At 38.9% G+C, this 288,358-nt stretch overlaps 5 protein-coding genes across 10 annotated transcripts; 2 read left to right on the top strand and 3 right to left on the bottom strand.

Moving 5' to 3' along the window:
• Positions 1-20,049: 20,049 nt before the first annotated feature.
• LOC132142540 (hedgehog-interacting protein-like) lies at positions 20,050-53,045 on the bottom strand. The gene is made up of 13 exons (XM_059552491.1): positions 52,361-53,045; positions 49,460-49,652; positions 45,546-45,687; positions 42,666-42,867; positions 36,766-36,917; positions 35,883-36,056; positions 35,618-35,761; positions 34,976-35,097; positions 33,529-33,652; positions 32,839-32,969; positions 30,153-30,237; positions 21,416-21,564; positions 20,050-21,310 (listed from the first exon to the last, which is right to left on the bottom strand). The coding sequence occupies exons 1-13, from the start codon at positions 52,628-52,630 to the stop codon at positions 21,114-21,116; spliced, it is 2,085 nt and encodes a 694-aa protein (XP_059408474.1). The 5' UTR covers positions 52,631-53,045; the 3' UTR covers positions 20,050-21,113.
• A 68,017-nt stretch (positions 53,046-121,062) lies between these two features.
• On the top strand, positions 121,063-140,889 carry LOC132141945 (uncharacterized). The gene is made up of 10 exons (XM_059551589.1): positions 121,063-121,193; positions 121,488-121,697; positions 121,888-121,998; positions 122,353-122,394; positions 122,531-122,613; positions 122,756-122,846; positions 122,927-123,016; positions 125,039-125,230; positions 135,285-135,371; positions 140,826-140,889. The coding sequence occupies exons 1-9, from the start codon at positions 121,163-121,165 to the stop codon at positions 135,341-135,343; spliced, it is 909 nt and encodes a 302-aa protein (XP_059407572.1). The 5' UTR covers positions 121,063-121,162; the 3' UTR covers positions 135,344-135,371; positions 140,826-140,889.
• A 6,764-nt stretch (positions 140,890-147,653) lies between these two features.
• Positions 147,654-173,137, top strand: LOC132142539 (FRAS1-related extracellular matrix protein 2-like). The gene is made up of 24 exons (XM_059552490.1): positions 147,654-152,806; positions 152,922-153,011; positions 161,483-161,629; positions 161,810-162,040; positions 162,326-162,451; positions 162,672-162,923; positions 164,607-164,756; positions 164,897-165,106; positions 165,264-165,461; positions 165,554-165,718; positions 165,814-165,996; positions 166,123-166,253; positions 167,593-167,751; positions 168,033-168,336; positions 168,506-168,637; positions 168,739-169,070; positions 169,561-169,753; positions 169,950-170,054; positions 170,776-170,903; positions 171,016-171,150; positions 171,241-171,367; positions 171,495-171,682; positions 171,998-172,144; positions 172,231-173,137. Exons 1-24 carry the CDS (start codon positions 147,778-147,780, stop codon positions 172,747-172,749), a joined length of 9,381 nt encoding a protein of 3,126 aa, XP_059408473.1. The 5' UTR covers positions 147,654-147,777; the 3' UTR covers positions 172,750-173,137.
• A 923-nt stretch (positions 173,138-174,060) lies between these two features.
• Positions 174,061-261,221, bottom strand: LOC132142537 (GRB2-associated-binding protein 1-like). Of its 5 annotated transcripts, XM_059552484.1 has the most exons (14): positions 260,860-261,221; positions 260,695-260,785; positions 260,485-260,606; positions 206,264-206,561; positions 203,047-203,272; positions 202,732-202,818; positions 201,220-201,854; positions 195,419-195,513; positions 195,015-195,309; positions 192,296-192,379; positions 189,531-189,624; positions 188,896-189,022; positions 184,896-185,024; positions 174,061-175,926 (listed from the first exon to the last, which is right to left on the bottom strand). In XM_059552484.1, the coding sequence occupies exons 3-14, from the start codon at positions 260,554-260,556 to the stop codon at positions 175,768-175,770; spliced, it is 2,301 nt and encodes a 766-aa protein (XP_059408467.1). In that variant the 5' UTR covers positions 260,557-260,606; positions 260,695-260,785; positions 260,860-261,221; the 3' UTR covers positions 174,061-175,767. The 5 variants fall into 5 exon arrangements, with proteins under 5 accessions (XP_059408467.1, XP_059408468.1, XP_059408469.1 ...); XM_059552485.1 differs by having other exon boundaries at positions 188,935-189,022; positions 260,695-261,221; XM_059552486.1 differs by lacking the exon at positions 202,732-202,818 and having other exon boundaries at positions 260,695-261,218.
• A 4,390-nt stretch (positions 261,222-265,611) lies between these two features.
• On the bottom strand, positions 265,612-275,317 carry LOC132142536 (ubiquitin carboxyl-terminal hydrolase 38-like). Of its 2 annotated transcripts, none has more exons than XM_059552483.1 (11): positions 275,156-275,317; positions 272,418-273,146; positions 271,380-271,515; positions 270,953-271,082; positions 270,609-270,710; positions 270,175-270,333; positions 269,525-269,718; positions 269,199-269,292; positions 268,977-269,083; positions 267,245-268,511; positions 265,612-266,123 (listed from the first exon to the last, which is right to left on the bottom strand). In XM_059552483.1, the coding sequence occupies exons 2-11, from the start codon at positions 273,097-273,099 to the stop codon at positions 265,962-265,964; spliced, it is 3,033 nt and encodes a 1,010-aa protein (XP_059408466.1). In that variant the 5' UTR covers positions 273,100-273,146; positions 275,156-275,317; the 3' UTR covers positions 265,612-265,961. The 2 variants fall into 2 exon arrangements, with proteins under 2 accessions (XP_059408466.1, XP_059408465.1); XM_059552482.1 differs by having other exon boundaries at positions 272,418-273,152; positions 275,156-275,316.
• Positions 275,318-288,358: the final 13,041 nt, after the last annotated feature.

Genomic DNA, 288,358 nt, shown 5'->3' with positions numbered 1-288,358 from the left:
AAAATTTCATAAGTAACTGTAATTTAATTACTCATTTTTTCTTAGTAACTGTAACTAATTACAGTTACTATAATTTTGTAATTAAATTACGTAACGCCGTTACATGTAACTAGTTACTCCCCAACACTGTCTACAGATCACTACGTTGCTGCGCTTCGTGAACTGGTAAAAACATGTGCTTTTGGCGATTTGGAGCATGAAATGGTCCGAGATCAGATTGTGGAAAAAACGTGCATGCCCCGAATTCGTGAAAGACTGTTATTAGAACCAGATTTAACCCTTGAAAAGATGCTTATTATTGCAAGACAAATTGAAGCAGCCGTTGCAGATGCCAAAGTCATTGCTGAAGGGGAATCGAATAAGTATCAGCAATTCAAAAACAAACTAACATGCGGATGCAGAAAAGTAAACAAAAGGGTAAATTGAGAGAGGATAGACGCATAAAGGGTCAACAGCAATGTTACCGCTGTGGTTCTGTGAATCACCTTGCAAATGACAAGTCCTGCCCAGCTAAAGACTGCAAATGTAGAACGTGCGGGAAAATCAGACATTTCTCAAAAGTGTGCAAGTCATCACCGAGGTCAGTTAATGAAGTAAGCCTTCCTGAAGTGACGGTCCTCAGTGTGAATGACTGTAATACAGATGATGGAGCTCCAATGGGCACTTTTACTGTAGCCACACCCATACTCTCTGCACAGTCTTGCTCAGAAGTTAAGTCTGTACAACAAAAAGTACGTCACTTACCACTATCAGTACGAGCAGCAGTGTCAGAGGAACTGAAAACACTGGAAGAGAATGTAATCATTGAAAAAGTCGACGCATCCGAGTGGGTGTCACCCATTGTCATCACAAAGCGAAAGAATGACACAAATCGTATGTGTGTTGACTTAAGGGAGCCCAATAAGGCTATAGTACCAGATAGCCATCCCTTACCATTGATCGAAGACATACTGTCTGCACTACATGGATCAGTAATGTTCTCTTCTCTCGATCTCAAGAATGCATTTTACCAGTTAAAGCTGCATGAGGAGAGTAGAGGACTCACTGCCTTCATCACTCACGAAGGCCTATACCAGTTTTGTAGAGTTCCCTATGGCCTGTGTTCAGCACCCTCTGCTTTTCAGCGTATGATGACAATGATCTTAAAAGGCCTTGAAGGTGTACAGTGTTACTTGGACGATGTAATTTTCCATGGTGCGTCTGAAGCCATTCACAATGCAAACCTCCACGCTGTTCTGCATAGGATCAGTGAAGCTGGCCTGAAACTAAATCTGGACAAATGCAAGTTTAATTTAACTTCACTAAGCTTCTTTGGTTACAGACTCTCAGCTGCTGGCCTGCACCCTGATGACTCCTACACCACTGCAATTACAAATGCACCGCGCCCTACAGATGCAGCTACACTACGGTCGTTTTTGGGCCTCACCGCCTGGTACAGCAAGTTTGGTCCTGCCTATGCTACTCTGGTTGAACAGATGAGAGCCTTACTTCACAAAGATTGTGAATTTCAGTGGACGGTTGCAGCACAAGAAAGCTTTGATTAGGTCAAAAAGGCTATAGTGAACAGTCCTGCACTTTCCCTCTTCAACCCCAATCACAACACAATATTTCCTGTGATGCTTCAGATTATGGTGTAGGTGCTGTCTTGACTCAGCTTGATGACCAGGGAATAGAGAGAACCATTGCTTTTGCTTCGCGCTCCTTATCTGACGCAGAACGAAAATACTCCATCGTGGAAAAGGAGGCTCTTGCCAGCGTCTGGTCTGCGGAAAAATTGCGTACGTGGCTGTGGGGAAGGATATTCATGTTACGTACCGACCATCAAGCTCTTACTACTCTACTCAGCAGTAAAGGTAATAGTCGAGCTGGCTTATGTGTTGCCAGATGGTCTGCACGTTTACTTGAGTTTAATTACGACGTTGAGTACAGACCTGGCCCCCTGAACAGTGTTGCTGATTGCTTGTCAAGAATGCCACTCCCTAACACTGATCATAACAATGCTGAAACAATTGAATTTGTTGCTTTGATCTCATTTGCTTCTAGTGCAATCTCCAAGGGTGATTTCCAGATTGCATGCAACGACTGCCCAGTGTTGACTAAACTGCGTACATATCAGCAGACTGGCTGGCCAAAGTCCAAGAAGGATGTTGACCTGCAAGTACAACTCTACTTTCCGATCCGTCATGAGCTTGCTGTAGTGGAGGGATGCATAGTCAGAGGTACACATCGTCTTTTGGTACCTAAGTCACTACAGAGAAAACTCATAGACCTTGCGCATGAATTGCATCAAGGCATGGTTCGTACCAACTAGTGGCTTAGGACCCTGTACTGGTGGCCGAAAATGGATAGCCAGGCTGAAGCTCTGATACGGGACTGTTCCACATGCAAACAGAATGATAAATCGGCTGTTACATATGATTCACCGCTCAAACCTGTCGAGTTGCCATCAGCTGCATGGGAGAAGGTTTCCATTGATATTGTAGGTCCATTTGATACTACACCAGCAAACTGCAGATATGCCATAACGCTGGTTGATTACTTCAGTAAATAGCCGGAGGTTGCTTTCTCACCCAGAGTTGACACAGCTGCTGTCGTACAGTTCCTGACTTAAGTTTTCGCCCGTGAAGGGAATCCAAAAGAACTCGTCTCAGATAATGGACCTCAGTTTATTTTTCTCTGAGTTTTCTGAGTTTCTTAGGGATAGAGATATACATCATTTCAGATCTGCTGTGTATCATCCACGTGCAAATGGAGAGGTTGAGATGTTTAACAGGGTCCTAAAAGACTGTTTGCAAACTGTTTCAATTCAGGGGGAGCCTTGGAAATCATTCACTCAAACATTCCTGATGAACTACAGAAGTACCCCTAATGCTACCACTGGCGTTACACCCTCAGAGTTGCTCCATGGTCGATACATGAGGACAAATCTACAAATCATGGACTACCCTGTAAAAGATATAGACAAAAACACGCTACGACAACGTGTGAAAAGGAAACATGACAAAGTCAAACAGTACACTGATGCCAGGAGAAACGCAAAATCCTATACACTCCAACCTGGAGACCTGGTGCGGATTAAGAAACCCTGGAAAGTAAGGAAAGGTGACCAAAAGTTCACACAACCAAGATCTGTTGTGACGGTAAAATATGGAATGCTTCACGTCTTGCTGGAGTGCCAGACCCGAGAGATGCTGACACTTATGAAAAGTAACAATCTGCATCACCAATTGTTAACCTTCCGAGTGTGCCATTTAGGTGTACTAGAATAAGGTCTAAGGACTATGTTTTACATGAGTAAGAAAATGAAGAGAGGTTGAAATGTTAAAATAATTGAGTCAAGAAGATAAAAAGTTAAAATATTTAATTGTGTTTCACAGTACCTGTTTATTCCTGGCTTATACATATTTCTGTTATTTAAAGCCTGCTATATTCTTTCTGTAGAGGGGAAGATGTTGCGTCTGAATAATTATGCTTCTTTTAAGTCCTCCCCTAGATGGCACTGTTGTTCATACATGTTCTATTGTAGGATAGCAATGTGGAAGAAGAAAGTGAAGTAAAGACCTAGTGTGATTCAGTAGACTACTATTGTTTTCTGCTTCTTTATTTTACTGATTCCCAACATAACATATAGGTGTCAGTAAAAGGTTCAAAATCACTGGTATAGCTGGTACAAATAATCAAATGTAAACAAACATTTGCTGAATACAAAATTAAGTTGTGTGACTTCTTGTCCAGGGACTACAGATGTAAAAAAGCCTTTGGCTAATTCTGGTGCATTTACAGGAATGTTTCATTAATGTACAATGTCCCTATCAACTAAATTTTAATAAGTTAAAAAAGAGGCATGTTTAGTTTTAAGGAAAAAATAATGCATTTCACATTTCTTTCTTCTTTTTTGAACCAAATGAAGAAGTCAGTTAGACAACAACAGAACAATGTTCAAAACACACAGATCATGCAAAGCAGAAGACATTGTCATTTGCTGGCACCTGAATACACGCAAACAACAAAAATACTTTTTGTACAAATTACTGTTGTTTAGCCTGCAAGGGGGTAATATATTTCCAACAAATATGAACCTTGAGTGAGTTGCACTTTTTTTTTCACAGACATGCAAACTGGTAGAGCACCACGCTTATTATGAGATAACTGCACTTGATGACTCACCCTTAAGGCAAAACTCAAATCAGTCTCATGTGGCACAGAATAAAAATATGTGTGGTACTTCAACCACAGTACCTTTTTTAGTCTTCACAATGACACAATGGGTGCAGAGGAGCAGCAGTTTTGCAATGCATTTCACTGTGTTAAAGCTTCTTATATTTATCAAGTGCACCTCTGCACATCACTGGGTGGGTAGAAAGACCAGTAAGCATTATCTGCCTTTGACTTCCTGCCAAACCTCAAAGCCTGTTCATTGTGATAACACAATTAAACATAATCCTGGTACTTGAGTGAGTGTGCTATCATGCAAAGGCGATGCTAAGCTCTTGGATGTCACAGCGTGTGGCTCTAAGATTGATTTGATGCCAACCCCCCACCCCACCCCACCCCACCAGATGATTCTATTCATATGAACTATTTGTACACATAAAATAACATCACATCATTTTAAATGGATCTGAGATTTCAGAAGGTTACTTGTGGAAGTCACTGTACAAATGACAACAATATTTTCTGTAAAAATATTTTTTGCGTTTATAGTGACACCAAGAAGTAGTGGGACAGTTAAGACATAACTAAATTAATCTCACTGGATATATATATATATATATATATATATATATATATATATATATATATATATATATATATATATATATATATATATATATATATATATATATATCAAAACAAACAATTCAAAACTATCAAAACAATCTGAATTTCTAACTTTACCTTTCTGAGTTGTTTTTGAAAATTGCAAGCTGGTCCTAAGGATTTAAAGAGTATTTATGCAATGTCACATAAGCAAAAGCATTGGTGCTGCAAGGCCACTTTTAAAATGACTACTTTAAGATTGCCAGCTCAGTCCCCTTTAAATAACATATGAAAACGGTGGCAGAATTTGATCGAGAATTTGATACACCCCGTCTTTCAGTGCATTTTTTTCCATCCCCAGACCGCATCAACAAACAGAGGAAAATCAATAGATTGTTATAAAATCTGCATCTGTGCAGTTATTTGTCATAAATGCAGTTTGCTAAATATTGTAGCATACAGACTTTTTAATAAATGGGAAACTGCTGTTATGTGTTTTCTTTTTTGCACCGACAAAGATATTTTTAATGAGAGGAGTTCAGCTTCTATGTGCGTGAGGATACCCACATTGCGCTGCAGCTGCACAGGATGAGCTGGCGCTCCATACATTCCTGCAATCCCTGCTTCCAGAGAAGCTGAGACAGCATGTTCAATCATCTGCCCCCCAATCCCTGACTCAATTATTGGCAGAGGCAGAGTGAGTGGAGACTGTATTCCTGACAGCCCAAGCAGTAGCCCCCTTTTATCACCCTCCAGCCCGAGTACGACAAACCGAACATGCTAATGTTGATGATTCTGAAGGGATAGGTCATATGGGTGATCTTATGCAACAAGAAAAGGGCAGGGAGTGGCCTCTGAACCGGCGAAGGTGCATCAAATGGGACCCATGCTATTATTGCGGGGAGGTGGAGATTGTGGCCCGTGATTGTCCCACCCCTGTAACCTTGGCCCAAAAGTCTGCAGTTACGGAAAATTAGGAGTGAGCGGTCGGGTGGAGGAATTGCCGCTTCAACCACAGTCTACACCCCGTTCATGTGAAATGTTCATTAGTAGGTCACAAACAGGGTTTGTACTTGTACTGTGATCTAAAGGGGCATGCCAGCAGAGCACTAATCGAAACGGGGTCAACTTTTTTGTGGGCACAAGTGTTTTCATCCTTGAGTTTAGGTTGGCGGACATAGAAGATGCTACTATTATGGGACTAGACTTTTTGATGTTGAGTGGGGACTGTATAAACGTGGCCAGGGCTTACCTTCAAATTTGTCAGGAAGTCATTCCCTTAAAGAAAGGCTAAAGGGTGGCTGATGTGCCCTTGGGCCCAGTAAGGGGGCAAGCAGATGTGCAGGATAGTCCAGCATTCACATTGAAAGGAAATATCAGGGATGTCAGCACCATGTCGGCCCAGTTCACCCCGCCAGTACCCTCTCCATCAAAAGAGACTGTACAGGCCATTCAGGATCTGTGGCAACGGAGTAATGAAGGACTTACCCCAAACAGTGTCAACAGTTGCTGGACATGTTTAACAGCAACCAGGACATCTTTGCCGCACGAGTTGAAGATTGTGGATGAACGGGGCTAGTACAGCACGTCATTGATGCTGGCACGGCTTCTCTCATCCACTTGCGACCACACCAGTTAGCACTGGCAAAACAGAAGACTGCTTTCACCATTGGCCAGGGGCTATGGCAGTTCTGTGAATGCCATTTGGCCTCTTTTCAATGCTCCAGCCACCTTCTCCTGGTTGATGGAGCAAGTCCTGGCAGGTATCTACTGCCATTGCTGCGTGGTGTATCTGGATGACCTGTTGGTGCATGAACCAGACATTGAAGAGGCACTACAGCATCTCCAGATGATTTTTGCTGCTATCCACAGAGCTGGGTTCCCAAAAAGTGCCATTTAGTACGGAGAGAGACTGTAGTATGGTCAGACCATGCATACATCACCTGGCTGTTTAATTTCCAAAACCCTGAGGGTCAGGTGGCAAGTTGGTTGGAGATTCTCCAAGACTATGATTATGAAGTACAGCACCGAGCCGGACTGCATCATGGAAACGCGGATGTGGTCGACTGCCAGAATTGTCAAAATTTTATTTTTACAGAGCGGCAGGAGATAATGGCACTTCGACTGAAAGTGAAAGCCTATTACTCCCAGTGGGCCACCCTTACCCTCTGTGATGGTCTGCTTCACCGCCAATGGCAGACATCCGACGGCAAAGCTTCCTTACTGCAACTGCTAGCGACCCATTCCTTGCAGTGTCAGGTTCTACATCTAGTTCACAGTTCAGTGGGGACCGGCCACTTTGGTGTAGCAAAGACCCTTCAGAGAAGCCGGTTCTATTGGCCGGGATCCCAGGTGGACGGCAAGCTCGGAGAGGCCAGCCTAAGGCACACCTGTGCGATAATCATCCTGTCTAATCAGCTTCTTGATATGCTTTACATGTGAGGTGGATGGATTATCTTGGCAAAGGATAAGTGCTTACTAACACAGATTTAGACAGATTTGTGAACAATAATTGAGAGAAGTAGGCCTTTGTGCACTTAGATCTTTCAATTCAGCTCATGAAAAATGGGAGCAAAAACAAAAGTGTTGCGTCTATAATTTTGTTCAGTGTAATTAAACGGCCCGTCTTCAATTATTTCTTATATTTAATACCCTCCTGAAGACCATTGTGTAAATCGTACTCTGGCTACAACCCATCATGCAATTTAAGGTTGCAAAACTCTGGACATTTGGTAGTGCCTATGATAGCAAAGTCCACTAAAGGAGGTAATGCATTTTCACATTTGTTCGGGGCTCCAACACACTCTCCCAGTTTAAATCTAGATTAAAGACACATCTCTTTAGCCAAGCATTTACATAATGCATCTCATAACCTTGTACGTAAATCTGATCAAATGTATGATTGTTCTTTGCTTGAAATTTTATGAACAGCATCTACGCTAATTTTTCTCGATTAGATTTTCTGAATGCACATCCTGTGGGAACTAGAGACTATGCAAGCTCCAGTTTGGATCCAGCATCTTATGAAGACATCAGAAAACCCAATGACCTGAGAGTAGATGGCAACAACCCCTACGAGGACCTTAGATGAAGCCAACTTTAAAAAAATATACAGAACAGCCAAATTTTAAATTTTCCTCACATTTTAATCCTTTTTATGGCAACATACAATCATTGCCTTAATGGTGTTTAACGTTTGTGCTTGAATACATATCATTAAATAACTGCATGATTTGTATTATCCTCGAAATTGAAATTTCTGCCATTACTTTCCTCTGAAAACTTTTAATTGTAACTTAATATAGAAACATGCATCTCTTGTACGAAATGTATCATGAAAAGCACTCAACAAATAAACTTGCAATGAACTGAATATGAGGAACCTAAGTGATATGAAAGGACTGCCACCTTATGTCTGCCTTGAAAAAGAAAAGAAAATTATTTGTCCTGAGTGTGATGATTATCTGTTCAAAGATGAAGCTTTGATCTGTAGCAGTTTATTCTGGCATGTCATTACACTCCATATTAGACTTGATATACGTCATTTGGATATACTGAATATGACATCTTACTTCAAAGTTGTGACATTTAAGAAATGAACCAAAGTTTCTTTGCCTCACAATCTGTTGACCTTTTGTTGAATGTTTCTCATGTGAATAGCAGAGCTCTCTGATGTATTTAACAGGTGTCAGGCAGTGATGAACACAGCAGGGTCAAAGGTTGTAAGGAACTGGGCTTCTTCCAGGTGTTGGAGGTCATAGGCCAAGCCACAGGGTTCAGAGGGTGTGACAAGACACCTGCAGAGGGGCTGACGAGGCATGATCGATGCGTAACTTTGTGACACGTTTGACACAACAGGGGTGGGGGACCAAAATGATGAGCTTTTGGGTGGGTTATAGAGGAAACAACTCAAAATCAAGAAGGCCCTTTGTTGTCTGCCGATTCATTCTATATACATGACACCTGTGGCAGCGGTGATTTATTATGTTCTTACGCATCTTATATTTATCTTCTAAATATCAAAATATGTGTCTCAGTGCAAAGAAACTTTTTGAATAAACCGGTTCTGAAAAGGAATTTATTCTAAGATAAATGCATATTTTGGCACTGGAGATCACTTTTTTTCCCAGTTATTTGATAAAATAGCATGGCAAGCAAGAATGAGTTTTATGGATAAGAATGAGCCTGATTGGGGTTTGTTCAATGAGGCAAGAGGCAATGCCTCCTCAAAAATTCTGATGAGAAATAAACTATAAATACAGAAATAAAACAAAATAAATATCACTAAATATAACATTAAAGGTGCATTCAGTAGTTTGGCAGTAATTTAATATATTGTATTTTTGTGAAGAGTAATCGGATTGGTTTTCTCTCACTGAAATTAATTCTGTGCTCATTAGTATTCCATAAATCTTTTTTTTAATTTACCCCCCTAAGGGCGCAATGAAATGATGTTAAGGCCGGGACACACTGATCGATTTTCGGCTGTTGTTGACAAAAGATTAGCAATTGTGAAACAATCGTGACTCCTAATCGGTGGTCCAATGTCATATAGTGTGAAAGGTTCAAAGATGGCCACTGTAACAGTCTTGCAACCAAATATAGCCTACAATAATTTTCTGACAGTGTCAGAAATTCAGCATGATCATCGAAGACTTGTCAAAATACAGAGACATTGGGGTAAAACAAAAAATCAATGAAAGCAATAATTACACCTCAGCTGAATGGAGGTGTCTGCAAATATTTTAAAGATTTAAAAACACAAAAATGTAAAATAAATCAACAAAATGGAAATAGAGATTTCATCCAGTGCTCTTTGTTTTCTATGTTCTTAAGTGTCTCATACTGTAGCTCAGAAACTATTTGGTCAATTCACTAAAAAGAAAGACCGGTAACACTTTCTATGAAGCCTGTATTTATAATACATTATAAGGGTATTCTTAAGGCATTATAATAAATGCATAATATAAAAAATCTTATAATATGTTTTATCATCACATGAATATTCATAAGAACAGTTTTAATATATTTACTTATTTGTGGTTATAGCTTTTAAGAGTATAATGATTTATAACACAATGAACATGTTGCATCAACTTTTACATTGGATTATACTTCTCATAGTTATAAAGAGTTATAAGTCTCATATCTTGCCATTTTTCCAATACTACTTTACTTAAAAAGGTCAAAGACCACTTATAAGAAGTAATAATAATAATAATAATAATAATAATAATAATAATAATAATAACAATAATACATTTACTTAAAATAGCCATAAAATCAGATTTATGTTAAAACGCTGTAATCCAGTTGGATGGAAATTGCATATGCAATTTAGATACATAAATATAAAATTTAGGCCTACATATTTTTGGTTGTCTAACTTGTTGAAAGGCTTGAAACATAATAAACCCAGAGTACATTGTCTCCCACCACAAACCACAGATACAGATAACAATATCAATATACAAGAAACACTGGATCCGTATGATATTAAATGATGCAGGTTACATTAGGATGATTAATTTATTTTCAGCATGCACATCTGGTTCAGGGTGGACAAGACTACGGTCCGATTAGGATGTTTCCCATTAAAGATGTGTGTGTTTGTGTATTTCTCTGCATGCACAAGCACATGTTTATCAGGAGCGTGTGTGGGCTGTCACTTTTGACTGTTATCCCTTCAGATTCACAATGCAGCTTGTAAACTCCAGATTCTCAGGGAGTTGACAGACTGTAAGGCAACTTACACAGACAACAGCAACACAAGAAATCATCACACACATCATGATCCAGCTATGCCTGGCCTCATTAACCAACTGATACACAAAAGAGCCATTGTAAACACAGCGTGCTTGAGTCATAAGCACATACTGTGCTGATTAAAGTGATAGTTCACTTTCAAATTAAATTTTGGTATGTTTTAGCTTACCTCAAGGACATCCAAGATGTAGGTTTCTTTGTTTCCGCAGTATTTCCCATTTTGATATTTTTAGGTCAAACCGTTCTTGTCTGTGACTCATATAATGGAGGTCTATGGTCACCACCTCAAAGAGCATGCACAGAGGAGTCCAAATTAAACAATACCCCATCGTAAGTACACATTGATGAAATAAGACACGAAACGAGCGGTTTGTGTAAGAAAACAAACAGTACTTATATCGTTTTTATCTCTTGTACACAACCACATCCAACTGATCTGAGGGCGCGAGTGAACGACATTCATTGTTTACTGTTTACCACACGATACGCCACCAATCTGCACTGTCTGAAATATAATGCAGTAATTGTAATTAATTAATTTGTTTATAATGCACCCTATAATCGTTGCGATTATAATAAAAATACAACACATTACTCACTCTATTGACAGCGTGCCACTGGGTCCCTCTGTCATTGGACGTCGCCTCCAGTTTATACGTGGCAAACTAAACACAACGTGCAAAACGCTGCGTCTCAAAAGCGGAGAAAACTCAGGATCTTCAGTCAGGCAGTGTGTGATGCGATACTGTTAATGTCCTCGTCGTCGTCTTGTAGATGTGGCATTGCTATGTTCCATTCGTGACAACATATGCTCTCCACTTCTGTTGGCATCTCACAACACTTGCTACTAAAACAACACCAATTTTGAAGAGATCTCTGTCTCTCTGAGGCTTGAAGACAAGCTGCTGCAGCAGATCGTTCCTGAGTACTTGATCTGTGTATTCTGGTTCAAATAAATATGGTTGTGAAAAAAATTAAACGTTGTCTGTTGATATATTGAAATCCTCTTCCACTGCAATTGCCTGTACGTCTAATTATGTTTAGATCTTCACAGTGAAAGGTAACACTTCCGAAATCTCTGTGTAAACCATAGACACTAAGTGTAAACAATGAGTGAAGTACACGCGCGAGAGATCACTTCCGGCAGTTTCCGCACTTGCGCAGACTAAGCCAGAGCACGCGCACACGTCACATCAGGAAGCACTCGCGCCCTCAAATCGCTTGGACGTGGTTGTGTACAAGAGGTAAAAACTATATAAATAATGTTCGTTTTCTTACACAAACCACTCGTTTCGTGTCTTAGGTCATCATTGTGTACTTACGATGAGGAATTGTTTACTTTGGACTCCTCTGTGCATGCTCTTTGAGGTGGTGACCATAGACCTCCATTATATGAGTCACAGACAAGAACGGTTTGACCTAAAAATATCAAAATGGGAAATACTACGGAAACAAAGACACCTACATCTTGGATGCCCTTGAGGTAAGCTAAAACTTGTCAAAATTTAATTTGAAAGTGAACCATCCCTTTAAGTTCTATTGCGAGAAATAAAACAGATTTTTTTTTTTAAGTGGGTTTTCTATTTTGAGGAGGGGGACAAGTCAAAGAGTTCTTAATCTGGTACAATATAGATTTTTTTTTTATAAAGCAATTAACACTATTAACACATAAAAGTTAACATTTTATATATATATATAAAATGCTTTTCTTTTAAATTTTCTATTCAATCACATTACAGTTTCCACAAAAATATGAAGCAACACAGCTCTTTTGAACACTGATAATGATAAGAAATGTTTCTTGAGCCACAAATTATTAAAATGATTTCTGAAGGATCATGTGACACTGAAAATTAGAGTAATGGTTGCTGAAAACTCAGCTTTGACATCATAGGAATAAATTACTTGATAAAATATATGATTGGAATGCACTTAGGGGAAAAAAAAAAAAAAGTACTGTATTAGTATTTTATTTTCTTTCCATACAGTGAAAGTCAGTGTGCTAAAGTTTTGTTTTGAACCCCATTGACTTCCATTGTATGAACATTTTTTTTTTTACTTTTTTTTATTAATTATTATTATTTATTTATTACATGAATGTTTCATCACTTTACTGGAGCCAGAACTTGTAAAGGTGAGGATATTTTCCTTATCCACTTTTACAGATGACCTTGCAAGGTCTTGAGTGCACATCTTTAAGTGAAAACCCATTCATCTCCTTTGATTATTATGCAGAAAGCTGGACTGTGGCTTTTGATGTAGCCTGTATAAACTCAATGAGCCTTATAGATCTGAAGCACAGAAACATTGAGTTTCCCAAGATGAATGAATCGTTTGCACAGGTTCATATAACAATACGCTATGCAAGTACCATCATAAAACATTTGCATAGCTTGTTTTAACATGTTTGGGTAAAATTGCGGCCACAGTTTGAAAAAATGCCTCAACATGGAAACTTTTACCTAGGTGGTCCCATTCTGTTGATAACAATTGTTTACTAAGTCCCCTTAAGGATCGTAGTACAGGAAGATGGACAAAAAAGACAAGTGTCTCATTGCACAACCAAATGAGTGTAGTGCCACACACATTCACCCATGTTTGCATTCACATCCTGCAGCTAAAATACCACATGTAAACACCAGATTGGCATGCAAACTGAAGTCCTCTACGCCCATCCCCCTTTTATCATTCTCTCATCCTGACATTTACCTGTCTCCTCCTGCCAATCTCCAATCCTTGCCCTTGGATGGGGCTGGGTGTGTGTTTACATGACAGATTGAGCCCCAGTAGGAACCATAATTGCATCATTTCATGGATGCGTGTCAGAAGTGAAGATTCAAGGCCTTGGAGAGAGTTTCTCTTTTAAGCTAATCTGTCATATGCAATATGCTAGAGTGCTTCACAAAGAGAGATTAGTTCTACTAGAATTAAAGCCTGGAAGATAGCATGGAGCTGTTGACATGTAGGGGTTAGCCCTATATATATGTGTGTGTGTGTGTGTGTGTGTGTATGTGTGTGTGTAAATATGTATTAGTGCTGGGCAATAATCATGATTCATCATGATTAATCGCATCCAAAACAAAAGTTTTTATTTACATAGTATATGTGTGTGTACTGTGTATATTTATTATCTATATATAAATACACAAAAATGCATGTTTATTAAAAAAAGAAAAAATATATATATATATATATTATGTTTATATATTAAATATATATTTTTATTTATAATATCAGTTATGTGAATATATACATGTAAATATTTTAGAAATATGTGCTATGTATATACACAGTACACATATTCTGTGTCCGAAACCGCTCCCTATCCACTATATAGTGCACTATATGGGGTGTCAGCCATTTTGTAGTGCTGTCCGAATTCTGAGTGAACTACTTCATTCCCTACATTTGTCCACTACTTTTTACCCATAATTCATTCTGATTTCGAGTGTACAACCGATGTATACTCGCTGAAGCACTATTTCCCACAATCCAGTGCGGAGTAGCGTCGAGCTGGAAGCGAGAGCGGGAGCGAGCGAGTTTGAATGTGAGATGAAGTTTACATATTTATAATACCTGTTTTTTTAAATGTTTTTTCCTACATTATTTATATAAAAATATGTTATGTAGGCAATAACTTAATATTTAATATTTGACAAATTTACTGAGGTGGCATCATTGTTAACTTACAAAAATTATGATAATAGGGCTTGGGTGTCGTGACGTCATTACTTGGCGTGTCCGCCACGTTGATAGCCTCCTTTACTGCTACTCGGACTACTGCGCAGTGTTTAGACATACTCCCTCTCATTCGTGTGTCTTAATTTGATTAATGAAAAATCTATTTCAACCATGGTAAACCGTTGCTGTATTGTGGGGTGTAATAGCGCAACACATAATCGCCATGGGGAAAATAAAATTACAATGGATTAACTTTACAACGCTTTCCTGCTTGGAGGCACGACCACGGAGACCATAACATCTGAATATTAATTTATATAGCTTAAGTCAACATTGAAAATAAGGGAAATTTCTCGGGTTACTCATCCAAAATACGGGAAATTTCAACATTCATCTTTTTGTTGCTATCCCTCTGCTGACAGCAAAAATTCGTACTACAAAACTGCTGCATTAACTAACGTTAAGCGATTTGTGAAGCTAGGTCTAGCGTGACTTTAGTTACAGATTGGCGTGAAATCGTGCTCTCACAACAACCACGCTATCTTAGAAAGCCCAACATCACGCTAAGGTTGCTTTCAAGTAAGCAAAACGATGCTTTGAAAACATCTGTTTTGCTAGAAGGGCAAGGAGTAGCAACAGGACAACAACACAGAGACTTGACAGGTCCAATTGAAGGGCTAACGGGATATTTTACAGGAAAATACTAAAACGGGAAGACAGCGGGAAAAGAGCTCAAAAACGTGAGAACCCCGGAAAAAAACGGGAGGGTTGACAGCTACTAACTACACTTTTGAAACACATTGTTAAAAGTCCATGTGTGAATGGTTGTTAGCACTAACGGTTACTAAACTAGCAGCTAGGTAGAGCGTAGCTTACCGGATTACTGTATACTGTTTGCCGCTGTTCCGATTCTATGATTTGCAGCTCCTGAACCCATCCATTTGTGAACTGTACATGACTTGTAGCTTCGGAACTATTCTGAAGTGTAGGCGCTCACAAAACAAACAAGGTAGCCGAAGATATCTGTAATGCAAAAGTGCGGCAGCAAGTCTCCGTCGGTACTCCACTATTTGTTGGGAATTTCATATGGATCCAAACCGTTAATAGTGCCGATTTTGTCCACATACCGGTCCCTGGCATCCCTATTTAGCATATCCCTATAAATCCCACAACCTTTTCGCTCTCCCAACTCTGCTCTTCTCGTTCAACTTGCTGCATATGTACATTCGCGAGGCTAGCTATTTGGTGGATAATTTAAATTTTTTCGTTAATAACAGGTAGTGGATTCTGATGTAAAATTAACAGTCGCCTGAGGATGCTCTACAACCATCTTATCTGAGCTCAAAACGCTGCTTGAGCGAGTGTCAAGATACTAAAAATAATAAATACATAATTATGAACGTGTTTATGTGTGTTTATTTGTGTTCTCAGTACGTTATTTTAATAGCATTTAATGAATATGAACATAAAAGCATTACAAAAAAAATAATAATTATGTACCATCGATGAAACCACAAAGCTGACGCGGGAGGTATGTACAACTGCAATATAAAGTAATTTTGAGTATTATTGCTATTAGTATTATTTTCTAAAATTAGGTACATGTAATATAAAAGTACATATGACAATGTTTTTGCAACAGCTCCAAGTCTCACGCGCAGTGTAGGCTATACATCACTGTCCGAATCCATTCACTTATTTATTTGTTCACTCCTTCCTGATATAGTGAACTCAACTGCCATACACTATATAGGGATTAGTGAATGAGTGAATGAGTGAGCGATTTCAGACACAGCAATAGTCAGACTATGGTCCTTGTTTTGTGTGTGTTTCGCTCCCCATGTGCCTTCCTTGCCCTTATTTGGCATTTCCTGTCCATGTCCTCATTGTGTGAATTCATATCCAGCTGTGTTTGATTAATTAGTTAATTTTCTCCCAGCTGTGTCCCATTGGTGTCTGTTTATTTATAGTGTGTTCTGCCCCTTGTTTCCCATCCACTGTTAAATGTCATCCTCAAGTTCCAGTGATTTGTATCCCCCTTACAAGTCGAGTTCTAAAATGGTCTCCTGCATCTCATTGTTCCTTCCCTAAGTGACTGTGAAAGGACCTAACAAGATGACTATGGCTGAAGACAGGCTTTGGTGTCTGCGGCAGGGTGGTTGGAAATTTGAGGTATTTAGAGGAGTTCCTAGAACTTTCTAACCAGGTGAGCTATTTGACTCCCGATGCTTTCGATGTCTGTTTTCAGTTGGGACTGGATGATGACATAATCGGCTGCGATCTTCCCACATAGTTTTCCCCAGATCAAGCTGGTTGATGTCCTTTATTTAAATTAGAGTTAATCTGGAGGTAGAAAAAGTTTTGCGCGATCATTCAGTCTATCCCAAAAACCACTTAGCCTCACCCCTCACCAGGACCCTCCACATACCAAGCCAAATATTACGACCACCCATCTCCTCCCAGCACCATCCCTGTCCTCAGCCCAGAAGTGCCGGGCGTTGCCCAGTTGAGCCCACAGTCATCTCCCTCTCCTCAGCCCAAAGGAGAAGATTGACAAGGGAGGAACTGTCGGCTCCAGCCCCAGAGCTCGCTCCAGTGTCGGCTCCAGCCCCCGAGTCTAGCCCATGGAGGGCCCCAACTCCCGAGTCTAGCCCATGGAGGCCCCAGTTGAGCCCAGGGAGGGCCCATGTCCCTGGTTTTGGCCCTGAGAGCCCATAAGCTTTTTTTTGGGGGGGGGGGGGGGTGATTTGCCATGATACAGAGCTGCCAGATCAACCATGGAGTCCCTCCGTCCAGTAACCCTGCTCTTAGAGGCCTCCAGAGCGCCCACCAGCCTTCCAGAAAGGGGGAGATATGTCAGATTCTGGTCTGTGTTTCGCTCCCCATGTGCCTTCCTTGCCTTTATTTGGTCTTTCCTGTTCCTGTCCTCATTGTGTGAATTTGTATCCAGCTCTGTTTGATTAATCAATTTGCTCAGGGGCCATGAGGTTTGATTTTTATCAATGTTTGAAAATAGTGACCTAAGTCAGGTTACACCAAATTAAATGAGGATACTCTTTACAATGAAACTGTATGAAAGTCCGAGATCATGTAGTTATCACAACTCAAGATTTTGATTTGGTTTAATGGAGTTTTTGTCTACTGAAATTTCGGACCCACTTCTATATTAAGTGGCCTTAACTACTATGTACTTGCATCAAAAATAAGTACAATGTACTTAGTGTTTATATTGTATTGCAAAACACTTTTGCTACTTTTGAGGTGGGAAATGGAAAAGGTATGGGACAAGTTTGGTGGTATGGGTAGGTTTAAGGGTCCGTTAAGGTGTAAGGGATCGGTCAACAGTGTAATTATAAATGTAATTATAGGTGTTATTACATCCAGGAACTGAGGAAGTGGTTTAAAGAAGACTACCATTGCATATTTGCTCTAATTTTGAGCATGTGTTATGATGCATAGCTTCATCAGTGAGGCTCTGAGGGACTCAGACTTCCTCAGTCATGACCACACACACTTCAGCAGTAGTCCTCACTGACTCGGTCACATAAATATATAAGGTAACTGAATACTCTGCTAAAGTATGGGTGTGATAAAAGTAGATGTGTGTTCTGTTTAATAGATTAAGTACGGTGTTCGTGGAAGTTCATTGAGATACATACATCAACATACACTGTTTATATATAAAGTAGTATGTCCCTATCTCTTGTTTTTCTTTTACCTAAACCCATTATCTGCCGATAAGTCTTTATTCTGTGTATATGATATAATAAGTGAGTTTTCCAAGCATCAGTTTCACAAATATTTAGTATACAGACTCGTCATGTTTATGCGGAGTGCTGGATTACACTGTTTATGAAATATAGCCAGGCAAAGGACATTTGGGGAAGAGACAGAAAACCATTCCAAATGAAAAGTAATGATTCATGCCACAGATAGTATATAAACTCAAATACACGCCTATCAGCCCTGTTCCCCCGACACAATTATGACTGGCTCCGAACGACACACAGACAACTTAGTATTGCGTTACTCTAAATACATTGGGGTGACTACGGTAATGTGGGTGGTCCTCATTCATTATTATAATGACCACTCAACCTGACTGATGTCTGGAGATGGAATTTAATAACGTTATCAACCTACACCACTCTGTTTGTTAAGTTTCCAGTAAAGATTTGCAGAGGATGGCACCGAACAGGCATTTTCGAAGTGAAAGTTTTTGTGGGCATACCATGTAACATCCTTATTTAAATATGGTACTTTCATCTGAGTGGACTGCAGTGAAGTGACTTATAAGTGACCTCTTTGGCAACCTCTCAGTGCACTTTGCTCTCCATTCTACCTTTATTGCAAAATAAAATTTAAATTTGGATGGTGACGCACAAGAAATTAGACACTTCCCAGCACTTAATGAATTTAATGTAAAACACTTTACTGCAAACTCTTCTCCCTTTTCCTTAGTTTAGCAGGAGAAAACGAATATGCATGCTTGTGAAACTATATAGACACTATAAACTCATATACTATAGATTCATGTAGTAAAACATTTATGAAAAACACCCATGGTGAGTTACATCACATATCAGATCATTTAAAAAAGTAGAGTCGTACATTAAGTTCTCAAACATGCTATACACTTTAATAAACATATTGATATTTCTGAGAAGAACCCGAGATAAACCTAGTTATTTACAATAAATGATTTCTTCACATAAAACAGTAAAAACATTGTAGACAACTTAAATAACTTTAAGGCGTAACTACTTAAATAATAAAATAATCTGGGTTACTCTATTCACATGACACCCTCCCAGCAGCTCCAATGCAGGTTTCACATTAAGTGCTAAAATTATAGAGTAGATTTACAGCATGGATTCTTTACATGTAATGTAACAAAGAATGCTAAAATGCACTGGAAAGTCATAAACACGTGGGGGTTGTTGTTGATATACTTGTCTTTGGGAGGAATAAATGATTATACTAAAAGCATCAAATATACCTGACCATCTCAGAGGGGACTTTAACCTTTCAATGACAAGAAAACCGGCTCAGTGAAAGCTGTGTAATATTTATGACCTCACTGATTACAAATTTCTAAACCCAAAAGCCCCATTGTGATCCCATTTTAGACTAGTTTAAATCATATTAGAAAAATGTAACAAAAAAGTATGAAGTATGGGAACATTTCTATTTGGAGTTATAGTGCATTTTGCTAACTCATCTACTGGATAGTGTTCAACCAACAACAGTTTGCTCTATAAAGCATCAGTTTTAGGAGGGATAGTATGGGGTTTTGATGAGATCATAGACCATATTTAACATCCTATTCTAGTCATTCATGAGCAGGGATATAAAAAAAAAAACTGCCTCTAAAATTATAGCTTGAGCCTTGTATTACATAAACATTACATAGTCAGAAGGAAAGTTCTATTTTTTTTCTGTCAAAGCTCTCTTATAGTAAGAGAACGATGTTGTCTTGTCAATAGAACTGTGTAAGTATTTAGTACAATATATCAAATTAATTTACAGGCTTAATGCAAAACTGCTCCTCTCCCATATATTATTCATTAAAAAAATAAAGGAATCCTCCTCTATTAATACAATAGGAAATCTAAGTGTTACATATCTCAGTACAGTACTATATGAAACTTACACCAGTCACCAGTCTTGATCCCTTTTGTATATGACAAAACGGAATATGGTTTGGTGTTTAGAAACAATAAAAATATGGAGAACATTACATGAAGCTTTCCATTGTGACAGTCATCGAATCTGTGAAAAGACCATTATTTGCTAGGGTTTTCCATATATATATATATATATTATATATATATATATATATATATATATATATATATATATATATAAGCTTCTGTACTTGATATCACACAGAAACAAAAGATATATGAACATTTTAAAATATGATAAGATATACAATTTGCAATGAAAGCAGCGTGCATGGTCATGAACAACTGTAGGAAAATGATATAGCTGATACTGCAACTTTAACCAGAGCAGTTACCTCTTCAGGGTAGTTTCTACGCAAACCAGTCATCTCCAACTAATGTATTAAATTAAAAATCAAAGTGACTGTCCAAACTTTCTTATAGATTTACATTTCACTTGATGTTTTCATCTAAATGAAACATCAATGGGATACAATCAATATTCAGCTTGACTTGCAGGATCCTCAATGATCATGGATGACATCTAAGCAGATCCGTTTCTAAACTGAATGTTAACTGGCATTAAGTCCCATCATAATGATTCTCCAGTTATACAAAGACCCGCTGAATAAGACTAAGTCTACTGTATGGTTTTGCAGCTGTACTGACAGCTACTTCCTCTCCATTCTTCAAACAACCTGTGAATCCATGGCAGTGATTTTCTTTATTGTGCAGTTCAGTTTGGTAGACTGTCCATCTGACTTAACTAAATGAGTGCTGTAATTCTTGACTCCCTAAAATCCCAATTAGTCCTGTAGTACAAACCGGTGCCCATGTTGAGATTACACCGAACATGAGTTGGTCTCATGTGAGGTTTCCAGTGCTTTCTGAGTCCACCTGCAGGGACACTTGACTTTAAAGTGGACCAGAATTTACACACAATACCAGCAGTAAAAACCGTGGAGCCCTGCATGGGACCTCCAACATGCGACCCCTTCAGCTATGCCTGTTGAGGTTCCATTGGTCACCCTATTATTGTTTTCTGTGTGTTTGTGCAAAGGGGTGGGAGTGCAGGTAGTGTAGGGGAGCATGGAGATCAAAGCCTGTGGCTCATGAAACAGTGGTGGGAGAGGAGGATCAGATGAGGGGCAGTTGGAGATTGGGGATGGTGTCCTGAAGGCCTCCATTACGTTTAGTCTGCCAACCAGTGAAGAGCGCGTTATCATCCTGCCCTGCTTTTTATACAATATAACTGGTGAGGTCCAGCAGGTAAGACGTCATGTTAATGATGTGCTCCAGGATGCTGTATTTCTCACCATCCCCTTGTGTCCCTCGATCTCCTTTCTCACACTGGCTGCCAGAGAATCCTTCCTTGCAGAGACACTTGTTGGGTTCCACACAGACCCCGCCGTTGCGACAGGCCGGTTCACATTTAGCTGCAAATGACAAAGAGAGAAAAGTTGAAAAGCCATTGAAAAAGTTTGGAAGTTTGCACAACTTTGAAATCAAAGACAGATAAGGTTCTCTGATTAGCTCTGTACCTCGTAAGCAGAAGGGGCCCTCCCAGCCAGAACTGCAGCAGCACTTGCCAGTTGGTGTACAGTGGCCATTCTTGCATTCACGAGAGCAAGTGGTGCTTAGCATCTCTGGATTCTCTACTGGCCGTCTGCACTCCTTAGGGACTTGTAGCCTGCATGAGTCACAGAGCATTGTTCAACTAAAGGTTTGCTTTTCTCACCCTACACTCAGACATATTTTCCATTCCAGATCACAAACTAAACACTTGCCAAACATGCAATAGTGTATTAATCAGGCAAGTATTTCATAAACAAAATTATATTTGGAAAACTTGTTTAGAGACAAAGAGCCATTCTATCATGGGATGGTCACGCACGCTAACTTTTGCGATATGAGCTGTATCTCATTTAAGAGGCTCTGTCCTTTTGGAGGTCACCATTTGAAGTCATCAAGGATGTCTTATTTAAAAAAAAAGTAACTGTATATCAATAATCATACAATAATTTGTTGTATGACTGTTATTCCTTGTGAGGCGTTTAATACCTTAATTTCTTTCTTCGCAATCTAACGGTCACTTTTCTTAAATGAGACTGCCTTGATGACATATATGGATGATATATACGACCTCCGGAGGATGCAGCATCCAAAATGAGATGCAGCATTGGAGTGGAGACTTACTTTTTTTTTTTTTTTTGCAAAGATAAAGATGCACTGTTTAAAATTAAAACTGCAAGCAAATAACATTTTTTTAACTGTAAGTGCATTAATTACATTATATGTGATGCCTAATTACTTGTAGCATTTAAAATGACTGATTTGAGTTTTTTTTTTTTTTCATTTCAATATTAATATCAGCCATTTATCAGATCAAAATTATTATCCTCTTATTAGTACCAAGCAGAATTTGAACCTTGGTGCATCCCTACACAAATACATCTATATTCTTGAATGTTTGGTTGTCTCAAATAGAGGCTTTCTAAACAGTTACCTCTAATTTTATAACAGTAAAAATACTGTATTTTATGTTTACAGTCACTTGTTTGTGGGATGCAATCATATGTTGATCTTTTTATGTACTGTTGTTTACAGACACTTTACACAAAATAAACCAATGACAATTACTTAGACAATCAGGTTAACTGTACACGTAAATATTTAAGATAGTCATTAAAAAAGTCACTGAAAAAATTTATATGTACCCTGAAATTTGTGTTTATGTTATGTTTTACCACAACTATACCACAGATTATTATTTACAGGGTTTAAAGCAACAGATTAATTGAAGATTAATCTGGCAGTTCTTCTATTGCAAAAGATCTGTGACTGTGAAAAGGATGCTACTTTATATGAATAGACAAAGACAGAATTATTAATGTGATTAGTTCATGTTTGTGAATTACTTAATTCTCACCTACATCTTTATAATGCATTACACCTATATTCAAGTGTGTGGGAATTGTGTTAATACCTACAATAACACATCTAAACCGGAGCCCAGTGTGGCAATATATGGAAACAATAATGTTTTTGTGCGTAATGGATTTCAAATGCAAAACCTCAGTGTCAAACTAAGTGGTTTATGATGAACCTGTTCTGAAGTTCAGCTCTACAAACATTCTTATGCCTCACTCAGCTAAACACACTGCTTAATGAGCCAGGCAAGTCTCTTTAATGGCTCTCTATTAGTGAGCAGTAGGGCTGTTGACATACCCAGCAGGCCAGCACACACACAAACATACTGTAATTGGACTCCAGTGAAGCAGTAACTGTATGGGAAACAGCCTGGAGAGCTCTTGGTGAGTTCACTTCCTGTGTATCTCACTAGAGGTGGCGTATGGGAAAGTTAGGTGACCAATGATTCTGTGCTTAACGATGAGGGTTGTGGAAAGAATGGAGGTGGAATCTGAGCATTTAAAGCTGAAGTGTGTCATTGTTCCTATGTTAAAATACTTGCGATTTATGTGCAGAGACTATAAGTAAGCAAGTAAGCCATTTTAAGCTTTTATGAAGAGTGTACATAGTGTGGGCAACATCACACAGCATTCGGTTCAGAAATGACTCCCTCCACCTTTAATGGTTTGGACTGAGAGCTTAAGATTTTAAATACTTCACCCCAGTTTGCTAAATGCTAACACATTACTGACACATAGCATCATTTCAGTTGCCATTTCACACCATCTCATTAACAATATATTGGTCCAAAGGCAAATTTAACTGTGTCCAGTTACCTTCTAATTTCCTAAATGCATTTCATTGCTTTGAATATGAACAATTAATTTTTGCATATGTATTTTATTGACTTGTAATTCCTTGTAGTTAGTTCTATTAGACTTTTCCTATCACTTAAGTCTGCTTAGACCCTTCCTCTTACTTACAATCGACAACTTTTTTTGATGGACAGAACCAAGTCTCAAGTCTGATGTATGTCATATAATGCAGAAGAAAAGATCTGTGACTACTTTCATTTCATTGTGACTATTGTGATATAAAATATGGATGAAATAAATATTATATATCTATAGTTGTATAATATATATTTTAGTTTCAGCAGACCAGCAGCAACAGTTTTTTTTCTGATTGCTTTGACACATTGGCTGAAATCAATTAAATTGTGATTGACAGCCTTGTTTCTTCCTTCCACCTGTCATAATTATAGACTTATGCTTCTTTCATTTCCTCTTCTCCTGTTTAGTTTTATTAATTTGACCTATGCTGTGTCCGGAAAATCTAAAATGCTGCCTTTGTAGGATGCAGGGTAGGAAGGCATCAAGGCACATCCGAATCCAAAGTTAGCTTCACTTCCTGTCTCATGAGAAGCCTAGTTGATCGATTTTTGATGGCATTATAGATGTTTCCTTTGCTGCCTTTGATATCGCATAATCCTGTGCGTATCATTCTGTGATAGTTAAGCTAAAAAATAAACATGGCGTCTGAAAGTTGTGTTTGGTGGTCAGATTTTGTGTAAATGTATATTTCTGACTAACTTTTGCACATTTGATGTTAGTTCTAGAGAGAAATCAGTATTAGAGTAATTAAATTTAGTTTTTGTCTTCACTTTATTACTTTAGGCAGTTCACCTGTGTTTTGTTAATTATCCTCATTTGGTCTGTGTATTTAAGTTGTGGCCAGTCATTGATGTTGATTTGCTTGTGTTTGGATGTACCAGCATTAGGAGTGTCTATGTGAGAGAGTGGGATGTTGGATCCCTGAGTACCACTGACAGCTTAAGTGACTGATGGCAGGAATAGGGTGGTAACAAGGGAATTGTGGCCGGATGTGCTGGGGGGTCTAGTGGGGGTGCAGTTCCCATGCTCCCCTCAACAACAATCAGCACCCATATCAGGTCTCCATTGTCTCTTATCCACACTTTTGTGTGTGTGTGTGTTGTGATGGGCTGTTACGTTGTGAAAAAAAACAGAGACAGACAGAAAAGATGAGGGAGAGAAAGAAATAGAGATGGATACTGAAAAAGAAAGAGAGGGAGGGAACAGAAAGAAAGAGGCACTCCCCAGAGGATTGGGCTAACACTGTTAATGATGTCGGGGTCAGTGGCGCTACTAAACAGTTTGTATTACTGGCAGGGTGGCCGTGAAAACAACACCTGCGGCCATGGCACTTGACAAAGACAGCTGGGTCAACAGGCACTGTGGGAATGTATCAGCTCTGTGAGGCCACTTGCATAAAACACAGACAGATTAATTAAAAGAACGCCCCAGCTTATTAGTTTAAGACAGGCGTGTTGCTTGAATGGGAGGTTGAATGCATCAGCTGCCCAACTTCTCTTTTTTGTGATTGTTTGGCACAATATGCCCAGTCCCCGTTCTACATTATCTATCTAGGCAGAAATCATCTACACTGGATGTTTTTAGTGCTGTAAATGCATGTGATTCTGTGGAATCGATTTAGATGTTTTAAACCTAACAGTACTAGACAGTTATTACTACTGTAGTTGAAAACGTAATTATTAAAGGGTTAATTCACCCAAAAAATTTAATTAGGCTTTTTACTCACCCCGAGGCCTCCTGGGTGTATATAACTTTCTTATTTCAGACAAATTGTCTTTTAATTTGTTTCATGGCACTCAATGGGTGTTGCATTCCTTCAGTCCAAAATACGTGAAATAAAAAATGCCCTTCCATAAAAAAAAGTGGCTCACACGGCTCCAGGGTGTTAGTCTCAGACGTCATGCCCACAGACTGTTGGCTAAACGTCTGATGCATATGGGACACAAAAGTGGAAATACTTCAGTGTAGAAGTATTCTACAGGTTTTCCAGGAGATATTTGTGACGGGTTCTTTAACGTTCCGCCTGGAAACAAAAATGCTGTGGCGCCAAACCCCCTCAGAAAGGAGTGACAACGATTGCTTATCAGGATCAACTAAACACTGGATATTCAAAAGTATGTCAAATATTTAAAGTTCGCGGCATAGAATCTTTCAAATATGTCAGAGTTTTACATTGTGGTGACATTTCCTCGCCCCGAAATGTGATGTTGAATGAAACTAACTATGACTGGTTGTTTGACATGTCGGTCAAAGGGCCTCAAGGGACTTGGCCAATGAAAACTCCCTTAGATTCCAGACCTTCAAGAGTCAGTCTGAAGGTCTCGCTATGCAGTAAACAAAGTCCCACTGTAGTGAATCAATGCGTTTTTGTAAGAAAAATATCCATATTCAAATTTAATAATCACTTAAATCTAGCTTGCGCTCTAACATCTAATTAGTGACCGTTGTTTGGTTTTGATTTCTCTGCTGCTTTTCCGCTTGCGTCACTTCTGAGACTTCTTTTATAGCCTGAACAATGAGAGCAAGCTAGATTCGAGTGATTTTTACGTTTTGAATATGGATTTTTCTCTTACAAAAATGCATAGATTCACTACAGGAGGCCTTTGTTAACCCCCCAGAGCCGACTGAGACACTTTATTTTTATGGAAGGGTGCTTTTTATTTCACGTCTTTTGGACTGAAGGAATGCAACACTTGTTGAGTGCCATGAAACAGCTTGAAAGATAATTTAAAAATATATATATATAACTCCGACTGGATTCGTCTGAAAGAAGAAAGTCATATACACCTAGGATTGCTCAGGGGTGAGTAAAACGCAGCCTTATTTTCATTTTTGGGTGAACTAACTCTCAAAGCCAAAATATTTCATAAATTGGGTGGGGAACTTGTACAACATGGTGAAGGATGGGTGGTCCATCTCTGTTGAAATCTGTGGTGTTTTCTGCGAAATGGGTAATGACTCCAGTAGCTCTGAGCTTTTCTTCAGGAGACAGTTTAATATCTTTTGGCTTAACTTGTTGGCTTTGATAACTTGTTGAGTTATTTGATGAAAGCAAGCACATGGGTAGAGGAGTGAAGGGCTGAGGGGTGTTCAACGAAGACAGTATAAAAAAGCCTTCGTCAAGTCACTCTGTGTGACTCCTCTGTCCTTTTTTGTTATCTCTCTCTTTTATTAGCAACTCTTTGTGGTTACATTGTATAAAAAATGTAATGTGCATTGTAGCTGTAGGCCATTTAGTACCAACCTAAGGGTCTTTTTTCAAGGGGAGTAACACGGTTGTGAGCAGGAGAGATTTAGGACAGACCAAGAAATAAAGAAGACTTGTAAAAGATGGAGAGCTGGAGAACACTTTTTAAAAATGTTTGTATATCCTGTTATTGACACACACACACTTAAGCCTAGATGAATTTGTAATATTTATATTGCTACAGAAAAGTGCATCTAAAGAACCTGTTCGACACCTATTCAGCCAACAAAATCCAAAGTTATACTTGCTTTCTTTATGAAGTATCTTCAGGTCTGTGGTTCTAAAATTCTGTGAGTGGAAAAAATCACTTCAGAAATCGTTCAAGTAACACTCAACCAAAACTCCACATCTGTTTTGGTGACAAAACAAAGAGAAAAGTGTTTCTGAGATGTGTTCTTCAAACATTATTTGGTTTCTACTGATATGTGTGGATGTTGTCATTCAGCTGTCAGAACAGACTGTATCTGCCAAAAGTATCACTATGAAGTTCTCATTTCTGGTAGCTTCCATGGGGTGAACTCTGTTCTATGGACTAAATTTGACTTACATTTCAACATACAGTAGCATACACTGGACCAGTGAATAGTAAAACTGAGGATGTGCGTCAGTTTGTGTTTAATATTACAGAAAAAAAAACAAATTATAAATAGTTCACCTACTGGCATATTCTCAGTTATTGCCACTAGCCAATAAACAACCCTAGAGTCTCTCTCTTGTGGACATTGGACATTGGTACCTGTACTTTTCAGTGTGGGGTGGCTTATTTATTATTCTACATTAACAGACTGCTAAACAAACTCGGATGGGTGCAGTTACTGTAACATCTCAAACATTTGACTTTTTATATAATATGGTACTCTATGATATATTTTATACTCTCTCCCCTACCCCACAGTTCCACAATCCGAAAAAGCTAGGTGGCAGATAATATTCCAAACACAATTCAGGTATTTTGAAGCCCCCATCCTTTGCAAGTATGCAAAGCTTAAAAGGCAAAAATGTACAAAAAATACAAATGTACAAAAAAATTTAAATGTTGGACCACCCCACTTAACAGTGCTAGTCACTCAGAAATGTTATATCACCTCTTTAATTTGGTAATTAGATCACAAAATGTGACATGATATATAAAACAGTGGATCCAACACCACAGGTCCTACAGACTAAACAACTCCAATCAACAGTGGAAAGAATTGTTATTTGGAAAAATGCAGCAATGCCAGAAAACATAAATAACGTAAGTTTGAGGGGCCTTGTTTAGGAGACTCATGGAAACATCTGTGGTAATTAATAGACATTAGACTTGGGTGGCACTGTCGTCACCTGGGTATACAGTGCCTCACAAAAATATTCAAGCAATTTTCTTGCTGAAATCCTACATGCAAATATTGGTTTCTTTGATATCTGATTTTCATAGTTTTCATATTGATTCAATAAATTTTTCCAGTCACTTTTTGCAGCAATGACCATCTCTATTTATTTATTAAATGTGATATTGGCTCATTAATCCAGGGAGATTTGCACCAGGTTTCACTATGGACTGGAAAAATGTTTGGATTGAGATCAGATTTGACAGGGTCATTGTAGCATTTGTTACTGTAATTTATGTAAATGGTGTTGATACATATTCTTTTTATAGCCATTTCCTACTGATGAAACACAGCCCTTATGATGCATTCGCCAACATAATTCACTGCAGGTACAACGTACACTAAGATGTGGGCAGAGTTAGATTTGCCCCACACATATTGCTTTGAACCTAGGCCTTATCTGGAGCACAACTGAAACAGGGCCACTACTAAGGCATCTTCAGATGTGCCGTCTCATGGTCCCCTATACCTATCCGTGTTACAAAGAACTCTTATCGTATAATTGACTGGCGCACCTCTATGCACTTTTACTTCCTGTTTGAATGGAAAGTTTTGAGGAACAACCAGTCAGTGGTTCCCACTTCCAGATAACTGAACATCTTGATCTTGTTTTGTACTTTTCCCTGGAATGGTTGTAGTAGTTTACATTTTCACAGTCTTCAGTCCTCACTTAAATAAGGATGCATAAATGATTTTTTTTTATTATTCAGAATATGCAGGCTTTTTAAGCAATTTTTAAGTCATATGACTATGTAAACTTAGACTAGATATTATGGCAAGGAGCCTTATTTAAATGTATTTAAATTGGTTTTAATTAGAGACATGACAGATCTGCCTGCGCCTATTGTAATGTCCCTTTTTCCTGGAAATGATATATTTGATCTATTAAAAATGCAAACACTTGGCAGTTGTTATGTGGGAATTCATATGCTCATTTCTAATAGATGATATGCCTTTCATATGTACTTTGCCTGGTGAGAACAACATATTTTCAAGATCTATCGTAAAAGTGGCTTTTAGTGGTGTACAACACACGGGCTAAATTACGCCATATTGAAAAAGCCCATTAACATAAATCCTTTAACCAACTCCATTCACATGTTTTGAATCTCTCGCCATGAACTTGCACACATGTATGTCAATTGGATAAATTTGGTTCAGCCGCAGACTCACTAGCATATGAACGTACTCAAGGTTCTCAAGGAAAACATTCCCTCTGTTGAAGACAGGTGTAAGTCTTGTCTGTCAAAGCAAGGATAACACCCAACCGACCACACAGGCTTGCTACTGTAGTTAACCAGCGTTGTGTCTGAGCCACCTTAATTGTGTTGGTGTTAAAAAACACGTTACACTAACATTTGGAAATGGTATGCTTACTCTACAATTATAGCCGAGGTTTGTGTTGGCTAAGAGCAGCATTTGTGTGATGAATTGTTAAAGGGATGCTAGAGCCCTTGTGCGTATCTGAGAGCGAAAATGAGTAACGGAATAATTCACCAAAAAAGAAATATGTTTTCTAAAATGTCTCTAAATTGTTTGGTCCACACAATGAAATTTAATTTGATGAACATTGCATGAACAAATCCAGTTCTTCAACATTCTTCAAAATAACCTTCTGTCTGATGGTATGAACTAACCACGCAGATGTTGAAACCATAGCACGTAAGAAGAATAGCGAGGGATATTTTGTAAAGCGGAATAAAAATGGAATTAATTACGCGAGTTTCAATATTAGCATTGCTCAGCAGTCACATCACATATTTCACATGCGAGCAAAGAAAATGGAAAAACAGAGAGGCTGTTGCATAAACTCGGTTGTATACAATATGTTGCTCTGTGTATTCAAAGCTCAACGCACCTTTTAGGGTCCACCAACTTGTAGAGTTTTCCGCTGTGCGACTGTATCGCTGTGCTTTTGCTGGAAGCGAGGATGTAGACCTCGCCTGCAGAGGAAAGAAAACATGTAGGTCTTTTGTCATTTGTCTCATTTGTCTTCTCTCACCTTCCTTCCTTCCTACTCGTTGCACTTGACACTTGTGCATGAGAGGGGTTCGAGAGGGCCTCATTAAATGGTCATGCAAGTAATTTAATGAGGAGCAAGCTTGCAGCACTGTGCACAGATTGTAAACATGTGTCAGGAGACTGCCATGTGGGTCTCAAGTACAGCCTCCACTGAATCCCTATTACAAATCAGCAACAAATGCTATCTCTCCCTCACAGAGGCCCACTCTTGGCAAAGCACAAGATTTATTCTCTGTCACACTTGACCTGGTGTTTGGATTCAAGAGTTTATGTTCCCTGTGATGCACTGAGCTGTGGGGATATTACATAGTGGCAGAGAGTACATCCTAGCAGGAGTGAGTGGGCATAACTTTACTTTGGCAAGCCACTCTCAGAGGGACTGGCATCAAGTACACATAAACATGACCCCTATTACTATTCCAGTAAGCCAGAAATCAGTTATTATCAATGTTGAAAGTAAAACTAAGGAAATGAAGGAGACTGCGCATAAAAACCCTATATGCTGACAGATTGTGCTGACCTTTGATTTCCAATTGTACTGTCTGTTAGCAGCAAAAAAGAGGAAGTAATCTTTCAGGAAACTAAAGGAGTATTGTGTCATAGCAGCATGTTCCTTGGAGGAAAGATATTTGAAAATGGGAGGTAGGACAAAGGATTGGTTTTCTTTCTGTTCTGTATCATTCAGATGACTCTTGGATTCAGGAGCCATTTTTTTTTCTCCTGTGACTACATTCTAATGTAAAACGATCGCTTCATTAGACTGTCTAAACCAAACAAATCCTTTGTTTTCTTTTCTTTTTTTGAGAAATGTCTGTACTTACACTACTTTTCAAATGTTTATGCATACCAAGCATGAGCACACCATTTATTTGATCAGTAAAAAGACTCTTTGATGAATGGAATTCAAAACAGTATTTATTTGAAAAAAATTTTTTATAACTGTATAAATGTCTTTACCGTCACTTTTGATCAATTTAATGCATCCTTGCTTAATAAAGCATTAATTTATTTCAATTAAAAAAAAAAAAACATTCAAACAATAGTGTATGTACCGTCTAGGTAATGTAGTTTTCAAAAGAAAACTTGATAGAACCATAAATAAAGGTTATGACATGCCCCGTTTCCACCGCAGGAACTTTACCCAGGAACTAGGGACTTTGGGCTGGTACTCGGTGTGTTTCCACCGCAGGAACCAGGAACTCAATAAAGTTCCGGGTAAAAAAATGCCCCTCAGAAAGTCTGAGAAGCAGCCTCACCTCGGCTAGACCTTCTGATATGTGCCGCTGGCTCTGATGTCTCTTTAGTGGTTAAACATAAAATATAATTCAGCTGCGGGGTAAATCTAACAGGTTTTCTTTGGTCTGTCTTCAATTTATCTATATGTTAAAATGAAAATAAAAAAGGCAAATCTATATAATATTTCGTTTCATTGTAATGGCTGTATATCCCTGAACTAAGTACATTTATGCAGCTGTTATTATGTTTATATGAAAACGAAAGGAGGCAGTGGTATTTTATATCCTATTTCGTTTTATTGTAAATATACTGAGAGGAAAATTGCAGTAGCCAAAGCGAGTTGAGTTCACGCAGCATTGATTGAGTTCAACCACTATTTATTCGGATCATGTTCAAAATATTACTGTTTTATTGTGTCATGAAATGTAATTTTAAAAGTATTTCAGGCGAGAATGTAGTTGTTTAAAACTCAAATCTGTGGTTTATTTATAAAGACAGCGCCTATTTAAAAATGTGTTTCGCCGATCTCAGAGACGGTGAACTCCACGCGATCAGCAGGAGCTCAGTGATCATCTATCAGCCGAGAAGCAGCCTCTCCTCGGCTAGACCTTCTGATGTGTGCCGCTGGCTCTGATGTCTCTTTAGTGGTTAAACATAAAATATAATTCGTTTTGGGTAAATCTAACAGGTTATCTTTGGTCTGTATTCAATTTATCTATATGTTAAAATGAAAATAAAAAAGGCAAATCTATATAATATTTTGTTTCATTGTAATGGCTGTATATATACACATATCCCTGAACTAAGTACATTTCTGCAGCTGTTATTTTGCTTAAATGAAAACGAAAGGAGGCAGTTGTATTTGATATCCTATTTCGTTTTATTGTAAATATACAGAGAGGAAAATAGTAGCCATGGTCAGCTGACTGAAGTTATCAAGTATATGCTGCTGTTTGCGGATTTACTGGACTTGCGTCGTCGCAGATATCACACTCCCGAGTCCAATGCACAAAGTCCGCACTACCGAGAATGCACGTCCAAAATCAGCGTACTTTGTATTGAGAAACGCGCGCAGACCTACGTTACCAGTCTATTTGCCTAATCTTCCTGGTACTTTACACTGCGGTGGAAACGCAGAAAGCAACAGGTCTGGGGGGAAAAAAGTTCCTGGGAAAAAAAGTTCCTGGTACAAATGTTCCGGGTAATTTCGGTGGAAACGCAGCAAAAGAAGCACAAAAAAGTGCGGTGAAATGAACACACATTAAGCTTTTTGAGAGCTCACTGACCTAATTCATCTTCGCCAAACCCCAGGATGTGGCCTACCAGTGAGGAACTACAGGAACTGCCAGTACCAAGACAAAGAGGCTTCTCTTGCCACAACCTGTCTTCTGAAAGCCTATGCAGAATTCTGAAGTTCCTGTAACAATCATAAAGTCAAGGGTTAAAAAATCCTTAGTCCTTGCTCTATCTACCCTGCACAAAGTCTAGCAAACTTAAGAAAACATCTTAATTTTTACAAAATACAAAATTACATGACAAAACATCAGGCATAATTTACTGCTTGGGATTTCCAGGAACAGTTCATTTTCTACAGTTTGTCTCTCACTGTTGACAAAAAAGGCAGGCTGATAGTGAGGATGAATTACAAACCTGCATAAAGTGTGAAAAACATATACCAGCGGCCCATTGACCTGGCAAGAAACCTGCTATCAATTTTCCCTGAAAAAGCTCTTTTTCTTCATTGGGGTGCGTGTGGAGTGTGTTTGTGTTGGCACAGTCAATAACACAGGAAAGATGACAGTTTCCATTTGCAGTTTAACATTTACCAAAAAATACAATGAGGAGCAATATGAAAATGTAAGCTCAGTATCTGTTTTTTTGGAAGCATTACTATGTTCAAGGGTTACACTAAGCAGTTTGCACACTTTTGCATAATTATTAATTATAATATCACATCATATAATAACACAGCATACCCATTTTTGTCTCCAAATACATAACTTCCATAAAGTCTTCTTGACTGACATCCCCTGTAGATGAATCCACCAATTGGGACGGCACCTTCATTTGACCCCAAATCAAACATAGATGGCTCATTTTCTGTGGACAGACAAGCCAACAACTCACCATCAAGAAATACAATAAAAGCAGACCAAGGTAACAAGTCAACATGAGTTTTAGGTTATTTTAATGAGTTATTGGTTATTCGAGCTTCAAAATTCAATTGAGTTAACAGAAATCCTCTGCATTGTTTAAATAACTCAATTTCACACGTTTTACAAACTAAATGTCTTCAATCACAATCCTACATGTGTTGCAAAGTTGATTTATCCCCATAATAACAGTTTTCTTTGTTTGTGTAAGGGATATTCACGTTTACCACAATCCGTCAAGAGACCATTAGCACTTCACACAGGCTGGTTTTAATTAGATATTCCCCAGACGGGTATAAAACACTATGTAAACTTCATATGGAGGGCTATGTTCATTTCACTAAATGTCCTTATTAATGTTCAGTTTGAGCACTGTTAAGTTCACATTATAGCTCAAATTGATTAGGAAAAGGACACAAGAGGAAGGGGTGAGGTAATCCTACAATTACCATCCAGTGTTTATGTATATTTGTGTAAGTTTGTATGGCTACAAAGATTACAGCAGCTTAGGGAATGGTGAGTATTCTAACCTTATATTCAGAGCCCAGTAAAACAATAAAATGACATTTAATGGAGTACGTCATTCACCATGGAGATGGTTTAACATGGTAAAAGGCTTGGGGTTTGGGGTAATTTGGCACACTTGCGAGACATATTTTTGAAGTTTAAATGCATTGGTTGGGAGAGAGCCATATTTGTTTGCTGCCAAAGTGTTAGGAGGAGTACAAGAAAGCCAATCCATTACTTAGCCATAGGAAATAATATATACTGTAAATACACTTCTGGTACTGATTTAGGGTCGAAGTTAGCACGATTGAGAGATGGACTGACATGCTGGTCGTTTTGTGTTTCAACAATGTACTAAATGGCCATATAAATGCTCTTTGACAGCAATAAATAATATACTTGAATAGGTACTTGCAGTTCCCCAGGGATTAAAATAAGTATTTTTGTATTTAAAGTGTGTTCTCACGTTTTGAAATGATAGTGTTGTAATAGTATTCTTGAATAAAGCATTCATCGGCTTCTACTTAAATTCCTAAATATTTTTTTTAGAAAGTACCCCTATTCCACATTCTGTTCTCAGCATAAAATCTTAGCATTATTTCATAACCAGTACATGGATGGAGAATTTAATATTTTCTGAAATACAATACAGGAATTTATTGAGTGGTTGCCTGGTTGGAACTACTTGGCTTGTTGAAAAGCTTTTCCGTTTGTACAGTAATCCATCATGTTTTCAGAAACCAGACACTTCTAACAGACATACCATAGTCTTTCCCTTTGATGACATGTAGGATCCTGCCTGTTGTCGTATTTTTGCCAACAGTATCTGTGCACAGGATCAGCAGACTCCCATTGGTGTCCATGCGGAGCTTATCCACTGCACACCTAGAACACAAAGTACCATTTTAATGCATTTTGCAAGACAGCAACAGTGTAAACACTTCTTTTTGTTATATGACACTTCATTTAATTATACGGTATATGGGTTGGCATACAGTTCTACTTTTAAAAGCCAAGATTGGCAATGTCCCTTAATTCCAGACAAATCCTCATACTACGGCATATAGTTACATTCATGTGAAATTGTGTGCTTCCACCCTTATGGTAACAGTTTGGGTGGGCCCTTTTCCAAAGTGAGGTCCATAAAGAAATTATTTACTGCATCATTGTAGAAGAACTTGACTAGCCTGCACAAAACCCAGACCTAAATCCCAGTGAATTGGAATGACGTCTTCAAACCAGATCCCATCGCAAAACATCACTGCCTGACCTTACTGATGTACAGGTGTAAATTGCCACATCCATATTCTAACATATAATGGAAATAATTCATAGACCAGCTGTTACGAAGGACAAACTCCCAAATTACTAAATTTAAAAAATTCAGTAAAATATTTGACCTTACCTCCCTGGATCATGCAGCCCGTGGGCAAAGATCTCAGGGGGCTGATTTGTGCTGTTGAAATAGGGGTTGTTTCTGGGTATAGAGTAAGGAGTACTACACCAATCTGTGTCCACATCCACCCGAAGGACAGATCCTGTGAAATCACTACGGCAGAAGAACACTCTATTGAAAATATCTGAAACAATTCAGATATCACTATTATATACAGTAGATTGACTCATCAATAGTGCCTGATATATTACAGCTACATGCATTTAATACTTACCTCAGACCATCCATCTCCTCCATATCGTCCAAAGTGATCATGCCATCACCTAAGAAAATGTGCAGAAGCCCATCAGGGCCAAAGAGGAGCTGCCCTCCCAAATGCTTTCGGTGGAGCTCAGCTACTTCCATTAAAACCCGAGTAGTCCTTGTGTCCACCTGGTTTGGGTTTTTCCTAAAACCAAATATTAAAACATATTTAAATCTAAAACTTATCCAAACCAATAGGGTTACAAAAATAATAATAATAATAATAAATCCTGTAGGGTCACATGGTATCCCAGCGTAGAATATAAAACACTACTTAATTCATTTAAATACAAAATTGAATTAATATATATTTATTAATTTAATAGTTTAACATTTTTTACAAGAGACCATTCCCTAAAAATCAGCACGGAAAATGCAAACAAACAAACAAAAAAAAGGGGTCAACCAACAGAGTCTAGGTCTGATTATCACTACCAAACAAATGATAATGGCAAGTCTGGCATTTAAAGGGGAAAATTACAAAATGTAATTTTCAGCTCATTTTGTTAATACTGGTGTTTTGCATTGCAGCTGGGGAACTGAACACAATCAGAGTGAATGTCAGCCTTCGTGAAAATTATATGTTGTGATTACATATCTCTATAAAACATTCATCACTGTCACGTCCATGTGTAAAGTGTTTGATCCAAGGCTGTAGCCACATATTGCCATTGGGGTAGGGTAGGGTTTTGTCCCTTTTTCCCCCTTTTTTACTTTGCTTTTTGGAATATCAAGGCAGACAGCTTGACAATATCTGAATATGAGGAAGGATACATCCCCCCATTGTCTATGATGGTTACGGCTTTGGTTAGTAGCCCATATGTTTGGTCAGGTTTTGACTGGTTTCTCATTACCTGGACACAGTGTACTCGACTACACGAAGAATGTGGTCGTGTGGTCCTATAGCCCAGCGCTCTTGGTTGGTTGTGTAGGAGACGTAGAGCTTTCCATTTTTCTTATAATTGGGGTGGAATGCAAGGCTTAGCAAGCCCCTTTCATCTCCTCCCTGAAAGTCAGATGGGGTACACAAAGAATCCAGAAGTTAATTATGTCCCTTTTTTCAATCGGACTGGGCTGAAAAAGCTAAAGCCGGCCCTCCCCCTCTCTCTCTCCTTTTTATTTCTGTCTTTCTCCATCTCAGTCTCTCTCCATATGGGGTCCAGTTACCCCATGCCCTCTTGGCCGCTTGCTTTTTTTCTTACCTCCCTTCTCCTTGACTACTGCATTACAAACGATTATAAAACATTTGACTACATGAAAACCCCTACCCCCCCACCCCACACACCCACCTTTTCACCAACCCCGTCTTGGTTATAGGCACTTGTATTTGGGGCCAGGCTCCTCTGGGATGCCCAGGCCTTCCTTGCGGCCTCCATTGTGTAAGTGATTTGTGTGTGTAATCTTTGGGAGATATCCGTGAATGCAGTGCCGAGTGGCTGAAACAATTCATTAGCTTACTCGCACTTCATAGAGAGCACAAAAGTACAAGATTCCTTTAGCCCCCCGTCCCATCCACTCTCTTCCCTCTCTCTCTTTTCTATTTTTAAACCCATGCAAAATTTGAGAGGCAAGAAAAAGAATGGGCAGTAAAAAACAAAAAAAAAACACTCCCACTGTCTTGGCAACAAGATAGAAAACACTGAAATTGCTTGTGTAATAGGTAAAACCTCTCATCCCGGAGGCTACTACATGAGTTGTCACTACTCTGGTGGTCCACTCATCATAGCCCGTTGTAATAAGCAGCTATGTTGCTTTACTTCCTGGGGAAAGTAATAATGTTGGGCTTTCCTCCCTTTCATCTTTTCAACTTTGTTTTCTTTCTGGTAATACAAATGAAATGAATGAACAGACTGCTAAGCACACGACTCATGAATTAATCAATGAATGAACAAACAAGTTTGAGGCAAGTCCCTGAAAAATGATTATGATTTAATGCATTGGGCTAAAACATAACACCAGTTTAATTACAGCACATACACTAACAATTTAGTGATATTGGCTGTCGAATAAGTAAACAGAGTTTTCATGAAATTAGCCGTCTGTGCCATCTCTGCGGCATTCCTTTCGGAATTCTCACAGGAATTCAGTAAAGAGAAGTCTTTTGTGGATTGCTCAAGTTAACGGTGTGGTTCAGCTCAAAGTAGACGCCAAAACATACAGATCATAAATTGGTCAGAGCAACTCTGTTGGGCTGTGCTGAAGTAATCTAATTCGAATAGTGCTAGCGCTCCATCTCTGGAATGCTACAGAGGAATTCGGATTGGACCTGCAGGGACATGAATAATAACACTCAGGAGGACTCTTTAGTAGACCACAAAGAGTGTAATCACAAGAAAAACTTTGTGGTACCATTTGAATGTCTGTTCTACGTTAGTCAAACACAAAACGAGGTTGGGCTGAGTTAACAGCAGGTTGATATCATTTATCCACGCTCTGATTTATCGAAAGAAAAGTTCTTCCATTTACATTACATTTATTCATTTAGCTGACACTTTTATCCAAAGTGACTTACAATTGCTATATATGTCAGAGGTCGCACGCCTCTGGAGCAACTAGAGGTTAAGTGTCTTGCTCAGGGACACATTGGTGTCGCACAGTGGATTTGAACACGGGTCTCTCACACCAAAGGCATGCGTCTTATCCACTGCGCCAACACCACCCCCCCCCCCACTCTTCCTTTTCCCGAAACTCCCTCTCAACATGTTGGACTCCTGATGCACTGACCTGAATCCCAAAACACACACACAGGGAGCAGGTCAAGTTAAGAATTCCAGACAGTCGTATGATCTCAGGCCAGGGACCACCAAAGAACAAAATTAGCTGAAATATTAGTTTTTGCTAATGATCGTTCCTTCATCAAGTGGGCACAAAATAACTTTATTTATCCAGGCCCATTCCTTTGGGTGCTACTAAAAACTTAATAAAGAGAAGACAAACTTCATGATATTCCCCTTCCATTAATCATAGCATATGTAGGGCTGTGTGTACAAGCCTCTGCTTAGTTGCAATGGTGGTAACATACTGTTCCACTGTAGCAGCCACAAGAACGTTTCTTAAACATTTCATCATTGCAGCATGCTGATGAAAATAGGAACAGTTCAGCTCGGAAATGTGGCTTCAAAATGTCATGGTCAGAGGTTCTACGCTATGTTATTGTTGACATTCTGTGCATTGCCTGTAGCTTTGACAGTACGATGATTAGGTTGTAACAGCTTCTCGAAAAGAATGCATGTGAGAATACATAAGGGTCAGATGTATTCGTAGACAGGAACAGGGAGCACTACCACCCCCCTCCAGGAATCCCCGTCCACCCCATCAGCAGCTGCTTGCCTTCCAGGGCTTGATGCATGGCCTGGCTTGCACATTGTTTCTGAGAACCTTTTGATCCTTATTGGCTCAGACAATCCTACATAAAAAAGGCATTTCACTCGAGCTGATTGAAAAAAAACAAAAAAGAAAACAATACCTGCCTACCTCAAAGTCAGTCTGAAATGCTCACACTAATTCAGAGTTTTATTTAGTTCAAGACAATGAATCCCAAGACCCATGTAAAATCCCCCTCCTCCACCTGTTGACACACATTAATCCTGTGACAGTGCTGGAGTGAGGATCGTTCACTTTCAAGTGGTGAAAAGAGCAGATCGAATCGTAGCATAACATTCACTTATTACAGCGGCAGCTCTCTGGAGCAATCCACAAATCTTCTGAATGGCTCCATCACAGGTGCTCATCCTGTCTCAGGGGTCCTCGCAAAGTCAATACCTTGGCCAGGAACTCAGAGGAAGCTATGTGAGATGACAGCTAAGCTGAGGACGTTTCTCAAAGAGTCAAAGGACGAGAGAGTAAAAGATCCATTTGTCAAAGCTAGGAGTGCTAGGAGACAGAGTGTGCAACATGCTGTGATCTATTTGCTTCGGCAAGAAATATTTTTTGCAGCTGGACCCCTTGAGTTAGTTGATACACCACAATGGAACTCATATTGGATGCTCACATTGTGTGCAGATGTCTTCTTCACTACGTCTAGCAAGGACAACAACAAAGCAGTACCATTCTTGTGTCCCTAGCGTGTCAACATGAAGTGAATCAGATTTATTTACACAAATAATTTAAAAGATAAACACTTGAGGGCGCTGAAATCTTACACTTCAGGATTTTGCTTGTCACTGTATGACTCTTTTTATTTTTTCGACATCTGGAACACTGTAACTAGTTTACAAGACATCCCAAAATAGAAAACCAGAAGTTAACCATTTAAGCACCTCCACTGATAGCACTATTACTTTGTTGAAACCAATACACAGTAGTCAGACTGGTTGCGCTTGAAGACCAGCCACTTTGAATGTATGTGAGTTCTTTATAGTTTGTATTTTTTTATGTAATTCATTTTTAATTTATGAATATCAAAAAAAGGTCAAATTATTTAATATTTTAAGAAATTTATTTAACATGACATTCATGAGTGTCAGCAATTGTCCTCTTTATAGGTCTGTTTAAAAGTCTGTTCAAATGTTTTGTTTGTAAATAATGCAATAATAATCATTAATGTAATAATTATCATTAAAGCCCAATTAAAAGGTTTTCTGTTTAATATAGTAGGCCAATTTGACTTCAAAAAAGATATCAAAATAATTCAGAAATTAAAACCATGCCATCATAGAAGAGGTGTATTCAAGTCATTACATGCATTTATTTTATCACATTTTTGTATACAATTAATACATCTGGACAAAAAAATAAAAAAATGAGTATATCATTGACCCACCTGTGATAAGAAAAACAAGTATAAAGTTGGTAAGGGTGAGGGTGAGGGGAGATGATCAGTAGACGGAGGAGAACAAAACTTCAGTACAAAACTTCTGTCAGTAATTGGAGAAGCACAAGTGACACAGAATAGTTGATTATGTCACATGTGTGTGTAATGTGTGTGTGTGTGTGTGAGTGACTGAAGAGATACAGCTTTATCAGAGAACACCCACGGTGCTCTGGGAGACTCCCTTAAAAAGTCAGAGCATTGTTTCCAAGCAGTTTGGCTTAACTGGCAGTAAGGGGATTGGGCTTGAAGGATTCAGAACATTAGAATCAAAGTCATGATTAAACACTATCACCCCACTTCATGCCCAAGTCGGGTCCCAGTGGGTCTCCAGGCCTTCCACGGGCACAAAGGCCACATGTCCTGTTGATGCTCCAAGTAAACAATGCCGACTCAGAATGATAACGGCTAAACTTGACAGAATAGCACTCTTGGGGATTGTCGGGGCTTGCGCTTACTCTAATTGTCATAATGATTGCTTTATCCACAACCAATTATGTTTAATGATGATAAGGCACACTGGGGGTCTTTCCTGTGGGGCTGTTGCATGTTGACTACATAATTGCTCTTTCTCCTTTTATAAGTGAAGCAACAGGAGTTATGCAATATACATAAACTTCCTGTCAAAAAACAGGTCTCTTCCTACATCTCCGGACACTTCCTAAACAAAATGTTCTCAAATTCCAGAATGCTTCGGTTATTGTAGGGGCTGATAAACATCTGTTGTGACACACGCCATAACTACTACTGACAGACATGCATGTAAGCAAACGCTACAGCTGGCAACATTTCAGCCTTTCTCGCTGATCCTCAACAATCAAACACAATGTTTCCTCTGCTGGCAGTCAGGTTGACAGCAAGCAAACCACACACATAGAAGCCCACATACAGAATGCATTTGTATAATAATACCCTCCATCATCCTCCATTCAGATTTTGATTTGTGGTGGGAGGAATGGAAAAATGGAAATAAATCCATAGAAGTTGTTATTGTGCTCCTTAACCATTCTATTCTGTTAGGGTGCTTCATTTCTCCCACCTCGGCTTCGTCTAAGAAGGTGCCAAACCAAAATGATGAACAACAGATCTTTCAGGTTTCAGCGAGGCTTCCTGATTTATGCAAGACAGACTTTTCTGATGGTGGGAGGTCAGGCTGCATGAATATCAAATAGGAGCTACTTCCTTTTCAGAGGCAGATATGCCAACAATGTCAGGAGCAGAAAAGTTTTAGCTAAAATTCAGCATTATTTGCATGATCAACAAAAATACTTGAAAGAATGTATTAGAGGTATGTATTTATCCACTGGGATGTGATTCAGAATAAACAATCTACTGATAAATTAATTGCACTGTATAATATTTTAAAAGGTGCACTTTCAATTTTGGTTTAGTTGCATCAGCTGATATGGCATTTGTCTTGGTCTTTAATGTGACACATCAGAATGAAACAAATTATTAGATTTAGATTTTAAATTATTGGAGAAGTCAATATGAGGTAAAAAAAATAAAAATAAAAAATAAACATGTATGAATAAATTGTTTACTATATGATTTATAGCATGTATTTGCAAAACAGACAGGGTGAATTTTCTGAAATTCAGCTTTATTTACAGTCAACTTTTTTTCATGTATCTCAGAATAAACAGTATCCAATACCGGGCTGTCACCAATAAGGAAGGAAATCAGCAATGTCTTACATTATATGCCAATGTTTTTTCAAGAAATTGTTTTTATAAATAAATAAATAGAAAAAGTTTATCACTGAAGAGAAGGGAATCTTAATCTGATACACATGAAGTGCACATGATTTTAAACATCATTTTATATTTGTTTCTAATGTATAATACTTTTTAATGAAAAACAAAATCAATAACCACAAACATTTTCAATCTAGCCAACCGATAATCTCAAAATTGCAACAAGGAAGAGCTAAATATCACTTACCTTACTACTGCTTTGCACCAGCTTATGAATGTTCAGAAAAGGCTCTTTCAAGAGCTCCATGTCAGGTGTTAGGATACGGACAAAGCCTTCCTTCTCCAAAATAAAAAGCCGCTGTGATCCATCCCCACAATGCACCATGCCAACAGGCTGTCGAAGACCACTAAGGATCTCCTGAGTGCAGTAGCAGTTGTGTTTATGTTTTCTGGAGGAAAGGATTGGAAAGATTCGAAAAATAGATGGGTTAGTTTACGCATCAGGCTTTTAAGTTGTCTAATATCTATTATTTGTTGTAAACAGTATAACTGTACAAGTTGAATTGTTATAAACAAGTTTATTACAGTAAGGAACAAAGCAGAATCGTTTCTGCTTGACAGACTGGTTTGGGAGTAGACTGAATAAAACGCCACAGGAGAAGTTCATTTAACATAGTCAGACATTGGGGGCTCTCAAGCTGTGAAACAAGTGTTCCATTAACCACAAGACACATTTGATGTGAGGACACGCCAACTCACAGTATGCCTTAAATAAAACAAGGGCATCAGCGGTGTGGGTGCTCCTGTTAACAAGAAGTCTTGGAGGGATTTTCCATAAAAGTAATAGTGGGTGAACTGGCAGCAAATGTATGCCTGATATCGGTTGCCTGAGCAGGAGAATAACGTCAGTCTGATGTGCTTGCAGTGACTGTGCCTGATCAGATATACTGCTTTACTGACCTTTCGCAATGGGAGGTCCGATGAAGAATTATGACGATCATTTACAATGACTATGGGCTCAAAACACAAGGTGGATTCACAGCCCGTCATTATTTGCCTCAGAAGGTCATACAAAGCAAGGCATTTATCACTGTTAAAACAAAATGAGCTGAGGGCACACTTCACTGAAATGTGTCACTAGGGCACTAAGGAATTTTTCCTACTTCCGTTTAAAAAAAAAAAACTCTGTCCACATGAAAATGCAAACGCACGCTATGATGCACTGTCAAGAGTATGCCAGACCAACAGGTGGTGATATAATCTCAACTGTAAAGCCATGTTGACCAATCAAAAGCCTGAAAACGTTTCAAGTAGGCAGAGATAACAGCACAGGCTCTGACATAAAATGGCAAAAACTATGTTTATACGATACTGTCTATACGATAACCATGCAACCAGAGTTTTTGAAAATCATCACCCTGGCAGGAGTTTAAAAAAAATATTTGGTTTCAGTAACCTGGCGCTGTGTTTATCTGTGGACAAATGGCCAAACCGCGTAAAAGTCCGGCAGCTGTACGCACTCCCCTCTTCTTCTTCTGTGCAGCTTCATCCTCCTTGGCCCATGGTGCATTCAGGGGATAAATGGTCCGGCATCCTGGCCTGTCAGCCGTATAACGGGTGCGGTTCTCGTCCGGATAGCGGGTCCTGCAGCTCACGGCGCTGGCGGAACAGGAGTCCCTCTACGCACCCTTCCTGGACCCACAAGGATGAGGCTCCATTCGGTTCAGGCATGCCTCATCACACGCCACCAGCCCTGGTTATTTTAGCACCCCTCCTATCTCATGCACCCATTCCTTTCGGGAGCCTGGTGAAGGGCAGTGTTTAAGGGACGGGGTGCTGATAATAATTGGGGGGAGGCAGCCGACTTGTCAAAACACATATGAATCCATCATTGTAAGTTGTGAAAAGTGAATCCTTAAGTCTTTTCCTAACACTAATTTGAGGTTACAATCAACAGGGTATTCAGCTATGGGCTAAATTCTATCAGAGCCAGCCCAAAATGACATCCCTTACTACTTCCTATCACAAATGGTCAAAGCCCTCTAGCTGTCACCAACAGCTCAGAATTCCTGGAGCATAAGCATTTTCTTTTGTTCATAAAGCTGGCTAAACTCATTCTGGACACAAAGCTCTGGCTTGGAAAAGGGGGCAATGGACCAGTCAACGAGTACATGAAGGAATGTTGTGACAAGGAAGGTTAGTCAGGCGTGTCTTGTCTATAGTGACCTTGTTAAGGTTGCCCTGATGACCTAATAGTCAAAGCTGGCCAGTCATTCTGGGCCATGGGACATTGGATGACGATAAGAAAGCTTCTATCATGCCTGATGAAGAACGATGTTACACGCAGATGTCATCACAGGGAATAGCTCACCCTTTTTTCCATACAATTACAAACTTTTAAGTATCAAAACAAGATGCAAAAGTACCTTAAATGTAGTACATAAAACTTGTTCACTTCCAAGTCTTCTGAAGTTATACAGTCCAATTTGTGTCACACTAGGTCTTTATTCACTAATAATCTTCCTTGCCATTGCCTGTTGCAACAGAAGTCTGAGCTGAACCGTAGAACCAATTAGAACAATTTAGAACTATTTATGAATCATTCAGACTGTTTTTTTTTTTAGATCAACCAATTTATCGAACAGATCTGACTCAAAATAATAATTAGTTCAGAAATCAGACATTGTTACTCATCTTATATACACTAATTAAAGTGCCAAGGAAAGCTAGTACAGTTGTCAAGATTTCTGTGAATACTGACTTTTTGCAATATGACTGAGCAGACCATACCATACTGTATGTGACCCTGGACCACAAAACCAATTACATTTTTTAAAGGATGGTTTATTAGGATCAGACAACAATTGGCTGAGATACAACTATTTGAATATCTGTAACCTGAGGGAGCAAAAAATTCAAAATTCTGAGAAAATTGCCTTCAAAGTTGTCCAAATGAATTCTTATCAATTCATGTTATTAATCAAACTGCTTAATACTGATTTTGTGGTCCAGGATCACATATATGGCAAAAATTCATCTTTTGTATTTGGAATGACATGAGTAAAAAAATACTGACAGATTTTTAGGTGAAAAAAAAAATGTGTGTGTGTAACTGAATTAAATATACCTGTTAATCACTTCTATTTTTTCATCTAACAGGTAGTTGGAATCTCGTCGCAGTTGCTTTCTGTGAAAATCTGGAAAGCACAGGCCTCCGTCCTTCCTTCCATAGTACTGGCAGAACTCATCCACGTCGGCTTGGAACAGTTCTAAAAAACACAGACAGACAGACAACTGGTCTCAGCCTGAGATAGACACCACACAGGGTCCATGGATGATGTAACCACCTCCAAAACCAACTGAATCCCCCACAGTCAAATCTGTACTCGAGTATCCTCAGCCATCAGATGGCTTATTGTGTGGCCGTGTTTTTTTTTTTTTTTTTTTTTTTTTTTGCATTTATGAAGTACTGAGTATCAAATCAAGAAAAAAAAATTTTCCTCTCATATCTGACAAGTGCAAGTCATGTTCATTCATATCGGTCCAGACCTTTAACCATTTGTTAAAATCTGTCATATTTAACAGTGCCACAATGATACACACTTCTGGGTGTTACAATAATGTTATGGTTGAACCCCAGTGAGACATTACAAACCACTTCAGACATGTATGGTCTGTATGTGGAAAGTTTGTGAGTTTAATTAAACCCACAAATGCCAAACGCTCATTCTGTATCTCCTTTGCTGTTCTATCTTTCAGCAGAAACATGCAGGTCAAATCTGCTAAGTACACACCCAAACTGATTGATTATATTTAAGAGATTACTTTAGCTTGCTTATTTTCATGGAAAACACCCTTAATTTATTTCTCCAATAGAAGCCAAAGTAAACTCACCATAATTCAGGCATCTAGAGTTGAGGAATGCACAATGAAAATTTTGAAAATTAAGTGTGTGGCAATTAAATCACAGTCGCTTTCTAGGAACTGACTTCCTTTTGGCTGAATGAGCAGCACGACAACAAGGAGAGAGAACATGACTCGGTTTGGCAGCCCCTGTGACCTAAAAACCTCACTGATATGGTTACCACCTTAGCTAAACCCTCTCATGGGGAGGAGTAGAGCAAATACAGCAGTGATAGAAACACAAACACACTCCTCTCTTTCCTTTCATCTCCAGTTAGCCCCCCATGCCACATGAGGAAGGGGGCTGCGTGTGGGAAGGAAGCAACAGCACCAACAACAGAGGTGATAGGATATCCCTAAACATCTAAACACAACAGTGAGATCAAACACACACCCCACCCACCTCCACTCACACTGCCATGCCACCCACACACAAACCGCACAGGTTATCTTGGGCCTGCTGGTGTGAGCGGTAAGGGTCTGGGAGCTGTTGTCAATAGTAGCTGAGAGGTCAGAATGTGTATGCAGTTCCCACACTTTTAACTTTTCCATATCCTTTCCATGTGCATATTTCATATCGATGGAAAAACATTTTCATTCAGACCTTTTTTCTAATGAATCATTCAGAATAATGTATGAATAAGTTCAACCAATACTGATTCAAAAGAATAATTCAAAATAAAGAGAAAATAAAATATTGTTGAAAAGTATATAATACACTATTAAATCATTATTTATAAAGCCCATAACATTTCTATGACTTATCTAAGGCTTAGAGAACAACATTTTAAAATAACCTGATATTTTCTTGTTTTTGTTATGACAAAAAAATAAAGGTTATTTTTTACATTTATGGTTCCTTGAAGAATCTTCAAAATCAATGCACTGGTGTTTCCTTGCTCTTCTGATTATTAAAATGTTATTAACACAAAAAAAATGGTTATTTTGGAACAGTAGAACTGTTCACTAAAATGTTCTTTTGGAAACCCAAAATGGTTCTTCTACGGTATCACAAAAACACCTTTTGTAATATTTTTTTCAAGAGTGTGGGAACCTGTTTAAGTCTCCATTATATCAATGAGGTCATGAGGATCAAAAAAGTGTCTGCTGATATGGGGTGTGAATATACACTCTCAAAACGTGTTTTCTTTTTTTTTTTTTTCGGTGGCAATATCTTCAACATGTGGAGTCTTAACATTCCAACCTATCATTAGATTAGATTATTATTATTTTTATTTATTTTTTCAGTTATGCTATAAAATTACTGAATATTTTAGATGTGTTAAGCTTTTTTTTATTAAACTGAACCTTATTTAACAAAACCAATTCAATGTTTAATCTTTACCTAATCAAATAAGATCAACACACTGAACAGACAACAACTGTAAAATTAATACTTTGGAACTAAAGTGTTTTCCTTAATCTCAGGGGACTGTAAACACCATGAAAATATAAAGGGACTTTTATTACTGTTGAAAACCAATGTGCAATCACGGTCTTAAAAACATGGTTAAAAAAATATGGCTAGAAATGAAACACAAACTGAAAGGACTGCCTAATTTGAACAATTTATGACTTCCCTAAACATGGCGAAAACACTGTGTGGCCTCAACTACAGTCTCACCCCCTTCACAATATTCTCTAGTTTTATTGTGCTAGCCTACAAAAAAAAACAGGACAGAGAGAAAAAGACTCTAAATCCTCAGCACTATAGTTATACTTCCATCTGGTTATCTTCCAAAGCAACATGGGTGGCCACCCAAAGTACTTGACATCTTGATACACTTCAGCAGTTTTACATATACACAACCTTTGTAGAAAAATAAATGTGTCATTCGTCACCACATATGCTGATTTGGGAGGGGGAGAGGTGGGGTAGAGGCTTTTGGCCCCAGCTCCTGTTCTCAGAGTCTTTACCATGTTTTCTCTCTCTCTTTCCCATGAGCTTACTCCCGCTACAAAGAATCGCAACAGACAGCACACCCTTATTTATCTGTTTTGTAGAGGAAAACTGAAAGGTAAACTGTATGTATACAGTGTCTCATTTTTGTTTGTCTATTCACATTTCCGCGGGTGCATATGTGCGTGTGGCTTGCGTTTGCTCTCTGTTTGCATATCGGTCCCCATCTAATCTGTTATGGCTGCACTGATAGGAAGAAGGCATGGTCTGGAGGCCAGATTTTGCATGCCATTCCATCTGATGAATTGCATCATGCAGCAAATGTTGCAACACCATAGAGCAGCTATTGGATGTTTGCTCCTGATGTCATTCATGTTTGGCAGAAAATACAAACCTCATGATGGCTTAGAGCTTTTCAGGACTTCAGACACCTCCCCACTGCCATCTGCCCCCCCCCCCCCCTTATGTTTCAGAGGCTTTAATGTTTGTCTTTTCATTTGAACGGAGGCTTCCACCAAGAACAACAAACTGATTATGTGAGCATTGCCTTGAACAGGCTTCATTTTCCGCTGTATACTGTGTGTGTGCTGTGTGAGGTTTGAGTGTCAGTCATGTCTAGACCGTAGTCAGACCATGCACACACACACACACACACACACACACACACACACATATCCAGAGACAGACATACATAAACGCCAAACACATCTTGGCAGGCTGTTCTGACGTAAAATAAGATGCTTGCCAAAGGACCAAAGGGAAGAAACAAGTCATAAAATCATAAATTTACAGCTACAGATTTTAGGGCTTTGTTTAGGGTGTTATATTGTTTATTTTAAATATACATCTTTATGTATATATGCCATATAATATATAGTATACTGTATATACTATAAAACCAATAATTTAAGGCCTTTTCTAATATCTTGCAAAGATTTAAATAAATAAATAAATTTAAAATAAGAACGAAAAAAAAGAAACAAAACAAGTGGCTCCTGAACGGCATTTCTTGAACATAGGTTGAATGAATCCCTAAGTTTCAAAGTAATTTTGCCATGATAGAGCTGCAACAGATATGTTGTTTTCTCCCACTATGCAACTTTACAATCTGATGCATTAATCTGAAGTAATTTGTTCACCTGGACTTAGAATAATTGACATGTGTCCGAAGAGGAATGTTCATAATGAAGTTACTAATGTTCTTTATGCAAAACTCCTGCATTGATCTTGTGTGATACCTGGTATGTGTCCCCGGCAGGTGTAGTAGAACTCCTGGCAGTAGTCGTGACATAAGCGGGGTAGATCTTGTTCTCTGTGTGGTGTTTTTTCAAGTTTGGGCGAGTGGAAGAGCATCTGGGCATGTGGTGAGCAATGGGCACACTTAATCTCCTGCAGCAGTCTAGAACACTCTGTGTTATTTGTTGAGAAGATCTAAGGAGAGAAAAACAACCAGCAAAGGTTAGAACTGTTCTAATTGAATGGTTAATCCAAATTTTACTCATGCTACAAAGCTGTTTCTATATAACAACTGTATATTGTATATATTATAAAATAAGTCAAACTAGGTGGTTTGGCACACATTTTTTGAATGTTTTCTCATTAATTGGATGCTATTCGCTTTCTAAACATCTCTCTTAACAAAGCCACACATCCATGTGGACTTGATTTCTCCTGATTTGTTTATTAGAGCTCACAAACAGCTAAGCCAAAATTGCACCTCGCATGGCATCTGAACCCATGCTGGAGTGAACGGACAGAAATGAGGATACTCAAAATGTTGCTTAAGTCACCAAACAAAAGTAAACAGTAGATTAAGGCCGAAAAGCAGAGAGCAGGCTTATTTATGTAACAAATTAGCTGTAATAAAACAACAATGTAATCTGCTCCCTTCCCCAGACATGCGCCTGTGCCGCAGCGGTCTGGTAAACCTCCCTCTCTCTGTGTGAGGTCCGTGTGTAAACACCAATTCATAGATAGACGGGCACATCATTCCTGTGCTGGTATCAACAAATTAGCAGTCTGTCCAAGTCAATTAGGCCAGCACACCCAGCAGACAGCGTATTGACGGCCCACCTCCTTCCTGGCCCACTGCACTGCGTAGTAAACCATTTTTACAGATTTCTTTGATTTTGATTCTCCAGATTCTTTCGAGTGAATCAAAACCATCTTTGTGGGTGGAAGATAAAACGGTGTCCGAAAAATTTATTGACACCTTCATATGAACCAGAGAGTTTAGAAAGTGAATTTTTAAACTCTCTTCGCTCTCGGTCTTGGTTGGTGTGTTAGCCTGGTCTGTGAGTGGCTACTCTCTTGCTTTAAATTGCCCATTGATTTAGTGAGCCATGGACTGGCACATGGTCCATGGAGAGAAGCATTTGTGCTCTCAACCATGCATTCTACCCATATGTTGCTGGGATGGGCTCCAATGTTGCCATCACCCTCACCAGCAACAAGAGGACCTTTGTTTTTTTCTTTTTTTGTGTGTGTGTGTTTTCCAAAAAATGCCAAAAGTTGTTCAAAACCGCTTTAAATCACACCACGGTCTACATTAAAGCCTTTTAAAAGCCATACATAACTACTGTCGAAACATGCAACTGAAAATATGTGGCATACATGAGTTTACAATTGATGCTTTGAAACAGCATGGTTCGGCATGAAAAGATAGTGAAAAAGATGATAATGAAAATTATATGTTTAAATAGTGAAATCTGAGCAGATGTTGGGATTATGCATCATGGCACACAATATCATTTGTCACTTAAACTGAAAAAACGTAAACACAAAAACTTATTTGAGAACAATGGTTCGTAATTTAGTGACAAAAAATGAGGGCAGGTACAGCTCACAAGTTCTCAGTGAGGTGCAAGAAAAAGGCAGCTGATGATCAAAGTTAACGCAACCATAAGATTCAACAAACAGATGATTTAACGAATGAATCACCTGACATGATTCACAGAATTCACAGTTCAGCCCTCCCCAAATGAAACCACAACTGAGCTAACTTCCCCACAAAACCTGTGAGCTTTTATTAAACAGCTTTAGTGAAACCATTTTGGTCCTCTGGGAATTGGTGTAAGTAAGTTTGGGGTGGGGAGCAGGACAAATACTCACTCAAAAGCATTAACTAACACTTGGACAGAGCCAAGGACTGGGGGAGAATGATGTTCTCCAGCTTCACCCATTAGTGAAACTAACAAACACAATGGTGTTGTTGTTATTCTTTTGCCATAAGCAAAAAGACTCTGTGTGTGGGCAGTGTAGTGGGGAGGAGGAGATGTCGACTCTTTTTTTGTTCCATTCAGCCTCGCTCTTATTTGCATGACTTGAGCAAATTAAATGATGCAATATGGCTTTTTGTCACAAACCGACGTGCGATGCCACCCAGCCGCGTATGCCGAGCTGCGGAGGTTGTTTACATGAGAAAAGAGCGATTTCTCGGCACAGAATGTGTTCATTGATAAAACTATTGAGACGAATCTTCTCACGTCTATAGAAAGCCTCAGAAAGGTACGATTCATTGCCGATCGAGAGACATTTGTTTACCATCTGTTTTATGTAAATTACTACGAGAAGCACATGCTGTCATTAAAACCTCAGCGTAAAAAGTTGCGCAAAATGTCTTATCTATACATACAAGCATTTAAGTGGTGGAATAAAGCTTTTAAGGGCGATTCAGATTTCGGAAACACAATATTGCTGCAGGAGAGCATGAAAATTACGCGATTTCATTCATACGCCTCGTGCTCGCGAGTGAACTACACTCCACGCGTCCTTTACCCAAGTCTGAGCTGTTTTTAATTGTTTTTCTATGTTAACATGCGCAAGACGGACTTCTTTAGCCATTCTGAACGATCTCACTGTGTTTATCAGTGTCAGTGCCACGTTTTTTTTTACAACGCCGTGTCAAGTTAAAACAAGTTAAACTTTTAATACCATATTACACTGCTCCGCGTCTTTGCTGTTTTACACATTCAATACACACAGTGCGCGTACTGCTTATAGCCAATCCATATCATTACAAGATCAACCATTATCCCTCTACATACTAATGTTCCATCTCAAAATCAATGCATGGACCCGTTGCCATAACAAAACACGCATGATAATCACTAGGTCAGTTTGCGGCTGCAGGAACATACCCGAGCATCTCTCCGATGGAGTAACTGATACGGAGCTCTCCTGGACGGACAGCAGGACACGCGAGGATAGAGCCTGTGACAAACCTCCTCTCCGCCGCTTCCATCCAGTGACAGGTTTCTCTCCTTCTTCTTCAGGCGTTTCGGCAGACTTCCATCGTAACATCTCCTCCTCCTTGGACTTATTTCTCCTTTCTCGCCGAATTTCGCATCACCACATTCCCAAAAATTGGTCGCGATGGCCAACAAGAGCACAAATTTCAAATGCTTCATTTTCAGAGGGATTAAACCAAAAGCGGACCAAGCGATTGCTCAGAAATCAGGACTGCTGTATGACAGTCCCCACGCGCGTCCAGAAAGTTGTTATAGAATAACTAATTTTAATTAAAAGTACAAATTAAATAATAGCAGAGGTATTTAAAAATTAATTGCAATAATACATTAAGACAAGTACTGGTTATGACGTTGTTAAAGTGGAAAAAAACATGATACTGTATTTTAATAAGAAATAATAATAATAATATTAGAAATAATAATAAGAAAATAAGAAAAAAAAGTGGTCAGGTATACAGAAATCGAATGTCTCCTTTCCCAAAAGTTAAATCCTGTTGGTGCACAAAGGTTGATGCGTGTGATCAAAAGTTGCACTAAGTTGTCTGTTGCATGCTCTTCAGTGCACTCACATGTTTCCCTTTGCTCATTCTACCTTCTTTTTAACCAGCGCGCGAGAAAGGGAACGCGCACGATGACGTCCATCCAGTCCGGGAACGCGCGTCATCATATAAGTAAAGAAGAGTACGCTGTAAGTGTAATGTTAACGGGAAATAATGTTGCATCGCGTTCAATACACATTATAATGAGTGCATACTGTTCATATGTATTCATTTAGTCAAACCTGTTACCATTTTATTGACTGTAAAATACTGATAAAATGTATATTTTTATGCGTCTTTTATGTTGCATTATATGTTATTTCACTGACATGAGTTTCACATTGACTTGTCTTTGTGTGTGGCACTGTGGTCTGCGTTATTACTGACCGTAGTTGCTGGAAAGTCCACTTTTAATGAGCTTCATCCAAAGTCATCATTATGCTTTCCATAATGCCACACGTACTACAAGAAAAATATTAATGATATTTAAATGAAATGCAGAAGACTTCCCATGTTTAAGAGCTCTAGTGTCTACCTTTGGGAAGTACTGCTGCTCTCTTTGTACGTGTGTGGCTTCTTGTACTTTTCAACATTTCTGTTTTTGCTCAAAAGTGAAAGGAGTACTAGTTTTTACACTTTTTACATTGTACACATTAATTAACATAATTACAAATATTTTTATTAAAATCAAATTTTAATAACAATAATACTTAAAACACTAAGTATATTCATATTTTTATATGAGGATCAATAGTATCAGCATAATTAAATAGTGTAAACTATACAATCACCAAATCAGTGATGAGGCTACATAAGATTGAAAGCTGGCCTGCCCAATCAAATAAGGAAAGAAGAAAAATTCTGTATACATTACTCCTCTTTTTCCCAGACAGGCATTCTTTTTGGACCTAAAAAATGTGTCAAGCATTTAAATCGCCCAAAATGTCCGGGATTCAGCATTCTACAGTCGCCAATCATTGTTTGCCCGTCCAGGGACTGTTCCTCTTCAGGAACTCGAGCTGCGTCAATGACGCTTTAGGAAACGCCTCCAGCGTGACGTCTCTGAATAACGTGTGTAATCAGTCCAATGGATGGGCGAGATGTCATAGGCGGGTGACGTCAGAGACCAGGAAGCATAAAAGCATGAGCGGCGAAGCCGGTAACCAGCCTTCTGCTTTCAGCAAGTGCTCTGTGTGTGTCAGTCGCTATCTGTTTGTGAGTCTTATTTAGTGTTGTTTGTCCACTGATAAACTCCATCTGTCAAAGCTTCAATTTAAGAGAAGTTTTGGGCGAGAGCAGGCAGTTTTCAGGCTGTGTGTTTTCCCTGCCAGCAAAAAAAAAAAAAAAGGTAGGGACACAGGCAGCTTGTGTGTTGTCTGCTTGAGAGTGAAGCGCGCAGTGTCAGCTCTCGAGGGAGTTGACGGCTGCGATGCGAGCGTTCTGCTTCACTCTCAGAAGGCTCTCTTTGAGGAGGGAGTACTTTCTCCCTGGTGAGAGGGCGCGACGCACTGCCGGTCTTTCTCTAAGGAGATTGATGTGGAAGGCATCGATGAACTCGCCAGTTGCACAAGGACCAGTTACACAAGCATATTATGCCTAATATTATAATAAGCAGCATTAATGAGTAGTGGAGCTCGTGCAGTGGGATCTTGTGGGGCTGATTGTGTTTTTTATCTCTCTCCGCTCTCGCCGGGCACGATCCGAGGAATGTGTCCGTGCATGCGATCTTGCGGTTGCGCTGAAGCTGAGGCACGGCGGCGACCGCGTTAGCGGGAATCACACATGATCTGGCGAAAGGGTTGGTGATGGCTCATCCTATTTCCACCCGTGTTCACTAGATCTAGAGCTCATTCTCGAGGCTCGGAAACCCGCGCTGCGGTTTCTTCGCCCTCGGTGGCAGAGCTCACTGCAGCATTCATCTTTCTCTGAGGAAATTGATGTTGTTTGTGTGACTGAGTGGCAAAAAAAAAAAAGACATGCATGCTGCCAAGGCAACGCGTGTATTACATTGTTTCGTTTTTATGTGAGTTCTTCTACACCAGTAGTTGTTTTGACTCGTCTGGTTGTTGACTACATTTAATTCTGAGGAATAAAATGGCATATTTATTTGACTATGTGAAGTTAGATGTACAGGGGCTCTTGGGATGTAATTTCTTATGTGAGAACACGTGTTCACCTCTCTTCCTCTGAGGAGGTTGAGGCAGTCAGAGGCTGCTGGGCGGAGCAATACCAACCATGTTCCAGCCCCTCGTGCCGGGGGTGTCACTTTTCGTCTCCGCAGACGCCAGAGTCAGAGTGGCGCTCCCAGGCCGAAGGCTTCTAGTGGAAAGCGGTTTTGCGGGCCGTCGTTTTCGCTGGATAGCCTTCGTCATAACTTCCTGACACCTAAGGCCTAGGACGTTTTGAGGGCCAGCTCCCTCTGGGGAAGAGCAGTGTACACCGCATTAAACGGTGTCCGTCTCTCCTCAGTGCCCTCAGGAGATCGTTCTGCCAACCCTTGCGGTGTTCCAGGGAGCAGCGGTCTCTGGCGAGAGCTTCTCTAAGTTACCGCCCGGAAACGTAGCGGTGCTAAGAGGCTCGCTACCTCTACGGAGGTTTCTAGAGCAGCTAGTACGGTCATCCCCTGCCGGTCCACCGTTTCAGGGTACCGAGCTAGTAGCTCTAGGCGCACCAGAGGCCAGTCTCGCGAGACTGGTTCCCTTAGGAGGTCACATGGTGGTGTCAGAGCCCCTGCCAAGTGTGCTTCATGGGGACCTGCCCCAAGCAGGGTCTGGTTTAGTCTTCCTAGCAAACGATGTGGGTCTGAGGACCTTCGTTTTAGGAGACTTCAGCTACTAGAGTCCTGATGCTGCGGCTCAGGACATCAGAGGGTAAGCCCCTCTGAGGAAGAGCGGTGTACACCGCATTACACGGTGCCCATCTCTCCTCAGTGCCCTCAGGAGATCGATCTGCCAACCCTAGCGGTGTTCCAGGGTGCAGCGGTCTCTGGCGAGCTCTTCTCTAAGTTATCGCCCAGAAACATAGCGGTGCTAAGAGGCTTGCGACCTCCTGGGAGGTTTCCAGAGCAGCTAGTTCGGCCATCTCCTGCCGGTGCGCCACTTCAGAGCCCCAAGCTAACTGCTCTGATGACACCAGAGATCAGTCTTGACATGCTGATACCCTCAGTAGGCTATTTGGCAGCATGAAAACTACTGCCAAATGTGTCTTAGTGGGTCCTGCACACTGTAGTGAGAGGCCACAGAATCCAGTTCTGTTGGACCCCAAGCAGGCTCTGGTAATGGAACAGAAGTAGACTCTCTCTGAGGACAGAGGCTATCGAGGTGGTCCCTCCTCGGGTTGCAGAGTCCGGGTCCTACAGCCGGTACTGTTCCGAGGAAGGATGAGGTGTTGTGTCCTTTTTTACATCTGTGCTTTTTGAACTGCTCAGTCAGGGGACTGAAGTTCAACATGCTTGCACAGGCCAAGTCTGAGGACTGGTGTGTCACGATCTATCAAAAAGATGCACTTATCTCCATCCTTCTTCTTCATCATTTGCTTTTTGGGACAAAAGCCTACCAATACGGATCTTCCTCTGGCCTTGCACTCTCACCCCACACTTTCACGAGAAACCCACTTTGCATGCTAAAGGTCACGCGGCGGTGCCTACATGCCTTACACATGTGGAGAAAACCTTGGTTCTTGTCTCAGGGCCCGGTGCTGGGAGCTCCTTGTCACCGTGTAATGCTAGCGACGGACGCATCCCTCACCAGCTGGGGTGCGGTAGTGAGTTGCCACCCTGCCCGTGGTCTGTGGAGTGGCCGCCATCCGACATGGCATATCATCTCCCTGAGGATGCTGGCCGTTCTTCGAGCACTACTTTACTTTCTCCCAGACCTAAGAGGTCACAATGTGTTGCTGCGCACCGACAACACAGCAGTGGTCTCTTACATCAACCACCAAGGAGTTCTGCGCTCACGCCGTTTATACAAACTAGCGTACCAGACTCCTCTTGCTGAGAGCAGTCCACATTCCTGGGCATCTTAATATGGGAGGAGACATCCTGGTGAATGGCGGCTTCAGACCGAGGTGATGAAGCAGAGTTGGAGAGGTTGACAAGACTCTGTTTCTGTTTGCGACTCGAGAGACATCGGACTGTCCCTTCTGGCTTCCTCTGACTCATCCAGCCCCACTGGGGGCCATGGTACAGATGTGGCCAAGGCTTCATCTGTATGTTTTTCCCCGATTGCTTTGCTCCCAGGAGTTCTGGAGAGAGTGTGCCGGGCCGGAGTCCGGCTGCTGTTAGTAGCCCCGTTCTGGCCGGGCCGGGTATGGTTCTTGGGCCTGATTTCTCTTTTTTCACGGCACTCCATGGGAGGTTCCCGTCAGGAGAGATCTCCTCTCGCAGGCAGAGGGTGCGCCACCGCATGGAGCTTAGAGGCTGCCGGTGTGGTCTCTGAGGAGGCACAACTCTTAGCTTCCGGTCTCTCAACCGAGGTTGTTGAGACCGTTTTCCAATCCAGAGCTCCCTCAATGTGGAAACTGTATGCCTTGAAGTGGAAGCTTTTCACTTCTCGTTGCAGAGACAACAGCTCGACCCAGTTAACTGCCCGGTTTGGTACAGTGCTGGAGTTCCTGCAGGCTCTCCGCAGTCTTGACCCACTCCACCCTGAAGGTCTACGTGACAGCCCCTCTCGATGGTGCGATGAGGCTGAGGCCTCTGGCCAGAAGAATCGAATGCTAAGCGGTGATCAGGATGCTATCCTAAGCCTTGAGTCCTCTGATCTTCCCTCTCTTGGGGGTCAAGACTCACTGCTTCTGAAGTTGGCCATTAGATGGGTTGTGCCCGATTACTTTCAGGCTCCTGTCTCCTTCTCTTGCTTTAGATATGCTCTTCCACACTAGGCAGAGATTTGAAAGTCTGGCGGCGTGGGCATTCTCGTTCCCCAAATCATCATCGATGCAGCTCGAGTTCCTGAAGAGAAACGTCTAAGGTTACGTATGTAACCCTGGTACCTTGAAGGAACGAGACGCTGCATCACAGTGCCACACTTCCGGCATCTCTGGCCGGCACTTGCTTCTTCCTTTGAGGCTGGTTACCGGCTTCACTGCTAATGCTTTTATGCTTCCTGGTCTCTGACGTCACCCGCCTATGATGTCTCGCCCATCCATTGGACTGATTACACACGTTATTCAGAGACGTCACGCTGGAGGTGTTTCCCAAAGCGTCATCGATGCAGCGTCTCATTCCTTCGAGGAACAAGAGTTACATACGTAACCTTAGATGTTTTCTTAATCCAGCTCCTGCTGAATTACCGACCATTACCACCCGCTCCTGCAATGTGTATGTTCCGCTCCCGAGATTTTTGTGTCCAGTTGCACCCGCTCCCACAAACATTCTAAGGGGTGCGATACGCTTGTTTTTTCCAGGTGAGTCTGCGCCGCAGCGGGATAAAAACATCAACATTTTTCAGAATGCTGCAAGTGCACCACAGGTCATGTGACAAGAACCAACCAGTCCCCTTCACTCTAAAACTTCAGCGACTTCATGGAGAATGCAGGTCACGGTTACTTAGCAATGACAGATGCCACGGGAGTGCAAACTCCTAAGCGCTTTGGAAAGGAGAAAGTGACACACATGTTTAGGCATGATATGTGAACGGCCCCTAACATTGCATAAAATTTTCACACATTAGGGAGCCGCTCTCAATATGCAGAGTTTATAATCTCTTTTGAATGAGCACTCGCTCTTCACTTTCACTTTAGATTTTGCATTCACGAGTGCTCTGTGTAAAGGAAGCACATCTTATGAGATAGGATATTTTTCAATGAGTTCAGGATCTGTTGGAGCAGAAAATCCTCCAGTAATATCTTGTCAGTCATCTCTCCTCTCAACCTGTGATCAATTAAGTCTGAATTCTGCAGCTTGTACGTGATGGATGCAGGAATGTCAAGTCCGCGTTTCTTCCATTGAATTGGGCAACTTTTTTACTGTTAGATGTTCAAAGCAGCATGTAATGTCACTCTAAATGATGGAATATACTACACAACTTTTACCCCGATTTACAGTCTGGAGAAGTTCACGCAATAGTTGCCGAAAGTCAGAGCCAGTTTGCAGATTTGAGTCAACAGATTTAATTGAAAATCATAGTGTACGACGGTTAGACTCCTGATTTTTTTTAGCTTCAGACTTTGATTCCATCCAGTCTGAGAATTTCAAACATGTTAGATTTTTTCAGCCGATTTTGAGCTACATATTGTTTTAATTTGTCATGCATCTGCAACAAGGCACACACTTCTGCATAAGCGCATGTGCGTGCGTTCTGGCATAGTCTGCGCAAACGCCGGAAGTGATCTCTCGCTCGTGTATATCACTCATTGTTTACTGTTTACCACATGATATGCCACCAATCTGCACTGTCTGAAATATAATGCAGTAATTGTAATTAATTAATTTGTTTATAATGCACACTATAATCGTTGCGATTATAATAAACACAACACATTACTCACTCTATTGACAGCGTGCCATTGGGTCTCTCTGGCATTGGACGTTTCCTCCAGTTTATAAGTTGCAAACAAAACACAACGTGCAAAACACTGTGACTCAACAGCGGATAAAACTCAGGATCTTCAGTCAGGCATGTGTGGGATACGATACTGTCAATGTCCTCGTCGTCGTCTTGTAGTTGTTCCATTCGTGACAACATATGCTCTCCACTTCTGTTGGCATCTCACAACACTTGCTACTAAAACACCACCAGTTTTGAAGAGATCTCTGTCTCTCTGAGGCTTGAAGACGTGCTGCTGCAGCGGATGCTTCCTCCATCGCTCCTTTGTACTTGATCTGTGTATTCTAGTTTAAATAAATATGGTTGTGAAAAAAAATCAACGTTGTCTGTTGATATATTGAAATCATCTTCCATTGCAATTTCACAGTGAAAGGTAACACTTCCGAAATCTAAGTTCATTATTATTTATCTGGGTTTATTTATGCACCTACTTGATTACAGTTTTTCCTCAGTCACTTTGGAGCTTTTCTCAGATCAGAAATGAAATTCTCAAAACTACTTGTTCAACCTCCACATCATATAGTCACTTGTGCACACCATAAAAGTAGTTTCTCATTCTTTTATACAAGTTGTGATGCCTTTGGTACATTCATGCAATTTATGTACATTTATCTGTGGTTTCCAGCATTATCAGTTGCTAATGTGATGTTGCTCAAAATGTATTATATAGTTTTATATAGTATTATATGGTCTTACCTCCCGAAACATCTAGGCATTAATTCATTGTATAAGTCATTAAATGCCAAATGGTTGATCTAGTTGTCAAACTGTCAAAGCTTTTTTTCTACGCATTTCTATTAGACTTTTTATAAATTTGCCATTAATTGTGGAGGTGAATCTTGACTTTCACTAATGAAGAGAAATGTATATCATGCCAATTATAAACCAGTTCTCTGAAATTGCTCAAAAGGTGCATCTCATGAGCCTTCAGTTGGAAAGCATATACAGTTTTTCCTTGATTGCTTAAAAACATTTGCCCAATGTGACACCACATTTTCAAAACGGTTAACACAGGATAAAACTGAAGCTCAATGGCCAAAGTAACTCATTTTGTTAGCAAAATGCTCTAACACTCACAAAACATGCAAAATAAGCAAACATTTCCACCAAACACCACAACTTGGTCAAATTTATTTATTCCTTTTAATCAATCATTACACAATGGACAACAAAATACAGCCATCAATATGAAATATAACCTTACAAACTCAAATGGATACTGAAAAAAATAAATAAAACAAAGGCTACCAAAGGAAACTTATGGGTGGAAATCCCTTAAAAAAATAGATTATACACACATATACATTTTTTTTTCCTTTCACATTTAGTCCATTCGTTCTTGACTATTATGCCACAGGTTATAATCATCGCATTGTTTTCCCTTGCAATGCACAGAGGGAAATACCTCCTTGCATGGCGTATCCATCCCTGGGAGTCCTCTGCACCAATAGCCAGGCAACCAGCATTCATTGCCTCCAGGAGGGGCATCTGCTCATATGGCCAGTGATCATACACCTTCCACCTCCAAGCAGAGAAGAACTCCTCGATTGGGTTCAGAAAAGGTGTGTATGTCCTTTTGTCCATACTTTCTAAAGGACAAGCCATGATTGATAACAGGGGATAATAGAGTTATAATTAATTGATAATAGAGTTTAATTGATAATAGAGTTTGGGGTCTTTCAGTAAGATCTGTGGTAACTGTTTTGACAAAGGGTGTGAATGTGTGAAACAAATGAAAAAGTGCTACAGTTTTTCTCAGTCACTTTGGTGCATTTCTCAAATCAGAAATGAAATTCTCAAAACTACTTGTACAACCTCCACGTCATCTAGTAATTTATACACATCATAAAACCAGTTTCTCATTCTTTTGAACAAGTTGCGATAGCTTTTGTACATTCATGCAATTGATTATGCACATTTATCTGCGGTTTCCTACATTATCAGTTGCTAATCTCATGTTGCTCAAAATGTATTACATAGTTCATCGCTCAAAAATAAATATCTGTGTCAATGAACATGTCAGTGCCATCAGAATGACAAGTCCTTGTGTCATAGTTTATGGATAAAACAGTCAAACTGCTTAGTCATGTTGTCAATATAACAGTCAGAGGTGGAAAGAGTACAAAAATATTCTACTCAAGTAAAAGTACCATTACATTAATGAAATTTTACTTAAGTACAAGTAAAAGTACCAGTCTAAAAATCTACTCAAGTAAAAGTAAAAAGTAGCTCATTTAAACTTTACTCCGAGTAAAAATTACTTAGTTACATTTTAACAGTGGGAGGGAGTCAAAAATGGGACAGGCCAAGGGTGTCAAACTCAGTTCCTGGTGGGCCACAGTCCTGCACAGTTTAGATTTAACCATAATTAAACACACCTGATCCAGCTAATCTAATCATTTATGTTTATTTGAAAACTACATGATATATGTGCTGGAGCAGGGTTAGAACTAAACTCTGCAGGGCTACGGCTCTCCAGGAACTGAGTTTGACACCCCTGGGATAGGTCTATTAATCTCAAACTAGTTGTTTTTAATTAAAGGAATCGGTTATTTAGAATAATAAAACATTTGGGCTGTTACCAGGCAAATCAGTATCAACAAACTCATCTTTTAATGCAGAGGAAATGCAGAAGATTCATTGGAAGTGGCATTTAGATGTATTACACTGTTTAGTGCAGGACAAGAATGCATTTAACCTGCAGTTACAAATGCATGAATAATGTTTTGATGTACAAGACATAAAATGTTGAATACTCATTTGAAATGATAAGAAATTAATTATTTAAAAAAAATCAAAAGATACTTTAAATGTGAAATTAAAATGGCCAGTATGTGTCAGCAAGTCACTGTTAATAAGTGAGTCATTGCGATTGAACCGAATCATTTAAACGATTGATTCATTCAGGAACGAAACACTGTCACGTTGCTCAGAGACGCAAAACTGTGCTTTGGTGGCTGTGTTTGGAATTATTTTCTGTTGTAGAAATAGAGCTAAAAAAAAGGCAATATGGTGTCTAAAACGCAAGTCTCTTAATTAACTTGTTTACTGAACTGTTATATATATGTATGTATATATTCATGATGATTTTTGGAGGGAACGATGGCATTCTTTGTGTGATTTTGATTTAATATATGAAATTATATAAATATGTGAATTTTCTGCCCCTATATCTTCAATTTTGTGATCATTCTAAATGCATTTTAGGAGACTGAATCACACAGTGAAAGAACGCACTATAAATGCGCGCGCACATCATTAAAACAAAAATAGCACACTCCTCACCACGGTCTTTTTAGCTAATTTGTGCAAAACCTCTTGCTAAAATGTCAAAGCTTCATTTTAACCACCAATGCAACGATGCAATTATTTAGCTTACCTCTTCTTGCGAAGGGTTGATGTCTTGTCGAGATTTTATAAGCTGCTAGTTTGGTCTTCCTAGGCAAGTACAGCTCACACTGCATAATAGAGCATACATATGGCCAGGGGTTCACTTCATTTCCTTCGAGTTCAACTTCAGAATATGACGGGGTTTCGTTTTCAGCGGTGTCTGCACCACTAACGCCTGTTTTGTTCGTCTGCATCTTTCTTGTGATTTTAGCGCCAGTTTGCCCTCCTGCCCATTATGCCTTAGTTTTCAGGGAGCGATTTATTTTTTTTTTTTTTATTTTTTTTACTCAGTAATTAATGTGTTTTAAAATGTAGCGAAGTACAATACTTCAAACAAAATATACTTAAGTAAAAGTAAAATTACAGATTTAAAAAATTACTTTAAAAAGTATTAGTACACAAAAAAGCTACTCAATTACAGTAACGCGAGTAAATGTAATTCGTTACTTTCCACCTCTGATAACAGTGTACTCTGGAGGGATGTTCTGATGTAAACCATGGCAACATTTTGGATGACAGTTACTGTATTGAACAATATGCCATATGCTTATGTATGTCATATAATCATTTCAAAAGTACACATTACTGTATGTGGGATATTGTTTGAAAGAGACTGGATAGAATTCCCAGTTACATTTTTACTAGTGTTAGACCAAAAAAAAAAAAACACACACATTTACAATGTCATTGTGATATAGAAAAGGAAAAAGAAATATGGGCACAAAGATGGAAATAAGTCAATTTTCAGAATTTGTAACTCTTGTGTTGTCCTCTGTCTATACAGTATAAACTTTCCAACTGAAGATTCATGAGATGAACCTTTGAGCTATATCAGAGAAATGGGTTATCATTGGTTTATCATCTACATTCTCTTCATTAGTCAAGATTCACTTGCACAATTCATGCCAAATTTACAAAAAGTCTACTAATAATTTGTAAAAAAAAAAGAAAAAACAAGAAATGTGCTTGGCATTTTATGACAACTAGATTAACCATAATTAGAGTAACTTTGTACGAGTTGTTTTGAGAAATGCACTTATTGTTTTGCAAATCTCAAGGATGATTCGAGAAATGTACCAAAGCGACTGAGAAAAGCTGTAAAACATTTGCAAGAGAAGACTTCTGCTGTGCTAATAATGTGATGAAGATCAAGCAGATCCCAGTTTCATTTAGTGTGTCTTAGCAAATTAGAAAAAATGTAGACAGAGGACAAGACAAGAATTAGAAATTCTGACATTCGATGAACATCCAGGAAATTATCAGGATCAACAGCTGAGAGGAGGAATAGGAGTAAGGATGCATTTACAATTACATTTACATTTTATAATTGGGAGGTCATTCCACCAGCGAGAAGAGGATTAACGTGAGCTTTTTTTGACTCATTGAAGACAACCCTTGCTGCTGCATTCTGGATCAGTTGCAGAGGCTTGATAATACATGCAGGAAATCCCGCCAGGAGAGCATTACAATAGTCCAGTCTGGAGAGAACAAGAGCTTGTACAAGAAGTTGGGTGGCTTGCTCTGACACGAAGGGTCTAATCTTTCTAATGTTGTATAAGGCAAATCCACAGGACCAGGTCGTTGTAGCAATATGGTCTGTGAAGCTTAACTGATGATCCATCACAACTCTTACATTTCTGGCTGTCCTGGAAGGAGTTATGGTTGATGGACCCAGCTGTATAGAGTAGTTGTGATTAACGATGGGTTAGCTGGAACCACCAGCAGCTCTGTCTTAGTAAAGTTGAGCTGAAGGTGATGGTCTTCATCTAGCTAGAAATGTCACTCAGACAGGCTGCAATGCGAGCCACTACCGTTGGGTCATCTGGTTGGAATGAGAAGTAGAGTTGAGTGGCATCAGCGTAGCAGTGATAGGCAAAGCCATGCTTCTGAATGACAGATCCTAATGACGTCATGTAGATGGAGAAGAGAAGTGGTCCAAGTACTGAGCCTTGAGGAACCCCAGTAGCAAGTTGTCGTGTCTTAGAAACTTCACCCCTCCAAGAGACCCTGAAGGATCTATGTGAGAGGTAGGACTTAAACCACAGGAGTGTGGTTCCAGAGATGCCCATCTTTCTGAGGGTGGACAGTAGAATCTGGTTATTAACTGTGTCAAAAGCAGCAGACAGATCCAGCAAGATGAGTACTGAGGATTTTGAAGCTGCTCTTGCCAGTCGCAGGGCTTCAGTAACTGAGAGCAGGGCAATCTCAGTTGAGTGGCCGCTTTTGAATCCAGATTGGTTGCTGTCTGGGAGGTTGTTCTGTACAAGAAACATAGAGAGCTGGTTGTCTCTCTAGGGTCTCAAGGGTTTCTTCTCAAGGATGCAAGGGTGCAAAGGCAAAACAGAGGAAAAGAAAGAAGATGCCAAGGATATAGGCGCATATCAGATAAAATAAGGGCCACTGTGAATCATGTTTCAGTCATGGCAAATACAATGGCTGAGGTGGGTTTCCTGTGTTGCCTTTGTAAATTTGTATTTTCACAAGGTTTTTTTTTTTTTTTTTTTTTTTACTAGTTAGTTTTTCCTCATGATAAACCAATTCTCTGAAATTGCTCAAAGGTGCATCTCATGAACCTTCAATTGGAAAGCAAAGACAGCGGACAACACAAGAGTTACAAATTCTGACAATGGATATTTCCTCTCCATTTGCCTGGTAAATCAACAGTAGCTCTGTGGCCAGTGACATTTCAACAACACCTTCTGCTTTTGGTCAAGTTGAAGACAGCCTCATTCACTTATATGAAGTTGTGAGATGGTTCACTTGACCGCAATTCCACGGAGATATTCCTTGTGATGTAGATGAGAATCTGTGGGCCAGCAGACTGGCATATCAGGAGGTGCAGTTCAATTCCTCATACAGTGCTGCACTCAAAAGCAAAGTTCTGTCTAAGGGGTGTTTCCTGTGTTTGCCTTTATAATTTAGTATTTTTTTCTTTGTGCCCTTATTTCTTTTCTATTTCACAATGACATTTTAAGGTGTGTTTTTTTCAGACCACTAGCAAAATTACTAGTTACTGTAAATCCTATTCAGTTTCTTTCAATCAATATCCCACATACAGTAATGTGCAAATTTGTACTTTTGAAATGGATATGTGGAATACATAATAAGTTCAGGTTTTTGCATTTCAATACAGTATCTTTCCTACAAATTGTTGCCAAAGTTTACATCTGGTAATACTAACAGAGTGCACTGTAATATTGACAACATGACTAAGCATTTTGACATCTTATTTGCGAACAATGACTCAAGCACTTTTCATTCTGATGGCACTGATATGTTGACTGACAGAAATACTTACTTTTGAGAAATAAACTAAAGAATTTGAGTAAATTACAGGCTTTTGCAGGTAATCAGTTGTGTGGTGCTGTTTGTACGAATTGTTTTGAGAAATGCACATACTTCTTTGCAAATATTAGGGATGATTCGAGAAATGCACCAAAGCGACTGAGAAAAACTGTAATTATTTCTATTAGATGCTAACATGCAAGTGCTCTTTTGGCGATTGGGGCTACAGCAGGACAGTTTGTTGAGCTGAGTCTCCAACACTCTTACGTTAACAGAGTTGTGAGAATGTCTGGCATTCTTGCTCTTCAGAGGGTTTCTGATAAGATTGAGCCAAATGCAGGACAAGTCCTCTTTTCTTCTCATCTATAGAGAGATCTTCAGATTGCAGGTCCAGAGGGGAATGTCCTCTCTGAACAGACCTCAGTTGCAATCAGTCGCACTACTGCACCTGTTCATCCTTGGGGGTCCAGCACTGACCAGAACACTGGCTGATTATCAGCAGAGATCAGGAGTTGCAGGAATCCACAGTGATTGGACTGTTGGGTAATTATGGAAATGGCCCTGAGTGCTGAACACCCTGCCATCATTTCCAGCCAGGCCTGTTCTGCATTCAGAAGCGAGCTCAGCAAATTTGATCTGCATAATATGACAATGATTCACATACAGTAAGCTTCAGAGGCAAAGCTGAGGTCCTTGAGGGATGGCTTACTTAGACCAGTTTGTGACCAGCTCACTATTGATGGGTGACATAAAGACATGTGCGATACAGCTGTGGTTTGGGTATACATCTGTTTGGATATAACCCTTCCCATTGTGTAGAAGCTACAATATTATTCCACTGGCATCCTCTCGCCCTCTTAAAGCACTGATATCATTGCTACTTACCATGTTAGAAGGCAACATTTATTCACAAAAATCTGAGAGTTACTGTTCCAATCTTTTTGTGAATCGATGAGAATGTATGTGCTATAAAATGCATTCAAATCAAATTTTCAGCATTGCTGTTGTGAAAAACACTGTGAAAATTATGACACGATTGGTAATATTTAGACACTCTATTAGACATTATGAGTAATTTGTAACCCTTTCTAGGTCCATGTTTCAACAAACAATGCATTTTTGTTATGAGAAAACTCTTAAAGTTTCAATTTCAAGCGAACCGCAATTTCACATATGTTCTGATTTAGTACCGAGGACGTTAACAACAATATGCACTATCCTTTTTGGTTTTATACGAGAAGTTATGCCCTGACCAGAACCTAATACATAGTCATCAATTGAGGTTGGAGATGGCAGGATATTTCTTGCCTTGTCATTTGGGAAAGTCCCTGGGTTAGATCTGTTGTCTCATTCAGCAATAACAAGGCTCAGCTCTGGCCCTCAAAGAAAAATACTCCCCACCAAGGAGTGGATAGTCCCTGACCACACATAATCCAGTAACAACCTTGAACTCATAGATCAGAGGTGGCAAACCACACTTAAGCAAATAACTTAAGAGGCGAGAGAAAAGGTGACAATGTCCTGTCGACAGCCATTTGTCAATGTTCTTCTTAAGTGGTGCCTATATGTGTATTACGCTACACTCATATGTCTTTGTGCGCACAACACAGTTTAATAGTGGGGAGGAGAACTGCAAACAATTTTCCTCCATCACGGTAAATCCTCACAAGAACTGTACAATGAGAAACACAGGCCAAACGTGCACTCAAAAAATTTACTGCAGCAAGTGTTCACTCTGAATTCACTCATCATAATTAAAAGGCATGTAGACTGATAAAATACATTTCTGACCGGGAATGTTATAAACAAAGTTTGTTTATTTTATTTAATTGTTGTGGTGAATATGTTGTTGTGCCCAAATTATAGATTAGTAGTAGTGGATAGATAGACAGACAGACAGACAGACAGACAGATAGATAGATAGATAGATAGATAGATAGATAGATAGATAGATAGATAGACAGACAGACAGACAGACAGACAGACAGACAGATGGCAGAATTAAAAATTTTGTGTGAACTATGCAAAGTATTTTCCAGATTTCAGCTTCCAGTACATCAGTACTATGAAATTAAATTACATAATTTTGAAAACATGTTGTTTTTATAATAGTGCATAGAACTATACCCTTTTCTCATAAAGTATAAATGGGTATTTGTATTTAAAAATATATAGCTACCTTTATATTTTAAGATTCCTTTCAAGCGGATCATTATATTTGAGGGTCTGTGGCATGAAAATAAGCTTAAAAATGCTTCCTTTTAAACTACCCTTCTTTTTTTCTTATTTTAGTACTAATGGTTTTTGTCTACCGTATCATATTCAGGCTTGCATATTCACAGAGGCTGCAATGTGTTCATAATGTTCTTAGTAGTTGTGACATGGCTAATGAGGTCTGGCCATCTGTTTATGAACATTGAGGAGAGTGAGAGCAGGAGAGAGAGTGAGAGGGATTCAGTAGCTCTTTCCAGCAATGGGTGCAGGCCCTGGTTTCCACTTCAATGACTCTAAACACATAAGGATGTTTTAAGTGTGGTGACTTAGAAAGAGAGCCAGCTCCCAGTGAGTGTGAGAGAGTGAGTGAGTCATTGGTTGCGCTGAGCCGCTGGGCCGCATGCCCGGGATCAACAACCTCTAAATCATTGGCCTTTGCCACTGGACCACATGAAGTTTCCTTCGTTCCCGTCTTTTACTCCGTTTCAATTTGACTACCTGCCTCACTTCGTGTCACTCTTTTCATTTTTCCCGAACTTAATCACATCCGCTTTTCTACCACTTCATCTTCCACGTAATCTGTCCTCTTCTCTAATTTTCTCCTTGCTTTCCATCTTTATGTCTCTGACCCCAGTTTTTCTTGAGTTAATTTGTTTTTTCCTGTTAAAGGAATATTCCAGGTGAAATTCAAGTTCAGATCAATTGATAGTATAATGGTATGTAGATTTTGACTTGTCTCTCATTTTCTTCTTCTTCTTCTTCTTCTTCTTCTAAAAAAAAAAAAAACTCTGGATTACACCAAAAAATGAAAACACTCAGTTTCAAAATGTACAACTTTTACAACATTGCCATGACAGTATAACAATGGAAACCTCAAAATGATTAGAAAAACAATTTAAACCGCTCAAAGTTTTAACAGATGAATTACACTAAGTGCTTTTATAAAATTCTATGATTCATTTTCTGTTTTTAAGTACACCAAAAATTGTGCCCAAGTGCCTCACTGTAACCTTTTTACAGAGAAGGAATCAAGAGTTAAAAATAATTTTTCCTGTAATCAACATTATGCCACATATGCTGTTGATTTAGCTTATCTTGTATTGAACCTGAAATACCCCTGAAATCCTTCTTTCTTAGAGATTGTCTACAAAAACCCTCATTCTCAAGTAACTGAAGCCACGGGGACCGCATCAGTCCCATAATAGCTACAGTACATACAGACAGTACAGTAACACAAGCAAGTCAATGTGCTGGATTAGTTCAATAGCTTTTAACACGACACTTGATTCTTCAATGTTCCCCCTCTTTCATGTTAAAGTCAAAGAGTGATACTGCTTTTAAGGTGCAAGATGGTAGACATTGCTCTGGGGAAGGAAATTGATCAGTGTGGTGTCGGATTTGTTTTTTTACAGGAAGCACAGTCCTATCAAGAACACAGATTAGTGATCTGTATAACAAAACCAGGCTTCCCAAGAGAACCCTCCAAAGCGTGACCCAAAGCTGTTCTCTGACCTGTGCGTAATGCTGGTTTTTCATCATAAAGGCATTCATTTACCACACACACACTCCCGACACCACTACCACCCCATCACACGCACACTCACACATGCCTTTCATCATCCATGACCATCTCTTTCTGATTCCTCCACAGACCAGAGGGAACCTGCACTGCTTGCTATGAGGTCTAACGGATTGGATAATATCAAATAAACCACATCATTTATGTCCATTTTATGCTTGGCCTCCCAAATTTCATTCTGATCACACAAAGCTTCCCATCCTGAAAGGTTAGCATAGGGTTAGCACACAGATGGATTTTCTTCTTTCCTGTCCTTAGGCTAATTATTTGTAAACGGTTCCAGTAGGGGCCAACGGCACTACCCAAAGCAGACCCATAGGTTTGCCTCCCATATGTCAGTGCAAATTGCAGCAGGGGCTTCGTTCTGATTTTTTTATCTTGGGCTTTACTATAAATGAGCTGAAAGGCAGGAATGGGCCATGAGCATGTTGTGCTGTGTGTAGCAGCATTGATGGTGGTCCGTCAACATGATCCCACCAGTGCCCCATGCTTGGCCCATCTGTTCCGGCTCGGCCTGCTCAAATCTCTATCAGACTTCTACTATTTTATGAAACCCAGACTGGCAGGACACTCCACCAGTGCTGACCAAAATCTACCGCCGTGTGCTTGTGACAAATGAGAAAGTGACACACAAACAATGTGAGAGTCCTCCTTAGATCTGAGAGAAAAAAAAAAAGTACACTACTGATCAAAAAGTTTGTAATATAATCTAAAATGTTTTTCAAAGGATTCTTTTATTCTCAGCAAGGCTGAATTTGATCCAAAATACAGTAAAAACAGTAATATTGTGGCATAGTATTATACAATTTTAAATAACTGTTTTCTATTTTAATATATTAATTAATTCCTGTGATGGAAAAATAGATTTTTTAGCTGCCATTCCTACAATCCTTACTGTGACATGATCATAATATGCTTATTTGATGCTCAGTTGTTATGAATTATTACTGGTGCTCAATGTTTAATAAAGGCTCTTATTATTATCATCAAATTATTACACTGAAAACTGTTTTTTATTTCAGGTTTGAAGGTCTTTGTAGATTTGTTTATGAATAGAAGGTTAAAATAAATAGCATTTATTTGAAATACTGTAGATTTATTTATCTATTTATTTTAACATTACACATATCTTTACTGTTACTTTTGAATGGTTGTCTATCACAGTTTCCACAAAAATATGAAGCAGTATAGAAAGTTTAGTTGAGAATGATGAGATTTTTTCTTGAGCATCAAATCAGCATTTTAGAATGATTTCTGAAGGCTCATGTGACACTGAATACTGGAGTAATGGCTGCTGAAAATACAGCAAAATACATTAAAATAGAAAACTGTTATTTTAAATTGTAATAATATTTACTGTAATAATATATATGTATCCTTGGTGAGCATAAGATACTGGTGAGCATATTAGCACTGCGACATATTTTAAAACACTCAAAAACATTATTTCATTTACTTTCTCATGTGGATAAGATTTTTTACCTGTATCATTATTATTATTATTATTATTATTATTATTATTGGTCCATACAAGACTGTGAAGTCAATAAGGTTTAAATTTGTTTTATACCCTATTAACTTTGTATGAACAAAAACGTGGAAACATTCAATATATGTATATATTTTTCTATTATTATTTGTGTGTGTGTTCTTCAGATGACGGAAAGTCAAATGGGTTTGTTGCAAGGGTCAAAGGAAAGGTAAGGAAAGGAAAGGAAAACATCTAGGGGAGTAAACGGATCAATGTGGTGTTGGATTTGGTTCCTTACATTACTTTATTGGAACAGTAATTTTCAAAAATGGTAAAGATGGAACCTCAACCGTCCTTCAAATCTCATTGGTTTTTGTGCATTACACAAATGTAGTTGACCCTCTGTTTACCATAAAGGTAAAATATTTATACGTGAAGGCTAAGTGTAATCTGTTTCTTTATATAAAGCAATTGTGTCTCTTCTGAAGACTTGAAATACATTTGCGATTTTTTTTAATGTACTTTTTTTATTAGCTAGAATTTCTATGGATGGACAAAACTGAAGAGAAAATATTAAAAGTATCTTAATTTGTGCTACAAAAAGAAACACATGAACCACATGAGTGTAAGAACAGGATATAATTTTCATTTTTTGATAAACTAAAGCTTTAAGCACTGTAAGGTTGTGATCTACAATGTGTGTGGGAATCTGAAATGTGACATGGAAACAATGTTGACTCAGTCTACCTTTTTTCCAGTAAGAACGGGTGCCCAGATCAGATAGTGCTGAGAGGCTCAGATACACAGTGGGCAGGCGGTAGATTGGTCCACTGTGCTCCGTGCTGAGCTCTCACTTTCATCTCAGTTCAAAAGGTCACAAGTTTGTAACTGCACCATGTTTTATTGTCCCAGGGAAGTGTCTGAGGTCTCGCAGAATAATATTTCCCACCTTAGCCCTCCAGCTATTCTTTTATATCAAAAACCAAAGTGAAAACTTCCCTTTGACATGCATCTTATTACCACGACTCATTCCAGTAGTAAGCTCAGCTTTCTATGTCCATATATTTTTATTACATTTTTTTCTCTCTCTCCTTAAAGGGGAAGGTAAATACAAAAGAAACCATAGAACAACAGCTTCAGAGTATTTTTTTCCATCGTGCCACCCCGAATGAAACACAAATTGTGGCTAGTGTTGTATTCGTTGATACAGTTCATGGCGGGTATTTGGTTGTACAGACAGAGCAGGTCAAGCATTCACATAAAATTTATTTTGTGCCCTTCCTGTTGTTTCACTCCACTTGTTCTGAAGTGTATTTCGAAATATCCTGAGTATTTCAAAAAGTTGCTGACAGTCAAAGCATTTGTTAATTATGTGTCTGTTATTTCTATTATACATATGGGTGTTAGTGAGGTCTGCCTGAAAGTCCTGGGTGACGAGGGTGTCAGGGTGTTCTTTCAGGTCCACCCAGCGAGTGGTGGCTTGAGCCAATGTGAATGTGCTTCTGGGATCAGGGCCACAGACTTTTCCCAGTAGGGCCTTCACCCTTGCAAGCAGTGGGGTCATCACCCTGTCTAACAACCACACGTCTGCTCTCATTCCTCAGCTGTGTCATGGAGCCAGAGAGAGCCATGGGACAGTCTGTTCTGCTGAACCACAGCAGGCATATGATGACTTCTGTCCTTCAACTCACTATAGTTTATATGCATGTAAGACGTGTTAATCTAGAACAGGGATTTCCCAAATGTTTTTTTGTCATCCAAACCCCTTTGACCTAAAGTACTTACTTGAAGTAGATTTTAAGGTAACATTTCATATTTTAAGAACACATTTGCACATATATCGTTCTTTGTTGTCGGTTAATGGCTACATGACAGGGACGTGAAAAGATAATTTAATAATTAAAAAATAATTTACAAACTGCATTTCGTATGGCTGTCAAACTGTAAAATCACTAAACAAAAATAAACACATAAATAAAGGAACTGTATAAAATTAATAAAAATAATAAATGAACTGAAAAAAAAATAATAATAAATAAAAGTTAAATAATAAATATTTCAAAAATATGTTTTGGCTTAATTATTCAAAACAATTATTTCATTTTAAAAACAATATACTATATGGGTCTTAATTAATATATAGCTGCCTTTTATTTTAGGTAGGGGGTCTCTTGCAATGGGATCCTCATATCTGAGAGTTCTTGGCATCAAAATTTTTAACAAGCCCCTGTTTGAAACATGTACATATATTAAAAATGCCTTACACATAAATTCTTTCACACTCAAAGCGTATTATTAAGCACAAAAATACAATCGATCTCTGAACAAACATCATCCCCTTCGCCATCCTGGGACCACTTTAGCCTGGCAATAAATTAAGCAGTGCCAATAACTATAAACAGACACTAGGTCCTGCTGCTTTTGTGCTGGAAAGCCCATTCTGTAAATATCCAAGAGAACACAGTATAAATCAGTTCAAATGCAAAACCCCAGGTTTATCTTAAGCTAATTGCAAAGACACACGGCCAGGCCTTGAGCTAGTTGTGGTCCGCACTGCATTTGCTGCATTCCAGATGATGATAGTGCCAACGGACCACCAAAGACACAAAGTACCCTTTATTGACTTAAGATGTATATAGACTCAGATAAAGGGCTTTGCTGCACTGGCTCTCCGTTTTCTGGCTTGACAGTGGCCTGTGCTTCCCCAGCAAAACAGTATTCTGCCGTTGCCTCTGGTTCTTCTCTGTCTCCTGAAGCAGAAACTTAACATGAAGAGAAGGAAACCTGTATACCCTGTTAAACCACAGCTTTAATTTATGTGCATATTATACATAGATTCTTCCGTACAGCATCACGTCATAAGCACCTGAGTGAAACTCAGCATACTGTAATAGCGTTGTCCAGAAATGCTCCTGGAAGTTCCCATAGTCTGGATGTGCTGTATTCTATCAGAAGACTCCAGCACAAACACATCAGGAGAACAATATGTGAAATGGATAGAGAAAAGAAACATACTGTATTATTCAGCTGTCATCACTTGTTGAGTGTTGTTTGCCACAGATGGGAATTTTCCATTGTAATGCATGGCCTGAATAGGAAATATTGAAAATCAGCTAATGAGACCTAAATATCTAATCCAGAAGGAATTCATATTCGCATCATTGTTTATGTGTGTGTGTGTGTGTGTGTGTGTGTGTGTGTGTGTGTTTGTTTGTGTATCATATTACGCATCCTTCCAGTGTTCCTAATCAATCTTCAAATCAGTGTAGCATTTGCATGCACCTCTTTGATTCTTGCAAACCGATTATCTGTCTCTGCTGTTCCATGTGCCAAGCAACAAGGCCACAAGGTGTGTTTTTTATTAAACGTTTAATGAGCTGAGACATTACAATCGGATGCATTTGGCCCACCAAGTTCGCAGGGTTCTCAGCGAATCTGCATTACTGAGCTCATACGACCTGTTTTGATGCAGCAACAAAGCAGTCGATTGATCATCAATCACTGCTACGCACTGAGGAAATCGCAAAGACCTTTCAACACTTGTCTTTCCTTTGGAAGGGCCCTTTTTCTATCACTCTCAACCTGCGGTTTCCACGCTGCTTCAAGGAAGGGTCGCCTGCAAAATATGAGCACTTTGCAGACTCCAAATATTTGTATGGTCAGTTGGACAGTGTACTGTTGTGGTTGCAGCCCACGATTCATGTCCAAACACTCTTGAGCTTTCCATGTATTAACTCTTTAAATTACATTCCATAGTACTCTGATAAAGGATATAGGTTGAGATAAGATGTAGATATAGATCATTTGACTCAAATTTCATGGCGTTTTCAATGTTTAGAAGCAGTAAGGCCAGAAAAGACAATTTGTAGTAGGCTAGTTTGTAATCTTTGTTAACATTAGATTGTGGGACTGTCACTGCAAAATGATGGCTTTCTCCTTTTATGTTAGGTTGCAGACAGACCGGACGAACTCTGAGTGAACTGTTTTGTGTGAGCTCATAACCAGTTACCTCACACCTAACTGCGTTTGCCTCCTTTCATCCTCCCAAGCTTCCTTTTCTCCTTTTTATGAATGGAATGCATTTAAAGTCTGCACAGACAATTATCATCGCATTGCAGCTCCAAGTAAGACATTATGTTAATTGCAGTGGACTTCAAAGTCACGCCCTGCGCAGAATGGCAGGTGAGGCCTTTCCCACACATTCCATATAAGGATTTCTGCCCAAAGACCTCACATTGCATTGGAATGTACCGGTTGCATGTTTGACCTGGAGCATTGTTATAATTCAGATCACATTTGTATGACTTTATATGTTTAATTTTGAGTAAATCCGGTGGTCCTTTAGTGATAAGAAAATACAAATGCCCCTCTGTTTAGGAATATTATTTTCAACACTCGCCACAAAGAAGCTGAACAGTATACAAATCGTGTCTCGACAATTGTTTAGTGAATTGTTTGGCCTACCAGTCTGTCACATCATCTTAGAGCTGACTAAATATTTATCAGTTCAGCAAAATGAGATGAGGAAAAAGCGTAATTTGTTCCATTGGCTGTGTATGTTTGGTCCTGGAGGACTGGAGTCATGGAGCGGACCTCTGTTGGAGCTGAAATTAACCCTGTTTACCATTTAGAGGCGATAAAAGTGTTACTGACCCAGGGGCCATGCGTGGCATGTTTGGGATCTGCTGAGTATATCTCAAGTGTTAATCTATACATCACAGCCAATTATAGTCAAGGAAGGCCAAACAATACAATTCGTAAGTTAAGGCAAAGATTGGCTGTGAGTGAAGAGAGAAGGGTTTGCCGGTGGCACGGGTGGGAACCAACAAATCTGGGCATGCCAAGGGTCAGTAGCAGTGTTTGATTGTCTTATTAGGCGGGTGTTCATTTTGCTGTATTGCTGGTGAAAGTTTGTTTTGTTCCTCTCAGCTCCATGTTGCCACACACATAAACTCTTAAATGTTTATTTAACTGTGAACGGTATGCTTGAAGTAGTGTTATCTTCCAATCCATGTTCCTGGACTGCAGGAAATACTACTGTGTCTTTTGCAAGGTAAGGGAGAAGGATAGATAAATATAGTTCACACTTCACACAGAAATGAGAACGCTGTCATCATTCACCCTCACATATGAATTTCTTTCTTCTGTGGAACACAAAACGCAAACATTTAGATGAATACTCTGGCCACTTTTTTAACTGGGCTGTCAAGTTCAAAAATGTCAAAAAGCTCCATAACTATTAACATCATAACAGTATATAGGATATAATACTGTTCAATAGTTTGTGATAAGAAGCAAGCATGCTTTAAATTGTTCAAAAGTGACAGTAAAGACAAAAGATTTCTATTTCAAATATATTGTCCTTTCTATTCAAAGAACCCTTTAAAAAGTTTTGCAATTTCCAGAAAAATATTAAGCAGTACATCCATTTTCAAGATTATAAAAAAAATAAGAAATGCTTCTTGAAAAAGTTGAAATCAGAGTTGTGTTTTCAATAGTACTAATTGTGTAAATATATGTGTAAAACAGAACTAAGTATACCTGTTTATTCACTTTCATTGAATCATTTTTCGTTTTTGGGTAAACTACCCCTTTAAAACCATGGTTATATAACGGCAGGAAGAAATTATTATTATTATAAGGATGGATGGATGGATGGATGGATGGATGGCATAAAAATAGAGAAAGTGAGAGTCACAGAATGCAAGAGCATCGGTTTCATGTCAGTATTGGAGTGATCAGGGTCACTAGCAGTCAGTGCACTGTTGCTGTAGGAGTTCAGCATTTTCTTTAGACCACCGTGGAGTGGTTCTTCCCCTCGCCATCCTGCTCATCACCCTGACTGTTCTCCTCTTACACAAGTACACAGAAAGCCTTATCATTCCAATTACAGCCAACAAAATCAGATGGAAGCTGATCTAGGACCAGTGTTTCCACTGGATGAACTCTTAAAATCCAGAAACAAACAGCACTCTAATCACCATTGACCAGCATTTTAACGCCTCCAGCCAGTCCTTCATACCATAGTTATTCCCCTCTCTCTGCCCTTTTGTGTGCAAGTGAAAATCCAGGTGGTACAATTTTAGCCAGTTTATTTTGGAGGCACATAAGTAGGTGGCATTTTATGCAAACCAGATTGATTTCAATGTAACATTGTTTTCATTTAGTAGAAACACTCTTCTAACCAGCACTATTTAAGCTACATTATCATTATTCACATGTACAACATGACCCATCCATGCAAAACCTCAATGATCTCACATACACAGATTCTTTATCACTTCTCTTATGTTGTCTGAAATATTCTACTTGAGTTCAAGGTCTTATTGCCCACCCAGAGAGGTTATAGGCCTTACTCACTGCCCTGTCACTCCCCTAAGTGGGTGGTCTGAGGGGGTATGGCTGAGGCACAGGTGGGTCATTGTAGGAGTGCTCACAAATATCCCCCCAATAACAACCTCTCACGAACAAACACACATATCTTACAGAAAGATTAATAATGTTTAGTAAGAACTCTTCATCCAGCTGTTAAAGCACCGAAGGTTCAAAATAGAATTAGATGAACCAATGTAATTAGTTTTAATAATCTCAGCAAAAAAAGAAAAAAGGGGGGAAAATCCTGTTCACTGGCTCTTTGTAAATAATTACAGTTCTGCTAAATGTGTTGTCCAAAGTTTACATGGCAGGTTCATTGCACCTTATCTGCTGTTTGAAAGTCTGAGAACCACCAGCAAGATGTTGACATATGGCAGCTCTTGTGCAGTGCACAAGGCATGACTTTGTCCTGACCATAATAAACAGTAGCATAAAGAGTGATCTGTGCAATAGTAGGCCCTCACTACACATACACACCAAAATCCACCCATTATTCCCACCGACAGCCCACCTAGCAGATTACATATTATTCCTTGGTTACACAGAATACCCAATTTAAGATTAATTAATTGGTTTAAGTGCTTTTTTGTCAAGGAAAAAAAAACTAGTTTTTAAGGTGGCACGATTCTTAATAGACTTTTCACTCATTTCCTCTACTTCTGCTGTTATTTTTCTCTATTTGCGTTCACTCATTTCTCAAAGTCAATTTGAATGTTGAATTTTAAAAACAACTGAAAAATTTGAGAGATCATCACAGCTAACTTTTCTCTATCCAGCTGATTTTTTATTTTTCAGATGACTTGGTACACGATTTAAATGGTCATCATGATTTATATTAAGCTGGATGTACACCTTAGAGATAATCATCATATTTATAATAATTTTAAATCAACCTATAAAATATATCATATAGTAAAACATCAAATTTATTGTTTCTACTTTAAAGCCACATTTATTTTTTATGGGATCTCATGTAAGGAGTATAAGTAGCTTTCAGAATTATTGTTCTGTTGATTAGAGTTTGTTTTAGCTGAACATATTTAAATGATATTCTAAATGTATTCACTGAATAAAAGTAAATTAGATCAGTTTATTTAAACAAATAACTGAATATGGTAAAACTTTACTGAAGTGACATGTTTTGAACAAGTATTGACTTACATAAAGCTTATGTATTATACTTTTTTTCACAAAATATGTTGCCTAATCAATGTTCAATAAAATACATTTTCTCGCAATCATACACTATGGGAGGAGTGAAAAGCAAATTTTCTTTAAGGTGTGCATTTATGCCACTGTACTCTACTGTTCCCTATGATCACCATATTTGAGTTGATCTGGCATTTTACTCCTGGGATTCCCAAAAGTTCTTGCCAAATGAAACCTTTTTTGAAACTTTGATCTAAAATAGATTTATTAGATTAGGCTATATATAACATTCACATATTCACAGTTCTCTAATGTTGGTTAACAGTCACATGACATTCAGCTAAACCAATACAGTTTTTACAGATAATATATTTCTAATATATTTCTGTTTTATTTTGATTGTTTTATTTTTAAATTAAATATTTTATGATCTAATTAGTTTTTCTCATGAAAACCAGTTATACACAAAGACCCACTTACAGTAAGAAAATCCTGTGAGACATATACAAATGTAATCTAAGCAATTTATATATTTACATATTAGCTAATATTTATATATTTAAAAAATGCTACATACAAGGACAAATTACAAAATTTGTAATTAATTTCCTGCAATTTCCAACCTGACCATTCAAGATATAAATCATTATTGTAATTGTAGGTTTAATGCAGTTAATCAAGGCAAGGCAAAAATACAGTTTTGAATGATGGTTTAATTTTTTTGTACCCCTAAAAATAAATAAATATATAAATGAATGAACAAATGAATTAATTAATGAATGAATGGTCAAATTAATGAATGAATCCTTTTCACTTTCACACTATTTTCTTAAATAGAATGACACATGGACTTTAGTTTTTTAGCTAAATTCAGAAAGTGTTTGTAAATGTGAAATCTTACAGACATTTTTTCCTATTAGTTCACATTAATTTTATTATTATTATTATTATTATTATTATTATTATTATTATTATTATTACTATTATTTATTACTGCTATTTTGCCATATGATATTTGCATTCACCTTTACTTTGGGATAATGACCTCAGTGTCTGACTGCTATGCCTCCAGGTCGGTTTTAATGGGAGCTCTTTCAAAGGGACCACACCAGGGGCCACCTGTGGCGTTTCACCTTTGGGATCTGTCATTCACACTACTGACACTGATACCATCTTTAAATAATAGCCTCTCTCCTAGCACAATCAAGGCTCAGGGCCAACCTGTGTAATGAGATGGGTGGGGCCGAGCCACCTAACACCAGCCATGTAGCTATGGGGTCAAATGTCATCGTAAAAGGTTTGAACCATTGGGTCAAGAACTGCTCTGGTCTTCTCTAAAGATTAGGCTAGAATTACCTTTTTTCCTTCTCTTCTATCTCACCCCTGCTCTATTCATGTTTTACTGAGACTTGCATGACGGCAGCATTTTCCTCAAGGGTGCTTTTAGTGCCTCTGATTAACCCTTGTGCAATGCTGGAAATTATTTAAACAAAAAAAAACAATTGTGGATAATTTTGTGGGCAATATTCACTTAAAAACTGAGGTGCGTAAGCTCAGATCAATGAGTCCTGTGATCAGTTTAAAAAAGAAACGCAAAACCTGTATTAACTAAAAGAAAATAAGTTGATAAAAAGATTGAATCCAGCATATGGTAATACTATAGCTTAATGAGAATTTTATAAGCTATTTTTTTAAAAGCAGGTCATTTTTGACCAGGTTTGGGGGAAAACAAAACAAAATAAACAAACCAAAAAATATATATATATATATATTTTTTGTACAGTTGTTATGCCCTCTGTGAGCAGAGTCAGTGAGTTTCAGTCCAATGCAATAACATTATCTACCATTTTTGAGTAAAATAAAACCGTCTCTGGGTCAAAATGACTGGAACACAACATGAGGGTTAACAAATGACCTGTTGAAGTCTTAAATGTTTCTTCATTCAGGCTTTATGTGGCTGCTGTTAGGCAGGCGAAGGTACAAAGAAGATTATAACAAATCCTTTTAATGTTAATCCACACGAAGAAGAGGGTCTAACACAAAGGGTAACTTTCACGTCCCAGGCCTCCGTGGCTCTCTCCATTAGCCACTGGAGGGTACCTTCTCCTGAGTTTTGATTCCGTTTTGGACTCCATTACCCATATGCACCGTTCCTCGGACTAATCACCAACAGGTGTTCCCAATCCCACTCCCCATATAAGCTAGTCCTAGACTCTCACTCAACGCGAAGTCTTGTTTAGCCCGTCTAGCATTTCTGAGAGTTTATTTCTGATTGTTTACCTGTGCATTATCTTGGACTGCCCCTCTTTTATTGATTATCTGTTGCCTGCCCTTCTGACCCTCTGCTTTGATTCTGACCTGTTACTTGCCTGTCAGAATACCGGACAGAATGAAACAATAAGGGTGCTAATAAGGGACAGACAGGCGAGGAGGATCAACTAATAGTGACACAACGAGAGCAGAAACAATAAATATGGGCACATGAGGGAGAAAACACCACAAACAGTCCATAATTGTGACTCTATTTGTTTTACAGTCTTCAAAATCCTAAACTTTACAGGTTTAATTTAGAATTTGAATTCCTAATTTTCAATATGATCTCAGACTTTTGGATCGTAGACTCTCATTTAAAGTTATATAAATTTGCGTGTGTATATAAATGTGACGAGTCAGCTGCCTCCCTCCTAATTGTCAGCATCACCCCATCCCTTAACCCTTTCGCACGTGAGTTTAAAATATTCTAGCTGAGCCCCGGCGTGAGTTTTTTTAGACGACCATTATTTTAGAATGTATCGCCTTATTGTTTCCATGGCGACGGGTCATGCTTGTCATGTGACACAAACCAGCCGCAATAGATCTGTATGACACATGGATCGCTTTTATTTCGTTTTTCCTGTTTTATTAAAAATGGGCCCAAAACATGCTCACTATATTATGAAATATCTGATATTCCGATTCTGAAATATGTGCAAGTAAATATATTTGGTAGTTTAAACACTTTTATATCGACGGTGTTAGTTGATCTATACCAGGTGATGGGTGCCGCCATGGTAGTTTGCACTGAATTCGAGCTGTGAGATTTACAACACGCAAATTCATCCTCTCCTCCCGAAAACACATAAAAGTAAGTCCGTGGTAAACTGAGAGAAAAGCAGAGTAAACGCCTGAGGTTACGTATGTATATTACCCTGGTTCCTCGAAGGAACGAGACACTGCGTCGAGAATGATTGGGGAACGCCTCCAGCATGACGTCTCTGAATAACGTGTGTAATCAGTCCAATGGAAGGGCGAGACATCATAGGCGCGCTCCACCTGGGGCGCTCCACCTGACGTGCGACCCATGAGCAGCGTGCATGCCGAACGCCTGATCGTTGTTGTTGTTCTTTTTATGTTGATGTGCATTTTTAAACTCTAAAACATTTTCTGTCAACCTGGAGCCATGAATTGCATCTACTTGATCGCGTTGATTACACTTCTTAATCGTTTTACCTGGGGAAGCGATGACGACGGCGGGGCTGGTCACAGGATTATCTACTCCCGTGAGCTATTGCTCGAACTCCGTCCATTTGCACCCGCTACTAGGGACAACAGCCCATATCTGGCTTGCAGCAAGGACAGTGTGGGAACAGAGGATATTGACAAAGCTCCCAAAAATCATCGAAGGAAGAGAGGTAGGAGTGGGGGGGTCACACGCCGACTAAGGAGACGCGGGTTGGCCGATAGACGCCGGCTCCCTCCGCTCCCCTCCATCCTTCTCTCCAATATACAATCCATCCGTAACAAAGTCGATGAACTGGAGGCTTATGCTAAGTTTAAGCGCGACTTCAGAGACACATGCATGCTGGCTTTCACGGAGACGTGGTTGGGAGAGGCTGACAGGGATGTGGATCTGCGCATTAGCGGCTTCGGGTGCCCGGTGCGCATGGATCGGTCACCTGTAATAACAAACAAATCCACCGGGGGAGGAGTCTGCTTTTACATCAATGAGAGGTACTGTAACACCGTTACTGTTCGAGAGGAAATTTGTACTCCGGATCTCGAGCTACTCTCTATCTCTCTTCGCCCCTTTTATCTTCCAAGGGAAACGCCTCCACAGCCGCTCACTTAATCTCAGAAGTGACTAACAGACTCAATACGATATCACCCGATGCTCCTAAATTTATTATGGGAGATTTTAACCACTGCCAGATTCACAGGACACTAAAAACTTACGAGCAGTATATCACCTGCGCAACAACTAAGAACAATACTACTCTTGACCTGTGCCTAGGCTCAGTACCTGGCGCTTTTAAATCTATGCCCAAGCCTGCTTTTGGCGCATCGTATCATAACAGTGTCCTCCTGATACCTACTTATAGTCCCATCTGCAAGCGACAGGAGAAGACTGTAAAAACAGTGAAATGCTGGACAGAAAATAGCATTGCCAGCTTACAGGCATGTTTTGAATGTACAGACTGGGACGTGTTTTACAGCTCCTGCAATGATTTAAATGAACTAACACAAACTGTGACATCTTATATATCTTTCTGTGTAGACAGTAATATCCCATGTAAAAATATAACAATATTCCCTAACAACAAACCATGGGTTACTAAAGAATTAAAGAGCATTCTAAATAAAAAAGAAACGTATTTTTTATACAGGGAGTAGCAAGGAAAAGAAAGAAATTAATAGAGAAGTAAGGAATGGGATAAGGAAAGCAAAAAGGGCGTATAAGGATAAGATAGAGCACAAGTACAGCAGTGGAGACCTTCGGGCAGCGTGGAGGGGAATTAAAGAAATGTCCTCAGTCACCCAGGGAAATGGAGACAGGAGGAAACCTATAACAATTACGGGGACAATTGATGCTAATCTCCCGAACGCTTTTAATACTTTTTATTCTCGTTTCGAAAAAAATGACCCTTCAAGAAACGTTACTTGTACAGGAGAAACAATATTGTCTCAAAATGAGATCATTATCAGTCAAGAGTACGTTAGGGACCATCTGAAGAGAGTAAATATAAGGAAGGCACCTGGCCCTGATTTGCTTTGCGGGCGGACACTGCGCTATTGTGCTGATCAATTGAGCAGCGTATTCCAGCACATCTTTCAGATGTCACTGAAGTGTAGTGTGGTTCCCACTCTTTGGAAATCATCCATAGTGATTCCAGTTCCTAAAAAGATTAGCAAACCAGGGACACTAAACGACTTTAGGCCTGTTGCTCTAACTTCGTTAATTATGAAGGTATTTGAAAAAATTATTAAACATTTAGTGCAAACATCTATAGAGGAGAGATTAGATCCCCTGCAATTCGCTTATCAAACAGGGAGGGGAGTGGAGGACGCAAAGCTGTTTATCTTGAACAGCATATACAAGCACTTAGATAAACCAAAATCACATGCAAGGTTATTGTTTGCAGATTTTTCATCAGCTTTTAATACAGTACAAACACATATTTTAATTAACAAGCTGTTAAGTGATTTCAACCTGCCTCATCAACTTGTTTCATGGATTTTAGATTTTTTAACCGCCAGAGAACAGAGGGTAGCAGTAAATGGCAATCTATCAGATCCCTTACTGCTCTCTACAGGACTACCTCAAGGGTGTGTTCTTTCACCCCTTTTTTTATTATGTACACAAATGATTGTAGAAGCACCCAGGAGAACAGCTACCTGGTTAAATTTTCCGATGACACTGTGTTGCTGTCACTATTACAAAGTCCAGCATCGGATCATGGAAATGCTCTAAATGAATTCATCTCATGGTGTGATAACCATTGTTTAGAACTAAATGTATCTAAAACTAAAGAAATAATTATTGACTTCAGGAGAAATCGGGATATTGTTTTTGAGAGCACTATACATAATGCAAAGGTTGAAACTGTCTCCTCATACAAATACTTGGGCACTGTCTTTGATGAACATCTTAGATTTTATCTTAACAGCGCTACCATTGCAAAGAAAGGGCAACAGAGAATTCACCTCCTTCGTAAATTAAATACTTTCTCAGTCTCGCCGGTAATTCTTTGCAGATTTTATCAGTCTTTTATTGAGAGTCTTTTAAACTTTTCTTTTATCTGCTGGTTCCATAATTTGAGCATCAAAGACAGGAATAGCCTGAATAACATTGTAAAGATTTGCTCTAAAATTATCGGCGTAAAACAGAGAGACTTAAATGTCTTTTGTAACCAGCAAATACTGCGGAAGGCAAAGAGCATCCTGGCTGCTCCAGGTCACGCTTTGGCAGGTGAATTCTCTCTGCTGCCTTCTGGGCGTCGTTACGCGCTCCCGGTATGTAAGACGAATCGCCATTATAAATCTTTCATTCCTTATGCGATCAAACTTTTAAATTCCGCATAGAGCTCCTGGAGAAGGGAAAAATTGCACATGCTGATGAATACTGTGCACTGTTGTACGTTATGTGTGCGTGTGTGTGATGGACTGATGGACTTTTGTTACGTGTGTGAGTAATGCGTGTGATTTATATTATTTATTGTTATTTGCATGCTGCTCTTAATCAATTGCCCCCTGTGGGATCAATAAAGTTGATTGATTGATTGATTGATAGGTGGGTGAAGTCAGAGACCAGGAAGCATAAAAGCATGAGCTGCAAAGCCGGTAATCAGCCTCAAAGGATGAAGCAAGCAGCGGCCAGAGATGATGGAAGTGTGGCACTGCGACGCAGCGTCTCGTTCCTTCGAGGAACCAGGGTTACATAAGTAACCTTAGACTTTCCTCTTCAGGAACTCGAGCTGCATCGAGAACGATTGGGGAACGAGAATGCCCACGCCGCCAGATCTCTGCCTAGTGTGGAGGAGCACAGCAAAAGCAAGAGAAGGAGACAGGAGACTGACAGTAATCGGGGACAACCCATCCAATGGCCAAACTTCAGAAGGAGTGAGTCTTGACCCCCAGGGGAGGGGAGATCAGAGGACTCGAAGCTTAGGATAGCATCTTGATCACCGCTTAGCATAAGCTTCTTCTGGCCGGAGGCCTCAGCCTCAGCGCACCATGGAGGAAACATGTAACCAGAGGGTTTCTGCCCACTGACTGGCCACCGAGAGGGGCGCGGTAGGCCACCATGGCCACCACATAGACCTTCAGGGTGGAGTGGGTCAACCCTGCAGTGAGCCTGCAGGAAATCCAGCACTGTACCAACCGGCAGTTAACTCGGTCGAACTGGCGGTCTCCACACCAAGAAGTGAAAAGCTTCCTGTGGCAAGTTGGGCGGGGCCGAGAGCCGTGTAAACGGGGCGAGGCCGGTGGAGTGATTGAGAAATGAGTGACACCTGCGCGACCCAACGGTCTCGAGTCCCACGGAGGAGATTGAAGAATATAAAAAAGGAGCGACGACAGTGAAAGACGAGAGAGGACCAGGCCATGGTTTTAGTTTGTGTTTTTGTTTTGTTTGTGTGCGGCAGTCGGCCGTGAGGGACTGCCGCGCTGTTTTGTGTTTATTTTATTATTAAATCTTATTTGATTGTCCGCCGGTTCCCGCCTCCTTCTTCCCGATGATTGTGAAGTTTGTAATGCGTTACACTTCCACCTCAAGGCATACAGTTTCCTCATTGAGGGAGCTCTGGATTGGAGAATGGTCTTAACAACCTCGGTTGAGAGACCGGAAGCTAAGAGTTGTGCCTCCTCAGAGACCACACCAGCAGCCTCTAAGCTCCATGCGGGGGCGCACCCTCCGCCTGCGAGAGGAGATCTCTCCTGACGGGAACCTCCCATGAAGTGCCGTCAAAAAGAGAAATCAGGCCCAGGAACCATACCCGGCCAGAACGGGGCTACTAACAGCAGCCGGACTCCGTCCCAGTGCACTCTCTCCAGAACTCCCGGGAGCCGAGCAACAATGTTGAACAATGTTCAACAATGGGGGAACAATGTTGAGATGAAACCTCGGTCATGCCTGTACCATGGCGTCCAGCCCCAGTGGAGCTGGATGAGTCAGAGGAAGCCAGAGGGGACAGTGCGATGTCTCTCGAGTCGCAAACAGATCCACCCGAGTCTGGCCAACCTCTCCAACTCTGCTTCATCACCTCGGTGTGAAGCCACCATTCCCCAGGCCTCAGCTCCTGCCTCAACAGGATGTCTGTTCTCATATTAAGATGCCCAGGAATGTGGACTGCTCTCAGCAAGAGTTTACCCTGGGACCACACAAGGATCTGGTACGCTAGTTTATATAAACGGCGAGAGCGCAGAACTCCTTACGCTAGTTTATATAAACGGCGAGAGCGCAGAACTCCTTGGTGGTTGATGTAAGAGACCACTGCTGTGTTTTTGGTGCGCAGCAACACATGGTGACCTCTTAGGTCTGGGAGAAAGTAATGTAGTGCTCGAAGCACGGCCAACATCCTCGGGCAGATGATATGCCATGTCGGACGGCGGCCACTCCACAGACCGCGGGCAGGGTGGCCACTCATGACCGCACCCCAGCCGGTGAGGGATGCGTCCGTCGCTTGCATTACGCGGCCACAAGGAGCTCCCAGCACCGGGCCCTGAGACAAGAACCAAGGTTTTTCTCCAGATGTCTAAGGCACTTAGGCACCGCCGCATGACCTTTAGCATGCGAAGAGGGTTTCCCCTCAGGGAGAACCCCTTGGTCTTGAGCCACCACTGACTGACACACACACACACACAGAGCGCTTGCTGAAAACAGGAGGATGATTACCGGCTTTCCCGTTCATGCTTTATGCTTCCTGGTCTCTGACGTCCCCCGTCTATGACGTCTTGCCCTTCGATTGGACTGATTACACATGTTATTCAGAGACGTCACCCTGGAGGCGTTCCCCAATCGTTCTCGACGCAGCTCGAGCTCCCGAAGAGGAACTTTGGTTACCTACACAATCTGTTTATGATATCAATAAAAACATGTCGTCAGATTATATTTGTATGGATCATTATTGCCTTTTCCACAGACATCAGTGTATATTTTACAAACTGTAAATACATGTTTTTGCTAGTACTCATGTGTATTTAAATGTCTGAAACTTTAAATAAGCATTAAATGGTTGAAAAGACTGAATATCTGTGATAATATGACAAGCGCTCAGCGCGTCGGATCTGGCTCTGTGCCAGCCGAAGCACGAAGGTGGATTTAAATTCAGCAGTTGATGACGTGACACACTGAAAGTTCTAATCACACCGGTGTGATCGTACGCTTCAGGGACCAGGCAAGACTGATCACACCAGTGTGATCATACGCGTCAAAGGGTAAATTGCCACCCTTCACCAGGCTCCCGACAGAAGTGGGTTCGTGAGAGAGGGCACTGCAATTGCCAAGGCTGGCGGTGTGTGATGAGGCACACCTAAAGCGAATGGAGCCTCATCACCAAGGCTGTTAAATGCCGAATATGCTTCTCCTCGAGAGAAATGTCTCTTCCCCGTGCACACACTCTGGTGTCCTCATGGGTCAAGGAAGGGTGTGTAGGGGGACTACCACGCCATCAGAGCCATGAGCTGCCGGACCCCCCGGACCCGCTGCCCAGTCGAGGAACCACACCCGTTATACGGCTGATGGGCCATGATGCCGGGCTATTTACCCCAAGGAAGTGCCTTGGGCCAAGGAGGACAAAGCCGCTGAGAAAAAGCCACTACCCCTTGCGCTCCGGACCAGGAGGGGATGGTGTGCAGCTGCCGGAACTGCCCCTTACCTGGACTCTTTCTTTCCAAAAAGTGCCCCACCTTCACAAACCTGCAGCATGACGAGGACACCAGTTTCCCTGTTTATTTTATTCTCTCTTTCCCTTTGGACACTTTATCCCTTGTATTTGTTATTTTCTGTTAATAAAAGCCTCTCCGAGGCCTGACACCACATCCACTGTGTCTGTTCTTTGCTCCTCCCACCAGTATATATATTCTATCATCTCTAACAAGTCTGCCCATTCTCCTCTGACCTCTGAGATCAACAAGGCATGTATCCTATCCAAAGTGCACACACACAGCAGTGAACACACACCCAGGGCAGCTCAGTCGTTGTATTGAAGGTGGGAGAGAGCATTGTACATTCACTCCCCCCACCTACAATCCCTGCTGTTATGAGACTCAAACCGACAACCTTTGGATTATGAGTCCAACTCTCTAACCATTAGGCCACAGCTTTCCCAATTGAGCAGGTGTACGTAATAAAGTGGCTGGTTAGTTTATATATATATAGCTCATGAGAATTATTGGGAATTTTTTTTTGCTTTTTCAAATCTTCAAATGCAAATAATAATAACAGAGATTGTCCACTGTTTTTCATTTTAGGATTCAAATATTAATAAATGTCATATGTCATACTCAACACAGTAGGTCCAAAAATACATGCAAAATTATAAACATGATGAATAGGACAATCAACAATTTTGGTTTTGATATGTCTCAATTTCAAGCCTTTAGCAGCCAATAATTCACTGCAAAAAAAATAAATAAATAATAATAATTGCGGATGGTACTGACGGCAACTAATTGTGGAAGTGAATGTATTTATGGTGGCATTTGTCTAATTTGACTAGTTACTACTAAGTGACAGAATTTACTTTATTAGATGCACAGCCTATGCTATCAACAACAAACACAGATTTCTTTCCTTTTAAATGTCAGTAAGCATATTTATTTTACTATAATTATTCACACACTTTTGGGTTGGAACCACATTTTTGAGTTTTCTCTTACTCAATCTCTCTCTTCTCTTCATCTTCTTTACATATTATACTTATGCCAACTCTATCCATACATTTGTGTTGTCCACTCTTCGCCTTGACTGTTTTCCCCCCTTTCACTTTCTCTCATTTCCTTCTATTTTGTATAACTCGTTCTCACACAAATTATACACTCATGCTCTCTCCTCTGGTGTTTTGCACTCTAGTGCTGAAAAAAAGTAAAGGAGGGTGGGGTGTGCTGGGGGGTGTACAGACTGGAAAGGTTTGTGTGTATGTGTGTCTGTGCTTTGCTCAGCTCAGCGCTGGGTCTGCCTGCCTGCCTGCCTGCTTGCCTCCACTGCTGCTGCTTCTTGTGTGGTCTCACAGCAAACTTTATGATTTATTCAGCCAAAGGCAGAGGAGCAAGACCCCCAGTGACCACAGAGAGAGCTCCGCACGTGGGTTTAATGATTTCACCACAAAAATGTCTGCTATGGCTGGGGCCACAATTTCAGGGACATGGAGAGAGAGAGAGAGAGAGAGAGAGAGAGAGAGAGAGAGATACAGGCACTCACTGCTCACATCCACTTGCTGACTGATTCACGTTCCTACTTGGGTCGATTACCCAACATGGACATCAAGAGAAAAAATTAATAAATAAACCCAACATTGTACACATATAGGCTCAAAACCTATGTATATTTGGTGCTGATGGAATGGATTTATCGGTACATACTCTCACACTCTTTAAGTCCTATCTGTTTCTTCTAATCTTCTTCCAAAAACACATCATTGGCAGAGTAACTAAAACTGGCAGAGCAGGTTGATGTAACTAAATGACAGAAAGAAAGAGTAAGAAAAAAAAGCCCTTTCAAAATGTTTACTTCAGATTATGACAACTTTAATTTTTATGAAGACTGACGGGTATAGATAGATTTATAATTAAAAAAATATCACACTCTAAAAAATACAACAGCACTTACAAAATTAAATTTTAGACTAAATATTTGTACAGTCCAAAAGAAAACAGTTCAAAATTAAGGCAAAGTATCAAGAAATGTGTATCGTCAAGCAACACACAGACTGAGGTATTTTAATAGATCAGAGAAGCTCAAAACATCCTGTAATCACTCTGGTTCAACTCTACTCTGGGTGTCTTCATTTCCTAAAAAATGTTCTGAGAGATAAAACTTTTAAAAAAGCCTGCTCTCTTTAATTTGGCAACATCTCAATTGGGCTTAATTTGGTAAGATCTCAATTAACAAATTTTATTCAGGTTATAAAACAACACACACACACACACACACACACACACACACATATATATATATATATATATATATATATATATATATATATATATATATATATATATATATATATATATATATATATATCAATCATGGGTGTCTGATTCTGCACCTGGGCATCACTGAGTCGTTGTCAGAGTGAACAACAGTAAATCACTGTTATTGGATACCATAAAAAGAAGTGAAATCCTGCCTGTTGGAAAATAGTTTGTGGTTGTGTCCGAAATCGCCCCTATACCCTTACATAAGGAACTATTTGAGGAGACATCCAAAACCATAATGGATCTTATCAAGGGCACTCATTCACTCCCACAAAGGACCATAATAACGCTTGTCCATGGGTGACTGACATCGGTACTGGAAAGCCACAACCTGCGTCCTTCAAATGCAGCATTCTAAGACCAATTACATCACAATTACATGACAAAGGCTATTTCAAAGGCTCCTTCAAATGCGAAATGCGTCCTTCGTTCCCCATTGCAGTGAAGGATACAACATATGAATCCTTCACAGCCCAGGCTACCTGAGATTTATTGAGCACTGATGACAACAGGGATTTTTGAGAGAAAATGCCACATTACACTTTTAAGTGATGTTTTATTAGCATGCACAGATAATTAACATGGCCAATTCATCATCAGTAATCACATCCATCCGCAATCATCCATCTATTCAATCTATCCAATCAGCGCAGGAGAGAGCTCCTATAAATAATCAAATCAGTCCTACCTTCATTATTTCTAGACTTTCAGCATTCGGTTCACTCCGTTTGCCATCTTATCACGGACCCAATTTCCCATCCAACGAAAAGAACTATACCGGGGATTTTTTTTTCAGATCTGCTGCGGCTCAGCCTTTCACCGCAGCTCTTCCGGCCACAGTTTGAGGCTCCCTCAGCTAGTGATTCAGGCCGTGTGTTGCAAATTAATTCATTTTCAGGTGAAATCACTAAATGCAAGTTTTCACAGCTAAAGTTCGTTCAATGACATTATGATCTAATTATGTCGGATGTTGATGCCATTTTTTAATCATGAATCAACAAGGCATTTTTTCCAAAGTTTATCATCCACACTGAAATTTCTAAAAGCATTACATTTGCCTTACTGTTCATGTACAAACCTTACTGAGATGATACAGACATAAGTTCACGCAATTCTTCTGGCAGGATCAATTAATTTATGGAAATATTTCACAATTCACTGGCCAGCTCACTCCAACCCCAGTGTGAGGCTGCCTCTGCTAATGGCAAAGGCCCCGATGCCCGCAATTCCCCCTCTCTTCCCTTCCCTTTCTTCCGCTCCCGCTCCCAAAGCCATCCCAAGCATGAGCATGCCTCCACTAATGGCACAGGCCCGATGCCCGCCATTCCTCCCTCCCCCACTTTTCTTCAGCGTTCCCTCCCTAAGCAGTCCCAAGCCTGAGCACGCCTCCGTAAGCGGTACGTGCGGTCAGACCGATTCCATATCAAAGAAGCTCACCGAACCCTCATCAGCCTACCCCTTTAACGCCAGTCCATCCCTGTTCACTCGAACTCCTGACCCACCTAGCTAACCCCCCTTAACATCCCCTTATCAATCTATAATGGCCCATCCCCACTCCAGCCGTCCCAGTAGCAACCTGCTCCTGCAGAAGCCTTATCTAATTCCTACACTGCTCCAGCAGTGCCCGCTCCCCGCAGCAGCCTTTTCTGTATTTCGGCACTGCCGTAGCAGTGACTGCTACCGCAGGAGCCTTTTCTATATTTTCCCACTGCAGCAACAGTGTACACTCCTGCTGGAGCCTTTATCTGTATTTCTCCACTTCCGCAGCAGTGTCTGCTCCTGCAGTAGCCTTAACTGTATTTTTCTACTGCCGCAGCAGTGTTCGCTCCCACAGGAGCCTCTATCCGTATTTCTCCACTGCCGCAGCAGTGACTGCTCCCACAGGAGCCTTTCATTATTTCCCTACTGCCGCAGCAGTGTCCGCTTCCATAGGAGCCTCTATCTGTATTTCTCTACTGCCGCAGCAGTGTTAGCTCCCGCAGGAACCTCTTATACAGATAGATAAATTAAAAAATATGTATATATATAAATTTCTGTCTTCTCAGCAGAAATTTTCCAGTCTTTTCCATTTTTCGATAACCCTTAAGGTTTCCTTTGGGGTAGGGGCTCTGCTTTAGCTCCAGCTTAAATTAAACACTCCAGAACCAGCTAATCAAGGTTTTCAGGATCACTAAATACTTCCAGTCAGGTGTGTTGGGGATAATCCAACACACATAAAGGATTGGACACCCACCACCAGCTAAACTAAACCAAGTTCCCGCCCTGCGATTTATCTTTTTTGATAATTTGTTTCACTCACTTGTACACCACAATACAGAAGAAAGGATCATGCCGTTTCATTGTGAGTTTAATAAATACCTTCATCAGTTAAAACACATTGGTTTAAACATCATTTTAAGAAATTTTTGCTATACTGTTTCTGTGATGGATGGAAATACAGTAAATGGATAGCAATGGAAATATTCTTTGTAAAATGTATGCCTTTTAGAAAAAAGAAACACATATATATATATAAAATATATATATATATATATATATATATATATATATATATATACATTATTAATACTTGCAGGGACCATAATTAACTTTTGGCCCTCTAGCGGTTAGAAATAAAACTGCATGCAAGTTAAGGAAGAACATTGGCTTGGCTGGGGTTTTGGCTTCGGCTCTGCCTCTCTGGTGCATGAAGAAAAATGTGGTTCAATGCACTGGTGTACAAGTGGAAATGAAAGAAGATAAGGAGAAAAAAAAGATGTAATCTGACAGGTGCCATATGCTGTCGGCAAAAGAAGCATACTTGCTATTTCCTGTTAAATCCATCCAAAAGCTCTAAAATATATTGTTATTATAGATTTATCACAGTAGATCTGCCTAAAGACAGTTTGGAAGATCAATTATTTTTGTACTTTCTCATTAATAGCATATCTCATATTCTTATAAGGTTTATATAGTTCTAAGGGCACTCTGCCCAAGGAAAGTATCCGGTGCTGGATGAAGGTTTCCTACGTGTTCGGTCTTTCAGCGCGTAGAGTTATTAAATTTAGGTTAAACTCAAATCTGACTTAATTTTATTATTTAATCTGACTCCATTTTAGTATGACCTTGAATTTAGTTTGAAATGCAAATTGGTTGTATGCCCTTTTAATTAGTATTCTTCTAACATTTGATTATTTTAGTTAACTCTTCACTTTTATATCAACTCGTTCATTTGGGTGATCATGTTGCTAACAAGGATACAACGTAATCTACTAAAGTCAATAATTACAGAGTAAAACAAAATAAAATCAAATGTAACAATTTATTATCAGTCAGGTAAATATGTGTTCTGCCAATTACATATCCAATTGAAACATATCACATGATAGCATTATAAAACATCAAATTCTCAAAGATTAATCTAAAAGTAAAATATGCATACCTGACCTTATAAAATACATAGTATGAAGTGAACAGACACACCCCACTACGGGCTTTCTGGCTACAGAATCACCCTGATCCTTTTGCTGCAATGCTTTAAATACCTCAGACCAAAACAACATCCCCGGAGATGAAGACAGAAACTAACAATTGGAATTTGATTAGGTCAGGTCCCAGACCAGCGTAGGTAGTTTACACCTCAATGGGAACAGAAGGTAATTTACATGGAAGACCCTGGAAAAGGGTACTCCCATTACAGTAATCAAAATATCTCTTACCTCTTAGGATCTGTATTATCTTTTACTCTACTTTTCTAAGGTTGAGACCATTATACCAGTCGCCCTGAGACAATTCAACTGACACCAAACATGACTGTAAATATCACTTGCATTAATGTAGAATATTATACTATTGGCAATTCTGAGTGAAACTAAGTGGAGGAAGTGTGATGGTGATGTGTGAACTACTAGGTGTGGTGGGTCTTCGATGGCACCGTTACTTATGATGGAGGGTATTCAAGAGAGTGTTCAAATGTTAGTTATCAGGAAAGTCCTTTGTTTTCTTAGGGAGAAGTCATCCCTCAGTCCAGACGGTCCGTCTCCAGTCTAACATAGTGCAGCTTTAATGTATAATTATTTATTTTGTTGAGCAGCTTGCAAATTACACGTTACTCTATAATGGTGTATATTAATAAAAAATTATGATATATAAGTATGTGTAACTTATGATAATATAATGTAAAGGTAACTGAACCACTTACACTACATTACAGGTAAAACTTTATTTTAAAGGATCAATTCTCACCATTAACTAGCAATCATATTACTGGCATATTTGCTTTTTATTTGTACTTGTAAAGCACATATGAATGCCTTATTCTGAAGACCCCTTTTAACAGCTACTAATTATTAATAAGCAGTAGGTTAGGAATTTATTGAGGCAAAAGTCATAGTTAATAGTTAGTTAATATTGAGAATTGGACATTAAAATAAAGTGTGACCACATTTTAATATTGGTAAATACTCTGATTCTGTCTGAATTTTAACATTGCATCTTGTACACAAATACTACACTGAATTACATCGTTTTCCTATGCACTGCCAATGTGAATTAAAGCATAACCACACAACTCCCTTTTCAGGAAAGCCATTTTGTTTTCACAGTGAATATTAGGTAACCCAGAACATGCACAGCTGATGATGGTATCTGTTTGTGTTAGAGAGCTCTTGATGATATATGCATCAAGCGTTTTGTTTGTGGAAGAAAATGGAGTTGAATTCATCAACTTGTGGACAGCATAATTTAATGTCAAGGGGCCCATTCTCCACACTTGCAAAGCTTCATGTGGCGGCATGTGTATTATCCTAAGGGTGGATCTCCATCGTCAGACCACTGCTCAGTAACAAAAACAACAACAAAGAAACAACAGAGTTACTGGCGTTCTGCTTCTTTCAAACCTCTTTCAATTAAAGCCTGGAAAATACAACAGAAGCATAAACATGGAGTGACACTGCTAATGCAAGACAGCTAAGTGGGCCGCTGCCTCAATCTCTTCCTGCTCTCGCTATTTTCTGTGCTCGCTCACTTATTTTTTTCTTTCTCATTCCCTCGCTCCCTGGAAGAGATTGGTAATGCCAGAGAGGCTTCCAAGTGTGACACATACTGTGTCCCTCCTCAGAGGGAGGGTTTGTTTGGCCACTGGTGCCCGTTGAAACAGTGTGGTCTTAGCCACAATGGTGGCAGAGTGTCACATGCTAATTATTATGGAAGAGTCATGAAGAGAGAGGGGTCGATAGTGGCACAGGTTCTGTCATTGGCCTTTAAACAGGTGATGTGGGCTGCCGTGATCTTTATGGAAAACTCAGACCTCCTTGAAAGATGAAGACCAAAGGATTTTGAGAAACACACTTCTGGGTTCAATCACACCCTGTGCTGTTTGCCTCTCCTGAAATAGGATTTTGGACCATGATCTTTAAAGGAATAGTTTACCCAAAGATATAAAATGTGTATAAATAAAACAGTTTACTCATTCTCATGCTGTTCTGCTGCTCTCAAGCTCCAAATGGACAGTAAAGCTCCTCACTCAGGGAAGTCGTGGCCTAGTGGTTAGAGAATTGGACTCACAATCAAAGGGTTGTGAGTTCGAGTCTCGGGCCGGCAGGAATTGTAGGTGGGGGGAGTGCATGTACAGTTCTCTCTCCACCTTCAATACCACGACTTAGGTGCCCTTGAGCAAGGCATTGAACCCCCAACTGCATAAATGGCTGCCCACTGCTCCGGGTGTGTGCTCACAGTGTGTGTGTGTGTGTGTTCACCGCTCTGTGTGTGTGTGCACTTTGGATGGGTTAAACGCAGAGCACAAATTCCGAGTATGGGTCACCATACTTGGCTGAATATCACTTCACTCATGTCACTTCACATAAAAGTGGTCTGTATGACCCATACACTCTATTGTTCTAAAGCCATAATGTAGATTTTTGTGAGAAATAAAACAATTAGTATTTTTATTTTTAGCTCTCTTTAGCAAGTTCATGAGACAATATCCAATTTTTTTACTTTTCAATTATTTATCCAGTTCACAAAACCATTCATAACTTATCTGTTCATGGTATTCACTTACTCAGTGATTGGTGTTGACATCTTGACATGTTCAAAAGGGTAAATGAGGGAATTAGCTGATTCGGTTTCCAAAACCTGTCTGAATGATTCATTCACAAATCAGAATGTTTTGCTTCTCGGTTTCAAATCTCTGACACAGTTATCTGTCAATAATTCATTCAGAATCAATGAGTGAATGGAGAGGAAGATTATCAGAGAATAACGTCTAAAATTTTGGTTAGTTTCTCAAGCAACTGTATGGCTTTCACCCAGTAAAGCCTGACAGATTAAATAATAATATTAAAAGTGTCACAAATAACACATCAACTTTATTTAGAGCCCCCCAAAAATATACAATTTGGTAAAGTTGCTGATATTTATATGTCCAGAGAATAAGATTCAAAGAGAGTATTCTGATAGCCTGTCAATCAAGATCAATCAAGATCTTTATAACAGTATAACAGATTATCTACAAACAATTCATATAAATATTAATTGTCAATCTATCTTCCAATCTTGATTTATTAAGATGATACGAAGCTCTGGAGTTTTTATAATAAAATGAAATGCAATGATGAGTGAGCAATGTACAAATAAATGTTCCATGGGTAAAATGTGAAGAGGGAGAAGAAATGTGCTGCAAAATGCATGACAGTCAGTTTGTAATATGCTACAGATTAGACTGCGCAGGGATCATGTTTGTGACCGATCTTATAAGAGACACGCTAACATCTCCAACATAGCGCAGAAATGCCATAGCACCAGAAATTACAGCACTTTCAGAATCTCTTATTGTGTTGCTGTTCATTATCTATCAAATATGTTAAATAAAGAATATATATACAAATATAAGGTGTGTGAGACAGAGAGAGTGGTAAAACATGAAAAAGTATGCCTGTGAAGTGAAGCCTTATAATAGACCCTACTTAAAAAAAATAAAAATAAAAATAAAAATGTTTTTTTTTCTTCTACTTGGACAACCAGCCAATCACAGTCTTCAAAAGACTGTGTCATACCTAGCAATGGATTCAGCCCTGCCTCTTCACTAAGATTTGATCTTGTCCTCGATCAGAGTTGCTCTCAAATAATTCCAGAATCACTCTTAAGCTAAGATTCCTAGTTTTTTTTTTTTTAAGCTAAATTAGGAGCTCTCTGAGATGATTCTTAGAAGCTTTAAGACTAAGAGCTTTTGATCATTTAGAGGTCTTAATATCAACTATGATACATAGGCTTCATAGGGTTAAAAGTATTAGAAAACACAAAACATGGTATATATTAAAATGGGTTTATGATAATATTATGGTTCTTTTACATCCTTTTTGAAGCTTGAAAGCTCCAGTTCCCATTCATTCTAACTACATGAAAATGAGTGAACAGAATATTTTTCAGAATTTCTCCTTAATGACATAAGGGTTAGTAAATAAAGACCGAATTGTATTTTTTGGGGGGGAACTACTCATTACTGCCCTCCACACCCCTTCGGCACAGTTGATACAGTACAACTCACTTTCTCTCACTTTCCCTTCCTCTCCTCTCCAGTGAGTTGTGGCGTCTTGTGAGTAATGACAAATGTTATTTTGCTCCCCTTTAGATTATTTTAGCACACACTGCCGAGTAAATCACTGTGTTTTTCTAAACCACGGGTCATTTGCCGACCCCATGTTTGAACAGCTGAACCCTCAGCATTAATAACTTCTCAGGGCTGAGAGAAACAGAAAAAAAGGAGTGAGGCAGAAAGAAAGGATGAGGTGCTAAGACTCTGTGTGTGTTTTGGAGAGTGGATTTATCTTTTATTTTTATTTATTTTTAATGAAACTGACAGATATTGCTGTTTTTGCACAGAGGAAAATATACTGCTTTCACATCCAAGCCTGGTATATAATTTTTCAAATGATAACGTCACTCACTGAGATGACTGATTTTGTTTCAGTAGACCCAGACGGAATCCCACGACTTTTGCTTACTTTTGCTACGCCTACGCCAACACCTTGTCTTGAACGCGCCTGCTTGAGGGACCGGAAGCTGGAGATTACATTTTGTAAATCTTTAAAAATCTGTATTTTTCTTACACTTACAATGCATTGTTTTGCTTCAGAAGGCCTTTATTAACAGGCCTTTATTGTGTGGAGTAGTTGTATGATGGATGGATGCACTTTTTTCGGCTTCAAAAACAGGGGCTCCATTTACTGCCATTATACAGCTTAGAAGAGCCACAACAATTTTTTATATAACTGAATGTCAGATACGCGTAAGATGCCAATAGAGAGAGTTAATCATGGGGTAATATGTGTTTTTTTTTTTTTTTTTTTTTTTTTTATGAAAGTTTTGTGATCATGTACTCACTTGTGTCATTGCAAAAAATACTTTCTTTCTTCTGTGGAACACAAAAGATTATATTTTAAGAAATGTATTTTTCCCCCATACAATGGAAATCACTGTTGTTTTTTTCCCAACATTCTTCAGAGTATCTTTTTTTGTGTTCCACAAAAGTAAGAAAAGTATAAGTTTTGGGATCATTTGGGAGAATGATCTTTGGATGAACTCTCCTTTTAACATGGTACAAAAAAGTAATTCCACAGAATTCCCACCAATTTCCCTCCATAGTCAGCACAGCGAATGAATGCCAAATAATTAGCAAAAATGCCTACTCAGTAGCACCACGGATAGGCTTCAGGAATGGAGGCTCATTGGCCATTGTGCTCTGATCCTAATGCAACTCCACTCATTCATTAATTTCCTACAGTAATGATTGGGTATCACTAGGTATGTGGCCGCACTCACGCTAGTGTAAGAGCTGTGGGTATATCCCAAGGTTCTACTTTATTAAGACAACATGTCATTACTCTTGTGCTACGTTATAATTGAGAACAAAAATGGATGCTTCTAAACAAAGAGATAATCACATGGAACAGTGAGATTGGCCAGCCCTTGCTTCTAAATATAGGAAAAAATGAACATCTATTTCTGAGGAACCACCTGAAAGTTGTTCTATTTAAGCATGGCCTTGAGTTCTGACAATTTCATAACATGCAGTAAATAGTTGACCCTTTTTTTTCTGCATTGGAACATTGAAATGTTTTTGTTTCTTTTAAAGTGAAGTACTCAAATCTGAAAATCAAATGTCAGCACGGCTACTGAGGTCATAATTTATAAAAACGTCCTCATACTGTACTTTCATGCTGGTTGGGTGGATCTTCTTCAATCCTCCCTGTCAGAAAAGTGTGATGTGAATGTGTCTTGGTTACTGAGTAAACAAAGTAACTGCTGTAAATTTCTCGGGGTATGTTTGCTAAACAGACACTGGATGCTGAAAGAGGAAAGTATGTGTCCTAATGATGGCGCAACAGGTCTGGACAGGCAAAAACAACATACAATGTTTGTTTTCTAATCTGATGCCCTTAACATCATCTCTCATTCTTGCTCATTTAATTCTCTCATTACTCTTTTCTCTGTCATCTTACCACTCATCAGCATGTAGAAACTGTTTCTGGATCATATTTAGTTGTCAGCACTTCACTACTGGTCCACCTTATCTGTAATTAAATCATCCCTTGCCAATACCGTTGGATCTGTCTCAAACATCATATGGACTCGCCTCATGATGGTATATGCAAGCATCCACTTCTGCCTTTCATTCCACCAGCATGTAGGTACCTACAGTATTCACTACCTAAGAATTTTCAAACATCACATAATGCTCTGTTTCCACCGGTCCCATTTGCAACTGTCTACCCAACTTCAACAGTTGGTTTATTGCCTGCCTGCAAGCTAAAGGAATGTTCTAGGGCCAATCACAAATTTGAATCACAATTAAAGTAAAGCTTTTACTATGGAAGTATACAGGGTCAAGCAATCATAATGAAAATTATACACAGTTTCATACATTAGCATGCAATGTTTGGGATTTATTTATTTATTCATCACAATGTTTTTGAAAGAAGTGTCTCGCCAAGGCTGCATGTATTTAATGAAATCTACAGTAAAAACATAATAGTAATATTAATAATAGTTACAGTAATATAATTTAAATACATTTTCTATTTAAATATATTTTAAAATGTAATTTATTTGTGTGATAACAAAGCTGAATTTTCAGCAGCCATTACTCCAGTCTTCGGTGTCACATGATCCTTCAAAAATCATTCAAAATAAATCTCATCAAAAACATATTTCTTATCAATGCTAAAAAAAGTTAACATTTTTTTCATTTATTTAAAATAGTTTTTTTGTTTTTGTTTGTTTTAATAAAATAATAGTCTTCATTATCACATTTTATCCTTTTAATGCATCCATGCTAAATGGATGCATAAAAAAAATCCTACTGACCACTTTTGAATGGTAGTGTAGATATTCATTTAATAAAATCACTTATTACTTATCACACGTGTTATAAAGCACATGCTCCTTTGTGCCCTTTGATATATGATATACTGCATGCCTACTTATTCCCTAATACTTTGTGCCCTGGGTCTTACACACATAAGGACTGTAACTGAAAAGTACTGGTTGATATAACACCCCATGCGATCTGTAATGCCACTGAATTGCAATGTGTGTGCTGCGATTTTATACAATACCTCATCCATGTACCATTATGACTGTGATGGAGGGGGCAAAACAGTGGGTTAAGAGGACACACAATATGGCAACGTTTGCCGCATTTATCCATCCTTACTCCGGAAAAGTTGTGGTGGTAATAACAGTGCTCATTTTGGGTAAAGTAGCAGAGAGCGAGTAAAGACAGACCTGGTTCCTATGGGAGTACAGGACCAGCTGTGAGCACAGGGTGTGAAGTGTAGGGTTTCCTCTGAACATGGAGACTACCAGTCTGAGGGCTGTGCTTCACAGGTATGCCACAGACACTGAGGACGTTCATGTTTCAGCCCACACCAGACCACCTGGAATGCTTATCTCCCTGTGGAGTACCATATTTCACACACATATTGAGTTATACATATTAGGTGAACATGCACACAGTTTTTCTCTCACATACTGGCGTTAATACATAGGGCCACACATATCAAGTTCATATACACACCACTGACAGCCACACACACCTTGTCTCTGTGCAGAAATCTCACAAACAATCACTCTTACACACACAAACTAACTGAAACACTCACCGGGTGTGTCCGTCAAACAGACAAGCCCATAATGAGTAGATGTGCTCTAGCCGGTGACCCATGTCTGCTGTGGCCAGGTTTGTGTGTGCTGGATGAATGCAGGGGGTGTCATCTGGCCGGCAGGCTGCTTGACCCCTCACACCCCCTCTGCTATCTGCAGTCACAGATCAATGCCCCCAGCTCTCATTCTCCATGTTTCCTCACTGCTCTTAATGCCCTGCTTGCTACCATGGGCCGGTTTCCTGTATGGGCAACATGTCTCGCCACCATAATTTCTAAAGGTTTGTTAAGGGAATTCAGTTGCATTCCAAATGTATTCATTCTACAAAGCTCAGTTGTTTTTTCCTTATCTTTGTCTTAAACTAAGACTATGGGAAGACTTTATCTATACTACAGTATATCTTTAAATCTATACTATATCTGTAAATGTTTTACTATATCTTTAAGATTTAATAGATAGTACTTATTTTTTTCTAACTGCAAGTAATAAACACACAATAAATAGAATGTTTAGCCTTATATGGAGTTCTTCATTTCTTTACATTTTCATATTAGTCACTAAAAACGACTAGAAACAATTCTCACTAAGAAATTGCAAGTAAATTTCATAAACAATTACAAGGAAACAATAAGTAACTTTGAATTCAACTTGAAATTTAGTAGAAATACTTAAATAGTATTTGCTTGTAAAATTTCAAAAACGAAATAAAAAATTACAGTGATATGGGCACTTAAATTTGTATAAAATAAAAGTTTTTTCTTTCAAAATTTGAAGCTGTGTGGTACGTCCGCCTCTGCCCTGCTGACATGCAGAGGTGAGCGGGACACATGACATACCCTGAAGCAAACAATTACTTTTGTCTTGTTGTCATACAGAGAGTTCATATTTCTTGCTCTCTCACCTCTTCTATGCACATTACCATCAAATAAGCCCTGCCACTGTGGTGTCATTACGGAAATGGATGATATGGTTGCTCATATCCCTGGCAAAGTTGTAAGTCTACAGCTTAAACTGTAGATGGCTGAGGACAGAGCCCTGGGGGGTGCCGGTACTCAAGATGATGGTTTGGGAGGTCTGGTCATAGATCCTGAATGCCTGAGGTCTGTTAGTCAGGAAGTCTAGGATCTAGTTGCAGTGTGGTGCACAGTCCAAATGTCTTTGTTTCGTCAGTAAATGTCAGTGGTAGCTTTGAATGCTAAATTGAAATCTGTGAACAGTATTATAACATAATTGTTTTGACTGTACAGATGGGAGAGGACCAACTGTGTGATGTAGAATGGTTTTGCCCATAAGCGAACTGGATAAGAAGTCCAGTGTGGGTGGGATGGAGGACTTGATGTGGGTCATGACCTGCTGCTTGAGGCACTTCACTATGACAGGGGTGAATGCAATGGGGCAACAGTCATTCAGGCATGTTGCCGACTTTTTTTCAACACCAATTTAAGTGGCAATATGGTAAATTTTTTGCCTTTTACTTTTGTGTATATATATATATATATATATATATATAGCATTCCTCTATCCAAAAGTGAAAAGCATATTCAGAACACGAAGGTTCATACATTCCCCACAAATAGAGACTAAATCTGCTCAAATAGAGCCAAACTTAAGTGTTTTAAAGTCCAAATATTCAAAATAATATTAGAATATAATTAGGATTATATAAGAAACAGAATATTCAAAACCCTATTTCATGTTTACACAAGACACTTTATACACATGGCAAAAGTTATGTGCAATAATTAATTGCAAAAAAAAAAATAATTCTACTGGTGTTTATATAAACATTCTCATTCTCGTTATCTAATCTGAATAAAGACTGAAAGTCTGGCCTAGCTCAGACAAACAGTTTCAGTACCTTTTTTTTTAAAATGTATGACGTTATTTACTAGAGAGCTGTATCACTCTGATTTGTAAAAAAAAAATACAAATAATAATAATTCCGGCTGGTTTTGCGAACCATATCAACTAAAAACTGCAGTCCAAATTAATTGTAAATGCATAAATAAGCAATTAATATATTCTTTCAAAATTAATCCTTTTGTGTTCCAAGGAATAAATCAAGTCACAAGGAGTAAATAAAGACAGAAAATATTCCTTTAATAGGCGTTTAATTCATGCCCCTTTCAAAAGAAAATATTGATCGATTCCATACTTAAGTGGTCTCCTTTCCTTTTTGTTCCACTAGTTATAAATTAAGTCAAAGAGACATCTAACTCAACATAATTTATGGCATACTTTGGACTTCTTATCATGCGTGTCTTAAGATTTTCTATGAAGTGGTATACTGCATGATATAACATTTAGCTCTCATCATGTCCATCACTTGCTATTATTCATTGGCAGCCAGCTGTCATGAAGTCCACTGCAGTAGTATTAGGAATGCCTCATAAATTCTGACTGCTTCATAAATTCAGGGTAACAAATCATTGTGTGGTGACTTTTGTTTACCTCAGCCTCCCTCAATTCATTCTTACTACACATCGTGGCTCAATTGCACTCTTTGAGTCACGGACCAAGCCACAAATAGTGTTGCTCTTGAGTAGCATCCAACAGGAAAAACAGTTGATATCTACTTGTATGGTGTACGGGTCAGATTTATTAGCTTTAGTGATACAGGAATGTCTTTTTTATATTATTTATATATTTAAAATGCATAATTTAACTCTTTTGTATGACACAATGTTCTTGCATTGTAAGATTAATCTTTACTTAAATTATCTGATTTTTTTTATACAGGTTTTTATTTAAGCCATATTTGTCTTTTGTCAAAAGTTACATTTAAATTTGGTCAATATTTTGTCATGCCAGCTGTGCTATATATACACCGATCAAGCATAACATTATAATGACCTTGCTAATATTGTGTTGGTCCCCCTTGTTCTGCCAAAACAGCAATGACCCGTCGAGGCATGGAATTCACTAGGTCTGCTGATCACAGATTGGCCGGAGAGAATCATCACTACCTGCGTCACTGAATTTGCGACACAAACACAAAAGAACCAGTAGATTTAAATCAGCACAGCCAGTCAACGATCGAACCCAACTGTTTTTTTAACAACCAAAAATTTTTGTTGTCTTTTGCGGAAGTACAGACGTTTCTCTTGCTGATAGCCGAGAAGCGGATCCAGCGAGAGCTTGATGGGGCGACGTGGAATTAAAAAGTTTTTTTTAGGAGTCGTGGCAGTAGAGGCGTTGCAATTGTAACAACATGTGAATAATACCGCCCACTTTAAGGCGATACTAAGCTGTAGTGGAAATGCAAACCATGCCAAGCCGAGCCGTGCCATACTGCACTGAGCCGTGCTGAACCGAGTTGTACCACGCAGTGGAAAAGTGCCATATGTTGCAAGGTGGAATCTCCTTGGATCTGACTTGTTTGTTCAGCACATCCTACAGATGCTTGAATGGATTGAGATCTGGGGAATTTTGAGGCCAAGAAAAACACCTCAAACTCATTGTTGTGCTCTTCAAGCCATTCCTGAACCATTTTTCATTCGTGGTAGGACACAATATCCTGCTAAAAGAGGCCACAGCCACCAGGGAATACCGTTTCCATGCAGAATATTGCCAAAAGCATCATACTACATCTGCAGGCTTGCCTTCTTGCCATAGTGCATCCTGATGCCATGTCTTCCACAGGTAAGCAACACACATGCACCTGGCCATGTGATGTAAAAGAAAACGTGATTCATCGGACCAGGCCATTTTCTTCCATTGCTCTGTGGTCCAGTTCTGATGCTCACTTGCCCACTGTTGGTGCTCTTGGCAGTGGACAATGGTCAGCATGGGCACCCTGACTGGTCTGCGTCTACGCAGCCCCATACGCAACAAACAGCGATGCACTGTGTATTCTGATAACTTTCCATCAGAACCAGCATTAACTTTTTGAATAAATTTGGATCTGTTGGATTGGTCACCCATGACCGTGTTGCCGGTTTACCACTGTCCCTTCCTTGGACCACTTTTGACAGATACCGACCACTGCAGACTGGGAACACCCCACATGAGCTGCAGTTTTGGATATGCTCTGACCCAGTTGTCTGGGCATCACAATTTGGTCTTTGTCAAACTCTCTCAGATCCTCATGCTTCTCCATTTTTCCTGCTTCTAACACATAAACTTTGAGGACAAAATGTTCACTTGCTGCCTACTATACACTCGCCTAAAGGATTATTAGGAACACCATACTAATACTGTGTTTGACCCCCTTTCGCCATCAGAACTGCCTTAATTCTACGTGGCATTGATTCAACAAGGTGCTGAAAGCATTCTTTAGAAATGTTGGCCCATATTGATAGAATAGCATCTTGCAGTTGATGGAGATTTGTGGGATGCACATCAAGGGCACGAAGCTCCCATTCCACCACATCCCAAAGATGCTCTATTGGGTTGAGATCTGGTGACTGTGGGGGCCATTTTAGTACAGTGAACTCATTGTCATGTTCAAGAAACCAATTTGAAATGATTCGAGCTTTGTGACATGGTGCATTATCCTGCTGGAAGTAGCCATCAGAGGATGGGTACATGGTAGTCATAAAGGGATGGACATGGTCAGAAACAATGCTCAGGTAGGCCGTGGCATTTAAACCATGCCCAATTGGCACTAAGGGGACTAAAGTGTGCCAAGAATACATCCGCCACACCATTACACCACCACCAGCAGCCTGCACAGTGGTAACAAGGCATGATGGATCCATGTTCTCATTCTGTTTACGCCAAATTCTGACCCTACCATTGGAATGTCTCAACAGAAAACGAGACTCATCAGACCAGGCAACATTTTTTTCAGTCTTCAACTGTCCAATTTTGGTGAGCTTGTGCAAATTGTAGCCTCTTTTTCTCTTTTTGTGTAGTGGAGATGAGTGGTACCCGGTGGGGTCTTCTGCTTTTGTAGCCCATCCGCCTCAAGGTTGTGCGTGTTGTGGCTTCACAAATGCTTTGCTGCATACCTCGGTTGTAACGCGTGGTTATTTCAGGCAAAGTTGCTCTTCTATCAGCTTGAATCAGTCAGCCCATTCCCTTCTGACCTCTAGCATCAACAAGGCATTTTCGCCCACAGGACTGCCACATACTGGATGTTTTTCCCATTTCACACCATTCTTTGTAAACCCTAGAAATGGTTGTTCGTTAAAATCCCAGTAACTGAGCAGATTACAAAATATTCAGACCGGCCCGTCTGGCACCAACAACCATGCCACGCTCAAAATTGCTTAAATCACCTTTCTTTCCCATTCTGACATTCAGTTTGGAGTTCAGGAAATTGTCTTGACCAGGACCACACCCCTAAATGCATTGAACCAACTGCCATGTGATTGGTTGATTAGATAATTGCATTAATGAGAAATTGAACAGGTGTTCCTAATAATCCTTTAGGTGAGTGTTTATCACCCACTAACAGGTGTCGCAAGGAAGACCACCTATCAGTGGCCATAATGTTATTCTGATTGGTGTGTCTATATAGAAACTGAAGTTTTGCAAAACCGGAAGTGCCTCATAGCATGAAACCAAATTGCCTTTCTTGTATTCTTACCACATCACTTCCCATGCCTCAACTGAACACAGATGGAAACTAGAGAAACAAAAACAATGTATTGTGTGGATCACTGACAAAAATGAACCACATATACAGCTATTAAGAGTGAATGATGATATAATGACTCTTTCTTAAAAAATAATTTCAGCATTTAAAATCAATCCTAGGTCTTTTTTTTTTTTTTGTGGGACCTCTAGGCTAAAGTGAACTTATACCTACTGTTGTTTAAAAAGGCACTAAAAACACATGCATAAAAAAAATAGCATTTTTGGTTTAGAGTTGGCAATCCCAATAAAGATGGATGTCCAGATGACTAAAGTACTGGAGAAAGTATGTTAGAGAGCCACATGCTGGGCCAAACCTTTGGGTCAATGGCAGCAGATAATTGGAGCTGGATATTAACTGATAGCCCAGCCAAAATGTCTGGGCTAATGTCTGAGAGTAAAAGAGGTTGAAAAGAATAAGAGTGCAGCATGAAAGTGAGTAAAAGTGAGGGGAAAAGAGGGAGGGAGGTAAGAGAGAGAGCAAGCCATGGAGAGCTTCCTTATGTTTTGTGTCATCTGTGTTGCAAATTAGGAGCGGAAAAAGGCTAAGCAAGTGGAACAGATGGACCACACTGGTGGGGGCTAATACGGACGGTCCTTGGGTCAGATATTTACTCCTAATTAGCCCAAGGAATGTGACGCATAAGAGTGGAACAGATACGTTGCCATAATGACTGGAATTTCCTTCCTCTGTGGCATGCAGTGCTTTAACCTGATTAGGTATGGCACTTATCTGAGAGATCAAAGAGCTCCAGGAACTGGTGACGTAGTGGCAGGGTGGTGGCACTTGGAATGCTACGTCCTGTTCTTTACAGTATTTGACACATTTCATTCAAGCTCTTTTAAAAGTTCACAATGGGATTTAACAATGAAATCTAAATTTTATATAAGTAATTAACAAGGATAGTCAATAAGTTTGATAAATAAATGTAATAATCCATAATATTAGAATGTAATAATCTAAAAATATCTACATTTCATCCCTGCAAGTCAAGTAAAGGTTGTTTTTTTGTTTTTGTGTTTTTTGTTTTTTAACAAGACACATTTGCTTAAGAATTATGTAAGATAATAAGTCTTGTTTTTAAATAATATATTTAGAATTTAATCTTGTATAGCATAAACCTAAAAAAACTGGATTAGATGCATCATTTAAAAAGACAAATAAATAAAATACAACAAATAATCAGTATATGCATAAATGTATACTTATATATGTCCAATGGAATAAGAAAAATAAAGTTGACTTTATAACTTAAAAATAAAAGGAGATTAAAATAATCAATTAAAAAAACTACAGTACATGCATACAGCCAATCAAATAAGAAAAAATAAATTACCTCATTAAATTTGATTTGATTCATATAGTTAATAAAAATACTAAATAAACACATATATAAGAATACGAAAATACGCCTGATTCAAATATTGTTTGTTTAATATTTTATTTATTTATTTGCAGTGAATAATGTTCTGTACTCAGTTAGGTTTGAGGCCTTGATTTATGTGCTCGTTCTGGGTGGTTTGTTAGACTTTGAGGGATAAACAAGAAATGAACATAACAACTACCATAGCTCCTTAGCCACTTACTAATTAAAGTTGAGCCCTGCATTGGGAAAGGGTGAATTGGTCATTAGGAAGTTTAATCATAACACAGAAAGTCCATGCTCACACACATATGGCATAACAACCAGCTCTGCTTCCAGTCAAGACAAACAGAGCCACAAACAATTGTCTTTGAGAACTAATACATTTTCCAGAGCACATATACTTTTAATCAAGGAGAATCAGACATTGCTGTCTAAAGTGGACTTGAAAACCTACAAGACAAGAGCAATACTTAATCAAAAGTGAGTGGACTAAGTACACAAACCAAATCAGAGATGTGGGGATTCTTCTTCATAAAAATATCCACATGGCCTGGGTTAACTTGAGGTAAACAATCTCTGAAAGCGTGATGGAGCACCAAAGCTGACTTGAAAAACTGCAGGACGGGAGCCGGACATAAACCAAACAGCAGTGATTGGACTGAGGACACAAACAATATCAATAGCTCATCAACACACATTTGATAGCACACAGGCAGTCAAAATATGTAACACATTTGATTTCATGGCTATTATTAGCATGGCCATGGCACATTTGAAGTTCAGTTGTTTTTGACTTATCGAGCTGTCTCCTTTTTCTGGCCACACATATTTCAGACTGGAAATTATGTCAGGTTCCAGCATTAGTGCCATATGCAGCGAGCTATCTTTGAGTCCAAGACCCACCTCACATTGAGAAATATGTGCAACATCTGCGTACCTCCTGTGGACCTCGGTCTGTGCGTGTCTTCAGCAGGTGGACTCCCATTGAGACCAAAGAACTGCTTTGGACTTCCATCCCTAATGAATGAACTTACCGTCAGTGTTCAGCGGTACTACCAGCTGCAAAGTACACATACTGAGTTTAGGTTAACCCTTTGAATCACAGCTCTAGGGGAGATTCTGTCCTGACATCGGAGTAATGCATCACTGTAAAAACTGGTATCAATCATCCTCATTGATGCTATGTCAGCCATTGTTATAAAAGTATCCATTTTTAAGAGGCTCTGTATACAAGTATTATCATTCTACAGTAAATTAAATGACCAAAAGTGACTCCATCATTAAACTCACTTTAGTTAGATGTGTCAGTTCAACTCAAGTTCATTCAGGTGTTGTAATAACATCACATTAACTATAAATATGTTCCAAGTCTGACAACCAAAAAGCATTCAAATCCTTGGTTTAATATTTTTTTTTTCTTCTTTAAAATAATATTGCACAAATGAATCGCACACCATAGCACCAGAAATGTAACATAAAATAAAATTAATTTAGATAATATTTTTGATTGCATGTCTAATTTCTGACAGACTGCCTTGTTGAGGCTCTTTTATAGAACTCTTATAGGAGTCCTTTGATGAGCTGGTGCAGGTGATCAGTATTCGGGTGATTGAGAACATGTGGGTGGAGCTGATAGGTCTGGTGCGGAGGATGTGACTGACAATGGCTGCATTTACACTTGCCATTAACATGTGACCTGTATCCGGATGTTGTCCACATACACATTGAAAAGTCAAGTGTAAACCCATTTTTGATCGCAATGATATCCGATCAACATTTCCTGGTCCAAAGGTAGTTTGAGGATCCATTACGATCAGATCTCAGTGTAATGTAAATGCAATTCAGCCATCGTGTCTGTATTCGCAGGTCAACATCACGCAAAACCCCGCCCCCTCTTTCCCGAAATATCAGAAGACTTATTTAAATATTGCACGTTAAAGTGAGATCCTATTGGTCATCCAGATAGAGAAGTCACTTGATGTTGCCAAGTGTAAACGCGCCATGTCCAAATTTACTGTTGATCTGATCCATCTGATTGGATCACGGTGATCGCAAGTTAATGCCAAGTGTAAACGCAGCCTCTATGACAATTATATTACATGCAACCAAATAATCTTTTTATAATCAGACTGATGTTTGATGACTCAATCTGACCGACATTGTAAACACCTCAATCAATCCAACTGTGGTCAAAATTGATCACATTTAAGCCTGATTGATCAGACTGGATTCTTTTGAATTGATGTAAACCGTGAAGTAGATTTGAAATGTTTAATCCATCAAGTACATTAAAGTTGAAAATGATCCAAACATGCACTTTTAAAAGATTGACAAGATGAGGCCATTCGGGTTTCTAATGGAGCCTTCTGGAAAACCTCTTGAGGAAATGCCAGCAAAAACAGGAACTGTCTGTGGAAAACGGGAACTTCTTTGTCACAAAAAAAGGACTCTACATTTGCTATATGTTAAAGAATCTAGAAGGTCCTGTGGTTTAACATATACAGCAAAGACCCATTTCAATACAATAGACCTGGTTACCTGGTTAACTCTTAGTAACATACTCTTATATATGATATTAGAGTGTACAGTATATCCAGAATGTACAGGGGAAGAAAAGCATACAAACAATACAAAAAATAAAACAATTAAAATTAATTAAATAATCATCTCTTTTCTTCAGACTTCTAGATCCATTTATGCTATGCTTGATATTTTGGTCTTTTCTTTGGCCTCTCTTGAGATTGTTTTCTAATGTGGCTTTTATGGGTGTTTTTGTGGAAGCATTAATTGTAAACAGGATGTGTTTTGTGCGGCCTTTATGGAAAAGTGTTTCATATTCCTGCTTGGACATTCTTCAAAAAAACCTCTTGCAATTTACAAATTACTTATGCTGTAGAGCTGAACAAATCACATGTGACTATTATATAAATGGTCACTCTGGGTTTGTCTGGTAAAGATGTGCTGCAAGATCATTTAGTAGATTCAGCAACAGCTAATGTAGTCCTCAACCACAATGCATGATTAGCAAGGAAAACAGCAACTAAAAAGCATATAAATTATGTTTCCCCAATAACCCACCTGCAAATAAAATCTCTCTTTTATAGTTTTGATTGAATAGGAGGCTCACAGAGCATTGCACATAAGTAGAAGCAAGCGAAACAATGTGAACAATGATTTATACAGGCACTGCAGAGAACGTCTGTAAAATACAGCACTCAGGAAGCTTTCATAGAGAGGAGGGATAAAGGAAAGGCAGCAGGTCAGAGGTTTGAATGCTCACAGTTCTTGACCTTTTGGCATTAGAAGTCTTGTAAGTTCAAACAGATATTACCAAGCTGAGCTCATCTTAAATGGCTATACAGACGCAGACTGGAGCTCCAAAAACAGGATTGCCTTTGGAAGCTAGACTGAACAAATACCATAAAAATGTCTAAACAAACTTTTAAATTTCTTCATTAATTGTTCAGTATATTTAGCACTATATAAATGTCTTAGGCACGTTAGAGCCACCGAAATATTAAGAGTTATTTATATATTATTGTTTTAGTGTGCCAGGAAATACCAGTTTATATTTCCAAAAATTCATTTTGGCAGTAATTGTAATACTCCAGTGAGGGTTTTTGTGTGCACAAGGAGTGCAACAGCAAACGATATGGTTATGGTTACCATTATTATGTGCTTGGGATTGCATGGAGAGGCAGAAAAAAAATAATAAAAAATTGTGGCAAACTAAATGCTTCAGAACTGTTGCAACATCTCCAAAGCACTAAAATCTGCCTTTAAATCTAAAGCAAATGTCCTCTGCAAAGTTTTAAGTACTTTTCAGTAAGTGTTGTAAAGTGAGAATGTTCTCAAAAATAATGTCATAAATGCATTTATTTAAGTTGTCAATTACCTTCTATTGACTAAATCAAATCAAAATTAATCATGAACAACCTACTAAAAACATATTTTGTCTTAGGTGCACAATGTTTGTGAGGTAGCATTTCAGGCATATTTCTCCAGGTAGATTTTGCCAAATAATTTAATTTTAAAAAAAAGTATGCACACAGTATGCAAATTGATTTAATTTTCATTTATGAACCTCCAACAAAAAGCAGTGGATGTTGCTGATGTCCACTATGCAGAGTATATGTGGGTACATATTTTAGGAAGAATCAACATGAAGAATGAATATAAAAGAATCACAACTGGACATTGAATTTAAAGGGAAGTTTTGACATGTGGGGGGGGGGGGCTTTGGGGACATGGGTGGAGCATATAATCATCAGCATTAACCCTATCAAGTCGATTAACGCGGATACGCGTTTTGAGTCATTTTCTCCTGATACTGCAACCATTTTTTCTTCCTAAAAATAGAGTATAACATGAAAGAAGTATAACATCAGCGTTGCAGATGTCCAAGAGGGACACACCTGCTAGAAAGGCCTTAGAGGCAGCCATACCCCGAGTAGAGTGAGCCTTGGCTCCCAAAGGAAGGGGAAGACCAGAGGACTCATAGGAGACGTTGATAGCCTCGACTCTCAAACGACTTAGGGTCTGCTTAGAGGCAAGAAAACCGTTTTTAGGAGCACCATAGTAAACAAGCAATTGGTCAGATTTTCTCCACAGGGCAGCTCTGTGGACATATGCGTCCAGTGCTCGAACTGGACACATACAATTTAGCTTCTCCTGGTCTGGCTCCCGAAAGGGAGGAGGGCAGAAGGCCTGCATTACTATAGGTTGTGGCGTAACAGAGGGAACTTTAGACATAACCCACTTGAGGGTATAAGAATGCTTTGGCCATGCATTTTGACCAAAGTCTAAGTAGGTAGGGGCCACAGAGGGGGCCTGAAGATCTCCAACTCTCTTTAGAGAAGTAATAGCCAGTAACAGGGCAGTCTTAAGGGCCAGATGTCTATCTGAGATATCTTGTATTGGCTCAAATGGAGCTTTACAAAGAGCCTCTAACACCACAACCAAGTCCCACAGGGGAATACGGAACCGTACTGTAGGTCTCAGCCTCAGTGCACCACGGAGGAAACGTGTAACTAAGGGGTGTCTACCCACTGACTGACTGTTGAAAGGGAAGTGGTAAGAAGCTATGGCCACCACGTACACCTTTAAGGTGGAGTGAGTTAACCCCGCAGAGAGCCTAGCTTGTAGAAACTCCAGAACTGTACCAACTGGGCAGTTAACAGGGTCAAGATGGCGGTCTCTGCACCATGAGGAGAAGAGTTTCAACCTCAGGGCGTACAGTTTCCTCGTAGAGGGAGCTCTGGATTGGAGGGGGGGGGGGGGTCTCAACAACCTCGGTTGAGAGACCGGAAGCTATGAGCTGTGCCCCCTCAGGGGCCACACCCACAACTTCCACAACTCCGGGCGAGGGTGAATTATTTTGCCCTGTGCCTGAGAGAGTAGATCTGTCCTGATTGGAATCTCCCATGGAGAGCCATCGAGGAGAGAGATCAGATCAGCGAGCCATACTGGGCCCGGCCAGAACGGGGCTACTAATAGAAGACGGACCCCGTCCCGGCGTACTCTCGCCAGAACTCCCGGGAGCAGAGCGATAGGGGGAAAGGTGTACAGACGAAGCCTCAACCTGGTCTGTACCATAGCGTCCAGTCCCAGAGGAGCTGGATGAACTAGAGAGAAACAGAGGGGACATTCCGCTATCTCTTGAGTCACAAAGTGGTCCAAAAACTCTCCATATCTACTTCACCACCTTGGGATGAAGCCCCCCGGGCCTCGGCCCCTGTCTCAACAGTATGTCTGCTCCCACAGTCAATCTCCAAGGAATATACACTGCTCTGAACGAGAGGAGTTTGTCCTGGGACCACAGAAGGATCTGGTGTGCCAGCTTGTACAAGGGGCGCGAATGCAGATCTCTCTGGTGACTGATATAAGAGATCGCCAATGTGTTGTCAGTGCGCACCAACACATGGTGACCTCTCAGGTCTGGGAGCAAATATTTCAATGCTCGCTGCACAGCTAGCATCTCTAGACAACTGGTATGCCATGTCAGATGGTGACCGCTCCACAGACCGCGGGCAGGGTGGTCTGTCGCTATCGTTACACAGCAACCAAGAGCTCCCAGCACCGGGCCCTGATTCAAGAACCAAGGTTTCTTCCACATGTCTAAGGCACGAAGGCATCGCCACATGACCTTGATAGTTCGTAATGGATTCCCCCTCGGGGAAAATCCCTTGGTCTTGAGCCACCACTGTAGGGGTCTCATGTGCAGGAGGCCAAAAGGTATCACGTTGGACACAGCTGCCATAAGCCCTAACAGTCTCTGAAACTGCTTGACAGTGAGTGACTGGCCTTCTCTGACTCTCTTGACTGAGGTAAGGATTGACTCGATCCGAGCAGGAGACATACGTGCCTGCATCATGGTCGAATCCCACACTACGCCTAGATAGGTGGTTCTCTGAACTGGAGAAAGTACACTCTTCTTGGCGTTCAGTCTCAAACCCAGCTCCCCCATATGTGCGAGAATGACATCTCGATGTCAAACCGCCATCTGCTCTGATTGAGCTAAATCAACCAATCGTTGATATAGTTCAGAATGCGGATGCACTGCATACGAAGGGGAACCAGAGCCGCATCTACACATTTCATGAACGTGCGGGGTGAGAGTGCAAGGCCGAAGGGAAGTACTCGATATTGGTGGGCTTTGCCCCCGAAAGCGAAGCGGTGTAACCCCATTGAATGTCGGCGGTGGATGGCCAACGATAGCCTCTTTCTATTGTGTGCAGGACCCATTGAGATACATTTGGCAGTAGTTTCCACGCTACTAACTAATGTTCTAAGGGAATCAGTCTCTCGAGACTGACCTCTGGTGTAAGAGGCCCCGAAGGGGCGGCGAGCTTCTCAGCTCCGCTACGCTCACGGGCGGAAATAACTGAAAGCAGTGCTCGCTGGAAGCCACTGCACCCTGAAACTCTGGCAGGGTTGGCAGACCCACTTCCCGAGGGCACTGAGGTGAGACGGGCACCGTGAAATGAGGTGGACACCGCTCTACCCCAGTAGGGGCTGCCCTCTGTAGTCGTGACTGAAATGCGTAATGATTTCTTGGCCGTGGACCTCCCAGCCTGAAGTACGACTCCATCGGATTCGGATTAGGCTGGGAAGTCCCTGGCCCAGAGCGTTGCTTCAGCCTCTGGTCCCGAAGCGGGGAACATGGGCGGCAACACTCTGTTTGTACACGGAGGGGGCTGCTCCCGCCCAGCAGTCCCTCCAGTACATAACTTTCATTATATTCCTCAGAATTTAATACAATCAAACAATCAGACAAGTAAAGACGGTCTGGATTGTGATACAATACACATTGAAGTGATATATTGACCTCTCAAAGTCATTATATTCCTCAGAATTTAAAGCAATCAAACAATCAGACAAGTAAACACGGTCTGGATTGTGAACAATACACATTGAAGTGATAGAACTAACTCCTCCTTATTAAATGGAGTTTAAACAACCAGAGTGGTCGGGTATTGAAAATGATGTAGTACACGCGTTGCCTCGACAGCGCGCGAATAGCGCGGCATCGCGAGAAACGCTGGCGAAGGCTCACTTCTCGAAGAGAGCCCTCTGGGATCGAAGTGCACGTGAAATCATACGCAGCACGCTTTATGATTTCAGAGTTGATCTTGCAAAAGGCATTTCCCCAAAGCGCTTGACGCAGCTCGAGTTCCTGAAGAGGAACTGTCATTTATTATACATTTATAAGGACATGATTACAATTTGAACACTTTCATTATGTAAAATAAATAAATAAATGAAAATAAAAACTTTGTAAGACAAACCACGTGGTTTCAGTATTTACATTCAAAGAGGTTTTCACTGAAAGTCTCAGAGCCTAAAACATTGATTTAAGTTTAAACGGGCATAAGTTGATTATTGTACATTCTTTGGGCATTTTGCCTATTTTTCTCTCTCAAAAATGTTTACTTCAGTTTTTCCAGTTTATAACTTCCACCAAATAATTTCTCTAGCAGCTTTTAATATGTATGAATTTACAAGAATGTGGAAAACATATGCAGGAATCTGCCCCCTGAACAACAAAAACCACATAAAATCACATCTTTCACATCCTTGTATAAATCAATTATACAGTATGCACATATACATGTATGCCAAATTTTAGAGGGGGGGGGAAGACAGAAAAACAGGTTGCTAGTTTGGTGTACAACAAAATAGTATTTCCCCCTTAGTATATGTGCCTCCACAGATGTTTCATTCAGCCTTTGACCACTCTAAAAGTGCTTCAGCCACTGCATTCCCTCCCATTGTACTGTGAAGGAGAGAGCGCGTGAGGGAATGACAGGGACAGGCTGTTTACCACCACCCCTTCCTTTCTCCAAGGCAAAGAGGTGGGGGTTGGGGGACATTGGGGCGGCAGCACAATTGTGAAGGGTCCAGCTTGGAGCTCCAGGCGGCACAGAGGGTCATAGAATGGAGCTGCGCGTCTGGGCCTCCCGAATCTTGAAAAGTGTGAAAGTGAAGTGACATTCAGCCAAGTATGGTGACCCATACTCAGAATTTGTGCTCTGCATTTAACCCATCCGAAATGCACACACACAGAGCAGTGAACACACACACACACACTGTGAGCACACACCCGGAGCAGTGGGCAGCCATTTATGCTGCAGCGCCCGGGGAGCAGTTGGGGGTTCGATGCCTTGCTCAAGGGCACCTAAGTCATGGTATTGAGGGTGGAGAGAGAACTGTACATGCACTCCCCCCACCCACAATTCCTGCCGGCCCGGGCCTCGAACTCACAACCTTTCGATTGGGAGTCCAACTCTCTAACCATTAGGCCACGACTTCCCGCTGGGTGGGTGGTCTCCTCTCTCCACACCCATTCTCTCTCTCTCTCTCTCTCTCTCTCTCTAATTCATTCACCCACTCTCTAGTTTCTCTGCTATCCCAACACCTCCAAGAGAAACGATTAGCTCATCCACTCTGGCCAGCACTTGAGCTCTGATGTGGCAGTCAGTGGCACAGACAGGATTCATTCAGAATTAGATTAGAGGGCCTCATGGGCGAGCTGCATGGCCAGGCCCACAGAGGGAGCTGCTGTCTCTGCTGCTGTGCAGTTCTGCTGGTGGGATCTTTGGACTAGCACTACTAACTGGGTGGCAGTTAGCACTAATCCTGTCACTGATTACCTCTGGCATGACGAAATAAACAGTAATAATGAATATACAACCTCCATCAACACACACAAACATTTTCAAACATTTACAGACCTGTACTTCTTTTTCCTCATCCCTGCACGTCAAGATTACACACACACATTTCATTTGGTCAACAGTAATGTAGAAAACACACTTATTTATTAAGGTTCTTGAACCAAATCTGACACTTGTTGTATACTAGAACGATTAAGTGTTTATTTTTTTTCTTTATTACAGCACTTCCCAAAATAGCACTGCTTTTTTAAACTCTATACACAACATACAAAACCATGCAAAAGGTTAGAGCCAGTACAATTTTTAAAATGTTATTTAAATGTTTCTGAAAAGTATCAAACAGTCTGCATTTATTTGATCCAAAACATGTATTTACTGTCACTTTTGATAAACTGAATGTGTATTTAAGAAATTAATACACACTTTTGAGACTCTAGTCTACATTCATTCTAGTGAAACAATAAACTTTTGGTCATAAACCACATAATTTCTAATTAAAATCATTTTCTGCCAAAAATGTATTTTCTTAAAAGACATTATTTAATATTCAATATTTAATGTATATATATATATATATATATATATATATATATATATATATATACATAAAATAATACATAAAGACATATACATAAATAAATTTAAGTATGATTTGATACATTTGATACTACAAGAGGTTATTTCTACAACACAAGACTACTTACCATTACAAAAATTATTAATTAACTGTGTCACTAATGGGAATTCTGATCAATTTCTCTTGCTTTCTCATACCTACAGTGACACCTTGTGTCTGCGTGTGGTTTTACATGGTGGATTTATTATCAGGTGTCTTTAAGTATAGTAACCAGAAACTGAACCGGAATCTAATGAGTATCCTGCTGCCCTAAGAGATAAAGTCTTTCAGTGATATTTTTAAAGGTCATTGTTCCTCATTTCATTAATTTTTTCGGCATTTTGTGAAACTGCTACATATTTTAAAATATTCCCAAGTAAACGTTGTTAAATGTAAGTGATGTTACCCTATATACACGCTCATAAATAAAGCTTGATGAGAGTGGTGTCACGAGGCCGTAAGGGAGCACCGTGGAAAAACAGGGTCTGGGTCCATATACAGGTGAAACTTTTTATTAAGTAATAAACAGAAAGGCAGACAAAACGAAACAAAAACAGATCAAAATGGATCTCCAAAACACGATCATAAATGGGATACAATACGGCAACAAACATGCTTGCATCAACTCACATTCAACAAACTACAATTACACCTGTCACTTATTACACCCTCAGCTATTCCTGATTGTATTTATACACCACACTCCCACCACTCTGCCTGGCTGAACTGTAATTGTAATTATTTGTTAGAAGGTTTGGTTGATGCATGCTCTTGTGCTGAATTTGTACCCATTTTCTGTCATTCAGTTTATAACCTGTTTTGTTTCTTTTGTCTGCATTTCTGTTTATTCAATTATTAAGAAGTTTCTCCTGCATTTGGACCCAGACCTTGTTTTTCTATGGCGCTCCTTTACTGCACTGTGACAGAATTCAGCCAGCAAACATGGGTCCAGCAGGGAAACTCTTCAACCACCATCAGGTAGACCAGAGTAATGAGAAGTACGCCAGGGACTTTTTGGAGTGGCTTATCGGTTGGCGATGGAGAAGACCTGCCTCATGGTCATCTTCTGGGGAGGCCTGGCTTAGGCCTTCAATTCCTTGATGCCATTCTGGGACCTTGAGGAATTGCTGGAGGACTACATTAACCTGGCTCTGTATTTGAGCGGCTCAGCCTTCAGGGTGGAATTAGCTGAGGAGCTGCTCACAGTTTCCCGAAGTGACAATCCAATGGTCGTCAGAGGCCTGGTCTGCCACACACAAAGCCCTTGAGGTGTTACCTTACTGCACTGTGACAGGTGGAAGTTTGGAGTTTGGTTTTGAATGTGAGCAGAGGATTTTTTCTTGAAAATCTCCCAAATGACTGTAATGCACAGTAGGTGCTGTCAGACATTATATTTCAAGGTTTTCCGATCCTTAGACTTAATTTCTGCAGTTTTCCAGCTGTGATCCTTGGAGAGTCTTAGTCCACTTAAACTGTCCTCCTCACTGTGCATTAGGATGATATAGGCACTTGTCCTCTTCCAGGTAGATTCATAACATCAAGAGTTTGGTATTTAGGTTACCTCATATTTATAATCGTGTGAAAGAGGAAGTCATGATTGGACAACTTCATGTTTGTAGTCACGCTGGTGAGCTAAAAATCTAAATATGAATGTGAACATACTTTATAGAGATTTTCTTCATAAGAATTTCTAGGGCTGCTAATAATTGTGGCCAGTGAACTAATGAAACTAATGAAAGATCAAAAGTAGAAACAATGCAGATTTTTTGCTCATATTTACCACAGGGGCTAATAATTCTGATCGCAATGCTATCATTTGGGTACTGTTATGTATGTTTGAGGTACTAATATGCACCTTTAAGGGGTAAATAAAGTACAAAGTTGTACATTTTGAAAAGTTACCAACCCAGTGACAGTTTTGTATTTTTTTTTTTTTCTGAGAGGTATATAGAAATGATAAAAAACTGCTGTTAAGATTAAGAAGCAAAATATCTATTGTGACTGTAAATTATAAATACAGTCGCTTAACCGCAATGCACCTCATATGTTGCTATACATCTGTATTTCTCTTTATACCTTTGATGTAAACAAAAAGCACACACAACCTGTTAACTTTAATTTTTTGAATAATGCAAATGCAATATACGGAGCTTTACAAAAGTTCACAAGTTCCTTTTGTGGCTTTTTTGGGTAACTGTCTGCTGCATCCTGTGCTGGTCACAGAAGTGGAAGTTATGCGGTTTCAAACTGAGCACTTGCTATCCTGAGGAAGGAACACACATTCGACTAGACTATATCTTCTCTAAAGATGTGCTGCGCATCAATTCATCTCCTCATTGGTATGTTTAAATATAAGTTTTTTGTTGTTGTTGCTGCTGTTTATTTATTTATTGATTATTTGAGAAACTGCTCAAGTTTGCGCGAATAGCTAATTGAAAACAAGAAAAGGAGCAGAATTAAATCAGATTTAAATAGTCAACTAACGAATCGCCTATTTCCTACTGTACGTTATGGTTTATATTGGCCATTCAAACATTACTGTAGATATACTTGTAATTTATAGATGTAATAATTTGTAGATTGTAATAACTGTTCCTCATGACCTGACCAAACCTTTATCTGCTACAACACAGGTGCCTTATTTGTCTTTGCTGTTGAAAATGAGGCAACAACAATGATAAGCAGCACAGAAATCACCACTGCTCCAGTTTCAATGGCTATTGACAACACCACCCTATTCTATAAAACATCAAATGACTTTCCAGACAACTTCACCACTCTGAACTCCACTGTCGCCTTGTCAAACATGACAGATGGGAATACTACATCAGATGGACAGTCAGGTAGCTTTTTCATTTTGCTTGATCAAGCTATCATTCAAGTGTCCAAACTTTTTTTATGCAACAAAATAGTACAATTGGTAGAAAAACTGTAAGCCAGTTTATGTGCTATGCTGCTTGCTTTAGTACTGATACACAAATGGGAACTTCTAACGAAAGTTTTGGTTCTTTCTTTCCCCTTTTTGGGCAACAGAATCACCTACGCCTGCACCCCCAGAACATCCGCAGACCAACAATTACACCACAGACAAACCGCAATCAAGCACAAAAAATATGATCAAAGACACAACAAGCAAAAGAACCAGTAAGCCAGACAATACTATGCAAGCATTATGATCACTGATTGTGCCGTTCATCATAAAAATATCTCATTTGATTTTGCACAAAAGAGCAATGTGCGAATTCTGTTTTAACCTTTAATTTCAATCATACTGAGTCATTCTCACACAGGAAGGAAGTATGTGCTCTAGCACTCTCTTAAAACTGTCATCCTCTGCCAAAATATTTGTATTAATCACTAAAAGCAATTTATGTAAAAAACAAACAAGCAAAAACATATGAAGTATATTAATTCATAAATTTGCTATTCACCCAAATATTTACTTATTTTCTTTGTGCAATGCATTAAATATCTATGCATAATGTATTCTTTTTACAGCAACTCCAGCACAAAAACCTCGCGGCACAAACAATGGATCAGGTGAGTGGCTATTTTTCTTTATTGTCAGTGTCTTTTCATATTTTTAAGTTTCCTTGTTTATTTTGAATAGACAGATACAATATATATGTTCTTAATTTAATCTTACTTTTGTTTGTTTTCTTTTTTGTACTCTCAGCACTTTACATAATTATCCTGATTATTGTTGTTTTGTGCCTCTCGGGGATAGTAGTTTATTGTTGCCTTCAAAAGAACTCCAGGGTAAGATATTTAAATTAAATTATTAATAAAATTAATAGCCTTGATATATGGCTCCTTGTGCATTTTATATTTTATAATCTCAACATGGGATATATATATATATATATATATATATACTACATACTGATCATGTTTAATGCAGAAGTACGCTGTGGACTTACATCCCAAACAAGATGCTCAGATCCCACTCAGCACAGTGGATATAGATGTGCTTGACACCACATCAGTCAAAGGTACCTGCCATTCTTAACTTTCTATCACCACAGGGATTTCTCTATTTACACTGACCCTGTGTTCTAAACTGTTCCCAAAGATATTCAAACATTCACTCCTGTCGAGTCCACCGTGCCGCTTAAAGACCCTGCGCCTGTGAAGGAAGCTGAAAAACCTGAGGGAGGAAAAGGTATGCAACAAGCAGCTGATTTCTGTCAAATACTCTATGGCAATCATTTAATCTTGAGAAATGCATTTTCATTAATGTGTGAAGACCTATATAAAGAACTAAGGAGGATAAGAACCAACCAGATGAAACAACTGTGTGTGTGTGTGTGTGTGTGTGTGTGTGTGTGTGTGTGTGTGTGTGTGTGTGTGTGTGTGTGTGTGTGTGTGTGTGTGTGTGGGTGTGTGTGTGTGTGTGTGTGTGTGTGTGTGTGAGAGAGAGAGAGAGAGAGAGAGAGAGAGGGAGAGCTGCGCCCAACAGTACAGTAAAAGTGAATACGGGTAGCTGTTAATAAATATTTATAAATTAAATTAAATTATTTTTTATCAATTTTTATAAAAGAACATTGTTGGGATGGGGGCTCATAGAGCTTTTCATTTATCTGGGATATCAAGAACCCCAGCACTATTGAGAATTGAAGAGTGAAGGTGACTGTGGTTGACTGGAAATAATGACAGCTTACAGTATGTGTTTCACTCTTACCACTTTTGCAACAGGATATTACCCTATTTTCCTATACAGTCTAGCACTTTGAGGAACTTTAGAAGTTCCCTTAATTACGACACTGTCATTTTTCAGCAGTACAAAAAATAGATTACTTACTCAATCACGGAACACTTAAAGGGGATCAAAATGAAACCGAGACACTGGGATTTTTTGAAAAAAGTATCGACAAAAACATTCATTTGATATTGCCAAGTACAACATCAAATGAACTTGTGTTTATGGATTAGGCTGTGAATACCTTGTAAAATGATAGGCAAGATGACAAAGTAAAAGTAACAAACATGACTAAAAGTGTGTAGTGGGGTTGTCTGCCTACAGCAAGAGGTGCAATGCCCGAGCATTACTTCCTATGGTCCCAGTTTGTTTTCAAGCTCCCTATAATCACAGGATGGTTCTTTTACCCACCAAAATATGTTGCCTGTCATTGACAAGCTCCAGTTTTTAGGAAATAATGGGTCTCAACCCATTTCCTGGCTTTAGCAGCTTTATTACTGCAACTGCCTCCAGGTCTAAATCAACCACATAGTTGGAGAGAGTAAGTAACAATGATTTACTCACATTGTGAGCAATGACATAGTCACTAATGGTTTAACGATGCCACTTTATCCTGTAAGTGCTGACTTTCCAGTCACAACCTTACTTCTACACCTGTTCTTTCGGTTTCTCCCACTGCTATTTTTTAAGATTTACTGCACAGAAGATGATAAAAACCACAAGATAGCTTCAGGTTTGAGACCACTGCGGCCAGACACCCATGTGTGCAGTTGTGTTTTTAGAGTAGTAAGAGTTGTCGGGAAAAGTGTCTACAGATATGAAGTTCAACTTTACACCTTTTAAGAACTTTTTAGTGTAAAATTTAATTCCAAGCCTGTGATGTATATACACATATGTATATGTATATTTAATGTATTTAATATAAAAAGAAAAAAATATCAACACTGTCAAAATGATATTTATTATTATGATTTATATTGAACTTTTCATACCGGCAGACAATATCTCATTCAAAAAATCCCCACAAAAGCCGATATTTAAAAAAAAAATTAAAAATATTTAAGACCCACTGAATCTGAATTTAAGACATTTGATGACTTCCTAAGGGTACGGCTACAGTGATAAATGGTGAAGTTTAAATATTTGATGTGGGTTTTTATGGTATTCCCAGTGCCAGACAAAAATTTTTGTCAATTAATAGCAGCTTGTTGGTCTGATATACAGTATATATGCATATTCATATATACATTTTCATTTATGTTTTGGCTTGAATAGAAATGGGAACTTATTTTGAATGTGACTTAATTCTTTACAATGATGGAATATTTTGTGAGCTTGTGCAAAAAAAAAAAGTATTTTACATAATGTAAATATGATGTACTATGATTGTTACTGCATTATATTTCTTTGAGTAATATCATACTTTTAGATATTGAGAACCATTATAATAACCACAGGCAAAAAAAAATACTGTATTCCCTACAGAATCAGCTGATGTTAAACAAGAAAACCAACAGAATTTATCCAGCACTCAGGCCACAGTGAACACAAAGGATGAAACGGATAGGCTGGCCATAGTGGATCTGACTGATGGAGATCTGACGATCTCCACCAAAACCTCAATGGAATCCCTAGATGTTCTCGATGAAAACAACAGCAACAATACAGGAGCTGAAGGTTAGTGAGAATGAGAGAACATTTCTAATGTCAGTTAGACTTTCTATGGTTTGTAGACCATAATCATAATGTCACACCCAGGGGCTGGCTATGCTTTAACTAAGCCACACCCCTTCTCAACTTCCACCTCGAGGAGGTCCCCAAACCCGACCCAATGGCCAAACAACACGAGAACAAGTAAGTGATAAAACAATCTTTATTTAAATATTTAAAAATAGGTTGGGGAATAGGGAAAGGGCAATTAAAACTAAACTCTGACTCGGCCCTCCAGATGGGCTATGGCCGGGAAGAGGTCAGGGAGCAAGGGGGCCACGGGGATCCGGGGCGTGGGGCTCGGGCCCCGGCCTGAGTCTTAGGTATCCGTAGCGCCCTCCTTCTTCCTCCTCTTCGCTGAATACAGCTCACGGTAAGTACTGGTTCACACAGTTCGTTCTCGAGGTGCCCACTCTCTTTCTCTTCCTCCACAGGCAACGGCTCTTCGCTGATTACAGCTCGCAGTAAGTACTGATTCACCCAGTTCGTTCCTTGGGTGCTCACGCCCTTTCTCTTTCTCCACAGGCAACGGCTGGGACACACAGGCACAGTTAGTTCAGCTTGGTTTTGCTCTCACCTCTTCGCTGATTACAGCTCACAGTAAGTACTGGTTCACACAGTTCGTTCCTTGGGTGCTCACTCGCTTTCTCTTTCTCCACAGGCAGCGGCTGGGACACACAGGCACAGTTAGTTCAGCTTGGTTTTGCTCTCACCTCTTCGCTGATTACAGCTCACCGTAAGTACTGGTTCACACAGTTCGTTCCTTGGGTGCTCACTCGCTTTCTCTTTCTCCACAGGCAGCGGCGTAAGTACAGGTTTCCTCAGTCTCTCCTCGTGTTACCCACTCTCTCTCCTTTTCTCTCCACAGGTATCAACTTGGGCACAATAGCACAGTTAGTTTGCTTTGAATGGCTCTCACCTCTGGGCTGGACACAGCGTACTGTAAGTACAGGGTTCGCTCTATTCCTCCTCGTGTTATTCACTCTCTCTCTCCTTTTCTCTCCACAGGTATCAACTTGGGCACAATAGCACAGTTAGTTTGCTTTGAATGGCTCTCACCTCTGGGCTGGACACAGCGTACTGTAAGTACAGGGTTCGCTCTATTCCTCCTCGTGTTATTCACTCTCTCTCTCCTTTTCTCTCCACAGGTATCAACTTGGGCACAATAGCACAGTTAGTTTGCTTTGAATGGCTCTCACCTCTGGGCTGGACACAGCGTACTGTAAGTACAGGGTTCGCTCTATTCCTCCTCGTGTTATTCACCTCTCTCTCCTTTTCTCTCCACAGATATCAACTTGGGCACAATAGCACCGTTAGTTTGCTTTGAATGGCTCTCACCTCTGGGCTGAACACAGCGCACTGTAAGTACAGGTTTCCTCTGTTTCTCCTTGTGTTACTCACTCTCTTTCCTTTCCTCTCCACAGGTATCAACTTAGACACAAAACACAGTTACTCTGCTTTGGATGGCTTTCACCTCTGGGCTGGACACAGCGTACCGTGCTATCTCCGGAGATCTGAAGCACGCTCACAACATATACTGTACTGAACTAGGCCAGGACCAGCAATCTCCTTGTCCTCCCACGCCGAAGTGCGTGAAGGCGGGGGTTTATCTGACAGGACACACGGCAATACACAGCAGCCCACAGCAATATACAACACCACGTCAAAATTATAGGTTTTCACAGCACGAAGACTCACCCACCACACTCAGTGTACGGAAAGGACACCCGTCTTCCTTCACTTCGCTTGGTTCGGATCTGGCGATGGAATATGCGGCCTAGCTAGTGATGTCGTCGTTGCGACTACTTCAATAAGTATTCCTTCGGCTCTCCCACCACACTATATTAGGGGTAGGGCCACCCTCCTCCTCCTGGAGAGATCTACACAACGCCAGGTCAATATACAGGGCACTTTCGACTGGCTCTTAGTACTCACATCAATGCCACTTCCAATCCCCTTTTTCACGTCGTCTCAGTTCGCCGTATAATCTGTTCACTTCTCAACCTTTAAGGTTCGCGATGTCTTCACAATCATACAATTCCAGCCTGAGGGAGAGAGAGAGTTAGACAGCTACCAGCAGCGTACCAAGACGGGCACAACCCAGTGCTTCACACACACCAAAGAGAGCTTCCCAGACTGTGAAATAACTTGGCCTTAAGTACTGCCTTGTCCAGCGTATCCTCCAATCACCAACCGCTGTCCCTAACTAGGCACAGGTGCATCGAATTCCCTGATTTTCCTTCTCACGGCGCTACCGGAAGTTCCGGTGTTCTGTTTTTCCGGTCCGGGCGGAAACACTTCCGGGCGGAACCAAACTTCCCGAATTTTGGTTCCGCCCCTAAAGATCGTCACCTTGTGACATCCTCCCCCGCCAATCCGTTCTAGTCCCTAGAACGTCCTCGGGCTGTCCACTCCCCATAGCGGGCAGGGGGTCGGCCTCGGTTCTCTCGCTGGGATCGTCTCACTGGTGAATCGGGCTCAGCCTGTTCAGGGGCTGCTTCTGGTTCTCTCGGGGCGATCGGGGGTGGTGCCACCACGGGTCTCCCTGGTACCACAGCCCAACCTTCAATCCAGGGGGCCGCTGGTACAGGTTCCGTGGGGACTTCTTCCACGGCTTCAGGGTAGTTAGGGCATGGGCGAATCATGTTCCGGTGCACCACACGGTCGGGGCCTGACTTCCCTTCTGGCCGGATGGTATAGACCGGCTGCCCCGGCCTCTGCTGCCGGCAGACTACATAAGGGGTGGCCTCCCAACGGTCACTCAGTTTCCCCTTCCCCTGCCGCCGATTATCTCTCACCAACACCCTCTCTCCTGGCAGTAGAGGGGCTTCTCTAGCAGTCCGATCATACAACCGCTTACTTTTCTCTCCTGCCGTCTGTATCCTTTTCGACACCTGCTCGTAGGCGAAATGCAAGCGCTGGTGATGGCGCCCCACCCACTCCGTTACACTTGCTTCCTCTTGGTCGGCTATCACTCCTAGGACCAGGTCAGTAGGCATTCGTATGTGTCTGCCAAACATCAGGTAAGTGGGAGCGTAACCCGTAGTACTATGTATACTGTTGTTATAGGCCTGTAGGAGGTTTGGCAAGGCACTCACCCAATCGTCCTGCCGTTGTTGGTCCAAGGTCCCCAGCAGCCCCAATAGGGTCTGATTGAATCTCTCACAGCCGCCGTTCCCCTGAGGATGATACGAAGTGGTGTGAGTTTTCGTGCAACCGTACAACTGGCATAGTTCTCTAATTACCCTGGACTCAAAGTTGGCTCCTTGATCGGAGTGCAGATACTCCGGGCATCCGAACGTCTGGAAGACGGCCCGCCATAAAACTGTAGCGGTGGTGGTTGCAGTCTGGTCGAGGGTGGGGATAGCCCAAGCGTACTTTGTGAACAAATCCGTTATTACCAAGATGTTCTGGTAGCGATCTCGTGGTCGGCCCAGTGTCAAGAAGTCCATAGCCATGATATGAAGGGGGGCCTTCGCATGGATGGGTACCATTGGCGCTCGGACCTCCCGTCTGGACTTAAACAATATGCATCTCGGGCAAGCTTGAATTAGGGCGTGCACCGATGCCTCTAGCCCGGGCCAAAAGAAGAATCTCCTAAGCAGGGACACGGTCCTCTCCTGTCCCTGATGCCCCAACTGGTTGTGGTACGCCGAAACTAAAGCCGTTACCTCATCTGCGGGTACCACGATCTGGCGTACTTCTTCGCCCAACTTCGGGTCACTGACCCTTCTGCACAAAACGCCATCTCTCAGCTCCAGCCTGTCCCATTGCCCCAGCAGCCTCCTCCCAGTATCCGTCTGGGCTAACCTCTCCGCTGGCGTCAGCCGTCGGCCCTGTTCCAGCCATTCTCTTACCAGCCGCACATCTTGATCCCTGGCCTGTCTCTCCCTCCACCGACGGGGATCCCATCCCCAGTTCTCAGGCACGGCCTCTTGTCTGCTGCCTGGTGCCTCTACTGCTCCTACCATATAGCCCTCCTCCGGGCTGGCCCCTCCGGGGCTTTCCGCTTCGGGCAGCCTTGAGAGGACGTCCGCGTTCATGTGTTCACGCCCTGGTCGGTACTGTAGTTGATAGTCAAAGTTGGCCAGTTGGGCCACCCACCGCTGCTCCACGGCTCCCAGCTTCGCCGTCTGTAAGTGTACTAATGGGTTATTGTCTGTAATGATCGTCACCTTGGCACCCCAGAGGTAGTCTTTAAATTTCTCACTTAGGGCCCACTTCAACGCCAGCAGCTCCAATTTGAAAGAACTATAGTTCGCATCGTTCCTCTCGGCTGGGTGGAGGCTCCGGCTGGCGTACGCGATGACCCTCTCAACTCCGTCCTGCCGTTGAGCCAACACCGCTCCCAGCCCGAGATTGCTGGCATCTGTATACAAAAGGAATGGTTTTGTGAAATCTGCGTATGCCAAGATAGGGGCCTGTAGCAGCTCCTGCTTCAATGTCTGGAACGCCGACTCGCAATTTGCATCCCAGTCTACGTTGGGCGACCCCCGGCCCCGGTTACGACCTGTGCCAACCAGCAACTGATTAAGGGGTTTAGCAATTTTTGAAAAGTCCTTTATGAAACGCCTATAGTATCCCACAAATCCTAAAAAGGATCGCACTTGCCTCACTGTCCTCGGGGCCTTCCAGTCCTTCACGGCCGATACCTTTCCAGGATCTACGGACACTCCAGCCGCACTGACCACGTGGCCCAGAAAGTTGACTTCTCTCCGTAGTAAGTGACACTTATTGGGCTGTAGTTTCAATCCGTACTTCTCCATGGCCCGAAAGACTTCCTCGAGGTGCCTCAGGTGTGAATCAAAATCTGGGGAGTAGACAATCACATCATCCAGGTAAACTAATACTGACTCCATTAACTGACCTCCCAAGCACCGCTGCATCAGCCGCTGGAAAGTGGCCGGAGCGTTACAGAGCCCGAAAGGCATCCGGTCCCATTCAAATAGTCCAAACGGGGTTGTAAAGGCAGTCTTCTCCCGGTCTGCTTCGGCCACCTGCACCTGCCAGTAGCCACTGGCCAAATCTAGGGTAGAGTACCATGCCGACTGCGTGAGGCTGGCAAGCGAATCTTCGATCCGTGGCAAAGGGAAAGCGTCTTTCTTAGTCACGAGGTTCAGCTTACGGTAGTCCACGCAGAATCTCCAAGCCCCCGTCTTCTTTTGCACCAGCACTATGGGGGCCGCCCACGGGCTGCTGCTTTCCCTAACAACTCCTTGCTTCAGCATGCCTTGCAGGAGTGTACGTACCTCGGTATACAAAGTGGGCGGAATTGGGCGATACCTCTCCCGGCTGGGCCCTGCATCCCCGGTAGGTATATGATGTTGTACCACCTGGGTGCATCCGTAGTCTTCATCGTGGGTGGCGAACACATGCTGCCATCTCCGAAGGAGGGCCTGTAACTTCTGTGTCTGTGCTTGCTCTAAATCCTCCCCTTGTAACGACTCACCCGCCAGGTGGCTCGGCACACTCCTCTCCATACCACCCCATGGGGTGTCTACTTGTGTCAGGGCCACCTCGATGACAGTGGGGCACACCTGACGAAAACTAATATCCCTCTCTTCCCTTACTTGGTGGGATGTAACCGTTGTCAGACGGGCTAATCGTTGGTGCCGATGTAGTTGCACCGCGTATGGATGTACATTCCGTATCCTCACGGGGACTCTCCCCCGCCGGACCGTCGATAGTCCTCGTGCCACTTCCACTTGTGGACAATCCACATGGGGCTCCACCAGCACCCACTCTTCTGGGCCCGCTCTTCGGGGCGGTACTCGCGCCCACACAACAGCCTCACTTTTTGCGGGGACAGACAAAGCAAAACGACACATCACTCTTCCTACCTCTTCCTGTTCCCTGCGGACTTGGCTCATTTGCACCCTTCGACAGTCAGCTACCACACACTCCCACTTGGGCCTCTCTGCAGGTGGTATCTTCGATACGGGCCTAGCCCGAAATAGCTCTTCCCAGCAATCAGCGAGGACATTCATGCCCAACAGGGCTCGATGTGCACCCAGACAATGGTCTTGCACGATAATCACACCTTTCTGGGGGGACCATCACTCCGTGAACCTCTAGGTCCGTCAATCGGTAGCCAATATATGGGATGTCGAGGCCGTTTGCGCCCTTCAGAGTAAGCCAGGGGGCCTCCGCCCCTGGTGCCCCTTGTTTCCCAAACACTTCTTCGGATAAACTCTCAGCAAACAACGTCACTTGGGAGCCTGTGTCTACCAGGCATTGAATCTCCTTGCCGCACACTCTCACCTTCGCCACGGGGCTACGCCCAATCATCTGGCTCCTAGAGCCATATCCTCTTCCAGGGTCTTCTCGAGGGGTCCCGGCCACACGACCCACAGTGGCCGGCCGACCTAAAAACCCCCTTCTGACGCCCTGCGGGGCCCACACTGGCGGCTATAGTGACCTGGTTTGCCACAGCGGTTGCAGATGGGTCGCCCTTGCTCGTCCCATTCGAAACGGGGCCGGTTAAAGTGGTTCGGGCGCCTGAACGGCTCTCGGCCTCCCTCTGAGTACACTCGGTCTCGGGGCGCCGGCCGTGGTTCCTCCCGCGCCCGTCCTTGGCGCAATTCTCCTACGAGGGCTTTAGACAGTTCAGACATCTGATCGCGGACATCTTTCAAAAGTTCAGCCTTCAGTGCTTGCTTCCAGTCAGGGCCTCCGGGTTGTGCTGGTGCTACTTCACTGACAACCGCACACACTGGGGAACCACTCACCTCAGTCTCATCACCTTCCAGGGCCAGTGCCTCTTTCTTCAGATCTTCGAACGTAAGACCCGGGTCCCTTCGAAACTGGATACGTAGGCTCTGTCTCACCGGACCCTCCTTCAACCCCAGAAGAAACTGGTCCCGCAATAGAGTCTCTCCATCTCCCAACCCGTGGTCCCGACGGGTCTGTAGTCGGGCGAATTGCTCTCGCAACCTCAGGGCGAAAGCTCTAATCGGTTGGCGGGGGCCCTGCTTACAATTGAAGAACTGGGAGCGAAGGACAGCTACGGGGGTGTGGTCACCATACTGTTCAGTGAGGAACTGGAACACGGTTTGGGCGTTGGCTCTAACGGCTTCGGGGGCGGCATGCACCTCTCGCCGCGCTTCTCCATCCAGGGAGTTTAACACAAATTGAAGCCGCTGGGCTGCACTAAGGCCCTGTAGGTCGGCCAAGTACTCTAGTTGAGCCTTCCATTCAGACAATCGTACCTCGGATTCTGTCCCCCCATATTTTTGAATCCAGGGGCTCCCCATAAAAACGGGCATGGCACGGGGTTGGGCTGAAAGCCCCGCGTTGTCGGTCATTGGACGACCTTGGTTACTCAACTCGAGGTGGAAATCCTGCCGACTACGCCAAATCTGTCACACCCAGGGGCTGGCTATGCTTTAACTAAGCCACACCCCTTCTCAACTTCCACCTCGAGGAGGTCCCCAAACCCGACCCAATGGCCAAACAACACGAGAACAAGTAAGTGATAAAACAATCTTTATTTAAATATTTAAAAATAGGTTGGGGAATAGGGAAAGGGCAATTAAAACTAAACTCTGACTCGGCCCTCCAGATGGGCTATGGCCGGGAAGAGGTCAGGGAGCAAGGGGGCCACGGGGATCCGGGGCGTGGGGCTCGGGCCCCGGCCTGAGTCTTAGGTATCCGTAGCGCCCTCCTTCTTCCTCCTCTTCGCTGAATACAGCTCACGGTAAGTACTGGTTCACACAGTTCGTTCTCGAGGTGCCCACTCTCTTTCTCTTCCTCCACAGGCAACGGCTCTTCGCTGATTACAGCTCGCAGTAAGTACTGATTCACCCAGTTCGTTCCTTGGGTGCTCACGCTCTTTCTCTTTCTCCACAGGCAACGGCTGGGACACACAGGCACAGTTAGTTCAGCTTGGTTTTGCTCTCACCTCTTCGCTGATTACAGCTCACAGTAAGTACTGGTTCACACAGTTCGTTCCTTGGGTGCTCACTCGCTTTCTCTTTCTCCACAGGCAGCGGCTGGGACACACAGGCACAGTTAGTTCAGCTTGGTTTTGCTCTCACCTCTTCGCTGATTACAGCTCACCGTAAGTACTGGTTCACACAGTTCGTTCCTTGGGTGCTCACTCGCTTTCTCTTTCTCCACAGGCAGCGGCGTAAGTACAGGTTTCCTCAGTCTCTCCTCGTGTTACCCACTCTCTCTCCTTTTCTCTCCACAGGTATCAACTTGGGCACAATAGCACAGTTAGTTTGCTTTGAATGGCTCTCACCTCTGGGCTGGACACAGCGTACTGTAAGTACAGGGTTCGCTCTATTCCTCCTCGTGTTATTCACTCTCTCTCTCCTTTTCTCTCCACAGGTATCAACTTGGGCACAATAGCACAGTTAGTTTGCTTTGAATGGCTCTCACCTCTGGGCTGGACACAGCGTACTGTAAGTACAGGGTTCGCTCTATTCCTCCTCGTGTTATTCACTCTCTCTCTCCTTTTCTCTCCACAGGTATCAACTTGGGCACAATAGCACAGTTAGTTTGCTTTGAATGGCTCTCACCTCTGGGCTGGACACAGCGTACTGTAAGTACAGGGTTCGCTCTATTCCTCCTCGTGTTATTCACCTCTCTCTCCTTTTCTCTCCACAGATATCAACTTGGGCACAATAGCACCGTTAGTTTGCTTTGAATGGCTCTCACCTCTGGGCTGAACACAGCGCACTGTAAGTACAGGTTTCCTCTGTTTCTCCTTGTGTTACTCACTCTCTTTCCTTTCCTCTCCACAGGTATCAACTTAGACACAAAACACAGTTACTCTGCTTTGGATGGCTTTCACCTCTGGGCTGGACACAGCGTACCGTGCTATCTCCGGAGATCTGAAGCACGCTCACAACATATACTGTACTGAACTAGGCCAGGACCAGCAATCTCCTTGTCCTCCCACGCCGAAGTGCGTGAAGGCGGGGGTTTATCTGACAGGACACACGGCAATACACAGCAGCCCACAGCAATATACAACACCACGTCAAAATTATAGGTTTTCACAGCACGAAGACTCACCCACCACACTCAGTGTACGGAAAGGACACCCGTCTTCCTTCACTTCGCTTGGTTCGGATCTGGCGATGGAATATGCGGCCTAGCTAGTGATGTCGTCGTTGCGACTACTTCAATAAGTATTCCTTCGGCTCTCCCACCACACTATATTAGGGGTAGGGCCACCCTCCTCCTCCTGGAGAGATCTACACAACGCCAGGTCAATATACAGGGCACTTTCGACTGGCTCTTAGTACTCACATCAATGCCACTTCCAATCCCCTTTTTCACGTCGTCTCAGTTCGCCGTATAATCTGTTCACTTCTCAACCTTTAAGGTTCGCGATGTCTTCACAATCATACAATTCCAGCCTGAGGGAGAGAGAGAGTTAGACAGCTACCAGCAGCGTACCAAGACGGGCACAACCCAGTGCTTCACACACACCAAAGAGAGCTTCCCAGACTGTGAAATAACTTGGCCTTAAGTACTGCCTTGTCCAGCGTATCCTCCAATCACCAACCGCTGTCCCTAACTAGGCACAGGTGCATCGAATTCCCTGATTTTCCTTCTCACGGCGCTACCGGAAGTTCCGGTGTTCTGTTTTTCCGGTCCGGGCGGAAACACTTCCGGGCGGAACCAAACTTCCCGAATTTTGGTTCCGCCCCTAAAGATCGTCACCTTGTGACAATAACATATTATTAAACACAGTAGTGCTTTAATATACTGTAACGGTACATTCACATGGGGCATCTGCGTTAATGCTTCTCATTAATTCTCATTCTCATTAATGCTTCAAGCTTAAAGTGAGACGTCAGCCAATCAAATTGCCTTATGCAAATACCCAAGCTCAGGCGCTAGCCAATTGTGGTCCAATATGATTGTCCCTGTGCCAAACTTCAGACACACCGTCCGTCAATTGTTGATGCAGACACCCCGTGTGAATCTAGTTGTAAGCACTGAGATTAATATTGAGGTTATACTAATACTATCTCTCTCTGTTCACCACTCCTTCCTTTTGTTTCAGTCAACGGCAATCGGCATGAATTCACTGAAATCTCTATTGATATTTTACCTCTAAAATAAATCAGCCTCTTCCCAACATTTTACAATGGTAAGTGTTTTCCAACAGTCCATGCAGATACTGTACATACACACAGTGCAGTCCATTAGAGATGTACTCAAGCAAAGGAAATGCTTCTGGCGGAGGAAAAAAAAACATTGTACTTTGATGATTATTGTAACTAAAAGAGCAGTAGGGCATAAATCACACATTTACATCACAATTCATATTGGTCAGTCCAAGCTAATTTCACTTTTTTAATCATGTGGATATGTGGTAGAGGGCATTTCATCTCATTTCCACAGATGCCGCTCTGGGTCTCATGTCATCAGCCACTTGAGAGAGATACCAGTTTTAAATTCTCTCTGTCAGGGTGTTTTCTGCACATGTGTGCCCCAGCAGGTTGAGACTTTATTTCTGTTTGCAACTCCCAGAGAAATGTGTTTCTCTGTTAACAGCTGATGAGGGACCTTCATCAGCATTTCAGTACATGATGCCCCACAGTCTAGACAATGGAATGCTCCATAGTGCTTTACATTACAGCACTCATACCACATGTATATAGTGTGCTTTCAGAAATTTAACACTGTCAGCAAAAATAAAAAGAAATAAACAGAGAAATAAATAAATAATTATCATAGGCTAAATACTGAGATGTTCTAAAAATGTACTTTCACCCAATTTTAATACAATTGGTAATAAAAATAGGACCAATTTACTTAGTGCTCTCAAACCTTTTGGACCCACTTGTATAGGTTATTATTACAGATTTGCATACAGATACCCTGCTTAATGTAGCATACTTTTTCTCTTTATGGAATAATTCCATATATATGAAAGAAAATGTGTATTTTGTGAATAGTGTATGTACACACTACTGGTCTAAAATTTGGTGTTTGTAAGGTTTTTTTATTATTATTATTTATTTATTTTTTTTCACTAAGGCTGCAACTTATCTGATACAGTAAATACCTATAATATTAGTAAATTATTTTGATATTTAAACAAACAATGAAGCTTAATATTTTTTCGAAGCATGATACTTTTTTTAGGATTCTTTGATAAATATAAAGTTCAAAAGTACAACATTTATCAAAGTAAATTTGTATTACATTATTTTTTATCATTATTACAATCATTTTTTACATTATAACATCTTAAGTACATATTAGAAAAAATGGAAAGCACAAAGTGGAAGATTATATGTATTTAAGAAATATACATATATTTATACATATAATATTTATACAATAATGCTACATGCAGACAAACTGCAATCAGGAGAAAATAGACCAGTCATTCAAAAACAAACAAACAAACAAACAGTTAAAGAATCAAAGGGAAGACACACTAGAGTGAAAACCTCTCATTCATTCCAGCTGGTTTGGATCTAATGAACAGGTTGGAGACATGAACTTGAAAGAGGTCATTCCACCCCCATAGATAACAACTAATGACCCTGACTGCTCATAAAGCAGTATAATTAGCTAGAGCCCCAGGGACTATTATATAGGGTATTATTTTCCAATAAGGGTATGCTTTCATGTGCTCTCCGGTCATTGTAGGATCTGTTTCCAGGTTTGGATAGGGCTCTCATAAATGCGTAAGACAAGTTTTTTTTTTTTTTTTTATGGTGCTTAGTCTACTCAAAAGAAACAAACAAAAACTAATTAGACAGCAATATTTTATACAACAAACTGTGGTTGGTCTCTCTCAACGCTATCTCACGACCAATTCGACCACGAGACAACTTTATAGACAGGACACAGTTTAGTTAAGGCACTTACATTTGTGGCCATCAGTGCTCTGTCTGCTTTAATAGCACTTTATGCACTACTTTCAAGTTTAATTGCTAAAGGTTGGTATCTGTGCATGCCATTGATGAATTATGTATTAAATCAACAAAGAAAAAGATCTAAAATCTGAAAAACATTTGAAGGAGTGGCCTGCCCAAAATGTTCTAATGACAAAGAAGCCAAGTCAATGCTAGATTTACAATAACAATCAGACACTCGCCCAGGCCTGAACAGTATTAGACAGTGTGCTTTGGTGTGGAACTAATGTGTGTTTGTGCATGCACACATGCAGTTATTGACTACCAGCGTTTTGATGTGGTTATCTTCTCACCTGGCCAGGTGTAACTTAGGATGAGTGGGAAAGAGAGAAACTCAGAGTTGTAACAGGTGGTGCCTTCTGGTCTGAGTTAAAACCTGCAATCTTTTGTGTATTTTTCTGATTGTTTAGTTGTAGGCAACCTTTACTCAGCCTTTGCAATATAAATGGAAACGTTTCACCATATCAGAAAGAGTTGGTAATTGTGTTAAGATGCATAATAAGTCACTGGTAAAGTTTGGTTCCCTTTGTTGGTGTTAATTATAAGTTATTTGTTATGTTTCCATGGTTTCATTGATACATTATGGTTTTATTTATAGGATTATTCACATATTTGTCAATGTTTGCATGCACACAAACACTGATGACTGTATTTGGTGGCAAGTGAAAAACCAGATTTGGGCAGTCATTAAAAGGCAGTGTTGCAAAGAGAATGTTGCAAACAATGCTCAGACTAAGTTTATCATGAAAATTTTAACAGAATGAAAAAAAAACCCTATAGGCCCCTGCGTGTGTGTGTGTGTGTGTGTGTGTGTGTGTGTGTGTGTGTGTGTGTGTGTGTGTGTGTGTGTGTGTGTGTGTGTGTGTGTGTGTGTGTGTGTGTGTTTGTGTGTGTGTGTGTGTGTGTGTGTGTGTGTGTGTGTGTGTTTATGTTGCTATTACTAGTTTTGTGGCATCCAGAAAAACCTGAAACTACCAGGTGACCACTTTATACTTCTATTTGTTTGTTAGTTTTTCTAAAGTGTATTTACATAGAAATTTCCTTTCTGGAAGTCTAGACTGTCTTACTCTGTATTCACATTGTTGAAAACACTTGTTTGGCTAAGGTTTACAAGGTGGGAAAGATATCTTTTCTAACACAAACAAGACTGCAATTCTTTAAAACACGCCATAAACACCCACCAGCTGCTCTGAACAACCAACACAAGTTTGACCACCATTAAAGTCTGGTCTTGTTTGTTTAGACAAACAGAAGTGCACAGAAGGGAATATTTCATGGCATCTGAGTTCCATATGTGGACTCTTATTATTCCTAAAGTAAAATAATCACTATTAACTATTAAATATATACATCATCTATGTATATATGTATATATAAATGTACAGTTTGTTGCACAGAGGTGGCATTAATACACTTAAAGGTATGATTCACCAAAACAATGTAAGTTTTATTTTGAAATGTTCCCTTTATACAGGAATCATGGGACACAGTGAGCATAACTGACAACATATGCGGTCTTCTAAACACATTAAACTGTTTTCTTTATAAGCAAAATGGTCATAAATTGTACACTTGTACACATTCTATTGGTTATTTAAGTGTGCATGTGTAATATGTGACAAAAAAAGGGTTAGTTTACCAAAAAATTAAAATTAGCCCATAAATTGCACACCAGCAAGTCATCCTAGGTGTATATGACTTGAAAAATAGTTTAATGTCTAATGAATGCGCATAGACATTGGCTGGTAACAATTCTAACAGCCGCTGCAGTGATGCAATGACTTTTCCAATCAGCGATTGGCTCTTTCATTTATAATGCGGGACTATTTCGCCATATTGCACGTTGCAGTTTCTCCCATTCATAAGTATAGGAGTGAACTGTTTGTATTTCGCAGGAAGGGCATCCAATAGCACATTCTCTCTCTTCCAGCTTTCTATTCTAGTGTCATAGAGCAGTGGCTTCAAAGGCCTGGGTGTGATCAGCCCACTGCTGAAAGACAGACACCTTCACCTGCCCGTATCTGCCACATTCCTTAGAGTGGGATTGACAGGAGACCTCTCCAGCAACATAGACTCTTTTAACTGCTGGTAAAAGGAAAGTTTTCACGAGGCAGCTTTGGCATGATGCAGAAAAATAAATTTATGATGATTTAAAAATAAAGTTTCAATAAAATGAAATAAAATGGGAATTGCATGAGACTGACGTTGCAACTGTAAGATATTAAATCACACTGTGACATGCAAAGTTACATTGTGAGTCCCAATTATGAGAAATAGAGTCGTAATTTATGATTATTCATGTTACAAGATATATTTGTGACTGGAGAAAAAGCATTTGATTGATATTCACTATTGGTTGATCTTGTTGTCCTGTCAGAAGAGATGAATTACAAATGATATATGTGTATCTCAATTAAGAAACTGCAACAACTGCTTTAGACCCTACCTGTTACACTTAAAGTTTAGTTGGGTATTTTAAGCTTAAATCTAGAGTAGAAAGGGACAAAAAGGTACTGAGTAGGAATTTTAAACTGTCTCTACAAACCTGCCCTAACAGTCCTGATATAATTAGAGGTTCCACTTCAGTTTAACAGATTGTAGCTCTTAGATTAGTCCATTGGTTTTGTCTTGATAAATCTTTAAAGGAATGTCTTGTCTTCTAGCTACCTGCTTTCTTCTCTCTATTAAAGGAGGGGGGGGGGATTGGGAGATTGTTATCTCAGGATCAGTTTACTATGTACCCCAGCTAAGCCTAATGAATCTGTTCCGATGTGTAGTCCACTCATGCCTTTGAGTAAGCCTATAAAGAAAGCATTTGTGTTAAAGTGGATAACAAGCAGCTTTTCTGTTAATAAATGAGTGGCCATTCACAAATTTCAATACAAATGTTATTGCAAGCCATTGTGTGAACAAGCCTACAGGTTACACAAAACATGAAGCTTATTAGTTTTCCATGAATGTGAGCATGTCTGTAAACGTCTTACAAATTTGTTATGAAATATTCCAAATACATTATATATCAGCAGCATGCATTTACTGTATATCGACATGCCAGGCTTTTTCGCAAATGACATCAAGTGCTTTTCTTCTGATGTTTTAGCTTGAGGTGTTATGTCAAAGGCTACATGCATGTAGGAGGTTATGAGCTGGCTTTACAGCTCATGGGAAAAAAGTAAAGTTAATTTTATAATTTTGGAGCCTATTTTCTTTTATCAGCAAGATAAATGTCCCATGATGTATGTCAATGTATTAAATAAATGTAAACAAATATATGTATATGCATGCCGTATTTTTATATGAAAATAAATAAGTTGTAAACACTCTGACTGAAATCCTTTAGTACTTTTCTATAGTATTAAGCCTCAAATGTGAAATATACATCGGATTGGTTTCTTCTTTAAATTATAAAAAACAGTAAAATGGATGGTATTATAATGTTATACTAAAACTAAAACAATGGAAAACCCTTAAGGTAACATGCAGAAAGAAAAAAAAAATATTTCGTAAGCATGCAGAACAACATAAGTGGACTTTGAACGACTAATTGCCGCTTTGAACGATTACATAATTGTGGCATCCATAATTGTAATTGCGATTAGAAATTCGATATATATATAATTGTAATAATATATAATTGCTATTAAAAACAATATCAACTCTCTGTTTTACAGATCTCTGAACCAGACTGATGGATTTTTTTAAACTGGAAGCAAAAGCTGAACTGAGATGTAGACTATGCGAGTCATTGCTATAACATTGTTATCATGATTGTTAGTTGTTTGCATATACATACTAAGGAAAGTCTAACAGGGCTCAATGTATGGTGTTAATGTTTATATATATATATATATATATATATATATATATCTTTTTTTTTTCTTTTTTTTTCTTGTGTTTTACTCAAATTTTGAATTGCTTTGTGTTGATTAAGGGTTAAATGAAATATACTGTACATTAACGGAGAAACTTAATGGAGTAAGTACTTTTAAATTTAGAATAATATTACCTATTATTTTTTAATACTAATTTATGAAAATCTAATCTAATCTTAAAAGGATAATTTTGTACATTTCCAACCAATGTTGGTGATTGTATGTAAATGAACAATGTGTACTCTTTTTCCGTGTTATTGGACCCTGATATTCCTGTTTATTTTCCAAGCTAAAGGATGCTTGGAAGTCAGATCGACAGAGCATATACAGTATATCAATATATAAAATATATAAAAATCTAAAGTGTATTATGAGCGTTGACATTTATGGCAAAAAGGATATTTGTACGTTGTACATTGAATACATTTTTAATTCAAATAGATGTGTAAAGTTATGTATAAGGAAATTTCATCAGAGTGCTATAGAGCTCAAAGTTCCTCTGTTGTATGTATATGTATGTTTATGTTATAATGCCTATAACTGTTAACTGTAAATCTAAGACATTCGCATAATACAACTTTCATCACTTTATGTTTTTGATTTCTAAGTTTTATATTTTTGTATTTCTTTTAATCTCTTTGTAATGCTTTCACTGTTACAGATTTCCATTGGAAATTATGTTTTGGGTTAAAGTTTTATTCATTTGATTTAATCTGTTTTCTTAAACTTTAATTTTCACAGTCTAAAGAAAGATATCGGCCTATTGTTGGGTGCAACATGTTTTTATAATCAGTTGCTTCTACCTTCTTATATCAGTTCTGTCAAGTAAAACAATAAAAATGGATCTTGATTATAAAATATAATTTATTATTACTTGTAGTTTACATAAATCTCTTTCTGGAATAACAGTCTTGGTTTCAAATAAACATACTTTAAGTTGAAGACTTCTATATCAAATTGTAGTTTCTAATATTAAAAGTTCATGTTCTGGTTGGCCATCTAACTCTGATTACTGCAACTACAGTTGCAAAATCAATTTGTCAGGTGCATGTTCTGTCTGTAACAAAGCAAGTTTACTGAGAACTGTATTAGTAATTGCTTTATGTTACCAAGCAGATGGCAGACTAGATGATTCCATAACAAAGCCTGCAATAGAAGTTTTATCTCTGGTTTAAAGAAGTTTAGACTGCATTTATGAGCTGCCGCCTCCTACAAACTTTGATAGAGACCATCAGCTGTTCATGACAGTTAAAACTATTTCATACTCAAAAAAATAATTATTTATATACAGTGTTGTGGGTTACAAAGTAACGCGTTAGAGTACTCTAATTACTTTTTTCCTGAAATGTGTAACTTAACGCGTTAGTTTCGTGCGTAAGTAATCAGTAACTTCGTTATTTTTTTTTTAAAAGTAATCCGTTATTTTAAGGAAAGGAAAATCCCGACTGCAGCCTGCTTTTTGTCAGACATTAGGCCTAGGTCTACTGTGCCACCTGCGGATGTATCAGCAGAGCCGAAGCTCTGTGATCGTAAAGTCAATGGCTGTGATACGTCTGTGCCCTGCGCCTGACCCTGTGTGTGTGTGGGGTTTTTTTTTCGAACTCCCGGCAAGATGGCAGAGAGGACAGCGTTTGGTTTATGGACTGTGTTAAAGCGAATTTAGGCTTGTGACTGTGAGTGACACTTTAATAATAATTAGTTCGGCTATTAAGCGATTTGTCATTTGCCTGTGTGGCAGTGAAGGATTTAATTCGGTTTGTTATCATTTTTGTTTGACAGGCAGCTGTTAATTTCTGTTAGATCGTTGGCTGGCTGGTTGTTCATCATTTCTAAATGGATTTAAATCTGCAAGCCTGTTTAAGGTTGTGTTTACAAGTAAGCATACTTGTACTTTGATAACTGCATTATTTAAAGTTAAAGAAAAATCAGGATTATCTTGTGGTGCTCATAATATACAGTAGCCTATATATATATGGTGCTAACCTAAACACTAACATAGTGACGCTGCACGCTACAGTGATTAAGTTCATGCACTGAGATGGGATAGGTACATATCAACTCATTAATCAAGTTTATAGATTAATGCAGTTATTAATGCAAAGAGAGACAATAGCGAAACTTTAAGTTGATCTGCTTCAAAAACAGTGCAGTTATTTCCATGCTAGTAAAAAAAAATTGGTAGCTTTTAAGTTGCTAGATTATTTTACTGCTAAAATCATGGTTCTGCGAATGGTATAATCATAAGGTCTGCTTGTTTATTGCCCACCAGGGTTCGGATGGCAGCATTCACACTTACTCAAATGAACAGCACTATCAGACCATTCGCACCGGGCTTAGTTTAAACCGAATCGATTGATCACACCCTGAAATAACTGAAATCATTTGGCGAATTGATAGTGAACTGTAAAGAGGTCAAGACCTGCCTGGAACAACTTTAGCCATGCTTTTCCCTAAAAAAATAATAATTTTACATCTTGGAACCAATTGTCAACCAATCAGAATCAAGATTTCAACAGTCCATTAGTACAAATGTAAAATATTTATTTTATATATATATATATATATATATATATATATATATATATATATATATATATATATATATATATATATATATATATATATATATATATTGCATATTCCTTAATAGAAAAAAGGGGGGGGGGGGTGTGATTGGGAGAAAGGGAGGAGAGATTAAGGAAAGGTATCGCAAGAATGCTGACGTGACCGCAGTGCAAGAGGAATGGTGCCACTGGGCAGGCCAGGCAAAAAGCTACATCTCTCCCAACTCACCCTCAGCTTGATCCAGTGGGGTAAATTATCCTAGGATCCTCTATTTATACAGTGTGTATATTTACAGCAGTGGATGATTGGGATGCTGCAGTGTGCGAAAGCAATGTGAATACATTGGGATCTTTTCTGGGAAAGAGTTATTCTGAGGCAGAGAAAGTTTTGGCTGATGCTGGCAAAGCTAAATAACATAACTACCATGACTTTGAGGGCTTGGTCCACTGAACCTGCCCTGAACTAATCCATGCAAAGTATGTATAGAATTCATCAGAAACATCCATTTCTATTTTTATTAAGCTGTTCCTATCAGTATAATCCTACTCTATTTGTATGTACTCTTTTTCTATATAAACCAATATTATAACAATAAACGTATAGCACAGAACATCCTGACATCCCTTAGGAACCCAATAATAAAACATGTCCTAAAGGTACTAAAGTTTGCCTGCTTTGCTTTAAAGTGACAGAATTTATATGTGATGATTGACTAGCTGGCTGTTAACATACTTGTTGACAATATTTTCACTTTATGGGGGACATGTAAAGCCCAGCCTTGACTGTATTGACATAGCACATAGTAGCATGTTGTCTGTTAGCATGCTTGACTTGTACTATGGCTGAAGAGGTGAAAGGTTGAGTGCTGGCAGCGGCATTCGTCTGTAATCTATGCATCCTGAGACAGTGATGCATGGACACAACTGCTGTGTACAGCTGGATACAGCCATATGTTAACATGACTAAATGTCATATTTAAGGCTGGGAGATGTTCAGTTAAGATAACAATACTAGACATGTGAATGGTACTGTCTATAATGATTAACACTGTATGACCTTGTTTCTAAACTAATTATGTTTTTATGTAGTCTACTGGCAATATACCTATAGTTCACCTTTTCTATGGAATTGTGGCATTTCAAAACATTTTTTGTAAATTACTTTTCAGAAAGTATTGTTTTGCAGTCCTAGATCTGTACAATTATTACTATTATTTATTATTTATTTTTTTGTCAGAAAACTGACTGGTAGGATCAGAACTACTTTACTTACATTTAACTTAATCTGACAAAGTGTAAATTTATAACACTGTGCTGGCTGAGTCCCACCGGTCAATCAGTACTACACTAAGTATAAACTTAAGGTGCTTGAATGTGCATCGTTTATAAGTGCACCAAAAGTTATTTTAGCAAAGTTACAAAATAGAAACTAACTCATCTAGCACACCTGGCATTCTGGGTATTCAGTGAATGCTAACAGGAGTTTTTCACAAGCGTTGCTAAGAGTGGCATAGTGTTGTCAGAAACATGTCTCCGAATAAACAGAGTGCCCTTTATTTTGGTTCATGCTATTAAAGGCATCAAACAATTAATTAGTGCATCGCTAGTTCCACAATTTGCATTGTTAAATCCTGTGTATATTTACTCGCCATGAAGATTTACGACCTTTACGTTTTATGGTTCACAATCTACTGAAAGGTCTGGATCACAGTAAATTTCAACTCATAAATTCAAGCTTTGCTTGAAAACTTCTATCCACCAGTGTGTCAGAGGGAAATGCTAATTCTATTAATTTCAAGGGAAACTTTTAGAATATTAGTAAACACACACACACACACACACACATATATATATATATATATATATATATATATATATATATATATATATATATATATATATATATATATATATATATATATATATATATATATATATATATATACGTATGTTCAAATAGTAAATAATATTTATACAAAGTATTTAGAAACAAAATATTTAATAAAATTTTAGATCTATCTATCTCTATCTATCTGATTAGTATCTATCTAATCATAAATTACAGTTGATTAATAACTGTAAAAAGTATTGTTCATTGTTAGTTCGTAATACATTATATATTATTAAACAAAATGTTTACTAGTTCAATTATTTTGGAAACAGCAATAAATGGTATCTTGGGACATAATTAACCTTCAAAACACGTGCATATGTTCAGTAATGCTTTAAGTAAATGACATTAATGGAGTTAATTAGTTCTAATAAACTACAGAAGGAAATATCAGTTATCTGAGAAATTGATGACCAAAACAAAAATATTATTGGTCATTAAATGGGATATGTGAGGTGGTATCAATTCCCATATAGCCATTTGAAACACTGCTCCATAAATGGAAAGAGGGTATTTATATCTAGATGCGACCACAGGGTTTCTATACACAGTAAGTATCTACCCTGATTCTCCAGGTCATGCTAAGCTGAAGTCACATCATAAAAACATGAACAAAATAAAGCAGGCTTATAGGTTTAATACATACATAAATAAATCTTTATCAAAGAATTAAAAATATTTCTCCTAATTTATTTTTTATTTATTTATTCTTTTGCAATTGATGTTGAGCACTTGTATTGGCACCCAAAATAATGTGTCACATTAACGGATAAACTCTACAGTATGTACTCCTAACAGCCATGGGGGATTTCCATCATCATCATCATCATCATCCGGAGGACGCATTTAAAATCCCATTCCCAGTGACTGCAATCACAAAATATATATTTGGACTCTCTATAAATAAAATTATATGAGAAGATTTTTTAGGAAGGTAGCAGGACATTACGCCTGTTAGAATCACTGTGAATCAAGCCATAGGTCAAACTATGCTTATGGTTGGCAAATAAAGTGTCATTAGGAAATGTGCCCGGAAATACCTTTCAGCAGATTAGCGCTGCTGATTATTTACATTAATGCTTTATAAGTGGAAGTAAAAGTAAATTAACATTCTTTGAGTTCAAGAGTTCTTAACAATTCAGGGTGCAACCCTTGTTTTATTATTTTACTACAGTATAGGATCCTCTGTCCACCTGTTTAACCAACTGGAATGTGTATTGTGTTGCTTGACTTTTCAACTGCTCCATGAAATGACCCCACAAGTTACAAGCACATGAATAACTTAATAGACACACAATTTCATTCAAACACAGCATGAATGCATTGACATTGAAAACAAAAAGTCTGTAAAGTGTTATAAGATAAAATACCAAAAGTACCATATCAATTAATTATAATTTATTTAACCTCTATACACAGACAAACATACACACACACATTAACAATATACAAAATCGAAATTGTATAAAAACTAAATAAAATAAAATATATACTTTCAGAATATATTTTTTTCCAGAAAGGACACCAATCTTATTTATTTTTTATACAAACGTTTAAATCAAGTATGGAAACATATTACATTTAATTTTTTTATTAATATTTTTAGCAGATTTAGTTTTTTTTTCTTTTCTTTTTTTTTCACTCCAACAGAAGGCGCTGTTTCTACTATTCAGCCATATCTATAGTTATTCTGGTAAGGTAAACTAAATTAATACTTTTGAAGAAGAAATGTTGAACATCAGATGTCCTGACCATTTTTCTTAAACCATGAAAAAAATGTAAAATAAAAATCCTGGGCAACTACATATTCCTTAAAGCATTTGTCACACATATCACAAATCAGTGGCACCATCAATAAGGACTTCAGAATTTCACAACAGTCTTATCTTGGTTTATATGTTTTATTCCTTTTTTTTATTTCTATAGCAAAATTATTTCCTTACTGGTCTTAATATGAACTTCACTGCCTTCAGTGGGTAAGAAAGGAGAAAAAGAGAGGAAGGGTTAGAGTGAATCCAACACTTTGGGGGGCTGCCTTGTGCTGCCTTAAATTAGCCGTGGGAGAGGTTGGACTGAGGGTGGAGCCTTGTGCTGTCACTATCTCCTTTGTTAAGTATTACCTGCAATGCTTCAGTAGGTTAGCTGCACTTGTGATGTGTGTAAGGACAGAGAGAGGGGGAAAAGTAGCAGTGTGATCAAAACCAAGCTTTGTGAAATCAAGGGAATCAAATCTTGCGTGGACACTGCAGTTCATCTATTTTTGCAAGTTCATGCAGTGCAGCTAGCTATAAAAAATATGGCTGGTTGTCTGCAAAGAGGAAGGCTGGGTGCAGCAGGAACAACTATGAAGTGCCTGTTTATATTGATTTCATTAGGATGTTATCTATCTAAAGTGGATGCAGATCCTTTTGATGCGTCTTTCCATCATAGGCACCAACCTGGACCTACTGCTGAAACAATATTGGTAGCCAACAATAGGATAAGAGTTCCCTTTGGACGCTCTGTTTATCTGGACCCTATCAATGACCTTGTGACTGAAGTGCATGCAGGAGACCGCTGTCACATTACAGTTTTGGACAATGACCCACTGGCCCAAAGACCTGGAATGCTTACACCCAAGAAATTCACCTGCACTTTTGGAACAGAAGAGGTCAAATATACTCACTTTGGTTCCCGGAGCCCAAGCAAAGACCACATAAAACTACAACTGAGGTATGATTCCCACACAGACACAGTGGTGGTTCCTTTCATTCTTGAAGTAGAAGTGGTCTTTCAGCAGCTGGAGATTCTCACTCGTAACATGCCTCTGGTTGTGGACAAGCTAAATGGGCTAAGCAACCCAATTGACAAGAAAACTTTGGAGTTTGCATTTGAAGATGGTGTCACTACATGTAAGGTGACCACACTGGTTGGTGCAGGCAAACTTCCCAGGTATGGTAGTCTTACTGATAACTCTGTTAATGGCCAGATGATTAATTGTGATGATTTTGTCAAGAAGGGAATTCAGTATCAACACACAGCAACCACCAACTCTCCTAACAGAGACTATATTCCAATGCTAGTGGAAGTACAAGATAATGACGGAAATACTATTCAACAGGAACATTTCCAGATAATGGTTAGAATCAAAGAGGGTACTGAAAATACATCACCAAAGCCTAGCTTTATATCTATGATGATGATGGAGATTGACCAATTTGTGATGACAGCCATTACTTCAGATATGCTGGCAGCTGAGGATATTGAATCAGATTCTGATGAATTAATTTTTAACATAACATCTCCACTGGGCTACCAGCAGGGCTATTTAATCAGCACAGATTATCAAAACCAGCCAATCACATCTTTCCATCAGAGAGATATTAAAGACCTGAAGATTGCATACAAGCCTCCCTCTGAGGATTCAGATGTAGAAAGAATTTTCCAGATTGAATTTGAAATAGTTGACAATGATGGTGCTGTTTCTGATCCTTTTGCTTTCATGATTGTTGTGAAGCCAATGAACACTTTAGCTCCAGTGGTAACCAAAAATATAGGACAACTGCTTTTTGAGGGTCAATCAAGACTACTATCCAGCTTACAAAATTTAGAGATCAGCGATGAGGATAATCTCGATGAAGTGAAGATTACAGTAGTTGATGGCTTAAAACATGGAGGGCTGACAGTGATAGGGTCTCAAAGAAAATTTTTCACACCAGCTGATCTAGATGCTGGCATTGTTGTGTACCAGCATGATGGAAGTGACACATACAGTGACAATATTATATTCAGAATGACTGATGGCAGTAATGAAGTAGAGTTTTTATTCCCCATCACAATTGCCCCCACTGATGATGAACCTCCCATTATAAATGCAAACACTGGTATTGTGCTTTTCAAGAATGAAGTGATGCAAATCTCCCCTTTTATCCTGAGTGCCACTGACATTGACTCAGAGGATTCTACAATTAAATTCATACTAGAAGAGCCATACTCATACATCGGTGAGCTACTCCTCAAGCAGGTGGAGCCTCCTCTGGATCCATCTGCGTGGAAATTTAGTGCCACAGATGAGATGTTTGAACAGGTGGTGACAGAATGGTTTCAGCAGGATATCCTGGACGGGAAGCTGTTCTATCGTCATAAAGGACCTCATAGTACCACAACTGTGATTGACCAGTTTGTCTTCAGAGTCCAGGATGACAATGACCCACCAAATCAATCAGGAGAGCACACATTCACCATTAAAATACATCCAGTGGATGACATCCCTCCAGAACTTTACCCTGGCACCACATTACACATGGAAGTCAAAGAATACGAGTTGACATTTTTAAAGAAAAAATATCTACGTTACACAGATCTGGACTGTGATGACAGGGATCTTAAGTACACCATCATCAAACCTGCTTCTGACACAGATGAAAACAACCCTGTTCCTCTTGGTGCCATTGTGCTGACTGATAGCCCTGACATCACAATCAGTGAGTTTACGCAAGCTCAGGTCAACCACCATAAAGTGGCCTACAAACCCCCTGACCAAGAGCTTGGTATTACTCCCAAAGTGGTCCAGTTTACATTCAGCGTGGAGGACACTGCTAGTAATTCAGTTGATGGACTGTTTACAATCTTTTTACAGCCTGTCGACAACAAACCCCCTGTAATTACTAACACTGGTTTCACAGTTCTGGAGCGAAATACTTATATAATAACCAAAAAAGAACTGGATGCCTCTGATCAGGACACTGAGGATGAGAACATTACATTTACAGTGACACAGATTCCCAGGTTCGGGCAGCTGCAATATTTAGGAATTGACATGTCTAATGGCCAAACATTTGTATTGGAGGACATTGAAAACAGCCGACTTGCCTACATCCACAGTGGTGAAGAATCACTTCATGATGTCATTAAGCTGGACATTAGTGATGGGTTCCATGAAGTCCCCATTGCTGTCAAGATCAGCATCAAGCCAGTCGATGATGAAACTCCAAAAATTATGTTACCGGCCGGTTTGTTAGGGGCGTCAATTGATGTACTCGAGAATGGCGTAACAGAAATCACCAGTAATGTTATCCAGGGTCATGACGAAGACACAGATGACCTCATGCTGACTTTCATAGTTGAGGAGCCTCCTAGGCTAGGAGAAATAGTGGTGAATGGAGCTCCAGCTGAGCGCTTCACCCAGCAAGACATAATTAATGGTGTGGTTGTCTATGTTCACACTAGTGGTGAAATTGGTCCCATTAAAGAGCACGACTCCTTCAATCTTACCATATCTGACATGTCAGATGAATGGGTTGTTGGTGGCAACAAAGTCCAAGGGGTCCGTGTCTATGTCAGCATTCTCCCTGTAGACAGCATCCCACCTGTAGTTAGTGTGGGCAGCCAGTTTGTAGTAGTTGAGGGTGAGAAAAATGTTATCACATTAGAGCACATTCAATCTGAGGACATTGACACTGATAATGATGATATCTTGTGTACTATTATTGTTCAGTCCACATCTGGCTATGTGGAGAACATCTCCCCAGCTCCTGGCTCTGAAAAATCCAGAACAGGCACTGCCATCACTGCATTTACCATTAAAGATCTTGGTCTAGGTCACATATATTATGTCCAAAGCATTCACAAGGGTGTGGAGCCAGTGGAGGACAGATTCACTTTCTGCTGCTCTGATGGCATTAACTTTTCAGAAAGGCACATTTTCCCCATTGTCATCATCCCAGCCAATGATGAAAAGCCAGATATTTTCATTCATGAGTTTTTTGTCATGGAGGGGATGAGCTTGGTTATTGATGCTCCTATTCTGAATGCTGCTGATGCAGACATCCCAAATAATGAATTAATTTTTGAAATACTTAAACACCCAAAACATGGAAACATAGTTCAGCAGTTGAGCACTGGAACAGTTCCAGTGGTAAAATTTACATTAGAGCAAATCAAGGAGACTTCCAATATTGTTTATGAGCATGATGACTCTGAAACCAAGGAAGACAGTTTTGAAATTCGACTCACTGATGGGAAGCACACTGTTGAGGAGAAGGTCATTATAATGGTCATTCCTGTTGATGATGAAACTCCAAGAATGGCCATCAATGATGGCCTGGAAGTAGAAATTGGAGAAACAAAAGTAATAAGTAACAGAGTGCTGAAGGCCACAGATCTAGATTCTGAAGACAAAGAACTTACTTACATTATCCGCTACGGCCCTGGCCAAGGCTATCTTCAGAGAATTACCAAACATGGACTTGTCATTGGCAACATTAGCATTGGAATGAATTTCACTCAAGATGAACTTGACAAACAGTTGATTCAGTATGTTCACACAGGCCAGGAGGGTGTCCGTGACCTGCTAAAGTTTGATGTAACTGATGGAATCAATCCCCTTATTGATCGCTACTTCTACATTAATATTGGCAGCATGGACATGGTCTTCCCTGATGTTATCAACAAGGGTGTGACCCTCAAAGAGGGAGGTAAGGTCACCTTGACCACAGACCTTCTCAGTACAAGTGACATCAACAGTCCAGATGAATATCTAAGTTTCAGCATCACTCGTGCTCCTAGCAGGGGCCATCTTGAAAGTACTGATCTCCCAGGGGTGCCCATCTCAACCTTCACTCAGCTGCAACTAGCTGGCAACAAGATCTACTATATCCATACATCTGATGATGAAGTGAAGATGGACAGCTTTGAGTTTGAGGTGACAGATGGCTACAACCCTGTCTTCCGCACCTTCCGTGTATCCATTACAGATGTCGACAACAAGAAGCCAGTCTTGACAATTAACAAGTTGGTGTTGGGGGAGGGAGAAACCAAGCTGATAACACCCTTTGAATTGACAGTAGAGGACCGTGACACTCCAGACAACCTGTTGAGATTTGTAGTGACTCAAGTGCCAGTTCACGGTCAGCTTTTGTTCAATGGAACACAAGTCATTGCATCATTTGCCAAGCAGGACCTAAATGAAAACCTTATAACTTATAGGCATGATGGCACAGAGACAAATGAAGACAGCTTTTCTTTTACAGTTACTGATGGGACTCACAGTGAATTTTATGTTTTCCCTGATACTGTATATGAAACTCGTAAGCCTCAGGTTATGACTATTCACATCACCACAGTGGACAATGAGGCGCCTCAAATCGTTGTAAATAAAGCAGCACCCACACTTAGGGTCCTTCATACTGGGCACCTTGGATTTTTGATTACCAGCAAAGCTCTAAAGGCAGAGGACAGAGAAAGCCCAAACAAAGTGCTTAAGTATGTTGTAACTGAGACTCCTCTTCATGGCTTTATCATGAATTCTGCTTTGGGCAATGATAGCATCATGTCATTTTCACAGGGTAAGTCATTCTAGTTTACCTTTTTGTTTCTGAAATATACTATGCAAAACCTGTCACTGTTATTTAAGATTTATTAATCTCCAACTTCTCATACTCTATCTTTTCTCCATATTAGCTGATATTGATGACATGAAGATTTGCTATGCGCTTCTTGACGGGTCCAATGCCACAAGTGACATATTCTACTTCGCAGTAGAAGACAATGGTAAGAATGTATCTTCCTTGCCCCCTCATTAACTGGAAGTGTCATATGTCACTAAAGCTACTGTAGGAATTCAGAAGCTCTCAGTTGTTCATTTAAATAAATTTTGCTGAAGGGGACTATTCTAGGTTGGTTTATAATTAGCAGTGTATTTCTTTATCAGAGTCAGTATTAACCAATGTTTGATGCTTCAGTGCTTCTTAATTTTATCTGGTAAAAATGCCAACACTTTCTGAGTTTAAGTGTCTGGTTTGAAAATCATACTGTATGCCACCTTGTCATGGCACACACAAACATGCATTCAGACATGAAAAAGGAAACAATGACTAAACAAAAAAATATTTTAAACTTGGATGAGCCTGGACAAGTTGATAGATCTTTGGTGGTCAGTAAATAATAACATCTGGCTAATTTGAAGTGAGGTTCATAATTTTCTTAAATGAATGTCTATGCATTTCCCAGTGACCTTAAGCAAGTCTGTAGTTTTTAATCCAGGAATCATTTTTACTTATATTTGAATTCACTGCCAATGTTAATTCATTTGATCAGCACAAACAAGGTTGTGTATCTGTATGAAATCCTTAATTATAAACTTAAAAAGGTGCACACAGTAGTTGCTTGTTAGTAGTTGAACTGATGGCACTTTAACTGTGTAGGAACTGGAGCTTGCACTAGGGCTGGCACTGCATCTCTTTGGCAACATTTCAGCTGGGTGCAGTCACTGTTATAAGAGCAAAGAAAGATACATATTTTCAGAGACCTAGCCAAGATGATAGAAACAATAACATTCAGACGTAGTCCCAAAAGAATCCGGTACTTACAAACAGTATTCTCCAAACAGTAATAATTTTTTAGTAAATTTTTCAAACCTCAGACTGACACTGTGATATCTAAGATTCATATAGCCTATAGTTAATGCATATAATTAAGTTGGAGGAGTATTTACATATACATTTCTCAAAGTAACTCTCACCTTTTGTTAAGACTGAATTTACAATCTTTATGTGTGGGGTCACAGATTACCTAAAGCTCTAAATAAATGCAGGTGCCTCTCAATAAATTAGAATGTCAGAAAGATAGAAAGTTCATTTATTTCAGTAATTCAACTCAAATTGTGAAACTCTGGTATTAAATAAATTCAGTGCACACAGACTGAAGTAGTTTAAGTCTTTGGTTCTTTTAATTGTGATGATTTGGCTCACATTTAACAAAAACCCACCAATTCACTCAACAAATTAGAATATGGTGACATGCCAATCAGCTAATCAACTCAAAACACCTGCCTTTAAAATGGTCTCTCAGTTTGGTTCGCTAGGCTACACAATCATGGGGAAGACTGCTGATCTGACAGTTGTCCAGAAGATAATCATTGACACCCTTCACAAGGATGGTAAGCCACAAACATTAATTGCCAAAGAAGCTGACTGTTCACAGTGTGCTGTATCCAAGCATGTTAAAAGAAAGTTGAGTGGAAGGAAAAAGTGTGGAAGAAAAAGATGCACAACCAACTGAGAGAACCGCAGCCTTATGAGGATTGTCACGCAAAATAGATTCAAGAATTTGAGTGAACTTCACAAGGAATGGACTGAGGCTGGAGTCAAGGCATCAAGAGCCACCACACACAGACGTGTCAAGGAATTTGGATACAGTTGTCGTATTCCTCTTGTTAAGCTGCTCCTGAAGCATCTTACCTGGGCTAAGCAGAAGAAGAACTGGACTGTTGCCCAGTGGTCCAAAGTCCTCTTTTCAGATGAGAGCAATTTTTGTATTTCATTTGGAAGTCTGGAGGAAGGGTGGAGAAGGTCATAGCCCAAGTTGAAAGTCCCCTTACGAAAGGAAAATATATTTACCAATATATTTCTTAAAATATATTGTAATATATTATTTTCCCCTTTTTTTTCTAATATTTTATATATTTGAATACATTTAATAATATATTGATGATACATATATTATATAATATATTGCAAAATATACAAATGATTGCCCCTTCCAATATATTGCAATATATTGGAAAAAATAAATATATATAAGAATATATGCCTAATATATTACATGATATTTTCCAATATACTGCAATATATTTTTGTTTCATAAGGGTCCAGTGTTAAGTCTGTGATGATTTGGGGTATCATGTCATCTGCTGGTGTTTGTCCATTGTGGGTTTTGGAAACCAAAGTCACTGCACCCGTTTACCAAGAAATCTTGGAGCACTTCATGCTTCCTTCTGCTGACCAGCTTTTGTAGATAATGACTTCATTTCCCAGCAGGATTTGGCACCTGCCCACACTGCCAAAAGCACCAAAAATGGTTAAATGACCATGGTGTTGGTGTGCTTGACTGGCTAGCAAACTAACCAGACCTGAACCCCAGAAAGAATCTATGGGGGATTGTCAAGAGGAAAATGAGAAAAAGGAGACCAAATAATGCAGATGAGCTGAAGGCCACTGTATAAGAAACCTGGGCTTCCATACCACCACAGCAGTGCCACAAACTGATCACTGAATTGAGGCAGTACTTAAAGCAAAAGGAGACCCTACCAAGTATCGAGTACATGTACAGTAGATTAACATAGTTTCCAGAAGGCCAACAATTTACAAAAAAAAATTTTGTTGTTGGTCTTATGAACTATTCTAATTTGTTGAGATTGTGATTTGGTGGGTTTTTGTGAAATGTGAGCTTAAATCATCACAATGAAAAGAACCAAAGACTTAAACTACTTCAGTCTGTGTGCATTTAATTTTTTTAATACATGAGTTTCACAGTTTGAGTTGAATTACTGAAATAAATAAACTTTTTCACGACCTGTCAATTCATTGAGAAGTACATGTAATAGTGATTTCAAAATCCAAAATGTTATTTTTTCCAAATTACCCAAAATGTTATTTTTTACCCAGTTATTTTTAATAGCAAAGAAAGAAAGAAAGAAAGAAAGAAAAAACTAATTTTATAAATTCTCTGCAAACCATAACAGATGTAACATTTTTCATGGAGGGCATATGGAGTTTATCAGTTTGTTTATACAAATTAATAATCCTGATTATCAAGTACATTAAGCTTGTTTACATTTAAAGGCTTTAAGATTTCTCAGACTGCAGTAAGAACATTAAGGGGGTTAAGCATGTTTGCACACAAACTAAGAAAAATAATCTGAGCTATAGAAAGGCACACTAGCTTGCAGGCTATTCACTAATACTCACTTCCATGTATAGATTAGAGTTTCTAAGGTCAGAAGGTGTGAAGATGAGGTGTGAAGAGGGAATTCCTGTTATGTATACCAGCAGAATGCTAGCCATAATATGAAAATTATATCACTATATTATAATCACTTGCTGTTGCATAACATACCTACACAGGTCATTTGGCTTGATTTATTTAAACTTCACATACTGTATGTTACATTTTCACCAAATTTGCTAAGTTGAACCACAAAGGACTTAATTTGGATTCCCATAAATCATTTTAAGTCAAGCTTATATATCTAATATATCTATATCTAGCTTATATATCTATAGCTTATATCTAATATTTAAACAAGCCCTACCATGTACTTGCTTTGTAAGTATAAGATCAAAATAAATTTGAAACTGCCTGTAAGTTTCAAATGAGCAAATACACTTAATTCACCAAGCTTTGTATAATTATTTATTGTCAAGTTGCCAATAATCTAATTTATATATATATATATATATATATATATATATATATACTGCACGTTCTTATTCTAAGCAAACTTGATAGTTTAACTTCCATTTGCTGTCAGTGTTCACATAAAATATACTTCTATAAAGTACAAGCTTAGGTTTCATAACAGAAATTATACTGTTTGTATTACGGACATAACTCATATCCAAAGCAATGGAATATGATAATTTGTTAGATGGTGGAATGCATTTCCTCTGAGATTTGTGGCACCAGCTACTCTGACCCAAGTGTTGAAGTCATTACAGAAAGGGATTTGTGTGTCAAGGAGCAGACTGCTAGATCTCCTTTCAAAGGTCTCTCTATGCCTGGCTGAAACTCAAAGCCATTATATGATATGCTGAAAATCCTGGGGCTTCCCCTTGCCTAGTTCATCCTATAAGCTGTAGAAGATGGAGAAGATTATACTGCTAGGTTGGGTTGGGATTCTACCAACAATTACTCAAGATAATCAAACATGAGTATTTGGTAAAAAGCTACTGTAGGGAACAAGCTCTGTTCCAAAACCTAGTGAGCATTTGGGGCATCATAGGTGCTCTGCTTGCCAAATTCTAAGGAGGCCTTTCATGCACAATATCTGGTCTACAAAGTCTTTTTCAAGTTATGTGGTTTCTTATTTATCACAGATATCTGCACCTAATCTGTGTGTCAGACATGTAAACACCAAAAATATTTACTGCTCTTTGGTGTCGGTGGCTGCCACAACCACACTAAACACTGGAGCCACATCTCCATTGAACTATGTTCTCCTTGCAACTCTCATATTTGCTAGAGGATATGATGTATGGTTCTGAGTTTTTTCTTATCTCTCACAGATGGCAGACTTTTTCTTGTGATCTGAGCCTTGAGATCACCCTATGGTGCCTTTCCCACCAAAGAGTACTTTCTCTTGGTCTCTCGTCCTCTGCCTGCCACAGACAACTTGTGACTGGTGTCAAAAGGGTCGTGGCTGGTCTACCATGCCATAATTCATCACCCTGTCCCTGCAGTTTGGGGATTAGGTGCCTGGCTTTTGCAGATTTCACATGGACAAGTACAGTACCTGCTAGTATCCAGTTGTCAAATATTCCCTATGTGGAATGCCTGGATTTAGCTGAGGCTCCTAACATAGACTTCCGAGCTAGGTGCTTCAGAGACGCCATTATTAGATGCAGAGGAAATGGCCAAAGCTTCTCAGGTCAGAAAGATGTGACCCATATTTAAATATGACTTCATGCTGCCTCATGAAATCAGATGGGGTCTAATCTGAAGCATGGTCATACATTTTGCATGTTTGGGATACCTAACATGGCCCTAATAAGTATAAAGGGATATGGATGTAGTAGGCCAGTTTAGTCTTATAATATGCCCCTGGAAGTAAATGTTGAGCAGCATTCCATCCCATGACTGAGGCTCTATACATCTATTGACCAGTGGCACTGAGGTGAAGATCAATCAGAATTATTAACTCTAGACTTTCCAAATAGTTGTTACATATAGCACATACATCTTTCTACAAGCCAAAACCATTTTGTTACATAATTTGGTGGACCTAATAAATTCCTTTAAACCAGAGACTATATCAAAAAATACCTCCAGAACTTCAGACAACCCTCTGTGATGCCTGAACCCATTCAATTAATTAGCACCATTCAGTGATGCTGATACTTACTGGGCTTTACTGCTGCTCCAGCTTACAACATAAACCCTTAAATTAAATACTTTTACACCACAAAACTGCTATTGCACGGTTCCAATTCTCATGACTTATAGTGAACTAAAAACAACATTGTGAGAAAACAATCTGAAACACTCATGAGAAAACATTCTGCTTTCAAGGGAGACACTTTTGTGTTGTTTGTTCATTGTAGACACAAATTCCCCTGGAGTGTAGAAAAAAGCAGAAAAAAGCCATGACAGTGGGTTTGGGCCACCCAGACAGTGCCTGCTGTCTGCCTCAGTTGTTGCTCCCAAGCACAGATAAAAGCTGACAAAAGGGGAGAACAAGGGAGGGGACATATGCGGGGAGTGAGGATACAGCTGTCAGATCCCACTCTTGGAATCTGAAAACCACTAAGAAATGGAGTGAGAAAGAGAAGAAAAAGTGCACAGTCAGAAAACTGCGGTGGCCTCCACAGTCACTGTTAAACAGCACCTGCCTTCCAAACATAGCAATAAAACCGTTTAGAAAATTTCCCCAGGTGACAGTGAAACTCTGATGGCTAAATTCCCTCTGGAAATGGGAGTACATTAGTGATGGTGGATCAAAACATAAGTTGCAAATGGGTCTGTTTAGATTGCATGTTTATAAAGGGGTTTTAAAAGGTCTGTTCTGAAACCCAGTAGAGGCAGGTCACTATGTGTATTAGCAATATACAGTGCAATTCAGCGAAGAAAATGTAATTGTTTGACAAACATTTGGAAAATCTAATGAAGATTTTACCAACTAGCTTTTTAGGGCTGTCAAAGTGAACATCAACTCTAAAGATATTATTTAATGTCTAATGCACATTTAACCAATTTTATAATATACCACATTCCTTTTCATAATTACTTTCTGATTAATGATTAGATTATATATATATATATATATATATATATATATATATATATATATATATATATATATATATAATTATAAATTATAAAATCCATTATGTAGCCTATTATAATCATCTTACAAATTCAAATAATTATATTATTAATTTATACTCTTCATTGCTGATTAACATGCTATTGTGATTATTGCTTGTGATTATTGCTTAATGATTATTTTTTTAATGATTAGTGTTTAATTGTTCCTACAGTACTTAGTAACATTTATTCACATTTTCCTATAGAATAACCATGATACATTATTTCTGTGTGCAGAATTGATAGAATAGAGGGACATTGTCTCCATTGCAAGTGAAACTATTTTTCATCATCTTGCCAACGAATTGCCCTTATCCAGGGCCAGAGAAATGTCTTAAGCCCCCAGCATCTCACAGGTGACTGCTGTATTCTTAACTGAAAGAGAGCCTTCAGTCTGCATGTTATCAATTTGATAATCCTCTAATACAGCCTCTCTAAGCTCAAAATCAGTTCATACTCAAACTGGGCAGTATGCCTGGGAGAATTGTCTCCTGAAGAAAGAGGCACTTGGTTAAGGTATGATAAAGTTCACCTTCCATTAAGCCTTTGAAACGTGCTTAATTTTCTTCGCACTCTGACACTGTGGGATGTTTAATAAATCAGCTTGATTTTAAAGGAAAACACCACCATTTTTCCATATTCCACTATGTTCTTCCGTCAGCTTAGACGAGTTGATACATACCTCTCCCGACTCAGTGCGTGCACTCAATTGCTGTAGCGCATGGCATCACTATGCTAGTGTTTAGCTTAGCACCATTCATTCCTTAGGATCCAAACACCGATGAATTTAGAAGCTACCAAACACGTCCATCTTTTCCCTATTTAAAGAAGGTTACATGAGTAGTTACACGAGTAAATATGGTGACACAAAATAAAACGTGGTGATTTTCTAAGTGGATAAAAAATTCTAATTATAATGTATGGCGGAAGAGCACTTAGCAGCACTTCGACCTCGGCGTAGTAATGTCATCACTCCTGAAAACTCCCCCTCACCCTCTCCCTGTAACTTCCATCAATACAACCAACATGAGGTGTTTTCAGGAGTGATGATATTACTGCACCTTGGTCGAAGTGTTTTGCGAAGTGCTCTTCCGATAATACTTGATAATACTTAATACTTGTTAATGTTCTATGCTATACAGCTAGATCTTAGTTGGTGCATTTTTAATGCACCACAGTATTCACACTCCTCTGAAAGCTTAACAAGAGATAAAACATCTAATTTGTATGAGGCTCCCTCACACCTTCTATGTCAATAAGCTTGTTTAATGACTCTTCAGTAATCTAGTGCAAAGATAAAAATGATAAATGAGTTCTATATATTTAGACAGAGCTATCAGACACATGAGCTTGGTTAAGGCCAATGTTGTCTTGTCAAGCTGAGCACTTTCCTATAGTAAGAGGAGGGTGGTAAAGAAGGCGGCTGATGGAGCACATAATAATGCTGTTTTATTGATTACTATAAATCAATTTCACAACATAACTTCTCATAAACTTTTCATAAATTAGTCACTGAGGTGTGTATTATTTGATGAAAATGTGCTGGAATAATGCTGAAATTTAGAATAGATTTCTATAGCTCTACCTATTAAAAAGAAAGAAAAGTTTAAAATATCAGTACAATATCTATTTTGTTTATGTCAACTTGAATATTAGCCTTCAGTTGGAATATGGAGATGGCACATACAGTACATAGGTGTAGCACATTATTTAAGTCTTGGAGACAAAAGCTCAGACTGGTTTTTACTGCCGTTTCTCTTTCAACTCTCCATCTTCTGTGTTAATCTGCTCCAACCACAATATTCCACAACTGCCTTCTTCACACAATCATGGTATGGGTTTTCGGCATTAACCTGACACCTTGTTGGACTCATTCCTGTTGAACCTCATTCATCTTCTAACAAAAGTAGTAAAAAAGAAGGCAGTGTGAACATGAAATGTTGAGTATTGATTTTACAGTAGTAATGAGGGAAAGACAAAAAATGGTGGAGAATGTGAATAGAAAACGAAACCACCCCAGGACATCCACAAGCAGGACTAAGGATCGAGTTGCACTGAACTCGTTTGCAAACTGTGTGTTTTCAAGGTGCTCAAATACACATTTTGTCTTTTTTCATTGTGCATCTTTACATTCATTGTGCTTTTCTCTATTTGAAAAGGGGGCAACAAACTGAAACCACAGCCGTTCCGTCTGAATTGGGCCTGGATCTCTCTAGAAAGGGAATACTACATTGTGGATGAGGATGCAAAGTTTCTGGAGGTCACCCTCAAACGCCGGGGATACTTGGGAGAGACATCATTTGTCAGTTAGTACTTATCAAAGTCATTCATTTACCCAGTTACGAGTCAAAAACTTTATCGGCCCTTTAACTGTGACTTACAATGTCTTATATTTTTCCACAGCCTTTCACCGTTTTAGTCAGCAGATACCATAAACTGTTCACTCATTTTGAGTTATAAGGTGTAATAAGTGTTTTTTTTTAAAGGCATTTCCACCAAAGATGGTACAGCAAAACAGGACAAAGACTTCCGTGGCAAAGCTCAGAAACAGGTCCAGTTCAACCCTGGCCAAACATCCGCCATCTGGAGGGTGAAGATATTCACCGACAAAGAGTTTGAGACTTCAGAGATGTTTGAAATCCAGCTTTCACAGCCAGTGATGACTGTTCTTGAATACCCTGATATAGCCACCGTGGAGATTGTAGATCCTGGTGATGGTAATTATTGCCATGCTTCATGACTTCCTACTTTGTTTATGTACTGTAAAACACATATTATTATCAGAGTGTGTGCACCACAATGGAATATGTAAAGTCTTCTCAGAAGAGTGGAAGCTTTTTGGGAGGACCAACTCCCTATTAATGCCAGTGGTTTTGAAATCAAATGTTCAACAAGCAAAAATTTACTTTTCTGCATACTGTTGGCTTCCTAAGCTTAAATTAATATTAAATAAACATATCTTATATGTTCACCTTTAAGCTTGGGAATGTGTCTCTTTTCAGAGTCCACAGTGTTCTTCCCTCAAGCCGAATATCGTATAGAAGAGGATGTAGGAGAAATATTAGTCCCAGTACACAGATCAGGAGATGTCAGCCAAGAACTAATGGTTATTTGTTGTACACAACAAGGTGAGATCTATGGATCCTACTTTCCTAATCACAACATGAACTATTTTCTGTTCAGTAATACGAAAATCACTCTAATCATACAATTATCTAATGATAGGATTAATCAAATATTGGCTTTTGCAACTTACAGCACCTTACATGGCCTTACTTCAGCTGTACCTCTGATGTATATTCTAAAACTGTAGTCTGTTTGCTTAAAAAACTAAATCCTTCTATACAGGCAGTGCAACCGGAACCACCCCCAGCACTGTGCTCTCCTATTCAGACTACATCACGAGACCAGAGGACCACACCAGTGTTCTGCGTTTTGATAAGGATGAGAGGGAGAAGTTATGTCGAATCATAATAATTGATGACTCCCTCTTTGAGGAAGAGGAGAGCTTCAACGTGTCCCTCAGTATGCCTATGGGTGGCCAAGTGGGAGCCAAGTTCCCCAGCGCCAAAGTGGTAATCTTGGCCGATAGTGATGATGGTGAGTTGGCCAGAACTAAATAAATCCTTTTATCATTTTACTCAATTAAGAATAACAGTTTTCCAGTTCAATGAATTTTAAAGTCTTCCGTGTCACATGATCTTTTCTAGTTGGTGCTATAGTATTTCTTATTATCACAGTTGAAAATGGTTGCCCTGCTTAATATATAACAGTGCTTTCATACCGATCGTGAAAGGTATGTTTTGGTCTTCTGCATGCAAGGTGGCGCTGACTAACAATGCATTTTTCCTCAGATAAGAATAGGCTACATCCTAGAATATAATAAAAAGTAAAATTAGCATCAAGCTACACTTGAAAATATGTTTGCTTACCCACTTTAAACCAGCATCGAGTGCTTATAATAACTTACGATTGTGATTTATAGTTAATTTTGAATCAATAATAAGCAGATACATGCACTTTTTGTTTTAATAATGCTACACTGCAAATATTGGTCATAAACATCCTTTATTGTTATAAAAAATACCATGAGCTGCTTACAAAACACATACAGAAAATATATCATCATAATCATATGTAATTGTTTTCATACTTAATGTGTAGAAAAATGTTTCACTATGCATCCCTAGAAATGTATTGTTTTACTCCAGCATGTCATCGCTCTCAGTGTGGAAAGGCCTTAATAGTTGCGAACAGTCTCATCCTCCACAATTTGCCAAATTACCCCAAACAATATTTATGTGTAAATAATGTGTGTACATGCCTAAACCTTATTTTTGAGAAGAAAGAAGTGAAGATTAATGTGCGTAATGTAGTTCAGCGTCTTGGTGGGTCTGGAAGGGCCCGGCAGTATATTTGTGTCTATTTGCAGGGGGGATGGGGACTCTGTTGGATAGACTTGTGGTCTGGATGCCAGCCAGAGTTGGAATCTTTTTGTTTTGACTTGACTTGTTGTCTATGGAGGTGTCACTACTCTCTTTTTCTTTGTGTGGCCCCTCAAACTTATGGCCTCTTTCCCCACCCTAGAAAGCCCTCTGCCGTCTGCAGTCATTTATCATGATCTTATGCTGATATCACTCTGGAAGCCCCTCAGACCTCACAAGCACTCTCTCACACACACACACACATACACAAACATAAAAAAAAAAAAACTAAGTCAAGTGCATTTTGTAGACTCAATGGTCTGGTTTCATCACTCAGACAGGACATTGGAAATGATGGTAGGTTTCCTGTGCTGTCATGGGGGTGATGGCAGATCCAGATCTTTGTCTGAAGCACTAATGGGTTAAAACATCTCTGTGTAAGATGAAACACGACCTAACAATTCTGAAAACAATGGCTTAAAATGTTGTTTTAGCTGCTGGAAAGGATACATCCTGACTTCTGTGTTGCTAAAGGTACTGCAGGGACTGAAATTCATTAAAAACTTGGATTTCAAATCTCATTTCAAATGTTTTTATTAATTACAAAGGCAAAACTCTGACCCTGTGAACTTTGGACAAAAGTTCAAATGTTTTTGCTTTCATTGATGCATGAGATGTTCTTCATTGTCACATTGTGAAATCATGCTGGATGACATGAATCATGACTTATGGAGTTTATGTCAACTTGACAAACTACTGAATGCTAAAATTCCTTTACATTCAAATAGATTGCACAGGATACAGAAAATGAATTAAAAAAATTTGATTGAAAGTTGACTGATCTTTCCCCTTGGTACAGAGCCATCTTTCTATTTTGGAGAGACTGAATACATGGTGGATGAGAGTGATGGTTATGTGGAGGTGAAAGTGTGGAGAACTGGAACTGACCTTTCAAAGACAGCCACCGTCACAGTCCGTTCCAGGAAGAGTGACCCTGTTTCAGCAGAAGGTAAAGAATGTTAGAGTTGTCAAAAACAACAATAGCTGATATCACATTTTTTAAATATAAAAAATAAAAATAAAATAATAGTAATAATATAAATTTTCATGCATATGATTACCCCCCTCCCCATTCTCTCTTCCACCTAGCGGGTCTAGATTATGTGGGAATCAGCCGTAACTTGGACTTTGCTCCAGGTGTGACCATGCAAACTTTTCGTGTGACTGTTCTCGATGACCTTGGCCAGCCAGAGCTGGAGGGACCAGAGACATTTGAGTTGGTGATGCGTATGCCCATGAACGCAGTCCTTGGAGAACCTAGCAAAACTGTCATCACCATAAACGACACTGTCACAGACCGTGAGTAAAGAAGAAAAAAAAACACCTCTCCTTTTTTGACAGTTTCAGAAGACTTCAAAATGCAGATAAAATGTAAATTAGTGCCAATCCAAAATTCCAAACAGAAATGTTAGTTGAGAGATACTGTTTGATTAATCAATGCTGAATATTTCTGCAGTGCCCAAAGTCCAGTTTAGGGAGGCAGAGTACAAAGTGGATGAGGCTGATGGAGAGGTGAAGGCAATGGTGTACCGCAATGGCGACATCAGTCAGAGGTCCACCGTCCGCTGTTACACTCGCCAGGGATCTGCCCAGGTCATGATGGACTATGATGAACGACCCAATACTGACGCGTCTGTCATCGTGTTCCTACCAGGTCTGTTTCTTTATTCATCCTGTTCCTCGAGCAACCTTTTATCTATCTACACTCTCATGATTTGCTCATCTTGTGTATCTGCACATTTACAGGGGAGATCGAGAAGCCATGTGTAGTGACTTTAGTGGATGACACGATCCATGAAGAGGACGAGGAGTTCCGCTTGGTTTTGGGCGCACCTAAGACCAAATCACCATATGGAGCTGCAGCAGGGGAACAAAAAGAAGCTCTGGTCACCATCACTGACTATAAGGATAGTAAGTATTCTTTTTCTCTTCATTCTTGACAAACATCTGCATAAAGATCTTGATGAGCTTCTCTCACAGCAAACAAAACTAATTTTTCACCGCAGAGTCCATCATCAGGTTTGCTGAGATCAAATACAGTGTTAGAGAGCCACAACTTCCTGGAGAGATTGCTGTAGTGAAGATTCCTGTCCTGCGTCAGGGCGACACCTCCAAGGTCTCTTTGGTGAGAATTCACACCAAGGATGGCTCTGCGACATCAGGAGAGGACTACAATCCCCTTTCTCAAGGTTAGAAGAAGACCCAATAATTTTACCATGATCAATAACATGCTGCAAAAGGAGTGGAGAATTGACACAATTACAGTCATAGATATGCATAATGGTTATCTTTGTTTGTACTGTATGTCCTTACAGATGTGGAGTTTAAAGAGGGTGAGACAGAGCATGTGGTGGAGATCCAAGTTCTCTATGACGGACAAAGAGAGATTCGTGAGGCTTTCACAGTGCACATGAAGCCTGACGAGTATATGGTGGCTGAGACACAGGTCAGAGACCATCATCTCTAAAAATACCCCCAGAGACGCCACATCGCACACTCGCACAGAGACACGCTAACGTGATTCTCATGCTAAAATAGCCATGTAGCAGCTGCCTCTGTCAGCAGGAGCCAAACGCTGTCTCCAGTCTCTTTCAGAGGAGTCTGTATGATGTAAATGGGCCTCAATAGATACAGTGACCTATAAACACAGTTATCCACTGAACATGTACAAAAGCCATTTTGGTGGACTTTTTGCTATCTTGTTGCTAGAGAGAGTCTGAGAGACGACAGGAAATGATACTGAGAAGAGCTCTTGAACTGGCCTGGACAAAACCTTAATGTCATACTTTCAGTCTCTTGCTGAACATTTAAAATATGTTCAGAGATCTACTACTTAGACTATTACCACTACTATATTGAACTGGCACTTAATACTATGTTGAATACTATTACCCTTTCAATACTATATTGAAATGCCCTGGGGCTGGATATAGTAAAATCTTCTTGATAAAGAAGTTATAAAATTCTTTAAGATAAATTTTAAGAAGTTTGTAAGAATGTTCCAAAGTAAATTGGTGTTATTTCACTGTATGACAATTGTTGCAGAAGTCTCGCTGATCAACTCATTGAAAAATACTTTAAAGACAGTTTTTATTATTATTATTATCATTATTATTATCATTATTGCCCGCAGATAACAGCAACAATCATAATAAGCATACACACTATTTTTGTCATGACAGGCTTGGCAGGAGTCTAGCATTCACCATCTTGTTTTTTTAATGTCCTGTTCACTTTAAAGACTTATTTTTTAAAGAGTCTGTCTCAAGCTGGGGTGGTCTCTTGCATTCATTTATACTCTGTTTACATTATCAGTGTCACTTCTGGGTACTCATGCACATCTCTAGTAATTGTAATATGTCAATGTTGTAATGCTTAAATACTTGAAACAACCAAATAAATTAATTAAACATCTTATATTTCAGATTTTAGAGATTATCCTAACTTTAAAACAATATTTTGTAAAAAAAATAAAAATAATAATAAATAATAATAAAAAAAAATCTTTAGAAAAAAGAAGTCTAGAACTGTTTTTAAAAATACAAAATATTCTTAACTTTTTAAGAATGTTTTGTGAAACTGACCTCTGAATTACAAAGACCAACATTTTCTCATAATCATGTCAAGTGCTTACTTGGAAAAGGTTCACAGTGAGTTGATAGTCGTTTTACCGCTTCTTATGTTCTTGTAGGATTGACATACTGACGTTCCTAAAATGAGACATTAAGATATGAGATAAATGAGGTTGTCTAAATAGTTGTCTTTTTCTCTCCTAATTTTTGTAGATGAATAAGGTTATTGTGTACATCGAAGAGATGAATAGTGTGGCTGATGTCACATTCCCAGCAGTGCCTCAGGTGGTGTCATTGTTGCTGTATGATGATACAATTAGGGCCAAGGACAATCCCCACCCTCCGACCGGCTATCCTGTTGTGTGCGTTACGGTGAGTAATGCCATAGATCTATTTATTTTTATCTTCTTCATTTTCTTTTTTACATTTACCGTATAAAGACAAAAAAGCTTCAGAAAGTGGAAATCTATAAAAAGACATCCTGGGAAGCAAAGTGACCTCATCACATAAAGGCCGGTCAAAATTAAGTAATTGAACCAATAATTAAATGTTGCCATTTAACAGTTATAGTCTCTCATTATTCAAAAAAATAACCCATTACCAAAACAACCCATCAATAATTGTGATATTTTCTTGGGTCTATGTTCTATCAGGCCTGCAACCCCAAATACTTTGACTTTGACAAGACTGGCTCCATTTGCTCGGTGGAGAACATCAATGACACAATGACTCAGTACCGCTGGATGGTTAGTGCCCCTAGTGGACCGGATGGAGTCACCAGCCCCATGCGAGAAGTGGACACCAACACCTTCTTCACTAACACCAAGTCCATCACCTTGGACTCCATCTACTTCCAGGCTGGTTCCCGCGTACAGTGTGCCGCCCGAGCCTTCAATGCCAATGGAGATGCTGGGCTGGAGCTCAGTTCACCCATTGTGGTCATCAGCCGAGAGGAGGGTGAGGCTATTTTGGCCACCATGATTTGGACTGCTCCTCAATTCTTTAAGAATTATTAATGTGAAATTCAACGAAGCACAGGGTTTTGTGTGTTTGTTTTGAAGTTTTCTGAAAATTCTAGGAAAATTAATCAGTTCACAAAAGTAATCAAGTTGTCTGCCATCCTTAGGCCTGTGTCAGCCTCGTATACCTGGCACAGTGGGTGCTGAACCATTCTCTGCAAAAATCCGTTACACCGGCCCGGATGACCCTGACTACCCCAATTTGACCAAACTCACTGTCACCATGCCACACATGGATGGTAAGAGACCACCTCCATCATAAACAGTGTACTATTAAGTAAGCAAATGTCAATCAAAATGTCAAAAAATTCCAGGGTATTCATCTCCAGTTTTTCTTCAGGCATGCTGCCCGTTATCTCCACACGTCCCCTTTCAAACTTTGAGCTAACCCTTAGTCCCGATGGCACACGAGTAGGTAACCATCGCTGCTCCAACCTCTTGGATTTCAACGAGATCCAGACAGCACATGGTTTCATCACTGACGCCACAAAGAACCCCGAAATTATTGGCGAGACTTTACCGTACCAGTACAGCGTGGCCATCCGTAGCACCAATTCCCTTCGATTTTACCGCAATCTCAACCAGGAGGCTTGTCTGTGGGAGTTCAGTAGCTACTACGACATGTCAGAGCTGCTGAATGACTGTGGGGGATCCATTGGCACAGATGGACAGGTAAAGATTTCAAGAATCTGTGTCACTCAAAACTATGTTCAATCAATATTCTGAGCCTATGCAATAAAAAAGAAAAAAAAAAAAAGACATTTATCAAATTCTCTGTATATATAGTACACATGATACTGTTTAAATGGATATACCTTTTTAATGCTTCTGAAAGAAGTCTCTTCCAATCAAAAATTCAGTAAAAGAGTAATATTGTGAAATGTTATTTCAATGTAAAATCCATTTTAAAATTTCTATTCTGATATACTTTAAAATGTAAGTAATTATATATAATATATTGTTCAGTCTGAACAAATTATACATAAAAAAGTACAAGAACTCCATTTGGTTGTAGACAAAAAAAGTGATAAATGCAAATTCTTATCATAAACATTTTCATAGAGACTGAAAATCCTTAACTCCCCAAAAAATCATTTTTTATTATTAAGACACTTTACACAAACATGTTTTAATGTGTTTTCCTCTGTTCCTGTGTCTTTAGGTGCTGAATCTTGTCCAGTCCTATGTAACTCTGCGGGTGCCTCTGTTTGTGTCCTATGTCTTCCACTCTCCGGTTGCGGTTGGCGGCTGGCAACATTTTGACCTACGGTCTGAGCTGCGGCTCACCTTTGTGTATGACACTGCCATCTTATGGCAAGATGGTATTGGAAGCCCACCAGAGGCTGAGCTGCAAGGTAGTATAGATATTCCAAACTGCCACAAGTACTGGAAGCACAGCTTTGACTACAAGTATAGTGATGCATCAGAAATTCTAAAATGTATTTAAATTGACATGAATATAGATTAATGCAGCTTTTAAAACATTTATCAGTATATATCAGTTTTTGTCTACACATAAACCAAAGAAAGTCTCTGATGTTATTTTTATAGGTGCCATGTATCCCACCAGCATGAGAATAAACGATGAAGGCCGTCTTGTTGTCAACTTCAAGACTGAGGCTCGATTTAGGGGACAGTTTGTCATGACTCACCCAGGTAACCTAAAATAAACTGACATGGGCACAGACACACTCATACCTATTGACAGGCTCTCCTTGTCAATTATGCTGCCAGACACTGTCCAGACCTTTACTGCCCTCTACTGTAACTGTCAGAGACATTACATGTCACAAACTTCTCCATTCTTACTTCTCACTTTATTTAATCTTCTTAATTAGAATAGAAATCATTCTGAGATTTGGTGCTGTGGATGGCCAAAACATTTCTCAGTATATGTTTCCTTGTTTACACTTTTTTTGTTTTGTTTTGTTACTATCAGAGCATGTTTAGTGTTCAAAAAGCATTGTATTGCAGCTCGTAATAAATATCATTGCCTGTTTGTAACATATTTTGGAATTATAAACGCAGTAAATGGACAACTGGCAGGTCTTTAAAAATCTGAGTCTGAGCTCAGGCCGTTTGTAAATGTAAACATGACGTGTTTGTTTTGGCGCTCTTGTTGCTATTTATTTCTCATGTGGCGCCTTGTTGGAAATACAGTTTTTACAAAAATTACCTCATTGATGCATTTCACGTGAGTGTCCAGACTCCTTTCAAACTGAATGTGAATTCATCCTCATCAGTGACAATTATTGTCAAATATTATCTTAGAAAAATGTTAGCTACTAAAATAAACTGGATGCTGATTAATATATATATTTCTGAAGTTATTCAATTAGAAATACTTTAAATATTTGGGATTTGTATTGGCCTTCAGGAACCACTTTGTCCTCGATGGTAATGTCAGTGGACCATGCTGGACTCACATTCACGCTCTCCCTGATCAGAACTGAGCCCACTTACAACCAGCCCATGCAGCAATGGAGCTACGTTTCTGACTTTGCTGTAAGTTTAGTCCTATTTTTGTTTCTTTTAGATGGTCAAGCATAGTATTCATAAATATAGGTTATAGATTTTATGAATATCACAAAAGTAAACTGATCATATGTGTGTGCAGGTGAGGGACTATTCCGGCACCTATACTGTGAAGCTGATTCCATGCATTGCTTCAGCTAACGGGGAGTTCAGCATACCCCCTGTGTGTCACCCGAGGGAGCCCCTCACCTTTGACATGGACATCCGCTTCCAGCAGGTTGCTTTCAGCTTTTTCATTGACATGGAATTGGAATAAGGAATTGACCTGTTTATGCAACTATATATATATATATATGCTGTTTCTCAGGTGAGTGATTCTGTAGCAGCAGAGTTTAGTCTGAACACACAGATGTTCCTGCTATCAAAGAAGGAGCTGTGGCTGTCTGATGGCTCCATGGACTTTGGGGAGGGCACAGACACTGCCTTCATGGAAGGTACAAGATTCCAAGAGCAATATAATATAATTCTTTAAATATTAGTTTAGGAGAAAACAGTTGAATTTATTATAAATTTAGCCCCTGCATTGAGTGTGAAACCTAATTCTGATCTGTTCCCTTATAGATTCAAACATCTATGGTCGTGTGATGGTGGACCCAGTGCAGAACCTGGGCGACTCTTTCTCCTGCAGCATAGAGAAGGTTTTCCTTTGTACTGGCACAGACGGCTACGTGCCAAAGTATAATCCTACCAATAAAGAGTATGGATGCCTGGCTGATGCTCCATCCTTGCTCTATAGACTCAAGATCCTGGTATGTTTATTTTTCTCTTACCCTTCATATATTACTGTACCTTTCATACAAATGTTCATTATGAATGTATATCCATGTGGATATTTATCTGAATAGAAGAAGATCAAAATGTCAATAACGTATAAGATTGTCCATGAAAATGCCTTTTCCTGCACCGGGACAGTTGTATCACCTTGATATTTTGAGTTTATGTAGATTTTGATTCAGAAATAAAAACGTGCTCATTATAGAAAAGGTGTATGTTACACTGCATGTTAATTAAATATCGGTCTTGTGTTCATTGAATGTATGAACTTGTTGGTCTTTGAACTTTAGGACAAAGCTCAGCCAGAAACTCAAGCCACCACCTTTGGAAATGTCAAGTTCGATGCCAGTCTTGCTTTAGATACCCCTGGAGCCTTGCCTTTGGTCGGACAACCTGGATCTGATGGTTTCACCCTGTCATCATCTCCCCTCTTCCAGGTCAGAGTTTCACCATGTTTTAGAACCATAGTAAAACCCAATTTTAAACCAGATACTTGAACCTTCTTTCATGTTTGAATAATCAGGTTGCTGCTGGCCGTGAATGGTTCATCCATGCCATCTACGCACTCCGTTCTAGAGAGAACGCCAGCCGTGGTAAAAGAAGCCTCGAGTACCACCACGCTATATCCACCATTGCTGACTCTGGCACCAAATCCCGAAGCCGACGTGCACAACCTGACCCAGAAGCTTTCGAGATTGGTGCTGAGAATAACCGAGGCACCAACATTCAGCACCTTGCCCTGGATCGCTCAAACAGACTCCGGGTGAGTCAGCCATGGGGTCGTGAGAACTACCTGGAGCACTCTCTGGTGGAGGGGAGCCTGGGTATGGGGCCTGGTTCAGATTCTTCTCTTCCCACTGGCATGTCCACATTGCTGGGGGTGGCTGGGCTCATCCTGCTGGTATGCCTGGTTGTATTTCTGGTGGTTCTCTTGATGCGACGCAAGAGGAAAGAGAAAAGGTACCCACCTTATTCCACTTCGTCCTGCACAGCGTACAAAGGCGATCCCATGAGACACAATGTGAACAGCTCTGAGGTTTAAACCACCCGTTCATTAAGACATGCCAATACTAACTCTCACCATGGTGCTCTTCTTCCCAAGTTGAGGAGGCAGAACGATTCTGAGATATAAAGCCTCAGTTCAAATTTCAACATCCAAATGTAGCTCTCCACAGCTTCAATGAAGATACCTTGACTCCAAGACTCTTAATTTTACTTGGTCAAACAAGGCTGCTTGTTGCCTTTCTCGAGATTAGGTTTGAGCTTCGTAGTATTAATGTTATTTTAGCATGCTTCTGTCAGTAGATCTGTGAACCAGATTTGGCCACAGTGAACCTTCTCAGACAGAATGAATCTGTGCTTTAGCTTGTGGCAAACTCTAAATATCTGCAAATGTAACAAGCATTGCTCCATAAATTAACTCTTCAATAACTTATCATATTTTAAAGATCATTAGGTTTTTTGTTTTTTTTTTAGTTAATTTTATTTTTACATTCAATATGTAAGAGTTCTTCTTTGAGTGTGTGTGATAGATTTGTTAGGCAAATTGAAAGATGCAAGAACTGGCTTCTTCAAACGTTTATGTAAAAAATGTATCTATTTTTATATGTTCCATGACATGAAATGCTGTGCACAAGAGCACAGGTCAGTGTTCTTACATGACCGATGTGTTGCTATGTAAAGGGAGCGTGACGTTTAAAAATATTAACTCAAGTTCGTAACTATTCAGAATGTACTTTTTTTATATACATTTTCAGGAAGTTATAATGTGGTTCAGAATCACACATTAATTCTGTGTGTACACAGCTGCCTGTTACATATTTACATATCTGGTGTTAAAAGGAGATGTCAACAAAAGGTAGTACATCATAAAATACACCCTGATAAAACTTGAAAAACGTTTGACCCACATTTACTTTTTTTTTCATTTAAAATAATCATTACAGATTTAGACAAAGCAAACCATGTTTAATATGCTTATTATAATTTAACACCATTGCTTGCATTTCAGTTGTTTTTTTTATTTATTAATTTTGTTGTTTCTCAATTTTTGAGAATTATTTAATGCCATTTTCTTTTCTTTTTTTGCTGATGAAAAAAAATCTGTCAAGATACTGGTCTCATTATAAAGTGTCTGTTAAGTGTTTAAAAGATGAATGCTTACTTCTATAACCTGATTAGCTGAATTTCTATCATTCAACTGACATAAGATCCATAAAATGTGCATCTATCAGGACACCATTTATGATTTATGATTTAATATTAACCCATAATGTTCTATGCAATTGAAATTGCATTTCTGAAAACGGTTTACAATCGTCATAAATTACATTACTTGCAATGTCTGCAATAATCTCAAGTATTATTTTTTTATTGAGTTTATTTTAAAATGTACATTTCTTTCAGATTCATTCAAAAAAGATATAAAGCATCAGGGTCTGAGGACTTAAAGAAAAAAAGGTTTTGAGTAGAAGGGAAACAATATAGGCACAGCTTTGAATCAGAAGACATGCTTGAAAAGCCTGTATCTATATATACAGCTTCAGAAGCCACCAATGGTGTTGAAACACAGCAACAGTGTCTTCTTGGCTTAAGAATGGTAGTTAGTAAAGCTATTTTATTGTACACACACAGTAAAGTTCTATGCTGATGTATTCTGACATGGGCTGAAATCACTGAATGGATCATATTTACAACATTCAAAAAAAGCTGCAATGGTAATTAGTCTCCAAGAGCTGTGGGACATCTGAAATAAATTATTGATGTTGCAATAAAATGCATTGATAGACCAGTCACACAGAGAATAAAGAAACATCATAAAATTCCTGAAACTACTTGACTTGCTTTTCTGCCCCTCCATGAAGGCATCTCATACAGCACACAGCCTTTTTAATAACATCTTGCGTCGTAAGCAATTTTAAAAGGTTTCTATGAGAACATATCATTTGCAACACTAAAGACGTCATCTATAGCTGCAAAATAAAATAAAATAAATGAAATCTGTTAAAACCTTTCAGTGAGTACCTGACCTCTGCGCTTTGTAAATTGATACCTTGCTTTGAATCAAAATAAAAGAGAGGACAAACCAAAAACATAAAACACAAAAAACTGAGAAATCTCTTCTCTGTTAAAAACAATCACAGTTCCAGATTCCACCAATACGATTTCATAGCTTCTGATACCATCACAGACCGCGTAGACTTCTATCCTGCAGAATCTACACCTTAGCCTTAACATACTAGATATTAGATACAAATAAAGGACACCTTTATTCATGTACATAACACTTTATACAGTCTGTCTGCTGTCTTAAATGCAAAACTATATTCAGTTTCAAACAAACCAAACTTAGTAGATTTGCGGCTCAAGCAACTCAAAACCTTTTGATTGCACTACCGAATTACAACTGAGGCTCAAAAGAATAAAACAAATTGAAAAAAAGAGAAAAGAATAAAAGAAGAAACCTAGATGTGCAAAGGCTTCAGATTTTCATGGAACTAAAAAAAAAAACATCCTAAAACCCCAGTGGCAGTTTTGTGAACATGGAACATTGTTACATTTTTTTTTTTTAAAGCCCTTGAGGACAGATAAATTCAACAGACCTGATGCACCCCAGCCCATGGAATAATGTGCTTTATCACCACGATGTTGGAAAGACAATATCAAAAAATCTGAAACTGTCTGAGCTGATGAGTCGGGGGGGGGGCAGTGACTATCCACGTTGTATGAAAAATGCTGCTCTGTTAGTGTATTTTTCACTAGTCTTTCAGCCAAAAAGGCTCGACAAGTCCTTCAGCCCCTGTGCAGAGTGCGGTCCATCCTACTTGGAGTCTGTCAGCTTATACATAAGGATCCCTCGGTTCAGCTCTCCCCTGCATGGGTGCGTCATCTAGCAGGAAGCAGTGTAAACTAGCTGATCTGGGAGCTTGACCTAGGCGCTGTCACACAGCTGTATCTAAAATCATGGAGACTGGATAGGAGGTTCAGAGCATGTGCAGCGACCTCCATTCCTCGGCCCCTGTGAGTCATGACCTTGCAGAAAAGAGGACAGAGATGGGTGTCATTTGGCCCCTTTGTTGTTGGGATCTTGATCCGTTGACTGCCGTTCGTCACTCCAGGCCTCACGTGTGCTCTTCAGTGCTTGCGTTCGTTGCTGATCCACCACCACATAGTCTACCCGCTCATCTGATGCTGAAATACCAGTCCCGTTACTCTTCTTCTGCAAGGCCAAGATATGACAGTCAAAACAGTACCAAAAGTACCAGTATTTGTATTGGTTATCATTTATCTATCCATTTACATTTATCTAACATGTGTTACTGTTCTATTGAATGATTGTTCAAACTGAACAAAGCACTGCAAAGCGTTACACGGACCGTACCGATATCAAAATTCAATTTGATAGCCATAAGCCAATACTTGTTAGCGCATATATATATATACACACACACATATATATATATATATATATATATATGCGCTAACAAGTATTGGCTTATGGCTATCAAATTGAATTTTGATATCGGTACGGTCCGTGTAACGCTTTGCAGTGCTTTGTTAAATTTGCACAAAATGTACAAAATGAAAAATTGGCTTCAAACTTCCATTTTCCATTTCTTTGGAATAATTCACAAATGGATAATTGTTTCTCAGTTTAATTTACAATTCTACAATCTTGGGCTGTTGCGTCCGAGTCTGAAGTAGTGGTTGAAGTAGTCGATCACTTGACTACTCGACTAGTCTATGCAAGCCCTAATATGTATGTGTGTGTGTGTGTGTGTGTAAATAATTTATTAATATATATATATATATATATATATATATATATATATATATATATATTATATATATATATATATATAATATATATATATATATATATATTATATATATATATATATATATATACACACACACACAGCACACATCCATAAATACATAAGCACATACAAAGAAAACAAGTAGATATAATTGAAAAAGAATACAGAAAATGAATGAAGAGTGCCAGAGGGTGCCAGGTGTTTTTTTCCTTTTCTTTTTTAAATAAAAATAATAAAAATAGATCAAATATAATTAGAAATAGACAGTGCTACAGTTCGAGGGTCAAATAAAGATGGAAGAAATGTGTTTTTAGATGTTTCTTGAAGATGCATGTACTGCATGTAAAATATATTTGGCTTTGCGATATAACAATTTTAAAGGTAACAATAAAATTAAAAAGGCAATGGTTGACAATGTAATAATGTTTGTAATAGTATTTTACCTGACAATTACTGTATCAGTTTAATATATTACACACTTTCATTATACTGAACTTATAGAATAGAACACCTTTATTACACAGCTTACTTTGAAATTTATCAGTGTCAGAAATTTTCTTTCCCATTAGGGGGAACTGATTTTTATTAACCATTTAAACAATGTCGTATTAGGCCTAAATATGTATGTCACCCTTAATGTTAAATTATTAAATGATAATGTTAAATTAGAATACATATAATATGACAATAGGCTGTTACCAATTAAATCAGTATTAATCAAGCCTTCAGAGATCGAAGCTGCTTCTGAAGCTGCTTTTAGATGTATTTACAGTTTAATGCTGCTCAGAGGTCTGTACATGCATTTACATAGCAATTACAACTGTATAATGAAATGAGATTAATGTTTAATACAACATTTTTAACACAGAAATATGTAATGACAAAATGAAATGATAGGCCTACTTTATGATACTTATAAAAATAATATCTCAAATAGGTGTCGGTAAGTCACTGTGTTAATAAAGAAGCCTTTTATTCAATCTAATTGTTCAAGATTCTAAATCATTCAGGAATGAATTCAAGTGTCTGTGTTTGATAATTTGTCACTGAATTGTCTATAATAATGGGTCTTTCAAAGACTGATTCATATCAGGAGTCGGGAATGATACTCAATGTTTTATTGTGACTTTGGTTTGATGACGTCAAGAAAATGCCCCCCCCCCCCATTATTTTCTGAGAACTTCTACTTATTCATAATGTAACTGTAAAAATAATGAAAATATGTAACTTTAGGGCTGGGCGATATATCGAATATTAGCGATACTATCGTAATAATTTTGACGACGATGTACAATTTGAATATATCGGGAATATCGAATATTTCAAATTCAAGCATACTTTCCCAAAAGAACGCGCCGAATGTCCAAACAAGGAACCTGTAACCAGGGCCGGATTACCCAATGGGCATTATGGGCACGTGCCCAGGGGCCCATGCGCACTTGGGGCCCAAGAAAAGGAAAAAAAAAAAATTCTAAAGAAAATATTTTCTTTTTCTTTTTACGGAGCGTATTGTATAGTTGCGCAACTTGCGCTAAGTGTCTGTCTTTCTAGCAAAAAGACTCACGTTAATGCATTATATCTACAGTCAGTGCAGTGGCGTAGACCGTAGGGCGTTGGTACTTGAGATTTTTGACGCGTTGGACCCGGGTTCGAATCTGCCTTTGGCCGAACTTGATCTTCTTCTTTCTCACTTTTGATATGATATGGTTATTATTTATATGCAGCACACAACTATGCAGTTTTTTCAACCTCATAATGTTTATTTTAGGTTTCAGACATTTCAATACATATAAGCAAGCACCGAGTAAAACAATACATTTGGATTAAGCGTGAAAGGTTTAATATAGGCTATGCATAATAAATGACGCTGGCTTATCTTTTTATTAAGCAAGTTAATATCAGTGTGTATTGATCACTGATGGTATAAAGTTAAGCCTCCTTAAGAATTTCACATGCTGAAAGGCAGGCTGATATATTTGTATTCATAATATAATTCAAGCGCAGCTGTGGGAACGCACTGACTTAACAACCCCACCCCCACGCGAACTTCAAATAAATCCGCACTGAATTGAGCGCGGACTGTGGGATGAGTCGTTGACGTTGTAGGTCAAGAAAATGAGTGAAAGAAGCGGTTGTTTTAAACGCAAACGAAAAAGAGAAAAAGAGGAGAGGGAGGCGTCTTTATTAAGACAGCTTCCATCTATCAAATCATTCTTTAAAAGTAGCCAGGCTGAGGCCCAGGAGGCGGAGAATCAGGGTGAAGAATGTGTGGTAGATCGAGATTATTATGATGATGACGAGCATGCTGCTAACCAGGGACCCGAGGACGTCGTGGAGACTGAGGCTAACGTTAGCAAGGCAGCACAACCTGCTAGCGCTAACGTTATCGGTAGCAGCAGCAGAAGCGACCATGATGAGCAGTGGTTTAATCAGGTGTCTGACCCGGCATTGTGGGGGGCAATCGACGAGGATGCTCGTGCTGTTCTTATCGATCGTGGACCTGCTGCTTTTCATAACAGAAAGAGCACATATCTAGCCTCAACCCGTGATGGGGGTCTGGGTGGTAACGTTAAGCGCTCCCTTACTAATGATCTGCTGTGCTGTCAACTCCCAAATAGGGAAAAAGTTTCCAGAGACTGGATCACCTATTCACCATCTACAGGTAATATTTTTTGTTTTGCCTGTATGCTTTTTTTCTACCAAGAAAAATCAATTTGTTAGTGGTTTTTCTGACTGGAAACACCCTGAACGTGTGCGTGAGCATGAAAAAAGCACAGAGCATTGTAATTGCATGTTAGCATTGCTTCGGCGCTCATCTGTCACCGGGAGCGGGACTGTGGATGCTAAACTAGTGCAACAGCTAGATGGAGAGAAGCGGTATTGGCGGGAGGTGCTCAAGAGGGTTGTGGCTGTCATAAAGTTTTTAAGCGAAAGAGGACTGCCTTTCCGTGGCGATGACGAAATACTTGGCTCACCGCATAATGGTAACTTTCTCGGCATTCTGGAAGTCATCTCTCAGTTTGATCCTTTCCTCGCCGAGCACATTAATAAGTATGGACAGAAGGGTAGAGGCAGCACATCCTATCTTTCATCCACTATATGCGAGGAATTGATTCAGCAAATGGGCAACAAAGTAAAAGATATCATAGCTGCAGAGATAAGGCAGGCAAAGTATTTTTCTGTAATAGTGGACTCTACACCTGACCTGTCACATACTGACCAGCTGACATTTATTTTTAGATTTGTGAATAACGAAGGAAAAATAATTGAACGATTTGTTGGCTTTTTGTACCAATTGAGAGTCACACAGGGGAGAGTCTGGCTGATACTGTAATGGCTATGCTTGACAATTTAGGCTTAGATATTGCAAACTGCAGAGGCCAGGCATATGACAATGCAAGCAATATGTCAGGGCGTTACAATGGGCTGCAGGCTCACTTGAAGAAAAAAAATCCATTAATCCATTACATACCCTGTGCAGCACATTCTCTCAATTTGGTGGGTGTCAACAGTATTGATGGCAGTTGTCAAAATGCAAGTCAGTTCTTCGGCCTCATGCAGTCCCTATATGCATTTTGTGCGGGTTCCACTCGTAGATGGAACAGATTCTTCAATAATGCAGACATCAAGGTAGATATGACGTTGAAATCACTGTCATCAACACGTTGGAGTTGCCGTGCAGATGCAGCTAAAGCCCTTTGTGGCAATTATGCACAAATCAGGGCTATACTTCAGAGCATTTCTTCTGATACAGAAGAAAACCGTGACACACGCAACGAGGCAGCAGCACTGTTCTCAAAACTGGGCACTCTTGACATGTCATTTATGGCACAGTTTTGGCACTGTCTCTTAAGCAGATTTAAAGTGACAAGCGAGGCATTACAAAAGGCCGACATTGATCTGATGACTGCAATTAATCTGTTCAGGTCTTTGAGATCATGGGTTGAATCCCTTAGAGAACAATTTGACCATTTTGAAACCTCTGCAAAGAACATTCCCAGTGTGTGTCAGTCATATAAAGATGAACTGCAGAGGGTCAAAAAGCGCAAAGCATTTTCAGATGAATGCACAGAGCATCAAGTAACTCTGAAAGGCCAGGAGCGATACCAGGTAGAAACATTCAATGTCATTATTGATAAGCTAATCAGCTGTTTAGACCATAGACTGGATGCATACCGGAACGTTAATGACATCTTTGGGATTCTACTGAACATGGAATCAGAAGATTTGCCCACTGTTCGTAAACAAGCGGATGCACTCAGCGCTTCATATCCTTCGGATTTAGATCAGAACCTTGCAGATGAAATTATCCAGTTCAGATTCTTTATAGAGAGCGAGCAGGATAAGTCTCCTCAAAAACTGCTGCAGGTGCTCTTGAAACATGGTCTGCAATCAACTTTCCCCAATTTGTTTGTAGCCCTACATATTTTTTTGACACTGCCGGTTACAAACTCTGAAGGAGAAAGATCTTTTTCACAAATGGCAAGAATTAAAAATGAACTCAGAACAACACAAACACAAAATCGCCTCAGTGCACTTTCACTGATGGCCATTGAATCTCAGCTGGTCATGGACTTGGATTTTGATGATATTGTAACTGAGTTTGCTAACAGGAAAGCCAGGAAGAAGTATTTTTAAGGGCAGATGGAGAGAGGAGAGAAGGAGAAAGACAGACACACAGACAGCCCCTGAGGAGAAAGACAGACACACCGACAGCACCTGAGGAGAAAGACAGACAGACAGCACCTGAGGAGAAAGACAGATAGACAGACAGCACCTGAGGAGAAAGACAGATAGACAGACAGCCCCTGAGGAGAGGAGGAGAAAGACAGACAGCACCTGAGGAGAGGATGAGAAAGACAGATAGACAGACAGCCCCTGAGGAGAGGAGGACAAAGACAGACAGCCCCTGAGGAGAGGAGGACAAAGACAGACAGCACCTGAGGAGAAAGACAGATAGACAGACAGCCCCTGAGGAGAAAGACAGACAGACACACAGACAGCACCTGAGGAGAAAGACAGACACACACACAGCACCTGAGGAGAAAGACAGATAGACAGAGAGCCCCTGAGGAGAGGAGGAGAAAGACAGACACACAGACAGCACCTGAGGAGAAAGACAGATAGACAGACAGCCCCTGAGGAGAGGAGGAGAAAGACAGACACACACACAGACAGCACCTGAGGAGAAAGACAGACACACACACAGCACCTGAGGAGAAAGACAGATAGACAGAGAGCCCCTGAGGAGAGGAGGAGAAAGACAGACACACACACAGACAGCACCTGAGGAGAAAGACAGATAGACAGACAGCCCCTGAGGAGAGGAGGAGGAGGTATACTGTGTGTTTGTGTGTTTGAGTGTGTGTGTTTGAGTGTTTGTGTGTGTGTGGTGTGTGTTTGAGTGTTTGTGTGTGTGTGTGTTTATGCAACAGCTTATAACAGCTTATGTGAAACAGTTTTGTCAATTTTTGGACAGGTCATGACTCCAGAAATTGTAATTCAAAAGCAACCAATATTATACCAGAATACAGTTTAAATCATCTTGTAATGTGTCTTCTACCATTTCACTTTTTCATCAAAGGAAAAGGGGGAGAGAGACAAAGAGTGGCAGCCCCTGGTCTGGAGAACCGAGGAAAAGAGGACAGGAGAGGAGAAAAGAGACCGACAGGAAGGAGACATTAATAGGTGTGTTATGTGTTTGTTTGTGAATTATGAAAGTTATTTTGATTCATAGAACTGGATTGGTAAAGGTGAGGCTCTATGTGATTGCAAATGCCAGCTAGTTGCTCAGTAGAGATTTTACCAGCAAATAGTAACCAAAAATGTAAAAGCTTGATTGGGGTGGGGGGTTGGGGGGGGGAATGGCGGTTGGTGGGGGGGGGGCCCTACAAGACATTGTGCCCAGGGGCCTTGGAATTCTTAATCCGGCCCTGCCTGTAACTGCTGACTGCTCTACGCCCCTCTACTACGAGAGCTGTAATGATAGCGGTTGCCAGATAACAAGAGTTTAAATCTCCGAATCAAAACTCCACTGTTACAAGGATACATTTTCTGCCCGGTGTTTGCTTATTTTAAGCAATCTGGCAACCATGCGCACGTGCTCACTCCTCATTGCGGAAGAGCCGCTGACGATAATCTGAAAACACTAACAAGCTGGAATTGAGCGATCTAATGAAAGCGTCGTTCAGTCGGTCTGTGTTCTGTCGTGAGATCTCAACTGTATTGTTTGCATTTGTGATCGCAAAATAAATGCACTTACTCGACCGCTGATGTTTGAATAGAGAAACATAGGCTATGGCCATTTGGAATTACTATTGGGGAATTTCACTGATATGTTTACCAGTTTCCATAATATTGACAGAGAGAATGCAAAAGTCTTTGGTATTCATTTATATATATTTATATATAAGAAATAGCTATGTGCTTCAGCAATAGCTCCCCATCTAAGAGGGTTTTTAGTGTCAGTAGGAACAGTTTCATGCCACAGAGCTTCTCTTAAAACCACAGACAGTTGACAGACTTGTGTTCTTAGCTTAAAAACTTGTTAAAAAATTAAAATAAAATACTTATCCCAGTTGCATAGTTTAAATTGTGAATTGCATGCACTAAAAAGTTGACAGAATGCACTTTCTGTAACTGTTACTTGATTTGCACTGCTTCAGTTACATATAGGCCTACATGTATTCATTAATAAAAAGCAGTAAGTGATCTTTTGGTCTAGATTTTTTAACTGCTTAAATTAGCTGTTTAATCTAAATGTTTTTTTTTTTTTTTAATGGGCAAAAGAAAATCATGTTTTATTTTTTATTATTTAAATGCAAACATATCGAGATATATATCGAATATCGTAAAAAATTTGACAATATCGAGATATCATTTTTTTTTGTATATCGCCCAGCCCTATGTAACTTTACATAATTCTGTACATATTTGTTTACATGTTTGCATTTAAACAAAGAAAACACTTGACACTACTTGCTCTCTGTTCGTTTCTATCTAGGTTACTTGTTTTTCATTAAAAAAACACTTTCTATATATATATATATATATATATATATATATATATATATATATATATATATATATATATATATATATATATATAAATTTATATATATATATAAACTTATATATATATATATATATATATATATATAAATTTATATATATATAAACTTGCTACTTTAACTGCGTTAGGCTAACCGAGACTTGTCATAGCATCTGCATTTTATTGCTCTTTTGTTAGTTTTGACTGCTTTTATTGATCTCATTAGTAATAAAATAGTCTGCTAATATAAATGTAATAATTTATGATCTACTTAAAATGTCCCACATACCAAAAAAACAAGTGGTTAGCGTTATTTCAAAGGAAATTTAAACCATCTCTGATTTTCTTATATCGTGTTTTATTGTTAATGGACATAATATATCGCTTTCGCGAGTCACCCATTGTGGGTTGGTAGAGGCGTGTACCACAGATTGCGTTGCCGATTGCCAAACGTGATTGGTAAACGGATTGCCAGAATATTCCCTGACCCTCCACCCCGCAGTGGAACTGGTATAGTCCAACCGCGAGCAAAACAGAGAAATGGAAAATCAGAGCAATGAGTAATTTTTTTTATGTTTGTTCAAAAATCAGACTCGGACGCAACAACCCAAGATTGTAGAATTGAAAATTAAACTGAGAAACAATTATCCATTTGTGAATTATTCCAAAGAAATGGAAAATGAAAGTTTGAAGCCAATTTTTCATTTTGTTAATTTTGATGGTGCAAATTGAACAAAGCACTGCAAAGCGTTACACGGACCTGGCACATCCTAAGTTTACTTAACAATATTTGAACTCTACATGATGTTGTTTTAATTTAAATTGTGAAAATTTATATTATTATAATATATACTTATATTATATATATATATATATATATATATATATATATATATATATATATATATATATATTATACTTATAATACTTATTAAATAAAGGGAATATGGGTAATTCTATTATTTAAAAAGCCGATAATTAAAAGACAGTGATAATAAATTGGTACCAAAAGTAATGTTTCAGTATGGGAAAAACAATCATCCTCACTTGATGTATAGGCAAAATGCACTGTTAATAAGAGAGACCAGAGAATGACTAGATTTCATCAAGCTGAGAGAGAAGCTGATTTCAATACTGCTAATTAATGGCAAAAAAAAAAGCTATAGCAGGTATTTAATCATAGAGCCTGAGGATAAGAACACTACATTGTTACGCTTGTCCGACACCTTATGATTAAAACCTCACCCAAACACACCCTTCCATAATATTTTAGTGCACAATTTTTCTACATCTGCTTAATTATTAGTCATATCTTACCTTCCGAGGAGGAGTCGATATCCCAGTGTCCAAGTCGAGGTCCAGGTACTCCACCTGCTTGTCTCCTTTGGGCTTTACCATGGGACTGCCACCTCCATCAGCATTCATTGGTGCTCCTAGCTTCATGTTCTGAGATGTATATAAAAAAAAAGGTTGAATACAAAGAGCTTAATGGTCAATGTTGTAGTCAGAATTAGATATATTAAATTAGAAATATTAAAAGATATATTAATCTACTACAATGATACTAGATGATGTAAGTGTAGAGTCTGTATTTTTTAAATACCTAATCCAATCTACCAATCTATCAGTGACATGCGGTCGTTCACCCAACACTCATTCGATTGATTCAGTCGGTAATGGGTTGTGTTGTGTACATATTATGTCAACAAAATATGCAGATCTTTCTAAACTCTTTCAAATGTAAGAAATTAAAAATAATGCTCTATTAACTAAGGATTTTGCTGGTGGACATCTACAAGTGTCATTTGCAAGTCATTTGAGTCATAATACAATAATTATGCATAGTATAAACAGTTTTTCTATACGCGTTTCAAAATATATCAAGCCTCATTTCATGCTGCAGTGTTTAGTAACTCAATACAAATCGAAATCATCAAATGACTGTCTGGGGAACAACAGTACAATGTAATGCATAATGTATACCAGTGTTTCTCAACTGGTGGTTCACGACCCAAAAGTACCAATAAATCACATAACCTGTACTTTGTGTGTTTTCTGCCAAGGATTTGCATATATGATATACATTCTATTCAGGAACAGTTTCTATGTTTCATTAAGAGTTCATGTTAGCATGGTGTATTCACCATGGTAACTGTTGTTTCCATAACCCATATATTTTTAAATGACTTTGTTGGCTCATAATAACTTAACTGTATTAACAAAAACTAGTTTGGGACTGCTGATTAAAAGCCTTAACTTACAGGCTGTTTATTTATATGTATGTTAAGTAAAGGGGGACGGTACTTGTGTGTGTATAAACAATTTTTGTGAAATAATTTTGCTTTGTTTTAGTTTTTTTGTTTTTAACAAATTACACATACATTTAAGTGGGTCGCGGCTTGATGAACATGGAAAATTGTGGGTCCCATGACCAAACCAGTTGAGAATCACTGATTTGACAATTGACATAAAAATAAATAATAATAAAAAAAAAAGAAAAATATATATATATATATATATACACAATCATGTATAGCTATAATTATCATCTTTGGACATATACTGTCAGACCTCTTGAAACTGCAAGTAATATGCAAGTAATTTAAGTTCCACTCATGTTGAAATAAACAGGATATATATATATATATATATATATATATATATATATATATATATATATATATATATATATATATATATATATATATATATATATATATATATATACATACATACATACATATATACACACACACACACACACACACACACACATACACTCATTGGCCACTTTATTAGGTACACCTGTTCAGTTGCTTGGTAACGCAAATTGCTAATCAGCCAATCACATGGCAGCAGCTCAATGAATTTAGGCATCTAGATGTGGTGAAGACAACTTGAAGTTCAAACCGAGCATCATCATGGGGAAGAAAGGGGATTTAAGTGTTTTTGAACGTGGAATGGTTGTTGGTGCCAGATGGGCTGGTCTGAGTATTTCAAAAACTGCTGATCTACTGGGATTTTCACGCACCACCATTTCTAGGGTTTACAGAGAATGGTCCAAAAAAGAGAAAATATCCATTGAGTGGTAGTTGTGTGGACGAAAATGCCTTGTTGATGTCAGAGGAGAATGGGCAGACTGGTTAGAAATGATAGAAAGGCAACAGTAACTTAAATAACTACTCTTTACAACCAAGGTATCTCGATTTCTGCTGCGACATTCAGATGGTGGGTTCAGAATTTGGGATTTGGTGAAACAGGAGCTTCACATCATGGATGTGCAGCCGACAAATCTGCAGCAACTGCATGACGCTATCATGTCAATATGGACCAAAATCTCTGAGGAATGTTTCCAACACCTTGTTGAGGCAGTTCTGAAGGCAAAAGGGGGTCCAACCCGGTACTAGCAAGGTATACCTAATAAAGTGGCCAGTGAGTGTGAGTGTGTGTGTGTGTATGTGTATGCATGCATGTATATATATATACTGTATATCTATATATTTACATATGTATATATTTACAATAAAAAATACAAAATAAAACTCTGCCTAAAGACACATACATTAATGTTTGAAAGTTTGGGTTTTTTTGTTTTTGTTTTTGTTTTTTTGTGTCTGTCTCTTATGCTCACCAGGGTTGCATTTGATAAAATATACATAAATGCCTATGATTTCTATTTCATGATTTCATCCCTTGTAAAAGGGATAGTTTACTCAAAAAATTTAAATTTTGTCATCATTTACTCACCCTCAAATTGCTCAAACCTGAATGAATTTTGTTCTTTTGCGGAACACAAAAGAAAGATATTTTGAAGAATGCATGTAACCACACAGCTAATGGTACCCATCATCTTCCATAATATTTTTTGATATTCCATAGGGTGAGTAAAAGATGGCAGAATTTATATTTTTGGCTGAACTATCCCTTTAAAACACAAATCCAGAGTGGAGTTCAGTCCACCTCACCTCATCCAGGTCTGACACTTCTCTCTTTATAGGAGTGATGGGAACAGTACAGTAGAAGGACTCTTCTCTGCGAAATGGACAAACAGGGAGGAAAGGAGGTATAGACAAATCACAGGAAATAAATGGCAAAGACCAGCAGAGAAACTAGAAATGAAAATTCAAAATACAAATGAGGCAGACAAGAGGATCGGCAAAAGAAAGCAAGGAACAGAATGCAGGAAATGGGAAACAGAAATGTCTCTCCCAAGTATTGGCATTTGAATCCGGTGCAACAAAAGCCACACTGTGCGGTGTTACCAATAACTTTACTGCTGGCGTGCTAAAATGTTAACAAACAAAACAAGCCATGCACGTAAAGCTCCATATCAAGAAAATGTTTAAGAAAAACATTTATAAACACAAAAATGGAACAACAAAGATTAAAGGTCCTTCAGGTGAAACCAAGACAGAAAAAAAAGAAATAGAAGAAAGATACAACAAAAATAGAAGAAAGACTGGAGAAGTGAAGGTAGGAAAAGCAGCGAGGGGTCCTTCTATCCAGTGTTGACTGACCACAAAATAACTTCATTAACCTGTTATTACATTTTTGACCTAGCATTTATGCCAAAAAAATTAATAAAAAATGAATTGATTAAATTATACGGTGTGTCAGAACAAAGACAGAATGTTTATTTTAAATTCAAATCTGCAGAAAAGAATATGGAGAAAACTTATACCTTTAAAAAGTTGAATCAAAAGGATTAATTAAAGCGATCAAAAGCTCAGTCAATGCTTTTACGTTGTTAAAAATATATATATTTCAACATATTTCTATTTTTGTGAACTTCTATTCATCATAGAATATTAGGCAGCAAAAGAGTTTTCAATATAGATAACAATAAGCAATGTTTCTTGAACACCGAATCAGCATAAAATGTAAGAACGATTTCTGAAGAATCATGTTGCACTCATGATTGTAAATAACATTTTAAAATATATATATATTAAAAAAAAGTTATTTTAAATTACAACATTTCACATTATTACTGTTTTACTGTACTTTTAAATGCAGCCTTGATAAATATAAGACACATCTTTCAAAACAATTACTATATATATATATATATATATATATATATATATATATATATATATATATATATATATATATATATATATATATATATATATATATATATATATATATATATTACACACTTCAAACTTCCAGCTTTTAATGTATGTACATATACATTTATATTCATATCTTTATATACATATATACATACTGAATATATTGCCTTAATTCATATATATATTTTTTTATAACTGAGTGGAACTGTTGTGTTTTTTGGTTTAGTTTTTTTACATACTGGTTCATCTGTAGACATATTAGTGTGTTGCATGGTTACATAATTCTCATCACAGTCGTCGGAGTCGCTGCTGGAGGCAGTGGTATGCCCCGACGATGGTCTGGGGGCCGTGGTACACCTAGAAGGGCTGATGAGCAGAACAACATTTACACTGACGCTCACTCTCTCTCTCACACACACAAACACAAAGAACAGCAACACAAACTCTCGCTGTCTGGATTAATGCAAGGTCTGAGCTGGACGACTTTGGCTGATAATGTGTAACCCAAAACACACTGGCAGTCAAAAAGACCTTCAGTGGCATTGATTCACACACACTTTAAGCGTTCCAGACACATGAACCTCATAGCACCTACATCAATGTATTAAATCAATAAATAATTCAAGAATACAATTCATGCTTTTATTGGACTGTCATCACCACTACTTTTGTTATTATGTGATGTTAATTAGTGATGACAGCCGAATCACTTATGAACAAATTATGGTGACATTTTTCTACCAGTTTACTATAATGGGATGTTAGGACAAAACTACAGGAATGCATGAATGATTAGTTATTTAGCCTGTGATATCCATGCAGAACCATGCTTAAATACTGATCTGTTTTTAGAGGAAACATGTCCGACACTTACTCCCTCGTGAAGGACCTGGTCACGGGGGAACGCACCGGCGCCGTACACTCCTCCCACTCAGCTAGAGGCTTGATCTCCAAAGGGGCCGGCTTAACTGCAAAAAAATATATATTAAAAATCCAATTTGCTAATAAAGATTTACAAATATTTAAACACAGATTTGCATGTAATTGAGATGGCGGTTCTCTACTTTTAGCCAGTAGAGGGCGATGTCTGCTATTTAGTCCATAATTGGAGTCAGAAGTCACCTTTATTTAATTCACCTTTCTTAATAAGCATACTTCACTTAATTTCTTCGCACTTAACAAGAGACTTAAACCCAATTCAGGACCAAGTCATGAGAAATGAAATCACACCTGAGGGAAAACTGGAAAGGTTGAGGAAGGTCAAAAACGAATGATAATCATACATATCCTCTTCTCGTCCCCTTCTAACATATAGATAACACCCGATTTAGTTAATTCAATTGGCCTAAAACTCTGCTAAGCTGAGATGCACCCAATCTGGCAACAGAGGAATAGCTGTAGCTGGCTGAAATGCACACCAGCTGGTGCCAGTGTGTGAGGGAAGAAAGCAGACTGATATGCATCTCCAGGCCCTGAACTTTTTAGGCACATAATGTGGCTTGAGCAAGTTTCTGCTAATACACACACACACACACACACACATATATATATATAGATATATATAGATATATACATATTATATAATATATATGTGTGTGAGTGTGTGTGTGTATAATACATGATTTTATTTTTGATGATTCGATTACATTTTTTATAGCCATCCTTGTACTGCTCTGATAGCATTTCATCAGCATTGAATGGGTGCCGTCAGAAGTCCAAAGAGTTAATAAACCCACTTGTGATGTTTTCACCACAGACAATCCATTTGTGTGCAAGTTATGTAATGCTACATTTCTCCAAAGCTGTTCCCATGAAAAAACAAAGTCATACACACCTTGGATGGCCTGAAGGTGAGTACATTTCAAGCAAATTTTAATTTTAGAGTGAACTATTCGTTTAAGCCATATTATAATTATTTGCATATTCAGTATTCAGACACCATTAAAAACGTTAAAAAATCTTAACAACCCCAAAATTTTGAAGAGCTGACTTCCTGATGGCAAGCAAACCTCGCTGCCTTTAAACAAAGCAGCTCCCAGGAAGCTCCCATGGTTTATCCAGACACCTGGATTGCTCTTCGCACCATTAGTCATAATACGATTCATCCACCCACTTTTAGCTCTTCTCAATATGACTCAAAAATGCTTATGCAAATGAGTTGGTTAAGTGTTTATAATGTTTATGACTCGTGGGTCAGTGAGCAGTTTGACAGTGAAAGGTGTTTGTAGAGACACTGATGATTGAGTGTCAGATGTTAATCAGTTAGTTTTAACTGTGATATCAAGTGTGTTAGCTTTCCTCCATCAGTTAAACACAAGCATCAACTCTACCAGAACCTTAAAACCTCATCTATTAGCTTAATAACCAGCTGATCAATTTAAGTAATAAATCCAACAGTCTTCGCAGGGACCGCAATCTGTGCACACAACAGACAATGCAATGGATAGCATCAGTGACTTAATAATACAAATATTTGAGTGGAAAGCCAAGTTCTTCCACACACTGCAGGTAGTGACTGTTTGTATGATAGGCTACATCACACAGTCAGTGTTTGGGACTGGAAACCATATTTATGATGAATGGTCTCAAAGTAGCGTGAATACTCTCTCTGTATGAAAGAATTAGCAAAGTCAAGCCCCCTATTCTATGAAGCTGTAAATAATGCCTATAACCAGTGTAACAGTTACTTATGTAAATGTTGAGTAATATACATGGTTATAAGTCCATTTACAGTGTATTTAAGTATAAAATGTGATTTTCACTTTCATTTATAACATGTGAAAAAAAATACATCGAGCACTCTTAAAAAAATCAGTACAAGGAATACACTGACATAACCGTTTTCATGTTATGGCCGATAAAACAATAAATAAATTTTAATAAATTAAATACATTTGCATCAATATATATATATATATATATATATATATATATATATATATATATTTGGTCTAATTAAATTATAAATGTGCAATATTATATATATATATACAGTGGGGCAAAAAAGTATTTAGTCAGCCACCAATTGTGCAAGTTCTCCCACTTAAAAAGATGAGAGAGGCCTGTAATTTTCATCAAAGGTAAACCATGAGAGACAAAATGAGAAAAAGAAATCCAGAAAATCACATTGTAGGATTTTTAATTAATTTATATATATATATATATACATAGATAGAGAGAGAGAGAGAGAGAGAGAGAGAGAGAGAGAGAGAGAGAGAGAGAGATTATATAGATAGACAGACAGACAGACAGACAGACAGACACAGACACAGACACAGACACAGACACAGACAGACAGACACAGACACAGACACAGACACAGACAGACAGACAGACAGACAGACAGACACAGACAGACAGACAGACAGACAGATAGATCATTATTTTATATTTGATCCAAATTAATTCTACAATTTAAACTTACAAAAGCTTCCTAGTTAGAACCATATTCTTCTGCTTCGAGAAAATAGCCAAATTCTCAGTTTGTAAGTCACTTTCTGTATATCAAGGTCTTGACAGTGAAGGCCAGTTTTTGATTACATTTTATTTGCTCTATTACTGTATTCAATGTGTCATTCACAATTAGAGCTTATTGAAATGACACCTCAGAACTGAGGAGGTACACAGTGAGATACGTACCCTTACGCCGTCTTGAGAATTCACCTATGGTTTGGGAGTCGGTTCGCTCAAGACCGACTGCTCTGTTTATTTTAGGGCTCTGACCTGAATTGGTGAGAGAAAACTTCTTTGTTACATGTCTCCTTTGAAAGAATCGGCCTTGTCTTCTTCTAAACTTCACACCCATGCAATTTAGCACAGTCACGGCCACCTCCATCACTCGTGCCTCTTCTCTTTCACCGAACAGATATGTGTTGGGCTGCTGCCATGGCAACAACTCTTCATGCATTTAAGACATGCGATGAACAAGGCTTCCCCACAAAGACAGACTTGGGCGAGACATGCACAGGGTTAAACAGACACACGTGGGTGAGTAAAGCATTCACACCAACTGACGACACGCCAGCATGTGGCTCAGCCAGACAGAAGGGTTCAGTAAGGTCTATGTAATATTAGAAAAAGTAAACCAACATACAGTATTTTTCTGTTATATGCATATAGCTGCCACAAGAAAATACCACAAGTTAACAGTGATGGCCACAATTAAACAACAGGCCAAAAAGAGCAGAATATCACAATGATTTTTAAGACTGAAAGAGAGGTGTGTGTTCAGGTAAAAACGTTTGATACAGGAAGAGACAGAAACCAGACAGAACAGAAACTGATATTTAGACCTGTATAGAGAAGCCACTGAAAGAACAGAGAGAGGACAAACACACGAAGACACAAAGTACCCAACAACTGCCTATAAGATGCCACCAAAGCTGTTTGAATCACGCCATTTTTAGAAAAAGCTTGCAAATACACAACAAACACAATAAGCCATGGTCTGAAGAGCAGTAGAAATGACACTGGACATTTGAGAATGACAGGAAAACATTGAGTGTTGTGCTTGGCCCATGTTTAGAAAATAGAAAATGTTTTAAAGAAGACCTATTTCATTACTCTACATGCACTACTTGGCCAAAAGCATGTGAAAACCCGAACATCACACCAGTTGTAATTTATAAAAATAAAATTATATATATATATATATATATATATATACATACATATAGGCTCAATGTGTTTTATAGCAGTTTATATATTACAGATTAAGTAATTATTAATTTACAACATGTACTTACTATGGAGTTAGGTTTTGGTTTAGGATTAGTTTCTTGTTTTTATGTATAATTTTAATTGAATTACTAAGTAATATGTAACATGTACAGTGTGGGATTACAAATTTGTACTATGTTGAATCAAGTTTCCAATGTAATAGTATGTACTATGTGTTTTTAAATTTTGAGGTTAAGATTCAAGCAGACCAGGTTTCTGAGACATTAACCTTTTGTCTTCATGCACATCCTGAATATAGGGCAAGGTCCCAACATAATGGTGCCTGCTAAACTCGAGGCACAGCTGTGTCTTTGTTTCTATGATAATGTGAAGGTATTGGTGATACTATCAGGCACCTCTGTATTTAAATAACACTGTTATGCTAAAGAGATGAAGGCTGGGAAAATGCCGATGTCTGTCACTTTCCTGATTGCATTTCCATGCTTCCACCTCTGTGTATCCCGCCCCCTTGAAATGTATATAAACTACAACGTATTAATGACTAGTTAGACTTTTGATGACTACAGCGCCACACAGAGCAAGCGTTCTCAATAAATAATTCTGCTGAAGATTACCCAAGAGTCTCCTGGTCTTCGCTTCTGAGTTTCCAGTATAAAAACAGTATAAAAAAATCTAGATGCAAATAAAAGTTTTCATTGTTTTTATATATATATATATATACACACACACACACACACACACACACACACACACACACACACACACACAAAAAGGTGCAAATTAAACTTCCCAACGAAAAAAAAAGAAAGAGATCGTGATCTATATATAATATCACAATTTTTATTTTCTTTGTTGGGAAATTTAATTTGCACCTTTGTGTTTCCATCCAGCTTTTGAATGATGTATGTCATAACTTAAAGTTTCTACTAACAATATTTGTCTAAGCATTGCTGCTTGAGTTCATGCACTTGCTAGTCATGGGTTATCACTGATAACTCCAAACCTGTTAATTACACTGTGTTTTCACATAGTTATGCCCACGTGGTTCATCTCCTCTGCATGTAACTTGCTGTCTCTTACATTAGCCAGTGCTCGGAAACATTCACACATAACTGAAGATACACAATGGTTTCGGATGAGCGCAGACAGCTGCTGCCAATTAATGTTTAGTTCAATAGTGCTGTCCTAGCTGGCTCCTGATGTTTCGGCCCACTTGCAACTTTCAGTACGTCCCCTTTTTCTCTTAAACCAGATTGAAGTTCCCCTCGCAGGTCTGCACCATCAAAGAGATCTTTCACTAAGGCACAATGGGGACGGAGGTGACCGCTCCAGGCTAATGGCGCAGACAGGCTCCCTCATACCCAGGGCTCATAGTCCGTAGACAATAGCTTCTTTTATTCCTGAGGTCACATGCTAACCATTAAAATGCATTGAAGGTCATTGAAACAACAGTGTGGACTAGTTCACTTAGTTATGATTGCATGACAACGAGGAGCCTGAGAACTGATCAAAAGTTGAAATTAAACCTTTTTATAAGCATGGGCCGGCACCTGTTAGTGAGAAAGGTGGTAATGAGAGTTGCTATGCTGAAGAGATGAAAGCACTGTACACATTAACACAACTCCTCACGTATATCACACAAACATTTGCCACAAAAGAAACAAACCTCAGGGCTCACCTTTACGGTCAGGTTTGAGGTTGCGGTCTACGGGTGGTGGTTGGCATTCGGGGATGTGCACCGGTCTACGTGGTGGGGTCTTGGGGCTGGAGCGGAAGCCCATGTGGGCAGGAGGAGGCACCTGTTTTCCGAGGGAGGAGAACTCCACTGTGCCCGGTGTCATGGGCACATAGTTGGGCTCCTGGATGGGTTCTGATAGGCTGCTGGAGCGCGGATGTGAGGTAGAGTGGACGCTCATGGGCACATAGTTCTCATTCATCTCCTCACCTCCTACTGGCACCATGCCTTTATTCTTCTACATGCATCCAAGAGCAGAGAAGAAACTGTTAGGGATACTTAAGACACTTGAAAGACAGGACCAAGTTTTAAAATAGATAAAGATTATTATTATCATGAAAACTTACAAAATAGCTGTTGAAGCTTTCGTTAAAATCAAATGAGCAACTTTTATCTGAGGGGAAGGGACGGGGTATATCATAGCAGTCTTGAGATCCGTAATCTGTGAAATAAATACAAAAAAATTAACGCAGGCAAATTTTTTTTTATAAAAAATTAAGTCACAGAACCATCTCTATTATGCTCACCAAGGTTGCATTTATCTTTATTAAAACTATAGTAAAATGGTAATATTGTGAAATGTTTTATAATATTTAAAATAACTTATTTCTATTTTAATACATTTTAAAATGTAATTTATTCCTGTGATGGCAATGCTGAGTTTTCAGCAGCCATTACTGCAGTCTTCAGTGTCAAATGACCGTCATGAGAAAGTTCTGAAGAACAGCATTTAAAATAGAAATATTTTGTAATCTGCATATCTTTACTTTCAGATTTGATCAATTTACACACATATATATATTATATATATATCTATCCCTTGTGGATTGTTCAAATTCACTACCCTTTCGGTATATTCGAGATGAAAACATCCACTCAATTAAACTGCTGTAGAAATGTATCAGATTCATTTTTTTTTTCCAATTTTATTTGCATAAATCTGTTAAGTCGTGGCCTAATGGTTAGAGAGTCGGACTCCCAATCGAAAGGTTGTGAGTTCGAGTCCCGGGCCGGCAGGAATTGTAGGTGGGGGGAGTGCATGTACAGTGCTCTCTCCACCTTCAATACCACAACTTAGGTGCCCTTGAGCAAGGCATCGAACCCCCAACTGCTCCCCGGGCGCCTCAGCATAAATGGCTGCCTACTGCTCCGGGTGTGTGCTCACAGTGTGTGTGTGTGTGTGTGTGTGTGTTCACTGCTCTGTGTGTGTGCATTTCGGATGGGTTAAATGCAGAGCACAAATTCTGAGTATGGGTCACCATACTTGGCTGAATGTCACTTCACATTTTTTTTTTTTTTTTTTAATCAACTTCAGTCCTGATCAAAACTACCAAATGTTTTAATAAAATCCAAGATTTTAACTCTTTAATTGCCAAGTTCATACATGATGTCACTGATTTGGGGGAAAAAAACCCACACAAAATGACTTCTTTTCAATATAAAAGTAATTGTGGCTGGATTTTTTTTTACTTTTTATAACAGTCTTGGGCATGTCAAAGATTAGTAGCAACATTGGCTTTGATGCATTTTTAGTTTTTGTGCAGCATTAGATTTACATTTTTTCTCCCTAATTTGTTGTTGGTGGCTGTTTTTGCCCCACTGACTTCCATTAGAACAAAATTTTTTGATTGCAAAGCCATGACACCATATAATCATGCATTCTTGATTGTGGTTTTCCCTTTTGGGAAGAGGTCAAATTTGTTATTTTTTACAGTTGATCACTAGGTGGGACCATTAACCCTTTAGATAGGCAAAAAAAGCTTAGTTTCTGACTTGTATATGAAGCTATATGGAGTATAACTGCATAATATATTGAGTGTGTATGTGTGTGTTTGTGAGAAAGAGAGAGAGAGAGAGAGAGTGTGTGTGAGAGAGACCTTTGCGCACTTACCTTAATGTATTTCAGAAAATCACAATGTACACCTCAGCTCTTAGAACTACATGGAGTAAACAAAAGTGTATTTATGCACCTGCTGCCTTTTAATGGTGGTGAAAGTATTCGGTTGTTAAGTGATGACATAAGAAGCGCTGTTTCCGGGTCCAGGCCTCAACTCGCTTCACTTGAGAACATGACCTCAGCAGCCGTTTATGAGCACTGTTTATTCATATTGATAATTTAAGTTGAACGCTTTCAAACTTACGATACACACTACAGTCTCCGTGCTCACAGCTTCCCAAACACAAATAATTTTTATATATTTTTTTTTCTGTCATTGCTAAGCAACAATGACGTGCTCTCTCCATGAAGATGCAGAAATTTCAGCAAAGGATAAATGGATTTGCAGCACAAAAAAATCGCTTTCAGTAGCTCTGCTACTAAATTTATTTCAAAATGGCAATCCATATACAGATATAATCAGCTGTTCCTTCATCTTGGCTGAGCTTTCAATGTTGTTAAGGGAAAGGATGAAGCTGATTGGTTAGTTCTTGTCACATGACCCGCGGTTTGCTTGCGGCATTCTGAAAAGTTGAGATGTTTTTAACTCGATGCGGTGCGGACACGCTTGGAAAAAACGGGCTTCCATTATGCTTCCATTATGAGCGCGCATATCGCGCGCCTACATTGGAAATAACGAACTTGAGCATGCAAAAGACGCGATATGTGAACGGCCTCTAATATGCCGTGGAGAATCACAGAAAGTGACCGAATTCAAGAACATTGTTGCGGCATCTTGGAGAATTTGGAGAACTTTGAGAATGCAGTGAAAACTCCTCTTCTCGCGTCTGCCCTAGACCCTCGGCACAAACATCTCAGGTTACTCGATGAAAACATGAGAGAAGTAAGAAAAAAAAACGTTTTTGAAAATTATCAGAACATATTCCTTGATGCGAGTGGTGCAGAGGCAGTGGTGCGGAGGCAGCCGCCGTCACCAACGATGAAGAGGATGCAATGCCCACTAGTCGGAAAAGGCTGAGCCAGTTCTTCAGCGATGATTACAGAGAGTCTAGCCGAGACGAGTGGGAACAGTTCTTGCTGGAGCCATGTATTCCACCAGATGAGGATCCCATTCAGTGGTGAAACGAAAACACGAAGCGCTTCACAAAACTTATTCGCTTAGCACACCGTTATTTGTGATCCCGCCAACGTCTGTGCCGTCAGAGTGCGTTTTCTCCGCGGCCGGCCTTATTGTTAACAGACTAAGGAGCCGACCTTCCTCCGATCATGTTTACATGCCTGTGTTTCTTAACAAGAACATGTAAAACAATAGAAAAAAAAAGCAAAAAATATTTGCTTACAGTTTAAAAGTTTCAAAGTTAAGTGTAGGCTACGTTCTACAATAGCCTAATTGCTGCAGGCTGCTTTACGTTTTTTCTTTAACTTTTTATTTTTTCTTCGTTTCTTTAACTTTTTTTTTTTTTGCTTTTAATCTGTACTTTTGTTTGTTTGCACGCATTGTTAAAAGGTTTTCAGCTACAAAACACGATGAGTGATGTTCAAGCTTATTGTGTGTAAGCTTGTTCAAAATGACGGAAACAATAAATGTTGCTGAAAAATAACGTCTGTCTCATTAAACTTAATTTAAATAAACGAATATTCGAATATTCGTTTTTTGTGAGCTCAAATATTCAAATGTGATATTTGTGGAAAACGCCCATCCCTAGTGAGAAGAGCAGCAAGCAACACGAGAAAGGGCTTGACTTGTACCAAAGTTTTAGAAATGATTATGTAGCGTGATCCCTCCAGCGAGCTGCAGGTTATTTGAAGTTGGTATTGCATTTTGTTTCATAATACATTATGTTCATAAATTTGATGCAAAGTAGATTTTTTTTACAGGATTTTAAGGTTTTAAACTGGCTTTACCATCAAGAAAAGACAAGCATTTCACGTATAGGCCATCTGTACTTTTCACCATCAAAAGGCAGCAGGTGCATAAACACACTTCTTTTTTTATTGTTTACTCCATGTAGTTATGAGAGCATGAGGTGCATATTTGGATTTTTTCAGATACTGTACATCAAGGTAAGTGCACAAAAGGTCTCTCACACCCTCTCTTTCTCTCTCTCTCTCTCTCTCTCACACACACACACACACACACACAGACACTATAATTTGCTATTATACTCCATATAACTCCATATACAAGCCCGAAACTAAGCCTTTTTTTGCACAGGCCTATCTAAAGGGTTAATGGTCCCACCTAGTGACCAACTGTAAAAAAAATAACAAATGGTACCTCTTCCCAACAGGGAAAACCACCAACAATCAAGAATCTCACACACACACAAACACTATAATTTGCTGTTATACTCCATATAACTCCATATACAAGCCAGAAACATTTAATCCACGAACATACCGGAAGGGTAGTGAATTTGCCCACAGTGTACCGTTGAGTTTTTGAAAAATTTCAAAGCATTTTCCCAAAATATGGGTCAAAATAAGATTTGTCACCAAAAATCATTCCATTACCTCAAACACAGAGAAAGTTGTGGCCAAAATAAGACTCAACTTTACCCTTAGTGGACGAAAACGTCCCCAACAACGCATAAGGGAGATATATATATATATATAGTACAGGAAACATTAGTATTTTTAATATTTTTGAAAGAAGTTTCTTCTGCTCATCAAGCCTGCATTTATTTGATCAAAAATACAGAAAAAACAGTAATATTGTGAAATATTACTACAACTTAAAATAATAGTTTTCTATTTTAATATACTTAAAAAAACCAATTTATTCCCGTGATGCAAAGCTGAATTTTCAGCATTATTACAGCCTTCAGTGTCACATGTAACATCCAGTCTATCACATGATCATTTAGAAATCATTCTAATATTCTAATTTATTATGAGTGTTGGAAACAGTTCTGCTGTCTAATATATTTGATGAATAAAAGGTTAAAAAGAACTGCATTAAAAAAAAAAAAATTCTAATAATATATATTCCAATAATATATTTTCTTTATCACTTTATCAATTTAACATCCTTGCTGAATAAAAGTATTGATTTTATTTTTTTAAAAAAAAGAAAAAAAAATACTGACCCCAAATTACTGACCAATAGTGTATATTGTTATTACAAAATATTTATATTTTAAAAACATAGCTTCTTTTTTTTATTTTTATTTTTATTTTTATTCATCAAAAGTTTCCTAAAAAAGTATCACATGTTCTGAAAAAATATTAAGCAGCAGAACTGTTTCCAACTTTGATAATGAATCATCATATTAGAATGATTTCTAAAGGATCATGTGATAATGATCCTAAAAATTCATCACAGAAATAAATGATAATTTAAAGTATAATAAATTTAAAAACAATTATTTTAAATTGTAGTAATATATCACAATATTACTTTTTTTTCTGTATTTTTGATCAAATAAATGCAGGCTTGATGAGCAGAAGAAACTTCTTTCAAAAACATAAAAAATAGTAATGTTTCCAAACTTTTGGTCTGTACTGTATATATATATATATATATATATATATATATATATATATATATATATATATATATATAGCTGTGCATTATTATAGAGTCATATGTGAAGAAGTGAGTGTATGTAACAATCTCAATACCACAATTCCACCAAACAACACTAGAGGGACCCACTGATGACTACATGACCACACTGTTGCAGCACAAACAGCTTGATCAACACCTATTAAAATATCCTGAGTGAATGTCATTGATTTGCCAGAAAATAAGAAAAAGTAAATTAAATCAGGATTTAGACTCAAAATAAAAATGTTCACAGCGCAGATATCCGTATTCACACTGTACCTGCTCACGAATGGTAAAAAACAACAACAACAAAACAGTAGGTAACATTTTTTTCCCTTTTATCATATATTTCCAAGCATTCTGGCAAACTGTAAAATAAAATAAAGTTAAATAAAATAAAATATAAATAAAAAACTAATTAAAAAAAAAACTTATTCTAAAGCCACTTTTTGTAATACATATTTCACGTTCTTCTCATGTAACAATAATGGCTTTAAATGATCTGTTGTGGGTCATTTCTCTGTCAAATTTGATGTGCAATTAATATGAGATTCATCAAACATTGTAATCTATCGACAGCTCAGAAACTAAACCATAAGGCTACTTGAACTACTTAAGATACTGAGCTTGTATTGTTACTGAACTGTTGCTTTCATAATGATGATTAAATAGCACAGGTGAGATAACGGATATCCTCCTACCTTTCCGCAGACAATCCACTGTACCAGTGTTGCTCCATAGTGCTTTGCTCCCTCCTGCACTAGATGGCACGCAGTAATTTCCGTCAGTCTCCGACATCGACCGTGGCACCACATATGTGTCCGTGGGTGAGCGCTCAGGTTGGACTGATCCAGTGGTCAGTAAAGGCTTAGGCGGACGAGGGGGTGGTACCACATCTGTGGCCCCCGAAACAGCTTCTATCCCAGCTGTACGAGGAACCTGGTAGGTGCAGTTACTTCCAGGTGTTGGTGGAATATCATAGCTAACTGACAAGTTCCGCATATGGGCCTCTAAAGAGGGTTTACGACCAGGCGTGTTAAAGACATAGAGTTCACCGGCCTCACCATCAGGAGCCGGAAGGGAGGACGCCGACTTTGGCAGCAGCACAGTGTCCTGAGAGTAACTTCGGGGTAGGTGGTACACACCCTGTGAGTCGGCTGAGAACGACTGTCCGCGTGAAGGAGGAGAATCATAGAGCCCAGCGCCATGCTGGGTAGGAAAGAAACCATTGACCGAGGTGTGCTTGGAGGAGGAGGAGGTGGGAGTGTGGTGGGATGGGAGGTTGTCATTACAATCGGGTTCGGAGGAGGTAGACTTGGAGCATTCACCACGGGACCTGTAAAGAAGCCCATGCATGAGATAAAGATTGTCAGATTGTCAAAAACGCCAAAAAATATATGAAAACAAACTCATTGCTCCTCATAAATACAAAGATATTGAACGAAAACACCCCTTCAAACACATACCATGCTATTTGTGAAATCATGCTGCCTGCAAATAACTTTTGTCATTATGAAAAATCACAATGTGAATAAGTTTTTGTGTTTTAATTAACTTGGCATGAAAAAGATAATATATAGTCAGTTGGTAATTACTGCATAATAACTGAATCCTGAAGTGGTTTAATTTGCAATATTGACCAGCCAACTATAATATCCTGCTTATTACAAAGCAACTTGGCAATCAGAGATGCATTCAGTAGTTTGGTGCAAAGTTAAAACGTTTTTTCACATTAAGAAGGTGTGAAGCTAGAAGGGTTGACAAAGAAAAGTAAATAGCGTAAACATTGCTACAGCATAGTACAAATATTAGTGAAGGTTTCTTCCTTTTCTTTTTTGGACAGGTAAGGGAATTAATAACTGTCTATACACCACTCTCTAAAGGTCCTGGTATACTTCACTTTTCGGATTCCATAGCCAGGGACAACAGTCAAATATAGTTTAACGATCATTACACAATATTTGATCACATAAGGCATCGATTAAGTAACACAAGCATGCATGTCACATTTCACACAAGTCCTGGTTCAAAATATGCATACACACTCTTTTAAGCACTGAAGGCAAGAACACATACCTACCTATTTTAGTCAGTAGAATTTAAGTTGAATACATAGTAAGTTATTAAAATAAGTGTGCAGATTTTCAGGTAAAAAAGTATTATTGTGTGTGCTGTTTAGTATTGTTTTCTTCACACTGATGCTCTTCACTCACTGACAGTCAGGAGGAGCGCTCCTGCTCCCACACTCCTCCAAAAGCAGGTATTCCTGCTCCTCTCCTAGAGCAAGAGGAGCCACTGGACTACACCACACACACACAAATACATACAATGAGACCCATATATGCAGGTCTTCCCGAATAGCACCCGAATGTCCTAAAGCGTCTTTGTCGGAGTGGATGATCTATATAACAGCTGATTTAAAAACAAAACAGTAACAGGCCTACATTACAAAATACTGGATGAGCCACATTCTAAAATAGCTAATATACACATACACCTCACGTTGTGCGATGCGTTACACATCTTACCTGTTAGGCTCTGGTTTCTTGCTCTCACAGTTGAGCAGCCAAAGGTAGTCCTGAGGCTCATCCAGACTGGAGGAGGACCCCAAGGGTCTGATGCTGACAGGCTGATAGGGAGGAGGCAAGTTGGCCAGTGCAGAAGCCCCTAAGGCTCCTCCTGGCCCTCCGCTAGGGGCCGTATCCACCACCATACCGCCTGGCACATTTACTTGGTGAGAGATCTTTCCAGAGTCTGTAGAAAGAAAAGAGAGGAGAGATTAACACTGAGCTTCACACTTTATGAGATCATAAGCTTTGAAATACACTTAAGATCAGATCAAGCTCAGGGCAGCATTGTTTTAATCAATAGCTTTTACTGAAACCACCCCTGTTCAAAACTAATTAGCATTGTGAAAGCCTCTCCACAGGCTGACTTCTGGTAAGCTAAGTGTGAACTGATCCAATGAAATTGAGAAAATACAATGTGTGGTTGCCAAATATAATGATTGATGATTTCAAAAAATGATTGAAATACTAATATAGCACATTTCTATACTAAATATTAGTAAAAATGTGTGGTTGCAAATTTATTGGAAGTACAAAAAATTAAATACTAATATTTTGCAAATTTGTTTACCGTTACCTATATATATATATGCCCTTAATTATATTTTATATGCCATTAATTGATAACTAGCTTTTAGTTCTATGACCTGCTTGATTTAACCAATCTCATTGCAATCATGTACATTTTCCAAACACACCTCCAATGTAAGTGCATTATTATGACCATGTTTCTCTATTGTTTTTAAAGCTAAAAGTTGGGGACAGCAGGCTAGACCCCATGAAATTTCCATCCTATGTTGACGTACTTCCTACTGAAACCTAAATGTTTATGTGCAACATGTTGAAGGGTGCCTTCAAGTCATTTTGGCGACACTAACATAGATTAGCTTTGAAGCAAATAGATATGGGTTAAAAAAAATACAAAACTCCCCTTCTGACTTCACTGGGTCTTTAAGTTTGTATTGTATGGTCATATTTATATTAAACTGACTGAAGATGAGATTCAAATGGAGAACAGAGATTACCATGTTACTTTGAGGGAGAATTAAATGCTTGCTTTTGTAAAGGGACTGATCAAGGTTAAGGCCGCCATCCTACACAGACCGTGTGAAAGTGCAGAACTGTGCAGAGAGGAACCCTGAACACAAGACGCTAATGAAAGTGCCACTAATCCATGACGGAGTCTCAGTTTTTATGTGGCATCTAGGATATCTTGTAAAGCTTTTTGTCTATGTTCTTTTAAAAGAGCTTTTCTTTATATCTGACTTTTTTATTTTTATTCCCATCTCTCTTTGAGCAGCCTACTCTCAAGGTCAGTTCAGTGCGGTTAAAGTGGTGGTTGTGCGTTTTTGTACAAGTCTCTCTTCAAACTCTGCTTTCAGTTATTCAGTAAAACGCACACAAACACATCACTTGTGCGCACACACATTGACACCCACTCACACCCACTCATTCACTGGGTGCATTTGACTCTCTAAGTGCAGGCAGCTCAAGGCCGTCAGGGCCACTGTGTCTCTTTCGGTCTCTTCAGTTTTTTTTCTTCCCATTTTCCTCCTTCCCTCATTCTTCTCCCCTCCCCGCTCTTGTTTGTCAGACTTGCTGCTGAATCATCCAAGCCCTGGAAAATCCCCCTACATATTTGCATTCTCAGTACCCTGTTTAGTATCGGTGGCTAATAATGACTATGTGTATTTGTAACAGACAAAATGAACAGTTTGAAACGTACTGTTTGGTCCTTTTCTTGATATGATGCAATACAGCTGAAAAAGTGAAAGAGCACGTGTCCCACATTTTCAAACACAGAAACATTTAACATTAAAGTAGAAAAATATAGTTATGTCACAATACCAAATTCAGCAGTAATACTCCTATCAGACTTCCTTCTAGAAACTATGAATGTGTTGCTAAATACACTTCATTGAAACTCTAACAGAGTTGAAATTTAAAAAGCTTCCTATTAATCGTTACGTGATATTCTCCCAGAAGGCTTAACTTTTTGACCAATCAGCTTAAGACGTTATTTCTGGTCTTTTCTAGACTGTGTCTATCCTACACAGTAGCAAAAGTTCAGGAAACGGCCAGCTGTACAACCACAAATGTTTTCCTAAGCCATAGCTCAAACATTCGCTTCCTCATTAGAAACCAACATGATCATCATTTACCACAACAGTACTCACAGGCTTCAGGACTTCACATCACTTTTAAAAAAAGGCCAAAGTGAGCTGATAGTATCTGAGATCAATACAGTTGAGCTGATGGAGACACTGAGATGCCACAATGAATCAATCTTAAGAGGACACTTTGGCTTTCGCACTTCAAACTAATATCTGGCTTACAGTGAATGACCATCATGCCTGCAGAGCCCAGGAGTGCAAGAATCCAAGCATAGATTTGTCAATAAAATACTTATTTAAAAAAAAAAAAATACAAAGCACTTTAATTCATAAAGAATGCCCTACACTGATTAAAACTGACAATTCTTTGGTAAAAAGTTACAAAAAGTAATTTATTGATCAAATAATCCTGGAAAAAAGTATAGCAATTTATGCAAAAAAAATTTAAGCAGCACAACCGTTTTAAACGCCGATAACAACAACAAAAAATGTATGCAGCAAATTAGCATATTAGAATGATTTCTGAAGGATCATGTGATGAAGACTTTAGTAATGGCTTCTGGAAATTCAGCTTTGTCATCAGAGGAATAAATAAAACTTGAAAAGGCATTGAAACAATGAAAATGAAAATACTTCACAATATTCATTTTTTCTGTATTTTTTTAATCAAAAAGAGGCAGCCTTGGTGAGAGCATTTTTTAGGTTGACTTTATGCTCATAAGACGTCACAGTAGTTACTGACTGCTAGTTCATATGACAATATGCAGTTAAAGATGCGCATTTAAAGTTTTGCCAGTAGTATTTAAAAAAAAAAATTAAAAATCTTTGTATTGTTATCATTATTATTTTAGCCAATAGCCAAAAGTGCATGTGTATAAGGTGCGATTTTAGATCATGTTCATAAACATGATCCGTGTAAACATCCTTTGAAAACATTTATTCTCATTATTTGGAACAAATGGGATTTCTTTCCCTTCAAAAATCTTCCTCAAAAGAATGGTTTAATCATTTGAAATCATAATCATTAAATTATTTCGTGCGTGTTTGCATGTGACATGATTTACCTCCTGATTCGGTGGGGTTAAAGCCACAGATCTCACAGATGCAGCGCACCCAATTGTTCATTTCCTCTTCAGTGTCTGCCACCAGGTAAAAGATCCGGTCGATAGTCTTGATGTCAAAGATGAAGCTGTGCTCCAGGTCCTTCTTGTTGAATGACAGACCGGCGTCCACCTGCTCACACAGGTTCAGGTCGATCACGCGGATGGGCTTCTTGGCATGGTCATTCTTGAAATACTCCAGCACGTCTGGGTCTCCTGACAGCCTCCCACTGCGCAGAACAAACCATCGCTTCTTCCATGCCTGAAAGGAAACACATTCAAAGAGTCACATGACTGATGAAAAAGTCACTTACTGAATGATTCTCCTGATCAATTTTGCTTTGTCAATTCGGTTGACCGCCATTTTTACAAGTTTTGGATAAAATAGTCTACTTTAATGCATGACACTAAATCAAGAAGAAAATAGAAGGCTATTTTAACAAAAATTTTGACTTCCATTTTTACAGCAGCCATAATGGCCATTTTGGTGAAACCATTTTCTGGGTGAAATTTAGAAATTTTCCACATGTAATCAATCAAATCTACTGGATGGAGTTTGAACTTAGAACATGTCCACAGCCTACGAAGAGTTCATCAGAACTTTATGGAATAACCATGCTGTTATGTAATATTATTACATGAGAACAGTACCAAATTAACACTAACTGCAGGAAAAGCACTCGGAGATGTTTCAGTCCTACTATTGATCCAGCCACATTCAGTGGACACTGTGGGTTCAGACAGGCTCGCTCTGGCAAAACTCTCTACAGACAGACTTTAATTTAACACCACCGAAAGCCTGTGAAGCACTCACATTAAAAGAGGTAACGGACAATTACAGCTTGATTATGCATGTTTTTATCCATTTAAAACAGAGGGAAAATGGAAATGCTGGATTTGCATAAAAAGCAGAGTTCAAAATGTCATGGATTGTGACAAAGTGAAGGGGGCAGCAGTTCAACTCTTTGAAAACTAGCCTACATGAATCTATCAGATGGGAGGCCGTAAAGCACAGTGGAAATAAAATAAAAGAGGGCAACACTATGTGAAAATGAAAAGCATAATGAGAATGAAAAATTCATCAGATGGAGAAAAAAAAGATGGACTGAAGATATTTACAAAAAGATGGATTGAAACTGAATAAATAATACTGTTTGGTAGAATGGTCAACCTTAAGTTATTATTAATATTCGTTATGATTAACACTATTCTAAATTCCAATTCTCACTTTTAACTAACAGGTAACCTTTGCCTCAATAAACTCTTAATTTGTGGCTTATTAATAATCAGTAAGGTAGTTGTCAGGTTTAGGTTTGGGGTAAGATTAAGGGATCTAAAATATGGTCAAGAAGTAGTTCAAACTGTTTGCTTAGATATGCCCCTTAAACTCCAACAGACCACTCTGTCTTAAACAAGATTAGGAAACTAACCCTGAGGAAAAGATCACAGGCTTCTGTCATTAAACTGCCAGACAGCCAGGAATCTCAATCTGTGTTGTTGTTTATTTTTTTACGAACAGGTTTGGAGGGGATTAATGCTGTACTTTACCCCCTCTCAGCTGTTTTTCCATCCACAGCGTTCTCTTTGTTAAGAGCCAAGCTCTGGCCCTCTGGATATCACACCACTGCATGGCAATACAACAGGCAACAGCCCCGCCATGCCAAACCAAACACACACACAACATGACACCCAACATCTGATCAGCATGACAGACCTAATTGTATTATGTGACCTAAATTTCCCAGTGAAGTATCATCCAAGCATCATATCTCCCATAGTAAGTTTGGAAAGCTCAACATTCTCAAACTGAACATTTCACTCTGCTGAATCTCTTAACTGCAATATAAGCTATATGTAAAAATAAATGATAATAGGAAAAAAAAACATCAGATGGAGTGTGACAGGACAAGTCCTACAATTAACAGCATTAGCTTTGTTCCTCTACTATGGTTAAAACGACACAGAGACCTTTCAGATTCTGCCTGCCGCTTCAAAACAAAGCATTTGAAGCTCATATTACACAGATAGTGTGTGCATGTGTATGTTTACTGGCAGGAGAGAGCCCCGGCTAACCTGTCACACAGATCAGCTTACGTGGGTACAACGACACAGACAGAACAACAAGATCCTGCAGAGCACTGCTTCAGTGAACCAGGAACATTCAGGAGAACTCACGTCAAACAAGACAAATGCTAAAAGTTTAAATCAATAAAATGGTAGGGGAAAATGTAATAAACCAATAAAATATTATTTAATATTCAATGATGCTACTTTTTTCCATCCAAAATGTGTGTGTGTGTGTGTATATATATATATATATATATATATATATATATATATATATATATATATACACACACACACGTTTTCTCCTTTCCAATGCGATCGTGCAGTTGCACTCCTGAGGCGTCTGTCGTTGCTAGGCATCCATCAGCTGCGATCTCAGTTACAACAAGGGAATTTCAGTAATGGATTTCCACCACTGAAAAACCCTTGCTGTAATTCTGCTACAAGATTTATTTTTGAAAGAAAAGTAAAATTACTCCGCTTGTGTCATTCTGAACAGCTGAGATGTTTTTAACTAGATGTGGTGCGGATGCGCCTGGAAAAAACATGCGCGTCGCACCCGAGCGCCAACCTCCCGCTCTCTCTCGTGAGGCCAATAAGGAAGTGACTAAAACTGCAAATCATCGACTGGCCGCTTGAGGCTGGCTGCAAAAGGGAGTCAGTCCCATAGACTCCCCATGTTAAAATGCCCAACTTTACAGCAGGAAAAAACATGTTTACAGCCTGGTTCAAAAAATGATTTTGGTCTAAATAGCTAATTTTGCCCTTCATGACAACTGTGAGGGGGGTGAATCTTTTTATAACTCATCCGTTTAAATTATATTAAGACTTAAAGTTCTGCATAATTAAGGGCGTAGCCACTTGAGTTACAGGTGAATTGCCGCTGCTGACACTGCCGTCACGCTAGGTGGGTGTGGCTACAGCAACTAGCTCCTGTCTTTTTGCCCATTTTTGATTGTCCGGGAGAGCCGCGCGGTGACGCGTTTCCAAGATGGCGACGGCCCGCTCTACACACTTTAGGCTTCAAAAACACACTTCAGGAGACTACGGGTGACGTCACGGACACTACGTCCATGTTTTTATACAGTCTATGGTCGCACCGCGTCTCTTCCATTATGAGCGCGCATACGGCACAATAACAAACTTGAGCACAAACAAAGATGTGATATGTAAACGGCCCCTTAATCGGTCAAAATGTTAACTTTCAGTTAATGGTTAAACTATATGAGCATCCCTAACTGGCATATAAACATAATATAACATACAAAATTAATAAATTTGTTGTACCAACATGTTGGTATTTCTGGCTCTGAATCTGCCATAGAATAAAATAAAAGTTTATTGATCTTTGAAAAGGTGTACCTGCGTTTTTATGCCATTATCATTGTATTAGTTAAAAATGGTCTTAGAACGACAATATTATCGTTTATTGCGATAATTTCTTGGACAATTTATCGTCCAGCAAAATTTGTAATCGTGACAGGCCTACATATACATTTGAAACCAACACGAATACAAAGATTACATTTCTAAAACTTGGCACATGCATTTTAAACTAGATTTTTTTTTTTTGGTATTAATATTTATTCATTTTGGACATATATATTAGAATAGACTTAAACAGCTTCTGATTCTGGCTGCTGCAGTAGAGAAATCTGAAGGGGATAGAAATGTCAAACTTGTATACTTTTGGAGAAGCAGTGTCGTAATTTTGGAGTAAAGTGGCCAAGCTTAATGAGCCATAAACATCACTCTCCAGTTTGTGAACACTCTCTCTCTCTCTCACCTGCACAACACTAGCATCTAAATCGACACACTCGCCTTTGTCAGTACAGTTAAAAAAACTCCCACATGACACCAATCCAGCCATCCTGCTCTGGTTTTGTAATACATCAATCCTACCTTGAGTCCCAGCTCCTGAATCCAGTGCAGGCACAGAGAGTGTAGTGTTTAGCCACCTGTGGTAACTGCCTGTTCCATTTTGTTTAATGTCAGTAAGCCTGCAAGAGCACATGAAGCCAAAGACTCTTAAATTAAGACTGATCTGAGGAGAAGTGCATGTGAGATGCTCCGTTTCTCAAAGAACAATGGCCAGTTGGTCACCTTTAAATCCTGCAGGCATCCAAAAGTCCCTTACACTTCTACAGAGTTTCAAGATCGAGTCTACATCCCGAAAAATAGTTCAGCTCCAGAAGTAGTACGTAAAATGAACGTTTGTGTATAAGGAAGGAGAGGGAGTGGGGACAGGGTGGGACGAAATTGAAGAGGCCCCTCCAAGTGTGGCAGCAGCTGTCCGCCTCACGCACACACACACACACAAGTGTGATGCATACAGAGGCATAGTGCCACAGTGTCACTGTCTTGACTTAACAGAGATGCCATTGAGGGACAAAATATAGGGGAATGCCATCCGAACTGAATCACTGACTGGTCAGTCTCTCTGCAGATAATTGACGTAATCAAACGCAGCAATGGGAAAAAAAAATAGAAAGAAATTATAAAAAATGTCAAGCAATGTGAGACCACAAGCTGTTGCTGTCATTGCAAAATGGCACGACTCTCATAGACAGTCAATGCATCAGCATTCCTTTTTCTCATGCATGAAATTCCAAGCGCATTACTCTGCACCGCATTTTAGATGAGGTGCACAATCATATTGGGCTTTCTGAAACACATAGACATGTAAAGTGTTTTGCTTCTCCACTTCTCAGCATCCTCTTCTACTGTTCTCATCATCGTTGTTGTTTGAAATTATTACGCTTTTTTTGGAATATGTGATTTTGAATGCAACACTGAAAGGTCCAAAATTTTTGCAGAATTTGAATATAGATCATTTAAGCAGGAAAATAAATACATCACTCAGAAATAACGAATTTGAAAGACTTGGAAGCGAGATATCTTAAAATAGAGGAAGACTGTTAAAATAGAGGAAAGATGTAAGATTGCAGATAAATATTAGGGCTGTGCAATAAATCGAATGCGATTCATTATCTCATCAGTAAAGATGCTCTTGTAATTAGAAGTATATCTCCAGCATGTGCGTTCAGATCAGGGTTGCCAGGTTTTCACAACAAATCCTGACCAGTTGCTTCTCAAAACTAGTCCAAAACTAGCCCATGCGCGTTTTCAGGAGGTTACCCGATAAAAATTCCTTCCCGGGGTTAAATATACGTTTTTTGGAAGGGTTGCCTAGGTAAAATTTGCATTTTAGGCGCTAAATATCACGTTATTGGTATTGGGGTTGCTTCAACCCGCGGACATGAAAAACAACCGCAGACTTGGCAACACTGGTTCAGGTGGAGCAGCATTTACTACACAGAGCCGTAGTCTACCGACAACACAAAATCGCTTTCAAAATAGACAAAGAATCGCCTGCGATTTTGAAATCTATTTTGTGTAGATTGAACGTGATATTTAGCCCCTAAAATGCGAATTTTACCAAGGCAACCCTTCCAAAAAACTTATATTTTAATCCCGGGAAGCAATTTTTATCGGGGAACCTCCTGGAAACGCGATTGGACTAGTTTTGAGAAGCAACTGAGCAGGATTTGTTGTGAAAGCCTGGCAACCCTGATCTAAACGCACATGCTGGAGATATACTTCTAAATACAGGAGCGTCTTTACTGATGAGATGCGCATGGAAATCACATTCGATTTTTTATACATTGATACATTGTTTGTTGTATGCATCACGGTAGTTTGGGAATGAAATGTGCTCTATTGCACTTGACAATAATGTAACCACCTACATTAACCCCATCCGACAGTATAAACAAAGACAAACGTGAGATTACAACACATCTTCTGAAGCAATGCCATTTTATCTCACTTCTACGAGTCTCAGTGTTTTACAAAATGCACAAGCATAAGAGTGCTTAGCATCACAGGTGCAAGTCTAACCAGCTGAGCTACCAAGCAAGTTTACCATATCATACATATGGAGCAGATTATGTGATGCAAACTTCAAAATGTATTACTTTACAAATTGTACACTGTGGTAAATGTATGGAGTGAATTTTGTGCCAATATTCATCAAAGAAATCCAGTGTTTTGTAAATAAACACAATCTGCTTTGCAAAGAAAAACTCGACTTTCAAACAAATGCAAAGTAATTTGCAAATACAAAACTGAGAGAAGATGCAGAGGTATGGACAAAGTGTTTTACAACTGTGAGACTCATTTGCCTTTTTTTTTTTATGAGGAAACTTGGCTTGATTTTCTCACAAATGCAGTTGAGCAACGCCCTTTTCCAAAAACAGCAGATGAAGCTGTCGGAAAATTTACCCTAGTCTCCCGAGACCCGAAACAGGGAGTACAGCAGACCAACATGATTGGGGAACAGGTAAGTTTCTGTCTTTTCTATAATTAACCATTTAGATGTTTTCACAAAGCGACCATATTACAATGTTTCATTCTGCTACTACTGAAAGGAGTAGACTAGTCTAATTCTAAAAATAGGCTACTATTATCAACTAAAAACTAGTTTAAGTTAACCTTTATTGTGATTCAGCTGTATAAATGTACTGAAATATAATCTAAACAATAAAATCCCTTACGAAAATTAACTATGGTTTTAGTAAATAAATACCATGGTATTTGTAGTAAAGCTGCCATTCAACAAATGGTAACACTTTGTCCATACTTCTGCATTTTCTCTCAAACAGAGTTTTGTATTTGCAAATCACTTTGCTTTTGTTTGAAAGTCGAGTTTTTCTAAGCAAAGCAGATTGTGTTTATTTGCAAAACACTGGATTTGTTTGATGAATATTGGCACAAAATTCACTCCATATAAAAGCATTTTGAGGTCTTAACATACTACAGTGCAAGGAACCTGCAAAACAGAGTATTTATTAATAGATAATCTGCCTAATAAGCACAGAATCTGTATCCTTCAGAGTAAAGCCTGCCACCAAATAATGTTCAGGACCTCTACAAAAATCTTAATCAAACAGAGTGGTCCTGACTGAAATATCACATACCAGTAAGATGAGATGGTTTAGTGTTTGTGAGCGCTAGAAGAGAACACTAATTAGATCAGTGGTTTCTAAGGAGATCAGAGCCGAAGACCGTGTGAGAACTGACAGTTGGATCATTTGTAAGTGTGAGATCGTTCCGAGACGGAATAACCATGACATGTTTGCATCTGCCTGCCAAAGCCACTCCATCTTGACTGTACAGTGAAGAGCACCACATATCATGTGTGCGAGACCCATAGTGTGCACTTTACAGGACAGCTACTTGATGGGTGCGTTTATAGACAAATGTAAAGGATACATGCGGAGAAATATCATTTTTGCTAAAGCAGACACCAATTTAGTCGATTTAACGTAAAAGACAGTTAAAAGTCATTCAGTTTAACCATAAAGCGAGCAGCCATGTCAGATGGTAAGCCACTTTTGAGGTTGACGAACGAAACAAACGTTTGGATGTCCGATGTAGTGTAACTACCACATAGACCAGCTGTTAATAATCTGTCTGTCACGGACTACATGACTTCGCCACTTCCCATGGATAGTGTTTTTTTTTTTTATCGACTAAAAGTTAGTCGACTATTACGTGCAGCCCTATTGTAAAAAGCTGCTGTTTTGTTTAAAGCCACTGCTCTGTTTTTTGTTTGCGTTTATGATATGTTACCTATTGTCACTTATTTTATTAACTGATTGATTGTTATATTGGGTCCTAGGTATATCTGATGCTAACTACCACTTTGTGGATGTTTCTTTTTTTAATAAATAACATTATAAATCACATATCTTCAATCTACTACAAACAGATTAGAAGACTAGCATGTAGCCATACCCTGCAGTGACGCAAAATTAATGCTGATTAATCAATATTTAAATTTATCATTGGTCACACCTTAATAGGACTGAAGCTAACCAACTCCTTTTTACCACCACCCTAAGTAACATGAGGAAACAGCCCTGTGTGTTTGGGTTAAAAGGCTAGTAACCGACGGGATGGCGGCTAAGTGCATAATAATAGAACTGGCCTGCCCAGACCTGAACTAATGAAGACACATGTGGGCACCTCCCCCTCACCAATCCACTAGCTCTCTGCATGACATCATTCTCTTAATTCCCATCCATCTCGTTATGCTACAGCCCTTTCTTTAGGTCATTCCATGGACAGTAAACATGGATGTCAGTGCCAACTAAGCCACATGCAAAGATGATTCATTTAAATGGATTTTGATTGGCAGAACGAAGTTGTTTTGCACTCATTAAACAGAAAAATGAGATCTAACATGATAGCACCACATGAATGACCTCCAGCAAATACAATGATGTATATGTGTGGACTAATGGTGCAGTGGCTTGCGGTCAGTGTGTCAGAGTTTGTCAAACCAGGACAGATGTGGGAGATAAGAGGAAGAGTGGGGTATCAGGCTTGGTCACAGAAATAATTAAAGCTGCAAGCAGCATTGAAAGGGTCCTCGCACCTGGAGCCACCTCCACCCGGTGGCCTTAGGAAAATAGTGAATGTTGGGCAATATGCATTTAAAGTGGTAAACATAGGAGGAATATGTCAAAGTCATTTATATGTGCCAAACTTCCTGCTGCCAGCTGGTGGCGCTATGACTATAACTGAATATTGGCATGTAGATGTCTTTAGGCAATGACTTTTATCAAACATGAAGTCTGGTGCAGATTGAACATGCTATGTTTGAGTTAGTGTAAAACATGACATATCCGGTTGCCAACAGGTGGCGCTTATAACTGAATATTGGCCTTTAGATGTCTTCAGTGGCAGATCAGACATTGTTAGCTATGGACACAACCTTCAATGACATCTCAAGATCTTTGCAATTTAGCATCGCAAACACTCACCAAATCTGACGATAATCCGATTAAAACTGTAGGAGAAGTTTGTTAAATACGAGGCCCAAAATTGCAAAAAAAAAATTGTACAGGAAATTCAAAATGGCTGACTTACTGTTGCATTTAGGACTTTAAGACCAATTCTGAAACCCATATGAGATGTAATTTTTTTTACCAGTTCTGATGCGTGAGCAAAGTTTAGTGAGTTTGAGCATGTTTAGGCCCTCAAAAATGTGATTCACTTACATGGAGAAGGAGAAGGAGACGGAGAAGAAGAACAACAATTCCAAGAGGGTCCTCGGACTATTTGTGCTCGGCCACTAACAAGCTATGAGAGCATGTGCAAGTATGCAAATGCTGCAGCTGAAATGCTCCAGTGTCAAGAGGGGTGTGTCGGGATGCCTTTCTGCCAACAACACGCTGTCAACTACATGTCAGGGCAAAGCCCAGGTTGGGTCACACCTGCCACTTGTTTGTTCATCTTCCAACTCACGCTCTCTAGTGACAGCATGAAACTACAAAACAGCCTGGTTTCCTAACTCTGTAATGACGATATATAATGTATATAATGACGATGTATAATCTCATTCTATGGTCAGTCTTTTTGTTTTGTTTTTTGTAGTGAGACCAGTAATACTATTGGCAAGAGAAAAGGACTGGCAACATTTTCTCAAAACAACAAAATTATTTATTTAAGAGTTGTTTTTATGTATGTATATGTTTTGCTACATACATAAATATAAACACACACACACACAACAATGCAAAACTGCATTAAAAGGTAATATGACAACTTAAGTGCCACAAACTTGCACATTTTCTCACTCTTGAATCCTTATTGTTGAGCTCTGCTTAAGACAAAATACTTTTAATAATTCTACATAAACGTTTGCTTTTAAGACACATGTTACTCATTTGACTTAACGTTTCATTTGAGGAATTCACTTTAAAACAGAGTGTCAGATTTTTTTATTGCAATGTTTCTATTACAATGTTGTGATACAAAACATACTGTTAGAAACTCTTAAGAAAAGCCAGAAACAACATGAGAAAAAAACATTAACACCACAGGCTGGTTTTAAAATGGTTTACACAGAAGTATGTCTTTGATGTAACATTTGCCTTTCAAAACAAGTCTTGCTCTGTGATGATCTCAAATGCATGTACTGGAATAAGAACAGTGCAAACCAACTTTTTGCTTGATAGCCCTTTGTTGGGCTCAGCAATAAGTTTTCCTAATTTCGTTCTAAAACTGAACATATGACTAGCTACTTAAAAACATGATTGAAAAAAAAATAAGATGAAAAGCAAAGCTTGTCATGACAGACTTTCCAATGTTAGCTTGACAAAATCGAAAGGGATACAGGTCATGTCAGTTTCTAAAGTATTGTTAGGTGGTTTTAAGCTTTCTTAGTCAGAAAAGCCTGTTGTACTGTGCTGAGTTCGGTGATAAGCATAGTTTGAACTAGAGTTGTCATGGTACCAAAATTTCAGTATTCGGTACCGATACCAGTGAAAATCCACGGTTCTCGGTACCAATTTCGGTACCAAAGCAAAACACAGAAATATGCTAATTAAAAAAAAATAGCTTTTTATCACTAAACATAAAACCAATGCCATTCTTTATACTTATTTACAATTGTGTTTAAAGTTCTTCTACAAGTAACAATTATGAAAAACAGTAAACAAGTTTCACCCAAATTTAATTTGTCTTTTAATTTATGAAATTTAAACACATTTTATTTTTTGGTAAATAAAGGGGATTTGCTATTAAAATTAAAACATGGAATATTGTGTGATTAATTTTTAATTAACAGTAGTAGCAGTATCACATACATTTTACAAAATAATAGTAATATTTCTAGCACAATGCCTTTATGTAAAAATGAATTTGTAATCGATGCATATTTGTCATTTATCTGAACTTAAGACTGGTGGTGATGCTTAAGATATTTTTGTTCATTGAGGGTTTCTGTAAAAAAAAAAAAAAAATAGTAATAGATTATAATAATTATTATTAAAAGATAATAACACTACTAATTCTACCACCATACTAACAATATACAATGCACTATGGATTGATGAGATGCTGGCTTCATGAATATTAATCACGTTGTCTGCGTTCGGTCGAACTGATTTGCGGAAATCAAAACAGGGACGGTAAAAGATGAGCGCCAGCCAATGAAATTGACATTTGCGCATTAGCTCCGCCCACTACCGGAGAAACCGGCATATCTTCTGCTTGTTCGAAAATATTAATAATTCTAAATGAACTACATTATTTTGACAGGAGAAGACAACAAAGAATATAGTTTACTTGTAGCATGTCGATTCAGCGTGGTAAGACTCTCGCTCTCTCTCTTTGCATGTGTGAGAAACAGAGCTATCAGCAAAGCGACGGCGAGTCGTGCTCCTTCACACAGACAGAGTTTACAGTTTGGCAAATACCATAGACAGTAAAAGAGGCAAATACAGGTGTACTGTGTGTCCATTGAGATGAATTGAAAAGTACAGATCGTTTGATGGAGAGAAAACTCTGCAGCGCTCAGTCAGTGTTCAGCGAGTGAAAATATATCTGCGCCAATCTTATAATAGCCTCGAACACACACACACTGGCAAGTAAAATCTAAGAATTTATTAGCCAATGGCTAACAATAGACATAATTTACTCGCCCTGAGTAAAATGTATTCACATATGCAAGTGATTTACTCGCAATGTAGAGGCTGTTTTGACGGTTTTCCGTGAATACCTTTAAATTGACACTGGTTTTACTCAAATGAAACGGTAAAATGCTTGTGAAGTGACTCAGAACAGTTCTGGTGATGTTGTATGTCCTCATTATTGCAAGCGTCATGCGCTTCAGTCTATGTAGTAAACAAACAATTCATTCATTCACACAGAGACATGCACGCAGAACATGCAGGATGCAGATTTCAACCAACTTTTGCGGCTTAACATTTACAGATACTGGTCCATATGGAGATTTGATTTGATTAATTTATGCTAACTTTGACAAATTCCGTGACTGTCCATATTAAAATGTAAGTTTCATTTTCATGACTGGATTTTGAGATTCCGTCCGCGTTTTCTGCTTCGCGGAAATCATAGCGCTGTATGCATCCAGAACCGGGTTTGAAAGGGTCCTCGGTACCACCGGTACTTACAGAAACCTGGTACAGTGACATTTTCATTTTTTTAGTACCGACTTGGTACCGAAGTACTGGGTCTTTTGACAACAGTAGTTTGAACTATGAACTATCAAAAACTAAAACTACTAAAAGAACTCTGTACAGCAACTAGCTAGCACTTCTCTAGGATTTTACCTAAGGACTGAAAGTTCACAATTGTAAGTGGTATACTGGTTCTTGTTATTTCCTCCTTCAGAAACTAAAAAGACAAGAAAAGAGAACTGAGAGCAGTAGATTTGACTTCTCATTTCTCCCATTTTCCACATACTGTTTCAAATAAGCGTCAACATGATTTGGGCCCACAACTAGCCACTTCCAAGAAACCATAAGGTTGATTGTTTAATCCTGTCTAGCAAACACAATGATTCATGTAAATATGTTTATAACAGGATATGGGCACATAAACTTTAAAGAATCATTAGATCAGCAATTTTGCCAGTGGTATTATGCTGTTCTGAACTGTAGTATGTAGGGCTGCACGATTAATCAAATACGATCGTCATGCGCCTCTTGTCAGTAAAGCTGGTTCTATAATCAGTAGTAAATCTCCATCACGTGCTTTCAGATGGAGCAGCATTTACTACACAGAGCCGTAGTTCACTGACAAGCTACGCAAAATCACATTCTTAATCCCAGACGATTTAAACACGCAATAATGACATCGAGGATAGCGTACTGCGATAGTGAAAGCAGCATAACTTGCCAGTGAACTATGGCTCTGTGTAGTAAATGCTGTTCCATCTGAAAGTACATGAAAATACCACATTTAATAATAGCATGTTTTTACTCCAAACTCACTTCATAATGTCAGACAAGTGTTTGAAATAAATCTTTCTGGGAGATGATGTGGTTTCTTACACAGAATAAGGCATGCAACATATTTCATAGTATACTAAGCAGTGATAAAGGTTATTTTGATTAGCATTGCATTATTATATACTTTATTATACTAAACATTATAATAAGGCAAACTCAGATGAACCCTATATTGTCATAGTCGTGTGTTTATTAGTCAAGCTGAATCAATGAAAGCAGTTAAAGGTACAGGTTGTAGGACCTGCCACGAGAGGGCGCACTACCAAAACAATAACAATCACGTGGTTTGATGATGCTAAGGAGGAGCATGGAATGATGGGATTTGTTGTCTTCAACCCAACCGCTGACTGCCATCAATCAGATGGAAAGATAAATCATGGATTTAATGGTTGAGGTAAAGTTTTATAAATGTTGTGTTTGATGTCATAATTTTCAAACGCGAGTTCAATGATTTGCGCGAGTAGATTACATACAAAGTCAATGCAAAGACGCAATCAGACTATGGATCAGACGCGTCCTCGCACGGGTCTAGAGACGCGATGACCCACGTTTGGCGCCCCATTATACTAATCTTGTTGATCGTTATAATAGCATACGTTTTCTGTAAAGATACGAATCAAAACAACTCACCTGTCGAGTAAAACAAACGAGATCGGCATCTCTTTCTAGCTGAAGTTTGTCGCGAAACTCTCTCCCATCTAGAAAATGCAACACCGATATTAATCCTCGCTCTTTCTCTCCTCTTGTCCCAAACTCTTCTTGGTTCGTTTGGTTGGCCCGTACGCTTACGTTTACGGGAGCTGTTCTTGTTGACAGAACCAGCGGCAGATGGTAAACGGTAATTATGTTCCATAAATAAGTAACACAATCCACTATAAAACGTGCAAGAGGAAGTAAATAATGAACTGCTTGAAGCAAGCTAGTGGTTTGCTGGACGCTAGACACTACTTCCGCATTTGTCCACGACACAGTTGTCATGTGGTTTCTACGTCAGTAAAGGCGGTAACAAAGGGTAACTAATGTCATTGACAGGTGACTGCACTGCCCCGTGTCACTGTTTAGAATGGGAATGTTCTCATAATTTACAAGTAGTTGAAAACAGAGATATTGTTAGTAATCAGCTGGACAAAATATATAACACTAGCCTAGTGGTTTTTGGATATTTTACTGCAAATATCTTACAAATTGTACCTTTAAATCTTCTGTTTATTCAGTAACCGTTATAGGCATTTACTGGTTTCTTCTGCGGGATAAATTTGGAATTTCAGCAGTAGAGCACCCTCTGGCCTTCGGATGGAGATTTACCAGTGATCACAGAACCGTGCTTCACTGAAAGATATGCATGACAATCGCAGCTTCTGCCTGTTCACGATGTATCGCCTTTGTGATTTAATTCCGATTAATCGTGCAGCCCTAGTAGTATTTTTGCATTATGCTTTTATCAATGAAGTTGTTTACCACCACAAAATATATGTAACACATAATTAACTTCCAGTGAATTCTGGTGTTCAACTCAAACTCATTTTTCAGAATTTTCTTAAAAAGTGTAGAATTGTCAAAAAAAAGAATAAAAACAAATTCTGTCATCATTTACTCACTGTAACGTTTTTCATCTTCAAATCACAAATTAAGATATTTTAATGAAACCTGACAGATTTCTGTCCTTCCACTCAACGTGCATTACACTTCAAGTCTAAAGATCAAAACATAAAAAAAAAAAACAATAAGTCAAACTCAAGAGTCGAAGCGAGATGGACACAAATCATTCTAAGTGAATTATGCCTTACATGTCAGTACAGTCGTGGCCAAAAGTTTTGAGAATTACATAAATATTGGAAATTGGAAAAGTTGCTGCTTAAGTTTTTATAATAGCAATTTGCATATACTCCAGAATGTTATGAAAAGTGATCAGATGAATTGCATAGTCCTTCTTTGCCATGAAAATTAACTTAATCCCAAAAAAACCTTTCCACTGCATTTCATTGCTGTCATTAAAGGACCTGCTGAGATCATTTCAGTAATCGTCTTGTTAACTCAGGTGAGAATGTTGACGAGCACAAGGCTGGAGATCATTATGTCAGGCTGATTGGGTTAGAATGGCAGACTTGACATGTTAAAAGGAGGGTGATGCTTAAAATCATTGTTCTTCCATTGTTAACCATGGTTGACCTGCAAAGAAACGCGTGCAGCCATCATTGCGTTGCATAAAAATGGCTTCACAGGCAAGGATATTGTGGCTACTAAGATTGCACCTAAATCAACAACTTATAGGATCATCAAGAACTTCAAGGAAAGAGGCTCAATTCTTGTAAAGAAGGCTTCAGGGCGTCCTAGAAAGTCCAGCAAGCGTCAGGATCGTCTCCTGAAGAGGATTCAGCTGTGGGATTGGAGTGCCACCAGTGCAGAGCTTGCTCAGGAATGGCAGCAGGCAGGTTTGAGCGCATCTGCACGCACAGTGAGGCAAAGACTTTTGGAAGATGCCTGGTGTCAAGAAGGGCAGCAAAGAAGCCACTTCTCTCCAAAAAAAAACTTCAGGGACAGATTAATCCTCTGCAGAAAGTATAGTGAATGGACTGCTGAGGACTGGAGCAAAGTCATATTCTCCGATGAAGCCCCTTTCCGATTGTTTGGGGCATCTGGAAAAAGGCTTGTCCAGATAAGAAAAGGTGAGCGCTACCATCAGTCCTGTGTCATGCCAACAGTAAAGTAACCTGACACCATTCATGTGTGGGGTTGCTTCTCATCCAAGGGAGTGGGCTCACTCACAATTCTGCCCAAAAACACAGCCATGAATAAAGAATGGTACCAAAACACCCTCCAACAGCAATTTCTTCCAACAATCCAACAACAGTTTGGTGAAGAACAATGCATTTTCCAGCACGATGGAGCACCGTGCCATAAGGCAAAAGTGATAACTAAGTGGCTCGGGACCAGAATGTTGAAATTTTGGGTCCATGGCCTGGAAACTCCCCAGATCTTAATCCCATTAAGAACTTGTGGTCAGTCCTCAAGAGGTGGGTGGACAAACAAAAACCCACTAATTCTGACAAACTCCAAGAAGTGATTATGAAAGAATGGGTTGCTATCAGTCAGGATTTGGCCCAGAAGTTGATTGAGAGCATGCCCAGTCGAATTGCAGAGGTCCTGAAAAAGAAGGGCCAACACTGCAAATACTGACTCTTGGCATAAATGTCATGTAATTGTCGATAAAAGCCTTTGAAACGTATGAAGTGCTTGTAATTATATTTCAGTACATCACAGAAACAACTGAAACAAAGATCTAAAAGCAGTTTAGCAGCAAACTTTTTGAAAACTAATATTTATGTAATTCTCAAAAGTCATAAATGTTTTGAAAGACAAGAGTATAGTGGGTTAAACATGAAAAACCTGAGTACCTGGTGAGAAAACAGAATTTTCTACATAACTTTTAAGGCTCATATGTACCATGTCAGTCAAGTAGGACAGCTATGTAGACAGTTGACCACTATCCTAAATCACAAAATATTCTAAACTAAAAAACTGCATTTACTGGCCAAAAATGCAGTAAACAATGTCTTCAAATATTTTTTAAATAACATTAAGGATTTGTTTTTCATTTCTGTTGTTTAAGGTTGCATTACAGTTCTAGAAACTCTACAAAGCATTCTGAATATCAGACCAAACCCCATTCCACAACCATGCAAATCATTCTGAAGTCCCCTAGGCGGTGTAGAGGAACAATGCAGTTCTTGAAGGCATTTCACTCTGGAGTGTAAGGAGATTTTGGCCACCCTGGCCTTGCTAACACGGCGCATGATGAAAACTAGGAGGAGAATGTACAATGGCCTTTTGTGTTGTTCCAATAGCTCTGGAAAATCAGCCTTTGTTATCTGTGATAAAAACAAAAAATTAACGTTTATTTTAACGTCCGCATTTGTGTCAGACCGATGCACCATTAGTGATGGCCACTTATGTGCAAGCGTTGCGCTGCAACCTCCTACTGTCACACTGATACATCGTCATCACATTCCTCATGGCATGGACGAGAAGACCTTTGATTAACTATCCTTATCTTGCATCCTTGCCATGACTTCAAAGCCAATGTTCTAAAAGGCACGGCTGGCCTTGCCGAATGAATAGTTGAGCAGACTCTTCTATTAAAGACCTACACAGTATCGGTCAAGCAAAGAGAACAGTTCTCAAGGTCTTTCTTGTTGCATTCAAACTGATAAAATATCCTGCTCTACAAATCTTCATTTTGTTCTGGATGTTTTTGGTTTGAGGCTTCATTGTGTTTTTTTTTTTTACAGCTAAAACTATACTGTCAATAAAATCTACAACCAACAGGAACTCATTCTATTTCTTACTCAATGATTGAATAGCAGCCTGTTCGGTCTTTGTTTCGGTATACTTCACTTTACGCATTCCGTTCCATTCCGTCTCATGCACAGCCATGTCCAAAGAGCTTTCAAACTATACTTATGTCGTGAATAAGCGCAGACCGTAGAGGATCACGGATGAAGGGCCGAAGTACTTTGAGCTTTAAATTTCCTCATTTTGAATACCAAAAAGTGGTTCAAGTTCCTACACAGGCCCCTAAATCCTACTGGTCTAGAGGGTCAGGAGGCAGGATATTTCAGATTAGGCATGGGCCGATTATCGGTTTCAAGGTATACCATGATTTTAAAATGTCACAGTTTCAAAACCACTAACATTTTCCATTATACAGTTCCTGTGGTATGTATTTTTTATTGTCTCTTGAAAGACTGAACGTGTAGGAATCCCTCAGGTTGAGTGCAGTGTAGAGAGTAACACGATTTTGGCCCCTTCACACTGCCAGTGATTTCCTGGAATATGTGCGTGCGTTCACACACAACCCTTAAAGATCCCATAATGACACGTGACATCAAGATGTGACGTATAATGTACGAGTCGAAAACGCTTGGCACGTTAGAATTCCTTTAAACTGGCGAACGATCTCCGCTTCAACGCGGATAGTGGGGAAATACCTGATCTCTCTGCTTAATTACGGTTTACACATATTTTTTCGTCGCGAACGTTGATCTGCCTTCAAAACACCCAGTAAAAAAAAAAGTGCACAATAACGTCATCACTACGACACGGCATTTGTTCTGGCTTTTGTTCACACAGATCTCATTCCGGGACTGAACCCGGCAATGTTACTAGGTCCCTGAGCCAGGATCGATCTCAGAATCACTCCCAGGACGTGTTGGCGTTCACACAGAAGGCAATCCGGCAATGATCCTGCAATTTTCTGGGTCCAAAGTGCAGCGTGAAAGGGGCTTCCCCTGGAATTTACGTGATCATCGGCAACTGTTCAATTTTAGTTTTATTGCAGCCGATCTCTGTTCTGGACTTGCACAAACTGCACTGCAATGGAACCCTTTTCCAAAATGTTATTTATGTGAAAATATGAAGTCTGTAAATGCCCATTAATACAGGCCAGAGGCGCTGAAAACGGATACAAAAAGAAAAATACTGAAGCAGGCAGATCACTCACTGTTCATGATGCACAAACTATTGGAAGAAAATTCTAAATATTTATTTGGGGGTTAATATGAATGCATTTCTGAGGGGAACTGAAACGTTTAGATGGTATTTAATTTTTATCTTGTCTCTGTATAATTCAAATTAAAGCAGTGTTTCAGCGCAGCGCTGCTTTGTTTACAGCTGCAACCAAGGAAATGCTGTCCCATAAGCGCCACCTGCTGTCAGAGAGTGAATCTGCGTCACATTCAGTTCATCTGCTATTTGTTTCATTCAGGCAAGTAGCATAATTTCACAAAGCTATCAGAACATTCTGCTTTTAAATCAAATTTGGTTAGTATTAACTCAAATTATGTAAATGAAATTCTATAAATGAATGTACATGTAATGTATAAATGTAATTAAAATTAAATGACAGATTACAGTTAAATTCTCATAATCGCATAAAACTAATCTGCACTGGAAGCAGATATGATGATGCAACATACATTAAATTATGGAACATTCCATTCTCATGCAAGGAAGACTATACCATTCAAAAAATGTGGGGTCTGTTTTTTTTTGTTTTTTTTCATGTTATTGAAAGTAGTCTCTTATTAAGGCTGCATTTATTTGATCAAAAACACAGTAAAAATAAAGAAATATTGTGAAATATTATGAAATGTATGAAAAACGTAATTTTATATATTTTACAATGTGCTGAATTTACAGCAGCCATTACTCCAGTCTTCAGTGTAACATGATCCTTCAGAAAACATTTTAAGATGCTGATATGACATTGATATATGTTGTGCTGCTTAACAACTTTGTGGAACCCATGATATATCAATCTATTTTGATTCTTTCTGTCCAAGTAGTCTGCAACATATTTTGCTCGGTCTCATGCACCATGCTTCCAATAAGACGTTAGAAATCCAATATCTGAAAATAAAAAAATCTTCCCATTTGGTTTTTCCAGGTATCAATCCTGTTTGAATACCTACAAATACCGACTACCTACATACACTTTCAAATACTTTTCAAATACACAGTAACAAAGTAATATCAACACCAGAGGCCAACCTAAGGGTGAATTGCTTTAGCAGAAAGAAAACAGCCTGAACCTCCTCAATTCAGAATGGCACCATAGCAAAACTTTAAGACAAATTAGCAGCCAAAAGCAAGACAACATGGCGCAAAATTATCCTTTGCTACAAACACCAGCACCATAACCCTAGACAGCCCATCCTGAGTCAAACCTTAAAGCAATCAACAGGCCTTACCTTTCAAATACAGTTTACAATGGCAGTCAGGGCAGATCCGAGAGGGATGTGTCTGTTATGTGTAGCACGAGTGAGTCTTTATCAAGAATACCAGTCTTTTTACATGGAACTCTGGAGGGACCTCTCCCACCTCTGACTTCCTGTGCATGGGTAATCAGGCCCTCCCAGAATGCCTTAAAAACCATGACCACTAAATCAGAGGGGCTTGGTTTGACTGAAGGCAGAAGCAGAGAAAGGGTGTGCACGCAAATAAACAAACACACGCACTCATGCTGACAGGACACTTCAGAAAGAAAAAGAAAGCAAAACATATTTTTGAAGTTTTTGGGAGTGTCCTCAAGTCCATAAACTTTGAAGTCATACACACACACACACACACACACACACACGTGTATATATGTGTGTGTGTATATATATATATATATATATATATATATTTATATATATATATATATATATATATATATATATATATAAATAAATTGTAAAAATAATAATAAATAGAATACAATTCTGACTTTATTGACACCCTCATGTTGATTTAAAACTGACTTTTCTGTGGAACTTCAAAAATAATAATAATATTATAAGAATACCATGGCCACTCTTTTCCAATCAATGAAAATGAATGGTGACTGGGGTTGTCAAGCTCTTAAAAATACAAAAAAATAAATAAATAAATAAAGACTATCATAAAAGTAGTAATGGAAATCTTTATTAAATCTTACACATCTTCTGAAGTTGACAAAACTCTTCACTGAAAATGTTCTCCCCCACTGTAGCTCTTACAGTAATTATAGCACCATTAGAAATTAGATGTGGTACTATGATATGTGATAAGACATGCAAAAACCAGAGAAGTTTGGTATTAAATGCGGTCAACATGCTATTTTTATAATCAATAAAATGTCTGCAGTTGAGTTGAAAATCTACAAGTAATGAACACACCAAAATGCACGGCATGTTTTTTTAAAGACTTGTAATACAATACATTATTCAAATGGAAAAACTATTATATGGAAAAGTGCCAGAATTTTCTTTAAAAATGAATGTTTTGTGTTACATGGGTTTGGAATGGCATGAAGGTGAGTCGAGAATGGCAGAATTGTATTTTCGGGGTGAAGGCAATTTTCTGTACAAAAATATTTGGTATGTGTTATCAAAAATTAAATGCCTAGACTTCACAAACCACAACAATTTAAAATATGAGCCTCTACTGAATTTGTGGGGGTGGGGGATGCTTTATTCCAGTAATAAATTTCATAGCAAAGATTTTTGGCAGAGCATTCTGAAGCACTCAAGTTCTGCCTCCTGAGCAGCTCACCAGCCCATTACAATCCAATGCTTTCCAGGCCTGTGTAATCTAATCGAATGCAAGAGTGACCCACCAAATGAAGCCATCACACAGTGATTCTCTTAGCTGAACATAAAGAGAAGACCTTTTAAAGGAACAGCTTTAGTGAGATTTAAAGCACCTGCCATATTATGAGGTCACCAGCTAAACAGCTTTTCAGGGATGATGCAATACAGGTTAGACATGTCTCATCTACTTTAACAAATCATTACATTCATCTTTACATTCTTGGACTCACTGGTCAACTTAATGAGAAAAAAAAAAAAAGTGTCTGTGAAACTGAGGGTAGATGTTAGAGATAGCTCAGCCAATATGACTACACTCACCTAAGCCTAATAAGATAGTTGTCCCTGCATACTGCTTCAGTCAAAACTCTTACTTTCCATGTGTGTCTCTTTACCCTGGTGATGCTTTATGTGAATATTGCCATATTTGTCATTATTTTCACCATTTAAAGCTTAAAATTTGACCTGAACTATACTTACACTTACAATCGATTGACCAAAATCAACCTCAACAGTAAAAACATCCAGGTCAAAATGAAGTAAGCAAGTGACAAGCAAGATCCACCCTTGGACCCATAAGCATGGATACATGCAGGGTGCGATTTGCTGGGGGGGATGCGTGGGATTTCCCCCTTTCTGGTCAATGTATCCCTGCCTCTGCTTATTTATTTTTATCCCCCTTTCAAAGTGATTAGTGCTACTACACTAGTGGCGAGACGGCTCACAAAACTTATCACGAATTCCGTGGTTTGATTAAAGTCAATTTTATTTTAAAATGCGCTACTTTGGCTGGCTCTGATATAGCTGCCGCGCACACGTGCAGCCTTTCTGTATTCATCACTCTGCAGACTTGCTCAATGTCCCGCCCACGGCGTTATCTGATTGGTTACACCTCACGAATAATAGCCTATCAACACTTGCGAGGCGGTTGAAGCTGGTCTGCTGGGCAGTGGAGTTGCTAACTTGGCGTCTTCGTCGCTAGATTTAGCGACTTTTTTTTCCAAAAGAGCGACTATTGACAAATCTAGCGACTTTTTGGGCAATCATTATTTAGTCTCTGAGACTCTCTGGTGCTGCCGCATGAGCGTGAAGTCTCTCTTTCCCAGCGCTAGCCTCTCTCTCTGCATCTGCTGTGTTCAGCGAGTGCAGAGAGGAGCAGTATTTCAGTAAAAAAAAAAATAATAATAATAATATTCTGTTGCTTCTAAGTCTATTTTACAAGCAAGTATAGCCGACATCATTAACAGCACAACCACTGACTTTATCGTATATGTATTTGATTTCATTAGTGCAGATTAATGTTTGAGAGCTGGTTATGTAGTCTTAATGCAGTCATTATAATATTCATTCCGTTGAACAGAAACATTAAAATATAGTAATAAAAACAGTTTTGTTGAGAATTTAATTAAATGGCTAAATTAAATTGCAGTATGTGAGCATAGGGAGGCAATACAATACGACGCACTTACGTCATAAATATGCTAATTAGCGCATGACGTCATTTGGTTCATGTTCTCATGATTAATTTTTGATTAATTACAACCCGAATTCCGGAAAAGTTGGGACGTTTTTTAAATTTTAATAAAATGAAAACTAAAGGAATTTCAAATCACATGAGCCAATATTTTATTCACAATAGAACATAGATAACGTAGCAAATGTTTAAACTGAGAAATTTTACACTTTTATCCACTTAATTAGCTCATTTAAAATTTAATGCCTGCTACAGGTCTCAAAAAAGTTGGCACAGGGGCAACAAATGGCTAAAAAAAGCAAGCAGTTTTGAAAAGATTCAGCTGGGAGAACATCTAGTTAATTGATATCAGGTCTGTAACATGATTAGCTATAAAAGCTTTGTCTTAGAGAAGCAGAGTCTCTCAGAAGTAAAGATGGGCAGAGGCTCTCCAATCTGTGAAAGACTGCGTAAAAAAATTGTGGAAAACTTTAAAAACAATGTTCCTCAATGTCAAATTGCAAAGGCTTTGCAAATCTCATCATCTACAGTGCATAACATCATCAAAAGATTCAGAGAAACTGGAGAAATCTCTGTGCGTAAGGGACAAGGCCGGAGACCTTTATTGGATGCCCGTGGTCTTCGGGCTCTCAGACGACACTGCATCACTCATCGGCATGATTGTGTCAATGACATTACTAAATGGGCCCAGGAATACTTTCAGAAACCACTGTCGGTAAACACAATCCGCCGTGCCATCAGCAGATGCCAACTAAAGCTCTATCATGCAAAAAGGAAGCCATATGTGAACATGGTCCAGAAGCGCCGTCGTGTCCTGTGGGCCAAGGCTCATTTAAAATGGACTATTTCAAAGTGGAATAGTGTTTTATGGTCAGACGAGTCCAAATTTGACATTCTTGTTGGAAATCACGGACGCCGTGTCCTCCGGGCTAAAGAGGAGGGAGATCTTCCAGCATGTTATCAGCGTTCAGTTCAAAAGCCAGCATCTCTGATGGTATGGGGGTGCATAAGTGCATACGGTATGGGCAGCTTGCATGTTTTGGAAGGCTCTGTGAATGCTGAAAGGTATATAAAGTTTTAGAGCAACATATGCTTCCCTCCAAACAACGTCTATTTCAGGTAAGGCCTTGTTTATTTCAGCAGGACAATGCAAAACCACATACTGCAGCTATAACAACAGCATGGCTTCGTCGTAGAAGAGTCCGGGTGCTAACCTGGCCTGCCTGCAGTCCAGATCTTTCACCTATAGAGAACATTTGGCGCATCATTAAACGAAAAATACGTCAAAGACGACCACGAACTCTTCAGCAGCTGGAAATCTATATAAGGCAAGAATGGGACCAAATTCCAACAGCAAAACTCCAGCAACTCATAGCCTCAATGCCCAGACGTCTTCAAACTGTTTTGAAAAGAAAAGGAGATGCTACACCATGGTAAACATGCCCCGTCCCAACTATTTTGAGACCTGTAGCAGAAATCAAAATTGAAATGAGCTCATTTTGTGCATAAAATTGTAAACTTTCTCAGTTTAAACATTTGCTATGTTATCTATGTTCTATTGTGAATAAAATATTGGCTCATGTGATTTGAAAGTCTTTTAGTTTTCATTTTATTAAAATTTAAAAAACGTCCCAACTTTTCCGGAATTCGGGTTGTAAAATGTTTCAAAACATGATTTAAAAATAAAAATGCTTATTACTCTTCTTTGTTCGGTTAACATAGTGCTAACTCGTTGGAAAAAAAAATTCATTTAAAAACACATAAAAAGTGCATCCAGATAAACTGGAAAGATTCAGAGATTAGCACTATCACTAGCATATTTTATCACTAACTATCTTGCAGTTTAAATCTAGATTAAAGGCCCATCTCTTTAACCTGGCATACACATAACATACTAATATGCTTTTATTATCCAAATCCGTTAAAGGATTTTTAGGCTGCATTAATTAGGTAAACCGGAACCGGAAACACTTCCCATAACACCCTATGTACTTGCTACATCATTAGAAGAATGGCATCTACGCTAATATTTGTCTGTTTCTCTCTTGTTCCGAGGTCAACGTGGCCACCAGATCCAGTCTGTGTCCAGATCAGAGGGTCACTGCAGTCACCCGGATCCAGTACGTATCCAGACCAGATGCTGGATCAGCACCTAGGACCTCTACTGCCCTGAAAGACAGCGGAGACCAGGACAACTAGAGCCCCAGATACAGATTCCCTGTAAAGACCTTGTCTCAGAGGAGCACCAGGACAAGACCACAGGAAACAGATGATTCTTCTGCACAATCTGACTTTGCTGCAGCCTGGAATTGAACTACTGGTTTCGTCTGGTCAGAGGAGAACTGGCCCCCCAACTGAGCCTGGTTTCTCCCAAGGTTTTTTTCTCCATTCTGTCACCGATGGAGTTTCGGTTCCTTGCCGCTGTCGCCTCTGGCTTGCTTAGTTGGGGACACTTCATCTACAGCGATATCGTTGACTTGATTGCAAATAAATGCACAGACACTATTTAACTGAACAGAGATGACATAACTGAATCCAATGATGAACTGCCTTTAACTATCATTTTTACATTATTGACACTGTTTTCCTAATGAATGTTGTTCAGTTGCTTTGACGCAATGTATTTTGTTTAAAGCGCTATATAAATAAAGGTGACATTGACATTGACACTAGCGCTAACAATTAGTTCACAACAGCCCTGGAACTTTACTAAATGCAATCATATTTGTTTTTTTGTTTTTTTGTAGATACTGTACATGCACATTAAAATGCATGTTCTTTACTTAAATCCAAGCAATAGGTGCAAGTTCACACTGTTAATGTTGCTGGGCAGCCGAGAGTCAGTTCACATGCGAGTACCTGAAGGAATGTTTATGCGAATGAGTCAGAAAGTCCAACCTTGAACTTGAACGCCTTTTTCTAACCTACCTTTGCACAAAGTAGTAGTAAGCTATAACCTTACATGAAGTGTGGACTGCTTTATTCTGGAATCCACATTCAGTATGTGCGGTCTGGAAGACATAAAAGTAAAGTCCAGTGGAACAAAGGTTGGAATAAAAACCCTCTGCTCTCTTTGTTCTTGGGTAAATTCCTCAGTCTCCCTTGTGTTCATGCTCTATGACCTGGACTCTGAAAGCAGCAATCTGTGAGAGATCTGGAAGGAAATCTGAATTCCCACTCTCTTTCATGACATTACATGAGAAAAAAGAGAAAGTGAAAAAGATAGTTAGTATAAGAAGGGATAGGCCGGTTGTCCCGACCTTGATTCAAACAACCTTGGGAATGATGCAGGCAGCTGTGCGGTCCTGACCTCACAGAACACCCATTTTCAATCATTTTTTTTTTATAATGAAGCCAAGCCTTTAGTAAGGTCATCCAGAGAGCCACAAACACTTTATTATGTAGACTATGCCAATTTGCTTTGATTCTGATTCACTCAGTTCAATTCTATTCTGATTTGATTTAGGCTCATTTGGTTATATTTATAGTTATTATGTACATTTCACTTCTCTCAGAAATACTCTCTCTACTTCTTTCAGTGGTTCTATATCAAGGGACCTCACAAAACATCTAACAGGTAGGCAGGTTCATTTCAAAGTATTTAAAGCAATAAATTCAAATTAAGACATTCAAGTAATCTAAATTATAATGCTGAGATGCAAATAAGAATGTAAACTGAAAACATTTCTTTTTTTGTCCTCTCAATAACTATTGTTTATACCGAAGAACACAGGTCTTGAAATCACAGGTTTACTTTTAAAGTTTAAAAGTAATGCGCTACAGGCGTCACAAGTTCGAGTCCCGGCTCATGGACCTTTCCCGCCCCCTCCTCTATGGGGGTAACATTTTTGCATTATTCCAAATAAATAGATTATTAGCTGTTTCTCTGGCATTTTCAAAAGGCCCATAATATATACTGTGGCTTGGCTTGATACACAGTCTAATGATCTAAAGAAATTTTTCTGTGATGCTCTTGGTGCATAAAGAAGATCTGTAAAGTTGCAAAGACTAAAGTCTTAAATCCAAAGAAATATTCTTTCTAAAAGTTAAGAGTCAACCATGCCTACCTAAAATGGCTCATTAAAATATGCCCCCACATCTACGTCACAATGTAGGAAAATTTGCATATGCCCCCCATATGACTTTTATCCTCACTTTTGCCGCCACTGCCATGTCATGGAGACGCAGTGTGTTTCCTTGTGAAAGCAAAACTACTTTATTTGGTCTTCCAAAAGATAACATGACTGGAAATCAGTGGTTAAGTTGTATTTACAACACTGTTCAAGAACAGTTCAACCCATATATTCAGATGTGTGCAGCACATTTTATGGAGGACTGTTTCCTGATCCGGGGAGAGTAGACTACAATGCCGGCTGTTCTGACGCACAGCCTTTAAGTATTTTTACATATTCTAAAGGATTTGTCACTGACGATTCAAATGTGAGTTTTGAGCAGTGTAGAGTAGGGCTTATTGTTTGTAGTTGTTCTCCGATCACAAATGCAGACATGGTTCTATGTTTACATGGCGCAATGCAACACAATGAGTAAAAAGATAAGTAAGCAGTTCTAAATTCCAGTCCTCGAGCCCCCCTGCACTGAATATTTTATGAGGACTGGAATTGAGAACCGCTGGTATTGTCATTATAATGCACAATTATGTCCCCACTGGATGCAACAAATGTCTCATTTATAATGGTTTTAATGTTTGTGTCTTGGCACTCCGGGACACACGGCATCACAGTATAGTAAGGTGTGTAACATTCACGTTACACGCTTAAGGTATTCGGCCAATCACAATGTACTGGATAGCTGGCAAATCAGAGCAGACCACATTTTTCGGAAAGATGAGCTTTGTATAAATCAGAAAGGCGGGGCTTAGAGGAGAAACAATGTATGGTATGTGGAAAATAATGTGTTTTTTAAACTTAAACTGCATACAAATTTCATCACACCAAATACAAAAAATAATGTTCTTTTTAGCAACATCATATGACTCCTTTAAAGATATTTTACTGTATACATTTTTATGTGCCTTATATTTCCTATTTGAGCCCATGCATATTATGAGTTATTTCAGGAAGAGACCTCCCTGATGGTAAAGCAAAACATGATTGGTTGTAGTGAGAACGTGCTGTGATTGGTCAGTGAAGTGTGGCTGTTATCTGATTGGCTTGAATAGACTGTGGTTGGATTCCACACATTAGTGAATTGGTTATGCGTCTTGATGCAAGAATACTCAAAAAATCCACAAATGGGCACAGCAGTCTAAAAATGCACGCGATTCACAAATAAATGCCACGCAAAGTTGTGTTTATAGAATAAAAAGATATAAATATATATATTTGGGAACACTTTAGAATAGGTAACATTAGTTGCTTATTAGCATGCATATTACTAGAATATTAGCCTATAATGTACTGTATTAGTGCTAATTAAGAACATATTAATGCCTTATTCTACTTGACCTTATTCTACATCCCTAATCTTACCCAATACCTAAACCTAACAACTACCTTACTTACTATTAATAAGCAGCAAATTAAGAATTTATTGAGAGAAATGTCATAGTTAATAGTTAACAAGTGTTACCTATTCTAAAGTGTTAGCATATATTTTTATTTGCAAGTCTCTTTTTTAATTTGTGAATTTAATTCATGTTTGTGAAACCAAGATTTATTGGATCTTATTCTATATATTTTGTGAATATGTTTGGTTCTTGTTCATCGTGTTAGATTTATTTGTGGATCATAATCTACTTATTTGGAATAATGCAACAATTATACCCCCATGCACTATGTCTCCCACATCGCTTCCTGTCAATACTTACCGACCTATAAAAATAAAGGCAAAAAAGGCCAAAAATAAACCTGTAAAAAAAGTTTGATTGTTAAAGGACAAGTTTGTGGATTTTCAACAAGATTTGTATTGTCACAATGATGGTAATGAAGCAAAACACATCTGTCTTTCTCACAACCACATCTCTATTCTGATGACACGTGTACCTGTGTATGGACAGGACAATAATTCCTCCTACAGTACAATGTGAGTAAATTACTCGCATATACGACTAAAGGTCTAGCAAGACATTTCTTGGGTTTCCTTTTCTGTGAACAGGACAATTTAAGACAATAAAGTTGTCAATCCCAAAAACTGACTGTGAATGCAGCCTATGAGAAACACCACCAGCAAATAACAGCAGAAGATATATAATAAAGTAATACAGAGAATATCCTATGCAGCTGAACCAACTGAATAAATAACCGGCACTAGGTTACAAAATAACCCATTGCAACAGTCAAAATATCAAACTTGATATAGAAACCACAAACTTTTTTTGGACACACATTAAAAGCTACGGTGAAACATGACTCAGTATAAAAATTATGCATTACCATTTCTCTCACCTTGATACTGGAATGGTGTCTCTTTCTGGGGAAATTCTGATATTGTGAAACTTCACCTACTGATCCAGCATGAGAAGTTCGCAAGATGAAAACATGGTGCTAGAGAGTCCCGCAACTCTGAATCCATACAAATCTGCACATGGTCCTACTTCCAGCTGTGTGCAACATCAGCAGCACATTCAATGTAAAATATTAGTTTAATTAGAAGACCCACCATCCACTGTCCTTAAACAACATCCCGGCTGTGGTTGCCCTTGAATGTTGCGCTAAACTGCTGAGTCCGTGTCCATATCTTATTCCAAACTGCTCCCTTTCCAAATGACCGCCAAGGTGGCAGATATGCAGGACAAGAACGGCAGCATGTTTTCAAGCTGAGGTCAATCCATATCAATCATTAGGGCAGAGAAATAAAGAGAGAGGGAGATCAATAGCCCTTTACAGTAATTCCAAGGGAATTACAACAGGTCCTGTTTCTTTTCTATCCTTTTGCAGAAGAAATGTGAGCTGTGAGTCAGTACAGATTCAGTGGCTGGACCTCTAAATGCTGCACTGAGATGGGATTTAAACATTAACCAAGGAGCGTGAAATAGAGTGTGGAGCAGGGCAAAAACGGAAGCAGGAGAAGGAAAGAGGGGCTTAATCATTTACAGTTTACCATCATGCTTGGCTGTGGGACAACAGATGAGCAACCGGTCAACTGGGCAAAAACACAAAAGATACAAAGTGGAAGTTTCTACTTCGCTGGCAATTTTCATCTTCCTGATCATCTGTTCCCAACACACACTTTGAGAAAAAGACATCCTGTTTTTCCTCCTTTGTCACTCATTCACTACACGGTTGGTCACGACTAAGTTTAGACTGGTTTATGTTGGTGGTGGAAGGGGGGCTTCCTTAAATCCTCCAAATGCAGGAGGGTATCCTTCTTACACATTAGTTGCAACAACAACGATCAACAATGATTAACATGCAGTCGCAAATGGAACACTGTGCTTTTTAAGTAACAGTCTGTCTCTAAATTTTGTGCAGTAACACTTTCAAGTCAGAACTAGCAACGAGCAAAACATTTGTGACCTGACTTATTCAGTTTTTTACTGACTTCTTTACTGATTCTTTATTTTTCTTGAAGAAAAACTAAGAAAATTGTTATGCTTGAATGTTTAATTAACTGAGAAATAATTGTTTTCATTTGAAACAAATATATACTAATATTTAATGCTTTAAATAAGAGAGGGTGTTCACAAGACATTTTATCCTGTGACTTCATTGCATTTGATACCGTTTTTTAAAAATGTGCTGGTATCAACTACTAACCTTTGGGTATCGTTACAACCTCTAGCAAATTTTATGTATTTTACTTTTTCATTTGAATTATTATATCATGTATTATTATTACTAACAATAATTATTAGTAGTATTTCAGAAAACCTCAAACAACAGTTAACGTTGGGTTGTTCACATTCAGCAGGCCCACTAGGAATTAAGTAGAAACCACTAAATCACACCAATGACTATTTAGCTAGTCAATTTTGCAACTAGGCTAATCAAAACAATGTAGTCACCAACCTGATTCACAAGAGGTGATGCAGGACTGGAAGGAACGATATGGTGGTTTTCATTTGCATCCTTCCCTGCAGAACTGCAGTCCAGCGTTAATGTGATTTGGCCATGGCCATATTGGCTAATGGTAAAAGAGGTTCCCTTTAATATTGCAGCTTTTAAGAAGCCCACGAGTTACATAAGAGACATTTCAAAAACAATTCCAACCTCTTCCGGTCACGAGACTGCAAAACCAGTAAACACATCAATGAGTGCACTAATGCACACACAAAACCGCAAATGCTCGTAAATGGACTGCAGAACAAGAGTCCCCTCCGAGCAACACTGAAGGAAAATTTCAACTTCAATTCTTTACCAAATGCTCTACCAAAACAGGATACTGTCTAGCAGACCGGGAACATGCGGCAAACAGAACTGGACAGAGTCGGGATGCATGAAGCAGCATCATTCCACCAGATTGTCTGGTATTTACCTGTTGAGGTTGACTGTTTGTAGTCCCACGTGTTTGGCAAACTGATCTTGCCTTTGTGGTGTTGATGTTCTGAGTATATGGAAGTTCTGTCTTTTTTCTTTTGCTCCACAGCTAGTCTGCAACTCCCTACTCCAATAACCCCTGACCTACAGGAAGTAGACACAATAGACTGAAAATAACAAGAGGCCTCCTCCTCCCCTTTTCTCCCTCTCTTCTTTTCCCTACACTCCACCTTCCCTTTTATGACAACAACAGCCTTTTCAGTGAAGAAGAAAGCTTGCAGTCACTCAAAAGATACCTGTCAAGGCTCAGCGCTTTGCCCTGTATCTCCACCAGGATTGCACAAGAGCTCACTGGGTCTTTTCCATACACGTCAATGAACAACATACCCATTAGAAAGAACATTCTGCACATAAAGCTCACTATTCCTATTTGAAAGTAGTAACTGGGTGTTATTAATATGAATGTGTAATTTATATGAGTAATTTATATGAGTAATACTAATTAAAAACATTTATTGTTATTTCATGAAATTATGCATAATTTACCTGTTAATACTAAAGTAGATATAACGAGTAACAAGAATGCTGTAAATTAAAGAGTTTTTAATAAAATGAACTACGAATTAAAACGAATAAATTGTGATAAATATAATAAATAACACTGTAAAAAAGGTTGGGCTCAGTAAAAAAAAATTTTTTTTTTTTGACAAATGAATATTTTTATTCGAGATGTATTAAATTGATCAAAAGTGATATTAAAGCAATTTATAATGTCACCAAAGATCAGTGACATTTGATTTCACATAAATGCTGTTCCTTTGAACTATATTCAAAATACCCTGAAAAAAAAAAAAAAAAAAAATCACAAAAATATTAAAGTAGCAAAATTGTTTTTGTCATTGATAATCATAGGAAATGTTCTTGATCAGCAAATCAACATATTAGATTGCTTTCTGAAGGTTCATGTGACACTAAAGAATGAAGTAATGGCTGGAATTATAATAAAAAAAATTATATTATTTTAATGTATTATTTATCTGTATTATTACTGTATTTATGCTCAGTTTATGGCAGCCTTAAGCATAAGAGACTTACACATTCACACAATTCTTCTTAAAAATCTTAGCACAATTTATTTTTTGTTTGTATGTTCGTTTGTTTTTTGGCCGTAAAACACAAAATTCTGAACAGTTGTTAATAGACAAAGATGTATTCTGCATAAGTACTTTTAGAATGAACTAGCAAGATCCAGCCTTACTAAGAAAATAAGGTAAGTATTCACAATTTTGTAAGATCTCGGTAGAATTGATACAGCACTGTGAGTAAGCATGTGTGCGTTCTCACTTCCCTTCAGTAGCCTCTCGTGATAATATATGTCATCCCAGTCCCCTAGCATAATCCAATCTCAGGCCAAGGCTAACCACAGCAAATCACATTTAGTGCAGAGCATAGAATTTATTTGGGCCAAATCTAATTGCCCCTATATACCTAAAGAAGCGAGAGGTACAGGAAATGGAGCCATGGTGTAGTGGAGATAAGGAAAACGAGGCCGCATCCCGGAGCATCCTTCACACGCTTTTCTTGCACCGATTAGATAAGTCCTAAACAATACCACGTCTGATATTTGTCATTCAGTTATTTATGACTGACATATAACTTTGCAGCAAAGGAAAACTTCTTTAAGTGGCAAATACAATGCACAACATGCTGCGAGTGACTTGAGGAAAGAGATGTGAAAGTGGGACACTGGACAGATGACTCATGATCGTATAGTGGCCAGTGCACTATGAGACAACTTTAAAAGTGAAAATTTCACCAGTGCATTGTGATTTTAAATACAATCCATCAAAAAACATTAACGTGTAATAAGTTAAATTAGTGCACATTGCTAGTAATAAAAAGTAAATAAACGCTAAAGAATTGTATACAATTATATTATCTATCCATTATCTATACTTACAGTTTTTTATACTTTAAGCTAAATAAGATGAAGATGAATTTCCGATTTAGTGTCTGCATCGGTATAATCCTCGGACTCTGGCTCGAAATGATAAGGTGATATCGATGCCATTTTTTTGTTACCTTATGGCATTTTTGTTTACAAGTTACCCTCTGGAGCAAAAATAATAATAATTATTATGGTAATGGGTGTTTTGTTTCCGGCAAGACTAATCACAACAGACTTGGCCAGCTGACCAATCAGAACAGAGTTGGCTTATGGAAAGGAGGAGTTTACAGACCTTAAGCTCAGAACTACTTTAAACAAATCGTTTTAAAAAAAATTGAAAATGATTCTAATATTAAACGTACATTCTGAAAAAGTTACAATTTTTTCTGACCTTAGATGCATAGAAAACTTTTGTACAGGACTCTAACACAATATTAGGACACTTTAAAATGCCATATGACCTGCTCTTTAATATAAATGCACTAAAAACTTTCTAAATAAATATTAATATACACTGAATAAATTAATGATAATATTAAATCACTTTCAAAAAACTTTTTTTGTGGCTGTGCACACACATAAATTACAGTCTTGTTAAAGTCCGAGCAGGTGGTAAAGGTTGAGAGGTGCGTCCAACACATGATTTCAGCCCATTAGAGCAGTGACCCCCTACAGAGAACATTGTGTGCAGGAGCAGACTGCGAGAAAACATGCCTGCAAGTCACTCATTAAGAGAGTAAAAACATATGTGATGATTTGATTAACATATGGGAATGGAGATGGACATTAACTTTCTGAAAAAACTGAACTGAAAAACTCAAACTTTGAAAGAGCCTCTGTAAGTGGCATTATTTTGAAGTTTATATATTATATATATATATATATATATATATATATATATATTAGTGCTGTCAACGTTAACGCGTTAACGCATGCGATTAATTTTTGTCTGGTTTAACGTGTTAAAATGTTTAACGCAATTAACGCAGCATCCGTATTTTCTGCCATCCGTTGGCTAGTTTACATTATATGATCACGCTCTTATTCATGTAAATGCTTTTAAACATTTCAAGCACGGCAAGACAAAAGAGAATGCGCTGTCTGTGAATGCCCTTATGTGACACATACACACGTACACACACACACACACACACACACAATGCATAGACGGGGCGCCAGAATCCAGTTCTCTTAAACGCTTGAACTAAAAATAAACATCCCGAAGTGCCAGTTTTGACGATTATCCTCATAGGAGCGATCTTAAATGATTTATATAAAGTCTAAAATGAACAAAAAGAGTTGTGAGAGAATGAGGCGAGATCCATAGACAGTATATAAACGGTGAGATCCGCGTGTCTGTCTGCTCTTAAAGGGACAGCAGCCAATAAAGCTTCCTGTCAGTAAAGTTAAAGAACAAAGGGAACAGAGAAAATGACTCGCTGCTCTTGACTAAATAACTTTTGTAGCTTTAATAAGGATTAACTATTTAATTTATAGTTTATGCAGTGCAGACTGCATATAACTTTGATAACTTTATTAAATTTCTGTATATTTCCTAACTGTTAAGACAGGAAGGGCAGGAGTAAACATGACATTTATTATGGGTTTATGTTAGCATTGTTTTAAAGGCACAATATGTAATTATTCTGCTTTAAAAATAGCAGATATCACTATATCTATATTATATATAATTTTTTTGTTGTGTACTTACATTATCCCGACAGTTTCCACGAACTTTAAAATCCGGAGAAAATTATAGTTTAATTAGAAGACACGGCACGTTTCTTTATTTCCGTTTTGTCGCCCGTCTATGGCGTCATATAAACTTTGACCCCTCTAGTTTATCTAACTTCCTGTGGAACCGCCAAATACAAAGGTGGACAGAAGCAAAGACGAGACGAAGAAGAAAAAGTAGTAGCTAGCCTTGATCGAGACTATTATATTTTATATTTATATTGTTTATATTCATATTTATACCTCAATCAATAACTTAGTTATGGATCATGATTATGCTTTGCCTGCACGTTCTGTGAAGCGCAAACGTACGGGTGAAATAAATGACCTGAGAAGGTTTTGGGACGAAGAAGAAACGAGACACGGGTAAATATTGGAGTTGCATTTCCAAGATAGAGAGAGCTTCGTGACAAGCTGAAATTACAGAGAGATGTTTGCATTCTGATAAGCAGGTATGCATCCATTCAGCTAACTAACGTTATATCTATCCGTATATTTTGTAAATACATTTATATCTGAATTTATGTCAACCTATAGACTTCAAACATCAAAATGTCATGAATTAATATGTATTTGTGTACAAAATTACATATAAACATATTTTCCTATTATATTTTGCCTAGAAATGCTTCCAACACGCTTGCGTGTCGCGTGAAAAATAGGCGTCGGTTCTATTTCTAGCAAGCACGCGTTTTCCGCGCGCCTTGAGCCGCGCCTGAGACAAGCGTCTCACGCAGGCAGTCTGCAAGCTCTAACCTATTAACATGGGAGCCGAATTAAAAACTGTCACGCCACGCAGCTGAGACGCTTGCGCCATGCATCCAGTGTGTCGCCGGCCTCAGTTAAAATGAGTGAGGAATGTGGGGAGCGACAGAGCGCGTGTTCCAATGAACAACAACTCCCATGAGCCTACGCTCTTTCCCGACGTCATCAAAGTACGTCTTATGTTATTATTTTGATTGATGACCCCTGGTGGCCAAAAATTCCATACTGTGCGTTTAAGTTTACTTAAATTAAAAACTGTAATATTTTTGAAGCCTAATAATAAATGTAAAAAAATAGAAAAAATCAGTAGCTGTATTAATATCAGTAATACTGGCCTTCATTCATAAAAAGATGCCATTTAAACAAGTATTTAAAATATACTATCTTTATGTTGTTTCTACATTAATTTGATTAACTGTGAAATTATTACATTAAAAAAATATATTAAAAACGTACAAAAACATTTCTTTTTTTATTGCGATTAATTGCGATTAATCACAGAAAAAATGTGTGATTAATCTAGTTAAAGTTTTTAATCGATTGACAGCACTAATATATATATATATATATATATATATATATATATATATATATATATATATCTGTGAAATCAATGAAAACAACTTAAAAATAAAAATTTTGGTAAAAACGAGTCTAATTTTATCTGTGTACACACATAACACAAACAAAACATTGCTTTTGTAAAATAAACAGGTACCGCTTTCTGCCACCTCAAGTTTCCTTTTCCTTGAGCGTGTTTGCGAGGAGAGCTTTGTTAATCCGTTTACATTTTTCACGTATTTATTCCTTTTATATAGGCTAAATGAATTAATTCTGTGCAGCAGGTGCGTGATGTGAATCCTCCTGTTCTGTTGTTTATGATGGTATTTGCGCATGTAAAATGAAACCGCTGGAAAATAAATGTTTTTTAAATGAATCACTGAAGCTTATCCATTCTAATTTAATTTAATTTAATTGTAATGTAACAATCTTGTCAGTTAAAACCGACATAAACATCTTTAGTGGGTAGGTTGATGTCCGGGATAACAATTGTCAGCTGTTATACACACATTTTCTTTCTCATCCATTTATGTATTAGGGATATTTTGACCATTTTGTATGTATTTGTACACAAACTAGTCTATGAGATGGTTCTCTTTGGATGTGAGCTCAGCTCAGAAAACAGTGAGCAAATGAGCTGCTGCCCCCCCCTCCCCTTTTCAGAACAGGGCTGCGCCATTACAAGTCATACTGCAGGTTCTGATTATCATGTTTATTGCGCTGACATCATGCGTTTTAAACCATTTAAGTTTAAACTTTTGATATACGTTTTCTGAGTGTACATCTCTGAAGCACACGGACAGAAACAGCTGTCACAGCATTTGAGTATTTAACTAAGTTTTCATTCACACACAAGTATAGGTTAAAAACACACGAGTTACACACGTCGTTTATGTCTGTGAAGGTAAACAGCTGGGAAAGAAATCGTATGTTTATATTAGATCTGTGTGGCAGCAGCAATGTTTAAATAAATCAATAAATCCTCTGCTCGGTCTCATCCGAGGCTGGGACTATAAATAGTGTGCTGTGCTCGTCTGTGCTTAAGTGATTCCAGAACAGATTTTTATTCCCTTATAATTAGCTACCAGCATAGGCTACAAAATATTTCATTCATGCTATTTCATGTGCATAAATATGTGAATGGTAACTTCGGGACTATCCTATTTGTGATTTTTTTCTCAATACTGGCGATTATCCTCTGTGACTGACTTTTATTATCGAAATCGCAATACTTGCAAAACATCGTCAATAAACAATAACATATTCATTACTTTAGATACTAAAGTCACTAATTTGATTAATCTTTTTTTATGCACACTGCAATGAAACAACTATTAATAAATAAATTACAATTATTATTAAAATATCTTTGGTTTCAAGTATCCATCTTTTCTTTTACTTTTTCTTTTTTTCTATTTTACAAGCAAAGATACTTTTTTGTGTAGTTTTCCACAAACATTTAAACAATTTCATGCTTTGGATAGCATTTAATGGCATACTGAAAATATTCTGCATAAAAGGACCAGTTTTTCCTCAACAATTTGTGATTTAATTCACTCTGCATGAATGCTTTTGCTATATACAGTCAATATAATGATAATATCCAGCAAATCCTGATGTGTTTATATAAGATACAATTCAACTGATATATATACCTGGTGTATAAGGCCGACTGCTGTTAGCCAATAATATCATTATATATTATATGTTGGTCTAATACCAGAAAATATTGTCATGTCATGCCTAAACACACTGAGCAGCAACACTTAAAGATTAATATGTATAATAATGCTGACATTTAAAAACAAAGCCACAAAAGTTTGCATGAGAGTGTGTACCCTTTATAAGGCCATCTAAAAGGACATTTCAAAGGTTATAGATTACGTCTAAGCAATAGCTGCAGCACACACCAAGTGGTAAAGCATGGGCTAGTCATCTGACCAAGATGGAGAGAAACAAAGGGGCATGACATCAACAAACTCAGACATACGCAAACAGGGTAGGCACACTCTTGTCTTCAGTTCCCTCCATCCCAGCTCTTTGATCCAAGGGGGCGATAGTTACGCTAGCATAAAAAGGTCAGCGGGGTGGCACTTTGCCTGCATGAGGCAACTTCCCTCCTCCCTGATCCCCTTTCCTTTCTATCTATCGCTCTCAAAGTCACATGTCTCCGTCAAAGCTGCGTCATTCACATTCAACACATTCTTCTGGCCTTGGCAGCCTCTCTTCACATGACTAAAGCACTGCTTAGGTCTGAACAAACAATCCCCTCTTTTTAGTACCCAACTCTCTGTGATCAGCACAGCAGGGCCCAAAACAGACAGCGACCTCCACCACTCAGGTGTCAGGAAGAAAACCCACATAATACTTTATTAGTTTTTCAGCTTGCGTGGGTGCTTCTACTACACCAAAGCCAAACATAACAGCTAGAAAAACTAGTAAACATGCTTTTACTAATTCTGAACAAAACCATGGAAATTCATTTCCAACACTTTCCTTTACTGTTATGCATAAAACACAGCAACTGCAATCACAGAGTGCAACTTCTCACAGACAAAAGTTTTTTGTAGAGCTGTGCATAATAAGTTTCCATTTATTGATTTCATTGATTTTTCCATGACCGTGACAACAGAAATAGCAACAAATCTGTTCTTCTGTATTTTGATGTATATCCAAATGAAATTAAAAACTATCAATCGGTTGTTGATTGAAAGATGTGAACGCATGTTTGCGGATTGTAAGGAAAGTGAAAGTGAAAGTGAAGTGACATTCAGCCAAGTATGGTGACCCATACTCAGAATTTGTGCTCTGCATTTAACCCATCCGAAATGCACACACACAGAGCAGTGAACACACACACACACTGTGAGCACACACCCGGAGCAGTGGGCAGCCATTTATGCTGCAGCGCCCGGGGAGCAGTTTGGGGTTCGGTGCCTTTCTCAAGGGCACCTAAGTCATGGTATTGAGGGTGGAGAGAGAACTGTACATGCACTCCCCCCACCCACAATTCCTGCCGGCCCGGGACTCGAACTCACAACCTTTCGATTGGGAGTCCGACTCTCTAACCATTAGGCCACGACTTCCCCGGGTGAAGGGTGAAGAACTATTTTTTGGAAAAATCCAGCATACATCATTACAGAGAAGGTATTCAATTTTAATAAAAAATAAATATAATCTGTAAATAAATAAATACACAAACAAACCACCATGGATGTAGAGCTGCAACTAACGATTATTTTTCCGATTAGTCAACTACTCTAACGATTATTTTTATTAAAATAAATTATTAATCTAATGTTCTTTTTTTGATTAGCTAATTAATCCTTTGGATAATTTTACAAAAAAATATAAGTACAACTTTAATATAATATTTCAACCTTTATTCATTTTTTCCCCAAAAATACTTCAATGTGGTTGAAGTTTTTACAGTATACAAAAATAAAGAGGCAAAGAAAATTATTTTACTATGGTAAATATGAGTTAACGATAGAGTTTATAATTAAACCACAGTAGCCACAAATGTACAGTTGTCTGAGACGTCATGAAATGTTCTTTAGCATCACAAACCATAAAATGTAGTCAGGGTTCTGCTATGGTTTATTTTCATAATAGGTAAACACAGATTACAAGTTAACACGATCGCATTTCCTTGATTAAACAGCTGCACGATGTGACGGGTGATCATACCAATAACTTTTAATCTTTACAAGAATATCAGAATCATACAATGAGCAAGTCTGCATTTATTAGACACTTAATAATATCACATCAGTTTGTGCTTTTAGAATCGCCGAATCTGCTGCGGTCGATCCATCACATCTGCAGCGGAGACCTGAACCAGGAAGTTGGTCACAGATAACACGGTAACCAGTTAAACCGTAACAGCGGAGAGCGCCAGAATGTTTTCTTCTGAGGTGCTCGTGCATCGCAGTTGTGCTGCCGTGGTACACCATATCGGTTTTGCAAATGGAACAAAGGACCATTTTATTTGGCCTCTGTTTAAAGTATTCCCATACTTTTGATAACCGTGGTCTCTGTTTTTGTGATAGAATGCAACTTTCTCCATTCCCAGGAGCAGAAGGCGCCATTACGCGAAATGTAAACACTATGACACGTTGGAGCACTACATGGATGAATCAATCATAATAAGATCAATAACATGCATTTATATAATAGATAAGGTGAGATTAAATTTCAAATGTGCAAACTTTAATGAAATATAAAAGTGATTTCTAAAGTACACAAAACGCAGAACTAAAAGTTAAATTGCATAATTTAGGTGCAGCTAGAATCATCAAACATTTCGAACTAGGTTTTCTAAAACACTCTCTAATGGTTTCCATTGGATGTTCCAAAACGCCAATGTTTTCATAATCTCACAGAACATCACAGTGTCTACATACTTTAAGCAAATCATCCTACAAAAACACCCACTTACAGTATTACCATTCAACTGAGATAGGAGAAAGTAAAAAAGAAATAAAAAAAGCTTCAAACATGCAGCAGATTCCAATTTCAATTAAGTGGAAAATATGTAAATGGTGGTCATCAAACAGAGAATATAATAACCCAGTGAATGGTTCAGGTTCCAAAGTCAAGCATACAAACACACTGCGGTTAAAACACCTGCAGGCTGCAAACACCTGCTTATATAGAGAGCACAACAGAGTAAGTAAGGTGTCTTTCTCCAAGATCCGTAAGCACAACAAAACGTGCAATGAGGAAATGAAAGGAGCACGTACTGACCTTGAGAATTGAGCAGATTTACTGGAGTGAAACTTAATCCAAAGTTCTTGAAAAAAAAAAGGATAATGGAGGTTACTGAACTAATAATCATAGCAAGTCAGTAATCAAATGTAGACTGGAGACAAGACATCCCGTATCAGCACTTCTGGAGTGTAAGGAGGCATCCACACCACTGCATTCACATCAAAAACAAGCCTGTAAACTGCATGGTCTATATCTGAGGTCTTTTGCTTCTCACAGCTATACACATGAAGAGTATATCTGGCACTATGCCAGGCTGGAGATATCAAACCACACTGAACAGCCTTTCTAATGCAATCAGGAGAGAAAGCACTCTCACAAACTGTCGCTGAGAGCTCTCTTCCCTTCACACACTCACTCGCAATGAGGGGGAAGGGTAGTCCGATGTGAGCCAGGCCCCAACAGACTCACAGTAACCTGAGAAATTACACGGTGTGGCGGCGGCATTTAACAGCTTGTCTCCAGCTTGACCCCTCCTACACACTAGTGGCCCACTGTCACCCGAGTAGGGACAGGGAGAAACTGGGGATCATATAGTCTAATCTACAGCCTAACCAAAACCCAGAAGCCCATCGTCCACCTCTTAATGGGTTAGTTCACCCGAGAATTCAAATTTGTCTATCTTCTACTCACCCTCGAAGCATCCTAGGTGTATGTGACTTTCCTCATTCAGAATAATCCAGTCGGGGTTATATTAAATATTGTCCTTGCTCTTCCAAGCCTTTCAGTAGGGGTAAGCAGGTGTTTGTTGTCAACAGTTCAGAAGACGTGAAAAAGTGTGTGCATCTGTAACAAAACGTCCCTCACACGGCTCCGGGGGTAGAATAACAAGCTGTTTGTGAATAGATAAGATCCCTAAAGTTGCAAAAGCTAAAGTCTTAAAACCAAACAGATATTAAAATTTAAGACTCGTCCATGCCCGCCTAAAACGGCTCATTGAAACACGCCCCCACATGTCTATGTCACTATAGCCCCTTTCACACTGCACGTTGGACCCGTAAAACTGCCGGGTCGCTTTCTTTGCTGATTGATTCCGGGATCGATCCCGAGTTGGGTACCTAGTAACATTGTGAGGTTCAGTCCTGGAACGAGCTCTGTGTGAACAAAAGCCAGAATTAATGCCGTAAAGGGTGTGTCGTAGTTATCCCGCGACTCTTTGACCAACTGTTTTTCCGCGCTGATGCTGAGATCATTCGCCAGCTGAAAAAAGTGAAAGTTACGTGCTAAAAGTGAAAGTTACGTGCCTAGCGTTTTCAACTCGTACATTACACATCACACCAAGTGTACTTACCAGTACTTTTTAACTAGATAATGTCACATGAACAAGCAGTCAGTAATGATACTACTTTAATTACATAAAGTATGCAAGGTCAGAAAAATCTGACTGTACAAATACAGTACACAAATACTACACTAAAGATAACATTTACATCAAGAATAAAAGATAAAACCAAAGTATACTTTGTGCATGTTTGTTTTTGAGAACAGCAGGTAAAGACAATTTAACATAAACATGCTTTTCTCACCCATATTTTACAGGTTCCACTTAGACTTAACTCAAATTGAGTAAAAATATAATTCCTCTTGCCATAGCATTATTGATGCAGTGGTGGAGGGGTGCCACCAGTGAATAGTAAAGCAGGAATCACTGCCATAAACCTTTAACCTGCCACACACTCTCAGGTTACTGTTTGTGCCTTCTAATGCCTAGATTTTATTAGTGCATTAATGAAGATTGTTTTTCCGTGCTTGCACGTGGTTTGTGAGGCTACCTAGCACAACATATCATACAGTGCACAAGAAGAGTCTCTCATGTAGACTTTTTAGTTATGACCAAAAACATTCATTTTATTTTGGAGCAGCACAATAAACTAATCCAGGCTGCATATCTGAAAGCCTCTGCAAATGCTCTGATGTAATGTTCATTAGGCACACGTGTTTTCTATTACAGTAAATTTGGATTATGTCGTCAGTCATTCTGGAGCATCACTGTAATAGCCAAAACTGATACTTCAATCCCATACGGCTCCTTTTTTTTTTTCAGCGCAGGTCCTGCAGCCTACTCATTTTGCTCTCTCTCCAACACCTCATTCTTAATGTGCTCAGGCCCATAACTAGGCTTTATTCCAAATAAAGAAAAGAGAAATAGAGAAAGAGTTCTCTACAGCCATCTGGGAACCATCAGCAGTGGCAGCACAGCAGCACTGGAAATGGTCTCCATGCTGCTGTCAGGCACCCCAGCCTGCAACAGAACGACACATCAGGAGCAGAAGAGCAGCTGAGGAGAGAGGAGAACAGGAGAAAGACAGAGAAAGAGAGTGCAAGGGGGCAGATGAACAATTTCTTGACAAAGTCATTATTTTGTTTTGTTTTTTGCACACAAAAAGTATTTTCGTAGCTTTATAAAAATTACGGTTGAACTACTGATGTCACATGGACTATTTTAACGATGTCCTAACTATGTTTCAAGGCCTTGAACATGATAGTTCCCTTGCTGTCTATGCAGGGTCAGAAAGCTCTCAGAGTTCATAAAAAAAATATCTTAGTCCATGTTCCGAAGACGAATTAATGTCTTATGGGTTTGGAACGACATGAGAGAATAATTAATGACAAAATATTCCTTTTTGGGTGAACTGTCCCTTTAAGGGAGACCGAATCCAATCGATATGGCTTGTAATCAGGGCCAAGACCCAAGACTGCGATCAATTCAGTCAAATAACTCTACAGCTTCATGCAAGATTTTGTGAAAGAACAGAATGAATTAAAAAAATATATTGAAAAACACAAACTATGTTATACGGTAAACAGAGAACAAAAACAACTGAGAAAATGAAAGTGAGAGACTTCCATTTCCTTCTTATCTAATCTCTGCATGGAAAAGAACAAGACTAAACAAATATCCCCTGCAAATAAAAGCTCCCATCTGTTTACAAACTGCCTTTTCCTGTAAGCCTCTCATTGCTGTACATACTTTCGCAGTTCAGCACTTTGGCCGAAGACTAATCCGGGATCAGCTGCCCAAACAACACTAGTCTAGATATGTAGACGATGACACATAAAAAAACAAAAGCTAATCAAACGTGTTGTGAATCAGATGTCGAAGGCATCGATAGCAAAGGGCCACGGAGCACTGCAGCCGGTTATGATTAGCTAAACCCTCATGCTCAATGACTGAGTACTTCAAACAAACATTACAGATAACACCCGAAGTGTATGACTTCAGTGGGAATCTAGATACAGACAAAATAACTGTGAAATAAAACCACTTCTTGAGAAACTGAGCAAGACAGAAAGGTGCTAGCAGGAAAAATAATTTAATTAATTTTATGATCCTGAGCTACTAGACTGGGGCTCTTAAACACATTAGTCATGGCACAACAACAAAGGTTTTTTTTTCAGCTGTTCCAGTCAGGCCAGTAGTTCAGGGTTTTTTTTTGTTTTGTTTTTTAACACTGCACTGCTAATATGTACACTTGCCCTATTTAATATAATAACATTTTATTTTTAGAAATGTGTTTTTATTCCATGCCATTATTTCAGTCTTCAGTGTCACATGAACCTTCAGAAATCAGTCTAATATGCTGATTTAGCCTACTGCTCAAGAACCATTTCCTATTATCTGCATTTTTCCAAAATAGTTTCCCACAAATAAGGAATGTAAATAGCCTGTTTATAAAATGCTGTGCTCTGGATCAAACGGATGGAGCCCTGGTGAATAATAAAAACTCTTTAGCTTCCCAGCAAAAATAGAAATGTCATAGTGTAAAGGGAGGGACTAATGTATGGTTGTGTGTGTGTGTGTTTTAAAGGGCCAGGCCCCCTTCCCTACTCCCAGATAGAGGCTGCCTTTGGAGGCCCTCTAGAGAGCAGACTGTGTGAATAAGTTAAGAAAGCTGAGGCCTGTTCCCTCACCACTGGAATCCTAAAACACACACCATCCTGCCAATAAAATCAAATTAACCGAGCAACAAATGCTTACCCAATGCTAATGTAATGCTCTCATGAGAATCTGCATACTGTACACCTAAGGCACTAGAGCTGGTCTGAGCAAACCGCACAAATATCGCCGTGAATGCAGCTACATGATCATGTGTATCCCAAAATGTCAGCATCACACCAGCTGTTTCCCACTTTTATGAATCTTTTTTTATTATTATTGTTTCAACATATTATTAGTTACTCCAAAGCTGCTCCAAAAAGTACAGACAAACCTGTTTGTTATCTGCCTATTTGTATTAAAAGTTTTAATTCTATCCTCTCTAAAAACCATTCAGACAATAATCACAGCCATAGATGTGTTTGCTTTTTAAATGCCAAGACCTTAAAATTACTGAAAATGCACTCCACTAAACAAATGTTTACGTTAGCCTTTATTTTTCTTTTCGAAACGGTTTATTACCGGAGTGTAGAAGCAGCACAACTGATGCAGATAAGAAATTGTGACAGCTATTGATGGTAGTGTTGTCAAAAGACCCAGTACTTCGGTACCAAGTAGGTACTAAAAAAATGAAAATGTGACGGTACCAGGTTTCTTTAAGTACCGGTGGTACCGAGGACCCGGTCAACCCGGTTCTTGACGCATACAGCGTTATGATTTCCGCGAAGCAGAAAACGCCGACGGAATCTCAAATTCCAGTCTTGATAATGAAACTTACATTTTAATATGGACAGTCACGGAATTTGTCAAAGTTAGCATAAATTAATCAAATCAAATCTCCGTATGGACCAGTATCTGTAAACGTTAGGCCGCAAAAGTTGGTTGAAATATGAATCCTGCATGTTCTTCGCGTCTCTGAGTGAATGAATGAATGGTTTGTTTACTACATAGACTGAAGCGCATGCCGCTTGCAGTAATTTCAGCATCTGCCGTCTCAATGAGGACAGAAATACATAAACATCACCAGAACTGTTCTGAGTCACTTCACAAGCATTTTACCGTTTCATTTGAGTAAAACCAGTGTCAAAATAAAAGTAGCCCATCAAAATAAAAGTTCATTTTTACATAAAGGCATTGTGCTAGAAATATTACTATTATTTAGTAGAATGTATGTGATACTGCTACTACTGTTGAAAAAATTAATAAAACTATTTTTTAAAGAAATAAATCACACAATATTTCTTCCATGTTTAAATTTTAATAGCAAATCCCCTTTATTTATCCAAAGAATTTAATGTTTACATTTCATTAATTAAAAGACTAATTAAATTTGGGTGAAACTTGTTTACTGTTTTTCATAATTATATTGTATATTATATATAATTATATATAACGAATACTGAAATTTTGGTACCGTGACAACACTAATTGATGGGATTAGCCAGTATTTTTCTTAACAATACTGAGTCATTGTATAATCTTGATTCTGATAACTCTTTCTGACAAAAATAAATCCAGATCAGAAAAATATAGGTTTACTTGTATACTACGGGTTTCGGTAACAAAATGCCTCAGCTGAAAGAGGAAGCCTCAAATGATCTTTTTAGCCTAAAATGTGAACAATATCAACTGTTACTTTAACAGCTGATAACAGAATCTTTGACAGAGAAAAGCAGTGTGTATGTGTAATTAAAATTGGATGTAATGTAACAAAATGACTGATTTATTTACGTAAAAGTGTATAAAATAATTTTTAAAAAGATAATAAAAGTACCTGACTAAACAAATAACTGCACAAGAATAAAGGTGTCCCATTTTTTTTTTTTTTACTATTAAAGGCCAAAAATCGAACTTGATTAAGGGCCATTGGCAAGTCAATGTACCATTATATGCAAATATATTATATAAAAATAGCCTATGTATTATATGTATATGCACAGTCAATTCACTTATAGTCTATAGCCTACATCTCAATTCAAAAATAAAACAAAAAGAGTACCAAACTAAATGTCTTTTCCAACTTCAGAACTTTATACAGTCAGAAAGAATTGTTTATTACTAGGGATGTAACAATTAACCGCGAGCCGATTGAAAATCGATTTGAATATGTGACTATTCAAATCAGTTGAGATGCCAAACAAATCGCGAGTTTATATAAATGTATCTTTGAGGGGAACTGACTATCTTTAGAAGTGTACGTGATATTTTCTTCTTATCTTGCCTCTGAACAATGCATATTAAATCAGTGTTCATGAGTGGGGATTGTTTTAAAATTTCAATTTAGTTTTGTTATATTTCAATTTCACAAACAAACTTATAGCAACAGCCTATTAAAAGAACACCTTTTCATTTACTGTATGTCTTCAATATCCTTTTGTACAAAAAATTTTTTAATATTGTGAGAAAATCGAATCGAGAATCGAATCATGAGTTGAGTGAATCATTACATCCCTATTACACAGAATCTGTGCCAGTATCAGAGACCATAACTACATCAGCATCACCTGGCCCTAGAGTGTAGTTAGGCCATCCTTAAAAATATTTTGGTTTGCAGTAACAGTAAAAAAAAATGGGTCTGTAGGTAGGTCTATATTTATTTTTTATATTTCACTGTAAAAAAATTGCATACGTAGGCGATTCTAGCCCGAATCTGTATCTGTATGCATGAGACTGTATGAATACCGGCAGAATTCACATTTCTGTTGTAAAAAGAGAAAAATTGTGCAGAAGTATTATTTGCTGTTATGCGTGTGTCCGAAGCTGCAGTTGCTATGTGACGCGCATTCAAAAAAAAAACCTGGATGCGCTCCGAGAGAATCAATTAAATTAAAATCAATTTCCTATTTTCGTTTTCGAAACTTGTGTTGGTCCAATCAATTCATGCAATAGATTTTCGAACATAAAGTGACAGTCGACACAGTTACGGTTAGACTAGACGGGAGAAGGGATGGGAAAAGATCTGGGCACAGTTTTCCCAGAACTTCGTGCCAAGTTAAAGCGGTGTCGAGCTGTTTTAATGAATTTTTTTGATGTATTATAGTGCCCGAACCCATATGACTTTGAACGGTGACCGCAAACATTTTGTTTACTGCAGCCGCAGTCATCATTACCAAACGAAAACCGTTGACTCTGACAGTGAATGAGAGTATGAGTAGTGAACGCACCGGCCATAGTGTGACATCTGTTAACCAATAGTATAAACACAGATGACGTCATGGGTTTTTATTTAAAAGAAAGAACTTAAACTTTGTTTGTATGTAGACCTTGGTAATTTATATATTTACAATACTTACAAAAATATAATTAACATTATTTTATTGCTTTTGTATTAGTTGTTTGAAGAGTAAAAAAAAATTGGTCGGTCTTAACGCAAATGTACAACCGGCCAGTCGGTCGGACTAAAAGCAAAAAAAATAATAATAATTGAGTTGTTCCTAAATTTTCAGGGTCGGCCGGGTTACGGCAAACAAGAATATTTTTAAGGATGGGCTTAGTAACACGCAATTATATAGGAGGTGTTAAATTTTATCTTTAGCTCCTTGCATTCTTTCTTATCATGTAGCCAACATTTCAAGTAAAAATATGAATATCCTATGTAATATAGTCCATATATTTAGCAAAATGCTTTTTTATATATTTATAATTTTTATAGCTAACTAATGAGCTTATGGACACTGGTTATTCTGAAGTAAATGCATTGTTACGTGACATTGTTTACGAGCTTTACACGTTTTCCACACTGAATTAGAGATTACATGAGACATTTCAGTAAGTTGTACTGTATCTTATAATATACCTTTTAGCGTCCATTCAGTTTTAATTCGTATTAATAAAAAACAAAAGATATGATGGTTTCACCTGCTGCTTGACTTGAGACGCTAAAGCAATTGCTAAAGCAATCGCAAGTGCGAAACAAATAATAAGTTCACGCATTAACCGAACACAGCATATAGACTAATAATGTCCACACAGCTGACAGCTTTACCTGATGTAGTTTCTTCAAGTTGTGCATGAAATGGACACTGCTTTTCTGCACTTTTACTTCACACGTCTCTGTTATTTTCAATTTCTAAGCTGCACAACTGGAGCTGATTTTTTATTAGCAGGTGTGCCATCAATGCTGGCATTCGACAGAAATGAGGACTGCTTTTCCTCTAAAACTCTTGACGTGAATCGTCTAAGTTTACTACATCAACATAAACAAAACAAGCAGTAACAAAGGCAAAGCATGCCATTTTTTAAATCATAACATGTAAATTATATATTCACCAGTGGCACCAGGACCAGGCTAACACTGACCACACAGTCCAGACACTGAAAAATACAAACAGACTAGTTTGTATTCAGTGTGTATTTGCATTTCCCCAAGCCAAACTAAACATACAACAGTCAACCTCTTGGTCATGCACAATAATAAAGAATATTTGCTTGCTGTGATGCTATTTAATGCAGCGTCAAATGAAATGCACCAAGATCGAATTCATCTTTCATGTGACAAGGCAGAAAAGCTTCTTTTACTAAACATACCACCATTATTTTGGCAAATTATGTGTAACATCATTATGGATTTCTATGATCTATTCTGTATGTATGCACATTATAATAGTGTCAAAGAAAAAACATCATCTCTGTTTTGCAAGCCATTCGAAACAAAAGCTAATTCCAGATTAGCATTTTCAGTTTTGGTTTTCAGCCCAGTTTGGCCAGAACTTTCAGTTTCAGCCGAGAATTTACATTTCGGTCCATCACTATTGAACAGCTATATTGGGTTGGAGTGAAGCACATTAATTTTGCAGAAGGTTTTTTCTTATTTGTTATGGTTAATAATTGATAGCAGAGGCAATCCAGTATCAGGGCCCCTCTCAGCCCTGACAGAACTACTCTGGACACAAATGACCAGTCGGGGTGGGAGAGAAACCGGCAAAAAGAGGGGGAGGGGAAGAAAGAGAGTGAGAGAGAAAACAAATGAGCCAAAATGTCTGCACCAGCACCTAGCTAAGCCGATAACCCCAGCCACAAACACTGTTTGTTTCTGTTCTCTATGCATGTTTGTTTCAGCAAAAAGTTGTGCGATTATGTTTCCCCCACCTAAGCAGATTTTATAAATCCTGACTAAAATAAATAATTCAACCACTAAGTAAAGAACTACTCTTTTGTTTTCCTGTGCACCCCACTGAATTCAGACCGGCAAGTTTTTAAAATGCAACTGCACACGTGTAAGTAGTGAGCAAGGGCACCAACGCATAGCATGGCTTATGGCTCGCTAGCTAACTGTGCTTTGTAAATGCTTAGAGCTTGCTGAGTTGCATTAAAACAGAAGGGTGGAGTGTGTTCTTGATTAGATCGGTTGAGCTGCACAAGTCTCTAGATTCCTACATTTTTCCCCTCTGGCTCTCTTTCCCTGTTTTGCGCAAACCTCTCAATCTTCCTTGACGCTTATTGCACTGTGGAAAGCCGCTATGTTATACCAACCATAAACAATAATTTCACAATCTCAGAAAAAGGCTACTGCAAAGCAGGAGTGAAAAAAGCAACACTAAACACAGAGGTGCACGTTATTGTCAGTGGGACATATTTTAGTGGATACCACTGTCATACTAGAACGCTTCTTGAAAGAGGCCGATAAGCAGTTTTCTGTCATGTGTGGGCATTTCATATTGAAACAAGAAGTTTGGGCAGGACATAGACTAGCTTCTCTTTTTTTAGGGATGCACAATATATATTGTATTTATTAACATCGGTTAATAGAGGATTAGCCTACTGGATATTTAATTTAAAGGGATATCTATGCATAGTTAAAGATCCAATATATTTGTTGTGTATATATTAATTTTTATGTTTGATGAAAACTTTAGCAAATCTCGTGAAGGAAATCCATTTTTCATACGGTATATTATAATGTTGTAATGCCTAGATTCACCTGTAGCATTTAAATGACTGATTTTAGTTTTCAGCACTTTATTTTTAATTTATGCAAAATTGTATATAATTTTAATATTATATTGCTTATCAGTCATATCATGAAAATCAACTGGCTTATAGGTATTGGCCAGAATGTTATTATTGCATCTCTACATTTTTATTTAGCCAATAGGTTTAAGTTACATGAACAATGAAGGGGGAGTGGCATTCTGATTTTGAAGAACATTTGATTGGTTTAAATTTGATTAAATATGCATTGCCGTTAAACGTGAAATTTTGTTAATATTTTGGGATACACTCAAAAACTGTTTACACAGAAATGGACCATAAACAATATATATAAATATACAAGCAAATACAATCCAGATGAGCTCCATGTAAGTCTCAATAGCAGAAGTGAGCATTAACACTCCAGGCTTCAATGTGTGCTGCCGAACCGTACATGTGTTCAAACTTCATTTGGCTCTTTCACAATTAGTCTCTCCAAGCATTATGTGAAGGGTGTGAAAGAAGAAGTTTACAAAGAAGAGGATGAGGCCAAATGGAAAATGCTAAGACACTAAAAAAAGAGCCGACAGGGACATTTCTAACTGACGTAATAGTCCAGTTTGAGGAATATGGCATGGCTATTGTGGGGAGTAATAACTCATGATCTTCTGATGCCACCAGTCACATGTATCAAAAAATGCAAATTATAGTCAGTTAGCCCCTTTTATTATACTACTGCAATACTAGTTAGTTAGCTGTCTGAGAAGACCCTTAGCAAAGCACTGTTCTCTTTGAGCATTCAAGAATATTCCCTGCAAACATTTAAGTCAAATGATCTGCTCTGCTCTTGGAACTGCTGCCAAAAAAACATCAGACTTTTGACCCTATGCTGTTTAAAGCTTTGCAGCACAAGAGAATTCAGAGAACATGCAATGACTTTTTCAGAAAAATCAGCTGCTCTATGGGTTTTTTTAGTCCCTACAATAGTATGATTTAGAGTATAAAATGCAAGAAAGTATCGTGAGAAGCTAGACACCACCTCAGATCTTTCATATAATGAAACAAAAAGTGCTATTGTCTCATTTCCACTGTTATGATTTCATAACATGTTCAAAGCATTCAAATTTCCAGCTGGTTCAAATGCAAAATGATGGTATCTTTTTAATTATAAAATAACAAAGTTCATCCTGTTTGGAGGCTGCAGGTCTTTTTGGATTCTGATTATGAGTAGGACATAAGTTACCTAAAGAGTATCTTCAAAGACTCAAGAAGAGATCGATATAATATAGACACAAGAGGGAAACAATGGATTTTGAATGACAAATACTACTTTTCAAACATTTGGGGTCAGCAAGATCTATTTCATGTTTTTAAAATAGTATTTTATGCTTGCCAAGGCTGCATTTATTTGATAAAAATACAGTTATAAGATTAATATTGTGAAATAATATTACAATAAAAAAACTGGTCAGAATGCTGGTCAGAAACGGATATAGAATCCCTAACAGGCCTGTACACCTGGCATGGGACTCCTTTTGAGGAGTATAGCAGCCACTTGGCTCCAATAAAAACAGTCTGGTCCTAATCAGCCACATGTGATACATTGAGACCACTCCATCTTCATGCACCAGAAAACAGGCTGAGAATGAAGACCAATGTCGAGGAACAGCACTTTAAAACTATAGTAAACCTAGAATGTTAACTTACTGCAACAAGAAAGGAGGAATAAAGGGAATTAAAGTTTCTTATCTCACTCTAAAAACCAACTAAACAACTACAAAGGCTTTTGTCCACAATCCATCCCTTTTCTTAAATATGTCTCAAACAAAATGAAAATCTACCAATTACTTGTGCGAACATTCTGTGTTACAACACAGCACTTGTTCTTGCTTGGATTGAATCTTATTATAGCATTGTGTGGATGAGCTCAGAAATCATTTGAATTAAGATTTGGAGCCATGAAATATTGTTCATCACATTCAACAGACTACCGTTTACCCTGGAAGCTAAAAGCATGTGAAATCACTCCCCATCTCTCAAGCATACGCATTAGCTACAAGACCAAGTGCAACAGTTTTCATTCGAATGTTCTTTCTACACAATGGCAAATATGCCAAAAATCCCACTTTTGCTAAATACTTGGCTGTTTGAGTCTAAACCATGATGCTGATTGTACAAGGAGATAGAACATGAATTCAAATAGCAATGTTTCGAGCAGAGCTCCACCAGATTAAAGGAATCCAATAAAAAAAGCATCACACATGAGCCTGAAGGAGATTTCTAACATGTTTGGTTGGGGCTCGATAGCAGGCAGAGCTATAAGTGAGTGATTTCATTACAGATTATTGGTGTATATTACCACTAAGAGGAGGGGAAGACCCCATGGTACACACAGTGTGTGTGAATGACTAAATGCATTGAGTCATCCAGTGCAGAGAGAACGGAGAGGTAAGTGTTCAGTTGTCTTGACAACTAAAGTAGCAGCAAACAAAGGCATTTTATATTTTTGTACTCTGTGAAAAATTCGAAAAACCTTGTAATCCTTGAAAATGTAAAGTGACTATATATTTAATACAAAACTAAAGATTGTTTTTTAATGCACAGATCAAGAAGCCAGCTGTCAATGATTAGCAGTGCAATTAGTACAATTAAATTCAATCTAAATTGAATCTATGAACACACCTGCTTGAACCACACTTTAAAAAGTGGCCAATTAGATTTCAAAAGAGCCATACCTACTGCAAAGAAATTGTGCAAACACAATATTGTCACAGTCTCTTGCATTAAAGAATGTTGCTAACAACTTCTGCATGAGAAAACAGAACATAAAGATGTTTAGATTGAGATGTATGATCGTGGTGTTTGCAGGTCATGCCACATTTCATTAAAACAGTAAGCATCACTAAGGTTTATGCATAACTGGCTCTTATCGTTCCCAACTGTACCAGACACTTTGGACAGATTCCTATAGTTAGAGATGCATCAAGTTTGTTCTGTTTTTTTCACACTGTGTTTTGTTCCTTTTTGTCTGTTTCCCCATCTCATACTACATCCACTTATGGACATTCTTGGATTCAATTCCAAAGACTTTTTGCATGCTATTGGTGGCTAGCTGCTGCACCTCCTTGACCAAACTACTGATTTTAACTACTGACTCTTACCTAGGTCAATTATGTCATGTGATGTCAACATGGCGCCGCCCATGAGGGAGCGACCCACTCCATGTAGAAAAAAAACACAGCCTTTTCTAGAAATACCGGCATCAGAGTCCCAAAGTGTGCATTATTCAGGGTTATTTCTCAACAGCAACAAAAACGCCCTTAGTTTCCGTGTAAATGCTTAAAAATACTCAGTGTACTTTTAATACACAAACAAAAAAAGTTCTCTCCTCACACCGGTAGGTGTGTCTAGGGGAACAGATCAAAAAAAGGATTTTGCACATGCGAATTTCACAACAATCTCAGTGCTTTGAACAGACGCAAAGCGTCCAAATACACTCTGTCGCATATTTTTGAGGGACGGATCCCGTTTTCAAACTATTCTTTAATCGTCAGCATTTCAGAACGAGAAAGCCTCAACAGAAACCTCGCGAGCAGTGATTGACCCGCGGTTGTTGAAAAGCGCACTATTAATTTGCATGAACCTCGCTCCAACAGTCCTGCGGTTACAACACTGTCAGTCTATTTGAATAAGTTTAAAACGTTACTTACATAACGCCGTAACTTTTTTTCAGGTGGAGACTTTCTGAGCCACCCCATGCACACCACCTCTCCTCCGCTCATTTTCTTCTTACCTTCCAGGAAAATACGCACTTTAGGTTTCGTGTTTCAACCTGCAACATATGAAACCAAAGTCCCAAAACATTAGGTGGAAGTTGCGCCCAAGAGTTTTGAGTGCGTGTATTAAAACAACAGGAATACCGTCACTCCTGGTTTCCAGCAGCACGTCCACACGGGAAGAGCTTCCCGACAGCGACGCGGGCACAAACTCTCCTGGATCAAGTCCTCTCCGCTGATAGATCAAATACAATATGTCTAAACACAGCAATATCCGTCTGTAGTTGAGCCCCCTTTTAGTTTACATACTTTGTCAGAGTAAATCATCCGCTGTTTTCGTTTGTTTTCCCCCAAGCTGAAATGCAACGAGGCAGCGAGTAATACTCGTCAAGCTCGGCGTAGTGAAAGCTTTGCTTTATTGCCTTATTTCAAAGTAAACCAAAACAGTTTTCCTTGAAAATATATAAAAAATTTCCAAAACATTGTGGTCGCATTGACACTGAAGTGCTTTTTGGACTAGAAATCCGTCCCTGTCGTCGACCTTCCCTGCAGTTTCACTCCCCGCGGCTCCTTGCTGATTGACAAGCAGAGACGTCGAGACTTTCCCTAAACTCAGCCTTCTCTGGCCCGCGGAGGCAGGGAGAAGTCGGTCAAGACAGAGCATTACATCATGGGAAATGTAGTCTTAGAGTGTTCCTCCGAGGAAATAATCGGTGTTAAACAAATCTCTTACCCAGTGAAGTCCCAAATAAAATAGCTTGAGTTCGGATTAAGACTGCTAATATAAAGTATTAGTATGATTTTTTAATGATACGACTGAACCGGTTCGCAAACCAGCTTTTTTGTAAAAAAAAAATAATAATAAAATAATTTGAGTTGTAAAATAAAAATCATAGTCGATCAGTATATATATATATATATAAATCTCTATTATTTGGCAAGCCTTTGTATGTTTGTAGTGTTGTGATTGAAAATTATATTTAGACACTAATTTTTTTTTTTAAGTATTTATTTTTTGTGTGTGTGTTTATATTTGTATGAGCTGAATCATGCTGCAATAAACATGAACTGAACATTCCAATAAATACTGCCATTAATAAGCCCATTCGAAAAAGAAAAAGTAATAAACAGCAACGTGTGTCTACATTTGCCTTTTTTAAACATCTAGGGCATGTAATATTCGACACACGATGACGTAATTACGTCAGCACGTAAAAGAATCACTGAATTAGATTTTGAACAGACTCTTCAAACGAGCTGTTCGAAAGAACCGAATCGCAGAAAAGAGTCAATAGAAAGACTTCCAACAGAAATATACAAGCGAACGTCTTGATTAAGACTGCACTTACCTGAATTTTCTGAGTTTAGCCTGCGGTTATGATCCTTATGTTTATTTAAATACAGGAGTTTATACACATAGGCTATACGTTTATAAATAATGACAAAAATGGTAGAAATGCACAAAGTGTTTAAACAACCTATAAAGCGTAGTACAAGGTACTAAAGTTTATATCACTGGTACTTAGCAATACAATGATGGAAAGTGAACAGTTTCAGGAGAGAACTTTCATGTTTGTGGGTTTGGTATCTTTGGAATGATAAACGCCTTAGTTATCTCTGAAGCTTTGGGCCTACTCACTGCAGCTCAGTGCAAAGGACTGATTTAGTCAGTTTATTATCCTGAAATCTTTCATAATGTGATTTCAGGTTGTGGATTAAAATGAACTCTGCAATATGGAGGTGCACTTCCAGTACACTTAGTATGTATATACAATTATTAAATTAGGAATCACTTAAGGAAGGATTTAGTTTATTCTTGAAACTACTCATTTTAATTAATATTTTTTTTTAATGATAGTTAATTATAATGATGTCGAGTAGAATATGGAAACTTCAGTATTACTAATAATCACTGCTCATTTATTACAAGTCTAAAGATGTAAAAACTTAAATCAGAAAGAAATAGAAAGGATACAGAAAGATGGTGGAGGGTACTTAGTCAGAAGCTACATGTTTGAGCTATATATATATATATATATATATATATTTATTTATTTATTTTTTTCAGATAAATTGTCTTATCAGATTCAGTTACAAAAGTATGTTGTTAAACTTACTCATCAAATGGTCAAATTGTATAAATCAAACACAAAATGAAGACTTTATGATGACAGTACAGGTGCTGGTCATAAAATTATAATATAATCAAAAAGTTGATTTATTTCACTAATTCCATTCAAAAAGTGAAACTTGTATATTATATTCATTCATTACACAGACTGATATATTTCAAATGTTTATTTCTTTTAATTTTGATGATTATAACTCACAAATAGGGAAAATTCCAAATTCAGTATCTCAGAAAATTAGAATATAACTTAAGACCAATACAAAGAAAGAGTTTTAAGAAATCTTGGCCATTTAAAAAGTATGAACATGAAAATTATGAGCATGTTCAGCACTCAATACTTAGTTGGGGCTCCTTTTGCCTGAATTACTGCAGCAATGCGGCGTGGCATGGAGTCGATCAGTCTGTGGCACTGCTCAGGTGTTATGAGAGCCCAGGTTGCTCTTATAGTGGCCTTCAGCTCTTCTGCATTGTTGGGTCTGGCATATCACATCTTCCTCTTCATAATACCCCATAGATTTTCTATGGGGTTAAGGTCAGGCAAGTTTGCTGGCCAACTAGGAACAGGGATACCGTGGTCCTTAAACCAGGTACTGGAAGCTTTGGCACTGTGTGCTGGGTCCAAGTCCTGTTGGAAAATGAAATCTGCATCTCCAGGTTGTCAGCAGCAGAATGCATGAAGTGCTCTAAAACTTCCTGGTATACGGCTGTGTTGACCTTGGTCCTCAGAAAGCACAGTGGACCAACACCAGCAGATGACATGGCACCCCATCCATCACTGACTGTGGAAACTTTACACTGGACCTCAAGCAACGTGAATTGTGTGCCTCTCCTCTCTTCCTCCAGACTCTGGGACCCTGATTTCCAAAGGAAATCCAAAATTTACTTTCATGAGAACACATAACTGGACTCAGCAGTCCAGTCCTTTTTGACTTTAGATGCTTCTGACACTGTCTGTTGTTCAAGAGTGGCTTAACACAAGGAATGTGACAGCTGAAACCCATGTCTTGCATACGTCTGTGCGTAGTGGTTCTTGAAGCACTGACTCCACTTGCAGTCCACTCTTTGTGAATCTCCCCCATATTTTTGAATGGGTTTTGTTTCACAATCCTCTCCAGTGTGGGGTTATCCCTATTGCTTGTACACTTTTTTCGACCACATCTGTTCCTTTCCTTCGCCTCTCTATTAATGTGCTTGGACACAGAGCTCTGTGAACATCCAGCCTGTTTTGCAATGACCTTTTGTGTCTTGCCCTCCTTGTGCAAGGTGTCAATGGTCGTCTTTTGGACAACTGTCAAGTCAGCAGTCTTCCCCATGATTGTGTAGCCTACAGAACTAGACTGAGAGACCATTTAAAGGCCTTTGCATATGTTTTGAGTTAATTAGCTGATTAGAGTGTGGCACCAGGTGTCTTCAAATACCTTTTCACAATATTCTAATTTTGAGAAACTGAATTTGGGATTTTCCTTAGTTGTCAGTTATAATCATCAAAATTAAAAGAAATCTGAAATATATCAGTCTGTGTGTAATGAATGAATATAATATACAAGTTTCACTTTTTGAATGGAATTAGTGAAATAAATCAACTTTTTGATGATATTCTAATTATATGTCCAGCACCTGTATGCAACTCAAGTGATATTTGCTGTAGCCTATCATTTATATTAAGTATTTTTGTCTATGATATAATTCACAACCAACACCTTGGTTGTTTTCTTTGATTACTGATCTAAAAACCTGAAGATGATACAAGTGGCTATTTAAATCATTATTGCAGTACATTATTATAAAAATTTCTGTGTCACAGAATAAATTGTCAGTGGGAGTGGCCTAAACTGCAGAAAAAGAGATGTGACGCTCTCAGTTGTTGAATAATTGAGAGTCATTGATTTTACCAAATGGTTTTAGAGACTGTGTGAGTGATTGCAATGCTGCAGCGCCCAACATGACATAAAGCTAATGGCTCTGGAGGGAATGAAGAACTAAAGGTGCCCACGTTTGAAAACCACAAAGCCGATTTTTCTACATGTATTAGTTCTTCAATTAAGAAATGTGCATCAAAGGAGTGCTTCACCACAGCCTTAAGTGTCCATTCTAAGCTAATGCACCACAACAATAATGCCGTACTGATTTTAGCTCAAAGGCAGAGCATTGTGTCAGGGTTCAGCAAAGGACAGGAGTGCAGTGGTTCAAACTGAGGACACACGGATGTTGGGGGTGGACTAATGGATTGATAGCCACAAGGTGACTAACAAAGGTCTCATGCTCTGATAGTCAAAACAGACCTCAGCGTGATTATTGTCTTAGAACATGTCAAGAGCAGAATATTCAAAGGAATAACACTTGTTATAATTGTTGCTTTGAAGTTCAGTATAAACCATTGTTATTATATATATATTGTAATGAAAATGTATCAATGAATTTGTCCTTAGGTCAAATGTTTTGTGCCTTACTGTAACTGAACACTTTTTGATATAACACTGAGCTTTCATACTGAAATTACATATCTAACCTTGAAATAAAATAGGCACAGTCTTCTCAAATCTTTTAACCAGTAAATGACATAGAATTTGACAGTGATAAATCGTAACATGCATTTTAAATAATACAATTAGACCATGTAAAGTTAACACGAGTCTTCACTATAAAGCAAAAAACTTAATTATTACATATTAACACTGTACAGCAAGAGCAAGGTGTTTATTGTGTAGCTAGTCCAATAATTTTGTAAAATCTAAACTATTTAAAGCACATAAAATAAAATAAAAAATAATTATTATTATTATAAAGTTAAGTCAAAAAACTATTCCCTGAACGAATAAAATAACTTAATTGTAATCAAATAATTGACAAGACAGATATTATTGTAATCCCCAAACTAGAAATTGAAAAACTCCCAATTAAAATATTCATGCAAGTAGTTCACAGTATAGTATGGTCCAAAAATATTTGCTTTTATTTTTAAAACCATTCTCGGTCTAATGATTCCTGTTTAATAAAAAGAAATGATTAAGATTCCAGGATGAGACCATAATTATTACTGTATTCTGTACATATTTATTGCATGCCCAGTTCTGACCTATAGTACTCAAGTGCTTCAATTCATTTCAAATGGGCATCACTGCAAATGGGAAAAAGCACACAAACCAGAAAAATTAAGACATCTGTTCTGAGGTGGCACACTTATCCACATAGTGGGGAATTAGGGCAAAACAAATCTGGTGAGTCTGGTGTTGTCAGTGGGACTGTCCAGCGCTCTAAGGGGAGTGTCTGTGACTCTTCCTTAGAAGACGAGTCTACTGATGGTATTGAAGCCCCCTCCTCCACCCCCACCTGAGGGTCCACAGCTGCCAGGGGGCTCGTTGTCATCAGAACCATTGGGTCGGAACGAGCAAGAAGCAGAGGTTGCTTGAAGAGCCCGAGCTCTGGCATTCAGCTCCTGCTCCTGGATGGAAAAGAAACGAAGGGTTAAATCTATGCTCCAGGTTCAACTCTAATCAACTGACTAATAAGCTTGTCCAAGATAAAGGAAAAGGTTTCATATGATTAAAAAAAAAAAATTTAACAATAAAATTTATTGGAATAACAATCATTTCATTACACCATAGAAAAAAAAAGAGAATCTTATTATTATGTTCAATAAAGCTTAAAAAATACTTCTTTTATATCCTTAAAGGTATAAAGTATTTAATTACATCTGTGAAGTCATAATTAAAAATGGTGTAATTAATATTACCTAATGTTTTAAGAGATATGTCATAGGAGTTTTCAACAGGGTTCATCTCTGATGATATGATATAATTTCCTGGTTTTTTCCCTTCATGTATTTGCACCACATGACTTTTAAGTTTTTATCAACATTTGTTCAAATGAATTTTATTTGTGAAAATATTACTACTTAATAAAGTTTTCTCAGAAGTTGTCTTCATTGTGATATCAGAACAGTTTCACAAGAATACAATTTATTTTAATTCACAAATGTTGATGGATAATGTGTATGCAAGTCTTGTATGAGAAATACATATACTTTAAAAATAAATAAATAAATAATACCAGTTCCAAACAAAACAAATGAGTGTTATGCACTGATAATATTACAGTTATATATTACCATTCAATTTTTTTTAAAAACAAAAAACTTCTATTCAGCAAAGATGCCTTAATTTTACAGTAAAAACTTTTATACCGAAAAAAAAAAAAAAAAACTATTTTACATAAATGCTGTTCATTTGAACTTTGTTCATAGAAGAATCCTGAATAAATGTTTCATTGTTTCACAAGTATATGAAGTGGCACAAATGTTTTCATTCAACGCTGATAATAATATAATGTTTCCTGAGCAGCAAATCAGCATCATAGAATGCCTTCTAAAGGATCATCTGACACTGAAGACTGCAGTAATGGCAGCTAAAAATTCAGTTCTGCCAGCATAGGAATAAGTTATACTTTTGAACATATTAAAATACATATCTTTTTTTTATTGTAATATTATTTCACAACATTACCTTCATTAATTGTATTTTGATCAAATAAATGTAGTCTTGGTGAGCATAAGAGCATTCTCACCTGTAGGAAGAGTTTGTTGTCTTTGGTAATGGCATCCATCAGCTCTTTCTGCAGGGGAGGCTCTCCACTCAGTCTTGAACCATTTACAACTGGCCCTGGACTACCTGGTTGTCCACTGACCTCTTGTTTCCTATAGACCAGGACATAGGCTGTGTCCTTAGGGAAGCGACTGGTGACATTCTGCAATGAATCAAAGTTTGTAAAAGACACTCGGCTGTCATTAAACAAGAACCAGTCCATGGGCTTGTGGTCAGCGCATCCCATTTCCTCCTGTGTGGCTGGCGAGATCTCTGCAAGGCTGGAGTTTTCCAGGGTCTTAGGACATGGGTGAGCTACACAACCATCAGTGCTACTCGCATTCCTTCCATAAGAGTAGTAGTGACCGCTCTCGGAGGACATCCCAGAATGCACTACAACAGAACTCAAAACATACGGTACTGACAGCATCTCCGAATTGCTGTCGTCTGTCTCGCTATTTCTTCTGTTTTCCGTCATCCCATCCTCCTTTTGAGAAGGCTTGAGCTTCTTAGCTAGATTCTCACCACTCTCGGGGGAGTCGGATGAGGAAGATGATGAAGCCGAGATACCGTGTTGGTGTAAAGGCAGGCTCATGTGTAGCGGAATGCCTACATTGTCCAGGATCTTGCGACGGACGTGGCAGGTGGCATCGTACGAGAAGCGCAGCAGAGTCAGAATGAGGTACTCAGGTGCCATCACCACTTGCATAACCTTCTTGGCCCTCTGCAGAGAGGCGCAGCGTTCACAAAAGTAGCAGTTCTCATTCTCTAGGATTTCTGGAGCCAGGAAGTAGTCAACTAAATCTGGTACAGACAGTGTGGGCTCCACCACTGGCCTCTCCATCCCAGCTCCTGCACCTTCTTTTACTGAGCCCTCTGAGGATTCACTGCCTCCATTCACCGCCCCCTGGCAGGGTCTCACAGAGGAGGAGCTTTTGTGCTCATCAGCGGGACCGTGGCACTTGGACATTGTAGGGCAGAAGGCAAGAGAGAGGTCTGTAAATGGCTCCTCTTTTTCTGACAGGCTGTGGCACTGCAGGCAGCGGATGGCTGTCGAGAGTCTACCACCAAACATACGCTCCACTAGAGTGCGACCATCTCCCTTGGCTGCCACAGGATCTGGATGTGATGGCATATCAGTGACTGGCTGCCCTGCAGCAGCTTGAAGAGTTTCCACAGAAGTGGTTGCAGGTTCAGGTTTTGGGCTGGTCACCTGAAGTGCTGAAATAGTCTTCTCTTCTTCATGCAACCTGAATATCACATTGAAAGACAGAACATCACAAATACTTGAACTACATTGGCTCCCCCTGCTGTTGTAAATAAGAAAACACACTATTTTATTGTTAAGGGTTCTAATCAGTTAAAATACTCAATCAGATAAATCTCATATTTCTTTGCAGATAAGAAATTACAAAATGATATACACCACTGTGCAAAAAAATCTTAGGCCACTAGTATTTTCACCAAAAACAAACATTTAATTTTTTTTTTTTTTAATTTTTTATAAGCCAGTTATCTTTTGCTGTGGTGTATCAGTAGGAAATATGTATTTACAGTAATTGTAATAATCTGATAAGATGCACAAGGAGTCAGTGCTCCACACAGAGTCTGTCTGGAATGACATGAAGAAAACCGTGCAGTGTGTAGAAGGCTTTAAACATACATCTTTCATATAGTTTACAGGAAAGGATGCCATAGCCATTTTCTGAGTTTACCTGTCCAGCAGAAAGCGCAGATACTCTGAGCAGTCTTGCTGGGATCCAGCTGTAAACCATGGTGGCCGAGCAACCTCCAAAAAACTCCTTGGAGAATATGCTGCTCTCTGGTGGGCATATAGCATGATAAATAAACACCAGCAGGAATGTTTAACAGTCTCATTTAACACCCTACCCAGTCATGCCAAGCTGTGCAACACTTCAGAGGATAGACAGACATACCTGTGTGTGGGCCAAGAAGGCAAATAGAAGCTGGAGCTTCTTCATGAGGGTGTTGCTGCCATTCAAATGAAGAGACATAACATGCCGTCTGAAACTTTTAAAAAGAGACTATTAGAGCTGCGAAATATCTTGCAGTTGAAAAAGTACTGTACATTTTTTAAACATTTAAATGCCCGATGAGTATTTCTAGCATGTATTATTAATATTGTGTTTACATGCAATCATTTTTATAGTATATAAAGAAATGGTATTTGCATTTGGAGAATGTTAAACAGTTAAACCGTTGAGGAAGAGATCAGATATTATGCAGTAGATTTAAAACTTACTCTGTAGCCATAAATAAAATCTGGATGATGCTGTTCATGTAGCACGTGTTGCCCAGATTCACAAGCCCCGTCTTCCCCGTTTCTGATTTTCCCGTGATCTTAAGCAGGCCTGAGGCAAATGAATTTGACTGAGAGGTCCAGGCACTTTGGTTTAGAACAAATTTGATCTTCTCTTCATTAGGTTTAGGTAGTTCCTACAACAGAACCAGAGGTGGATATAAAACAAATGAAGCACTGAAATAACTACTGTCCTGAAGTTTGTGTTCAGTGAGGTTTTTGTTTTGTTTCTAATAAATTAATACTTTTGATCAGCAAGAATGCATTCAATTGAACAGCGACAGTAAACACATGTCTAGTGTTACAAAAGATTTCTATTTTAAATAATTGCTGTGCTGTTAAACTTTCAAAAACTCCAAGCAAGACATGAATGTTTCTTGAGCATCAGAGCAGCATAATTAGAATGATTTCTGAAGGATCATGTAGGAGCATGAGACTTCTTTCAAAAACATTAACCTTACCGACCTCAAACATTTGAACGATTCTTTATTAAATTAGTTAATACATACAAAGACAAAATGCTAAATAAATTCAGCAGTGATTTAAGTTAGTTGATAAGAGATGAAACCGGAGATTTCCTGTCTATATCTTACTTTAATGGACTCAAGAATGCTGTCATAGAGGTCTGGGAAGCCGGAATACTGGTACATCATGCAGTGGACAAGTTCTGCGAACTGCAGCAGGAAGGTTTTGCTGTTGGGAAGGCCATCGTTCTTCAATGACTTTACAAGTGGGACTATATGAGTAACCACCTGGTATAAATGACAGGGGTAAAACAATTCACATCACACTGAAATTATTACAAAGCAGATATTAAAATGCTAAAATTACCAACCTTTAGAATGTTCTGACTCATTTCAATATTAAAAGAAAAAAAAAAAAAAAGATTTATTAAAAAAAAAAGTAATCTATGAAGGCTTAATTAGGCTTTAAGCACTTATTAACGGGACAATCTAATGGCACGAGGGGTTTTAAAACTAGGGTTTTTGAAAAGGAGAAAGAGAAGCAATGTCCACAGTGGCCTTACTAAGTGGAAGGCTTCAGGAGAGTGCTGGAAACTAAGCAGCATGTGTGAAAGAACCACCAGCGCTGCCTGTCTCACAATAGGATACCAAAGACGATTAAAGACCTGCAAACAGACAAATAAAACTACATTCACACACATAAGCGCATAGAAAAGCCTCTGACAGGCAGGTCTTACCAACCAATTCTTAGGTATCAAAGACAAAAAAAATTGTTGATAAACTCAAATAACCAACTAAATCCTGACCCATTCCACTTCTCAATACCTTCCACAATTCAGAACTCTAATGCTGGTGTTGTATGTAATTCTCTTAACATTTGACTTTGAATGAGTACATACACACAAACCTGTTCAATTTTGAGCAGTGTGACATCTATGAGGATGGTGAACTTTTGAACAGCAGCAAGTCCCTTTAATAAAGCAATGACCCACGTGTCCACGTGATTGGCTAGAGGCCAGGATAACCAGTCAATCATCCTGAAAAAGATGGAAAGAGAAAACTGGGTCAGGACAGGCAACATATAAAATAAAAGCCTTATATAACAGTGCCACAAAAAAAGAAAACATTTTGACCTCAACATTCAACCCTACAAAACAATTACTACTCATTTAAAATCTGTTAAGCCATGAGGAACACTACACTGCAATTACCACAAAACTGAAGCGCGCAAGAAGCAGAGAAAACGGCATTTGGATCAAGGGCTTAGTCTTTCAAACAGACACAAAAGCACTATTCACGAGCTTTACACAGCGTGCACACACACACAGTCTGACCTGCAGAGTGCTTGTGTCATACTGGCATCTTTAACATTCTGGTCAGTGGTGAGGCTTCTGATGAGGACTGTGATCATTTGCAGAGGGATGTGCTGGACCAGGCTTGCTAGAGCAATGGAGGGCTCAAATGAAGGGTCTGAAATGAAAACAAACACATTGTGGATACTTGCCAGTTCACGCTTACACATGTAGTCTAATTAGCATAATATTAAAAAGTAAGAATTAATCTTTTATTATAATTATTATTCTTATGCTATGCTTTTAGAGGTTCCTGAAACATTCAGATTACAAAACACATGCATGCATATTAAAAAAGTATGTCTAGCAGGCATCGTATAATATAAAAACTAACATTTATAAAAAGTATAAGTAAAATATAGAAAATTAGGAAGAAGATTACCTAATGGTTTGACTGATTTTCCCTGAATATTTACATAAAGTAACCCCAAAGATTTAAGATAAGACTGTATAATTTAACAAGACGTTCACATGTTCATGGTCACATGACAGGCTGGTAAAAAGTAAAATATTTCATCAGATTTTCATAATTTATGTGAATGATTCTGTTTTAATTATTTTGATTCTGTTTTTATTTCAAAATTACTCATTTTCATAATAATAATAAAAACTACACTGTTTGGGGAAACCCCGATATAGATAAAAAAAAAAAAAGCAAGTACACTTTAGCTTGACACATCTTGACTACATTTTAACAATGCTGTTTCTGGATTAGTTAATCCAAAAATAAAAAAAAATATAATAATAACTGGTGATCATTTACTCATTCTCATGTCTATATGTCTACTGTGAGCAGTTTTTATTATATTTCATGGTGCTTCTGCATTCTTTTAAAAGCTTCATCCACATTCATTGTAACTGTGTGTAAAAGAGCAACCAATTTTTCCTCTTTTACTTTCCACAGAAGAAAGTCATAAAGGGTTGGAACAACATGAGGGTGAGAAAATAAGAGAATTTTCATTTTTGGATTAATTCCCTTGATTTAAAATCTCATCACAAGAGGAATCATTGGTTACTGACCTGTGGATGAGATGATAGCAAACACCTCCTGCAGTGACGGTAGCAGCATGGCCGGCTCGGCCTTCCAGATGCCCTGCAGCAGCACACTCACCCTGGTCACCTGGGTCACATACTCCCGCAACTCCTGCTCTTCAGTGGCAGGACAGTGGAAATACGCAAAGGTGCGCACAAGCTGCTGACAGAACAGAACTCCAGCCTTCTCTCGAGGAACGCACTGAGGGAAGTCCGTCAGTATGGTGGCCAGCTTGGCACAAGTTGCTGGTTCTGGCCGTTCACAGATGATGCGTAGGACCTCCGTCTGTAGCAGCGGTGCCAACTCCAACACAGCCGGGCAGCTGATGAGCAGTCGGAGGGAACTGTGTAGAAAGTCCAAGATGGCAGGGTCTCTGCGGTCCAAAGAGCCATAGCCCTGCTGTAGGAGACCAAGCACGTATTCCTTGGTGAAGAAGCGGGCAAACTCATCGCGATGGTAACGCGCGTACGCTTCTTGCACTTGGAGGCCAACCTGCCGCTGAAAAGCATCCTCACCCAGGAGAATAAGGCGGGTGGTGAGATGGTACAAGGCCTGGCACTGCTCCTCCGTCGCTTCCTTTTCTGCAGCCTCCATCACTTTTTTCACAATAGCCCGTTTGACAGCCAGAGGATGGGAGGAGCTGACCAGCGCTTCCAAAATCTTATCCATGGCTGGACTGTATTGCACCACAGGAAAGTTGAGCTAAGCCAATAGAGCTGTAACTGTATACGAGAGACAATTATATTATTTCTGGTGCAATTCCTGATTGTGTAAAAGCATTAGTTATGTCTGGCTATAGATACATAGATCATCTTTTCTACTTAAAACTGTCATGTTCAATTCAAGGTAGTACCTGCAGTTAACTATTGTAAAATTGTTTCTACGCCAATGTCTTTAGTGCACAACAGATCTTTATCTTTTAGCTGCCTATACATTTCTGAAATAATAAAGTCAGTGACACAGAAACTTTATTCCACTTAAAGTTTTTTTTTTAAATAGCTTTAAATATATATATATCTACACTGAACTAAGTTGAAAAATTAACTTGTGTTAAAATGAAAGTTAATGAGACCATTTCACCCAGTTTCTCATATTTTCATCACTTTAAAGAAACAATTACCCACTAACTATGGAATTATGTTAATTGCAAAGTATTATGCAAAAAGTCATTTACCTCCAAACTTCTGTATTAACCAAAAAATATTTCTTTCAAATGGTTTTTCAATATTCCAAATAATGAAGGATTCTTATATTGAGTACTATATTATATTCCTTAATCAATTAATACCGTTAATTTATTAAATACACAAAAATTAAAATAAATTCAACAAAATTAAATAATCTTTTTTAATAATTATGACCTTGCTTCAAGTCATCTGACAAATATGTGACTCTTCGAAAACAGACCCTCCATACCAAGTATATAATTAATTCATTTATTTACATTCCCGTGTAGAAATACACATTTATATGCACATCTTTGAATAATATACCATCTTTTTATTTACAATTTTTTATATAAATAAACAGGGGGCAATTACAGTATGGCATGGGCAGCACATCATAGACTTCTTCCCAAATAAACATAAAAACACATAAGAATTGAATCACATTAATACAGACACTTTCACATAATTACAGATTACAACAAAACAACATGTTTCATAGTAAATACAACCACTTACAAAATCTATAAATAAGAATCAATAATCAGTTAGGCTCCGCAGTGGCACACCAATAATTTCTAAGTAAGTCCTAACTACAGTTTGGAGGCAATTTTTATTCTTTTGATAGAAACCTGCATAGGAATGAAACCTTAAATTGCTCTCAATAAAAGTATTATTAAATGCTTCCTCAGGGCAAACATTATTTGGTGAACCCTCTTGATAATAGCCTCTGTATTTTGTTGAAACTTTAAGGTTGCATTAAAAATGGTTCCAACGTATTTTTACTCCTCTACTCTATCAACTGATTTGTCCTTTAATAAGCGCTGGTTGCACCTTTGGGTTGTTGTTGTTGTTTAAATCAATCACCATCTCTTTTGTTTTCGTTATATTTAGTCTCAACTCTGCCTCATTGCAGCATGTAATAAACTTAAGTGCATGACTGTGGTCACAATTTGAGCTTGATAGGGAAGAAAAACTATATCATCCACATATTTAAGAACATTACAATTATCCTCATAACATTTGGCACTCGTTTGTATAAAGGTAAAAAATAATTGACCAATAGATGTATAACCCTCTCAGAATATTTGCTCAGAATAACTGCTAATGTAAACGATGTCTTTCTACAAAAAAATCAACCCTGACAAATGTGTATGTATTGCGTGTTACTCCCCTAGACAGAGCATTCTTAAAATAATCAATAACTTATGTTGTTGTCTGTTAAACGTGAGAGCAGAAGTGTTTTCTCTGAAGCTGTCATTAAGATAAAGCTAACGTTACCTGCTAACTAGCCTGACTAATACAAAGAGGAGCAACGAATTAAACAAAGCATTTAGCGGTACGACACAATAAAAACAAAACTGAAATATCCGCACAAACTGCTAATACCGTTACATACCAGGTTTGTTTCCATCGTTATAGGCTAAATCAGTAGTTAAGCAGCCTGACTCAAGAACCGAGACAAAGCAGACAAACACAAATGCCCCAGCACTGACTTAGCAAAAACAAGATTTACTCTCCAGTCCTTACTAAAAGAGGACAGTTACATCGACACTCACCGAATTACGTCATTCCGAAAATGTCTTGGTATATAACTGGATATAAATCACATCAAAAGCCGAAATATATATTTTTAGAAGATTAACGTTGAGTGCTGTTCGGTGAACTGCGACCTCTTTCAATCAGCTGTTCAAACACGTGTACGTCATCTAAACGCGCGCAGATGATGTCAGGACCAGGGGGGCAGGGTTTCATATTTTTTTGAAGCACCCCTGGGCGCCGCCATTGGCTAGCGGACCCCCACCTGCTGTTAGCATTCTATTGACTCCCATTCATTTTGGCGTCACTTTGGCAGCGAATAACTTTACATCTGAGGCGTTTAAAGACTCCATTTGTCCATTAATTATTTCTAAAGAAATACGAAAATGTATAAAAGGCTCCATTACCTTCCGTCTTACGTTATGGTCCCGTAGAAGCAGTTTTTTTTAAAAATAGGCTAACGATTGCGTCATAACCAGAGACTCTCTGTCGCACAGTAGAGAAATTACCGTATGGACAGGAGGAGAAGCTCGCAGACAACCTTTTACTGTCTATTAGGCTATCGGGGGGACGTGGAGGCATGAAGTCAAGGGAGATAATTAATCAGAATACTTACCAAAATTTGCTCCAGTTCACGCTCGCCTTCTCTGCATGATTTGGTGGGTGATTCAGATTTCTCTTGGCACAGAGATTAGAAGACGTACAGGTTGCTCACGTGACATGTACTTCATCAAGCTCAGTTTGAGTCTGCGCAGTACGCCCAACTGTCTATGATTCTGTTTCCCTTTCATAGGTCACTTCGATGCTGCGGTGACGTCACCACGTATGGGAACACCTTCGGTGTGACGAATGTCTGAAGCCCTATACCATCCCGCCAATCTTATTGGCCAAATAAGATGGAGGCTGGAGGCGGAGGCTGGCAAAGATGGCCAGCGTATGACGGTTCACACAGCCGCCGCGTTCTCGCTAGCGGCGTGGCCCGATGTTTATTTTGTTGGATTAAATCCTGCCGTGGATACGCTTCAGGATTATACACAACGAAACGCAGCGAATGTGACGCATGCGTTTTTCCTTCACATTTGCTTAGGACTGTGCCCGCCTCCAGAGAGCGCTGTTGGACTGCTAATGCACATCTAAGCCTCTCACTGCAGTTTCCACACTCTAACATTTGACTGTCTCGCAGCAAAGGCTCCTCGAGCGTCATTTAACTGAGCTATCATTCGCGCGCCCCCTCAGACACTCTGCACAATCCAGTCTTCAGAGTTTGAGGGACGGCGCGGAGGCTGGCAAAGATGGCCAGCGTATGACGGTTCACACAGCCGCCGCGTTCTCGCTAGCAGCGTGGCCCAATGTTTATCTTGTTGGATTAAATCCTGCCGTGGATACGCTTCAGGATTATACACAACGAAACGCAGCGAGTTTGACGCATGCGTTTTCCTTAATGCTTGCCAGGGACTGTGCCCTCCACCAGAGAGTGCTGTTGGATTGCTATGCACATCTAACCCTCTCACTGCAGTCCCCACATTCTACATTGTTTGCCTCGCAACAAACGGTGCTTCGAGCAGCATTGGATTGAGCTGTAATGCCAAACGTTCCCTCAGACACTCTGCGCAATCCAGCTTTCAGAATTCGAGGGGCAATTCAAGGGTCCTGCACAGACGACCCATTTATGACGGCTCGCACAGCCGCCGTTTTCGCTAGTGGCAAAGCCCGATGTTCAATCTGTTGGCCTAATTCCTGCCGTGGACACGTTTCAGGATTATACACAACGAGACGCAACGGCTCTTATACATACACTTCCCCTGTGCACGAACGCCACAAGCTTTTCGTGCCCGGATATTTTAACATGTATGACAGCGTTGCAGGAAGCGGAAATTTTGAGACCGCTAGTATGGTCTCGGCCGTGTGTGAATGCTTGCCCGACATTTCTCTATGGGTGTTACGCACGATTTGTCATGGATACACCATTCAGTTTCAATAAGGCCCGCCTCCTTTCCGCAGAATTCTTTCCACGGTGGCGAAGCCGATGGAAATAGCGGTGCTGCGACAGGAGATGTCAACTCTGCTGAGCAAAGGGGCTATAGAGGAAGTACACCCCTCTCAGATGGAGGCGGGGTTTTTTTACAGCCGTCATTTTGTGGTAAAAAATAAAAATAAATAAAAAAACTGACGGATTACGACCCATTCTGGATTTACACCATCTGAATCTTGCACTCAGGAAGTTCCTCAGATTCGCTTTAGAGAGCAAAGCGTATCAGTATTTCTCAAAGTGCATGGATGGATCTCTGGCCCCGTTGCGGCCCCAGGGCGTTCGTGTTTGAACTATTTTAGGCGATTAGCTGGTGTTTAGCGCAATCGCAGACTCAAGCACACTCTCATGGGGATCTTGTGCTGAATCATTTAACAGCCTGGGCTTACGTATGGAATGTTTCACCCCGTTGTCTCCGCATCGGACGATTCCGGTGACACGGCGATGTGTGATGTCGCTAAAAATATGTATGTCAACCGAATTCTCCTGACCGGAGTCCGGCTGGGGATTTGCGCTTCCCGAGAGACTGTCACGACGGATGCGTCTTTGACCGACTGGGGAGCTGTTTGTCAAGGGAGTTGGCACATAAACAGGTTGAAATTACTGGCTGTTTTTCTGGCTCTCCAGTATTTCTCGAATCTGCTGATCGGCCGTCATGTGCTGCTCAGATCAGACAACACAGCGGTTGTGTCATACCTGAATCATCAGAGAGGATTATTCTCTCGCCCCAGTGCAGGCTGGCGAAACGTGTTCTTTGTTTTCAGAACTAAATTCTATCGATCCGAGCTGTTCATGTCCCCGGACGTTGGACTTTGGAGCGAATTTGCTATCCAGGCAGACTCTGGAGCAAGCGGAGTGGGGATTGCACCCCCAAACGGTGAGTCTCCTATGGCAGATTTTCGGGGAAGCGAAGTGGAATTGTTTGCGTCAAACACGACTGCACATTACCCGCTTTGGTTCTCCCTATGCCCTCCAGCACCCCTGGGCTTGGATGCATTAGCCCACAACTGGCCCAGGACCAGTTTGTATGCGTTTTCCCCCAATCTGTCTGATTTCGGCGGTATTATGCAGAATACGGGTGGACAGGGTGGAACAGCTGCTGCTGGTGGCTCCGCGGTGGCACACACACAGCCGTGGTTTGTGGATCTGATCAATCTGTTAGCGGGCTCTCCATGGGAGATTCCCCTCAGACAGGATTTATTATCACAAGCACAGGGACTGATTTGGCACCTGAGGCCAGATCTATGGAATCTGTGGGCGTGGCCTCTGAGCGGAGTGAGTTCATATGTCCCGGTCTTTCTGCTGAAACTACCGAGACCATACTGAATTCTAGAGCAGCTTCTACGAGACGCTTATATGCTTTCAAGTGGAGACTGTTTACGGCCTGGTGTGAAACTCATAATATGGATCCAGTTTACTGCCCAGTGGCGTCAGTACTGGAGTTCCTTCAGGAACGTTTTTCGGATGGAGTGACACCAGCTACCCTAAGGTTTACGTGGCAGCCATTCAGCTTACCACGAATATATAAATGGTGCCTCAGTGGGCCGTCATCCACTGTTTCTCGTTCATACAGGGTGCGCGACGGCTGAGGCCTTTCCGCCCCGTGCGGGTCCCTTCATGGGTTTTTCCATTGTGTTGCATGGTTTATCAGGGCATCTGTTTGAGCCCTTGGAATTGTTCCGGATAAATCCTGACTTTTATAGCACAGACTCTGTGGAGGTGTTGTTGCGACCAAGGCCTATTTATGTCCCTAGGTCGCATCTATCCCTTTCGCTTTCAGCAGGTGGTCCTGGAGGCTTTTTCTCCTGCTGTGGCGGAGTCTGGGGATCTAAGTCTTTGCCCTGTGAGAGCGTTAAAGACTTATGTGGATCGTACTGCCCCATGGCGTGAGTCTGACCAGCTGTTTGTCTGTTTTGGACATAAGAATAAGACCATGCAGTTATGAAACAGCGCATGTCCCATTGGCTGGTGCAGGCTATTTCCTTGGCCTATGAGGCGCGCGGGCTCGCTTCGCCCTTAGGAGTAAAAGGTCATTCCACGAGAGCAGTGGCTTCTTCTCAAGCCTTTCTCAGTGGATCTTCTATGGATGATATCTGTGCTGCGGCAGGCTGGTCCTCACCGAGCACTTTTATCAGGTCTTACAGTCTGGATGTGAGGGTGGCTCCTGGCTCCCGGGTTCTCTCCGCTTGACCAGATGCTTCCTTGGATCCAAGCTATCAGGTACGTCAGGCGTGATGGTGTAGCGTTCCCATACGTGGTGACGTCACCGCAGCATCGAAGTGACCTATGAAAGGGAACATCTCGGTTACGTATGTAACCTTGGTTCCCTGAATAGGGAACGAGATGCTGCGGTTCTGGCCGTGCCGTACCTTGATAGCTTTCTTCTTCGTCATGAAATCTGAGGTAAATGGCGCGCGGCACCAGGTATATATATGCTTACGTCACCGCAGCATCTCGTTCCCTATTCAGGGAACCAAGGTTACATACGTAACCGAGATGTTACTGTCTATGATTCTGTGACAGTTAACACAAAAAATAAAGATGGCGTCTGAAAGTTGCTGTTGGTGGTCAGTTTGTGTGTAAATGTTTTTGATCAAACTTTTCCACTTTTTGTGTCATTTCTAGTGAGAAATTAAGTTAATTATTGCAGTAATGAAGTATCCACTTAGTTATCAGCAAAGCTCTCTATATTTTCTTGTAGATCATTAAACCGTTACACTGCCTCAGAAGCCTGTCTGAAATCAGTTTCATGATGTGCTTTCGTGCAAAAACGCTGCCTGCAAAGTCATTGCCTGATACAGCAGCGAAGTTTTCGGATGCAGCCATATACATTTTCTGTTCCCATGTCTTGCATCTGTATTCATTTTAAATGCATTTTAATAGACTGAATCATGCAGTGAAATAACTTTCTAGTCTTTACGTGATTTATGCACTATGTATGGGGTGTTTTAAATGTTTTTTGCAAAATACTCAATCATGTCAAAATTGCACATCGTTAAAACAACAATTACGATATTGTCACACACAATATCGCACACCCTACCGTGAGGGATCTCAGACGAGAATATCTGTTATCTTGGCTTTTTATCCTTGCAGCACCAAAGCAGAATTATTTATTTTACAACTTCTGTTATCGGAAAAATACCAAGGTCCGGACCTTGGTGACCTCAATGGTGGGTGCGGCCTCGGAAATGACATCAACAGATCATCCTGCAAGTCAGGGGTTCTCAGCTCTTGCCCTGGAGGTCCATTTACATGTTAAGTTTAGTTCCAACCTTGATCAAACTCCCCTGCTATTAACTTTCTAGTAATCCTAAAGACATTGATTAGCTTGTTCAGAGTTTGATTAGGATTGGAGCTAAACTCTACAGGAAAATGGACTCTGCTATAAGTAGGCCTACTAGTGTTTCTGCATTATAATGCTGGCTTATCTTATTAAATTTATATGGCCTTTGGAAGTGTGGAGAACTTGGTAAACTCTCTGTCAACTGATTGAACTTGAATTTGACTGCTGGTCTTCATTTTGCATATTGGTCTCTCTACGGGGTTCAACTGTAGTTCCCCTACAGTACAGATGCCATGCTCTTCACATTTCTGCCTTTTTGACTTTTTGCATTCTCTGAATCAAAGTCATCCACAAAACAAATACATGTTAATTTACATAAAGTTTCCATGTAATATTCAAAAACATGCAGCATACATATCTTGCGTAATAAATTTTCCTTACCCATTGCCTTTTTAAACTACAGATTGTTTTTTTGTTTGTTTGTTTTTTTAAATCAAAAACATTTGTTGTTTGTATTTTGTGATAAAACTGACAAAATTTGAAAGCTTTATTTCTCATCAAAAGTAACAAAGCACAAAACTTACTGCAATTATTGAATGGCATTTAGGCATGCTACAAATAATGAATGAAATTAAAAATGTTAAATATTTCCTAGCATTTATACTGTCCTCCCTAGCAAGTCGAATGGTACAGTTATGTTATATTATATGTTATATTTTACTGCATAATTACATGCTGTACAGATATATAGTTTTTTAATAGGTCAATTAGGCTATACTGACGGCATTGTGGTAGTCTACACTGAGCTTCGAGATTGATATCGGTTATCCTTCCCGAAAAGACCATAAACATTACAGTTATAACTGCAGTAATAATTAACTAAACAGATGTGAATCCTATAAACTAATTATGTCTTAGCAAATCATGACTTTTCACTTTACACCTACCTCTCACCGCTGTCGCCTCTGGCTTGCTTAGTTGGGGACACTTATTTATCAGCGATTTCGTTGCCTTGATTGCACAGATACTATTTAAACTGAACTGAGCTGGATGATGACATCATTGAATTCAATGATGAACTGCCATTTTTGCTTTATTGACACACTTTTTTCCTATTTAATGCTGTTCAGTTGCTCTGTTACAATCTATATTGTAAAAAGTGGTATATAAAAAATGGTGACTTGACTTGTCTCTGACTAGATGTAAGATTTATGCTGAGATGGTGCAATGGTTATAAATTCTATGCATGATTTAAAGTGCATTTTACATCCAACCTAGTCTTACAACCAGTATACGTCCAGCTGGTGCAACCGGCTCCAAGGGTTAAACCTTCAACATTTTGGTAACCACCCTGGTACTTAGATCCTATTCCCCTAGTCTCTCCCTGCACTTTCCTGTCAGTTCTTTACTAACCAAAGGAAATCATTGATGCAAATTGGATCCCCATGAGCATTCATATGTAGAGGGAAGTGGGGTAAGATCAGGGGCGAAAATCTCATATAAATGTTGGGGGGGACAATAAACATAACATTTCTCACGAGCAAGTTTTGAAGGGGACACCAATAAAACAGGCAAAATTGTACTTAAGGATATGTGTACAGAGAGGAAAGCCTTACTATTGCATGGAGACCGTTCCATTATCCTTCTTCTCAAAGTTTCTTTCTGGTTCAATGAAAAAGCTGACTAAATTGACCAAAACATTCTTCAAAACATTTTTTTTTTTGAAGTTGTTTACACAATCAAGCCACCAAAATACAATGGAATTTGAACTTAACTTCAACTTTTATTTATTTATATAGCACATTTAATAGCAATGTTGTTGTTCCACAGTTATAATTAAAACATGCATATATAAAAACATTTGCCATGCATAGCAAAATGAAAGCATACACACTCTTAGACATACACCCTCACACAACTGTATAGTGAGATCGGTATAGAAGTGAAAGTGAGGGGAAAAAACAAAAAATAATAATTTATTACGTCAATGACTAATTTGTGCTAATACAGGCAATATGGTGCCTAAAATGCACTTAATATTAACTTCTTGTTTATTCAATTTTTATAAAAATCTAAATCACATTTGTTATGCTAATATCTGGAGAACAACTGCACTCTTAGTATGATGTTATATTAGATTAACTATATTTAATGAAATAAACCGACCAGATTGACCAGATTGATCCCTGCCGATTATTATTTGTTTAACCACTTTAAAATGCCTTTTTGGTGGCTTTTAGTAAGAAACCGTAAAGAAAATATATTCAATATCGATACTAATTATAAATACTTAGTAAATTATCATCCCAGCCGCTCAGGGAGACATTCAAACCATAGACTGTATAAAAACAGGTTCAAACTAATAGCACGTAATTTATGTCTCTATGATGGTTGGTTGATATTCCAGAAGGGAGACTAGCCTCCTCTATGATGTTACTTTTCTCAGCACTCCTCAGCGCTGAAAGTAAACACTTGATGCTGATTGGTTCCCCTGGCCTCCCCCTCCCCTTCCCCTTCTCTTTCACTTAGCGGTGTAATTACATCAGCAGATTCGCCACATTCATGATAGAAAAGCGGATCTTTCATGTAATGGTATTATTACAACTGTGAAATTACAAACAAAATTATATACATTCTGAGACATAAACTGAAATGAATAGTGAATTTTATTAACATTAAATCTTCCTCATTTTCACCTCAAAGTTTGGGGGAAACTGTGCCTCCCCTTCACCCGACGAGCCGCCACTGAAACCTACTAAATAGTGAACGCAGGAAAATCTAAATGAGCACCCGCACTAATTTAACGTACAAGACTTGTATATGCGTACACTATGGGTGTGTGTAAGATGTTATTAAACAAGCTAAACGCCTGTATAAAACCAGGGTATACGTTATAAATCACTAACAGCGCAGACTACATCGGTGACAAAAGTAAATTGGTACACAATAATATATTTTTGGACACGATTTATTAATGACTCATCTATATTAAAGAGAAAATAATCACGTCATCCGTAATGTGAATAAAGTAAGCTTGACTTATGGAGTTCCACAACTACTGAAACACATTGTTTTCTCGCACCGGACCGGACTGTGTGTGTGTCGGTGGTGGTGAGGTAAAAGGGGAGCAGGCAGTGGACCAAAGCAATGTGAGGCAAAGCAGGGGGAACTCAAGATGTTTAAAACTTTTTTTGTTGTTACTCCGTTTGCATTTGTATTGTTTTACTACTTACACAATTAGTTTAACTATATATCATTATATTATTTAAAATACACATATTTCAATTATATTTTAGGGGGGGACAACCCTCAGATAGGGGGGGTCCGGAACCCCCCAACCCCCCCGCAATTTCCGCCTATGTGTAAGATGAGCCATATTTTACTTATGTGGTCCTCAAGATAAGGAAAAGTACAATGAAAGCATGACACAAGAGAAGTACAGTGAAAGTAATTTCAGGATGCTTCTTATCATTTTAAATGATCAAAATGTATCTATGACGAAAGCTTCTAAAAAATATGGCTTCTTATAAGAAAGTGTTCCCGTGGCTCAATTTGCCCAAGTTTAGGAGTAAATTGATCTGAGTCAGTGGGTAAGATGCGCCATCTGGGTGTAACCTGACCAACTGAATCTGATTCACACACAATCATTTACCTCTTTTAAAAACTCATTTAACAAATCAAATGTGACCCTGGACCACAAAACCTTGAGTTATACGTCTTAAGTTATATTTTTAGCAATAGCCAAAAAAACTATTTATTTTCCTTTTATGCCAAAAATCATTATGATATTGAGTAAAGATCATGTTCCATGAATATATTTAGTAAATTTCCTACTGTAAATATATATGCACTAGAAAGTCTGTTCAAAAACATGAGTGACAGTTTTAAACAGGTAAAAGGTCTTGAGTTGATTCTAACTGTGCCATTTGCATTTGGAATTTGTTGCTGTGAACCCACATCATGTGGTCAAAGGAGCTCTCCAAACAAGTATAACAGACAATTGTTAGGCTTTAAAAACAAAACAAATCCATCAGAGTGATTGCAGGAACATTAGGAGTGGCCAAATTAACAGTTTGGTACATTCTGAGAAACTGGTGATGAGGATTGGAAAGTCCTTTCCATGATAAAGAAAACCCTTTGACAACATCCAGCCAAGAGAAGAACACTCTCTAGGAGGTAGGCGCGTCACTGCCAAAGTCTATAATCAATAGAAGACTTCACGAGAGCAAAAACAGAGGACTCACCACAAGGTGCAAACCATAACCTCGAGAATGGAAAGGTCAGATTAGACTTTGCCAAAAAACATCTAAAAAGGCAGACAACTTCTGGAGTAGATTTCTTTGGATAGATGAATTTAAGATCAGTCTGTACCTGAAATGACGAGAAGAGAAGGCTTGAGAACAGCTCATGATCCAAATCATACAACATCTTCTGTGAAACATGGTGAAGGCAACGTGATGGCATGGGTCAAAAAAACAGGTAATCCACTCAGAAAAAAGGTATATTCACAAAGTAGTAGGTACAGCAAAAAGTCTCAAAAGATTATCCAAAAAACAAGTACAAAAAATAGTGTACCAAAACAGAGAATCCAACTGGAGCATCTAAGGTTCACAGCCTCGCTTAGGCTGGGTGTTAACATTCAAACACAGAGCAAAGAACTAAGGCAAACTAAGGGTTTATATATATGCAAAGGAAACAAGGCACAGGTGCAAATGATAACGAGAAACAGAAAAAAACAAAAGGGTCTGACCAAAAAAAACACAATGGGGGCCTCTAGTGGCAAAAAACTGGAATATCCGGACCAAATGCTGACACCCACAAGCAAACAACAACTGAAGTCAGCTGCAGTAAAGGCCTAGGAGAGCATCGCAATGAGGCAACCCAGTCTTGGTGATGTCCATAAGTTCCAGACTTAAGACAATCATTGCCTGCAAAGGATTCTCAACAAAATATTAAAAATGAACATTATGATTTTATTTATTTGTCTAATTACATTTGCACCACTGAAAAAAAATATATATGAAGAGTTTGGTTCCAAAACGCAATAAATTCATTTTGATTAACTTGAGTAAAAAATGTGTTTTCTTTACCAAGAAAGTGGCAAGATGAAAACCAAACCTTTTTTTTTTCAAACTTTTACATAGCATCTTTAGGCTATAATAACATAAAAAAATTAAATCCAGGTTTTGGTTTTCAAAGATTTATTATAAAATTGTATCCCCCCACCTCCCCCCCTCCCCCCCCCCCCCCGCCTCCAAATGCAAAAAATTCATGGCACTTTTTAAAATCAAATTACAATAAATCCATTAAATCAATATTACATTACATTTATTACATTTATTCATTTAGTAGATGTTTTTATCCAAAGCGACTTACAGATGAGGACAGTGGAAACAATCAAAGACAACAAAAAGAGCAATGATATATAAGTGCTATAACAAGTCTCAGTTAGGTTAACACAGTTAAAAAAATATATATATATGAAAGTTATTTTCAAATTGAAACTGATTAAAATACACAACATAGTAAGTTTATCCACATATGAAAGCCTCTGAACTTGGTCAATACTAATTATATTATATTATAATCAATACTTATATACAGGCACTGGACTAAATATACATCCATCAGTCATAGCTTCCGAAATGAATTCGACGGGTCATCTTGTTAATACTATTAATTAACTAGAATTAAAAGTTAGTGAACTAACTTTGATGTTGGCTTGGCCATCTTGGCCATGGGTCAAAAGAGCCACAGTACTTGTGTGCCCAACATTCTTGAGTTGCCCCGCTGCCAAAAAAAAATAAAAAATAATACCATAAAAAAATACACCTGCAACAGTCGTTTTCCATGGTCCCTTGCTGTTTTCCTTTTTAATAAAAAGCCTAGGCTATGATAACAGCTAGGACAGGGTTGTCGAGCTGAATGCGAAATAAGACATGCAAAAACTATAATCTCCTAAATACCATTCAATTTGATCTTATTTTAATAGTACTGACAACATATTTAAGTTATCACACAGTACTGAAAAATTAAAGAAGGGACACTATATATAGTATACTTCGGCGAGTCAAGAGCTAAACAAAAAGTCCTGTTTCATTACAAAATACTGTATCTTTTATAAACTTTATACTATCACCACAAAATTTTAATTTATATTTATTAAAAAATAAATATTTCATAAAACTGAAACTTAAATATATTATTTCTATAGGCTATACAAAAAAAAGAAAAGAAAAAAGACTAAATAATAAGGCTGAATAAGCTGATCTATAGCATGTTAAATGGTGGTTGCCTGTCTATGAATGGTACACCCCTCTAAGCTCACAGAAGTGGTTTGACCCAAGTCCTCAGCAGCCAATGACATTGACCCGTTCAAACTGATTTTTAATGCGTACTTCACGTGTATTGCACGTGTATTTAACGTGTATTTAACATGTGAAATACACGTTCAATACGCGCTGATTTTACACATGTTGTCTACACGTGAAATACACGTATTTAACGTGTTGTTGACGCGTTAAAATTCACGTGTATTTGACCCTCTTGGCCTTCCATATTTGACCCTCTTGGCCTTCCATACACGTTAGATACAATGAAGGGAGACGTGAAAAAAGGACATCGCGTTTTGATATGGTTTACGTTATCACAGAATATTTGTTCGGCAGCACTTGTTTTGTTTAAAAGTAGACATGTCAAGCTTTCTATAGATATATCTCTCATGTCTCTTCGTTGAGTATTCATGGAGTTACATTTTAATGACGTGTTTGTAAATGAAGATCAGCGCAGACAAAGGCTGCAGACAGCACACCTTGTTTGTTATCTTTATTTTATAAGTGCACAAAGTTTTGTTGTTATTATGTTTGTATCCAAAAAAACGTAGACCCTTTACAGATTCAATTGAAGTATTGCTCTTATCTGTACGATTAAAACTGAAGGTGTAATTTAAGTAATTTTCGGGTATATCAGGAGAAAATGAATCAAAACGCTATGCGTTAATCGACTCCAGAGGGTTTTAAAAGACTGTCGTGACTTTTTTTCCTTCCAGTATTCATAAGCTGTATCACGCCGTCAAATTATATTTCATTTTGCACACATAAACAGCTCAAAAACACCTGAAATCTGCTCTTGTTGTGTTCTAATGGGTGGATTTGTGCATTCGCTGTGATATTATTTTTGGAAGCTCTTTAAAAATATAAAAATGCTTTTATTCTGACTGAGATGATGAAGCGCTCATTTCTCATGTCTTTCTCTCTGTTCTTTGGCCAGAGACATTAATGAGATCTGACCCGGTAATAATAACATATGTTGGTTTAGTTTGTCAGTGTGAATGAAATGTGTATTTATTTGTCCGATCTCGCCCCGATATGCGGCTGTCATGTGACTTTTTTTTTCCTTCGCGATGTCAAATATTGCATTTTGCACACATACACGGCTCAAAAACCCCTGGATTTTGCTCTTGTTGTGTTCTAATGGGTGGATTGTGTGCATTCGGAGTAATATTGTATTTTAAGAAGCTCTTAAAAAATATATAAATGGCTTTACCATGTTGTGCAGCGCCGATCAATCTATGTGACTTTCTGTCGGGTATTTCGACATATTTTCAGAATCAGAATCAGAATCAGAAAGAGCTTTATTGCCAAGTATGCTTGCGCATACAAGGAATTTGTTTTAGTGACATAAGCTTCCAGTAAACAGAGACAACAACACACAGACAAAAAAAAAAAAAAAAAAAAATTTACAGGAGAATTACAAATTGGCAAATAAATAAGTGTATAAACAATTGTGCTATAAATGATAATGGAATAGGATTGAGTGAGATGCAGGAATGTTCTAGGATGGAGGGGTAACAAATAAATATAAGGATATTGCACATTTTTGCATAAGCATACGTTTAAGTGGGAAACA

The sequence above is a fragment of the Carassius carassius genome, chromosome 6 (genome assembly GCF_963082965.1).
Source record: "Carassius carassius chromosome 6, fCarCar2.1, whole genome shotgun sequence".
Classification (NCBI taxonomy): domain Eukaryota; kingdom Metazoa; phylum Chordata; class Actinopteri; order Cypriniformes; family Cyprinidae; genus Carassius; species Carassius carassius.
The sequence above is the reverse complement of the archived record's forward strand: the minus strand, read 5'-3'. Positions and strand labels throughout refer to the sequence as shown.

Excerpts from the sequence above, each read along its gene's own strand:
- LOC132142539 (XM_059552490.1), top strand. The coding sequence starts at position 147,778 with ATGGCTGGTTGTCTGCAAAGAGGAAGGCTGGGTGCAGCAGGAACAACT. Across the intron at positions 168,638-168,738 it reads CACCATGCCACACATGGATG|GCATGCTGCCCGTTATCTCC; the intron begins GTAAGAGACCAC and ends GTTTTTCTTCAG. Across the intron at positions 169,071-169,560 it reads CCATTGGCACAGATGGACAG|GTGCTGAATCTTGTCCAGTC; the intron begins GTAAAGATTTCA and ends CTGTGTCTTTAG.
- LOC132142540 (XM_059552491.1), bottom strand. The coding sequence starts at position 52,630 with ATGAAGCATTTGAAATTTGTGCTCTTGTTGGCCATCGCGACCAATTTT. Across the intron at positions 21,565-30,152 it reads AAGTTGGTGGACCCTAAAAG|GCTACAAGTCCCTAAGGAGT; the intron begins GTGCGTTGAGCT and ends TGACTCATGCAG. Across the intron at positions 21,311-21,415 it reads GGGCCCCTTCTGCTTACGAG|CTAAATGTGAACCGGCCTGT; the intron begins GTACAGAGCTAA and ends TGTCATTTGCAG.
- LOC132141945 (XM_059551589.1), top strand. The coding sequence starts at position 121,163 with ATGTGCTGCGCATCAATTCATCTCCTCATTG. Across the intron at positions 122,395-122,530 it reads CGGCACAAACAATGGATCAG|CACTTTACATAATTATCCTG; the intron begins GTGAGTGGCTAT and ends TTGTACTCTCAG. Across the intron at positions 123,017-125,038 it reads AAAACCTGAGGGAGGAAAAG|AATCAGCTGATGTTAAACAA; the intron begins GTATGCAACAAG and ends TATTCCCTACAG.
- LOC132142536 (XM_059552483.1), bottom strand. The coding sequence starts at position 273,099 with ATGGATAAGATTTTGGAAGCGCTGGTCAGCTCCTCCCATCCTCTGGCT. Across the intron at positions 269,719-270,174 it reads GCATTCTTGAGTCCATTAAA|GAACTACCTAAACCTAATGA; the intron begins GTAAGATATAGA and ends GTTCTGTTGTAG. Across the intron at positions 266,124-267,244 it reads ACAACAAACTCTTCCTACAG|GAGCAGGAGCTGAATGCCAG; the intron begins GTGAGAATGCTC and ends TTTTCCATCCAG.
- LOC132142537 (XM_059552484.1), bottom strand. The coding sequence starts at position 260,556 with ATGAGCGGAGGAGAGGTGGTGTGCATGGGGTGGCTCAGAAAGTCTCCA. Across the intron at positions 201,855-202,731 it reads AGCGCTCCTCCTGACTGTCA|GTCCCGTGGTGAATGCTCCA; the intron begins GTGAGTGAAGAG and ends GCTTCTTTACAG. Across the intron at positions 189,023-189,530 it reads ACCAGGTCCTTCACGAGGGA|CCCTTCTAGGTGTACCACGG; the intron begins GTAAGTGTCGGA and ends TCTGCTCATCAG.